The 288,358-nt window shown below is 40.6% G+C and overlaps 7 protein-coding genes across 12 annotated transcripts; 3 read left to right on the forward strand and 4 right to left on the reverse strand.

The window, feature by feature from the left end:
- The first annotated feature begins 6,019 nt into the window (after positions 1-6,019).
- FAS (Fas cell surface death receptor) lies at positions 6,020-19,684 on the forward strand. The gene is made up of 9 exons (XM_058810688.1): positions 6,020-6,172; positions 12,378-12,525; positions 13,083-13,217; positions 15,912-16,020; positions 16,523-16,587; positions 16,934-17,008; positions 17,145-17,212; positions 17,707-17,731; positions 18,534-19,684. The coding sequence occupies exons 1-9, from the start codon at positions 6,020-6,022 to the stop codon at positions 18,962-18,964; spliced, it is 1,209 nt and encodes a 402-aa protein (XP_058666671.1). The 3' UTR covers positions 18,965-19,684.
- Positions 19,685-79,368: 59,684 nt separating this feature from the next.
- CH25H (cholesterol 25-hydroxylase) lies at positions 79,369-80,716 on the reverse strand. The gene has a single exon (XM_058810805.1). The coding sequence runs from the start codon at positions 80,714-80,716 to the stop codon at positions 79,892-79,894; it is 825 nt and encodes a 274-aa protein (XP_058666788.1). The 3' UTR covers positions 79,369-79,891.
- Positions 80,717-86,585: 5,869 nt separating this feature from the next.
- LIPA (lipase A, lysosomal acid type) lies at positions 86,586-98,373 on the reverse strand. 2 transcript variants are annotated; one of them, XM_058810945.1, is made up of 9 exons: positions 98,140-98,373; positions 96,637-96,757; positions 93,473-93,671; positions 93,067-93,176; positions 92,306-92,442; positions 90,749-90,895; positions 90,353-90,424; positions 89,219-89,290; positions 86,586-88,468 (listed from the first exon to the last, which is right to left on the reverse strand). In XM_058810945.1, the coding sequence occupies exons 1-9, from the start codon at positions 98,242-98,244 to the stop codon at positions 88,229-88,231; spliced, it is 1,203 nt and encodes a 400-aa protein (XP_058666928.1). In that variant the 5' UTR covers positions 98,245-98,373; the 3' UTR covers positions 86,586-88,228. The 2 variants fall into 2 exon arrangements, with proteins under 2 accessions (XP_058666928.1, XP_058666929.1); XM_058810946.1 differs by having other exon boundaries at positions 97,977-98,193.
- A 3,815-nt stretch (positions 98,374-102,188) lies between these two features.
- On the forward strand, positions 102,189-106,799 carry LOC131561159 (interferon-induced protein with tetratricopeptide repeats 5-like). Its single transcript, XM_058810327.1, has 2 exons — positions 102,189-102,286; positions 104,388-106,799. The coding sequence occupies exons 1-2, from the start codon at positions 102,282-102,284 to the stop codon at positions 105,820-105,822; spliced, it is 1,440 nt and encodes a 479-aa protein (XP_058666310.1). The 5' UTR covers positions 102,189-102,281; the 3' UTR covers positions 105,823-106,799.
- Positions 106,800-111,299: 4,500 nt separating this feature from the next.
- Positions 111,300-123,035, reverse strand: SLC16A12 (solute carrier family 16 member 12). Its single transcript, XM_058810766.1, has 7 exons — positions 123,014-123,035; positions 121,064-121,175; positions 119,287-119,390; positions 117,905-118,048; positions 114,945-115,536; positions 113,639-113,898; positions 111,300-112,541 (listed from the first exon to the last, which is right to left on the reverse strand). The coding sequence occupies exons 2-7, from the start codon at positions 121,171-121,173 to the stop codon at positions 112,279-112,281; spliced, it is 1,473 nt and encodes a 490-aa protein (XP_058666749.1). The 5' UTR covers positions 121,174-121,175; positions 123,014-123,035; the 3' UTR covers positions 111,300-112,278.
- A 26,312-nt stretch (positions 123,036-149,347) lies between these two features.
- On the reverse strand, positions 149,348-184,616 carry PANK1 (pantothenate kinase 1). Of its 4 annotated transcripts, none has more exons than XM_058810306.1 (8): positions 184,394-184,616; positions 180,526-180,638; positions 167,714-168,066; positions 159,238-159,491; positions 157,543-157,719; positions 157,019-157,142; positions 151,805-151,930; positions 149,348-151,185 (listed from the first exon to the last, which is right to left on the reverse strand). In XM_058810306.1, exons 1-8 carry the CDS (start codon positions 184,486-184,488, stop codon positions 151,126-151,128), a joined length of 1,302 nt encoding a protein of 433 aa, XP_058666289.1. In that variant the 5' UTR covers positions 184,489-184,616; the 3' UTR covers positions 149,348-151,125. The 4 variants fall into 4 exon arrangements, with proteins under 4 accessions (XP_058666289.1, XP_058666288.1, XP_058666287.1 ...); XM_058810305.1 differs by lacking the exons at positions 180,526-180,638; positions 184,394-184,616 and adding an exon at positions 175,611-175,866 and having other exon boundaries at positions 149,348-149,896; positions 151,086-151,185; XM_058810304.1 differs by lacking the exons at positions 180,526-180,638; positions 184,394-184,616 and adding an exon at positions 175,611-175,866.
- An 8,277-nt stretch (positions 184,617-192,893) lies between these two features.
- On the forward strand, positions 192,894-223,511 carry KIF20B (kinesin family member 20B). 2 transcript variants are annotated; one of them, XM_058810309.1, is made up of 33 exons: positions 192,894-192,951; positions 194,508-194,664; positions 195,125-195,211; positions 195,336-195,452; positions 195,645-195,783; positions 196,144-196,328; positions 198,000-198,048; positions 198,698-198,892; positions 199,793-199,904; positions 200,342-200,413; positions 200,840-200,986; positions 201,429-201,591; positions 202,534-202,788; positions 203,343-203,482; positions 204,080-204,230; positions 205,172-205,397; positions 205,959-206,020; positions 206,204-206,323; positions 207,880-208,045; positions 211,062-212,259; positions 213,115-213,253; positions 213,532-213,654; positions 214,112-214,172; positions 214,801-214,926; positions 215,187-215,323; positions 216,288-216,443; positions 217,331-217,507; positions 218,061-218,225; positions 218,898-219,101; positions 219,471-219,548; positions 220,289-220,436; positions 221,803-221,945; positions 223,275-223,511. In XM_058810309.1, exons 2-33 carry the CDS (start codon positions 194,509-194,511, stop codon positions 223,350-223,352), a joined length of 5,475 nt encoding a protein of 1,824 aa, XP_058666292.1. In that variant the 5' UTR covers positions 192,894-192,951; position 194,508; the 3' UTR covers positions 223,353-223,511. The 2 variants fall into 2 exon arrangements, with proteins under 2 accessions (XP_058666292.1, XP_058666291.1); XM_058810308.1 differs by lacking the exon at positions 192,894-192,951 and adding an exon at positions 193,816-193,886.
- The last annotated feature ends 64,847 nt before the right edge of the window (positions 223,512-288,358 follow it).

Here is a 288,358-nt window from a genome sequence, read left to right on the forward strand (position 1 = left end):
CCTCTGCAGTCCCTCATCCCATTCCTGCCTCTGAGCTGGCTGACAGCAGGAGAGACAAGTACTGTGCAGTAGGGAAAGGATGCCTCTTTCAAAATACTGGCCTCCAAGAAGTATTTGAGAATTTATTCAGCTGAAAAATAACACTGATGTCTTATCTGGGAATTGAACAGACTGCTTCAGACAGCTACCACCACTGCATTCCTTCTGGTTATGACCACCCTTAGAGATGCACAGCTATTTAAGCACAGCATTTAATTCCTGATGAGAACCACCAGCAGAAAACAATCCACTGCATTCTGACAGAAATATAAATCAGTCTGTACTACATACTCAATCCATCTGCTACAGCTCACAAAACCTTACTATGCAGTGGGCTGTGCAGCTGAATAGAGAAAATATGACTCACTCCTGTAGCTTCAGCAACTAGCCAGGCCTCTCTCCTGTTTGTGCAAATGTGTGGTACAAGTGGGGGAGTTGGTGAAGGCAGGGATAACCCCCTGACCTCCAGCTTTGTTCCTAGCACAACAGCCCCTCTCTACCAGGATCTAGCTGTTGCAGAGCAGCTTCACCTGAAGCACAAGTGCTGCTGAGAAGCACACAGCCATGCCCAGGAGACAAACACCCAGAGTGAGGTCACTGCATGCTGCTCTGGCTCTGGTGTCACAGTGGATGCCAAGCTGCATCGATGTTAGTGGGAGGGATAAGGCTTTTCACATCACTCTTGCATCTTCCCCACCCCCCAAGGAATTTCAAAGGTTAAGTGATATCAAAAGAAACCAAAACAAGAACGTTTGGAGTCTCAGCCACAAGAGACTGCTTTTATCTAAGCCTGCCAGTCTCACTTGTCAGATGATACCCCAGAAAGAGAAGCATGACAGAGCAAAGCAAAACAGTGGAACTGAATTCCAAACTTGTAATATTTCTTACAATATCAGAAACCACAGCATGCTAAGACCCTTTAAAATGTTTCCTTTAGCTTCTCCTCCTCACAACCACATATAATAAAATTTCTTTTCTTTAAAATTGTAAGGAAAACTTCCTTGAAGGGTGGCTCAGCATCACTTACTCTACATGGGAAATGAAGCCATCAGGTGCACCTGTTTAGGCCATCTTCAGATTAAAGGTCAAAAGCAGAACTAAAATCTCCTTTTATTCACATTTACCTTTTAACTCCAGACATTTCTTTATAGATTTTTTCCTCTTTCATCCTTAGCACAAGGATTCAGCCTTGGGTTTATCTCACAAATGGAAGAAACCCACAAATTAAATCAGCGGTGCTCTGTCCAGGCAGCACCTGAAGGGAAAAGGTTTGAACACTTCCTCACTCACCTCTGAAGAACATTTAGCATCCCTAGCACATTATCTCCAAAACTTTTACAGTTGATCTGTTACACATTTGACAGCATTTGCTGTACAGCAAGCTTTGAAAGTATAAAGCTTAATCTTTGTAATAGCATCTTCAAAAAACAACTAAGACCAATTTGCTTGAAAATAAAGAGAAAATATCACCAGCCAGCTTCTGAAACAAAGCTGCCTGCTGCTTAATCTGGATGGATACAGAGCTCTGCAAAACAATTAAAAAGATGCATTTACAATCTATGAAGTCACAAAGTCAAATTTTATGTCAGTCCATGTAATGTGCAAAATATTTGGAAAATAATGCAGCATTTAGAATCTCAGCATTCCCTTGTACAGTGCACAAACAGAGGACTGGGACAGGATGGTCCCATGTCTGAAATAAAGTCAATAACCAACCCTAAGACAGAAACACATCTACATTTATGGTAAGGTTATGGTGATTGGCTGTAGGAGCCACCAGGCATCCAGCCAATTTGCTTTTCCAGTCTAAGGAAATGCTCAGTTTGTTTGAAAAATGCTTTTTTTTTTTTTCCCTGCTGTGAAGAATGCATTGACGTCATCAAACTGGGTCTGTTGAACAAAAGCATGGACCCAGGGTAGTGTCAGGAAGTTAAATTATGAGAAAAAGGACACATATCTGTTTTGATATTCTTAAAGAATGGCAGGGTTTATGGCCAGTTCTCCTGTATCTCCTTCTCCAGAGGAGAACTGCTAGAGGACACAAGTTACTTGCTGTGAGTTTCAGTTTCCACTCTGTTTTGTTCCAGGCTGGGCTTTTGTTTCCATTCTGTTTTCTTGCTAGTGTGGGTTTTTTCAGATAAACAGTAGCATCTCTGGCTCCACAGGCGAGTATATCAGGTCACTGTTACTTTTAAAAGGAGTACACTGCATGCCAGAACACCCTGATCTGTGATTTGATGCAACACCAGGCAGCACCCTTATGAAAAATCCCCACAGGGTCTTCATAAACCCCTCTGGTCACACCCTGCTCTCCCTCTTCTGTGCTGGCATGTCAGCTTCTCCACACACAGACCAGGGTGTCAGGGCAAACAAAGTGCTTCACTACCACATCACGTTACAAAGAGCCTTTCACTGCACCACAAAACCAGGGGATTGGAAGTAGTGGTTCACAGTGGTTTATGAACAAAGGGTGTCAGAATCTGGCCACACCGCACTGCAACAAATAGCCATATTTACAGTGGTTACAGATCTTCTCTGGTCTGTGAGACCATAAGGCAAAGGGTGCAGCAAGGTCACTGTTTCAATGTTTAACAGAAGATCTGGAAAACAATACAAGTGTCATAAAACTGTCCTGGCCAAGAGCTCATTATTTAAATACTGATGCCACTCTAATGATTTCCCAATAGTGTTAGCTGATGTTTGTGACATAAGTCACATCACTGAAGAGGTTTGAATCGAAGATGAAGGAGATATCATCGAACTGCATGAGTAATGGATCACTCACTCTCGTACTTGAACAAAAAGCCAAAAGTTGGCATGAACAGCCAACAAAGGTTGGCTGCTCTTGAACATACATGAGGGAGAGGAGAGGCAAAACAGGAAAGCAAAAGAAAACAAAAGACAGAAACTGAAACAAACAAACTAAGAAACAAACCAACAATGGTCTTCCAATGTGTATTTAGGTCAAAGGAGAATTTAAGTTTGATGGGACTACTTTGGTCAAGTTATACTACACAGTTAATCTATTGCCCAATCTTAGTACAAAAGAACTGCTAAAGATTACAAAAATGCCAAAATCTAAACAAAATATTAAAAAAATTAAAATTAAAATTAAAAATTTCTAATAATTTAACAGAGAAAAATGTAGTAGAAAGCAAGTCAGATCTTATGCTTCCTCCCCCATTATTTTCCCTCTGGAATATAAATATGGATTCAATATTCTGAGGTGAGACCAATATAATGCACAGAGCCCTTAATTATGTGTTATTGCACCTTGACAAGCTTTTCTTCACCTGGAGAGGCTAGCTAAGTGAACCTTCTCAGAAACTTAGCAATCCACAATATCATAATACATCAACAGAATCAGCTTGCTTCTTTAGGTGCAGCAGCTTTCTGGAGAGGGAAGAAAAGGTTTGATGCCAGTTAAAGTGTGAATAACAATTCCAAATCAGAAACACCAAATGCAAGAATACTGTCACCATGTGTGTCCAAAATTATTCCCTGGCTGGTTTTGCTCAGAGCAGAATTTCCTATGAGCAGTGTACATGTGACATAGGACAACAATTGCAAGGGGGAAAAAGAAACACAATGCACACATACACACAAATTAAACCATCACAGTAAAAAAAACAAACAAAAAAATCACTTCATTTCCAGAACCTTACATTTTTAAAGCTGGAATTGCAAAGGAGCTAAAAAGTGTGTGTTCCTCGAGTTGCATCCTGCCCCAGCCTGACCGCTGTTCCCACATTAGGCGAGGCACAAGGCCATCTGCTGGCAGAGAGAAACTGCAGAGCCTGTACTGCTCAGCAGGCCGCTGCTGACACAAGAATTAAGCTTTAGATGAAGGGTGGGTAAAGAAAAGAGTGGATGCTGCCACTTTTACCAGCTGAAAAGAAGCTGCTGCAACACAAGGAGCAGAGCAAAGGTGAAAACACTGACCTTATAGTCCTCACTGATACCAACTATTTGTTTGACTATTCTCACAGTTAGAATAGTCAAACTGTAGGATCATATTTACAGGACATATACTAAATGAACCAGCCTAACCTTCTGGAACTAAAGAACGTCATCTTTGTGGATAAAAAAGCTGATGTTGCAAGAATAAAGAAGAAGCAGAAAAGTTGCTGACAAACATAGGGGTGTCAACTCGAGTAAAATGACACAGCATCTACCAATTAGATTAAGGAAAAGATGCATGCTTGCCTCATGAACAAAGCAGAGCTACCAATCAAGAGATGCATGGACAAAACAGAGCTACCAATTAAACAATGCGTGACTGTGTAGGCCAAGATAAGAAGTAAATATAAAAAATGTTTAGAAGCACCATAAACAGCTTTTGCTTGATTCACATTAAATCATGCAGAGGCCTTTGTCTTCTCATCAAACAACAAAAAGTCCTCCAAACACATTTCTCTTTCTTCATTACATATATATAAAAACCCCCCACAACTACAGTTATTAACTACATAAGGAACGACTTCACGTCACGTGCAGGCACTGCTGTTTTGACATGAATCTGGTGGCTTCTCAAACATCTCTCAAAGCTCCCAACCTAAGAGAAAAACAGCTCACCGCAAAGAAGCTACATGCACACAGTCATCACACCCTGGGGGCAGGGAGGAGTGCAAACCACATGCACCCCACAGACTAGAGTGACATCAGAGGAAGGTACCGGGCAAATAGTGCGAGAGGCACACCGAGGTGCCGCTGAACCCTGAGCAATGCCTGCTGAGGGCCCAGCCACATTCGGTTTGGATTTTAGGGCAAAACACAATCCCCTGGAGAGATGGATCTGGAAACAATTCTACCAAGCTTTCTGCTGCACCAACGATCCGGATCTGGACAACACTGCTTGCAGTCCCTACTCCACCCCTACCCGCACGCAAATTTCCACTAAAATTAGCAGCCTCACAGACACGCTGCTTTGGGTTTGCCCAGTAGGAACCAGAGACGTGTAACCCAGGCACTGCACCCAAGAGAGATGCCTCTCCCTCCTTACATTGCATACTGCCACTGGGAAGGCAAAAAGTGGATGGTAAGGCTACTCCAAAGGCAGCATCTCTAAAAGTGTGTCAGCAGTACTTTTGGTTCATCCGGAAGTGGTTTAAAAGCTTGAATTATTTAAAACAGTAGCTATTTTTTTGTCGATGTTATGTATTGCAGCTAAGAGCCCCATACCAGCAGAAAAGTAGAAGAGTTTTTGAAAATCTGAGTCATAAACCACTGAAAAATGGTGTTTAAAATGAAAATGCCATCTCGATTGCAACCATGGTCCTCCCAAGGCAATCGAATCATGTCAAAACCTGAAAGATGAAAACACATATCGATAACTAACTCCATCATGTCATCTTTAACTCTGCAAAGGAGGCCAGACTACCAGCATTTCAAACCTCTGAAAGCTCGCAGGAAAAACACAAGTACTGACTGAAATAGGCAGAAAAGGCAGAAAATAGAAGTCACGGGCTTGCACAACCCTTTCAATAAGACAGCAAAGGGCAGTGCCTGCCTGCTGCAGTGAGTTTAGCCTGTCCTGAGTGCCTGCTCCATTCTACCCATACGGGACTGCCCGCCCTTGGCAGTACTTGAAAAACAGTTTCTGCCCCGGTAGGGAGGCAATAGCTCCAGCCAGCACCTGAAGCGCAGGAATCGAATGTGTCATTCCCAGCACTAAGGCTGCTGGCTCGGTGACCTCGGGGCCTTGCCTGGCCCCCCGAGCTGCCGAGTAGGTGTCCCCGGCCAAGCACCCGCGGTCCCCGCGTCCCCGGGACACCCGAGCGGGAGCCCCGAGCGCTCTCTCTCGGTCACCGCGGGGCTCGGGGCTGTCCCGCCGGTGTCCGCGGCTCGCCCGGCGGCCGGAGCCCTGCCCGGGGCCGGATCACCGCGCCCGGGCTGCCCTGCCCCACGGCCGGCCCAGCCCAGCCCCCGCTCCGTGCCGAGCCGTGCCGGGGGCGGGCCGTGCCGTGCCGTGTTTGCCAACATGGGAGGAGCGGCGGGGCATGGGAGGGCGCAGGCAGCTCGGGCTGTCCCGCAGGAACGGGCCACTTCCCGTCGGAGAGTGCCGGGCAGCGGCGGCATGGGGACACTGCGGGGCGGCGGCGGCGTGGCCCGAGGGTTCCTTGCCCTGCTCCTCGTAAGTGTCCGCCCCAGCGGGGCAGCGGGCGGGCGGCGGGACAGCCCCGGCCGGGGCGGCGGGGCCGGCGGGGCCGAGGAACGCGGCGCCGCGGGGCGAGGAGCGCTGCCCGGCTGCTGCTCGTTGCCGGCCGTGGCAAACTTGTTAGCGACATTTCAGTCAGCTCGTTGGGCGATGTTTTAAGTGGAAAAAATTCACTTTTAAGTTGAGGCATTTTTAAAAGGTCTTCAGTGAAGTGCGTGTTGTGTCAAGCGGACGGAGGAAAGGGGGGATGGATGCAGGTGGCTGTAGGTGGGGGCACCCAGGGACAGCTGGCGCTGGTCCGCAGGCACCCACAGCGGCCGGAGCCGCGGGCCAGGCAGGTGCAGAGCCCCCGCTCCGCCAGCACGGGGAGGTGCGGGACGTGCCCGGGCTAAAACCGGGCTGGGTGGGAGCCGACCTGCGCTGCACCTCAGCCGATCCCTACCAGCGAGCAGGGAAAGCAACGTAAAAGCAAATACCTATGGAGGAGAAGTTTGAACCTCTATGACAGTGGCCCAGGAGAAGCCAAAGGAATGGTCCAAGCCTGCCGTCAGCATTTACTGGAATCAGTAGGGCAGGGCCTTCCTTTTTGCATGAGCCATGCCTGTGCACACAGTGAGTCCCTTCTGAGAGCTTCCGTCTCCTGTCTCACTCTCATCAGTAAAGTTACCTTGACAAAGATCCATTCCGAGCGGCCGCCGTCAGCAGCAGGGAAAGCAGGGAAGTGTCAGTGTGTGTCAGTGGCCAGCACAGGGTCTGCGCTGCTCCGGGTGCGTTGCTGCAGCGGCAGGGAGCTCCAGGGCAGCACACCTGGGCAGGTGCAGGGTGTGCGGCTGCCCTGGCTCAGTGCCCAGGTAGGGCTGCCCTAAGCCCAGGGATGCCGGGCGATGAGGCAGGTGGCAGTGAGCCCTGCTGGACAGCACAGCCACCTGGAAGTGTGCCTGCAGAACACACTGCTAACCCAGCCCAATTCTCCCGTTCCAGAGACACCTTGCTGCAGCTGACCTCCCAAGTCTCTTTGCAACGTGGTTTTATTACAAATCACAACACAAACTGTGTTTGTTAGCCAGGATAAAATCTAGTCTTAATGTATAAACCACTCAAATTGTGGTCTGACCAACTGCATAACAGGTAGTAAAATACTTAAAGTATTTCAAAGAGCTCTATCCATGCCCCTGCACAAATCATTAAAGCATAATTAAATACAAAGGAGGATTCTCATCTGCTGACAGAAGTGTGTATTACCTTTTCCTGTACAGGAGCAGCCAACTAGTGACAGAAAAGTCAGTGTAGCTCAGTATGTTAGAACAATTCAAAATATATATCTTAATATTAAAAATAATTTCATTTATAACAATGGTCCAGAGAATATATATATATTTTCTCTTATTTTCCAGTAGTTTCCAAATTTCAGTATACCTTAGAAAGACTGTAGCATTCCTACATAATCTCTATTTTTAAAAAGGTTTTTGTTTTAATTAGCAAGTTGTTTCATTACTTATAAAATAAACATGGTCAGAGTTTGGCATGTTATTTGGTTAAACCAGAACATGAAAACAGTTTGTTGAATGAGACCTCAATTTCGCAAGGAATCCATACTGCACTCAAGTAAAAGAAGATTTAGGGATAGTCATGCAAAAATAGCCATGGTCTATGAAGTTAGAAAACATCTGAGTTCTCCATGTAGAAAAAGCTACAAAGCTACGTACCACTGAGAGACAAACTTGTATCAGTTCAGAGACAGATTTTAGGAGAAAATGCTCTGGAATGAATGTTTCCTCTAAAGAGAAGGGCTCCAATAATCCCTTTTTGCCAATGAGAGAAATGAATACTAGTGGGTGCAAGTGAAAATAATCCCTGTTTACTAACAAAACAAGATACCCACAAGACAGAAAAAATAAATTGAACCTTATATCCCCAACCCAGCCCCATGGCCAGGGGGCAAGGATGGTGGCTGCTCCCTTTGTCTCAGGAAAGGGAAGAAAAAAAAATCCATGCAGCAGCTCAGGCAAAAAGTAGATAGGAACCTGTTGAGCTTCTGGCTTTGGTCTGCTCCTCACAGCAGATGAAACTGGTGGGGTTTAGTGTCCTTTATTTGCTGGCCTGGGTCTTTCCCACCACCCCCATAGGCTCCCTGGACTGCAAGCCGAAACAGATCAAGTGGAGAAATAAAACCAAAAAGAAACCACTGAATGATTTCTGCTGAAGTCCAGGGGGAAAGGTGGGGAAAGACAAAGAAGAGCTGCTTTCCTGAGCAAGCAGGGATGCAGATGGAGCAAAGGCAGTGAGCTAACAGTCCGAGGCGCAGCCTGAAGCGCGCCAGAGAGAGAGAGAGAACCGAGCCTGCACCCGGCCTTCCCAGGCCCCAGCCCAGCCTCCTGCTTCATCTCCAACCTCTCCTGGCCTTTAGGGAATGAAGTACCACCATAAAATCACCTCAAGACAGTCCTCCACAGGAATAGGCCAGAGAGTGAACTGTCATGTAAATATTTTGTAATTATGATATGACCACAGAGCAGGCAGTTTTCCGGAAGTTCAGAAGATGTACCTTTGAAAACAAGGTTCCTGCATTACTGCATTGGCCTTTCTTCCTCATATCATGGAAAACTAATACACAGATTTACATGCATAAACAGCCATAAAATGGTGGGATGACCCAAGACTCAAGTGAGAAGTACAAAGGCCCCAATTCTGGAAACATGTCTGTGCATGTTTCCACTGTAACCACCCTCATCTCTGCAGTAACTCACTGAACAAAGAGAAAATCGTAAGAAAACCATTTTGTGTTAGAAAAGGAGAAGGGTGAGAGTTGCTAGATTTCTATCTGACAAGCTCTAATTCCTGCTTAGCTTCAACAAATTGAGGTGAGAGCTGTCAATATCTCTCCCAACTCTCCAAATAGTGTAGTATTTACTACACTTACTACTGTAGTATTTACTAGTAGGTGCTTAGTAGTACAGTACTTCTGAAGAGCAAAACCCAACAAAATAACCAATCATAGAACCCCCAGCCCCAGTATGTTGTTTCAGTTTGCATGTGAGTCAGCTGAGATATGAAAGGGTAGTGGATTGAATTTGAACAGTGAGTGTTTGAAGGTGCTGAACAGTCTGAGGCTATTTGCTCTCACAGGCACTAAACACACATTTCCCTTGGAATTTAAGAAGCTCAGGGTGCTTCTAGATGTGGGGAAATACCAACTCCCATTGCTGGGCTTTAAAAAATTGATTTTTGTTCTTTTCATAAAAGATTTTAGAATGTAAAATAATATTTTTAGAGGTTGTTTTGGTACTGAGATTCAGCCTTGGTGGGAGAAAAAAAAAGACTTGGAGGAAAAACGATACTAGAGGTTTTGGAAGAAGAAATTTCTTGTCGTAGTGAAACAATTGGAGTAGAGTATCCTCTTAAGATTACTCTTTGAGTGAAATTGCTCTTTGAAAAGGCCAGCCTGACAGAGTTAATACAAGGGAGATTAATTACAGAGAAAAGCATATTAAAATGAAGCTAGTTCTGGCAACTAACCTTCCACAAGACAAAAAAAAAAAAAACAAGAAAAATCCCGCCTCCTCCTTTTTTTAACACTTAGAAAGCCCCTGATGAGCTCATGCACCTAGGTCCATGTAACAAATATGGAGTGGAAAAAAAAATGCCACATACTGTAACCATCAGTCTTCTCATCCATCAGCATTTATAGATGAGAAATGGGAGAAGGGGCTTGCTAAAAATAAAATGTATTACAAAGATAACAGGAGAAAACAGAGACTTTTTTTTTCTCAGGGTTGACATTGTAAAGTTTTAAAAAGTCCTGTATGCAAATTACAAGCTCACACACTTCCAAAGCTGAGATTACATACCTATAAGCTGTGTCTTGCAGAAGCTTTTCTGTTGAAATAGATTGAGATGTCATGAAGAATACTTTGACAGAGGAAGAACTGGAGAATCCCAAAATGACACGAGTATTCAAAGAAATGAAAGTTCTTGTCACTGTGCCCTAGAAATGCAGATGAAAGCAGGTTTCATAAAAGTGTCCTTAGCAAATACCTGTTGGTGAAAGCATTTTGGAGGGCCCTGTTGTAATGAAGGAGAGGAATTAGGTAGAAAACTCTTTTCATTGTCTGAGTAATGCAAATGCAGCAAAACCAGAAAACCTGGGCTCATATTTTTATGGGTTCTGCTAAGAGTAGATGTCCCCAGCTGATTGATCTTATTCCCTTTGACTGCTTAGTGCAATCTAAGTCTTCAGTTTAGATACCAAAACTAATTTTTTTTTAGGTTGAGAAAGTTAAAAGAGAGTCTTTGTGACTCATTTTGGGCTGAAAACATACAACCACTGCTTGAGTGTACATGTCATAAAAAAGCACCTATCATCCCTGTCTAAAAGCCCCTAAACTGCTTCCTTTCTGATATTGGTGTTTACTGCTCAGTGACAACCGAAAAAGCAACTAAGGTGTGCACAGGAAGCTAAATGAGTATTGATTCTTTTCTGGTTTTTTTTCCTATGAGACATCCCCAAATTTTTAAATAGCAAATAGATTGCTTTTACAAGGGCGCAAATCCAGGAGGAAAAAATGTTTGAAAAAATTAGGGCGCTGCTTTGAAGAAAAGCCTTCACAGTATTATCATTATTCCTTCCACAGGAAGATGTTGTAAGACATCCCTGCAAGCAGAGCCATTGTAGGTGTTTGGTGCTGCTTGAGTGTCAAATTCTGAGAAGTCAGCCCCACTTCTTGTAAGTGTACCAGGAAGTTCATCTCTGTGAGCAGGAGCCGAGGGCATCCATCTGAAAATGTTCTGCTTCTGTAGCCCCTCATACCAGCACAGCCCATTTGTACAAAAGCATAAACAAGAGGCAGGGAGCTTTGTTGGTGTGAGGGAACACATCTCTGCACTCACTGTGTTTGCAGGCATTTGGTAAAATAAGCAAGGTTTTACTGGTATTAGTAATTTAGAAATTTATGTTTCCTTCTTTGATTATATTCTATTGTCTGCATGACTCTCTCAACATTTCCTTCATACTGCTTTAGGAAAAACCAAACCAGACTGGTCATACATCCCTGACTATATTTTAGTGATTATTTTTTAATTGGAGTTTCTAATCCAGTGTTTAGTGAGGTAGATCTCCTAGACAAAAGGAAAACAAATCACACTAATTTGGCACATCCACTTGAAAGCTTCTGTGGAGACTTTAATTTTTTAACACTAGGATTCAGAGGAGAGCACCCTGAAAGCTTTGGCAGCAAAGGAAGAGAGAGCACCAAACAGGGGAATTGATGGCCATCCCTACTCAGAGTTTCTCCAGTGTTAATTATGCTGTTTCAGCTGCTGGAGCTTCACCTCCAGGTGCAAAGAAAGGCCTTCTTAATTACGTCCAGTAACTAATAGTATATATATTTTAAACCAACAGCTGCTAAGGAAATAAAATTCTTTCCACCTTCTCACTTGTGAATAGACTAGAAGATGAAAAGAAATGGCTACCTGTAGAAGGCAATGGTCTTATTGGTTACATCATTAGTTAGCAACAGATAACACTTCCTTCACTTGAGAGCCCAGTTTGATATCCAAAATGTTTTTTTGGTAATTTAACATCAAGAGTTTTCTGCATCTAACTGAAATGGTGGTCAACATCCATAGCTCCATTATGTAGACATCTCATATTTAGTGTATGCACAGTAAATATAGAATTCCCCAGAAAATGTTGCTGAGAAGAAGACAAACTATACCAGATTTATCCTTATCATTCTTCCTCCTTCTTCCAAAATAATACAAAAACCATGGCTTGGCCTCTGGGCCACAGTGCTTTATTATTATCATGAGAAGAGGCAGGGCAGGGGTCACCAGTAAACCTCTACTGCCTAATGACCGAAATAAAAACAAACAAACAAAAAGCTTCCAGCATTATGCAATTTACAGTGCAAATTGACAGTGCAATTGACAGTTGCAATTGACAGTGCAAAAAGTTCAAAGAAATGGATCTGCTGTAAAGTAATTTGAAAGGAGAGTGTAGTGGTAGGGTTCATGGCTTTAATATGGCCCTCATTGTCTATTAAATCTAAAGCAATGAATAGTTTTAATAAGGGAGTGAATTTTATTATGTTTAGTTATAGATAATGCTATTAATGTGACTCTTCTACACAGTTTTAGTGCACAGTCCTAAACATTTTTTGTCTAATTTTCTGTTCTCTCCTAGGTGGCTCTCCTAGTTATTGAAACACAGTGCAAAAATGATACTGCAGCTCTAATAACATCCAATAGGAGAATCATTTCCAGGAGGGAAGTTAACTGCAGGGAGGATGAATACAGTTTAGATAGTCAGTGTTGCAAGAAATGTAGAAGTGGTGAGTATGATGTGTGTTGAGAAGTCATTAGCAGGGGACACCACACAAGCACATTGCTTTGTGCTGGGATACTGGGGAGGCATGAAGTGGTTTCCTGGATGCAGTACTTCATTCCAGCTGTATCTTTGTTTTGTTACAGGACATTAGCCACTTCAAAGGTATTTCTTAAGCTCAATGCACCAATAACTTCTCACTACAAAGAGTAGTTCTCTCATAATGTGATTGTTAGAAAAGAGCCAAAAATTAACATGCACATATTTGAAAAAGGTTGAAAAAGTGAAAACACATGCTTTTGCCTACAGGATTCCATAGATTTGTGGGTTTTACAATTTTTCATGTAGTTTTGTTTAGTGTGTTCTCCTTCAGTATTAAATTAGAGGAAGAGTGGGGATAATCAAAAGTTATGTATACTACATTCCTGGAGGGCATCTACACATGCACAAAGAATATACATTCCATATTTGGAATCAAAAGTATTTGGGATTAAAAATGAAATTCTGATGTTAGTCTTAGAGCTGGTGGCTGCTCTCTAAATTGTTGGTTTTCTGTCTCTACAGGTTTTGTTAAAAATGTCTCCTGCCCAACAGATGTTACCAAACACTGTGCTCCATGTCAGAAAGGAAAGGAATTCATGGATCACCCCAATGACTTAGAAGAGTGTTTTAGATGCAAATGGTGTGACAGCCACTTTGGTAAGTCTATAGAAATAGCAACTGTAGCAATGGCTCCTCTTTCACACAGGATTTCACTGAAAAGTCTCCAGAATTCCTAGTCGTGGTTAGCACGCAGAGTCAAAACTTTTAGTGGTAGGACATGAATGAATTTGTGAGAAAGTAGTAAGTTTATCCTCCAGCTCCCTTTCATCAAGCACAAAGTAGGAAGACAAATAGTTGGTCCATTATTTCTCCAAATATCTGCCTTTGCTTAGCCAAAGTCCTTGCTAAGCTGACACTGTACAAACTGGTTTGAGTCAAGGAAGGCAAGTTCTCCCTCTTCTTCATCCTCTGTTTAAAAGAGGGGTGTAAAAAGTAATGATTTTTTAATAGCATTTCAAAAATTGATAATGTTCTTTAAAACTGATTGTGTCTTTTGAGAGACACTCAGGATGCAGTTTGGGACAGTGTGTGAGGCTGAGGCCAGCCCTCCTGGGGCAGAGCAGGGGCCCACCCAGCCGGGGCTCTGCAGTCAGCAGTGCAGGCACGAGGGGCTGTTCAGGGATAACACAAACCAACCTGTCTGCTCTCCGTGCTCTGGGCCCTGCAGTCTGTCAGCATCCACAGCTGAGGGAAAGGACGCTGGAAGATCTGTCCCTACCTAGTCATTTCAGTGTCTGTTTATGAGCCCTCTGTTCATGAACCTGCTGGGTGACAGCAGAAATTCACTACCTGTTGCATAAATACCCATCACAGATTTTTTTTTTAAAAGTCCATTAAACTCATCTCCTACCAGTTCCACCAGGTGTCCTGTAGATGTCCTCTGCTTGGATTTAGGGAACGACAGGTCTTCATTCCTCATACCCAAAATCAAGTTTAGTGAATGGACAAACAGTTCTCAACTCCAGTATGGTTGTACTCAGATCACCTGTTGGAATATCAATTTTTAGTGCTCTCCCCTTCCTTTAGGACTTCAATACGGATAGAAAACTTTCCTCTCATTTTCTGTTATAATAAGCATTTTTGTGTGGGTGATGAAATTGGTAAGAGTGAAACAATTCAGTATTTTATATGTGTCACAATTATTAGAACTGAAGGGAGGAAAAGGGTAATGGCTAGCCCCAATATTGCACAGACAGTAATGTAGCTGAAGAGAAATCAGTAGACTGACAATAGGCAAGAGGAAAATTACCACTGAAGTTCCCTGTGAACCATTCTTATGATCATTCATATCCACTATTTTCATGAGTTACTTTAGCACTGATGTTACAGTAGAGCTTCATCAAATTTTGAAATATTAAGTAGTTTCAAATTACAGCAGGGCACTGAATGTAGTAACTCAAAAATTTGTTCTGTTTTTATATGCCTATGAAAATAGCTTTCATAGTAGGGAGATACAGTAATTTTTAATGCAGAAGTATATTTTTCATGGATGGAGATAGCATTATCATGTAAACTGAGGAGAGGAGAAAATTAATAATTTGTTTTGATTCTTAAGAGGAATACTTAACATTGATATGTTAGCCAAAAAAGAGACAGTGGAATTCCCCATCAGTGGAGGTCTTCAAGAAAAGGTAAAACTTTTTGTCTGTCAGGGAGTGCAAAGAACCCATCTCCATTATCAACTAGGGAGATTGGCTGTGTGATCTTCTGAGTTTCCTTCTGGAAACTCAGAAGTTTACAATACTAAATCGGAAAAAGAAGTTGGGATTTGGCTGTGCTAAATGAGTCCTCTCCTGGAGAGAACTGCATTGTGTGGTGAGTTCTAGAGCTGCACTGTGTGGTGAGTTCTAGAGCTGCACTGTGTGGTGAGTTCTAGAGCTGCACTGTGTGGTGAGTTCTAGAGCTGCACTGTGTGATGGGTTTCAGAGCTGTGCTGTGTGATGGGTTTCAGAGCCGCACTGTGTGATGGGTTTCAGAGCTGCACTGTGTGATGGGTTCTAGAGCTGCACTGTGTGATGGGTTTCAGAGCTGCACTGTGTGATGGATTTCAGAGCCGCGCTGTGTGATGGGTTTCAGAGCTGCACTGTGTGATGGGTTTCAGAGCTGCACTGTGTGATGGGTTCTAGAGCTGCACTGTGTGATGGGTTCTAGAGCTGCACTGTGTGATGGGTTCTAGAGCTGCACTGTGTGATGGGTTTCAGAGCTGCACTGTGTGATGGGTTCTAGAGCTGCACTGTGTGATGGGTTCTAGAGCTGCACTGTGTGATGGGTTCTAGAGCTGCACTGTGTGATGGGTTTCAGAGCTGCACTGTGTGATGGGTTTCAGAGCTGTGCTGTGTGATGGGTTTCAGAGCCGCACTGTGTGATGGGTTTCAGAGCCGCGCTGTGTGATGGGTTTCAGAGCTGCACTGTGTGATGGGTTTCAGAGCTGCACTGTGTGATGGGTTTCAGAGCTGCACTGTGTGATGGGTTTCAGAGCCGCGCTGTGTGATGGATTTCAGAGCTGCACTGTGTGATGGGTTTCAGAGCTGCACTGTGTGATGGGTTTCAGAGCCGCACTGTGTGATGGGTTTCAGAGCCGCACTGTGTGATGGATGAGCTTTCTGCGCTCCCGTCCAGCAGAGGTCTCTCTGGCAGCTCTGCCAGCCCAGCTCCTTAGAAAAGCTCCGTGTGCGTGTGATAAAGCTAAGCCTCGTCAGTTCCAGCAGAGGTGGAGCAAGTCTGAGGACAAGACTTTGTGGGCAGAAGCCTGCTTTTTCAGACTAGTACACTTAAGAGATCTGTTTTTAGGGCTGGAGGTTGTGAAGAACTGTACCCCAGAAGAGAACACGCAGTGTGCCTGTGCAAAGAACCATTTCTGCAGTTCTACAGAATGTGACACTTGCATTCCATGTACCATGTAAGTTCATGCCTTCATCACTACATACGAAATTGTTAATATGTAATCACATTTGTTTCCAGCTGGTTTCAAGGCAGAGGCTAAGGTGATCTATAAACTCAGGGAAAGCATACCAATTTTCCTTTGCACCTGAGCTGAGTTCAGTCAGTTCAATTTGCAGCCATGAAGGCTTTCTAAAGGCATATAGAAAAAAAATATATATCCACTGAGTCTCTATATGCTTTTCAAAATTGCTAATAAAGTATCTGAGCTTTCCTGTTGTCTTTGTGTGAGCTACTGTTACACTGAAAAATAATTTCATACATTTTCCCACAGCTACAGATTTTCATGTTATTAAATTCCAAACCCCAAGATCAGGAATTTAGAATATGAAACTAGCATATTTATCAGCAAAATGTGAAATATTTTGCTGATAAAGCATTTCAGAAGATTTGATTTGCTCTCTGAACAGCTTAAGAGAGAAAAAACATCCCCTAATAATTTGTGTTCATATTTTCTGCAGATGTGAAAGCGGTGTAATTGAAGAGCAATGTACTGCAGCTTCAGACACTGTGTGTGGAACCAAAGGTACCAATTAAAACGCAGCAAGGTGCAGCACGGGCTGTATTTTGAGAGGCAATTGCAATTGTCCTGTTCTACACACTGGCCATAGTAATTCCTGACAGCTCAGGGCCTCAGTCCCACTGTTCCCTCTACTGATCTGCAGAATATGATTTTCCCTTGATCCCTGTGCAGCTGTAGGGGCTGCTACCCCTTTTTAGGGGCAGCTCACCATAGGTTATGTCTTTAACATATTTGGCTTTTGTGTTAGGAGGGCTTTTAAAACCTGACACGGTCTTGTTGAAAATTTGGTGTGCTGCTGTATTGCATTTCTTGACTTATCTTTCATGCAAATTTTCCAATGTTCCAACAGATCCAGCAACGCTGGGGTTGATCATTGCTGGGGTACTACTATTACTATCAATAATAGCTGGAGCAATAGTCTGGTGTAAGTGATTCCCTACTTATTCCTGTTATACTCTGAATGAGGTATTCAGATGCTTATTCAAATATAATTTTATATTCTTGGAGTCCAAAGGAGAGATATCCTACCCTAAATTTTAAAAATGCTTTTTTTGTTTCAGACAAGAGAAGAAAACAGAAGGATCTTGAAATCAATACACCAGGTAATGGAGTTTACAAAGGAGAGCATGTAAGTATTGTTGCTTTGATCATAAAAAACTCAGCTTTATGCAAAGAACTGTTTTCCATTTAAATTGCACTGGGTGTCCCCAAATATTTGTATGCCTTTCTTCTATGACATGAATGAAGTAAATTTTACCACAAGAATTCTTTTGGGAGAAGTAAGAGAAACCCTGTATTACTTCTTCAGGATTGTCGGAATGCTTCCTAAATCACATAACCATGATCAAAACTTCACAAATCATCAGGCCTCCACCAACCCAGGATGCTTCTGTCCCCATGCATAATTCTAGGCATTAGGAGGTGATTCCCCAAACTTACCCAAGTCAAAAGAGGTCTGTCTGTCTGGTCTGACTCTCCCATTCATAAAACAGGAATCCTGGAGAAAACTAAAAGAAAATCATAGATTTATCATGAAATGTATTTATCCTCTTAGATAAGTGTGGGATTTTACAAAGGTTGTTTCTACTTATTTCTCTCCTGCCTTTTTTTTTTTTTTTTCAGGTGGATATACCTCTTATAGTTCAAGGTAAGAAACAATTTATCAAAATTCAGTAGAAAGAAAAAACAGATACAGATAAAAAATTCCTAAACTAAAAAAAAAAAAAAACAGAGTATTTTTGTGTAGACTTTGCCACTGTCTAGACCTGTCATGCCAGCACAAAAGTGAACACTTGCTAAAGAAGTGCCAGTTCATATAATGCTCATCAAGGCACTTAGTGGCATCATGGAAATCTTGCTTCAGGAGGAATTTCTGTTGCATAGGGAGCGATCACGCATTGTCTACAAGTGAATTTCAGTTCTGCATGTGGTACAGACAGCAAACTGTTTCTATAACCATGGATATTTATGACAGGGGAACAGTCCACAATGGGATTGAAGATTCACAAACCTACATTCTGTTAAAGGGCAAATCCAGAGGAGTGGTACACAACAGGAAAAAAGATAAGCTCCAAGACTGTATCACAACAGAAGACCTGTTCTGTTTCATGACCTCTCCCAATGCTATTTTGAGAAAAATGGGTACGTGAGAGGTGACCACACTTCCATGATAGAGAAGGACAGAATAGGTTACAGAGGGAACTGAGACTGTTTTAGGTGGTAGAAAGCCATATGGCTACAAGCCTGAATGTTTGAAATACCTAGCATCTGGCAGGAACTTCGTAAAAAGAGACCTGCCATATATTGTAAAAAATCACACGTAAACCATACTGAGTCACAAATACCTGAAACTTAATCTGCTTTGGATAGAAGTATCAAATCTGAGTGCAGGTGATAAAACCCAGTAAGATAAAAGAGCCAGGTGCATTAATTTCCTTTCCTGCTCCTAGACGTTGACCTGAGCAGATACATTCCTGGTATTGTGGCAGAGATGACACTCACAGAAGTCAAGACATTTGCTCGTCACCATGATGTATCAGAACCTACCATAGACCAAAGCATTCAGGATTTTCCTGGTGATACATCTGAACAGAAGATTAGGCTGTTTCGAGTCTGGTATCAAAGTCATGGGATGAAGGGAGCCTATGAAACCCTAATACGGAGCCTGAGAGAGTTAAAAATGTGTGCTGCAGCTGATAAAATTGAGAAAAAACTGAAGGCAGCTATTTCCAGCTCTCAGGAAGGGGGACAGTCTTGTAATCCTGACACTGAGCAAAGCAAAACTTGCGCTCAGGAGGGTAGAAACTCTTACAGTGAGAGTGCTGAGCTAAGCAAAGCCTCTACTGCTAGTTTGGAAGAGACCTTACACAGAGTAACTTGAAATTTATTTCTGAATGAGTATTTCTCTAATATAAATAGCAAAGTTCATTTTCATTGGCAGTTCTGATTGAACTCAAGTAAGTTATTACATGTAAAAGGAATAATTGCAAATTTTGTAGCAATATCTTTCCTTTAAAAAAAGTTCTAGCCTTTTTTGGTTGTTAAGGACTTCAAGAAGTTTATGACTTGTTTACTAAAAGGTGCAATATAAGACTCCAGCTATAGGAGTCATTACAAGAGGAAAAGTTATAATTTGAAGAAAAGGAATTGTTTAAATGCATGGTCCTGCATTATTTAATCAATGTAACATTCTACATACATTAAAAATGCAGGCTGTTCCTTTTTTTTTTTTTTTGAAGGGAAAGCTCATGTTATGAGTCTACATAGGAAGAGTACTTGAAAAAATAACGTTACCTGCCTTACACCTGATTAATCTGAAATATAGGTGTTGCTGTGTAGGTTCTACTCTGCTGCAAATACAATTTCTATTTTTCATGAAAGCACTTCTTTGTGTATATGGAGTTTTGTATATGTGTGCAAGTTTTCTATACTAAAAGCTCTCAGTTCTAGGTAAAAATAATTATCTCTGTTGTTCTCAGCAATGTTTGTAAGCCTCTTCTAATGTTTGAAACCTTCAGAGAAATAGGAGCATGGGGTTAATAGAGTCAGCAGCACAACATCATTTCTGGAAGGCAGCCTTCAGAGTGTATGATGCTTTTCTAATGCAGAAATTGATACAATAAAAGCATCTTCTTCATTAAAAAAAAATCTGCATAAAACATGACTTCTGTCTTTATTATCGTGCAGTATATAGCTGTCATGTTCAAGTTTGCTTTTACTCAGGTTAGCAAATCAGAATAAAGGAGATCATTGTAATGAAAAAACACCTTACCTTTCTTCCATCACCAAGTGCAGAGGACTCGGCTCCTAAATTCAAAGGACCAGTGAAGTGCTGGCAGCTTTGCTGTGAGGCCTTTCCCTTTCACGCACCAATTTGTGCAAATCTCACACAGTCCTTCAACAGAAGGGGAGACTTCACTGGAAAGGTTTGATTTTTCCAGATTACAGGGTAAGAAAGATGTCTTTCTTTGGTTCTGTCATCAGTTCCCTGGAGAACATCTCCAGCCACTACCAGGACTCAGCCAAAACAGGAAGAGAGCTACCTGGGCTGGCTCTCACCTGCCCACCAGGGTGTTGGGTCTGTGGGGTAGGGTCCCAGGGCTGACACCACAGGACCTGGAAAGGCAAGGTAAGGCTGGCCACAGGGTGCCAGAGGCTGGCAATCAACCCCTGCCAATGCTGGGTGCCCACAGCCATGTGGAGCTCCTCCAAAATGTCACATAGCTGGAAGTGAGGTACCTGGGAAGGCAGTACATAGCCTTTGGAAACAACTAAAATCTGTGCATGGCATCAAGCAGGAGCCTAAAGGAAAGGCAGGACATAGCTTTGAACTCATTACCTGTTTCATAGACTTGACCTGTTAAAGATCTCAATGACACAGAGCACATTTTGCCCAGAACCAGTGCATGTTGTACAGCTCTTAAGCACCTTCCATGCTAAGCAGTCAGAAAAACCTTCCACCCCACTTTGGAGCCTCTAATCTAGCTGTATTTTCCTAAGTATATAATCCACTGCTATATTGCCAAAATCCACACACTGTACTGCTTTTTGAAGGAAAACCTTCAGGCTGCTGCAGTCAGATGATTTAACAGCCCTGGGCCAAATTGTGCATCCATGGACTGATTACAGCTGGCACTGTGTGAATGGCCTGTATCTATGCTCTCTGTGCACAGCTCTGACACACCATGAAAATGTGTTGTTCCTGGTCCTGTTTTGGCCAGGGTCCACATATCTAAGAGAATAAAATACCATACACATACCTAAGAGAATAAAATATCTGCTTTTCAGAAAAGCAGCCCAGCAGTGGGGTCAGGTGTGCCATCTTCTGTAGGATGCAGTTGTGTAGAAGCCAAGACAGGACGGGAGGAAGGAGAGCTCCATACTCTCATATGCCCTGGTAGATAGGCAGCTCCCTATACCATGTCCCATTCAGGAAGGCATGAATGTAGCTTAAAGCTGTGTTGGCAGATGCTTGACTTCAACTTTTTCTTCCCTTGGCTTCTGGCTTTGTCTCTCCAAGTGAAGCATCTGGCCAGCAGAAATGAAGGTGGTCCACCTCCCAGGGTTCCAGAGGAGCAGGGAACTGACCAATCTGAACTACAGTCATCTTAAAACGGAGCCACCAAACCTCATAAATTTCTGACAGAGAAATAAAATGATAATTTGTCTTTCATCACACTGGAATTCCCCAACCTCAGTATAAAAAGGATGGTTTAAAAAAAGTCCCTGAGCAATGAGTCAGATTTTGTTCAGGAGAGGTCTGCAGGGCTCAGCTCACACTGCCATTGACTCTGGTGGTTAGCATACATCATAATTTTTTGTTTTTAACTGTAACACTCTGCATCAAATAGGAGGACTGATTATACTGTGCAGTTGCTTTTTCAAAGGAGTCTGTATGTGTCTGCATTGCAGTCAGCAGTGCAGGGAAGAGCTGGATCAAGCTTAGAGTAATTGGATCAGGGACTGAAGGTGGTTTAGTTCTGCTGGCCTGCAGCAGCACATGCAAATTTCCATTGCCTCCCACTTCTGACATAATTTTCAAACTAGGCTGTATAAGAAAAATGAAACCAAAGCCCAAACTCCCCTGTTTTACAGAAACACAGCATCAGAAAAGCAAGTGAAAACTGAAAGAGAAACTTGCCAGGGAATGACTTGTCACGTTCTGAAAAGCAGATTACTGGAAAAGGAAAAGTTCTCTCTTCAGGTAGCCAAAATTTTGCAAAACAATATCATGTGTCATGCAAATAGTACACCCAAAACAATTGTTATTTTAAAATAACTACAATAGAAGAACAGGAACATAGAAAAAAAGGCCAGGGGGATGATCTTACTCAAGTTCAAATTGAAAGTGCCCACACGTGAGATGTTTGTTCAGAAATTCCAAGGGTTGTTTTGCTGTGCACACCCACACCAGCTGTTCATCCATGCTGCAAGATGCAGTGCAGTTACAGCTGCTCTGCAAGCAAACCAAACACCTGAAGATGACAGAAACAAAAGCAATATTATGTTGTAATATTGTACCAGAAGAACACAGGAATTGTTAAAGACAGCTCTAGTATATAGGACTGCTGCAATATGAAATAAATAATTTTCAAGGTTATTCTGCAGGCTACCAGTTCTTGAAAAGACATGGCTGAGAAATTAACTTCTCAGTACAAGGAGGCTGAAATGTTTCTGCACAGATAGCATGACAAGCATATTGAAGTGTGAGAGCTCAGACTTATTTCTGGTATGAAGGAGAGAAAAGGAAAAAAAAATACCAACAAATTCATGAGAAGAATAAAAGAGTATTGGGAAAAGTCTTGGAGATTGGCAGTTTTCCTGTTTTGAGGGAAGATACAACCTCAAAACTCACATCCCTCTCTTAGTGTTGTCAATACTTTGATTCTGGACATCAAAGGGAAGCTCGCATTCCTGCTACCCCACTGCTAGCAGGAGCAAAAACACCCACCATGCATATCTAGCCTCTAGCACAGAGCTGTGGTTGAGAATTATGAGGGATTTGGGAACAATCACAAAACAACATACAGTCAGCGTTTTCTGAAGACCTTTTCAGTGGTTTTAGTTGAAATTCCCTTCCAAACTGAAAGCAAGGTTTTTAAAGCTTTCAGAGTGCTAGAGAGCCCTTTCCCATCACTTTACACAATGGTCTCTTGCTCCCTGGATATACTAGCAGTTGTAATAAAGTGCAACTTATTTTCAGCCTAGTGGAGAATCAGCAAAAAATGTCTGTGACCAAAGGGTTGCTGGAAAAATAGGTCCTGAGCAATTGTAGGAGAGAAGTAAGTGATAAAAAGTATTGACAGGAGGAATCCAAAGGCACAGACCTTGGGGAGCCAGCACTGAGCATCCCACACTCCTGGGGCATGCAGAGCAGAAAACACTGACCCTGTCTCCCATGCATCTTCCCACAGTGATGTCCACATGACTGGCTGCCTGTAGGACAGGATGGATCTGCCTGTATGGGTGTCTCTGGGACATGAACAAGAAGCTGATGAAACAGAAATACCCAGTTTCATTTCCTGCATGTTTATCCTAGAGTCAGTGACAGGATTGATACATTCTCCAGATTATCAGTATTGGAAGGTTTATGTTTCTTGGTCTTTTCCTAGTCCTTCCTTAAAACTACATGAAGATCCCTCTACAGACTTCTCTGGGACAGCTGAAGCTGCAGGGAATGTTTTATGATACTCCTCAAGCTGCTGTGAAGCTCAGGGAGGCCCCTGGCATGGCACTCTCTGTCCCTGTGGGGGCTGGCTGTGCCCTGGCACCCGGCTCCGCTGGGCTGGGTGGGGACCAGGGCTGTCACTGCAGCCCGTGGGAAGGATGGCCATGATCTGGGCTGCCCCAAAGGGTCTTGGGGTTCCAGGTGTGTCTCTAAGATACAAGGACAACACCTATTCCTGTACTTGGAGCAAATGGAGCAGCAGCTAACTTCATACCTGACAGTGTCCCCTCATTTATCCAAGGATGCATAGTGGTCACTAAATAACACGATATTTTTAAACTTCCCACTCACATCTCTTCAGACTTAAGCTCCTCTAAACTTGTTTGAGCACCACGCTGGGCAGCGGGGGCTGTCCTTGCCTGTACCCACGGACAGGTGGCAGCCTGTGTCCGTGTGTCTGTCCCATGCATGTCCCCATGGCAGGTGGCAGCCTGTGTCCGTGTGTCTGTCCCTGCGGCAGGTGGCAGCCTGTGTCCGTGTGTCTGTCCCACGCGTGTCCCCGTGGGCAGGGGGCAGCCTGTGTCCGTGTGTCTGTCCCACGCGTGTCCCCGTGGGCGGGGGCAGCCTGTGTCCGTGTGTCTGTCCCATGCATGTCCCCATGGCAGCTGGCAGCCTGTGCCCGTGTGTCTGTCCCACGCGTGTCCCCGTGGGCGGGGGCAGCCTGTGTCCGTGTGTCTGTCCCATGCATGTCCCCATGGCAGCTGGCAGCCTGTGCCCGTGTGTCTGTCCCACGCGTGTCCCCGTGGGCAGGGGGCAGCCTGTGTCCGTGTGTCTGTCCCACGCGTGTCCCCGTGGGCAGGGGGCAGCCTGTGTCCGTGTGTCTGTCCCACGCGTGTCCCCGTGGGCAGGGGGCAGCCTGTGTCCGTGTGTCTGTCCCATGCATGTCCCCATGGCAGCTGGCAGCCTGTGTCCGTGTGTCTGTCCCACGCGTGTCCCCGCGGCAGGGGGCAGCCTGTGTCCGCTCTCCTCTCTCTGGCAGAGCCGAGCCTGTCATTGTGCTGAGCCAGCTCTGGTTTTTGCATGGGATCCCCCAAATCGTGTTCCACAAGACTCAAAATGACACATGCAGTGTTGTGAAAACTCGGTGTGACAGCTTTGTGACAGTCCCCAGGTGTGAGGATGGGCACAGCCTGGCTCCCTCCAAGCATTCCTGGATCAGGCAGGGAGATCCCACGCTGCTCCCAGACCACAGCACATCGCTTGGCAGAGCTCCTTGTAAACCTAAGAGCACATGGAAAAACGGTGTCATAACAACACATGCAGGCTGCAAACTGAGCTCTCTGCAATCTGCAGCTGGCACTGCACTGAAGTACGTGCTGCACTACCTGTGCCAACACGAATGTGCATTGCCTTAGTAAATATTCACTAATAAATTAAATCAGTTGAGACTTAGACATTCACTTTGATTCTAGCGTGCACAACTGCCAAAATATAATCAAAGGTAGGTGTTGGCAATGCCTGTGAAAGCCTAGAGAAGACAGGATGGCTGTCCTAAAGTTTGGCCCTCTGAAGGGTAGTCATTGTATCACCACAATGAAGTGAAAAAACAACTGGTGAGGCTGAGGGAGGAGGAGGAGTGGGTGGTAACAGTTTAGAGGCTTTTTGGAGGAACTGGCTTATGAATAATACCCTTAATTACTGCAGCATGCTATTGTAAATGGTCCTGTCTACTTTCTTTTCCAGGGTCATGAGTTAGCCTATCATTTTAAATAACTATACATTACATGCAGTTTTTACTTCTGTTCTAGCTACAGAAATGTTGGGAATAACCACCTCATGAAGATTTGCCAAGATTTTTTTTTTAATCTTACAGAATCTATGGCTTTTCCTTCCATCAGAAAAACTGGAACAACTATGAGTGCTTGAAGATATATAATCCTGTACCAGGAGACATCAGACAGAGGTTGCGAAGTACTCCATGTCCTGTGCTTTTTTGTTAGGTCTATTTATGTATCTTTGGGAAACAACAACTCAGCAAGGAACTGTGCAAGGTACACAGCTCCATTACTGAGATGTCTTTCCCAAGAAAGCACCTTCTTGTAGGAGCTTTATTCAGATCCCCCTGCAGCACTCAAAAGCTTCTCTCTGCTACAAGGAGCCCATACAGCAGAGAGCAGCCCATAAAGATGCTATGAGGAAAGAAATGAGCAGCATTAATCAATGCCACCCAAATAATAATAACAGGTAACAGGCAGCCTTTAGGGAGCCCAGGACAAGCAGTCAGGTGAACAGTTACATTGGCAAATGCCTTCAAGGATTCCTGAGCTGTGGCCCCACTGCAAGGTCCCTGGGGTACTGACTGCAGCCCAGTTACATTTATCAGGTGGCCCAGGGAATTCACACTGCAGGGAACAGCAACATGCCTGGAAAACTCCTGGGGTTCTATGCCCTCTTATCATTGCTTGCCTTTACAACTGTAAGGCTATTAACCTGCTGTAAATGCAACTTTTTAAGGTCTCTTCTTATTTGTAAGTGAGAACAGATGAGCAAATGAATGAGCTTTAATATGGGGGCTGGAAACAAGATAAAAGATCTGTTCTGTGTAAGTCAACAGTCTTTCAGAAACCAGTTTCATTCTCCCTCGTCCAGAGACATTCCTACACAATCACAATAAAATGCACAGATCTTCCAAGAACTGCTGTTTTCAACATCCCCTAACTCATCCAGCTATAAACCAGCCACCAACAAAATATCCAAAAACATTTCTCAAAAAGAAATACTGTTTTCCTACTTTTTTATCTCAGCTGTGGATGTGTTTCAAAGAAAGATAGTCATGTATAGGTTGTTTCCCTGAAGTGCAGGAAATGGTTCTTCCAAATGTAACTAATTCAAATTAAATCAATACATTATGTTTGGACAGCAACCAGCTGCAGAAAATTTCAGCAAAGCAAGCGTTAGAGGCTGTAAGTAGTTCAAAATAGGACCTCAAGTGCAGTCCTGTTCTACTTGGTTTCAAGTTAGCTCTTAGGATTGAAGAGACTATTATCACTAGAAAGCAAGCAGAATTTTTCTTTTCTAGGCAGCATTCCACCTGAGGTTTTAATCAGCCATCAGCTTACACTCACTACTTAACAAATCTAGGCAGACTTGCAGAAAACCTCAGTATGGGAAAGTCCATAGGGCCATCCATGACAGAGTCAAAAAGCAGAGCGAATTTGTAAACCCTAAATCGACTAGAACAGGACTCTTGGAACTAAAGGCATAACTTAAAATGCAATGATGCCTACCTTTTTGGTGTCTTGACACATTATCAAGCAAAGAAATGCAAGTTCTTCCTACTTCTTCTGCTCTAACCTCACATTTATTGGCGCTGGAGATGTGAACACTGACACGAGCTGCAGCAGCACTTGGCTGGAAAACCTTCTGTGCTCTGGAGCAGAAAATTGCAGCCAAGTCTCCCACCTTCCAGAGATAAGTCTGGGCCGTTTGAGGACATCTCTTTCCTCATTACTCTTGTTGAGGCTGTTCCACTGTGTGTACTGAAATATTCATTGCTGAGTAAGTTTGAGATGGATTCTCTCTGTTCCAGGGTACCCTAAATGATCAGGTCAGCCACACTGGCTATCAGGTGGCCACTTGGCACAGGAAAGGCAGCCAAGGAATTGTCATTTATAAACCCAGCAAATGCTCAGGGGCTCAGCACTGAGACCTCATTTGTTGACACTGGCATCTACTGACACATTAAGTACCTGAGATTTTCTGTGGAACTATTTTGGGTTAGATTGCAGGAGTTAGCAAGAATAAAAGACATGCTATGAAGGCTGTGTTACACTGTAAAGTTTCTTACTTGGTCACACTACACTGTCCTTTGGGATTTTTCTTTTGTTTTGTTCTTTTTTCCTAATAAGGTGTCTGGGACTTTCTTCTTTGAGAACACAGTTCTGTTTAAAATATCAAACAGGAAATTAGGTCTTCCAGCTAAGGTGAAACCCAGGAATTTTTCCTGTTGAACAATGGACTCCAGAGAGAGTTCCTATTTAGATAAGAAAGGGCTGGAAATTCCAGCCATCTTAAAATAGATGAACAAAAGTCCTTCTACTCCAAAAGCTACAGGTACTTTCTGAGACTTAAGGCCATTTATGTCACTCCTTTACCCTGCTGGTCCTTTGCCCTGAAGAAGGATTAACTAGATGCTTTTGTCCTATCTCAGAGATGGAGATTCCAAAACTCCTCATATTGATATTTCTCAACTTCTACTCTTCAAAACTATGTCTTAATATCAAAATGAACTCCTAGTGTATTTCCAGCCCTGCCATACTCACCACAACATGCAGAAGAGATGGTTGCCACCCTTTCAACACCAGCCCTTTGCATATTTGAACATCATTGCCAAGCTTTTTGGCTTTCCTATTTGTTTTTTCTTGCACCTTTAGTTTACACAGCACTAGTTTTCCCAGCATTTCTTTGAGAGGTGTGTCTTGTATCACAATGACAAGCACACAAAAATGAAAGGAACATTGTTTTTCTCCTTTTTTTGCATGATGACATTAGCAGGATAAAGCAGGCTAATTCAGTTACCCTTGAATTTCCCTATGGTTGACTCTGAAACTTGCTGATTAGTCTCCAAAGCAAAAGTGTACTTTGAGATGTATACATTTCTGTGTACAATTGAACAAGCAGGGAACTCCTGACTTTCCCTCACATGGCAGTAGATATGCTTAGGGATATACAATGCCCAATTTAGGATTCTTTTCAAAAATCTTACACTCAGTTATTTCAGTCTAATTCTGCTACAGCTCCTGTATTCATTGCCACCCCAGCAAAAGAAGCAGAAATGATGCAGTTAGTGTTCTAATGCTCAAATACTTGGCAAAAATATAACATCTGAAATGAATTTCCTTGGCTCATAACTTGCAGGCATGCTTTTCAAGTGTGAATGTATTTTACACAGGACCGAGTTTGCTGTCACAAGCAGACCTTGGCTTAGCTTGGCTCTTTTTCACATCTCCTCTGGGAGAAGTCCCATGGAGTTGAGCTCTGTATGAAAACATTGGGTATTACTATGCTTTGGACTACATTTCCAGAGGAAGCACTGCTTTCATCAGGATGAAGTCTGTATTCACCTAATTTAGAGAAATAATCTCAAAGAACTCTGTATCTGCTTCCTTTATTCTGCTGTCATGCTAAGGGTCTGCTAAGGAATTCTCTTTTCTGCTGCATCCTGATTGTAAGAAGGCCACAAGTATACAGTTTGTTTCTTTAAATGGATGATTTTCTGTTACTTTGTCAGGATATGAATACATTTCTTAACTTTCTAAGGAACCATTAAATCTCTGGAAATATTAAGAGTTATCAGATCAGAATTACAAGAAAAATAACATTTTATGCTAACCAGAGATCATTAACCCCTGCCCTTTGCCATCATAGCTTTGCTGCTTTACCCATCTTTTCACTATTTAGTTACAAGATACAGCCAGACCAGTACCAGGAATTGTGACCAGTCAAAAATTAGCTTTCCTGGAATTCGTCTTTAAAATTTAATTTCAACATAACTCTTATGCCCTTTATTACTGCAGCTCTTTCTGAATCATTGCAATGGCCTTTCTGAATCATTATAATTAATCAGCTCCTTCCCTTCTGCTGGGACATTGCAGGCAGCCAAAGAAGGTGCTGACTTTTCAGATGTGACCCTTGGTGTGCTTGTTCAGAGAAGGTTTTAGGATGTGTATAGATAAGAACTTAATTAAGAACACTGCTCAGTGCCAGAGGAAACTCCTTTTAAAGTACCTTATCACTAAAATAAGTTCTGAAATTAAATTAGATAACTGGATATCAGTAATACTAAATGCATTAAACCAAGCAAGGCAAATAGGTACTTCTGTCCCAAATTCAAAGGCATTACTTTATACATAAATATATAATTGGTTGTGAGAGCACATGCAATAATTTAGATGAACAAAACACTGAAGAATACTGAGAAACAGGCATTGTGTACCCTAAATCTCACATATCCATGTGTCCTGCATGCTATTCATTACTGGTGGGCTTCCTTTCATGCCAGGGTTTGTCAGCATCTTTAGTGTCCATATCACACAGCTAATATCCTACAGATGTAATTATTTTTTTCACTGTATCCATCACTACCCTGGAGAAGACTCCTTGTCAGATGACAATGCTGAACCAGTTTATGACCAGTATAACTTTGGATTCCAGATAATCTTTGGAGCTCAAGCCCAGGCAGACATCCAATCCTCCCTTTGGATCTACATCCCTGGAGATGCTCCTTGACTTACCAGCTGGGGGGGAAGCTCTGTGACCCAAGCTGTGCACAGGCTCCTTTGGCACCTTTCCCTACACAAGCAGTCAGACTTGCTACATTCAGATGAAGTGAGAAGGAAAAGGAAAAGAAATACAGAAAATGTTTAACAGAAAGCCCATCTGAATGCAAATAAAGTAAACAGCACGTGCCACAGCAACAGACAAATGTTTGGAAGAACACAGTGCTAGAGGGCTGCCAGCGGTCACTCAGCTGAAACAGCTCCAGGGACTGGGACATCAGTCACAATGTTTACTAGAAGCCAAAACATAGCCCAGCTCAGCAAGCCAAACAAGCACTGAACACAGCCAGCACCCAAAAAATCATTTTGAGGCCTCTCAGGTTTGTTGCAGTTTGAGATATGGTGGCATCTGACAGAAGTTCATCTCAGCAGCCTCTCTGCCCTCCCACTAACCTGCCAAAGCTCTGTATTTGTAGCAGCATTTGAATATCCATGTTAAAATACATGGAGCACTACTTACAAATGCACTATAATTGAAGACATGTAGATATGTCATATTTTGTCCCTTACATGCAATCTTTTTGGTGGCTGCAGTGGTACAGATGTTCAGAATATTAGCAACATATGTCAAAATTCACTTTCTTCTTTTAAAAATCTGATTTTCTTCTTCTATCTGCACATCTGTTACATTTAGGTGTGTCAGATAACAAAAAGCTACAGGCACCTCCAGAATGGAAGCAGCAAAGAGAATGGTTCATCACAGAGGCCACCACCTCCCCTGGTACCACAACACCAACCTAATGCCTTCCTGCCTCCCCCAGAGATCAGCAGCACTGCTGGCAGCCAGCAGGTTTCTCTGTGGGTATTCTGAATTGCTTTATCACAGGGCAGATACAGGATAGTCTATAGGGAGACAGCCCAAATAAATAGGAAGAGCTGTAAATACATGGTAGGAACCCAACAGGCAATCAGAGCTGATTAAATATGGGATGCACACAGGAACCTAAGATGAAGCAGGAAAGGACATTGCAGGAAACCAGGCTGAGAAGAAGACAGACATGGTGATATGGAGACTGCATGGGAAGAAAAACATAGGTAAACAGGTAAATTATTTCTATTTTAAAAAAGGAACTGTAAGTAAAAGGAAGAAGATCAGGGATGCTACCAAAGCACAAACCAACATGTCTTATGGCTGCCTGTTTATTTGTTTGGCATTTTTCTGCCTTGGCCTGCCCAGTGTCAATATAAGGTGTGTCCCATGCCACTGCTGTAGGTAACACACCTAAACAACTAATTTTGGTTATGTAGCTACAGTCGAAGAAAGAGTTTCCTTGGCACTAATCAAGCCTAGGCCTATTAGAAGAATCCCTTGGAAATTAATAGATTGAATTTTCTTTGCCTTTAGATGGCTGACATAACTCATTCTTTTCTGTACAATTATTTTTTAACTTCTACTAGTCTAAGTTGTACTGGAATTGCAAGAGGATGATGTCTCCTTACCACAGGACTCAGACCACACTTTCCAGACAGCTGCTCTGGAAGGCTCTCTGTCACATTGTGCAATGGTTGCAGAAACTTTCAGTTCCATCCATGTGTGGAAAGAATCGAAATAGAGAACTGAAGAAGAGTTGAGTTTTGAGACGTGTAGGAAAAAGCCCAGACCAAGGGATATGATGTGCTGCATTATGATACATCACAGAAAAAAGAATTCCTATTACCTAATATGCAGGAAGAAAGGAAAAGGAACTATAACATGTACGAGCTCAATACTCAATGAGCTGTTACTCTAAAATAATTCTAGAACCTATATTTAAATAGAAGGGTGTACTTGGCTTCTGCTTTTATTAACTGGATAAATGTCAATATTCAGTTTTGCCATTTTCAAGTTTAAAAAAGCAAAACAACATAAATATTTTACTTACTTTCAGGAAGCTAGATTGTTTCAACAGCTGCAGCCATACCACATCAAGTGCAAGATAAAACTTTTGCATGACAAACAATGGGACAGTGGCTTCACAAATAGGCTCCATCTGCAAAAAAATGGTTTTCCTCCTTCACTGTTTAATAAAGGTGTCAAAAATAATAGCCAAACTGCATAAATGGCCAGCTACATTTCTTCCCATGTATCACCAACCTATTCTTAAACCTCTTAAAGTTATCTCTTTTCTTGGGTTGCACTTGAATTTCTGTCATGGCCTTGAGCCTCTCCAGTGTTGAGGACAAGAAATACACCAGAATCTCTCAATTTTTTGGTCAACCTATTTCCACAAGAAGAATGGATCTGCTGCTATTGCAAAAATAAAAAAAAAGTTTTTGCTGCACGCACACAAACTGGGTGTGCAATGCACAGACTGTCAGTGTGGTGCTCCTTGAAAGCAGTGGAGCTATGCTCAGGCATGGCACACCCCCTCAGTGCAGTGTGTGCATGTTTGGGGAGGACACCAGCAAGGGACAGGTTGCCACTACCAGAACACTTTGTGCAAGCTACTGCCAGCCACCTTCTTCCTCAGGAATAACCTGAGAGCACACTGGGACTGAGCCAAAAAATTGCTCTGGCAAGAGGAATAGCTTGTACCTGGACACCTTGAGCTCCTCAGCCCCTCCTATCTGATATTTGCCCATCCTTTTCCAGCTTGGAAACCACCACGTGCACTCCAAGATGACAGGCAAAGAAACAGCTCCCAGCTTTGTTCCCATAACCCACTAATTATTCCTGGAGCAAACAGGAAGAAAAACATTGGAGACTTTGCCTGGTCTTGAGGGCATCTGCTTCTCACCTGGCAGAGGTGCATTCTTGCCAAGGATCCTGTTCTGCACAGAAACCTTCCACAGGCAAGACTGACCTGGAAGAGGAGGAATTTTATCAATCTTTCCTCGAGGTTCTTCATTTTCTCTCCTGTGTCCCAGGGTATGTTCTAGGACAGTGACAGAAAACCTGTGGGCTTCATAGAAGTGTGTTTTCTTCCAAACCCACAGCTCTTCTGTCCTAAATAGCAGCAGGGATCAGAAATCCTGCCTTCCAGGACACATTTCTTACAGCACTTCATTCCTATCATGGCATCCACCCTTACCAAGGGGAATAGACCATATTTCAAGCAGAATTTCTAGATATTTGCTTTTCCACTGTGGCAAACCTAGGGTGTCTCTTTGTTGTCTTCCCTCAGGGAAAGGCAGTGACCATCTGTGCCTGGTAAATTCACCATGACATACACCACAATGCATCTCCCAATAAAACACTTCAAAAAAGAGCTTATTCCCAGTCCTGCTGTCCAGATTGAGTTTGCTGGGGAAGAAAAAATAGGTTATTTCCATAGTGTCAGAATGGTTTTGTTTCCTGCCTTCTTAATTCAGACCTCTTAAGACTGCTTAACTAAGTAGGAACAACAAGGCTAACACCAGTGAGAAGAAACAAAGAAATATCCAGGATATGCCTGAAGCAGCTGAAGTTTGAAGAGCAATAACTGAAACATGGACAGAGAAAGCATGTTGGGATCAGACATGGGGAGAAAATGAGTTGAGGGAACAGCAAAAGCTGCCTGATTGTGTCATGTTTCTGTGTCAGTAGCTAACAGAGGTGTTGTAGAAAGGGATGTGCACTGCAGGAAAGAGAAACAGCAATATTCCTTGACAGAAACAATTCCAGAGTTTGTGGGCCTCTTTGCCATTCTGATGAACAGTCCCAGGATGCTCTGTGTTCTCATTTTGCCCACAAGATGCAGAGTGTTCACCCATTAAGCAGCAGCACCAGACACGTTTATTCTGCTTTCATGATTATTTAATGACAGAGGAAGATAAGGATCTCAGCCCAAGCTCCTCCACTGCTCATCTGACCCAGCTCATCTTCCTCTTCCTTAAAAGATGCAAGAACAATCTTCTGCTTCTGTCCCTTAAAAAACCCAACATCTGGTCAGTCTAACCAGAGCTAGCTAAATCCTTCCATCTTCCTACACCACCACTTCTCACTTCCCTTCCTGGAGTAGGATTTTATAATTGTGTCTGCTCCATGGTGCTGGTGGTAAGGCTCATCTGCCCCCAGATATTGCACTTGATATGAGCAAAAGGGAACAAGAAGAACATGTCTCACATGGAAGCAGTGAATGAAAATCTCGTGATCTGCCTCTTCCTCTGAACTAGGCACAGCACAGAGCCTGCAGCTTCCAGAGTGTTTACATGGAAGTGGCTTGGTTTTGTCTGGCTGCTTACTTGCCATTCTCTATCTCTGCTTGTCTGTTTTCTCCACTCTATATTCTCATCCTAAGAAAAAGTCTTATTGTAGTGGTGAGAAAATCCTGTTCTGGCCACTATAAAAACCATGCATGTGCTGCAACCCCTTCCCCCCTAGTCTGGGCTCTCTTAAAGTCAGGTGCAAATATGAATATTAGCACTGGGTGTAAGTGCCATCTCAGTGGTACAGGAAGTTATTTTTTTGGTTTGCTTTTGTTTGGTTGGTTTGTCTTTTTTTAACTGACCTTGCATGAGGACATTTAAAACCAGGGAACATTTGCTTTACTTCCTCCCATCACATGCCAAGCAAGATTTCTCATTTCATTTCCCTGCAGGGTGTGCCAGCTCCCTGCCCCAGGACTCTGTGCACCTGGAGACGACACCAAGCCCCTGGAAGGGCTTGAGGGCACTGGCACCAGCCTGGCACTGCCACACCTAGACAGCTCTGGCCCAGTGACTCAGGAAGGAGATGCCAACAGAACTGATGCCATTTCTGAGTCCCTCTAGCTTTTCCTTGCCCTCCCACCAAAAACTGGGGTACCAACATCTCCCCAAGGTCACTGACAGAAGCTCGGTCCTCAAAGCAGTTTCTCACCTCACAGACCCAGAGGGCCTGTGGCTGCCAGTGGGGCAGGGGACCTACACCTGTACAGACAGAACAACAAAACTGTGTAGAAAAAATCCCCACCAAATTTGGAAACTACAGAAGCAAATACTTATATCCTACCTCAGAGACTCAAGAAGAACGTCTGCTTGCATATTACAGCCAATATGTTTCGTCGACTAATGTGGCAATTCGTCTTCTGTGCTACTTTTTTTCTCATAAGAGGAAAATCTCAAGAGAATTATAAACAGTCTCTGAGGGAGGGGGAAATCAGACCATGCAAACAAAAAGCCAGAACAAAATCCTTGTTACAAAGTTCCATCCAAAACTCTGTGTCTGGCTATTGCTAATAGGAAAACTATTTGAACATTTGGTCAATGTCGGGGGGTCAGTCAGTCAGCAGAGGTTACTGAGGAACTTTGCCACAGCAAATTAATAGCTTCAAATGGAAACATGACTGGAAATTACAATTTTATCTCAAATAAAATCACCTGACCAGGAAGTCTTATCAGAAATAAAAGTGTTCTGCACTCTGCAACAGCCAGCCAGGCGAGTCTCATCTTGCATACACTGAGCTCAGTGGGAGCAGTTCCAGTAGGATCCCTAAAAGCAGAAGTAGGTCAAGTCTACCTCAACTAATTACAATTAAAAATAAAACCTTTGTTATGATGAATCCATGACTAGGATGCATTAAATTATACTAATTTTCAAAAAAACCATTCAAAAGCCTGTAGAAAACAAATTTTTATCTCCCCTCATCAAAACAAAAAGAATTTCCAGATTGGCATCAGTGGGGGATTCCCTTGGTGCTGACTGCGTGGAGCATAGCTGTAGGGTAGAGAAGTCAATTTGCACAGGAGACAATATCACGAAATTCCCAGGTTTACTTCAGAACCATAAATCAGTCACTACTTGCATAAACACCCAATTTTACTGAGTTACTGACAAGTCTCTTCCAGCTCCCAGAAGAAATGCCTGGGGCTTACACAGCCCACAGCTCACTGAGCCTTAACTTCTGCACTGCACCCCTGAGAGGCACAGCCCAGAACTTCACCTTTAGACCTTCCTGAAGCTGGAAACACTCCTGCAGGTAACAGGGTGCCCATACTTGGCAAGGGCCTTAAACTTGCATACTTTTCTTTTCAAAATTCTGCCTCAGCAAGTTGCTCTGGACATAACATTCAAATCATAAAAAGAGCCACAAGCATTTATCTTCAAAGATCCCCTTAATACCATCTAACTTAGCTGGCAACAACATCAATGTTACATAAGGATGATAAAAGTGCCTATTTGCCAACAGGAAATTCATTAAGCATTAATTATTGTTCTGGCACCGAAAGAGGAAACTTCTCAATTTCCATTCAGCCACTCCAAAGAGAAACTGCCTGTGGTCTTGGCAGGTGCTGCACCTGGTCCATGGAGCTCTTCATGGATCTGGTGTGCATATAAATGAATATTTACAAGACAAGGAAGTATAGACTGTGTGGCAGAGAAGCAAACAGATACTGCTATGTCCCTCAAAAGATTTGTGGACTAAGAAACAATTTCTACATATCACATTGCCTTTTCAATTGCTGCCATCAAAAAACTTCTAATAAGTGCTTAATTTTTACTAGTCTCATGTAAGTTAAGCAACAAAAAGGATAGGAACCAGTTATTTAGACAAGACAATAGAGTTCTATGGATTCAGAGTTGTCCCAAGGGCTAGGCTAGAGTTATATAAAAGGATGTAGTTTGGCTTTTTCCACTTGACCCAAATTAAATCCAGCCAGATACTGGCAACATACTGTTTAATCTCAAAGGAAAACACCAAGAATTAAAGAAGAACAGACATTCAGAATGACTGTGCTTACAGTGCTCCTGAAGGAACTGATCTTATAGCTGCATTCCCAAGGCAAGGGCTTCTGGGGCTGAAGAATTTCCATGACCTTTAGATTCTTTATTTCTGGAGAGATATAGAGAGAAAAGTCAGCAGACTCTTCCAACACCATCTTTCCTCTTCTTTCTAGCAATAAGGGTTTAAGGGCTCCTGCTCTCCTGCAGATGAGGGCTCTGCAGTACTTTGAGGTCTCCCCAGAAGCAGAATGATAGAGTGCTCAGTGCTGTTTTTGTGGCTGGGGCACCTGCTCAGGAGGTTCATGGCGTGGACAACCGAGCCATTGCCACAGGCAGGCAGCTCCCAAAGGCCACTGCCTGCCTTGGATGAGGAAAGCTGTGCCTGGCAGGCTGGGCATGGACTGGAGAATCTCCCAGCACCCTTCCCTCTGCTCCACTCTGCCTCCCTTCCCTGCCATCCCAGGGCATGAGACAGCCACCTCCAACCCAGCTTCCCTGAGACCACTCTGACCCTGTGTGCAAGTCGGTCATTCATGCTCCGCCTCCTGTTCCCAATGGCTTTACCAGCTCTGCCCAATCTCAAGCAAATCTGAGAACAGGATACCAGCCACAGAAAACATGTTCTCCAGCTTGCAGATAAACAGATAAGGAGGATACAGATTTTATAGTGAAGAAAGAGTGGGGATGTCACCTAGAATAAACACTGAGGAATCCAGGCACAAGCCACAACTGCACAAGAGCAGCACAGCATTAACTCTGTGCAACACCCTGTCAGTCATGCCTGCAGGAACACTCAGCCCTTCAGGGATCAATCTGGGGAAAGTGGGGATGTCATCAGCACAGGAAGTCAAAATTAGTTCTTAACTGCACTGTGTTTTCACACCTGGAGAACCTTGCTGTCCTTGAGACTGTCATGCCACCATCAGGTTTGCTTGAAGGCAGCCAGAGGCTGGTTGGGACATGCATGGGAAATGGAAACAAGTGGGTAGCTGACAACTGTATTAGTCACTAGCTTAAATCTGTTTAGACAAAGATTACCAAAATATAAAAGAGTAATTGGCAAAAAATAAAGCTGCTTCTATAAGTGTTTACTTATGAAGCAGCTCCCATAAACACAGAACTTTCTCAAACCTGAACACAATGGAGATCATTTAATTCTCAGGGCAGCATAAGTGGTTATGCAAGCAAAGATTTTTCAAGAGTTCTCTATTTTAAGCATGACAGCATTAGAGAAAGACTTAGGGAAAAACTAATACAAGATTAGAGAAATCTTGGATTGCACTCTATAGAAAATTTCTGTTTGTAAGACTTCTGTTTTCCTCTCCATTTTCTGCTCTACCATTCAATAACTTATCAAACATAAAATCAGTTCTTTTGTGGCTGTAAAGCATTCTCTGCAAAGGAGAAATATGAATATAACGATGTAGTAGTAGAAACAGAAAAGCATTGTGCTTATCCAGCAGTGTGGTTATAGCACAGCCTTTCTGGCATCTCTAGGAAAAATCATATTTTGATTATGGTTTTGTTACACAAAAATTATGAAGCAATACTGCCTTAGTGCCTGCTAGCTATTTAATTCTGGCACACTGACCTTCCCCATCACGCCACACCATGGAATCAAGGAAGAGATCTGACTTTATAAAATAAACCAAAGATGACCATTTCTCTTCTTTTCCCTCAGCATTATTTTCTCAGGGCAGACCACTTCCTGAGGCAGCTCACAGGAAAGCTGGGCAAACCCTTGCACCAGTGCTCCTGAAAGAGCAGCAGCATCCCACAGGTGCCTGGGGCTAGAGCAAGAACAGCTTTGCTGATGTGGCATTTCGGACTTCCTGCTGTAAATCTTCATCTTCTGGCTGGGCCACATGCAAAACCCAGCTGTGCCTTCTGTTGCCAGGCTGGGCTTGCCACAGGCAGATGAAACAAGCTGATCCTTTCTAGAAACCTCCCAGCACATCCAACAGTTGTGCTTGTTTGCAGGGGTGCTGCAGGATTTAGGGTGACATGAGCTGCCTGTGGGACATGGGGTACCCTGCACACAATTCCATCCAGCCCTTCTCTCTCTCTCTCTCTCTCTGGTGCCTTCTGCTCTGCTTTAAACAGGGTTTTATGCCCAATGCTTCTAATTTCAAATTTTCAACCAGTTTCTACAGATCACAACCTGATCTTGCCCTCAGATTTCATCTTCAGCTGTGACTTTATGAGTTACTCTCCTCATCCCTTCTCCACCCCCTTGTTTTGTGTCTGGCACACTGTGTGACAGCTCCACATCCTATCCTGCTGCTGGATCTCATCCCACACCATGGGCTCTGCTTGAGGAGCTGACAGGCCTGGGAGCATTCCCAGGACACTTCATGATGGCTGGGGGCTCAGGAGATGCCATGTCACACAGGTGGCTTTGTGTGTGCCCCAGAGGGGCTGGCAGGGAGCACAGCCCAGGGTGGGCTTGGCTTTCAGGACAGCCAGAGGCAGCAGCACTGAGGGGAAGGAGTCTTGCCCATGCTCCTGGGAGTTTATCCATGTCTTGAGCAGGACTGTCCTGTTTCTGATAGCAGGACCCAAGAACTCAGCAAGTGGTGCTTTCCTGCACTCAGGAATAGCTTGTCTTCCTAGGAGAACCAGAAAGGACTTATGGGGGAGAACAGAGAAGAAAGAAGAAACCTCTCATAAAAACAGAACTCTTGGGAGTCAGAATAACCTCAGCTCCCCAGCAGTTCTAGGACATAATTGAAGGGCATTCTAAGGTTCTACCTGGCTAGTAAAGAGCTTGTCCTGCCCACCTATTTTAAGCTTCTCATTACTTTTTAGCTTTATAGCTGGGAACAACTCACACAAATTGCTGATGCTCCCACCTCCTACCCTGCTGGTAGGAGAAAATGACAGGTTTGATTTTCTCATTTCAGGAGTACTGACACCCTCAGATAAAGCTGGACAAGCACTAGTGGCTTATAGTGGCTTATCTATAGCCCCAGATCCCAGACACACAGAATTGACTGGAGGCACTTTCTTGGACCATGATGTGACTGCCATGAATCAGAACCACACAAGTGCCCCGGGGTCTGGCACAAAAGCATCCCATGGAAGCAGCACAGACAGACAGACCATGCTGGAGGCTGATGCAGTGATAAGCCCACCCCTGGAGCAGTCACATCTTCACCTCTCCAAGACCTGTACTTATCTCTGCTCCATGCACCCAACCCATCCAGCACACACTGCAGAGTAACAGGACCCATGATCTGGGGGGCCAAGAGCGGGCTGCAAACAGACCTTGTGTCTGACCATCAGCAAGACTCTGACAGGGATTTTATCCAGTGCTGTCCCTCTGCAATCTCTGTCCTGCACACTGCCTGACACTGAAGGAAGATCAAAGACAGCAATGTATTTTTCTCTGCACAGAGGCTGCAGAAGCTTAGCCAAGCCAAAGTCCAATTCTTGGTAGGAGGCTAAAGGAGAACACTACTTTCACAATGACAAGATCCAAGTAATGACTAGCTCTGACATTGCTTAGAAAAGCTACTTCCCCAGACAGTACATGATCCAAGAAACAGAAGGCTGAACCACTAAACTGCTCTAAAATCCCTGCAAGGGAACAGATTATCCATCAGAAAATCTGTGAGATATTGCTAGCTTGTGCCAGCACAAAAATCATCATTTTCCTATGATTTTACTTACCAGAGTCAGATCTAACTAGAGCCATAGCTTAAACTGTCTCAAAACTTTTCACCAGAAAGATCTGCCATGCCCACATTTTAAGTACTCCCAAGAGCACATCTCACTGGTTTCTGGCATGGTATGCAGATCCTATCACACCTTCTCCCAGCTACCCTTTCTCAATTTGGCAAGACAATCAACCATTCAGTGAGTGCTCTGTTTATCCCTCCAGGAACTGAGTTGCAGATCAGATCAGGGTATTTTATGCTGGTTAAACCTGCATTAACAGGCAGGAGCTCCAAAAGAGAATGTCTGGGTTTGCCAGGAATACCATCACAGGCATCAGAACAGCCACTGACCTACTGTGATTCCTCTGCCCCCAGAGCCTTGGAGCCTCAAACACAGACTGTTCCTGCTTGGTGCCCTCTCAGTCAAGCAGAAGGACTTGTTCTTCTACCTCAGCCAGCTTTGTAAAGAGATCTGTATTGACTCAGCTCTCAGATTCAGCACAACAAAGCAGCCAGCTGACCAAACTCAGGGTGTTTAATGGGTCAGTACACCTCCTTAGGCTGCCACCAGAGCATTGCCACAGCATTTTCATCCATCCTCTGCCAGAGGCTCATTTTGCCATGCAGAGTTAGTGGCTTGTGCTAGTTGCCCCCCACAATTAATCTTTTATATTTTCACATCCTTTTGGGGCAATGAGAGGATCTAGGTAGGAGGAAGAGTTAGTGGAAATATATTCCACTTTGGAATTCAAGTACCAATTTCACAGAGATGAGCAACCAATTACTATTTAAGTGCTAAACACTTAAGTGATTTCAGTGAGGATATAAGTGCTTAAATTCCTCTGTGTGACTCAGCTAGGCTTTTTAAGACAGACCAAAGTTATTATTTTACCAAAAATAGGAGAATAAGGGGACAAAATCATGTGACAGGGGAGAACAAGAAGGAAAGGCAATGAGAGAAGAGAGTGTAAAATTTATAACTGACTAGTCTTACCAAAGCCAGGAAAGATAACTTAGAATGTGACACATGGATCTAAATGAAATATGTCCTTGTTAAATGAAGAACTTCAAAGCTTAGATATTCTCAGTGTGGCCCATCTGCACGTGGGCTGCAGGAAGGGCTTTCCAAGCCTTGCTGTTCAAGCAGGACACCAGCACTGGGCTGCAGACTGAGGAGCTTCCAGGACATCCCAGCCCTTACCCACAAGGCTTACAAGAGTTCATCACTTAAGGCTGTTCATGCACATCACTTAAGAGTTCATGCACTTAAGACTGCCCTGGAGAAAGGGGCAGTGGAACAAGGCCATGGCCCAGCTCATCAGGGCACTAAGCAGAGGGAGGAGGAAAGCCTCCCTATTGGATAAAATCTTAAAGTCTGAGTCACTTTAAACTAAAATGAAGAGTAAAGATAAAATGCAGATTAAATACCTTTTGTTCATCACTGCCAAGATATCAGAAATCTGTAGCTTTTACAGAAATTTCTGAGCAAAGCAGGAAATTCTTGTCCTGATGTCCAGATTATTTGTTTTCCAAATGGGTTTAAGATACATTGGCCTTGACTGAGATCAGATAAAAGCAACCAGTTCAGGATGATGGTTAGTTTGGGATAACTGCTCCCCACAATCTTTAAAGCAAGCTATACCACACTTCCACAGCTGAGTTTCTTGACATAAACTCCACAGCATGCTTTCACATATTGGTGGAAAACACACAGGGTCTCTCAGGATGCACTGAGGTACCTTTCAGAGACAGAGAAGGTTAAAGAAGTGAAGAAGTTTTCTCTTCTTTCCACCAACTGCAGCCTTTACACCCTTCATAACACTCCTGCATCTCTTCCCTCCCCCTCCTGGGTCTGGCTCTTCACTCCTCACAACCAAGTCAAGTGTGGGGAGTCATCTCTCAGTCCCTTGCCCTCATGAGTCAGAAAGGACTGAGTGTGTTCTGCCATGAGAGACCTTCAGAAAAATATGATCTTCTGTTTTAAGAAGCTAGTGCTGATCTAATTGTCAGTAAGCCATATCTGGGTCATTTTTCCTTAGAAAAGCAACATGTTTGTTACAGATTCTAAGGTCACCACCCTCTTGATATCTCAGGTTGACATACAAGGGGCAAGAGAAAACCTGAAAGATAGTATCATCAGAATAGTTTTAGCATTGCAAACAAAATAAATCTCAATAAATCCCCAATGCAAACTTAGCCCTTTATATTTGTCTCTTTCAGGACTTAATCCACTGTCTTTAATCCTCAGTTTTATCCTCCTAATCTTGCAGAAGGATTGATATTTAAGTGTTTAAAGCAGATTTTGTGCAGTGACTTTCATGGGGAAGTAGCTCAGAATTTCCATGGATATATTGTTGCTAAAGTAGAATTGGTTTTGGTGTGGCCTGCAAAGACAAACTGTTGAAATTTGGCCCCAATGAAAATATAAAAGCTTCATGTCAGATAGCAACTATGATAGTAGATGGTCAACCACACAGTCCTTTTTGACATCAAATGTAAGAACCCTAATAATTTTCTTAAAAGAAATCTGAAGGCATATCCAGCTTTCAGCTGATACTGTTTACAGTATTTGAATAAAAGGAAGTTCAAACACACTACACTTGACATTACAGAGAACTGGAAAAATTTTTGAGGAAAACCAAGAAAGGTCACTTAAAATTAAGCAGCTGAAAAATTCCCAATTCTTTACTACATTGGTAATAACTGAGGTTTCAGAAACAGTCACAAAGAGCACAGGGAATTTCCCAAGGTTTCAGGATTTTTTGCCTATTGTTCATATTTAAAAGCAAACGCACATTTTGTAACAGAAGGGAGACAACTATAATATATATCATTAGCTAGCATCTCATTTCTAGCTGAATATGAGATTATAAATGCAGAGACACTGCACAAGAAACCTGCAAAATCCAGCCAGCAGAGAAAGTAACTTAAATTCACCAGAGACCATTGCCTCAGTCTTTCCAAGTTTTATCAAATCTGTTTGCTGAGATCACATCAGCACTCACGTAACTCAGCTGGGCCATCTTCCAACCCACTTGAGCTCTCCTTATCTGAAATACTCACTTTCCTGATTTACTAACAATTCTATTTATAGTTTCTACATGCTTTCCTTTTACACAGAGGCGCAGAAAGAGCAGCTCACCAGGAACTGACCTGAAAGCGCCCAGAGGAGGAGAGGCAAACACGTGAACACAGAGGGGGTTCAGCACAGGTTCACAGTGCAAGCTAGCAGTGAGCTGCTGACAGGGCAGAAAGATGCCCCACACAGCACTGACAGATCTGTGCCACTGGCCTCCACCAGCCTCGTGCTTCTGGGTTTTCCCAAGGGCTGTACAGAATTGAGCAACAGGAGAACTCTGTTAATATATATCTGCTCACTAGCACTCCCTGTTTTAAGGCAGAATCACCAATCCACATGGATCTTAATGGATGTCACTGAACTGCTCTTCCTGATGATGATGACTGAAAACTCACCAGAGAATCATCTGCTGGACTTTCATGATCCTTAGTGCTCATGTCTCCCTGACACATTATATTTCTTTAGCAACTAACCAAATCTTCCTTTACTGCAGCTGAAACTCACTGTTTCTATTCTACCCATGGTAGGGATAGAGAACAAAGAGCTACTGATTCCACCTTTGAAGCAGCTCTTAATGCATCTGAAGACCAGGATGTTTCCCTTTAGTCTTCCTTCTTGACTGAGGAACTCAAGTGCCAATTTTTTTCCATCTTTCCTCATAGATCATGTATTCTAAAAGGCTCCTTATTGCTACTGCTCTTCTCTGAACTGTCTCCAGTCTGTCTGTATCCTTCTAAAGCCACATTGCTACCACTAACCATGGAGCTGCCACTAACATTTTGCTAATGGCAAGTGGAAAACCTTGATGTTCCCTGCAACCTAAGCTTTGCTCGTATGAGCCAGGATTTGTCATTTACAGAACAGCAGCACTGTTTTTCAAGTTTTCATCAATTCAAGCTTTTTTCTGCCACTTAAACTCTAGTTCCCAGCAAAAATCAGTGACAGACTGCTTGATTTGTTTTAAAAACACATCCTATTTTTATCAGACTATTTCTTCAATTAGTCATGACCATTTTGAATTCTATGGTCCTTCATATCACTGAAATATTATCAGACACAAGACATGATCATGAAGCACCTGATTTTTTACACTTTATTAATCCTGTACTAGATTTATCTACATCACGTTTCCCTGATTTGCTTATCTGAACCTGATCAAAAGCCTTAGTAAAATCACAAACATCTCAAGCCTACTCCTTCCTCATTCTCATGAAGTCAGTTAAAGGGAGCCTAAGAAGGGAAATAGACTCATCTGTTTAGAAATCCTTTCCTATTATGATGATGTGAATTTAAACTAAGCTGATGAGTCTAAGCCTTCAGTTCTTCTTTCCTACTTCTCACTGATACAAAGTACAAAAAGAGCATCTGAGCAATAGACACAAGTGAACTTTCAGCTCAGCTGAATTTTGCAGATGAAGTTGCTGAAGTCACCAGTATGCAAGGAGATAACAGGAAAAAATTATTATGCAATTGAAAGGTCTACATTTATTATACATTTAAATTAAAAGGTATCATCATTTCACTGCAGTAACATGGGTTCTTCTGGAAGGTCAGACACTTCTGTAGCTTCCTACTGTTATGACAATGGAATACTTTCATATGTTAGATCCCCTTAAATCACTGAAGCTAGTCAGTTAAAATATCAGTTAACATATTGATAGAATCAGTAAAGTTGGAAAATACCTACTCCAACCCCCTGTTCAGGGCAGAGCCAGCTTTGAATTCAGATTGAGTTGCTCAAGGCCTTGTCCAGTCAAGTTCTGAAAATCTGTGGTTCATATTAATTTCCCATAAGTTATTCACTGTGAAAGCCTTTCTTGGGGAGTGCTGCTGCAATGTCCCACGCTGGCTGGCTTTAGCACACACACTGCCTGTGCTCCATCTTTGGTCCTCTCACATTAGATGTGGCCAAAGGCAATGATGTAAGCCACCACTCTGTACCACATATATTTTTTTTATAAAATAGGCATTCCTAAAGAAATGCTGCCAGCATGTACTACACGAACTCAAACAACCATTTGAATGAAAGTAGCAATCAGTTAAGATGAGGAACTTGTTTTTCCTCCCATAATGTCTTTGTGCTTAAAGAATCCCCTATTGAAACCTTCCAAAACATATCAGAACTCCAGCTTCCACCCATATTTATGGTATTACTTAATGTCAAAAGAAACCTTTTGGGGACTAAGAGAACAAGGAAGTGGAATTTGGCATCAGCAAGCTATTTGAGAGGATTCACAGGTTTAAACAATGAGAAAGGAGAATCTGTCTGTGAAATCAGCACTCTGCATGGAGCTATGCAAATTGCCCTTGGGGCAGGGTAAGGTCTGGAAGGCCTCAGTGGTGGAATGGAAAGTATGAATGCCTCTGAATGCTGGCACAGAGCATGGGGGAGTGCAAATCTGTCCTGTTGCACTGAGAGTCCACTGGTCTGCTCCAGTTTCAGCCACATGACATTATCTAGTAGAAACAAGGCAACTGCAGGTAGGTCTTCCAGTCATGGCACAACTGGAGGAAAGTGTGAGTAGATAATGATTCTCATTACCAAAATGCCCCTTCATCTATTCAACTCCAAGAAATGGGAATCCCTTATAAATAGAGAGGAATGTTCCCACATTTTTTCCTCTGTGTTAAGGCATGCAGGTTGGCATAAGGCTTAGAGCTTTTGGATTTAATTTATTTAAACTATTTCTTCTCCGGAAAACGTATAGCTTTTATGTACATGCTTAATCAGAAAAAAATTATGAATTGATACATACTTATCTAATCTCAACACTATTTTCAGCCAACTTCTTTTGTGCACTACAGATTCATAGCTGTTGTCATCATATTGCAAAGCTCTCATACTTTCTCAGTGATTTCTCATGATCAGCTCCTCATAGCACTGACTCCTTCTTCAGCACCTCCTCACAGAACAACCAACAAACTCCAGCTCTCTCCTCACCCAGCTAACTCACCCTTTTGTAGCACTCATCCTCTTACTGGACACAGCTGCGGCCCATTAAGGGCAGGGCTGTTCCTAATCTTTGGTGATTGGTACAGCTGCAACTCCTCAGGTGTGAGACCACCTTCTGCACTATCCTCTTACATTCTATCCCTCCACACATAGCAAAAAATAAACCCTTCAAATAAAATTAAACTAAAAAAGGAAGAAACATAAACTTTTCAAAGTAACAATTTTAATGTTGGCTGTTCTGAGGAACTATCCCATTCTTAATATATTTCTTACCTGCTTGATTCTGTTACCACTTACCATGTTGAAAAATAAAGACCCTGAAAATAAAACATGATCCATCACAAAGTCAATAACCTGGTGGAATTTTCTGGGAGGAAAAGAAGAGTTACAGCCTGCTTCAGCTTGTCTAATTCCCACTTGCAGACATGCTAATTTTACTTTTTACATAAAAAATACAAGTTTGTTCTCACCACTAAACCTTCCTGCCATTACTGAAACCAAAATCTATGAGATGCAATGATGCATCCAGCTAAGTTTAGCATGGCCCAACTTTCATGAATAAAATGAGTAAAAACTGGCTGATTGATCATTCATCCGTCCATGTCTGCTTCTTGCTCTGTAGGACAACTCACTTTTCCCCAAAAGATATCCTATTTTAGGTGATCTCGTTTGGCCTCCATTCACCTCATCTACCATTAAAATGATGTTCTAGGACTGACATAATAGAGTTCTGGATATTCCTACAAATTTCCTAGAAATGCATCAGCTTTCCTTGCCACACAAATACATGTTTTGCAACATGAAGAAAGAGCTTAGTGTGAACTACCTGTACCTAGAGAGGTCACATGGAAACAAGATTCAGTCTCAAGATCACCCAAAGTGTTTCCCTGCTCTGGACCTGGCCAGCTCAGGAAGAATACAGACATGGGCAGAAAGTCTTCAACCTTTTGAACCTTCTCATTGGAAGGAAGACACCCATAGGGACTACCTAAGGAACAGAGAAATCCAGTTTCTCTGGGAAACTGCTCTGAAGGAAAGGGTAGAAGAGGAATTAAAGCAGACTAAGGGTGAAAAAAACCCCAGTATGGATTATTTTCTTGGATAAAACCTGTAAGGATTGTATGCATTTTTAGCTGCAAAAGTTGAGAGAAGAGGAATAGAGGAAGACCTACAGGCTTAATGTTAGACAAAATCTGACGCCTGAGAAATGGTGTGAGCTCCTGAAAGCAGGTGTCAAAAGTACTGATAGTGAAAACTCCAACTAAGGAAATTCTAGATTGCTCATACCTAACATGAGGAAACATCTCATTAATAACCTTATGAGAATAAACATTTGTCTGGACTACAAAAGATAACTCTCATCTGTGTACTCAGATGTACACTTACTCAGCTCTCACTAAGAAAGGAAACCTTTAGTGTTTTAACAAAGGCATGAAAACTGAAAGGGACAACTTAATGACTCATTGCAAATGTTGAAATCCCAAAGAGAATAACATGTCCCTAGAGGAAACATCTGGAGAGATCAAGGGATTTTCACCTTGTTTGTTTCTGGGAAACATAATCTTTAAAGCCTAACTTCTTCCCATAAGTACACAAAACCCTTAGTGGAAGGCTAATTTTCACTAGAAGTAACAGATTAGTTATATTTAGTAAAGAAAATAAATATATAAGCATTATATTGAGTGACGTGAAGAATCTGTCAGAGATAAACATACTGTGGAGGAATTTTTCATTATCAGAATTAGTTAATCTTAAAATCAGAGGGTATTGGGTTTTGTACAGTGAAAAATGAAACCAAATTAATCTCATTTTCTAAATCTCAATACTTACCAAATTTAGTTTTGTCAGCTCAGGCTTGGTAACATTTGATAACAGATGGAAGAAGCAGCTGGGAGCAGGCTGAATCTTTCAAGTGAACAAATGAAGCAAATACATACAAATTTCTCTGACATCACAGAATTTGCTTCCTAAATTAAATTGAATTTGGCCTTGACTTACAGCTGCCCCAAATGTTTATGCAAGACTGATCACTCTGCAAGTACTTTCTGGGATTGGATCCCACTTGTTTTGCTGTTTCTCAAAAGGAACCCTAACATTTTCATTATCCTTGATGACACAGAGCACCATCAGATGCCCAATGCTGTCGGTGGAATTGGTTGGCACACCAGGACAGCACACAGCTCCACTTTTCTGCTCATATCAACGAATATCACTATAGGGAGAAAACCCTTATTCTTTCCCTCAACTTGCTCCTTGCTCAACAAAAGGCATCATGGCTTTTCAGTGCACTGCAATGAACAACTGACAATTTTCAGATGCCCCTGCAAGACGATACCAATGTAGAGAGCAAGTATTTTTTAAAATACTTCCCTGGGTCTCCTTTCTTACTTTTGGCTTTATCCTGTAGCTGGCTTGAGAGAGAGCATAACCACTTGAAAAACCACTTCAAGCTTGAAGGAGGTCATGTCTATGGTGTGCAGCGGAGCGGTGCACGTTCAAATGAGTAGGAGGAAGTTTGGAAATGAAGCAACTATTCTAACAAGTTGGAAAATATGTGTTATCCAATGGTATAATAAAAGAACAAAATTTCTGAAAAAGCTGCTCTGAAATACACAGTTGGAGCTCATACATGGACTTGGCTACAACTTCATCAAGTACTTGCTGCGCTTTGGGGAAGGTGTCATAGAAAAAGGAACTTCTACGGCATTTAATTATTCTAAATGTTTAGTCACAGCATAGGTAATTGTTGCATGCAGTACTTGATCAAAAATATTATGTTCATTTACCATCCATATAATTTATAATTTAAATAAAGATGTCCAATTTTTCAGTAAATATTTTCTTTATAGGAAAGTGCAGCAAAGTTTAGCTTTTCCTGTGTTTACATAATAGTGTTCACTGAGATGAATTGCTGTTACTGGCTTGCCTGAAACCATTAAAATAATATATCTTGTCTAACTTAAAAATCACATATTAGTCTTGAATACACACATTGCTCTAGTGCAATGACACTAGCACCAGGGAGCCAACATAAAGAGAATGAGCCCTGCAGGGACCACAGATAAATGAACACAAGATTCTGCACAAGTTTCTTATTTGGACAACAGGACAGACTGGCACAACACATTCTGAGGAAAAGTGGACTCTGCATCCCTACTTTGCCAAGAGGAAAACAAAAAGGAGAATGTTACTAAATTTATGTTTATATAAATACTAATGTTACCTGAGACCACAAGCCTAAATCCAAAACTACAGGTCTTGCATTTAGGCAAGTAGAGGCCACAGGCCTCTGACAAACATGCCTTTGTGATTACATCTAGAATATCACCAGGTCAAATAAAGACATCAGCTGTGTCGTCTGCTACTGAGAGGCCCTTAAATGGGATTCTTTTGGCGTTGCTAAGTAGGAAAAAAGTGAACGTGATAAAAATTTAAGAATAAACATTTGCCATCAGTACTTACACTTTTAGCTTTCCTCAAGACTTACTCTTGCCTAATCTGATACAGTCTGATACAGTCTGCAGAGTTCTTGTGTCCATGAGGTAACTTCGTTTAAGGGTGGGGGACATTCTATAAGAAGCAATACACATGAATAACATTTTAACTGATATTAAGCATATGAATACAATGTCTTCAGGAAGAAATTACTTTAAAAATAGAGATAGCAATAGTAGCGACACATTCATCACTAGTACAATTGTGAAACAAAGCAATAGTTTACTGTCCAAGGGGAGCTCCTAATAAGCTGTTGTCTGTTGTCTGTAGAGTTGGTTATTTTTACATAAATTGTTACTCCAGAACAAAGAGGAGAAAAAAGCTTGCTGCTTTCTCTACAACTTACCTTTCCTTGCAAAGAATATATTAACAAAACTTTCTTTACTGTGTATTTTTTAAGACACAGTTTGAATAACCTTCTGAATTGCTCTCAAAATAGAAAACTTCTGTGGCAGTAGGGTGCTGGGAATATCTTTTATACTTCTCTCAGAGCAAAGAATAAAAACACTGAAGATGCAGGAACCAATCTGTATGACAAGGTGCCAAATGTAGCCATAGTGAGTCACTGGTAATGTCCTGCCTTTTATCCCCCGCCTGACATTCTCAAAACCAAGCTCATCAGGGTTACTTCAACATGTTCACGAGAACAGTAAGGTTTACCATGACATTTAACTCATGCTTTTTTCCCCTCTGTTAGGAGAAGTAACTCTTATCTCCCAACTCACTGCACTCACTTCCACCGCACGTTTCTCAGAAGTCAAAGGCCAGCACGAGGTCCCAAAGCTTCCTTGTCCATTTTGCTAAGTCCAAATGAGGAGACAGTCAGCTGAAAGGGAACAGGCACCACGCTCACCAAGAAGACAAAGCAAAACTGGCACCGAACTGCAGAAATGCTTCTCCATATTTTTAGGGATGAGTGATACTGGGGAACTTAATCCATGCCTGGTTTGAACTAAAATGCTTTCTCCTGTGTGAAAACAGAGAAGAGCACATGAACAGTGAGATTCTGTCTAGTTGATAATTGACTGCTGACTAATTGAGGCTAATTTTTGTAGTTTTCATTGCCGATGTTGGATGAGTTTAAAACAGCCGAAACCAGTGTCTGTCCTCTCTCACATTCCTCCCAGCTGGCTCCTGGAATGAAAAGGCCAAAGGAAGGGTCAAGAGATGGACCAGAAACATTAACTGCTTGAATAATCCACAAAGCAGCCATGAAGCTCTGGCCTGACAGTTCTCCCCCAATGCTTAAAAAAACCCAAATCCAACCAAAAACAAGACCCAACACTTGACATACAAAACTATTTTCTCTGAAATAGTCACTGTCTAGAGGTGAAACTGAAAAACAAGCTCCCATTAAAGTCAATGAAAATTTCAACACCTGAGTCCTGCTGCAAAAGAACATTACCCAAAATTTTTTTTGGAAGTGCCTTCTCAACAGTATTTTAAGAGTTTTTTGTGTGGCCTGATGAACATCTCCTGATGAACTAAATTTCAGAAGTCTCAAGAAATTAATGAAACTGCTCAAGTTAGCCATGGTTCTTCTCTAAGAGCAAGCAACCTAATTCTCATCCTTCGCTGTCAGAAGGACGGACCTGGGAGGCTGAGTCCTTGTGTAAGTTCTGAAGAAAACCCTAAGTTCTGCTTGCAGCCAACAGAAACAAGATATACACATTCCTCACTTTTCATGGATTCCTTAGAAGTAGAGCTTTCCACAAAAATCTGTTTAGCTCTAGAAATACTCTTTTCTGTGGAGGAAGCATTCATCTATTACTTGTTGAAAATGTTTTGACACAGTAAATTAAATATTTTCCATCTCTTTCTGGAAAACAAGTCAGACAGATCCATAGTTAGATGGGCGCCTTCTACCAAGGACATGCTCAGGCAGAAATTGTACAGAACTCTGCTGAAGGAACAGGTCAGGCAGCACACTGCAAAGTTCTCATCCTTTTCTTCCAAAAGGCAAGTTTTCAGTCTCTCATGGATTAAAAGAAACTTGTTTCTCCTCAGTTTGTTACTAGCCTTCCAAACAGTCAGATAAACACTTAGATGTATGTAGACATTCAGATATTTAACAAGAATGAAAGGACACACTTAAAATATCAAGAAGCCCAGCTGAGTGTGCTGGAAAGTCTGAAATAAAGTTGGAGTTAACTATCCCATTTCTTCCAAAGCTAAAAACCTCTGCTTGTTTTTTTGTCCTTAGATAAACAAAAGGTCATAATGTTTAGACTTCTGAATCTCACAGAAATAAGATTATTCATATTCATATCATAATGTGCTTTTCTCTGTAAGGTAATGGATCCAGGACTTGAATCCAACATTCAATCATGTTGATCCCTGACCACTTGAGGTGCTTGTTCTCATTAGGTCCATTGAGATCATCAGACCAACTTGACCTCCTCTGTGTCACAATCCACATATTTCACTCAGGTTGGTGCTGACCAAGAGCATCACTCATCCAAGACAACCATGGAAAGAGGTGCAGAGCACAGGAGAGCTCAGGTGTGGTCACTGCTGCCTGAAGTGGTGGCACCAGGCAGCTGCAGAGCGGGACAGCCCTGGGGCTGACCCTAGCATCAAGGGGCTCCTGAGGCACAGCAGAGACAGCATGAAAGGAGACAAAAGGAAAGCAGAAAAACATAACAGAAAACACTGTCTTCATCCAAAAATGACCCTACCTTTATCTCATTCTCAGAACCCCCTTATTTCCTTTTATTTCATCCCAAACTCCACTTTGCTGCTCCCAGCCTTCCTTTTCTTTTTCCTATTTGGCTGAATCTCTTTTTTGCTACCACTAAAAAAATAAATTTGAAAACCTCCAACTTTCTCAGTATAGGAACATGCAAATTGATCTACCCCACTAAGAAGATTTTGGCTGTCTCTGTCAGCCAGGAGTTTCCCAGCATATAAAGATCTGATTAATGTGAGATTTGAAAGTAACATTCAAAACTACATTTTCAAAACTGATCTAAAATTACTAACAGAAGTTATTATTATGTTTCCACAGCAGAAAAAATCCCTAGTTTCCCATAATTATAGCTAAGCCTCACAAAGAGAGGGTATAATCAGAATAATAAAACTGTTTGTTGAAGCATTCTCTTGGTAGAACTAAAATTGCAGTTTCAAGCAAGATGCTTGTTCTTTCTGAAAACTGAAAGATTCATGGAACAAAAATAAATTTAACATAGTAATATTAAGTCAGTTTTCTATTGGAAATCAGCACTTTCTAGAATGCAGAAAGAAGAGGCATTTCTGCTGAGCCTATTCCCTGTTAATGTCAGCAGAGGCTGATGCAAGCTCTCCAAACAGAAAGAAATTCATCAATAGAAGGAGGCTCCTCCCTCACCTGTGCAGAAATGAATTTGTGCTTTATTTTATTAAATGGAAAAAACCACATTTTGCAAATATGTTTGCAACATTACTCATGTCTTCTCATCTATAATGAATCCCCTGGATTTATTTTTCAAAGGAACAAATTACAAATGGCAATAATAGATTTGAAATTAGACATAGATTCTGCATTGTATCTAGCCAGGCTGGTTCTCACCTTTATTCCAATTATTTCAAATTATTCCTGAAAATCCTCAAAATGAGACAAAAATGCTGGATCCCCACTCCAGCATCACAAATGCTATTCTTCCAATGTGGAAGGAAAACTGTCTGCTAGATGTTCCTCCAAGAGCCTTGGCTGGAGAGATTACAATGATAAATCTCATCACATCCGATGAGTTGCACAACTTGGGAAACTTCCTCGTTCAGTAGGAGTTACATCAGCTCCCACACACTGCCAGCCTCTTCCTTCCCTCCCACACAGGCACTCACTGGATTAGCCTGACACTTTCATTACACATGGAAATATTCCTACTTCTGCATCCCACAAATATGCAGAGGCTTTTTGTCTTGGTGAAACTGTGATGCCCAAGAAATGTCAGGGCTGACAGGAAGCAAGCATCATAGTAAGAAGAAGCTAAAGCTTAAAATGTTCTTTTGTTAAAAGAAAAAAACCCTGCACTTTGAAATCCCCAGGATAAGTGAGTTATGGACATCAAGAAAATTCTGTCCAGCTGCACAAGCTGAGGCAGCTCAATACTCCAGAGTTAACTAAGGCTGTTGATGCTCGTTAAGCAAATTGGTTTGATCTGCATTTAGACATCACTCATAGTTCTCTTACAGGTCATCTGCATCCTCCAGAAACTCTCAGACATCTAAGGGCTTGGAAAGCTCAAGTGGAAAAAGTCACATTAGGTGCACTCAGCTAAAGGGGAACAATCAGCCATCATCCCAACTAAATCCACCAGGGCAACAGATCCTCCCAAGCCCCACACTTATGCCTGGTGCAGCCATCTCCAAGTCTCTGAAATACAGCAGGCAACATGGGCTCCCATTTCTACCCCTGCAGCCACTACAGTTCCAAACATCTAATATTGTTTGGTGTGGTTTCCTTGCTGGAAGATTATTTGTAAGCCAAAGCCCACCCTAAGCCTTCCTCAGCCGACATTGAACTCAGCACAGTCTTTACTGGCCACAGAAGATCTCTTACTGCATTTCCATAAACATTCCATGATGAAAGAGCAAGGCCCTTTCTACACTTCACTCTGCAGTTGACTGAGGTACCACATGGTGCTAAAGCTCCCTTGAGTTTTTGGACTGGAAATAACATTTGAGAAAGCAATGAAAGACACTTGCATTCAGAGATCACAGTATTCCTTTTTCTCTTCATAGGCATTACAATAACAATTACTAACAAACTTTGCTGTCCCAGCCCTACTTCCTCAAGTGCTGTCCCTGAGCACAGTTTTATATATACATGGCAGATAGTTCAACTTCTCCAAGAAACAAGCATAAAGCATTTGTTCCCAGGTGCTTAGGATCCAACTCTACCTGACAAAGTCCAGCAGGAAAACATCCTCCCTAGATCATTTCCTCAACCACCTGTAACCAAAATGGTATTTTGCCCATCTCCATAACCAGAGATTAAGCACTTTAGTCGCTACCAGACCCAGAGAAAACATTTTCTGAAGCAGTCAGTCAGCTCTGTTTCTATAGCTCCTGTGAGTAAACCTTGGTGTCCATCTCCAGCCTCAAACGCTGACCCCAAACAACAGGCCAGTCTGGCTCCAACACAGGCGTCCCAGCTGGCCACTGAATTCAGGGTGAGCCATTTTTCCCAGTGTGGTACAAGCCCAAAACCTTGAGCAAGACAAGCTTGAGGGACCAAGCTGTACCTGCAGGAACCAGGCAGAGCCATTGAGGGTCACGTCAGGGACAGCAGCAGCTCCAGCTTTGGAGAGTGCATTTGAGGGATGAGGAACAGGACAGGAAAAGGGTGACCTCATGGCCTCGTAATGCTGTGTCAGTGATAACTTTAGTCAGATGATGTAAGAATGGTGTCTTGCTCACGGAAAAAAGGAGAAAGAAATGCCATTGAGAAGTTGTATGACAATAATTTCCCTTCCTCATTAAGGTTCACTTTGCTGATTTCATTTTCCCCATTGTTTCCTGAGCCAAGCTTTTGTGCTGCACTTGAAAGAAAATGATTGAATGAAGGAATATACATGTTAGGAGACTTCCTGTCAAGTCATTAATGGACAAAACCCAAGACACTAATTAATTTCTGAGTATATTTTTTCAACATAAATTTTTGCTACTTTTTTTTCCTTTACCTGCCATAAATGGGTCAGTACAACAATTTTTAAAATCTCTCCTTATGGTTTTCTGGAGTTAAACATGTGAAACATGCTCTTCATATTTTCTGCTCTCACCAAGTCTAGCAGCTAGTAAATAAACCTTCAGTAAGTGAACTATTTAATTAAAATTTTAAATATTACAATCATAATATTATATATTACATATTATATATAAATATTACAATTATAATATTAATATATCATGGATAAAATACAATAACTTTATAATAATGTAATTACCACAATTAATTGTATGCTATGTAAATTCATTAAATATTCTAAATTATACAGTAATAATCTTAAAGTTTATTTTAAAAATGCAATTAATTATGAAATCTATGCTATGTCTCATCTAGAAACGTTGCAAAGACGCCCTTCCGTATCAAGTTTCATAATTCTAATGCTTTGAGTTATTTATAATTCCAGACCTAAAAATTCCAGACCTAAAAACAAAGCCCCCAAATAATGTTTTTGCAACAACTGAAATCAATAACTAATTTCAAGCAAGAGCATTCTCAAGCAAAGAAGATCATCAGCAAGGATCCTTTTTGGAGGTCAAAAGAGTCTCAAAGCTATTAAAAACTAAGTGAAATTGTGGGTTCCAGTTTTACATTATTTTGATATTAAACTGTTACTTTGAAGCAATATTTATTTTTATGCTTGAGGGACAAGCCCTTTTTATTATCAGCCCTAATTTATTATCAGCCTTAAATTACATATTTTGGGTTTGAATGTGCCATAAGAAATAAAAAGACACAAACATCATTTCAAGTATTATATTCTATTAGGCAATCCAATATTGCTGAATAAAACCAGGCTATAGGTGTGTTATTCTGCAGCAACTTTGGCTGGTTTAGCAAAACATTATGCACTTCCTACAAATGCTGTTATTTATTTTTATAATGGTTAAATTGCTGTCTAGTCTGCTTGGCTTCCTTCCTTTCTTCCTTGCTAAAATTAGTGGTTCATGCAACAATCCATCACCTCCATCCTTCCTGAACCCTATAGTGAAAGCAGGTTTGGATTTTAATTCTCCTCTAAACCAATATTTGATACTTATCCTTTTTGGGTGTCAGCTGCTTTCCAAGATCATAAATATACAATCCTTTCCACTTCTCCATTTGTACCTTAGATCCAGTAAATCAAAATATTTACAAACTCAGGTCCCATGTCTCATCTGGCAGCTTACAGATCCACCTCTGAACACCAGATACTTTCTTCCCAACAAAATTGTCTTTCATATGTCAAGGATCTTCTTGGAAATGTTAAGATTACTCCTCAAACCCAGCAAAATCTTAAAAGAACTCACAATTCCCTTATGAATGTCTTTTATAATTTTGCAGGCACAACAAATAAGGTGCAGAGACATCACTAAAACATTAATTTCACTGTTTCTGACACTGGCTTGTCCCTGAGTCCTCAGATTGAGGCTATGCCTAAGTCTTGTCAATTCTTTTTTACACCATCACCAAGAGGTGTTATTCTCTCACATATCTAAGACTTGCTCTTCAGGAAGTCCTCTCATCACTACAATGTCTTTCTCCTTAAAAAAACCTTTGACCTTTTCACACAAAATCTACATGCTATTTCAAAATTAGTTTCTTTCTTGTATTAGAACATTTATAGTCTTATAGTCCTCTTTATGTTTTTCCTTTGCTGCAGCACATCAAGTAGAGACTGTTGATCTTCCCCTTCAAGGTTTTTCATAAAAAAAATCCATTTATGTTCAGCATTTCTCATACAAAATCAAAGTCAGATTACAGCTTCCACTGCCAGCCATGTCTGTTGCCCAGTCATTGCATTTTACATTTTAAACTTCTGTCCTTCTGTTTATATCCTCTCTGCACCTGAAATGTGGAGCATCTTTCCACTAATACCAGCAACATAAAAATCACTACTCTACTTCAAGTCCTGCTTAAAAACTTTCCCTGCTGTCATACTTATTGAATATTGAAAACAATTTGGATGACCCAATCCCTCTTTGTGATCACTGCTGTTCTTTTGTCTCTGCACATGGGTCCTCCAGACACTTGTGTTGTTTCACTCTTAAATTGCAGCTTTTGTGAAGCAGAAACCTTTACTCTGTGCTATGGACAGAACAGAAACTTTTTCTATAACACATTTTTCTGGCATTGTAATAATACCAGCAGTATTATAATAACAAATAAAATGCAAACCAGAAGATTTGTGAGCTGGAAAAGAACTAAGTCATTCACAAGATATTGCTCTATTCATTGAGCTTGAACTGAGTGGTAGCTAATCTTTGCATTGAGACAAACTGGGTGTTTTCTTCTGTTTAGATTCTCAGAATTCCATTGTCAAGAAGTTGGATATGATGCAAAAGGAAGACTCAGGATGCAATTACATTTCTCTAGGAGCTATTCTGGAACAGTATGGTAAAAGCTGTTTCACAATTCAAGTAAGTGATTATTGATAACAAAGCTGAAGGAAAAATAAATCTGTAGGGAACAGAAGTAATTTTGGTACTAGAATTGGTGATATTCACAAAAACAAGGAGCATTCAGGAGAATTAATTCAGTTGCCAAGTGCACTAGTCTCACTTTCATACACATCTGAAAGCTGATATAAGAGTGAGGAGCATTCTCTCTTAAATGAAAACAGCCTTTAGGGAACAGGGCTTGTTTGGTTTACATTTTTTAGCTGTGACTTTACTTGTAAGACACTGTGGTTTCGACAACTGCATTATTATTAATCTGTTCTGGAAATTTTTATATCTTTAGCCTGAAAGGGCTATTTCTGCATTATTTTTATTTTTTCCAAAATCCTAAGAAACTCTAAGATAAGGGTGATAATTAAGATCTTACATTACAAAACAAAAGAAATTTTTCTGGAACTACAATTTCAAGATAGAAAATGATCATGTATGACTGACACACTTGTAAAAATTTTAGTACTAAGGAGCACTATGGTATGCCTTCAATAGTAACATGGTACTTAAGGAAAATAAAACCATAAAGTGGAAAAGGCATAGCTGAAATAAAACTAGAAATGTTGCCGACCATGAATTACAGTTCTATAATAGCTAAACATTGCAGCAACTAGCAAATGAATGCTGCTTTTTATTCCATGTAGATTTTGGAAATGAATGTTTAATTTAGATATAAGAAAAAAGAAAAGGATTAACAAACTAGACTATTTGTATTCTTGAAAGAAAAATGTGCATTTTTTTTTCAAATACGTCTGTTTCCAAAAGCCAGAATCATCTGATATACATCAGGTCAAAATAGGAAAACCAATAGAAAGAGGAAAAAGCAGATATAGTTACATTTTTTCATGGTGTAGGTAACAAAGACTGAGAAACAAGGGAAGTCTCTGGAATTGGTAAGACCCCTTAGAGACTGGGAACTGGTACAATTCACCAGTCACATTTGCCTAGGCACAACACTTGGCCTGTGGTGTCCTCTTACAGGATAAAAGATTTTAAACCCCAGGATATAGACCAGGGTTACAGCAGTGAGATCCATAAGCAACCTCTCCAGCAGGAATTCTTCAAGAATTCCACCCCTCAAGCTCCACTTCCATTTCCCAAGGTGCTCATCTCAATGACACAGTGGTGATTAATTGGTGGATGCGAGGCTGGACGTGGGCTGGCAAGGTGCACCCACAGCCCAGAGGTCCAACCATGGCCTGGGCTGGAGCACCAAAAGCTGCACCAAGAGCAGCAGGAGCAGCAGGCTGAGGGTCCTCCCCTGCCCGCCTGCTCTGCCCTCACAAGCCCCACTTGGAGCACTGTGTCCAGCCCTGGCTCCCAACAAAAAAGGACATGGACCTTCTGGAACAAATCCAGAGGAGGGTCACAAAGGTTCTCAGAGGGTTGGGGCACCTCTGCTGTGAAGAAAGGCTGATAAAGGCTGTTCACCCTGGAGAGGAAAGGGTTCTGGGGGGACCTTAGAGCACCTTCCAGTACCTGAAAGGTCTTCCAGAGAGCTGGAGAGGGATTTTCACAGGGGCATGCACTGATAGGACCAGGGGTAATGGTTTTACACTAAAAGAGGGTAGTTTTAGGGTAGATATAATGACAACATTTTTCAGAGTGAGGGTGATGAAACCATGGCACAGGTTGCCCAGAGGCCTCAGAGCAGAAAGGCATTGAGATATTCCAATTACTGGTCACTATTCCAATTTATACCCCTGTCTCTCTTAGGTGGAGACTCATTTTTAGACAAGTACATAGCAATCTTAGACAATGCTAGGCAAAAAGAAAATTTAACAGCCTATGTATCAGAATTAAAGGATATGTAAATCAGGATCAAAGCTCAAGCCCTTTGCAGGTATGTTCAAGCTCGTGTTCTGAAGAACTGCACTGATTTTGAGATCTCAGGTTCCCTGAACTACCAGGAGCTCTCCAAGAGCTGTCTACATTAATTGTGTACACAGCCCTTTTTGGCTCCTTGCCTGAGATTAGAGCAATAAACCCCCACACACTGAAAGTGGCCACAGATCTCACACCCAACGCTGTCCTCATAGCAAAAGCAATTCCTCCCAGGAACTGGCTACTAACACTAGAGTAACCTATCAAACCATAAACCCAGAACCCATTAACACTAAAAGATAACACTAAAATAAAGAGAAAATTAAGCTTTATTGCAAGACTTTTGTATCCAAGGCAGCTCATTTCCCACACTGAGCTTTCCAAGGCACTCTGATGCCAAAGGGCAAACAGAAACCATGTAGAATTCTGCTTAACAAAGAAGAGCACTAGGTTGTGAAATTCTGCTCCTGAAGTAGCCATTTCTCACTGGTTTTTACTGCATGCTGTATCATCAAGTGCAGGCCAGAAGAATTTTTTGACGCAAATGAACTACCAGGAATTTTTTTTTCTCAGAAAAGAGCTCCTACAACTTGTGCACTGAAAACCCTAGCAGGAAATATAACTTAAAAGCAGCACAGTCAGTAAATACTCTAGTCAGGGTAAAACCAAGAAAGAAGAAACCATTTAGATGTAGTTTTATGAGCTATACCTGCCCAAGTTCCCACATCAGGTTTCAAGAGTTTATGCTTATATTTTCCTATAGAAGAGATTTTCTCCTTTCACAGTAAAGCGGCTGCACTGTTATCAGAGGAAACCAACCAGACAGAGTACTCTCTCCATAGTCAAGCTCACTCTGAAGTCAAACTGAAAAAATTACTCTGATAGTTCAGCTCAGTAATTTCTCCCATTCAGATAATAATAAAAACAGGCAATGCAAAATTCCATTGTTCCTTGTGGTTGCTGAGCTGATAAAGGTTAGAGTCTCTATTGGTATATTTACCCATCTCTGTAACAAATGGCTTTACCTACAAACTGGTTGGCATGAAGTGTTCAGGTATCAGTTAACATGTCTAAAGATATACTTTGGGTTTTTTATACTTTAATGGTAACCTTTACCACTGTGATGTGTTTCTTGTGTTTCTGTGCATCATTCTGCATGAGAAATGAACTCAAATATCTGATTGGCTCAAAATTCAACCATTGTTATGTGCTTTGCACTTAATAGGACTTCAATAAACAAAAAATATACACTCTGGGTCTCACTCTGATCAGTACAAAAATTTTCAGCTGTGAAATTAGGTTTAGACTGAGAAGATTTAAAAAGGAATCAGATCTCCCAGCCACTGGGAGGGGATCTGTCCTTCCCTCCCTCCCTCCCTCCTTACCACCACTTAGCAAGGGCAGGCAAGAGACTCACCCATGGGACTGGTGAGTGTGCTCACGTCATTGCTCTGATGAGCTCTGCTCTCCAGCACAGGAAAGGAGCAAATGTGCTGCCTTATCTGCCTGCTTTGTGTTATCATCCTTCCTTGAATTGTCACTGGGCTCACCCACACGTCACCCAGCCAGGAGCCATCTCCTCTGGCAGGAACAGGAGGGATCAGTTGCCTGCCTGGCATCTGTGTACCAGATGAGGGGAAATAAAAGTTTCAGCTCACCTGTGGCTGAGCAGATGTTTTTGGCTTCACACCACCACAACTCACACGTGCCGCTACCTCTCGAGTTGATATGTCTGTGACAACACCACAGACTTCAGTTGCCAGACTTTCTCTGGGCTTACACAGGATTCTCTTATGTGGGAAAATTCACAAACTGTAGTGTAAACATCCCAGCTGTACAGACCTCTGCTTAGATTTCCATCTGTCAGAACTCTAGAAGTCTCTAATGCATCTGGCAAACAAACAATCACACTTACAAATCCAATATGAAAGTGAAAAAACTTCCAGGGCTACAAGACCTACTTCTAAGCTTTGACCAAAACAAATCTTCTTAAAAATATAACACTCAGGTTCTTGAACTGAAAAACAATTTAAATGTTTTATAAAATCACAGTAATTGCCTCTAAATAAAAATCAAGGACAGATGTTTTCCCTTGTGCTGTATGTGGCAAAGATGATGCTGGGTATTCCAATACAGGAGATGCAGAGAGTCTGCTTAACTCAAGAGATTTCCCTCCAAGTTTCCTGCAGGACAGACAGTTTCCTGTAAGAATATGTTTGTCTGTGGGAAGCTGTTCTCCTCTCAGCAGTGTGTCTGATTGAGACAACCCCTGCTAAAGGGAAACTGAACAAGACAGCTAAGACTGTCAAACAGTCATTGCATCATTCAGCACTGATTCATCTCAGTCTTGACTGGTATCTGATAAACTATAAATAGCCTATGGTACAACTTAACATTCTAATCACTTTCACTCATTATATTTGTTCAGATCAAACACAGAGAAACAAAATGTGATAAAGCTAAACATGAAAATCCACCTGCTTTAGACTTGCAACTGGAAACTCTGCGGTCAAACACTACACATCCTTTTTCAGAATTTTGGGGGTTCACAGAAGTACATTTAACCTTGGTTTTGTTCATTACTGGAAAGCAGATGCTCCAGTACGGTCCAGAACTCAGTCTCTTCATCTTGTGATTTCCACTGTTTTTTCTAAACTCTCTTTTCATACTCTGTGATCTGTTTTGCTCTTCCCTGTACTTTTGACTTTATCCACAGTGGAAAACATTAAATGCTTGTCACAAAATTAGCCTGCTTAATCCACCTACATATCAAGTTATTGGCATTTTCTATATTCCTACGAATCAGTATTTTAACCATGGTCTATTTTCAAGATATCCAACTGTTGGTATCCATTCCTTTCATCCCTCATTCCTTTTCCTCTCTCTATAGGGCACACCCTGATAACCAGTTTCTATCCTCTACCTCTAAGTTGTTATCTGTTCTCATTATTTTACAACAACTTAGATAACAGAGGTTTTTTGGCCATTCGAAATCTAATGTACATAAAACTGAAAAGGGAGTAACATACAATCGAAGAGGGAAATTACTTAAAAGCCAGCTCCCAATAAAACCACCTAGAAATGTGCCATGCTGTGTGCCAATGAACTGTAGTGCAGACCATGGGCATGACTATTTAACAAAAAGTAATAAAAACACCTGTAAAATAATCCAATCCAACCACTTACTTTTATCCAGACATGCTTAACTTTTAATCTGAATCAAACCTGCATTTTTTCCCCTGTGCTTTCCAGAGCTAACAACCACTTCCCCAAATAACCCCATGCAAACACACCAGATCCCCAGTCATATATCATTAGATGTTACAGAAATTTTTTCCTTCCACATTAAAAACTATCAGCTTCATTAAAGCTAACTAAAAGTACAATGTTAGTTATTGGATGTCTGCTTTTGACAACGAAAAGAAGAAACCTTCAGTAAGTAGCTCACCAAATGGCTGATTTAGGTTCATAAACTGTGAAGGAGCTATCATGAAAAGAATAGTAAAGTTCAGGTGTCTGTTGCAAAGTGTTCCCAAACAAGCAAAAAGAACATTACCATATTTGCATCTTAAATACAGCTTTTAATTCCTTTTATCCTCCTGTGTCCTCACTTGAAGCTAAGCCTTTCAGCTACTCAAAAACAAGGGAAGAGACTTGGAGACTGGCTTTTCTTTGAGTCTTCAGGTTCAGCCCACAGATAAATCACAGCAGTTGCTTCTATGACATTTCCTGCCCCAAAGAGCCAGCCAAAATCCTACCCACATTCTCATCATGTCGAGTATTGCAACACCCTTTCAAGAGGGGCTATCAAGCACGGTCTTGTCTTGCTTCAGTTCACCTAGAAAGCAGCTGAAAAGATCAACTCTCTCATCTTTTCTCCATCACATCCTTTCCTTATTGGCCCCCACAAAACACTGAAGTTCTTAATCCCACCTTTCAAGACCTTCCTGATTTCTGCCTATCTGTCCATCTACACAGGAGGATTAGCCCCCAGCACCATTCAGTCTCTTTATCACCACTGCTGTTCTCAGAAAGGCACCTCTTGCATAAACTCGTGCTTGCAAGGAATACCCATTAAACTGGAGCAAAAAGCATTTTGTTGTCCTTTTCCAAGGACACACAACCCCTTTTCCATGGCACACAGTTAAGAAACTGCTTCCCTACCTTCTTCTACCTGCTTGGCCCTTCCTGTTGCCCTGTGTTTTTCCAGCCAATGCATAGATTGTATAGGTGGGGGTGTGAGAAGAATGATGTTTGTAGGCACCACAAGTTTACACAGCACCAGCCACAACAGAGATCCTCATCCATCAGGACAGTCCCTGGACACTGACAATAAACAAACACTAACAGCATGTCCAGCAGACAGGCTGTTTGATCCAGGCTGTGAATGCTGAATCCCTCCCCAGCACAGCACAAATTTCACAGCTGCTCTCCTTCCAGCTTGGTGCCAGTGAAGAGGATGCTGCTGGTGTTCCCAGCACTCAGCTCCACTCCCACCCATCTCACAGGAGCAGCCAAAGCTGTGACAAAGCTCCCTGGGCAGCTGGGGACTCGGCGCAGGCCCCTGCACTGAGGCACCCCAGCTGTAAGAGGGCTCCTTCCTGGCTGAGTGGGTGTCTGGATCCCCAGTGCTTGTGATGAAGAGGGGAAATGAAGGCCCAGGAAGTGATTCACAGCTTCTCAGGAAGCACTGTCCTGCCCCACTCTGCTGACTCCAAAGGGTCAGAGCCCTCAGAGCCAGTGCTGAGGGAGGGCAGCCACAGAGCCCACTTCAAGTGTGTCACCAAAGAGAAGGAAACACGATGCCACCACATCACACTGCAATGGGAACGGGGAGAATGGGGCAGGGCTCCTCTTGGGGAGCACCCCTGCCAGTTTTGTGACTCCATGAAGAACTAAGTCAAGGATAAAGAAAAGGTCATCACCCTGCTAGCAGAAAGTAACAAAAAAGCTCAGCACTTGGGAGAGGGCCCTGCTGGGGTTCATTGCTCCTCTTCCAATTGTGAAGGCCGAGCACAGATAAGGGTGAAAAATACTGGGAGATCTCCACAGAACTGGAGAAAATCCAGAAGCCATCTCCCTCCCTGGGAAGCAGAAGTGCCTGGCACAAGCATTATTACCTGGCTGCCTCAGGCCCCTATGGAAACAGAGGAAACCATGTAATTCTGGAGGCTGGCAGGAAATTGTAGAGATCACCTAGGCCAGCCCTCTGCTCACAGCAGGGCTAGTTTCAAAGAGCACTTAGAGACCTCAGGGAACTCTTGTCTCTGTGCCAGACTCAGAGAGCTGATGGGTTTCAGGGCCTGAGCTGAAGTCAAATGTTTGGAGTAACTGAAACAGGAGGTGTCATTAACCAGGCTGAACACGCCCCATGAACGCTCACAGTGCCACAATCAAAGGCACCTCCACCATATGCACACATTTGTTCCTCCACCCTTCTGCTTCCTCTGCCTCTTTGGCAAGATGCAGTTCACTCTCTGCTGGAAAGCCAAGCAGCCTCTTCATCTGTGTGCAAGAATAAAAAGACAAAGTGCCAAGAGTCATTTGTACAATGAGGATATTGTGTCACAGACTTCTTCATTATCTGTACTGCTCGTGAAGGAATGAGATCAAAACCCTCAGTATGGGAAGCATTTGAGTTGACATTCAAGTACAAATAGCTTTGCTCCATTAGACTTTCTGCCACCAGAAGTGATTACATCAGTCAGAATTTGAATACACTCTGACCTAGATTTTCAGAAGCCCATAAAGAAGAGAGTGATCTCAACCCACTTTCACACATACTGAGATGCTGTTCTGATTGTTAAAAAATAAAGTAAGTATTAAAAGTCAACATGTAAAGACAGTGGGTTGAGAGCTGGACTTTGGGTGAGGATGGAAAGAATCTGAGCAGGGAGTGGGAGCAGTAGAATTTTTTCTTTTTCAACAGAAACATCTTGGTATTTATATTTCATATCACTGTTTAAATATCAGCAGGAAGGCTGTAAGCCAGTTGACCCAACAAAGCCAGTTAATTTCCTGGTCCTGCTGCTAGGTTTGTTATTAGCCAGTGTCTACCAATGTTTGGGAAATGAGTAATCTCATACTCATTATCAGTAATATGTTGTTTTTTTCCTTGTAGTTACTTCTAATTTCATTTCAAAACAGAGTACAATGGAAACCTTACAGGAGTCTTCTATTGCTTCTTCTGGGAAGATTCTGGCACACCTGGGCCTCATGTCAGGTTCAATCAGAGATCTACTGTTGTCCTACAATGATTTATGGAACAACACATTAGCGTGGAGCCATAAAAAGCCGTATTTCTTACAAAACAAAGATTAAAAGTTATCAAAATCTTCTCCAGGAAGCAATAATTCAGAGTTTTATGGTGGCAAGGAACTTAGAGTTTTTAGCGGAGAGGACAAATAAGATGATGGTGCTGATCTATTTTATCTAATAACTTCAGTATCCTCCTTTAAGTTTTTAATACACAACAGGAATGTTTCTAACTAAGGTGAGTTGTTAGAGAATGCATCTCTAACCCCAAAGTGAGAAAATGCTTCTATAAGCACTCAAAAATTACTCCTTGTTGCAGTATACTTTAATTTTCCTCTTTGTGGGCATCCATGTCATAAAGACAAGTTTGTCTTAGGCAATTTAGCAGCAAGTGATTCTAATCAACTGCTACAAGCCTCCTCCCAGCCTCTCTGGGGATCCAGCAGCTCACCTTAAACCATCTTCCTCCCTCATAAATCACACCTGACAGCCCTGCTATTCCAGCCTCTTTTCCTCTGCACTGTGCTCAGTTCTACCCCCTGTTCATTATTTCCTTCAGCTCCACATTCCCCAAGGCTCAACTGGCTTTCCAACCAAAAAAGACAACCAGGATTTTGTCTCCTTCCTCTTTAAGGAAAACAGTAATATCTAAAGCTACTCAATCTGCCTTCACAGAAGTTTGCTTTTCTTTTTCTTTTTTTTCCCCCTTTTCTTTTGTTTTTGGGCAAGGATATTTTTGTTTGCAAAGAAATAAGACAATGATGCCAGAACACACTGTCTTCCTTCAGTCTCACATTCACAACACCTCTTAAACTTGCAGAGCACCAGTAGGAATCTCAGCTGTTTCTGACTGTGCTTTTTGCCAAAAGCAGTGTCCCAGACTGCTGAACTGTACAGGACTTTTAAGTCCTTTGAAACACAGGCCACCCATTTCCAGCAGGCTGAAGCCCTACATCTCCTCAGTGGAGACCTGCCCAGCATGTTACTGAGGGATTCTTTGCTCAGTCTCATTCTTGTTTGTGGGATGCACAATTAGGGATTACACTGGCCTTCAGCTAAGAACAGAGTCCAACAAAGGAGCTTTGTAGACCAAATTCATACAAGCTTTAGTGACCTCTTCAGTAAAGAACTAATAATTAGCCCAATTCTGAATTACACGTGATATTTTCTATAGGATCTAGCACTTATGGTTATGATTCCTGTCAAGTTAGAAGACATGTAATCAGAACAGGATTTAAGCCATTTAAGCAAGCAGGAATTAACTTGCTTTGTATGTGGCAAAATAATTCTGGGGTATGAAATAACCCACAGCAATTAGGGTGAAAAAACCACAGAATGGCTGTAAAATAAACACTCAGGGATGATTCAGCTGCAAGCTGCAGAACTACCAGCTGCTTTTAGGAGTAGTGAGATACAGCGCTTTGCTCACACTGCTAGAAAACAGAAGCTGCATTTAGAGGCTTTGCTTTCAGATGATCCACAAAACCAAAATGTGTCTCAAGTAGAATGAGCTCCCAGTAGCAGAAATGTCATTATTGTCAGCATGTAATGTAAAGTCAGTGTTGAGACTTTGCACAGCACCTTCAAAGTCCACTGCATTCTTCATTCCCTCCTGACATCACATCATCCATTCAAATAAATTAAAGGATTAAAACATCCAATAAACCATAACAGACAGTGTCGGTAGCGCAGCTAGGAAGAGCTTACAAGGCTTGGATGAAGTATACATAACAATATACAAAAATAGATGTTTTGTGCACATTCCAAGTTGTTATACAATACCAAAAGGTAAGTCAGAGTAAAGAAATGTAAAGAAAGAAAGGAACACACTTTTTTTTTTAGTTGAAATACAAGAACATATCCTCCAGAGATGATGTCGCACTTCAAATGATCACATAGAAGCTAGGCGATTTCCTTCAGAATAAAACTAAATTTTTGTTGAAAAGATGCATATCTGCATCTAAAAACTACTACTAACTATTTATATTTATAACTACTACTACTAAAAACTACTTGGATATATTTATAACTACTACTAAAATCTATTACTCCTGCTTGAGTGAAAGACCAAGTTTTTAAAGTAACAATTACATATGATTTGTTTCCATCGATTTTGTTTTCAAATTAAACTTAGAATTTTGAATTAATATAAGAATTTAAAATAGAAGAAATAGATTATGTAACACTGCTTCTTAAAAAATGGAAAATAAAAGATACAGCTTGGCTTGATTCCATGACTGTTTTTCCAAGCAAGGCCACTGACGTCGCAGAGAGCTCTGACTTCAGTGTTACGCTGTGTGCAGCTGTTTCTAGCCAGCTCTGCACATCTGGGAGCCTTTCCCACCGGGTCCCTGTGGGAGGGGGCCAAGATCTGTCCCTGCAGGGGCAGCTGGGGACACCAGGGAACCACGTCAGGCACAGCCCCTGCCTGCTCAGCAGCTCGAGGTACCAAGAGCACAGGCCAAGGGGAGAACAAGAGTGTGAGGGCAGAGCAGTGAGAGTCTGTAGGACTCATCACTGGGAGCAATCACGGCAAGGAAAACTGCACATGATGGAATAAGATTAAAAGTGTAGAGGTGGGGAAAAAGGAAAATGAAAACAAAACCCAAAAGGACATTTTAACAAGTACTATTGAAACAGAAGTGCCAGAGCTTTGCATCCCAATGAAATCACAATAAGTCTGTTTTCACTTTCTCTTTTCACTTCAGAATGAGCTTTAGATAAATGTAATTTAATCTGAATTCTTGTGTTAGACAAGCTTAGTTTACCTAATTCCTTGTGGATTATTTGCACGTCACTAAGCTGATACATCCCAGTACTAAGCAGTTTTAATTGCTTGGTCCTTAGCTCACCTGACCAGGAAAGGAGCAAGGAGACTGGTTCTCTATTTCTGCAACCATTAGAGAAAGAGGTCACAGTGGGTGCTAGTTTTGATGTCTAGTCACAAAGGTCCATCACTAGGTGAAACACTTGGGGGTTTCTTTCAATCTTTTGTCTGCACCTCCTAGTTTGCACAAGTCACACATTCTTCATTGCAATTCTGGACCATCACATCATTAGCATTGCTCAACCCCTTTCAAAGCTGAATCCTTTCTTTTCCACCTTGGCCAACTTGCATCCTATAAAGTCAAACGGATGAAGGCAATACCAGTTGAACATATTCTGCACAGATCTGTGGCTAAGATGAAGCATCTGTGTTGCTCATTGTTTCCAGGGGAACCAGTAATTAATTTTTCAATCAAATAAAGTCTAGCCACCTAGCAGGCACAGTAAATTTTGGAACTGGTTACAGTTGTGTCTATCTCCAAGAAAATATTTCAATTATCCTTATTTCCAGAAAAATGAAGTTCCAAAATGTCATATCCAAAAATTTTAAAAAGTATAATTTCATGAGGGAGTGTAATAACTCATCAAAAATTTTTTAAAAGTATAAATCATGAGTGAGCCTTTTTTAAAATAAAAGACTGACAGTGGCTAACAATATGATTCACAAAACCATGAGAGATTGGCAGACATGGTATTTTGTCCTCGGTGTGTGATTAGAAGAGTTGTGAACTAGCATCACTTCTGACTCCTCTCAATTTTCATTTCCTCTAAAGGAGTCCTGAGAGTAAAGCTGACCAAGAACCAGAAAGCTTTTGGAGGTAAAAACCTTAGGAGTGCAGAGTGGCATAGCATGAGGAAAAAAAAAGGCTGGGAAGCAAAAACATACAAGAGAAAGGGAACTATAACTGCAAAAATACCAGTATACAACAGAGAGCAGCTCTCCTTGCTGCCAAGGTTAACCTCAGTTAGTTTCTGCAGTAGTTATTTCCACAGATTTTGTTCTACTACCTTTTTAGTGCTGCTTGAGGTCTAACCCAGGATTTCACGTGAATGGGAAACTCCCACTTTGCCACAAGAAAAATTCTGCTCCCTCTGTTCTTAAAGATTGTTATTCCCCTTTTGCATTAAAAAGTTGAGAAAACCCCAGAAAACATTTCAGATCCTTCTAACTTTGAGTAAGCTTTTTTCCCCCGCACCCTTCCAGATTCAGTTGTTAATTTTGGCTCATGGGAAACACTGCTGAAGTCTTCATCAGCACTTCCTTTTTCTTAAAATGGAGGTATAAATTTCATCTTGACATGCTGCAAGCCAAAACCAAGCTTCTACCTGGAGGAAAGGATTAGGGCCCACTCAAAATGAGGGGGGGAAAAACCCAAAATTTTCTACTCCAGATGCAAAATCACTTATATCAGCCAGGATGACATGAGTCAGATCAATGCAATACCTGCAGGCAGCATGGAATGCTTTCAGAGTATTGCTCAAACAAAGTCAGTGCATCTTGCTCCAGCCAATCTCCAAAAGAGATTTCTGGAATCAGTAACACAATGCTTTAGCCAGCTGTCACTTGGTCAAGATGATAACAAAATGCTAAAGAGAAACTATATTTAAAAAAAAAAAGAAGAAGAAACAAAAACAGATGGAGTTTTCGTTTCCAGATATGCTACAGAATTTGTTCCCCCTCTGAGAAAGTACTAAGAGATGTAGAAGCAGGAGAAGGGGGAAGGGAGTATGTAGAAAGCACTGGAACCACCCTATGCAAAGAAGATTTCTGCAGGTGGGGATGCAGGTTGAGGGCTGGTAATTTTCAAAGAAAAATAAAAGTAATTTGCAATTTCTAAGGAAATTCTTCACATTGATTTCATATGCAGTTAATGTGAAGTACCTTCCTTCTTGCAAAAGATTACCTAATTAGATAATTATTGTCTCTACTCCCAAAATTTATATTGGCTTATGTTATAATCATGCAATTGTGTGTCTTAAACCCATCTAAACTGGTAAAATTAAAAAAAAATTATTGCGCTAGGAGGAATATATAAAATAATGATATCAGAAAGAGCTTTTTGGTAAGAGATCATTAAAAACACAGAAAGTTACACATCCATGCAATTAAATCACATGATTTCTATGCCTTCATTCCAACTGCTGACATTCTGTGGGAAAGCTTCATTGTCTACCATTACCAGTAGTAAAGTAATGTGGACTCTGAAGCCAGCCACCTCTAGGATTCCTCCCTTGCTTCCTACCACGGTTCTCCCTGTGATCAGTGTGCCACCACTGCCTCTCCTCAGCACTGACCAAGAGCTGCTCTCTCTTTTCACAGGCAGGAGTCACACACAGCCCCGGAGCTCACCTTCCTGTGGAGAAGGGTGACACTGATGAGCTCATCGTGAGGCATCTTCTGCAGAACTGCTCACTGGGGTCATGAGGTGGCTCTGGATTTTCTCACTATTTTCAGTGAAAAATAGGGGTCATGGTTCAAATCAAAGGAACTGCTTGTGAGCTATAAATCCTTGTTTCCTGTACATTATTGACTTAGTGAGTTGAACACTACAACCACAAAAACCACAGAACTTCTGCCAGGTCCTCCTTGATGCAGCAGTACCTCCAGCTGCATCCAAGGCTTACTGTACTGTCCCACAAGATCCTCATTCCTCTCCATGTCCCCAGAGCTCACCCCACACACAGACCCCCAGAACGTCTCTCCTGTATCTTGCCTGGCCTCAGGCTGAGGAGCCGGCAGTGCAGGCTGCAGGGCTGGCACACTGACTGAACCAGGGTCACTTCCTCCCCTTAATGGGGGGTTAAAATGGTGCAAATACCTCTTGCCTCTGCCCAGCTACTGATTTACACAAAACCTGAGAGCACTTAATGTCTTGGGACCTCTCCTGCTCCGTCCAATTGTGCTGAGTTGTGGAACAAGCACACAAACTACTTGAGGACTCTGACATAAGCTGCAGTTGCGTAACTCATTTCCTTCTGAAACTGAGTGAAAAAGGATACTATCACCACCACACGAGTTTCAGCTGTCTTGTTCTCTGGCAAGGAGAGACTCGAGCTGGGGGAGAGCCCTTAGGTTTCTCCTGAGAGTGAGATGCATGCCCACATCTCCCCATCACTGCTCCCTCGTGGTCCTTTCTGCAGATGTTTGTCTCTAGCTACCAACCATGACTCTAGTTTGATGTCATCTCCAGCTTTCTTACACTATCACACCACACTTTGTATGCCACAGTTTTAATATATGTGTAAATACCAAAAGAAAAAAGCAAAGGGGAATTCACATGTATATATAAAAATAATCTTTATATGTGTATGTTTGCATAGATAAATAAAATGGAGATATATGTGCACTATCATGAGCTGGACAATCAGCAAAGAGAAGTGCCACACATCCATTTCAAATAATCTCATCCTGGAATTCCCACTCAGCAGAATGAAAATGCAGTTGTACCCTGAGTGTCACTGTCAAAGGTAGTTGAACAGATACCAGCTACCTTTGTGTGACTTGAGTCCAAACTTGAATCCTGCTGTTTTTCTTATGCCTCTGTCTGGAATTTTTGCCTTAAAAGGCAGAAGTACCTTAAGCACACAGCTGTAACAGCATAATTATTAGAAATCTCTTACAACAGTGTATTTCATGTACATTGCAAGAAGCAAAACAAACTGCTAAGTCCCACTCCTTGCCACAGCCAGTTAGAAGCTTAGTAGATGCTACAGGCACATTATATAATCAAGATTTGTAATAACAGCACTAGGAAATAAAAAAAATTAGTAAAAGCCCCATTGTTTTGTCCAAGTATTAGTGCTTTGTAGATAACAGACACACATCAGCTTTTCAGGTATCTGAAAGGACCAGTTACTGCCAAGTCAAACTTAAATGTCTGTAATGAGAAAGTTTTAATTAAATTCTTCTAACAAAGAAGTAAATACAGTTTCCACAAAATACACATTGCAGATTTCTTCAGTCTTGGTTTAGAACTTCACTCTAGCTACCAGGACTAAGTAACTCCTGAATGCAAAGGCCCACACTATGACTTGTGCCTCTTGAGAGAGGTTTTTTTCCTCTATTTATATAGCTCCTGGCACCTAGATTTTTGTCAGGGTTTCAAAATAATATTATAAATAAATAAAAGCAATTGAATTAGCACTAACTGCAAATTAGGATCTCTCAGGATGGCTAACTTCTAGAAACTGGACTGATGCTAGTGCAGAAGCACTAATTTCTCCCACTACCCTATGATTAAGAGGTCTTAAACAGAAACAGTGAAGCAGTAAGCTGAAGTTCAATAGACAAAGGAAATAAAACAGAGAATCAGCTTGTTGTGCTGCTATGGCTGAGTGCATGTGCCTTCCCACATTTTACATGCTCTGCTCTTTTGTTATCTGTCCATAGCTTTCAGAGTTTAACAGTGCTCTCCTACAAGCTGTGCCAAGTGCAGAGGGAAACGAAATTCCTTCTTCTGAAAAATTTTTCAATTACTCAAGATACAAATCTGAGTCACAAAAAGAGGGAGGGGAAAAAAAAAAGAAGAAAAGCATACAGCATGTTGGCTAAACTATGCAATTAATCTCCAGAAAGAAAAGGATGCAGAGCAGCAGGCATGGAGCCCAGGTTTAACAGGGTGGGAAGGGGGGGTTAGTTAGGAGCATCAGGGTTTGCAAGAAAGTAGATAAAATAGTAACCTCTCAGTCATGGTACTTCCAAAAGGGTGCTGATACATAGATTTGCTACCCACCAGCCAGTTCCAAGGTCCAAGGTAGTGATTTTGCTTCAGCTTGCTGGTCTAACAAAGAGGCCTGCCACATGATATGGAGATTTCATGAGCTAGAACAGCAATTCTCCACAGGTGAGTCACAAGAAACATCAGGCAAGCTGAACCAATGACAAGCCATGGCTATGGGAACAGAGAAAGGCCACTGGAAACAATCATACCCACAGAACAAGTAATTACATAATCTTTGCTTTCCTCACCACAGTGGTACCAAAGCCAATGAGCCATTATGGAGCCCCTTCCCTGGGGCTCCAAGTTAGAGTTATGCCTGATCGCACCGGAATTGCTACTGACAAGAAAACCTGACACCCTCAAAGGCTTCATCCTGCAGCTCCAGGTCAGCATAGCCCTGCTGCCCCAACCCTCCCAGCCCCTCCAGAACCCCCTTCCCTCCCTGTGTCTGCCCAGCTTCCTCACAAAGCACCGGGCCCTCCATCACACCCAGCCATGAGAGCACGGGAGGGTTGGAGCTTCCCCACCACCACAGCCCAGCATGAGCTCAGGTCACTGCAGTGAGCACAGGGAACCAACCAAGACCTCCCTGGACTAGAGGACAGAAAAAATCTTCTCTCCGATGAGCTGAGATGAGCTGGGCTCAAATAGATTCTAGAGGTGAGGAGGTAACAGAGACTCTTCTGCCCCCAGGGGGAAAGGCTTTGACCTGAAATGGAAGCCAGCCTACCTGGAGCTGAATAAAAGAGGAAAAGGGTCAGATCAAGACCTTGGCCTCTCAGACACAGTTTTCAGGACAGGTGGTGAGGGATAAGCTTGCATTTGCAGCAGGACTTGTGCATGCAATGTATTAGGGATTCTCAAGGGATGCAGGCACCTGGGAGTGATGACCTGGCTGCCCAAGGGATAAAACATGGCAAACATGGCCAAGCAGCTGGCAGCACTCAGCCAGTTTCCTCAGAGGACAAGGGGAGGTTGTCAGCAGCTGCTCAGGAGAAGTATTTTGGCATTACCAGGAAGAGCAAACACCTGTGGAGACTGCTAGGCTAAAAACAGAGGGGAAGGCAGCTGGTGGGCATTTGCTTTTTGTGTAAGCTCAGCTGAGAAGGACACTTCTGATCTAAAGTTTTGTAAGTTGCAACTGTCAGAGGAGCTGCTTGTGCAGTTTTAGATCATTCCATTTCCCAAGCTTGTTTGTCTGGAGAGCTTGACAAATTCCACTGTCTCAGCTATTTAGACTGGTTCTGGAAGTTTTGTAAATAAATCCCTTAAAGGGGCTGTGAAATTACCCATGTGTGTTGTTTGTTAGAGGTGTAATTTTTCACAGCTGCTGCGAATGCTGGAAAAGTGTGTAAACAGACACCAACAAAATTGCTAGTAGAGCTTTTTCATATTGTTTTGATAAAGAGGGTGCATCTTGCTCACCTTAAAAACAGGTTTTTCTGTAGATTTTGGACTACTTAATCCCCTGAATTGTTTGCTGCATAGATCTGAGGGTAAATAAAAATACGTTCCATCCAAATTCTCCCTGGAAGTACAGGTAGCCCATCCTTTCCCATCCCATTAAATCATACATTTGTAGTACTGAAGTCTCTCTCATTAGACTGATACCATGTTTCTCCTTGCCTGGCCTACTAACCATCCCCTTTGGACTGTTGGTTTTTTTATTTTCCACAAGTAAAACCTGCTATCTCAAATTGAGCATGGAAGAGGCACTCCAGTCCATGTGCCTGTAGATCTTTTTAACTTAGTCTTATGCTTGGTGACACAAAAAGATATTTGCATTTATGCTGACCAAAGGTGGAGCTCCCTCTTGCAGGTCACTGTGTTTTGCTGCTGTGGGAATTTCCAGAAAGAAAGAGATAACAATAAGGAAAGGCTGTGTGTGGATGTGGAGTCTGAACCATTCCACAGTAAGAACCTGAGGGCTGAAACCATCTGTGCTCTGGTGGGAAGGATATATCAGTGCAACACTCCATCCATACCTGACAGCACTGCACGCTGCACCAAGGGACAGAAATAAAAACACTTTCCCAGCCTCCTTTCTCTTCTCTCTCTGTGCACACCTATAGCCTTGATCACAGCAACCATTCCAGACTGGGAGACAAGGTGATTAGGAATCTCTTTGAGAAGAAAACAATTTGAAAAGAATTATTAAAAACTCAGCATAGTTTCCCACAGCTGAAGGGCCCTCTGCATTGGTTCTGTTCCCTTTAAAGCCTGGAATGCTTATGCTGGTTAGTTTAGGGAGAGAGTATGGGACTTTTTTCAGTAAACAACTTCAAATTTCCCTAAATTGGAAACACATTTAAGTTTTGGAAAACAGTTGTTTGGCAGTTGCTTTTACAAGAAAGCCATGCTGCAAACACAGCTCCAGACTGCTGCAAAGACCTTTCAGGTTGGGCTGCACTGAGCAATGCAGGACCAGCATCAATATTTGAGCATGCAAATCCAGGGCTTTGACGTGGTTTACATGTAAATGTGATGCTTGGTTCACACTCCAGTCAGTCTCTCCCCCAGGGAAATCTGTGAATAATTCCAGTGGAGTTTTGTACTTTTAGAGAGTCCAAGACAGATGATGTTTTCAGATACAGATCCATTGCTAGTTCAAAAAGGGTTGCATGGATTTGGGCAGGTAAGAGAGGAAGCTTAATACTTGTGCATGGAAGCAAGTGTAAGTGAAACTGAAGGGACTGCTGAGGCCACTAAGATAAAGCCACATCAGAGTTATTAATTCCTTCTAATGATATTGAGAGGCAACAGATGACAATTAAGTGTTCTGTCATCACAAATTGCTTCAAAATTGATTTAGAGATAGCATTACCCAAAGAGATGCTAGTTTTTCATTTAATCCAGATAACACATTAGATCAACCAAGTCACTAAATCCATTATTGATACAGATTATTTTTCATAATAATAAATCACAAAAAAACATAAGAAATCAGTTTTAGACCAGAGCTGTGTAGATTTTCCCCTGTGAAATGTTTGCACTTGATCAACATGAGGGCAGAGGGAGCCTTTTCCAGCACTGAACACTGACTCAGCATGGCTCTAAGCATCATAAGCTCACTGCAAAGCACATGAGGAGCCCACCAGGTACAAACCTCTCCCTTTGCAGTGTCATACTCTTACCTCAAAATTGCCAAACTGGCTATCATTTGAAAAACTCAGACTAAATTTCAAAGAAGAATAGCACTAAATTGCCAGTGAGAATTTGGGAATTCCTGCAATTCACAAGAACAGACAAAGAGTTCAATGTTTAATTTGTGCCTAAGAGTTAAGATAGAGAAATGCATAAAATCTTCTTTCTTTGAGCTTTATTAAATTTTGAAGATATAAAGTGGACAATAGCTGCACCAAAAACATTAAATGTATAGCTTCAAAGGTCTCTGCAAATGACCACAGCTGAGCTTTCAGCAGATCAGATAGGAAGTTTGTGTGGAACACCACGTCACATTATAAAGAGGAAGGAAGCTAGGAGAATTATGGAACAGAAGAGAGAAAGTTTGGTTTGGTTTTCTTACATAAACCCTTACGAGTGTCATGTCCTTCCTTTTGTCTGGTAAAGATTTGTGGTAAAGACCACGGGGAAATGCAAATATAGGAAGTAGCATCTATAAAATCCTGTGTTCAAATCTCACCACTATCAATACACAGAATTTACTGTTCTTTCATGCTCAGTGGCACAGTATATGCTGAGCTTTCAATGAAAACAGGAAAAAAACCAACGCTTATTTGCTTTATCTCCAGTATATGTTTTCATTGAATTGCAAAGACCTGAAGTTATGTGTTTGTTTGGGTCGTCTGCTCATGAATTTTTCTTACATGCCCAACTAAAGTTAGACTAAAGTAAACTGCTACAGAAAGCACTTCCAAGTACACACAACACGCAAATGGATGCAATCCCTCAGAGTTTATAGGGATTGCAAAAAGCAATCAAAAGCATTGCAGAAATAGGGAACATGTATGCTAGGATTATGTCATGAGGATGAAATACAGAAATTTCTAGTATGGGATTCAAAAAAGCCATTCCAGACATGTATTTGTCAAATACTCATTTAACAATCTTTTTTTTTTTTTTTTTTGGAGTATTCCAAGTTCTTGCAATAAGGAGCCTTTAAACTGAGGTTCCAGGTCTGATTGGCTATAGATTAGGTACTAATATAACCTGGGGGAAATTCCATCGCTGAGGAAACACATTCTTGGTGTGTGTCTGAAGTGATGCAAATGTTGAGGATGTAAAGAATAGGCAGGATCACTGTGCAGCACATTGCCTCCTTCCTTTGCCAGTTTGATCATCCTCAGTAGCTGTCAGGCTACACTGCCAGTGCCAAATCAGACAATCATCTCACTTGACTTAACAGCAAGCACAGTTTTGCCTGCAGCTGACTAGAATTCTCTAGTTCTTGTACTATATAAAGTACTACATCAACTCTTAAGCTTCATATGAAAAGCAGAATAATCCCCATGAGTTTAGTTACAACCTTTCTTGTGGGTTTTGCTCACAGGTCTCCTACAGCAACATAAGCAAGTGCCAGTTAGCCTTACCCTTGCTTACTGAGAGAGCCAATAGTACATGACTGTTATAGTGTACAGTTACAAAGTATAGTGTAAGGTATAACTCATTGAAACCACAGATTATCCTTGCCAGATGCTCAGAATTTGCCAAACTGAATTAAGTGGGATTTCTAGAACAGAAAGGATAACTTTGGGACATCTCAAAACGGCTAAACAGCTCAAAGAAATCAGAAAATATTTTTTTTTCTCCTGCATTCAGCAGAAAAGAAAGAATACTACCCTCTCTTTCTAGAACACACCAAAACACCTAAGATTACAAGCATCAGAAGGACTGGGGATTCTTCCTCACAGCTCAATAGATGAATGACAGATTCCAGTACTATTTTATGCCTCAAGTTTTGCTCTCAGTATGCATCATGCTCTGAACAAGGAAGAGAAGGGTTGCTCTTCTGTGATATCCAGAGAGCAGAGAGAGCATTTGAGTACTAAGATTGCAGCATTTCATATTGTTTATGAAGAGGTTTATGAACGTTATTTCCTGTTATCAAAAAGACCCAGTGTCTTTATAAATTCACATTGCTGGAAGTACTAAGGGTTCTCTTTTCTACAGGACAAACAGCCTCTGTAAGGTCACACAACCCTCTAGACATAACATAAGGACCAAGACGTTTTTGGATGATGATAATTTAAGTGTTCTTTCCACACTTTCTACATTATTCGTGCTTTCTCTGTTTCCATCATCATCCTGGGAAGTTTATTAGTAATACAGGATGGGATGATAACAAGCATTAAAATGTTTTGTAGGAGACATTAGACACCCGTGTGGATCTCTGCTGAATGAGGCATCAAAGACTTGCTTATCTCTTCATGCCTAATTTTTTCAGTGTTACTTCTGAGAGATACATTTTGATCTTGTGTATGTAACTGTTTTAGCAATGCACAGCCATTTTTGTTCTTAGGATCCTCAAAGGTTTGTTTCTGTTCCCCTGAAATTTGCTTGAAAGAACTATCTACTTTGTAGAAACCCTGTTTATATTCCGTGACAGGATTTTGCATGCAAGTAACAATTGAAATGATTTTGAAGGACTAATGCTCCCATTTAAAGGGCTGCTTAGTAAAAATTATTCAAGCATCACAGAAATATAATAATAACATTTCACTGACTTTTTAAACTGCATTCTTTAATATTATGTTTCTGCAAAATTGAAAACTATTTTAAAATAACATATGACTCTGGAGTAAAAGTAAACTACTCACTTTTGAAATAATATTACAAAACTCTGCAACTCTGAAATTAAAATGGATCTCAATCTCTTTTCCCATTTAACAAGGGAAAAACAAGAGGAAATGGCCTCAAGTTATGGCAGGGCAGGTTTAGATTGGATATTAAGAGAAGGTTCTTCACTGGGGGTTGTCAAGCTCAGGATCAGGCTGCCCAGGGAAGTGGCTGACTCACCATCCCAGGAGGTATTTAAAAGATGTGTAAATGTGGCACTCAGGGACAGGGTCTGGTGGTGGACTTGGCAGTGTTAGGGTAATGGTTGGACTCTCTCTTAGAGGTCTTTTCCAAGCTAAACAATTCTATGATTTTATAATTCAAATAAATTACACCTATGCAAAAGGAACCATACCTGTTCCTAATATGAACAGAGGAATTAATAAAATGAAACATAACATGATTTTAAAAGAATGAGCATATTTATTCTCTATTAAAAAGAGACAGTACATCAAGGTAAAAAATATAAATATCAAAATCATTTAACAGTTAACCAACCACCCTGACTTGGCAGCAATATTTTGCAAAATCATTGCATAACAATTTTTCCTGGCAGATTAAACTCCACAAAATCCATGATGTGTACTTTTTCTGTTTACATCATAAATCATCCTACAACAGTAAGATAATGTTCTGGCGTATGTATAAAACTTCATACAGTAACATGATACATGCTTTATGAAAGCTGGAAAGAAGGAAAGGAGAGAGAATGTCACTTAATGCTTCCCTTAAACCTTAGACTCAAATTTAAGCAACAGATAGTCACTTTTCCATTTGCAGTCATTTAACACGGGCAGTTCCAAGTACACACACAAATATATTAAAAGAATTTGTTATAAATAGCTATTGCTTTTGTAGGCAGCTTCAAATATACAATCTTCTGTATCTCTTTAAAAAAATAAATGTTCCATTTCAGTCTATAAAAAATAAGAGTTCATCCACAGGTAAATATTCTTAATTAGAATGTGACTCTGTGAATGTCCCAAAGAGTTTGTCCCAGTGTGTGAAGTAAGGAGCATAGTTTGATTTGAATTTCAGATGGTGGAGATCATGATGTGGGGCTCCTCCATACAATCCAAAAGGCACAAGTCGGTGAGTTGACCATGGGAGGTCATATCCAGAATGGTCCTCCACTGACAAACCAATGTTTACAAGGAAGAACAGCATCTCTGTCAAAGGATGGCATCCCAGGAGCAGTGGGTTTACAGCAGCAAAAAATCCCAGTGAGAGCAGCTCCCACACGCTGGAATACTGAGTGGTAAGGGCGAACGTCGACACGTGCTTGTGATGCACCTTGTGGAAGGTCTTGTAGAGCCAAGGCACCTTGTGATGAAGCAAATGCCACAGGAAGTACTCGAAATCAAATAGCAGCAGACAAACTGCTACTTGCAGCAGGACTTCAGGCAGCTCTGGAGCTATCACTGGTAGATCCATGGGTCTCCAGTACCAGTGCAGAAATGTCACCGGGAAGATCAAAACAACATGGTGATACACACTTTGAATAATGCAAGGCACCATCATTCCTAGACTTGGATAGGTCTGTGGCTGGATTTTGTATTTTCTCAAGTCTGGCAGTCTGATGCTGAAAAAGTCCAGTGCAACATAGGGAAGACAGAAAGCCATGTATGCTGTAAAAGAAAACAGCACTGGGAAAAACGGTGACTTGATCAACGGCTCCCTTGCGGTGACGAAGTCCCAGAGTGGCTGCAGGCACAACCTGCCCTGCTGTCCCTCCATCGGAGAGCTGAGCAGCACTCGGTGTGGCAGGCTGCAGTTCATGCTGCTTGCAGGCTGAGGCAGCGGGAAATCCTGCAGCTTTTATGCAGCTCCAGCTGTGACTCCACCCCAGCAACTCTTACACGCCAATGAGAATTAAAGGGGCAGCTCTTTTTCCTGTCATACAGAGCGCAATATAATGCATTACAATCTCAGAACAGAATTACCTGGCCAAGGCTGTCAGCAGAGCTCTATCAGAGACCTGCACAGTAGAAAAACAAGCAGAAGTGCAGACCTCTAATGCTGGAATTCAGAGAAAGAGTTGGAACATCTTCTATTCCACTTGCTGCAGACACTTCAAAAGTTGCTGTTTCTTATTAATTTTGAATTGTGCCATCCTTTGTTATCCTTTTGTCTTTATAGATAAGGCAATAAAAATTACCACTGATTTATTTATTTTATGTGACTGCTACCTAAACTCCCGGTCTGACCTGTGGGTATTTGGTGGGTAATGGCTGTGTGCAAACACATATTTCCTTAATGATCTCTTGGTTATAAAATAGCCTTAGTTAAAACCTTAAGAAGACCTACAATATACTTCTAGTCTGGATGTGGTGGCTGTGTCTCATCTCCATCTAACTTGACATTTGAAGTTATGTCCTCTTTTACACACCTGTATCTACTTGACATGGAAAAATTCACCTGACATGACTAGATGCAAAATTGAGCCAACCAATTTTGAAGAACATAAGATCCCCCAGTTGCAGAGAAGAATACAGGGTAAAATCTCATTATGCTTCCCCACAGATGCTTAGCTACCAGTATTATCACATTAATACAATATTCACTCCATATCTCAACAGCTCTATTAGCAAGTTGATATAAAAAAACCCTTTACCCATGTATCAAACTAACATATGCACTTAAAAGATCCACCATTAGTCCTATGCCCTTTAAAGGATCTTCCTCTGATCACAGGCAAGCACACCACAGGCAGAAGCCAGCAGGCTTGACGCCAACATTACTAGTTTGCTAAAAGCTTTTAGAGGTAAATGATGGAAGTTTTGATTTAACCAGTAAGACATCACTTCTTTTGTGCTTTTAGAAAAAGAAAAACAAAGCTTTGAACATTTAGGGAAACAAAGCTTGCCCTAAGCTTCCTATGAACTCACCTCTTTTGTCAGTAAAGCATTTATTCTAATATTGGAAGTGAGGTCAACTTCCTGGATGACTTTATTACCTTGTTCAGATGATTTTATTTCTTTGCTGATCAGAAAATAAATCTGATGGGGCAAATGTGAGACTGTATTTCCTTGCTCGTCAATAATTAAGAATGATTCATTAGCAGTGGCCTTTTCTGAATGTGCATGAATTTGTAATACTTAAGTTTGCTTTCAGCTTCAACTGTTTTCTTTTCAATAGATTCTGTTCCCTCTTTAGGCTTCAAGAATTTTGCTTAAGCAGTAACATTATCTGTGCTATTATTCAGGCAGTCAGTAGGTCCCTATTGGAGACAGGCTTCTACCTGTTCCACATATATATTTTGGAATTCAGATTCCTTGCTGTTATGAGACTGTTTTGGAGAATTAATTTATTTAAACCATTAACTGTTGTGAATTGAAACCTGGTGCAAGACACTGCTCTAACTGCTCACCTAACAGGTGAGGATCTGTATCCAAGAGCTTTGTTTCAATCTTCTGACTGTATTTTATCCTAACCTCTATTTCACAATAAGGCATTTATAACACCAGCTGGGTCCAAGGATATTATTGTGATTTCTGTTGATTTATACAGTCAGAATCAGAAATTAAGTCTCCCAGATGGGATAAGTGATCCTCTCTATTATTAGAATTATGCAGGGAATCAATTTATTTTATAACGTATTCCAAATATCATATTCTAAATTTTATAGTATTCCAAATCTCACTAAAGGGAGATTGACATAAATTGCTCAGCTGCCTTAAAGACACTCTTCTGACTAATCCCTACAGATACATGAAGTCTCAATAAGTATCAGAGCCATTGCTGCCCACAAGCTATATTTTAAAGAATAGGCATTCTGCCTGCAGATTAGGTCATAGAAAAATAATTCATAAATCCCTTAAGGAAAAATAGCGGAATTCTGCAGCGCTAATTCTAGGACATCCTGCAGCACAAAGCCCAGGCGAGGCGCAGGCGGGCAGCGCTTACCTGGGAGGCTGGCGCCGCCCGGAGCCCCGCGGGACAGCCGGTCCTGGCACATCCGACAGGACAGACCCGCACCCTCCAGAACCCGAGCCCGAGCCGTCTGCCTTAGCCGCCAAACAGCATTTATCACCTATCTATCTCCGCTCTGCCGACTTCAGTTTCCTTGTCAGCACAAGGTATGACACCAAAAAAAAAAAGACAAAGTACGCACAAACCCCTTCTGCACCTTACTCAGCGACACAACCCCAGCTTTCTCCGCTCAGCTTACAATGCTGCCAAAATTTCCCAAGTGTTGCAAGAATCTCTCGAAAACTCACTCCTGCTACAGAGTTTAGGTTGAAGGGCACATAGTTTGGAATGAGGCCCCACAAAGGGTCTTAAATAGATTCCACATGAGCACAAGATGCAAGCACCTACCCAGGCTGCACTGTTAGGTACGAGCTATAACGCAAACAGCACAGTACTACAGTGGGTAGCAGGAAAATGAGGGAAAGTTAGCGGGAGAGAAAACTAGAATCAACATCCTGAAACAAATACAGCATTAGAAGGAAAAATTCTTTTTCCATCCTCCTCTTCTCCCCCTCTGTATGGCAGTATTATTGTTGTACCAGAGATAAGGCAACATCCCAGAGCACGCTGAGCCCTCTACCGGGAAAAGCGTGCTGGGAAGGAGGGCTGGAGACTCGCTCCGAACCAGCACCGGGGAAGCAGGGCAGGCACCACGAGCAGCGGCAGTACCTGCCCTCGTTTCCAAGGAAGCTGTTCCGTGCTGGCTTCCTCCACAACGCGGCGCTCAGCCCGGGACTCACCTGCCCGCCGAGCCGGTGCGGGGCGGCCCCGCCCGCGGCCCCGCCCGCGGCCCCGCCCGCGGCCCCGCCCGCGGCCCCGCCCGCGGCCCCGTCCCGTCCCGCCGGTCCCGCCGAGCGGCCGCGGCCCCGCGCGGTCTCCCCGAGCGAGCGGCAGCGCCGCCCCGCGCCCATCCGTGGCCCCATCGCCCATCCGCGGCTGGAGGATAACGGCGCCGGGAAACGCTCCTCGGCTCAAAGCCCCTGGGATAACCAATTACATAAACACTGCTTGGCAGCTGCACGGAAAGTTGGTAGGCACGGGTCTGTCACAGGCTTTATAGGTGTAATGGGTTTGGAGGGAAGGAGGGCGCTTGGACTCCATCTTAGAGGTTTTTTCCGACCCTAAATGATTCTATAAATCTAACCTACAGTCCCATTCTGTTTAGTTAATCTGCATATTGAAATGCAGGATCTGGATAATAATAATATCTGGATAATAATAAAAATAAGCGAGATAAAACTCTCCTCCTCACATCCCTGGTAAGCAGCTTGAACCCTGCGCCCACAGGGATGCTGAGAATTTCAGGATGAAGAGCACACATTCCTCTTCAGTTTTGATTAAAAACTTTAACCTAAACACAAAATACTTTTCATAACAGAGCCAACACGTTTTCTTTAACAAATTTTTAATCTCCACCTCTCCAGTCAAGCTTCACTGAAAACCTCTCCAGCCAGTATCAAGCATAATCAAAGGTCACTTTAATTCGTTTCCAAAAATGGCTGATGATGGAAAACTGCCCGTGAAGTAAATTTCTAATTCTCAAGCTTTGCCTTAACAGGATTAATTTTCAAAATAATAACCATCAGGAAAATATCCTAAAGTCCTTTCATTCAGAATTCATAACTCAGGAATGAGGAATTGATTTGTATTCTCAGCAGCTTACAGACATAATTTCCGAAAGAGTGGGAACGCAATGCAGACACTTCCACTCAGAAAATAAGAATTAGGCAATCCTGTTGCAGATGTGGCCAATGTCCATCCAGCCTTTGTAGTTTTTTATTTCATTGATAATTTCAATTATTTTGGTCATATCAAGTTCATGAAAATAGGCTGACAGGAAGAAAGGAAAGCTCCTGATGGGCAGTGCTGCAGCACGAGTTTGTATTTTATAACACAATACAGGGAGAAGACATTATAAATGCTTTCATTACAAGAAAATCTTCCACCAGGAGCCATTTTATTAGATATCCAAAAACCTATCCAGCTATCAAGGTTTCTCTCTCACATCTTACAGAGTAAAGCCATTTGTAACTTTCAATGATATAAAGGCACTTCTGTTTCATTTGGAGGGGCTCTGTTTAGAGGGGCTTTGGGGGTTTTGGGGTGTTTGTTTGTTGGTATAGCACATTAACTATAAATAATTTCTAGAAAAATTTGTTTCCAAGCTGACAAAACTGTTTCTCTTGCAGGGCCCAGGTAGAGTAGGAGGTCTGTTTTACCACCTCTTCCTATGCTGAGGCACTTCTATACTGCTTGAGTTGATGTATAAACTTTCATCAGCACTATCACTAGCCATGGAATCACTAACCAGTGTAAAAATGCTCTGTGTGGAGCTAGTGCATCATTCAGTACACTCCACTAACACACACTCCACCATCCTCAGGCCTTCTGATGAAATTAACACTGTAAATATACTTGCAGATGACTGCAACAAAATCCTTGTCAACTTCCAAGCACAACATGAGGACAAAACCTCATTTTTCTGTCTGTGTTATCCCTGCTATGCCTGATTGTTGTACAGCTCTCAGTCAGAGCCCTGGACCATGCATTCTCTTCAGCTGCACACAAGTCTGAGAGTCTGAGATTCATCAGCTGAACAGGGATTACTTTATTCTGCCTTTCCAGCAGTCACTAAATGCTGAGACCAAGCCAGCAGAAAGTGTCCCATGCCCTGTTAAGCCAGTGCACTTTTATACTGCCCAAAGTTGATGTTCAGCCCACCTTCAACAACACATACATGCATACATACATGCCTGTAACACAGAGGTCCATAGAGCAGGCACTCAGTATTTAAGATCTGCTTAGAAAAATGTACTGTTCATCACTGAACTCTTAATTCCTCACAGGTGATTCTAAATAGACCAAGCTTCTCACTCATCTCCTCTATGTTCAGGGTGTCTTATTTTGCACAATTCTTCCCACTGACACCTCATCAAGTTTCTGTCACACTGCAACTTCAGTGAGTCAGGGAGAACTAAAGCAGCTCACAATTTCCATAACTAGCCTTACTCCAGTGAAGCAGAGAAGCTCCATTATGGCTTTTGTGTAAAACTTCCAGTATTCTGGCTTTATTTCCAGGCACCCAGGGTGTTCATCAGCTGACAAAGGTGGCCACACATAGAATTTAATACACTCTACTGTCTCAACTGCACAACTATGGTATTCAGAGCGTACAGAAAGGTATAGCCTGAGCACATTTATTATTGAAGGTGACAAAGGTCAAAAGCTGGTTCATGTGTACTGTGGCAAAGATTAGCTCCCTGCCTTGCTATGTGATTAAATGCCATTTATGAGATTACCAGACAGTCTGTTAAGCAATCCAATTACCCAAGGTTTAAGAATATGATACAAGAAGCTTTCCACCACGTCAGTGGTTTAAAAGAAGCCTCACCTGAAGGCTTAGAAAATGACTCTGTCCTGTGAGTAATTATTTACAATTATTACTTTACTTAAAAGTGTCAGAGAAGTCCACCTAAATAAGAATGGCCTTTTAAGCTTGGGAAAAAGCTTCTTTCAGGGAAAAAGAAAAAAGGAATTTACTTAGCTATTTTACTTTTTTTCTGTACTCGTTCTATGGATTAATAGTTGTGAAAAATAGATTTGGCTTTCTGAATTCTGTCCCAAAGATTCCCATGCATTCTTCAAACAGGAAGTGAAACACCACACCACTCCAAACTCCAAGCAGGTCATGTTTATTGAAATAGCTCAAGCTTAATAAACATGATGCACATGGTTCTTGCCATACCACATACCCTCACAACTGGTAAATTAGCCACCCTGGATTCCAACAGAAGTTTCCCTTCAGCAAAGCAAAGTAAAGCACATCTGGCTGTGCTTTACAAAAGACCAAAATCTCATGAAGCAATGAACCACTGCATCCCTAAACAACACCTGAGAATTCCCTGAGTCTGAATTAGGAATAAAAAAAAGAAATGAAAGAAACAAGTCCTAATTTACAACCTGTGTCTATTTCTGCAAATTTTTTTTTATTTTTTCAAATTTTTTTTATAAAATAAGTTTGCCTCAATTTAAAATGCATTATTTCCTATGACATGTAGAAAGGCTCTTTATCCTGTTGAGATTACTGAAGAAATCTTAGTTGAATCCAACTATGGCACAGAAATTATCATCTGGACTGAGGCAACTGACTCTGGAGATTGTTCATTTGGCACAGAACTTTGATGTATCTCAGAGAAACCAAAGTCCTCTGCACAGCCAATGGAAAGAGCTCCAAAGTCAGCCCCGAGGCAGATGTGAATCCTCTTCCCCATTAAATGGGTCTTAGCCCCAGTTTGAAGTAGACAAATTAAGCTGCTGTAATACTGTCAGGCTTCTCCAGGCTGTTATTTAGGTGCTGAACACAATGGTGGGGAGCACCCTGTAAGGGGTTAAGAAGTAAATAGATCTTCAATGCAGCAGATGATTAAGGGGAAAAGGCCACAGAAATTAAGTCACTCAAGCTGTAGAATTAATGCTTTGGCTCTTCTCTCACCAGCAGCAGACTGGGGGAGCTTGTTTTCTAGTTAGTGGTCAGTGCAAAACACAAGCATGTTACATCACTCTCCTTGAAAGCCACAACTTATTGACAAAGTTAACTGAAAGTGGTTTTGTTTGAACATTACTCTTGTTCCAGGAATCTGCCAGGGCGAATTGTGACCTCTATCCACAGCTGGTATGTGAAACACTGAAGGGCTTCAGGGAGCCGAAGCAAGAATCAAAGCAATGAATCAGTCCCAAAATTGGAGATTTTAACTGACAGTGGTTTCTCTGGCTTCACTGCAGTTCTTCTGGGCAATATTGAAAAGGGAAGTAATCTGATTTTATGTGATTGGCTAAAATAATACCACAGCAAAAAGTCACTAAGTGCTTTATAAAGTGCCAGCACCAAATAGGTCACTGCTGTACAAGTAGTACAAGAAGTACTTCTCAAAGGTACTTAGAAATGGCCAAATACTGAGAAATGGCTGTGTTTTATGCTCAGTGAAACACTTGTTCTAAGTGTCAAGCACCTGAGGTGCTGAATGGACTAACTTGTCTAATTTGTCTTTCAGACAGGTGACTACATTTATGTGCACATAACATACTCTTTTTGTGCTAAATCCCACTGCTGTGTTTTGAGTACCATGCCACTGTGTGCAAAATAAGCAAAATACTGTGAAGAGAGAGAAATAAAACTGAGAAAAAACAACCAAATATTAATCCAATATTAGTAGTCATTGCTGGCATTTTAAAAATGCATCATCCTAAGCAATGTAGTATTATTGTGAGAAAAGTGTATTTTCCAAAAACTGACAAATTCCTGGTGAACCAATACCCATGTCAGTCTAGAGATAACTTCCTAATCATGTTAATTATTTCATTATACATGCGGTAAGGTGCATCAAGGCCCCAGATGAAATCCAAATGTTCCCACTCTGGAATGTTTTTGTGGTAAACCAAATTGGAGATCTGAGTGAGCAGCATAGCAACATCCTTTGGGTCTGCCAGCCAGTCCTGTCCACCAGTCCACACTGCAGTTGGTACGGTCATCTCTTGTATTTTGTAGAAAGGGGGAGTAGACTGAGGAGAGGGAAAGTGAAAACAAAGCGTTAGAAAAAAAATCTTCAGTGTCATCCTACACTGCCAGTGTAACATACTAGCAACTGCAAGAATGTGTCAGATACTCATTTTCCCTCTTGGACAGCTAGAGATGGAGTCCTGGCTCAATCAAAAATGTAACTGCAAGAGTCCTGCAATATTATAGCATGTGCAGCAGTAAAGATGTGTTTTGAGGAGTTTACAGCAGGGTATCAGGACTTCAGAGAAAGTAAAGATGTATCCCAGTCAAGGTATTTCAACTCTAAGGTCAGAAGTGACTGCTACTCTGAAAGTATGATACTGCAGTATTTTGCAGTCACTAAGAGAAAAGGGTCAAAATATTTTTGGCATTGTACGCAGCAATTTAGAAACAAAAATGCATGGATACTAAACAGACTAAAGAGAAACAATACAAATGAACTGACAGCCTGTGCCTTATGATGAGAAGTGCAGGGAGATCTCATGATCTAGACTGGCAGGACTTCCCCTCAAGGAAGTGATTGCCACCACAGCTTCATATCCAAATGTGATCCCACACTGACTTAGGACTACCTCTGAGCTCCACACTCCCAGCTGGTTTCTATTTTTGTTCTTTTGGAAAAAGCAGATCTCCAGTCTGGGTACTAGATAACACCAACAGCTCTTTAGCATGCAGCATAAATAGCACCCAGAGAAGTGCCCAAGGACTATTTTCTGTGACACTCTAGAATTATAGATGTAAAAGATGTCTACCTGGTTATAGTGAGCCATATTTGCAGCTTTGCTTCCCCAGTCATAAGCTTTGAGTTCCCCAGTCCTCACAGCCTAGAAACAAAAAATACACATGCAAAGAACTGCAACACTACTGCCAGAAGAGCTAAAAAGTGTAAAAGTGTAGTCATCTGGAGAGCAGGCAACCTACACAAGAAACAGTGGAATGCCAAAGATTAACAAGGACAAGTGTCACTGCTTTGCCCAGTGTCACAGGAATGGAAAATACTAACATTCAACATTAACATTCATACCATTAGACTTTGTCCCTTAAAATTTCACACTCTCTAATAGCAATGGTAGAAAAGATTAAGAAAAACAGCTTAATGTATCCAAAGCCAGGATGTGGCAGCTCCATGTTTACTTCTGAAATATTTACCTTGATATCTAAATGTGTATGAATAAAGCAGGGAGCTGTCTTAGCAAGCCTATTCTGCATAATTTACTATCTACTATTTTTCAGAAACAAGTTTATATAACAGGAATCTGGGAAAAAAAAATCTTCACACATTTCTTTCTGAGCCAACCCTTGAACAGCTGTGTACAGTAGAACACATTGCCTCTGATGAGGTGACCAAATCCAGCTATGAGAGCACAAGTAGCACTGACCACTGATTCCATGGGAATGTCTCACTTGTCAGCCTGCTGACCAAGCTTCAGGCACAACAGCATCACAGGCATGAAACTGTGCATTGAGACAAACATCAAAATATACTAATAAAATATCAAATGAAGCCAAACAGAATAGAACAGAAAACCTGCTGCTTTTCACTGGCTAAAAATACAACCTGTAATCACAACAGGGTTTGTTAAAAGGGAAACAAATACTCATTACAGCATCTCTCTGAGGTAAGTTATTCTGCAGTGCTTTTTGTTGGTTGAGGTACTTCCAGTTACAATATTTTCAAAGAAATAGGGAAGAGGGGTGAACCACCATAAATCCTTATCATGAAAGCAGCTGCAGTGAACAGCTGCCTTTCTTAATTTTGGCAGTTCCAAATTTCACTTGGGCTAGGCTGCACATATATTTTGGCATTTTATTTCACAGATATCAGACACATCAATATTCTACAAACAAACCAGAGTCATGGGCACTTTAGATTCTGGAAAGCCTACCTGGCTCCAGTGGATCATGTTTTGTACAGATGTTCCTGCAGGGCAGTGTGTTGAATACACATCCACTCGGCTCTGCAACAAGATCATTAACAAGGTTTACTCCTCCTCACAGGCCATCAGTTCTACCCATTGTTGCTTCCTGAACAACTAACAAACTATTCCATTCCATTTCAAATGTTATAAACAAAAGTTAACTCGAGCCATACATACAGATGAGGTAAGAAGTTGAAATATTTGGGGGATTAATTGCTTTGAACAACAGAACTCTCAAGTTTAAAACTAATAATGAATTTTAAAACTAATAATGATATCCCTTAAGAATTTTTTATATAGTCAGTCAATACTGTGTTAGAGTTCACAATAACTTAGCTATTAAAGAAAGTCACTAGAACACACCATGTTCAAGTTTCTCTCATTAAAACCACAGAGAAGAAAGAATAGGTTGCCACAAAGGTCATCGAGTATTCTGTGGGTGCAAACATGGGTAGCAAGCCACTTCAGCAAGAAATTCTGAGGGAGGAATTGCTTCTTTCCAAACATGTCCTACAAAAAACCAAACACATAAGACAAACATGTAATTGCACAGAACGACCTTTTTTCAGTTTTTATACTACAACACTCTGAAGGTAATTATTTGCATTTCCACTGGTGACAGGTGTGTCACATGAAAATCACTGATCTCCTTATCAGCGTTGTCATGGTTAGTGCTTCTGCTACAAATGGTGCAGTACATTAACCCCACCAAGAGTACATGGGAACTGGGAAAATCTTGCAAGAATTTCAAATCTAACCTCAAATTCAAATAAATTTTAAATTCAATAATTTACAGTTGTACAGTACAGCTTTTTGTCATCAGATTGTTTAAGGCTAAAGTATGTTAAGCTCTGCCTGCTAATTTTAAATGGCTTTGTACTTGCAACTTCCTCTCTTCAAACCATGAGAGAAAAACAAGCTGCATGAGATGTGGTGTATTTTTAAATTGTTCAAGGATTTTAAATTGTCCCACTGCAAACTTCCTTAAAAGTGACACAGTTCTTTAAAGATATGACTGACCCACGAGTTTGTCACTGTCAGGTTCTCCCTGCACTCCAGTTTTCTGCAAGTCACTGTGAGAATCAAGTTCCTCAGCACAACATGAACATCTGCACAAGGCAGTGATCAGCTGCTAGTCTCATTAGACAAAGTCCATTATGCAAGGAACAGGAGATCACAATGATTAGTGTTGCTTTTATGTTAACTGCCTTTAGAGCAAGGAACCAGTACTACAGACAGCCTTTAAATCAGTGCAAGCTGGATCAGAAGGGGGGTTATGTCACAGAACAAACAGCCCTGTGTGGGAATCTCCATGGGTGGAGGAAAGAAAAGTGATGGTTAAAAATGACACACAGCAGGGTGTTCACAATGTCTGACTTCAGGCACTTACTGCAGCCTGCCTCATTCTCCTTGATGTTAATGGGGAAGAGGTAAACTCCTCCAGAGGATGATTCACAGCATCTAAATAAAGCTGTTGCTCTTAATCACCCTCTGAAGGATCCTCTTCCAATACTAAATGGTTGACTGTGAAACAAATCTGTTAAAGTTCATGGACAATTCATGACCTGTATTCTGTATAAAGATATTATACAACTCTTCTAAAACACAGTGACTAGATAATCATATGATTTTCCTAGGCTAAATTCTAGAAACATGTAAATGGAGAAACAATTTTGTTCCACCTATTAAGCTGTAATTGTAAAATACTACTTTAAACTGACGCAAATTGTCTCACTAGACAGTAATAAAGCTACAGAAGACACTGCTGACCTCAAGAGCATCATTATGGTAAAACTGACCCAGAATCCTTATCATTTGTTACTCTCTAATCCACAGCTATTAACATTCTTTCCTATGCTATATTCAGATAGAAAGGGGCATGCCTCATTTGGCTTGAAACATTTACACTCAAATACAAACCTTGAGCAGCACATCAGGAAACAATCCAAATTTAACCAGAGGGCTGGTGGCAAACTTGACAGTAGCTACTGGTGCCAAGGCAAAGAACATTTTGATTTTCTTAGCCAGCTGTGGCAAAGTTGAAAAAGCAACAAAAGCTGTAAATAATATAAGAACAATTAACAAACCTCAGTGACACAAGTTAGATAAAAATTTTACCTGGTAGAAATTCTACAAAAATCTATGTGAAAGTGTGCAAAAGTATTTTTACATTAACAGCTTAACTATATTGCAGTACCTAGGATTAGGTTAAATAATGTAAATTAACCTAGTTACTACAAAGCCTAAATTAAATGCAGTAATTCAGAAGACTTGCTTTCTTCCAGAGAGCGATTTAATGCTTACTAACCCTTCTTCTACAAGAAGGTCTAAAGCACATGAGCCAGGCCTTACATGCAGCCAAATATGCTGGAAATGGGAATCTTTATTCTCTGAGCCTGATAAGTCTAATTTTATTACGTATAATTCATTGATTTTTTTTTTAATAGAAGCTGTACTGCCAGCTACCTGTGACTTCAATTTATCAGTCCAACAGCTTTCCACTTTTAAATAAACACTGCAAGATCATGTATTTTCATTTGTATGCTAATATTCCAGAAAGCCACTAAAAACCAGAAGCCGCAGTTTTCAAGTGCCCTAGTTTTTAATCACTAAAACACATATGTGGAAATTGGTACCATTTCAAACACAATATATTCTAATAAATGCATCTCTCCACATACCCATTGTGGTGCCCTGTGAATGGCCAATGTAAAATACTTGTTCCTGGCCAGTTTTCTTCAAAATAAAGTCCACTGAGGCTGGAATGTCGTATTTAGCCATTTCATCAAAGCTACAAAGCAAAGACAGAAAGTTAGTTGTGTAAGAAATCAGTGAGGAACAGCTGCACAGAGCTTTCCTGCACAGATCCTTTGTGTGGACACAAAGAAAAACTTCTTTTGGATGAAACAGAACTCTGATGATTGAGTTTTCAGTTTTCTACTGACCAGCCAGGAGTTTCAGCACACCAAACTGATCTCAAAACTCCCCTTTACTGCCCCTCATCTGGGTACATGTGTGACACCACATGTAACCCGAAAACAATATCCTGCCAGTTCACAATGGGACTGGATAGCAACACAAGGATACCTGAAAACCCAGAATTCTTCCTGCTTCACTGTGAAGTGTGTGTGCTTCCTGGACCAGGTGTTCCCTCTGCTGTTTCCCAGCCACACATCATAGCCAGCATCTGCCAGCATAAAGCCAAGGCTGTTGTAATCCAAGTTTGTGATCCAGTTGCTGGCATCTGCAAGCAAGCCATGCTGCAGAAACACAGCAGGCCTTGGACCTGAAAAAGAAAGTGGTTTTGGTAGATTCCTGTTCATTAGGCATTGCATATGCAAGAATAATTCAAGTGAGCTGTTGAAAGTCTGTTTTAGGCTTGCACTTGAGTATCTAATCTACTTGACTTAAGCTACTAAGAACAGCAATTTGTATAATGGTCAGAGTGCCATGAAATCACATGCTTTTTCACCAAAAGCTACTTTTTATCATTAAGAGTTTTAAACTAGCAACTTCTTCGTTTTGTAACTTCAAGTTCAAAACAGACAAGTGTGCAATAAATAAACATGAGAAAAGCAGGAGCTACAAGAAAAATATAGGTACAGCCCTTACAACTGTTTCAAGCTCACAGACTCAGAGAAGTGGCCCAAACACAGTGGCAGCTTTAATACTTATAAACTTTTCCCTGCCCCCACAGATGGGGAAGGCATTCCCACGTATGTGCTACCGAGGTCTTTGTTTTCCAGTGCCAAACCACCGTGCTGAGCTGTGGAAATCTCTGCAGCTGGTGCTGATATTATCTCTGTGCAACACCCTTCCATCACCAAAGCTCTGGCAGAACATGAAGAGCAGTTCAATAGCCAACACAGGAATCTATGTTTCAGAGGACTTTCTCCCCTTCATTTAACTAGTCATAAGAACCACAGTTAAGACTCTCTTAACTTCCTCATCCTGAAAAGGGAAATGGCATCTCTATGTGGAATACAGATTTAAAAATTGAAAGTTCTTGCTTCTACACAAAGAAAATCAATTAACATCTAATCCCTTTGGAGAAAAAAAGGCCTTCAAAAACTACAATGACCGGTCTCTGGTTCTCCAGTAGCACAGGTGTTTTGGCTTTTACTTCTGCTCTGAAACTGAAAACAGGTAACATGACAACCAGCTCAATGCCAGAGATTACTCAGGAATTTACCTCCTCCAGTGACACATCACTCTGCCAAGATACAGACTCACACAGTACTTCCTCCATTGATAATTTTAGACTTGGATCTTTCAGCAGAAACAGATAAATCATAACTCCCAGTCACCTATATTGTCTATCACAGGTCATGTCCATAAATGTTTGCTGCAAGTTTCATATTCCAAATTAACAATACTCCCCTTTTCTGGAAATCTTTCTACTTGTGGCAAGGAACTTTTGAGTGCCTGCTTTTCCCACTTTGTTAAAAAGCCCACATGCATACTGTCCAGGCAAGCAGAACAAGTGCCCAGCAGTGCCCAACTGGCACTGGAGACAGTACAGTTCTGCACAACTGTTTACTCTGCTGCACCAACACTTTATTGTCTTATAAACAGGACTGTCAAGCCTCATACTGAATTTGTTTTCAGTAATGTTCCACCTTCCATTGACACCTTCTTCCCTTTTATTAAACTCAGATCAACCAACTTGTGAATTTTTGAAGAACAGGCTCTCCTCCAGATGCTATTGCTTGTTTTGTAACATTGGAAGGGGAAAACTGTTTAACTGCCTTAATGCTTTAATTCTGCTCTCATATTAACCTCCAATATCTGCCAGTTCCTTTTTTCACTTTACCAAGCAGTCACCAGATCTCCACGTGATCTGCACAATCATATGACAAACTGACTTGGATAATAATAATGACTTTCTATCACCTATGATTCTAAAAACCCCAGAGGGGAAATAAAAAGGTGGGTCCTTAAACTATGCTCTCTGCATAGAACAGTTTGTCCTCTTCATTACAGACCCAACAAGCTGAAGACAGATTTACTTCCACACCCTTCTTCCCCATGTTATGCAGTTGTTTTAGGGTTTTTCACAAGTAAAACAAAAAATTCTTGATGTTTTGCTTTTAGGTACTCTGTACATTTTCCTTCTTTTTTCCCTGAAGAATGGTGGGCTTTGTTCCAAAACATCATGTGATACATAATTACAAGGAATTCTATTCACATTTTGCAGGTATTGCAAAAGAAAAATACGGCATACATATGCTTAGTCAGCAGTAGCACATCATTGGTATCTTCCTGAGGAAAGATACCAAGTCTATAAAAACTTCTTAAGATCAACATGAACTTTGAAATCCTCATTCTCCCAGAAGCTCACACTTCCACAAATGTGGTCAGTAATCCTTGTTTTCTCAAATTAAAGCACTCTGCAAAACATGAACTTGGGGTCGAGGGCGTGGCAAGGGGTATGTAGAGAATTCACAGAAGTCAAGAAGCTTCTGTTTACTTATGTCATCAATGAAGGATTCAACAAAACCAGCAGGTACAGAGGCAGCCTTTTTCCTGTGGCCATCTCTGAAATTAAATACAAAGACACCTGCCAGTTTTGACAGGGCTGGTCCAAGCACTGATCTTTACACATTCCTTGTGAAAGACAACAGACAGAGCAAACACCCTAACTCCTACACAACCAACAGATAAGCTCAGGAAGGCTGTTGCTTGGCCTCTGACAGGGGAGAGGGTTTTTCCACAGGTCTCGTTCACACCCAAGGCTATAGGACAATCATAAATTTCTTTTGGGAGCTTTATGTTTTTACCTGTAATTCTGGGATTTTTTTCAGTCTGAAGTATTCTGAGGCAATCCTTAGAACATGTAACTTCTATGCAAATAGGCTGCTGTTACATGAATGGCTGTAGGAGGCATAGTGGCAAGACTGATAACAAATTCAGCCACTGCACAGACATTGTTAATTCCATACACAGTGTAGGAGGATAGCAAGTCAAAAGGTATGTGTCTCTCTTCTTCACATCTGTCTCATTTTTAAAGCCTTCTATCATTCAGTCCTCACAAAAGCCTTTGCCCATATTGCTTCCTTGTAATTTTGAGTTTACACTACCACCATTCTCTCTGTCCCCCACCTCCTCACCTGTACAACCCCTGCATCTCCTCCATGGTCTTAAACCACAGTAGTCCTTAATCTTCTTCTGGATTGTTACAGGAACAAAAGTTTTATAATGCAAAGACAGCATTTTCATTTTTTCTTTTTCCAAAGAAACATAAATCTTACCTTTGCTTCCTTCACAGCCTTTTCTCCCATAAGGTATTCTGTTAATGGAAAGAATATATCCATCTTCTGTCGTCACTTCATATTCCTCACTAGGGTATCCTCTGTAGGTAATAATTTCACTCTGAGGAGAGAAAAGAAAGCATCTTGGAACCAGACTGCCAGGCTCCTCAGTCCACTAACACATGCAAAGTACCCTGGGCTTCTTCTAAAGACTGGAATGTGTAATTAAAGAGTCGGGTAGTAATATGCCATCTGCCTACCACACAGATTTTCTTAATAAGACATCCCAGAACAGACTCAGGAACTAGCCAGACTGAATCCTAGAAATCTGTAAGGATTCCCTAGACTGTCCCAGCCCCATGGTGCTTACAGTGAGAAAGAAGATGTAGTCTTGAAAAGGAGATTATGGTAACAGGGCAAAAAACCAAGAGCCAGATTTGTCAGACAAGAATTGAAACTGTCTGCTCTCAAGAAAACAAGTAACATACAAGTGAAGACAGAAGAGAGTCACTGGCACCACTGCAGCACACAGGAGAGAAGGATGTGCCATTTCTTACTTTCTCCTCAAAATTTATGCCCAGTACAGAGTTTTTAAGTGACTGTGGTGTCAGAGAAAACAGGAAAATAATAATAAAAATCCTCACACCTGTTACCTGCTTTGGTTTCATTATTAGGTTTAATTTCTCATCATTTATGTCTTGGGCTTTATGTTATTTTGCTTTGATGCAGCTCCACTAGGGCAATGAACTTGCTGTCATTGGTTTTATGACACTAACCATGCCTTGGGAAAATCTAAAAAATGCAAGATATGATCCGAGTTCTGCTCTAAGACTATTGGGCAAGGAAGAGGAGAAAAATTTAATTAAGCGTGCTATTTCTTTTAAATATGTCTTTAATTATTCACAGTGACATTAACATTCCAAAGTGATTTTAAGGCTGCTATTCCAATGCTATTAGTCTTAGACTAAATTATTATCTTCAGACCTTTAAACTGTATATACATTATCTAAGGTGATTCTAATACACCTTAAGCATTTCTATCTTGAAGCATCTTCTCACACACGTGAAAAATTGGCACCGTTTAGACAGGGCAAAGAGAAACGAATATCGGCTACCAACTGGAAATATTTAAGGAGTTAGCTACTGCAGCAGAAAGAGAACAAAGTTAAGAGAGTAAATCCCAAATGGGGAGAAAAGCAGTCGTGGGTAAGAACCCAGGCGCATGGTGCTCGGAACTTCACCGTGCTCCACGAACAGCGGCTTTTATAGCGGTTCCCAAAGACAGGTGCAAAGACGCGAAAAAAATGTGAGAGAAAGAACAAATACAGGCAACAGCGGACCGGGAAGGAGGAGTAGACAAGGAGGACGTGCAACCCTCGTGTGTGAGCGGCTGCAGCAGCAGCGGGCTGCCCGCTGGCAGGTGGCCGAAGCCGCCGGGGCTCTCCCCGCGCTGCCCCGCCGCAGTCAGGGATGGGCACTCCCGGCCGCGGCCGCGCCACTCACGATGTTCATGTTCGTTTCGGGGTCCACATTCCTCCTCCCCGCGGCGAACGCGCCCGAGCCGCCGATGCTCTGCAGCAGGAAAGCAGCGAGCACCAGGCCCCGCATCCTCGTCCTACGAGAAGGAGCCGGGACGCGGCGGCCGAGCAGAACGCGGCGCTACACCGGCCGCGAGCGGGCCCGGCGAGGCTTTTGTGCCACCCCTCGGTGACAGGGGCGGGAGCAGCGGCGCCGGGCGTGCCCCGCGGGTCGCAGCGCGGAGGGAGCGGCGGGGGCGGCGCTGCCGGGCCGGGCCGGGCCGGGCTCAGCCCACACGGCGCGGCCCTATCGGCGGTGCCGCCGCGGCGCGGCCTTGGCCGCCCGGCCCGCCGTGATTCAGCGTTTCCGCGGCAATGCTGTGTGAATCCTCCCGCCCCCCGGGCTCCATTTTCAGGAGCCGTGCAGCCTCCAGAACGGCGCCCGTGAATTTGCTTCTCTGCCCGCCTCGTCATCTTCATTTGCTCCGCCTTCGGAGCCCGCACGGTGCCGCCCTGCCAGGGTCTGCGTTGTGCTCCGTGCACAGAGCGGCAGCAGCAGCAGTGAGGAGAGCGGCAGGGCCGCCCTGCCAGGGTCCGCGTTGTGCTCCGTACACAGAGCGGCAGCAGCAGCAGCGGCGATGAGGGCGGTGGGGCCGCCCTGCCAGGGTCCGCGTTGTGCTCCGTACACAGAGCGGCAGCAGCAGTGAGGAGGGCGGTGGGGCCGCCCTGCCAGGGTCCGCGTTGTGCTCCGCAGCGGGCTCCGTGTACAAAGCGGCAGCGGCAGCAGCGAGGAGGGCGGAGGTGCCGCATTGTCGGGGTCTGCGTTGTGCTCCATGCACAAAGCGGCAGCAGCGAGGAGGGCGGAGGGGCCGCCCCGGCCGCCCGGTGCTCCCCGTGCCGGAGCAGCATCCCCGGGGCAGGACACCCGCGCCTCGGCACCGCCCGTGCTTCCAGGGGCCCTACAGCGACCACTGCTGCTCCTGCACACACCCATCCGTCATCTTCGAGCACTGTCTAAACAAATCCAGCCTTATACAAATGGGCTTCCATGCGTGCAGGGTTGCCATCACGGGTTCCCGCAAACCTGTGTCATGTTCGTGCTCTGCGGCAGCTGATTTGCAGGCACTGCATTGCACAGCTGTAACTTCCCGGAGAAGCGTGTCTGTGGTGAGGGGATGTGTGACCGGGCTTGGGAAAACTTGACCAAATTCAATCTTTTAAAATAAATATTCTGTTACTCTGCCCATTACTGTCGAATAAAATCCATAGAATAATACAGAAAGCTGATACTAAATACGGAGTGATAGAGCAAGAGGGTGTCCAGAGCAGAAACCTTTCTGTTTATTTAGAAAGCATTAAGATTTTAATTGAAAAATCATGGAAGTTTTCATAGCATCCCCATGTTTTGATATGTGAATATGTCACTAAATACAGAGATACTATACGATCCTTTGCATGCCTGGCTGTCATTTCTTAAAACGGTCTGATTTTAAAAAACGTGGGTGGGAGAATTATTGCTCAGTAATTCACTTGAGTTTTTTGTCAAATTAATTACAGATTACTCTTCCCTGCTAAGGGAAAAACCGAATTATAAAATGCCACAATTACTGCTGTCAAACATAGTAATTATATGCTAACCTAGGCTAAATGGGAACCAGTATAAAATAGGATATGCAAAGGGACCCTGTAATTTACTATGGTATACTTAATTTACATTATTTAAAAAAGGAAAACTGCATTTCAGGCAATTGTTTGGCTGACCTAATGCTTCCAGGGGGAATTCTTTGTCAGGATGTATCCATTTCAGCTCCAAGGAAATATCCAGATTTGAATTTTGTCTCATAAAATGTGTAGATATCTTTGAAGACATTTCTTATTCTTCTGTATGTACAGATCACTCCAGTAACCAAAGACTTTTTATTAAATACGAATGCATTTGTTGTTCCCAGCCCATTTCCGGACATGTTTTCCAAGGAGCTTCTGCATTTGTTTCTATGCAGTGCAGCTCTTCCTGAGAGCAGTCAGCCCAGCTACAGCTTGCTCTGAAGTGAAAGCAGAAGAGCTGTAGTAAGATTTCTCAATATGCAGTGCCCAGCAAGTTACAGAGATGGCTGCAGAAAGGCTTTGCATAACTGTTCTCTTACTTACTCTGATTTAAGCACTTTCCTGCATGTATTTTATTTAATAGGCATTTCTGTCAAACCATAGCATATGGATGCAAATAAATTAGTAAAACATAAGGAAACTAGGGCAAACTTCTGCGTTTCAGAAGGAAGATGCCTGCATTTTCCCACAAGCAGAGTATAAAGGAAAACAAATGCCTGGGACAGAAGCAGAGACAAGAAACCCACAGATACTTAGTAGCATAGTAAAACATTAGTCTCCACATTCGGGTTTGGCATTGCAGTAACCTTTCAAACACTTTTTTCCCCCTGTAACTACCTACAACCTTTATTTTACATAAAATACATGGATTTGTGTAGATACCCTTATCTGTTTCCTTCTCAATCCACTGCATCTTTTCATCACCTATCAAATTGCTAGAATCTCGAATGCTGCTCAGAGCATTCTGACTATTCTGCTTCGGCACACCCGGGGAAAAGCTAAGCTTCACTTTCTTTTTCCCAGTAATTTCATCACAGATCAAATGAGTGCTGGACCAAATAAATGGAAGGCACAACAGCAGTGGGCAGTACTCCTTTAGGAGCTGCACTAACCTTTATCTTGAGCTCTGAAACATCATCTCCAACAGCCCCTCCACAGACACCACAAACACACAGACAGACACAAGGCAGGGGGGGTGGGTGTTTTTGTGTTACACAGGCTCTCCAAATTTTTGTGAAAAACAGAAGTTCTAATATGTAGGACTGGTTTGTTGGGTTTTTTTAATGAGGGAAAGAGTGGAAGGGGGAAAGGAGAGAAAAGAAGGGAAGAAGAAAATTAGGGAAAATAACAGTTGTCAGGTACTAACATCTCTGCCGCCATGCTGAGGGTTGTGGTTTCTTCTTCCTCTCACCAGATCTAGTTTGAGTCATTTTTATAAGTTGGGTAACACACTTCTAGACCTTTCTTTTTCTTCCCTAGTCTGCAGCTTCGGGTTACATCTGAATTTACCATATATAGTGCCATTTATTTATGTTATGACCTATTTCTTTGTTCTCTTTGTTACTCCCAAAGTCAAGTTACGGAGCCGGGTCTGCATTTTTAATTTTTTTAAACTAGGCATCAATGAGTTGTTTGTTCATAGATGCTCCAGAGCCCGGGCCATTCCCATCTCTGTTGCCAGGTGTGTAGCCTGTAGCAGGCACTGCTCTTGCCAGCATCAGGCTGTAAGCTTTGCAATGGCTTTGCATGGCCTGGGGACCAAGGCTTGCTCAGTCTGACCTTGTCCTGACCTGTCTTCAGCTTTGTTTTGCTTGGCACACCTGTGACAGCAGTTTCTCAAACTGACTGCCTCTGTCTAATGTGATTTGTGAAAGGATAGTCCTGGGTTTATGTAGAGAGCAGCAGCAAACATTTCCTGTGGATGGGATACTTAGTACTCCTAGACAATGGCGTAGTACAGAAGAACAGAGACCTGGAACAGCAGCAGAGACCTCATGGTGTGGAGGCACAGGATGAAGGAGTGCAGAGAGGGGAGATAAGGGTTTGTTTGTGTGTGTGTTACGTGGGTGACACAACACCAATAAAACAGGAGCCTACAGCATGGCACTGAATTGTGCAAAGATGCATCAGCAGAGGCACCAGGGGCAAATGACCCTTGCCTAGCCTATGCAGGATAACCAGGTGAGCCCCCACTAGCTCTCTTTATCGTGGATGTCTCTGCCTTTGAACACAGCAAACGCTGGGAGCATTAGGAGCTGTTGCCACATTCTCCACAACACAAAGTAATGCATGGCACAGAGCCAGGCTGCAACGGCTTAGAGACTCAGTTTCATTTCCTCAGCTGCAGACTGACTATTCTGCTTCGGCACGCCAGGGGAAAAGCTCAGTTTCACTTTCTTTTTCCCAGACATTTCATCACAGACCATGAGTGCTGGACCAAATAAAAGGAAGGCACAACAGCAGTGGGCAGCACTCCTTTAGCTTTGGGGCTATCTGAAGACAAGTGAGCAGAGAAGGAAAACCATGAGGTAAGAAAGCAATCCAGTCTCTGAAAGATGCTTTTTTTTTTCCTCTATGCCACGGGAAAATAATGCTTATTATTTACATAAATGTAAGCAGTGAGGGACTTTGAGCATCTAGAACCAGAAAATATTTTACAGAATATTTAGAGAAGAACCAAAATAAAATAAGGATGCTCTTGAATGTTGCCATGTTACTGCTTCTCTAGTGAGGTTAAGTCTCTGTGAGTAGAACAAAAGTCTGAAATTTTTTTGCATGCAGTGTGAGGATGAAATCCAGGCTGTAGCAGGGGCAGCTGGTGCCCAGCCAAAGAGGTATAATCTGTCTCTCAAACCTGTGTTTGTGATTCCTCCTTGATTTGCCTCCTCATAATTTTGCAGTCTTTCCACTCAGTCCTTTTTTACTCAAAAGATTTGATTGTGCAGTTGAGCAGCAGCACATGCTGTGCCCCACAGGCTCTCAGACCTGCTAGGAGTTGCAGGACAGACAGCAAGGAAGTGTTTCTAAGAAAGGAAGATTTGACTGAGGAGCCTCAGTAATAGAATTGTGTGTCAATCCTTCTTTAATTAAGGGAAAGCAACAGTGTAGACTAAAATGTCATCTCTGTGTTGCAAAAATGTCCCCTTGATTGTGTGACAAAGGCCAGTCTGTGCATCCACAGAGGGACACAGGACACAGCTAGGCAATGGCAGCAGGGGAAACCCAAATAACACCCTGCCCCGGTGGCTCCACATTTGGGAAGAAAAAGCTGTTGAATGACGGAGAGAGATTGTCCTGATTTCATCTGGTATAGAGTTAATTTCTTCTCAGCAGCTGGTACAGTGTTTTGTTTCATTATGCCAATTATGTGTATAGCACACTCACAATTTGTTGGTAATTGTGTTTATCCTAGTCAAGGACTTTTTTGTGTCTCAAGCTTTGCCAGTGAGGAGGTGCACAAAAAAGCTGGAGAGAGCACACCTGGGGCAGGGGATCTGAACTGGCCAAAGGGATATTCCACATCAGAGAACATCATGCCCAGTATATAGACTCAGGGAGTCACCTGGAAGGGGGCTGGTTGGGGTGCAGGGACAGAGTCTGGCATCAGACAGCAGGTAGTGAGCAATTGTACTGTGCACCACTTGTTTTTCTTTGAGTTTTATTTTTCCTTTTGTCATAAATATTAATATTTACTATTACTATCTTTTATTTTGTTTAAGTTATTAGAAATTATTAAATTCTGATCTTAACCTACAATTTTTACTTTCGATTCTCCTCCCTGTTCCACTAGTGGGGGACAGGGGGAGATGAGTGAGCAGCAGCATCTTGCTTAGCTGCCAGCTCAAACCACACCAGGGTTACAGGAGTGTTAATGACCAGTAGTATGTCTGGTTAATAAGGGTGTGTGAGTGTGTGTGTCTAGGGATGAGGCACCTGGGAGAGAGAGAAGCTCCCTGACCAGCCAGAGGCAGCATCTGGGGAGTCACAGGGTTAGTGAGTGAGCGTGTGCTTTGCACCAGCAAGTGGAAGGGGGTTACATACTCATGGGCTGTACATCCAAGTGCCAGCAACTGGAGAGGCTGGTGAGATCTGGGACCCAATTCCTGGATACATTAACCATATAAGCAGTATAATCATTACATAAGAATGGTGCTATGATCTAACATACACGGATTTAAAAATGCAGGAAATCCAAAATGAAATTTATAATAGAAACCATAACATGTACAAAGGTTTAGGAAATTGAGTAAATCACATTGTTTATAGTTAAAGGGAATTTTAAGTGATGACATCTTTTGGGTAGGCTTCAGCAATTGTTCCCAGCACAGGAAGTATGTTTCTGAGGCCCAAGGGTATGCCAGCTTTACTACAGAGACCAGCCCTCCATCTTAACATCCACAGCAACATCTGTTTCTGTGTAAGAGGTGCCATCATACACTGGCAAGAAAAATTACTAAAATCGCTATTCAGCACTTTGAACCTAGGTCCCCCTACAGCTTTGGCTTGTTTGAAGTATTGTGGACCAAGTGAGGTATTGCCTGCCCTTAAAGTACATCATGCCAGGCTTAAAAATAAGAATAGCAAAAAGTAAATGGGGTGTAAACAACTTTTTTCTTTGATTTCTTCTAGTACCATTTCCAAGGATTCCTTGAAGACTTCCCTGTTACAGTTAGAATGTCATTTTACATGGGCTTTGCTGAAGGAGCATGTAAGTCTTGAGGCCCTAGAGGAAACAATACTTGATCATATCAAGTTTTTGGCAAAATATGAGATTAGAGATTATAATTTACTCTCCTATGTAAAATACCTAAAGAATTCAAATGAGGAAGCCCTGAGAAGTCTCAAAAAAGCTGAAGAAGCTATTAAAAAACATCATCCAGATGAAATTGACAGGAGAAGTATTGTTACCTGGGGGAACTATGCCTGGATCTATTACCACATGCAGAGATATGAAGAAGCTCAAACTTATGTAAGCAAAGTGGAAAACAGCTGCAAAAAGCTTTCAAGTTCTGCTCATGGGAAGATTGAGCTTCCAGAGATCTACGCTGAGCAAGGATGGGCATTATTACGGTTTGGGAGGGCTTACTTTGAGAGGGCAGTGAATTGCTTTGAAAATGGTCTGAGGAGTGAGCCCAATAACTCAGATCTTAGTGCTGGCTATGCAACAGCAATGTATCGCTTGAAAGGCGACGTTCAGTGGTATGGTGGGGAGAGGAGGCCATGCCTCGAGGCCCTGAAGCGGGCAGTGGCACTGAACCCAATGGACACTTCTGTTATGGCATTGCTTGCATTAGAGCTTCAGCGATTAGATCGAGCTAATGAAGGGGAGAGGTACATTGAAGAAGGACTGCAGAAAACCCCTGACTTTCCTGTTTTCCTGCGACATGCTGCTAATTTTTACAGAAAGGCAAAACAAGTGAACAAGGCAGTGGAGATTTTGAAGAAGGCCCTAGCACTGACGCCAAAGTCTGTCGTTCTGCATCACCAACTAGGACTCTGCTACAGATCCAAGGTACTTCAGCTGAAAAAGACAAGATACCCACGTAGAGAGGAAATTGAGAATCTCATGGAGCTTGCCATTTTTCATTTTAAAACGGCGATTGACAAAAAGCCAGTATTCTTTTCTGCCTATAGTGACCTAGCAAAGACATATGCAATAGACAAGAGGTATGAAGAAGCTGAAGAGACGTTTCAGAAAGTGCTTCAGAGAAATGATCTAGCCTGTGATGAAAAACAAGACATCTACTTCAATTATGGCAATTTTCAGCAATTTGACATGAAATCAGAATCAAAAGCCATTAAATATTACATAGAATGTCTGAAACTGGAAATGGATTCCTATCCAAGAAAAAGGTCCAGTGAAGCTGTGAAGACATTATTGAAACAGAAAATTGAGAGTGGTTTAGGAGATGCCACCGATTTTGGTACACTTGGACTCGTTCATAAACTAAATGGTAATAAACAAGAAGCAATTGAATGGTATGAGGAAGCCATTGCTTTGGATCCTAACAATGAAGAATATCTGAATGCATTAACTGAGCTACGACTTTCCATTACAAGCTAAAGCTCACAAAAATCCTGTGTACCAAAAAATCCCCCAAACCAAGGAGGTTTCAAGAGACTTTCAAAACCTTTTTTGTTATTTGTTTTTCTTTTGAAGGTAGACATTATGACCAAATGGAACACAGGTGGCATCACTTTCCGCTCATAATGTAGAAACTGCAGACAACAATTGTTGATTTGTTCATTCACTAGCAGAGAGCATGCTTGGCTAACTACATAATATATAAAATATATATTTATAGCTAATCTAACTTAGTCTTCAATGCTAACATGGGTATAAATGTTGGATTTAAGTGATAGTCTGCAGAACACAGAACTTCTGTGCTGAATGCTGAAACCAGATATTATCTTCTCCTGAGAAAAAGATAAGGGAATAATACAGTAGTATTTTGTCTGTATACTTGAAGGCATGCTTATACACAAATAGAATTTCTGTAGCTTTTTTAAGTATTTCAGAAATATCTTTTGTAGAAGAAACTTTTGTTGAAGGCTTGTTCAGTTTATTACCTTGTATGCTGTTTAATTATGAAAAACAAATACTGTTTAGCTAGTCCACTGGAAGCTTACAAAATGTGTACTATTGTTGTGAACTACTAAAATCTGTTTAATCTGTTGACTATTGCTTCTGAGTATCTTTCTGATAACCGGCCTTCATCTTATTAGATTAAGTAAAGTGAAACAGCCATTCCAAAAAGTAAGAAGGATAAAGTTTTGGTAGGATATGAAAGGCTGAGGAGCCTTTCATATTTATTTTGCCTGACCTCTCAGCAAAACTGGCTCCAGGGGCATTGCACAAAAGAATTAAACTGTGGACAAAACAACATCTGTCTAGTTTACCCAAAACACCCTATCAGGAACCACAACTTCTGGAGAGGAAGGAAGGACACTCTTTGAGATGCCAAATAGATGGCTATGGCCATGCTTGTCAAAAAAGCAAACACACACAAGAAATGACCTGAACTGGAAATGGAGGGGAGAGCACAGCCAGAGCAGAGCTGGGTGAGTGCCCCAGTGCAGGGCAGGGGAGCACAAGTGGCATGTGGAAAAAGGGGTGGGTGCCTAAAGCAGCCCACTTCAACAAGTCCCAGAGAGCAACCCGCGCTTTCAGGGCCTGGAGTAGACTTGCAGAAAAGCTAACGAAGAAAGGCAAAGGACAGGTCTTTGTTTGGAGATCCAAAGGCTGTTTACTGCTTCCAAGAAGGTCCACAGACAGAGACAGAAGAGGGTGGAGGGTACAGGGTTAAATATGGGGGGGAAAAGGGGTGGCTCTGAGGACCAGTGGGAACAGGGAAAAGTGGTGCAGGGGGGAGTCAGCAAACTAGGGGGATGAATAGGATAACAGGCGTGGAACAACTGGGAGAGCAAATGAAACTGGAAATATTAACATGTGCCTGCAGAAGCCCCCCGGAGGGCTTCTCACCCTCACTTAACAAGGATGTTTCCCCTCACTTGTTTCTGCTCCTCATAGATTAAGGTGCTGTCACTTCAGTGGCAGGACTTTGAGCCTCCACAGGTGCCCATAGGGTCTACATAGCTGGAGAAAGCACTGAAATGACAAAAGTCTTCAGCTGTCCAACTAAATTTTGCTCTTGTTTGTAATATCCTGTTCTAATTTCTCAGTAGTGTCTCTGTGTTTGATAGAGCATAGTACTCAGGGAAAACTAATGCTCTACTTCCAAAATGTTTCTGAGCCCTAGCCACTAGTGTAGAATGAAGCAAACTGGTGACAGAGCCCATCAAGAAGGATGTGCACTTTAGTTTCTAGCCATCCTGGAGCATTCCTGCACCCACAACAGCACCCCCATACAGACAGGATGACAAGCCATGAAGGAGTGCAAAACACTGATACCAGATCACAAAATAACAATAAACCTCTTCCTTCTCAGCTCTCTTTCAGAGAATCTTTCATACCACGAGCAAAAGCAATCAAGTGTACATATTGCAAACACTCTCTTCCTAAGAACCAGCTGGACCAAAATCCACCCTTGTTTCGCAGCCACCTGCCAGATCCTCTGTTACATACAAAGGCAACCCTGCCTAGGGAAGGAGTGGTGAGGAGGGAGAAGAGGGGGACTGGGAACAGTTCTGGCAGATCACTCCTGAAAGCTGTTTGCAGCAGCAGTGGGGGCAAACTCAGGAACTGGTGACATGACATTGGTGTGCCCAGCTATGGGGACAAAAGGGTCTGTCAGACAACCTCACTGCCTCTGAGAACCTTGAGAGCTTCTAAACTCAGCACCAGCGCTATCTAAACTCCACTGAGAGCATGGAGGGTGGAGGGCAGCAGGGAAGAATTTGGGGAAGAGGTGGTGCAAGCCGTGGTGACACATCCATTCTCCCCTCTACACTGCCACCAGGATATCTCCTGAAAAAAGAACCTTGAAGAAATAAAGATAAGGTATAAATTATTTTGGAAAAAAAATGTGAGCCTGAATTTTTATGAAGAGTCATAGCAGCTCGATCTGCACAGTGAAGAAACTGTGAGGCATAGTAATGCAAAAGGTGTATTTGTTGTGCCTCACCTCCTTTGTACTCTGCAGGACAGCTCTGGACCACAGATGCCTGGGGATGCTCCCAGGTATCCAGCCTTCTGAATTTGCCTGTCTGGTAAATGAGGAAAAGCGTTATTTCCCACAGGGTGGTGCTGCTGCCTTGCCTGGAATGGCGACACGGGAGCAGGTTGAGTTGGAGCTTCGGGAGTTAGAGAAAACGAAATACAACACACATTTTTGAGAAATATGTGGGGGGTTGTGGGGGCAAAACTAGAACTGCACAGAGGCTGAACACACCTGTCAATTAATTCACACCCAAATATGAATACAACCCTGAAGCTGATGCTAGCTGTGTAGGGGGAAAATGACTGAAAATAACACTTCAGGAAGTATCAATTTATGACTCAAAAGCACCTTCTAAAGTATATAGAAAATTTTACTGAAATACACCAGAATAAACACTAAGAAGAAGGTATTATTTATTGAGGCAAACCCTACTAAGGACTTTGCCATGCTGACCATGAAGTAGTGTTACAGTTTAAGTTAAACAAGCTCTTCCTTCTCACATAAATTTGTAACACTTTACAAAGAAACAATGTTTGGCAATATAAAATACATTCACCATATAGTAACACAGCCTTTGTCTTTCCAGAGATAAATTATTATCCAAGCTAATAGGAATGTTTCAGGAATATTTTTTCTGAAAAAGAGTAATTTTTCAACAGAAGGTACTTGACTTTTTCAATGTTGCTTTCACACAACTTTCCAAGGTACAATTTATTAAATGTTCCAGATTATCACTAGAATATAAATAATTTCAAAATAATTATTATTTCCCCATTTCAAACCCCGTGGAATGGAGACACATGAGATAACTCCAGCAGCTGTGAGCAGTTTCACTTACTTACACTGAACTTCCATCCACTGCACAGAGCAGAGCATAATCCCAGGTAGGATCCATCTGAGGTAGGATCTGTTGGACAGATGTCACCCCAAGCCAAGTCCCACCACGCTGTCCTGGGGAGCCAGACAGGCTCAGCAGTGCAGTGCTCCAGCCGAGCTCATGCCCATCAACGCTTGTGTCCATCAGGGCTGGTGGGAACACAGAATTGCAGGATAGTTAGGGTGGAAAAGACCCCTAAATCCTCAAACATGCAGTGTTCATCTGGCAAATTGTTCACAGCTAGCTCGGGTATCTTGATTTATTCCCATACTAAGCCATGCCAGGAAATGTCTTCCACGGAGGACTGCCTGAATATTATCATCTCTGAAAAAAAAAAATATTGCCGATACCATAAATCATTCTTTAAAACTATTGTGAGCCAGGGATTTCTGTAATGCATTGCCTGAAATATTTCACATGGCAGGATGAAGGTGATCTGTTCAGCCTGGGTTCTGTGGAGCAGGAGCAGGAAGTTTGGCCTGAGGCTTCACCAGCCTGGATTGCATTCCCATTTCTTCCACTTGCAGGTCATTTCTGCTCCACTTCTTTCTTTTTGTTTCTTAGTGGGAGCATTCATGACAGGGCTGATATTTCACAGTGTCCTTTATGCACAGAAGTCTTTATTGCAGTATATAAGCTTTTCTCCATTGACTTAAGTCAGAGCAGAGACAGTATTGCAAAGCCCTGAAAGAATTTTACCATTTTCTACAAAAGGTCTGTGGATAAAACCAGTTGAATGTTTGCTGCTAAATGAGATATTTAAAACAGTAAGTAGTGCTTAAAAAAAATAAAGGGAAAAGCATATGAAAAAAATCTTGAAATAATAAGAAAATGCTAATAACATATTACACAGTATAATTTACTATGATAAAAATACATATAGCATTATTCCAACAGGCTTTTACAATATGCAGTTCCATGATGTGTTGTGATGTGATAAACAAAGTAATTAATTTTTTGTAAATTTATTTATGGTGGTAATTTATAACTTGTTCCAAAAAATTGTATTTTTGATTGACCACACTATTCCCTACTTTTTAAAATATTAAAATATTAAGATCTAAAACATTATCTTCATCAGTACTAATTAATAAAACCAATTAATTTTTTTCCACATGTGCATATTTTTCCTAACTCATTAAGAAACACCCATGGATAATTTTTGGGTTTTTTAATGAATATATGTTAAAGACTAAATTGGGGCCCAAGAGTCAATTTTCATGCTGAGCTGAAGAAAACTTATGTCATTGGCTTTAAGAAGACTTTGCACTGATCTTGCTTATTCTGTGGTCTGTGCACATAGATCATGCTACTGGCTCTGACTACATTCCTAAAGCAGGACAGAAAGAAAGGCTTAATTTAAACACAAATCTATTTTCATATGTTGTATTTAAAATACACTTGGATAACAAAACTACTTGATACACATGCTATTCATATATATGTGTGTGTGTGTATATAAAATACATTATACTCCTATGGCTGTAGTCTTGGTCTAAATCAAATTGATAAATATCAGTCTATGTTGCTTTCACTTCCAAGGCACAGAGTGGAAAATGACACCACGAGCAGCCATTGAACACACTGCAGAATAACAAAACTACTAGTTCAGTGTAAGTGAAAATTATTTAGACTCTGATCAATTTGTTAATGAACAGAATACAACTGGATACAGCATTAAAACACTGAAACTATTTGTATTGTGGAATGTGAAGTTTTCCATTGCTGACAATGTGTTCACTCTGGAAATGTAGAAAATCACAGTATTTATAAGACCATCACATCAGTAAGTTACTCCATGAGCTACATGCACTCCCTAGCTCCTGTGAAGCAGCCAGCTGGAGTATATTCCTCACACAAGCAGCAGGAGACTGTCAGCAAGTCACAGCTCTTGTGTTCTGGCCATCAAGGAGAAGTGACCTGACAGCTCTTCAGATGGTGCAAATGAGCAATTGGCACCACCTGAAGATGCAGTTTCTGGGTCTGAAAAGACACAGACTTGCCCCTGCAATACACAGAAACAATTCTGCCAACATCCTCTCCATTATCAGCCCAGGGTGGGCAATCTCTCAGCCACCTGGTTGCATGGACTCTAAAGTTCTCCAATAGGTGCTGATTTTACAAGAGGAAGAGGCTCTGGGTTTGAAAACATTGGAGCCTCTCTGGTCTCTTGGGCTGCCTTTGGGCTTCTTCCACTAATGCACTTAAAGCACATTTGTCTATCAGCATGCCCGGTCCCATGGTACAAATTTACTCCTCTTCAGATAAGCAGAGCCACCACTACACATTTTCCACCCTCCAAGACAAGGATTAGCTGAAAGATCATACCCTGCATGTCAATGTTTAGAAGTTCAAATTTTAAAGGTATCCAGAAGAAAAAAGGAAAAAAGTAAAATTTACAATAGAACATGTGGGAAAGCAGGTCTAAAACCATATTTGAAATTAAATTGAAATGTATGTACAAAGTTCAGGCACATTGTAAAAATTAAAGCTGCTCCAGAGATACTTTCAGCATAAATCAGTTTCCTGCCAGATTTTCTTAAAAAAAACCCCAACCAAAAACAAAACAAAAGCAAAACAAACAGATGACTTTGGCATTTGAAACACTCATTTGCAAAGAGTTTCATGCAGACTGATAAATCCAGAGATTTTTTCATGGTGTGTATAATTAGTCCATTGAAACATACTAGACCACAAAATGAAAAAGCTTGGGTCATTAATAGTATTTTTAAATGTAAATGTTATTGTTCAGTTTTGGTGACTGATCCCTGTGGAGTCAACATTGCATTTCAAATAAATCTGTGAACACATGTATCTACAAACTCTATTTTCAGTCTAGCTTTCTTCTATTACTGCATTAACTTGGTATTACTGTTGCTGTATGTAGATTTAAGCCAACTAAAACATGACAGAACAATCTAATTGAGAGGTCTTGTTTCACAGGAGAAGTATATTCAACAGTGTAACACCACTGAGCCACATCTGTCTCAGGTTGTGCCCTACTGAATCACAACAGCACTTGTCACCTCTTGCTGAAGCTGTTTGTATCCACAGCCAAAAATTCAACATCCCTTTGGTCTAATTCTGCTGTGACAGAATAAGCTATTGCTCCATTTGTCCAGATGTGCTGTTTCAAGGCTGTGTTACCAGTGAGGGATGGCAAATGTGTTCTTTTGATTTTCTTTGCTAGTCTTGCAAAGCACAATAGTGCTGAACTAAATATCATAGAAAATCCACACAGGAGAAATGATGCAGTATAGCTGCCAGTTGTGTCCACAAGCCAGCCTGTAGGGAAAAAAAAATAATTTAGAAGTCTCCGGTATTCTCATGGATAATTTACAAATCCTGTTACCCAGTTATAAACTTTTGGAGTTATCACATATAAAAACGATCAAATAATACATATTTACATCACCATCACTATACTTTTACATCCTGGTGCAGAGAGGGATTTATTCTCAGCAGGCAAATAATGTCTTTATAGCCTTTTATTTGGAGGTCAAATCCACAAGAAAAGGCAGAGCAGTCATCACCACATTACTAAATAAACATCTTCCAACTGCCTGGATTTAACTGGCAGTCTTTAGAAGGCTTAGAGAGCTCTAAGATCTTCATGCAGAAATATTTATTAAGCTGTGGCCAGGCTCATGCTTCACTCAAAACAATTCTATTTTGCAATAATTTTTGCTATGCACAATTAAATTAAAAGCTTAATGAGCAGTGATTAATTGGGAATTGATGTAAACATAAATTTACAAAATATGCAACATATATAGAGTTGGTTGTTTGAAAAAGATCTCAGAGCTTCCACAGTATTAAAAACTGTGTCAAGTGCTTTCTAAAGAATAATAAGGGTACAGCTCATCCTTACTTCACTGTAATGGTACAAATGGCAAAAATGATGGTTAGATATTACAGGGATGAGTGTATGACCAAACAGGAGTGAAGCTGACTCACCCACCTGTTCAAAGCAATGTAGAGACTAAATACAAAAAGAAAACATAAAAGAAATACAAACTTGGAATAAAACTCTCTTTAGAGAGATTTAGATTTTACAAAATCATGTAATTTTGCAGTGGAATCTTTTACTCCTTCTACTTGCACAGTTTCTAAACTATGAGAAGTGCTGATGTAGCCGTGCTTAGAAGCCTATTTCATACTGGTTTGTTTTTTAAATTTCATCTCACCCTGTATTTGGAAATCATCCCACCAAGGCCAGGATGGGAAATCTAAAGAGTTAAGAATGTCCAGGTGTGTTATTCCTTTACCCAGAGGCTGCCTTCATATTCGCTGTACATTTGCTAACTTTCCTTCCCCTTTACATCAATAGGTAAATCTGAAGTACTGATAAGGTTGTGGGGAAGTCATTTGGCAAAACTGACCTGCCACAGGTGGGCTCACTAGATATGGTATGGCATGGAGAAAATACACAACGCCCAGTGCTGATGATAACAAAGGAGTTCCCACTGCATCTGCTGTCACAACAGGGATCAGCGTTACATAGGCTCCATCAAAGTAGCCAAAGGTAAATGAGAAAGGCACAAGCAAGGGGAAGCTTCGGAGAACTGGCAGGAAAAGACAAGACAGGCCATCCATTCCCACTGCAAAGAGGTAGCAAAAGTACCGATGTTTCTTCAGGCACCTGCAAATTTCAAAACAGAAAATAAAAATATTATCACTGAAACCAGCATTTCAGCTTCTATGCCCTGGCATGCAGTGCTTCAGTCTCTCACTCTTTTCTATGGCTCAGATCAAGTCAATTGCCTTACACAAGCCTTCACTCAGCAGACGAGCCCACCTACAGCTGCAGAAACACCTGGCCAGCAGCAGCCTGGTGCCTGCAGTGTTCTTCAGGATGTTCCTAGTGACAGAACCCTGCTTTGCAGGGTTTTGCAGGCCCATAAAGCTTCAATGTTCAAAGCAGTATTTCATTGGGCTTTACATCCCAGCTCAGCAAGGTGCTCCCAGTATTATGCATAAAATATTGCAGTATACCTCTCTTAGCTGCCACCATTCCAGTCAGCCCTTACATGCGAGTTAGTGTGAATTGAGATGGCAATTCCCTCCCTTCCTGCTTCAGAAAAACAATGATTTCTCCCACAAACTAAAGAAGTGTAAAGAATGCATCCTTTAGAATCGAAATCCTTGTTAATTTGGCCAGTATCTACTGATGTTACAGATACTGTACACTGATGTTTGGAGTGAGCTGAGTTCACAAAGCATGGTGAGTTCTTAGACTGGAAAATGTATAACAATTTTCAGTCAGTCCTTCCGAGCATGTGCCTAACAATATTGGGCCAGACCCTGGACCCTCTTCTATAACTTCTGCGCCTCCCAAGCAACACAAAAGAGATGGAAAAGCAGAGGAAACAGGGTGAAACCCCCTTGGAAATAGATATGGAGGATCACACTCAACATACCTCAGGGAAGGGGTTACATTTCCACTATCAAATATACAAACACATCATTTTTTTCAGGAAAAAAGGATATTAAACCAACTGAACCATTTCAGAAGAGACAAAAAGATTAAACAGCAAGCATTCCTAAAAGTTAGACTCTGTTGGGGGTTTTTAAGTTACACATGCTAGAGAAAGGGTACATAATGTTAGCTTTTATATGTATTATACCTTGCTTGCATCCAGCCTCCCACCAGCTAAAGCTTCCCCTTGATCAGCCAGAAGCCCTTACCTTCTGTCTGTGAGCCATCCAAAGGTGATATTACCAATGATGTCTACAACACCAAGTATGGACATGAGGAAGGCAGCCTGGTGATGACTCACTCCAACACTCAAAGCATAAGGCACTAGGTAGACAAAAAGAGGGCTGCAGCCATATGCCATAAATAAAATTGACACTGCCAGCACCATGAAGCCTGGCATCAGCAAAAAGTCATATTCCTTCCATGAACAGTAGCATAAACATTCATGAGGCCATAATTTGATTAAAGGTGAAGAGATGGACATTCGCTTAAAGTCTTGTTTCTCTGTTTCAGAGACATAATTCTGTTCAAGCAACTCAGGAGCAGCTTTACAATCCTCCTTAAGAGAAATAGGCCGCATCAAGGCACCACAGACACAGAGGTTTAGTACAAAACCTCCCAGGATGAGCAAAGCTCCTCGCCAGGAAAACTGCTCAATTAAGAGCTGGACCACAGGGGCCAGGATGAAGGTACCAATTCCACTTCCTGACATGGCTATTCCATACGCCAGCGCTTTCCTTTTGTTGAAGTATTTGCCCACCATCGCAATGGCTGGAGAATAACAAAGTGCAAACCCAAGTCCTAGAAAAGAAAGCAAAGTGCAGATGGCTTAATACTAAGCATGACATATGGAACATATTAAAGCAAACCACATAATGCATTTTCATTAGTACCAAAGAATAGAAAGCTTTTTCTGATTCTGCATCACGCAGGCCAGTCTGAGTGTGATGAGAAACTAGGATGATGTCTTTCTTCCACTGGCAGGGTCCCTGACTTGACAAACCTAACTGATGACCATTAATCCACAATAATAAGACTCAGACAGAAGTAATGGTCATAACAAGAAAAAGGAGGATCACTAAACATGAGAGAACGGGTGTGCCAGCCTTTCATGCATACAAGATGAGGTCTTGCCCCAGGGTCTGCACCAATGCTGACACTGGACACGCTGTCCTGATGAGGCACCACTTTGTGTTTTGGTCTGTTGCAACCCTGAATATTAATTTTCAGGTCTCTGAAACACAGTACAAAGAGCCTGTCTCTGTTACTAATATTCTACAAAAAACCTCTCTTGGTCTGCTAAACAAACCCCTTGCAACAGATGCTTGGAGTCCTGACCATTTTAAATCCCTGCCTACGAGTAAAGAGGGGAGGAAAGCCTCAGAAAGCCAGATCCAGTTGAGTAAACAAAGAAGATTCATCTCTTGGATGGAGAAAAAGATTGTGGTCTCTGCTGCAGAATCAGAGAGCAGGTTTTAATCATCAAGTGGTTGCCCTAACACTAAAATATGTATTTCTGAATCAGTAATAGAAATTAGTTCCTGACTAGGGTTTTGGAGCATGTCCTACATTGAGGGTGAAACAGTCCCCAGTGCTGTAACTGGCTTGCCACATCCTCCTCAAAGGCCACACTGTGTGAGGCAGGCACTAAACCTGCCAGGATGGAATAAGAGGATTAGAGGGACTCTGGGCGGCGGGTGCCCAGTCTGGCACCCCTCAGGAGGCGAGGGGACAAGCAGGGCACAGAGCTGGGCTTGGAGCTGTACAGGCAGCAGAGCCAGCAGAGCAGCCCTGAGCTAGACATCAACACTCAAGAGCTATGAAAATCATACTTTATTAGGCATATACACCATTTATTTTTCAGTGAGTTGGCAGGGGGAAAATGTCTCAAAAAAGCCAACAAATGTCCTGTGAAAAGCAGAAAGTTTAGGGCTGAAAACACTTTCGTACCTCTTAGAAGGAACTCCGCTACTTATTGACACTCCCCAATCTCACCTCTGCTTCACTCCTTGGTTTCAAGTCCTGTTGCTTTTATGGATTTAGACATTCACTTGTTGTGTTCCCATCTGCTCTCTGGGTTGGGGGCACCACATCTAGCCTTTACCAACAGTTCACCTCTCTGTTCATCAGCCCCCACAGGCTAAAAGTTCACTGCTTGTAATGAACTTGGCTCTTCACTACTCCATGTACGTTGGAACTGCCTTTCCACCTCGGTATTCACAGCAGCCCCCACTAAAGAAGCCTCAGAGGTATTAGCATGGTTTGTAGCACATTCCCTCGAATTACAAGAAGCCTTTTTATTTGTTATGAACACATTTTGTCAAAGATTAACATTGTAATACAGTAGCATTGTAATACAGGCGCTAAAATAAGGATTTTTTTTTTTTTTTTGAAACAAATAAGCTGTTGGCAGCATGTGAACTGCAGTAATTCCACCAACTCGTTACTAAACTCCAGGGGACCAAGTACAAGGTCTTATATCACCGTGGCTACCAGGTCAGTATTAATGAGGAAGGAATGTCAGTGTGACCACAGGCCCCTCTCAAGTTCCTCTGTGCACAACAAACACGGGCAGATAGGACAGAGCAAAGATTTGTTTTCACCATACCTGAGCAAAAATGGAGGAGCTGCTACAGCAAGACTACCAACCAGAAATTTTTTTTTTGCTGTTCAATTGGAATGCAATGCAGACAAAAGTAAGGCATACAGCTGAGGTGCCTGGTATTCACCAAGAGCTCCTTTATTCTTACTTACATTTATGTTTTAGTTTAAACTTTTTTCCCAAATATGCAAATATATTAGGGCAATCTAGAACTTCTGCTATAACAAACTCCTCCCAAATCCCAGTCAAAATAGGGAAACCTTTTCATGTACACCAACTGCAACAGCAGTTCCTCCTCACCTCCCATAACTTCAGAACTTTTTTGACAGTCCTCTCTCCAACAGAAGGTAAAGTTGCTTTTGCAGGGTGCTGCATTTGTGTGATATGAGATCAGTCAGTGCTGAAGCTTTTGCTGGCACAGCCTCTGGTCTACAATCATGGGAACAGGTCCGAGTATCTCTATTTGACCAGTGCAGTGTCAGTATGACATGGAGAAGAGATCACCCATTGTTTTTAGCATTCCTGTCTTGTGTTCTGGCAGCAACAAAGGGGCTGAATGCATCCTACCTGTGAGGACTCCTAATGATAAGTAGAGATGTTCCAGACTGGTGGCGAATGAGCTCAGAATTAGTCCAGTAGATGCAAGCAGCCCTCCTAGCATGATACCAACTTGGCAGGATACATGATTACTGATTAAACTCCCAAGCGGGGCTTCAAAGAAACAAATAAAGCTGGTAGTTAATGGCAGGTCCTCACACACAGTTCACTGCAACAGTTGTAGAAGAAAAGGAAGCAGGAGGAAGCAGGAGAAAATGGTGCTTGCAGCTACAGAGTGGTCTTCCAACATAATCCTGTCACAATGGTATGAGCACCAAAGATAAAGAAAAAACCCTCTAAAAGTCAGGTTAAACCTGAAACTTGCAGTACCTTTCTCAGCAGTCATTTCTGTAGATCAAAGTCATTATGGAACACAGCTAATCTGCAGTGTCAGGGGGTCAAGACAGGTCACAGGAACAGCCCACACTGTTATGCTTACAACACTCAGACTTTTCCCCACCTGGAATTTGCACTTCAGCCCTCAGTAACTTTAGGTGTCCTTCCTCACAACTCCCTGGCCTTATGGGCTCCGAGTTAGACACAAACAGGAGAGGTCTCACATCTTTTGGACAATCTCCAGGGCTGCTACCCTTCTCCTGCACTTCTCCAAATCCAATGTCTCCCATATCACCCTGCCTCTACCATGGGATGCCATCACCAACCCTCTCCCCTTCTACTACCTGCAATGCCAGGGCAAGGATACCTCTATTTCTCTCTTTTCCCCAAGATATAACCCGGCTGTCACAGGTGAGTTGTTGCATCTCATTCTTGCTGTGCCCCTCTGCCTTTCTAGCAATTCTTATGGATTAATCTCTTCTACAGGACCAGGGCATGGATTTTCACCAAGCTGTACAGCTTTAAAGCAAACCCATGAGAAATTCAGTACAACTGCTGTGTTGATGCACATGATTTTTAATAATAGCAAATTTTCCTTTAAGAGAGAAGACTATTTGTAAATATACACTTTTGATAAAAGGAGGATGGTTGTGACTTGATCTGGAGGCAAGATGTACATCCTGTGCTACATCTCAAATATGACTCCAATCAAAAGGCAAAAGAAACAATTGCTCAGTTAATAGCTCTCAAACATGAGGTGTCCCAATAGACCTGAACAAAATGACATTTCTGAAAAATTAGATCATTTCACAAAACAAAGTTCTGCTTCTTTTTCTTCTTTCATGAAGGCACTCCCTTGCAGAACTGTGTTGGGGGAAGCAGCTTGGATATACCATACCCCAGAGATCCCACAGTATCACTCTTTCCCAGCTGACTCCACCAACTTGTGAGCATGCTAAAAACAGATGGAGCCAATGCAAAAGTAGCTACATTACTCTTGAAAGGGTAATACACACCACAAAGCATCGTAGCACAGTCCACAATGGAGTGGATCCAAGCAGTTCTGGCATAATCCTGCCCAAAGTATGCCTGAAACTCCACAAAAAAAATGGAGATGCACCTAGGACAAAAAACATGAACATCAGTCAGTTAAACATGGAATATCTGCCTCATGGAAAACACTGTTCTCACTCTTCAGGTATAAAAAGTACCCACTTGAAGGTCCTCTCCAGCTCCTGGGAAAATCAAAATTGTGGTTGTGAACCACAATTATTATAATATTATAATTATAATTATGTGATTATAATATCATATGTTTCTTGCTGCTAGAGTTTTTATGACTCAGTATTTTGAACTAAAAGGAAATTGAAATGCTAATTCTCCCCAGCAACTTATAGCCCATATGATGATGTTGCTTCCCTGGCACACAAAGCCCTGGCTTCACAGTTCTTCCCTGGCCTTGTTGCTCACTGTCCCACAGCCGCACAAACTGTGAGGGTAGGGTCAATGTAACACCTGCAGAGCAAACCCCACCTGCAGCTGTGTGCTCATGGATGGACAAGTGCAAAGTAACTCCTCTCAAACAAAGAATCAAAACACAGCAGGAGCCTGTGGACCTTCCAGCAGTTTAATAAAACGTTTGCAGGAGAGGTCCTTTCTCAACTTGACAAGTGTTACTGTTCAATATGTCCCTGCAGAGGAACAGATTAAAAGGTTGCATAATTTCATTCTCTTTTCTGGATCAACAAGAGATGCCTTTTCCCAAATCACTGAATGACCACTTTCTTCAGCTTTTTTTCTTGCACATATTTCACTCTTCTATGTAGTCTAATGTGTGCCAGCCATTAGATTATTTCCTGTATGTAACACATTGCACACACAAACATGGAATTAAATCCTCTAGGAATTCTCTGCTATTATTATGGAATTGGTACATTTGTATGCATTAACTAACACTGGGTAAGCGTTTCTATCCCCTTCTGTGCTGCTGACTCCAAGACCCTAGATCCCTAAAGATTTAAGATCCCTAAATCTGGGAGCTTTATTTTAAAAGAAATAAGAACTTTAGGTAGGAAACACTGTATTTCCACTATACTGGCTGCCCAACAAGTTTTCCTCACTTACCAGGGTGCTTAACTCTCTGCTTAATATAGCTAAATTGTCCATGTTCACACACACCAGGCTCCTCTATCTGCAGTTGACATCAAAGTCACTGTGAAAGCAATCTCATCCCAGATTGCGTTATTTTTATACGAGGCAGCAGTCTAGTTCATGTTCTCTCCTGTTCTTTCTATTTTGAGAAAATATTTTCTGCATATTTTGGATACCAGAAGGGTGCAGAGAGGAGTCTCTTCTCTAGGGCTCGGACCTTCTCAGGTAGGACAGTGTCTGAAATGCTCGCAGTGGGAGAAGAGGGTGTTGACAAGATTTTCACATTGACTCAGGAATCACTTAATTCACTGGGACTGGCAAAAATGAGCACGGCTGTGGGGTCAGAGGGACACAGCGAACCCAAAGAGACCCTACATGATTCCTCACTCCCCAGCAAACCACCACAGCCTGAAATAGCTCTACCTGCCCCTGGCCTTGATTCTGTAAGAAATCAGGGAGCGGGTGCTGAAAGCTAGAGCAGCTGTCAGAGGAGGCAAGACTAAAACCAGAGGGCTCATAATCCCTTGGTCGTCCCAGCAGCCTTAGGGGTTTCAGGAGATAACAAACCCTCTTCCTATGGCGGAAAAGAAAAGAAAACTAATGCCACAAAGAGGCCAGCAAGACAAGCAGCAGTGCCTTTACCTTGTCACGGCCCTGGTGCAGATGGTGACGAGGAAGCAGCCAGCGACAATCATCCATCCCCAGCCTCCGTCGGGAGGGCCGGCGTGCCGGGCCCGGCCGGATGAGGCCATGGCGGTGCCTGCGCTCCTCACCTCAGGGACGGCGCCTGGCTGAGGCCCTCACGGCCAGCGCGGGCCCGGGCTGCTCGGCACATGGGGCTGCGGCCATCTGCAGAGAGAAACAGCCAGGGTCAGCCACACTGCACACGGTGTAACCTGAAAGGCTGGGCAGAAACCCTGCCTCAGCCATCCCTACTGCAGGAAAGGGCTGCTCGGCACATGGGGCTGCGGCCATCTTGGAGAGAGAAACAGCCAGGGTCAGGACAGACTGCACATGGTGTAACATGAATGGCTGAGCAGACACTGCCTAGGCCATCCCTACTGCAGAAAAGCGAGCGCTTCTTTCACATGCAGTTTATGAAAATTTGTTGGAACCAAGAGGGCCATCAAGATTTGAGTCAGTGTCTGGTATCATGCTTTTCATGATAATTTGGGTGATTTTTCCAGCACTTGCATCCTAGCACACAATACCCTCTTCCCCCCTGCGTGTCACTGCATACATGTGCAAGTCACTTCACTGCTGCCAGTCCTCATCCACATCCAGCAGGCTCCCCACTCATCCATCCCTGGCCTGAACTGTATTTCCAATTGCAATCTCTACTCTAACTAGCTACTCTTCCTTGTACACAGTTTAGTGTGAAAGTTTTGTTTGAGAGAACACAGCTTTCACCTTTGTATGGGAAGGGAATATTTACTCCACAATCAGAGAAGATCTGATGATAAAATGTCCTCTGTATTCTCACAAGCTAAACCCCAGATGAAAGCTCTAATCAGCAGGACACAGCAACTTAATTTTGTGAGCATGGACAGTTCACAGAAGGTTAGAGCTAGCCTGTTCCCCTCTCCTAACCACTTAAATCAAAACTGTGTCTGTACCCAGGCCATCAAATTGTCTCTAAATACACAATGGGTGCTGCAGGACACTGCAGGAGACCCACTGACACCCACTGGATGCACCCCTGGTGAGTAACTGAGTCATGTGCTTTGCTGAGGGGACCAACAAAAAGCCCTCAGTCCTTTTGCATTAGTGACTGAATGGCAGGGCTCAGCCAAGGGACCTGAAGTGCCCCAATTTTCTCAGTGCAGGAACACACAGTGCTGGCTGTCAGTGCCGCATTTCAGCCCATGTTTCTGCCATCACCAGCAAGCCCTTAGCCTCTGGACGGATCAAAGACTTTTAAGACATAAGCAGAATATCTAGGATGCCTTTCAGTTTTGCTTGAAGAGAAAGCTCAAATACCTTCCATCTCACCTCGATACAACAGATGCTGAGAATGCAAGATTCCCACTGACAAGAACCACAGGCTTCCCAGGAAGTGTTACCTGTTAAGGCAGGTCAGAGGGCTACGGAGCCACTTAAAATGGCAATTCAAGAAAGCAGCTACATGGTTAACAGTGTGCATCCTCAGTCCTTGAAGCTGCTCAGACAGGTGATGCTCAAGGCTTCTCTGCAAAGCCCAGAGCTTCCTGACCCAAAACAGCAAGACACTAGAACTAGCCCTAAACACCACCACATCTGAACCTTTGAGAAGTGTCCCTCAGTGACCTCCTTGAGATATCCAGCTCAAAACCAAAACCAGAATTATTTTAAGAAAACATACACACACTGCCAAACTCAAAGGTGAGCAAAATAGGAGAAAACAGGTATGACAAATAAAAACCACAACATGCTGAAAGCTTAGTAATATAGTTAGGTGGAGTTGGCATAAGCACATGATCCATCACAGGAGGATCCTGGGCACTTCTGCCTTTGCAGGGAGAAGCTCCTTATTTTGGGTCTGAGCAGTGTCTTTCATTGCTCCTTCTACAAGAATGAAGGGTTTTTTTTTGTTTTTTTCTCTTTGGTTTTTTGTTTTTTTTTTTTTTTTTTTTTTTGGTTGGTTGGTTGGTTTGGTTTTCTTTTTCAAGTTTTGATTATTTAGGGTGAAGGAGGAACTTCCAGGAATGCCAGAATGGATAACAATAACCCTTCAATAAGAAGAAATATATACAAAAATGTTCAGATCTCCACATACAGAGCCCTAACTAATTTTAATGCACAAACAGCAGTAGCTGGGTGGCATGGCCTCAGCCCAGATCTCTGGCCCCACTTCCCAGGCAAGCCTCAGCTCAGGGTTGAGTTCACATTTTTAGCTGTACATTAACGTACTTGGGAAGAATTTGATGGCATATCAGGCTAAGTAAACATAGATTAGGTGTTTGGTTACATGGTTACTTGCTGTTATTTTCCCAGAACCCTGCCAGCAAACATTTAATGAGATTACAAGCAACAGAAAACAACCATATTATAAAAAATGCCTGGCCAACATGAAAAGGCCACCCAGCCTCCCTATAGCAGATTAGTGCAGACCTCATCTCCTTGACTCCCCACTTGCTTCAAGGAGTGCTGTGCCTTTCACAGCCACTGAACTAATAGGCAAGTTAAATTATTACCTTTCTTGTTGCTGCATATGTCTAAAAGCACATATTATGTCAACCTGACAATTTCATTTGGAGGGTAGGAAACTTAATTTGCTTACACCCCAGTGCTGTTTTCTAATTATCTGCATGGTGGATAGTACAGGCTGTGGACTCTGTAAATGAAGTTGAACAGCAAGAAAGCACACTTTATCTGAGCAATCAAATCCTCCCCCTTCCCAAAAGCCAGTTTGCTCTCATGTTGTACCTTTTTCTCAACTTTTCTGGTATAGGATAAGACTATTTTTGAATATTTGCTCCACTGTAAGGCCTGGCAGCATTGGCTGCTATTATATCTCAGAGGTACATGAAAGTTCCTGCTGTTTGAGACAGCTGAAGGAAAGCGGGGTTAAAATATAATCTCATGAAACAGGTCTATACTTTGCTAAGTAATGTTCACCCAAGCACTAACTAAATGTGCTTTGCTGTGAGTTCAAAGAAGATGCAAGTGGGGTGAAGATGGTATAAATTCTGCTGACCCCTTAGAAAGCCTTGGTTACCCAATGTGCCCTGGCAGCTCACTAAACAGTGACTCTGTTCCCCCAAGAAAAAACATTAGGTTTGATTTGGCAGGATATATCAGTTACTTCAGCAGCCAGAAAGAAGCCTAGAAAGAAAGCAAATGCTCCTGAGAGCACCTCCCTTACCCAGTCACTCAGCAAGCAGAAAAGAGGGGGTGAGTTTACTAAAAAGGCACTGCCATAACCTTGCACCTCATCACAAGGTCCCTTTTGCCAGGAAAAGGAGCACAAAAATCCACGGCAGCTTAGCAACCAGCCAGCACAGCAACAGGAGCCCCTGACCTTTCAAACAGCTCACAGGCAGCAAAGCGCTTGCTGCTCCCTGTGCCCACCTCTCCTGCCACCCTAAAGGTTTCATTCTTTGTAATTCGTTCAATAATGATATCACAACAACCTGAAGATGCAAAGTATTTGTATGACAAAGGACAGAGGAACAGCAGACACAGTCACTGTGGCCTGCCTGGGGACCAGGGCTGGGTTTTTCCTACCTTGTTCACCTGCTCCATTTACAGTGCTGGCAACTCCCTCGTCTCAAGAAATGCCACCTCCAGTGCTTTTTGAAAATGCTCCATTTGCAGAGGGATTCAGCTTCAGCCAGAGGAATAGACATAGGGTGAGATTTGTATCACAGCTGCCCCACAGCAGGAACACAGATCCCACACCATAGTGGGGGTCCCACTCCACTACTTTCTTATTCTGCACCCTCTCCTGATTATACAAAATCAAAATGGTTCTGTGTGTTTAGATGCCTTGCAATTTCCTTAAGAACTGCATGGAAGGATTCTGTGCAGTTTATCCCAAGGGAGCTGCCCCAAATATGTATTACCAGCCTAAGTAAGCACAGAATCCAACACTTACTTTTACCTGTTCCATAATGCAGAGATCTACATGTCAGAAAAATGAGAAAAAGACTTATCTAGAATTTTCTTTCTGGACCAGTGTGAGATACACCCAAATAGTTAAACTGTATGTGCCATTTGCTGCCTTTACCATGAAGATGGGGTGGGAGAGGCCTGAGAAGCCTGTGACAGTCTCTGTGCCCAGAATGCCAGGACACGCTTCCAGAACAGGTTCATGCACACCAATGAATTTAAACTGCACTTCTCTGGTGAGCAACAACACACACAGCTTTCAAAGTTACTCTAAGAACATCCGTGCAGATGAATTTTATGAACAAGTATAAAGCAGTTTAAGCATAGCTGGAGAAGATTCATTAATGTGTGAAAGGTAACAGAATTGCACATATTTACTACATGTAACCTACACACTTAACTCTAGGGCAGTTTACTATCTTCTTGTATTTACTATTCACATAGCTCTGGGCCAGATCTTCTGTCTTTCTTGTTCTTCAGATTGCACCAAATATTATTTCTAGCCACTTGCTACATTCATGCTGACCTCTTGTTTTAACACTCTCCTGCTTTCTTTTCCCTTTAACTGCTGCATCCTCAATGAAATGAAAAATAAAAAAAACTAAAGAACTATGAATAAAAGAAAAAACAAAAAGGGTGTGGTATGAGTATCAAAGATGGAAGAGAGAAGAAGGAAAAAGCTAGCTAACAATAATATGTATGTTCTGTGGGACAGTGGAGCAGAAGATTAAATATTTTACAGCTTTTGAATGAGTTCATTTCATTTGCATGTCTTGAAGGATCAAGGATGACTGCATCTGACCACCGACCAGAGTCCTTCCCAGAAGTTTGCTACCTTAACTTACACAGTAGAGTACATTTAAAAGGGACATGGTATTGGATATGAGCACAGAAGATGCAGACAGCTGCAAATCCTCTATTGACAGGTCTAGTTAGGAGAAAAGGAGGTACTCTTTTTTGGGTTTTTTCCTGTTTGGAAAAAACAAGACACTTTTCCAGCCTTTTATGCTTCCCCATATTTCCACACTAGCCATTGCATATCATGGTAGGCACTACAGCCAGAATTCTGGCAGGCTGCTAAATCCTAAATTGTTCTTAACTACATGGAAAATAAAGACTTCAATGCTATACAGCTCTTGGGATGGAAACACTATTTCTAATCTAATCTATTTTCTCAAGTCAACAGCTGTCCCATTCTGTACCCTAAGTTAGCTATTTAACTCAAAAAGAACCGCTTGTTTTGATTTCAGCAGAGTCTATTTATCAAGAATTACATGATTATGACTTTGACTCGTTTAAAAACAACCCAAGAGGTTCTCTGCAACCTTACGTTCCTAAATAAAAATAACTCCATTGAGCATCTTAAGGCTGTCATTTTATATTGTCAGCTTTTCTCTATTTGATTATGTGTCTGTCCAGACTCTAGACAAAAACCAAGTTTATGTTTTTCTGAAAAGAATGGCTGATGAATCCATGGAAATATTCCTTGTGTGAGCACGTAGTCTTGCAGATTGTGCATGTCTTTACAAGCAGGGTACACGTTCTGCTTCTCAGACCTCCATAAAATCAATATCTCTCTAGCACTGTTACAAATGGTTAATAAAAGAACTGCTTACCTGAAAGTCCATTTAGGGAATTGTACCAGAATCAAAGTAAACAAACAAATATCTAAAAAAATCCCCAAACCAAACCAAAATCCAACCTGATTTTTAAGTGTTGCCATAACACTAAGACAAGAAGCACATTAAGACAGATTGTAATAAGTGCTTCATACTTTTTCCAGTTTTTTATCCATATTATTCCTGAATAAATCTGGATGTTTTATTTTGAAAATGTGTAACCACTTTTATTCATTTAAGGAGGGATTTCACTATGATACCAAATAAAAGCAACATTAATAATCTATTTTTTTGCAGTAGTACTTTGGGGCTTCTAATCATAGAGCAGTCACAGGGCTGGGCATCATGCAAACATCTGATAAAATTTGCCCTCCATCAAAAATGTATCCAGATAGAGAAGATGAAATGTGTAAGAGCCCAGCTTATTAACTCCCATCACTACGCCGAACAGCAAATGTTCTTTGTTTGCTTCAGTGAATGCATTTGAGGGAGGTGGTTGCTGGAGACAGATGGAACAGGAAAAGCAGTCTGGAAAGCAAAGGGATGCTAAGCACCTGGTAGAGAATGGAGGTGCCAGAGAGGGGCACAGGTGAGTGGGGTGACACAAAGGAAGGGCGAGAGTTTAGAAGACTCTCATTTACCCAAAAAGTAAAAATATTACGAGCTGAAACATGAAGAAGATGGCAAAAGGAAAGGTTGTAGAGCAGCACAATGTTCTTTAGCTGCTCCTGTACCAAGCAGTCACTGGGAAAGGAAGGGCCATGCTTGTCTCCCACAGCAATCACTTTGCCACACTGGCTGCTTAATTTGTCAAAGTTGCCAGAAATTGCTAAATCAAATAGTGCAGCTGGAGCCACAGCAGGAGGAGTTACTGTCAGTAATGAGAAATGCAAGGTGAACATCCCTTGTCTCTTAAACCCCTTGTGTGGGGCTTACAGAAAACCAACAGCCTGAGAGAAGGGGTCTACAGAAAAAGGTTAAGCAAATGATAATGGAACCCTCTTGACTCTCTTACACAGTTTCTGGCTAGGTCAGTCCTTAAATAATGCAGTTTAACTACAGAGGGTAAAAAATGTGAAGGAATATTTTTGTAGGAAAACACCTTTGCAGAGAAAGCTTGACTTGAACTTAACTCCACCTGAAAATGTGCATTTTTGATTGACATTCTTAAGGGTTTTAAACAGGCATTTCATTTCTCACTGTGATGAAAAGAATAGAGAGCCAAACACTTTTCCTTGAGTACATGTCTGTTACTGAAATCTGAGCTGAGACTGTCAGTGAGCACACCCTTAGCAAGGCTGTGATCACACATGTTCCATCTTATGATGTCAACATATGTATGTGTCAGAAATATCTCTGATGTTTGCTATTTTTCTAATATCTCTCAATTTTTCAATATTCCTACATTTTCCTATTGTAGAAACAGATGTTTTTTGGAATGATTTTTTATTTACTTATAATTACACTACATTTATCTGTTAATTTTGAGTTTTATAATATATCAATATTGATGATTAAACATTTCTTCAAACACTTCTCATTTACTGTTAAGTTTAAACATGAGATAGTACAATAATTTTTCTCAGTCATTCTTCTTTGTTCAAGGATCTGTGCACTTCTCTGGATCAGGAACTTATTAGTGTTCTCTTACATCTTGAAGAGATCAGAGCCCAAGTGGCATGGTTGGGTTTTTAACAATTCACACCAAAAAAATACTTTTCACAGTCAATTTTCAAGATGTGAATCCTACTCAAGTGCTTTCTAAAAGGAAAGGAGATGATTATTTTAGAAAACAAATTCTGTAGCTACAGAACAAGTTATCCAGAAGGTTGTCTCTATTTATCTGATGGTTTAGGGCTGCTGATAGCGTCAATTCATCATCATCTTCAATGTGCAATATTTGCCAAAGCTAATCAGGCATGGAAAGGCAAGGCAGGTTATTTCCTTTTGTTCACACAAGCTTATGTTCTGAAACAAAGCTATTAGGATCCTTGATGCCATGCCTGCTCTTCTAATGGATAATATGCACCACATGATAGCAAACTGTTACTGTGACTATCATTTGTCTTAAGGGGTTTTTAGCTGTAATCTTAAACTCTGTAAAAAACTCAGATAGCCCTATCATGTTGGAGCCACAAATTATTTTTCCTTTAATAATGTTAATATATAATCATTGTATATTGCAAATGTGCATTAAGATAATCCCCAGCAGGAATGGTAGAAATATCTCTAAGTACTGGACAGACAACTGTTCAAGACAAAAAAACAGGATGTCTGTCATTTCCTGAAACAGACTTTCAAAAGCAACTACTGATGAATGTGGCTTTAGAGGGTTAGGGATTTCTGAGAAGTCATTGCAGAAATCACATTTACCTTATTTAAAAAGCATCATATATTATAATACATCCATATGATGTACATTCCAATGAACACATCTCTGCACAAATAGGCTCACATGTGTGGGCCTTCAGAAAGCACAAACCCTTCAGAAAGTAACAAAAAGGGAAGCTACTAAGTTGGGAAGGAAACATTAAATACTGAAATGAAAGACAAGGAAACAGAAGTCAAGAGGAAGAACTTTTAGCATGCTATACAAAATATACCTCTGACCAGGAAGAATGCATTTGACAGCATGCACACAGTGAAATATGCATCTACTCACAAGCAGCTGTTTTGGTGAAATCACATGCAGGAAGTTAACAAACAACCAAAGTGTCTTGGGCAGATCAGCACATTCTTCGTGCCCAGTCTTCCATTCAGCCTCACTGAGCCATCCATGTTTCAACTAGATCCTTGCTTAATGCTGTATTTTAGTTTTTAGGAAAACTTTAAAGCCTTGAGAGGAGTGCCCAGGTTCCCTTTGCCAAGTGAGTACTGGTGCAGCTGCTCGATTACATCATTTTCAGAAATGATCAGCAGGAACTTGCCATGATACTTAAGGCTGTGCTCCTGCTGGTCAGCATTGCAGCCCAGAAATACAATTTCTCAATTTTATGTTAAAGAACATTTCTCTTCACAGAATGTTTTCACTTTGGTAAGTGAAACACAGAAAAAAAAAAAAAAACACCCTGTTATAACTTAAGTATGTTTTACCATTACTCTCTATTTCTATTTTAATTTCTATTTTAATTTCTATTTTAATTTCTATTTTAATTTCTTTAAAAGTTAGTCTCCATTTCCATTTTTTCAGATGTTCCCATACATATCTTTAGCTTGTATCCTCTCACTCCACAGACACACAGAACTGACAGCAAGCAGAATGTTACAATAAGTGTTCAAAAAAGCCTGTGATGGAGATGTGATTGAAAAGAATGTTTGGAAAAATATCTGACCAAAAGAAGCACGGGATTATCTTAACTCATAAAAAGCATGAGAGCAAGGGCTTTGCACCAAGGGACCCAAGGGTGCCTGTGGCAGGAAAACAGACCTGTAAGTAGTGAGGGCAGACATTGTATAGAAGAGAAGTTTGAGTTACTCTAGCAGTTAATGAGACAGTATGTAGAAAAACAGGAAACCACTTTCCCCAGATTGTATCACATTTGTCTTTTCTCTTCACAATCTACACTGTAAAGCCAGATAGCTATAAAAGAAGGAGGAAAATAGCCCATCTGGAGGAGCAAGACATCAGGGAGTCATCTTGTTAAATGTTAGAAAGTAATGATAAGAGAGCCTATAAAAGGTGAAATTTTAAAGTACTTGAAAAGGGAAAGAAAGAGGCTGATGCTATCTAAGACAAATAACCTAGAAATTTATGTAAGAACTGGTTATAAAAACATTGGTTAAAATTCTCTGTTTCTTCTTCCTATTAAACCTAGTCCTAATTACAGCAATATTTACAACCCCAGAACAAGCACAGCCTGCCAAATCTCCCATAAAACACCCAAAGGCTCTTATGAGCAATCTCTCAAATGGAAACACTTCAGAATCAAACCCTGCAGCCTCTGCTTTTTCATCTGATCCTACAGACCAACTTGCTGGCCATTTATCATAGCTCTTGAACCACTGAATTGGACAGTTTATAAAAACAAAAACCTGGCTAAAAAATTCAATAATAGACTGTAGAACTAAGTATAGGTTTTCAACCTGGTACCGTGTTGCAGGATGTACTCCATACAAGTTATAAGAATGTTTAAAAAAACCCAAACAAAGTAGTCCTGGCTTTTCACTCTCAGCTTTGTTATTCACATTACTGGTCAAGGAGCCATGGTGAAGGAATGCATTTCCTGCCTGTTTAGACTGGACAGCCACAAGAGTTTCATTTGGTCAAAGTCTCACCACATGTCAGCTTGGGAACAAAAGAACAAAATTTAACAGGACAACCCAACAGTTATCTTCTTATCCTGTTATTCCAGCCAACCTTGTAATTGTCTCTTACCTAGATCTCGTTATCAATAATCCTTTTAGTGGGATCAGTTTCATTTTAAACAGCTTATTACATGGATGAAAAAGGAGCAAAAATAACTCAAGAATTATCAGAAAGCAAAAATCATTTCTAAAACCAATTTTCATATATTGATACACAGAGGATGATATTCCTTAAAATCTTCTCACTGTGAAGTTAATTTTTTTCTGTAAAAATGAACAGGTTGTAGTGATTTTTTCAAGAACTTCTTCTATTTACAATGGAAATTCACCCCCTATAGGGAATAAACTGTAACTATCAAGATAGTGTTGTTTAAATTGCATCATCTGAATTACCTGAAAGAGTAACTTGAAGCATCCCAAAGAAGAGTTGTTACAAGGAATTGTTGTTTTACCCATAAATTCATTGGCACCATAATAATGAAAAGATAATCTTGATCTCACACTAAAACTGACAAACGAAAACTAAGGTCCAATTAAATTATTATCTTTTGTTTTAGTGATGAGATCTCTCATTGAGTTATGTTTCCATTTCCAGTTAAGTACCACTGGTGTATCTTGGTGCCCTGAAAAATATTGGGAAGATGTTGGCAGCAACACCTGCCTATGAACCTACCTAAAAAAAGCTCTGTTGCATGCTCCAAATCATTCATTATTAGATAGTTTTTCTTCTTGAGTGGGCATTTTATGTTAGGGCGGATTGCATTTAATAAATTTTACATTGCTACAAAGTTCTAAATTCACCTGAAGCAAAAATAGAATCCCAACAAACTTTTAATGAGTCCACAAGCAACAGCAGATTTCCTTTCCCACCTCCACTGCCACCCTAAAACACACTCCACTGGTTTCACACACTGTCCTGTCTGTCACCCCCTTCACATCCTCTGGTTTTTTCCCCAGACAGATTTTAGTTGGTGCACTGGTGCCTTTCCTGTCAGGAGGCATTGATACACTGACAACAGCATTTACATGCTTGCTATATTCTCTAGAAACAATAAAACTATGGGATTCTTTTATTTTCTAGGAGTTACTTTGTGTACCAAGTTTTCACAACTGTCACCCAAGATTTACTTTCTCATTTAAGGTGAAAGTAAAATTTGCCTTCTAAAGGAGTACTCTGCAAAGTGCCTCTGCTGATACACCCAAGGTGCCCATGCAAGACCTCTCATATGTAATACTTTGTTAACCCATGCTTTCTGGCAAACAGACAAAGCTTGCAAACTGACAAGTGTCATTTTACCATTGGTCACATGTGGGCTGATTTATGTAGCTTGCACCACAAAACAAATGCAGAATTACATCATATGGGCTGCAGCCCCTCAGAGATTACTCTCCACTCCATTAACTTTATAAAATAGACCAGATGTGTGGGATAATTCTATTTATTCTTTCCAACTTGCTACTCCATCAGGCTAAATTAAATGGGCACTGATAGAAAGAACTCTGACCACAAAGAAGAGATGAAACACCAGCTTCATGAAGAGCAGAGGATGGTGGAACAGGCAGGGAATGAGTCACAGCTCATTCTAGATTTCCTAGATTGCCCTGCCTACTCTACATCTGGATCCCTAAGCTAACCAGAAGGGGAACTGTTCAAAGCTTTGGATCTGTGCTGTGCCCCACAGAGCTAAACAGGGTACAGAAATAGCAGTGTTCGCTTCTGCAGGAAGCTGGCTCTGGCTGGGATTCACAGGGATGTTTCTGCTAACAAAGCGTTTTTGCCTTGCCAATTTTCATCACAGCCACGTGCCAACCTGCAAAAAGGAAAATTAAATTTGACCAATTTAATTGTTCTCCAATGGCATCCTGTTTTGACTGCTTAGATTTTCACGTACTTAGGGTGGAAGCCAGGTCCTTCAATAAATAATGACAGAAACTGCATATTTTTGCTGAGAGTTCCAGGGTCCTTGGTGATCAGCTGTGATGCTGCAATCAACACAGTGTTCATCCAATACTAATTTTTCTGCTGTCATCAATTTGCATTTTATGGCAGTTGCATTTCCCAAATTAAATATTTGGGCCACTTACAATGCAAAATACCAGATGCACAGAGAAATAGTCTGAACTGATTTAGATGAGGAAACAAAAAAATTGTTAATTCTATACTTAACAATGAAAACAGCTTTCATACAAAAAACTCTAGCTGCTGTTGGAGCACAGTATTGATACTGATCAAGTGGAGAAACTACCTGGTCTTTGCAGCTACTCAGTCCTTCCAAGAGGGAAAGTGCTGCTCCTCTCAGTTGCCTTTCCTTGCTCAGCTGATTTCCATTCCAATATTCTCTCTTCCCATAGGAGAGAATTTTTTCCCGTCCCTTTAAAAATGCACTTTGCCTTTCTGCTGGTGTTATCACACTATAGCTGCCCAAAGAAAGTGTAATTTAAGGAGATATTTGCATGAAAGCAGGATTGCTCAGAGACAGTCAACAGGGAGAGAACTCTCCAGGAACTGTGTGGCAGCAAGGATGTGATGATGGTCAACATTGATAGGTGGTGGTTTGTTATCCAAACTGACAGGATTGCATCTGGAAAGCTGCAATGCTTAAAAACAAACAAACAAAAAACTAACTACCAGAAATTTTTGTTTCTTTAAAAAACTGAAAAATAGCTGCCTATGAGAAATGTAACAACACAAACATATTCAAATGGCAATAGCACATCAATTCTTCAAGGGCCAATTCAGACCAGTGAGCCCATATGATGAAAAGGGAAGCCTTTATTCCCATCAAGTTCAGTGCAGTAACTAATTTCAAAACCAGCTGGGGATATTTATTGAACACTGACACTGAGGCATACTGGTATAGGCAAGGCTGAGTGTGATGCCTGGGCCCAGGAAATTTCAAACTCAATAGCTGAGAGAGTGGATTCAGCATTTCAGTGACAGAAAGATGAAGCTGACACTTGTATGTGAAACCATTTGGGGTTTGACCCTCCTTATTTCAGGCCTTCCTTTTCCTGTTCTGTTAATGACTTCTATGGGAAATAAAGGTGATGAGCTTGAAGGGCTGATAACAGGGGCCTCTGGAGGAAGGGAATAAACACAAAGTCAAGAAATTATCAATCCAAATACTCAGGTACTTTTGGGGATGCATAGGAGTAAGATAAACGTGGAATCCATGCTCCATTGCAGTGTCAGCCAAAGACAGAGCAGAGAGGAGGGGGGACAGTGACCCCAGAGCAGCAGCACAGCCCTGCACTGCCCCTTCTCAGCTGCAGGTTGCCTGAACAAGCTCCAGGCACTCCCCTGCCAAAGGAGCCTGATATTGTCAAACACAACAGCTTGATAAGGCCTAAAACAGACAAGAGGAAGCATTTGACTATGTCTACAGAATAAATTGAGGACTTTTGAGAGGTCTTCAAGAAGCTCTCAAAGCCAACCTAGTTTAAGATGTGTTTATAATGAACACTCTATTACTTATTAAGTACTGAAACAGCCCCAGCAGGAAAACCATTTGAATTAGGAGACATGTTAACTAGGAAACCCAACAGCACCACAGACTACAAGAAGCCCCTAGAGGGCCAAGGGAAAGATCCTACTTCCTACATTTGCATTTCACATCTGGGAAATGTGAATCATTACATCAACATTTAGAAAAATCCAGAAATAGCAGAAAGGAAGGAAACTTTGCATTAAAAAAAGGTGAAAGACAGGAGACTGTTTCCATCTTGAACAAATGGAGAGAAAAATGTCAGCACTGTCCTGCTGAGGACTGAGGATGAGGATCTGAATTCCCAACTCCAAAAATACTTCCAGGTCCTGTTCAGAAAGGGGGATGCAGGAATTTTGTGGTTGCTTGCTAAAATATCTTCTCTGTTTTGATACTCAAAACCTGCCTCTAAGACCTTCTGCAATAGCTGGGCAACAGCTTTCATTTCTTAAATATCTAAAGAAAACGTTTTCTTCTATTTGTTTTCTAGCAGGCACTTTGCTGCTGACATTGCAACTGAGAACTGAAATTTCTTTTAACATATGTTCATCTGCACTCTCACCTATTGCTTCAAATGGATTTGAGAAAAGATTCAATCATCATTAGGTACACAGTTACCCCAGAAGAAATGGAGTATAAATGGTATATGTAGGCAAGTACACTGGCAGTCTGTGAACAAAAGCTGAGGAATCCCTGAAGTTTGGTCAAATCTCTTGCCAAGATATGGCAATAATTTTGATGGTATCCCAGTCACTCACAGATTGCACAAGAAACTTGGAGGGCTAGAAAGAAAAAGGTGGCAAATGGGTTCTCTATAATTTACCCACCAGTAGGTTAAAAGAACAAATATGTACATTATAAATAAATATATCCACAGATGGTCTAGGGCTTCCCATGTTTATTATTTCTGGACAATTATGACAACCCTCTGGTAGCAACTAATGTATTTACCATTCTAAAAGCATTCAAGGACAGTATTCCCCAGAATCTGAATAGATGCTACTGACAATGAGAACAGTTAAAGAAAATAATGTTTAATGGTAAAAGGAGCCCAGATTATTTCCCATGTCTTGTTTTTACTTTAGTTTTTAATCCTATCCACTTAAATAGCATTACCCAGCTAGCAATTTGATAGAGAATGTAAGCCTGATTCCTGGTGCATATAAGCATGGATGTATATCCCTTACACAGACTAGATATACAACACACATTAAAAATACAGTTGCTTCATTTTTCTCTTATTTGCACAATGCTCTGAGACAGCATTCACACCAAAGTCCATGAAATCACGTTACTATAAAATATCAAAAAAAGGAAAAAGACCAACACTTTTTCAGTGCAAACTGGTAATGTCATCTAAAAGCAAACATGAAAGATTCCTCATTTAGTGCTTTCTCACTTCATTATCTCATCAAACAAAACAACAAAAACTGATAAATATGACACATAAACCAAATCAGAATAAAAAATGCTGTTCCTTTTTTTTAAGTCAAGTAAAACCAAGAATATCTTGGTTTGTGGATAACTTGTAGATATCCAACACTGAACTGAAGCTGAGAAACAACTATTCAGTAGCATTTGCATTGCATGCAAAGTAACCAGTAGAGCTTTACTAACTAAATTCATCCCGACTCACAAAATATATTGTTGCCTGCCCTCAAGCCAGTTCCACAATTCCCAGCTGCTGCACGCTCTGGGGAAGAAATCTGCCACAAATTGCTGGCTAATCTTACAAATGAATAGCTCATCTCGCTGCTGAATAGATTACCTGCTGCCCCAGGGGCCTGCACAGTTTGAACTGCTGCAGAGACCCAAGAGATGGATTTTGATCTTACAGCGTAAGGAAAGACAAGTGCCTCCTGGCTATACCTGAGTTCTCTGGGCTCCTCTCTACTGCCACAGTGTGCCAGACAAGTGTCATCTGAGCAGCACCCACCCTCCTGTGCTGAAAAATGCTTCTTCAAAAACAGGAGGATGGAGGACCTGAACACCAAAGATTTCATAGTTAAAAGATCACAGCTTTCCCTGCATGCAGCTATATCCAGCATCCTCCAAGCTGCAGAGGGACAAGGAACCAATCCAGGAAAAGTCTCCACCAGGGTGTCTTCCCCCAGAGCAGCTGGCTCACTGCCCCACCGGGAACAGCTCTCCCACTTCCCAGCAAGTGCAGAATGCTTCAGAGAGGAAAACAAAACTATCAGTTCAATGAGCTCCACAGGAAGCACCTTCATTTCCAGTGAAGAAAAACAGAGTGATTAGCTTGGACTGCTTCAGTTTTGGTTTTTAAAAACTGCACCTTTCCAAAAGTCTCCATCCCACAGGCTGGAAGCCACCTCCTGCAGGCAAGTTCAGCTTGCAGTTCTACTGCTCACAGTCACATCAAGGTGTGCCAATTACCACAGGCAACAATACGGCTCATAAATAGGTCTTTTGCTCTCATAAGGCTGCTGTAAAGAAAACCCTCTTAGGAAAAATTGATAAAATTGAGATTTTTATTTCTTTTAATCTGCTTTTTTAAAACCTACAGGAGACTCTACAAAGATAATCCAGACTGGAGCTGTAGTGACTCACCACAGGACAGAAAAGGTAAGATACTTTTCTTCAATGGCATAAAGTTTCTTGTTTCAGGTTGGAAGGAAAAGGTTATTTTTCTCTGTTGAATAAGGACACTAACAGCATTTAATTTCTCCTTCAAATTCTGTGAGCAGGAACATGTACCATCATCCTCTAAATATGCACTCCTGCTAAATGGGCAATGTGCTGTGTTTTCTTACTGGTTACAATAGGATCATGACAGAGGAAAAAAAGTGTTTAAAGCAGGAACAAAAAGAAGTCCTAAAACATTGCACAAAACTATCAGTGCTTTCCAGACTAAAATAAATGGTAGCAGATTAAGGAAATCTTACATTAAACTGACTTCTTAGTCTCACCATATCAATTTAAGCAGTGCTATTTATCTAATTTCTTCCAACATTTATAATTTAACAGCAGGTCTACACTACATTCAAAAGTATATTGAACAATTTAGGTAAATGTAAAACAGAGTATAGTGCATGCATGTAACAATTATGCTCTCTAGGATTGGAAGCACCCTCTTAGGGGCGATTTAATCTTCCCTTTTAGAGTTTTGGGCATTCACCTATTCCAGCTAAATATAATCTGTTTAATAAAACTCCTACTCTTATGATGTCTAGGTCTATTTTCCAGAAAAGAGAGAATATACTCCAAGAGAGAATAGTATAGGGAATGTATCCTTGAGTTGTACACATGGCTATACATCATGAAAGTGAAATCATCAGGTAAAAGCTCAGTTACAACAGAAACAGAGAACCATATCTTCGTGTACACAGCTAACTGCACGTGCACAACTGCATTAAGATATCTGAGCTACATTTTCCAGGCAACTGCCATAACCACATGTCATCATCCCCCTCTGACCACAGTTTGATAAGCAATTATTTCTTTCAGCAGCCGTGATGCCGGCAGAAACAGCCCTTACCTCCTGCCCCCTGCCATGTGTTCCTTCCTTTCAGGCCACCTTCTCAGCCCTCGACACAGCAGCCACGCAGTCACACAGATCAGGGTAAAAAGTTATGAGTAAAAAAGAAGCAAAGGTGCTTTTGAAGCCAGAGGCAGTTCCCCAGGAGCCCCTCACATGGTGGTGCTCGTCCAGCTCAGAGGGTGGCAGGGGGCTGCTGACGCAGGCACGGCTCTCTCAGCACACACATGCCAAATCTCTCCCTCAGGAAGCAATTGTGTTTGCACCAAAGCATTTGAAAAATCTTCCCCCCCCTGTGCCCAGCCTGTTGGACCTTGGCCTGGGAACATGGATCCGGAAGGGATCCCTGGGGGTGTCCTCGTCCCCTTCCTCACAGCTGCGGACAAGAACCAGCTCAGCAAATCCCATCAGCAAGGCAGCTGCAGGTGAACGCTGCACAGCTTGAAGCTGAAGCGAATGTGCAAGCTGGGGCAAAAAGAAAGTTCCTGAGTTTCCCCCTGTTTACATATCAGCTCAATCAATTCTGATAAAGCTTTGCAAAATCAAATTACACGCTGTACTATATTGTTTTTCATCATCACTTTCCACCTTCAGGTGAAGGCGAAAGTTAATGATTGAATTTTAAAGGCATTAATGTGGAAACCCCTTAGGGAAGCCCAGAGAAAGCTTCTATTAAAATACAGCTTCTGTTACACTGCTGCAAAAAATGGAAAAGTAAACATTAAACACAATGCAACTGAAAAAAATATAAAACAAGAACAAATTATGAGCTACGGAGCACTGAAAACAGAAACACAAAAAGACAGTAACAGCTAATGATTTGAGGTAAGCAATAACATGGCCCTAAATGAGGCATAATAGAATCACTCTGAGGAAAATGCAATCCTGTTGGACTTCATTAAGTTTCATGATATCCTCCAATTTCCCAGCACTAACAGAAACATTTCCTCATTGCCATTGCAGGAGTGGACTGAAAACAACCAACAGACTCAGCTGTCCCAACCAGCTTGTTAACTTAATGAAATCAATTCAGTCAAAATGCTACCACAAAAACCCAAATTCATCCCAAATACCTAATTAACAACTTACCTGTAGAGATATTAAATAGAACAGGTGGATACATGAGCAGCAAATTATCAGAAAGTTCAAAATAAGGATAATACTCACTGTACCTTTTGGCTTCTTTTTTTCATTGAATAGATTCCCTGAATTTAGTCAGCCTGTGAACACACAATTTCCTACATGAGCACTTCGCCTGAGTCTATTACTGCACACCTGGTTGTCCTACAAGAGACAAAGAATTCTCCTGGCAATACACTGTGTTAATGCCCCAGAAGTAATATCCAGGCTGTTCAGGATACGGATCGCAGTGATCAGCTACTTCCACAGCTCACTGGCCCTGCGGAAGGCCAGAGGGCAGCCCTGCAGCCTGTGCCTGGGCTTTCGGAGCCCTTTGGGGAGCCGCTCACACACACACACCCACAAGCACAGACACACAGACACAGACACACAGACACACAGACACACAGACACACAGACACACAGACACACAGACACACAGACACAGAGCCGTGCGCGGGCATCCCGGTGACAGCCGCGCGTCCGCACGCACGGGGCCGGCGGCAGGCGCAGCCCTGCCTCTCACACCTGCCTCCAACAGGTACATTTGCTCTGCTTATGCAACAGGAATAAAAGATACCTGAGCTTCCTCATGCCATCTCGCAACTTGAAACGCTGTTTATCCTTAAACAGGCTGTTTACCTGACCAGCATCTTACCTAACCAACAGCATATACATACACATACACATATACATATACATATACATATACATATACATATACATATACATATACATATACATATACATATATCTAATCTATGTATGTGCATTCCGTCATTAAATACTGGCGTTTACACTCATTTTTATTGATGTTTCAACGTTTCCGCAGTTCTAAGGCTGCACGACACAGGCAGGGCACGAAAGCGCCTCGGCTGCAGCCGTGCCGCCGGGGAGCCGCGCTGCCCGCCCCGCTGCCACCGCTGTGTCCCCGCAGTGTCCCCGCTGTGTCCCCCGGCGGGCCCGCAGCCCCAGCCCCTACCTGCAGGCTGCAGCCCCCGCCGCAGGCTGGCCCCGGCGGAGCCCCGAGGAGCCGCGGCCGCCGTGCGCTGCCCCCGGGGGCGCTGGCTCGGGGCCCGGGGGCGGTGAGCCCGTCCCGCAGCGCGGCCGTGCCCGCGGGCCCGCACAGGAGGCACCAGGGCGCCTCGGGAAGGGTCGGGTCGGGCTCAGCCCCTCCCCGCGGGGTTTGCCCCTCGCCCACCTGGCCGCTGGCTGCCCCTCCCCGCAGCGGGGCCCTCGCCCGGCTCCGCCGAGCTGTCACCGGAGTCCCTCCTTCGCGGTACCTCCACCAGCACGAAAAGTGCGTCTCAGCACTGCCACGGGAGCTTCCAGCGCATTAAGAGGGATATTTTTTTTTTTTTTTTCTTCCCATCGAGACAAAGTCAGTACTGGGATTTGTGGATCAGCGCTCTCAGGCTTTTCGTAAGTTATTTTAAACGGTTCCAAAGTCAGGCAACATTCAAGAGAGGAAATAACACCAGAACTTGTGCATATGTATAGTCCTCTCTCACACACGCCAGTCCTTCCTGCCCATTAGGAATCATGCTGCTGTTTGGTAGTTTTTAAATTTTCAAATGCAGTTCAAAACCCCAGAGCAGGGGAAGGACTCACGCAGATTTGGACCCTAGACTCTTGGAACAAGTTTCAAATTCCAGCAGCCTTCTGTTTATCCAAGAAAGATAAACTAAGTGGCCTGCTGAATACTGCATGTGTTTTTGGGCAAGATCTGGAAAGCAGCAGGCCTTTGCTCAGAAAGGACATTAACATCCTGTGACACTTTCCATGAGTACAAAGATAAAATGGGATCTTTTCTTACCCTTGTTGCCAGACAAGAGCTGCTTGGTCCTTGTATTTCCCCAGGACCTTTCAGTGCTGCTCTGAAGAGCAAGTGCAAAGCTGCCAGGAGTGTGCAAGCAGAGCCCTGGGAGGGTGGCAGGGAGCTGTTTGCTCTGCTGGTCTTCAGGATAACTTCAGGCATACATGATGTGGGTAAGCATGGCAGCTTCAGGGCAGATTATTAATTGGAAAAGACTTCCCTTTCTAGGTGACTCTAGAGCTACTTTGTGCACAAGAGAGCCAGGAGAGACTGATCTTTCCCCTCCTTGTGCTCACTGTGGCATGAAGCTGTACACCACGTATGCACATCTTCCCTAGCACAAGTAGACATGCCCCTGTGGCATGTGGCTCACAGAAGTCCAAAAGAAAAGGGGTTAGGTTTACCCCACCATGCATGTGGATGACAAAAACTTGTCCTTTGACAAAAAAAGTGCAGCTCCTCCTTTCTTGTTGAGTTTTTGATTTCCCCCCGCCCCCAGACCATCGTTTTTATGGTTCTTTAATATTTTGAAAAGATTTTTTTAATCTTACTTGTATTAAACTGTGCTTCATGTTGGAAGATTTCCTTTACCAAATACCCTGGTAACATAATTGCAGCAGACTTTATTTGAACTGCTTAACACTGGAAGATAAAATTCTGAACATGATGCTCTGGGCATTAAGCTGCTGCTCAAGAGGTTGGGGATCTCAGCATTGCAGTGAACTTGCTGCAGGTCAGGTTGGCAGCACCTCTGTGACAGCTCCCATCAGCAGGGGGAACAACAGTGGTTGTCTGTATTGGCTGCTGACATTTTGACATCTGGCTCAACAACAGGTAATGCTTCTCTGTGCTGTGGAAAGGATACTGTCAGAGCACTACACCACACTGTGCATTGGACAGTGGGAACTCATGCCAGGGGAACTCAGGCAGAAAAACCACTCACACTCTGCTTACCTGCCCTTGGCGCTACAATAACAGCAACATTAAAACACTTCTGTGCTAATTAATTTTTATATAAATTCATTTTAAGCACTGAAGTGTCAGAAGCTAGATGTCACCAAACCAAAATGCGTGACTTCATTTGGTTCTTGGATCAAAACTCTGACACTAATAGAAATACCAGGGTTTGGGTTGCACGCATGTTTACACATTCATGACAGGATTCCTTTTGTCACTAATTTTTCTCATGCAAGTTTCAACTGCTGACAGTACACAAATGACCAAGCAACACGAAGCCATGAATAATAGCCTTAATCCTTCCAAAACTGCAATGTTGCTTTCTTTAGAACTGCAATCAAGATAGGAAAGGAGCACATGCCCTCACCTGGAGTGCCTGACCAGGCAAAGAAAACACGACTGGGCAAGGGCTTGTTTTGGTTTGGTTCCTGTGCAAACAAGAATAAATCCCTTACACTCTTTCCCACTTTGCCAAGCACAAAAATACAGTATAATACTATAGAATTCAACAGGTAAAATAAAAGTTTTTTTCAGTTTGGAGAATGGTTAGGTGCCATGGAATAGGGGATGAATGGCCTTCCTACACAATGAATGTTCTTAATTTGAACCTTTTATACAAATACCTGTTGGAAACTGAAAACCTTACTACCCTCCTTCCACTGCCCTCCTCTCCCATCTCCTTGGGAGCCAATCAGCCCTGCCCTTGCAGCCAGCCAGCTGTACAGGGACATGCAGCAGCTCGTGTACTCAGAGGAACATCTCCAGATCTGGTCACTAACATCTGGATCTACAACTTTTGGCATTCTATAGTCAAAGGAACCCAGCTTCCCTGGCCTCTCTAAAAAATTAAGCCAAGGACTGGGGAAACTGTATGTTTCTATGGTTCCTTCAGCCTCCTCTCTGTGTCTATAGTCCAAATTTTGCCAACTCCAAGGCAAGAAGGTAAAGTACCCACACTTGAAAGCTGTGGCTCCTTCCTGGAGGTGAAAGCAAGCTCTGTTTCTTACTGACAAGATTTTAGCAAAGGATCAAATGACACTGATGCATTCCTAAAAATATGTGGCTGTGTAAGTCATATATGTAGCCTGGGATAGAAAAGGAAGGGTATGTAATGTTTTCCTCACTTTCCATGGACACTGCTAATTCCTGGAACATAAGACCAAAAGATGCATTTGAAACCAGGCAGTTTCTAATGACACTCTAAATTAGATGAGAGTATGTCATGCTACCTACAGAGTGCATCATCTTCAGAATATTATTGGGAAATTTTGGCAGAAGCATCCTCTCTGTCGATATGAAATAAGTATAGGCAGATCAATACTGAATATTAGTTGAACAAGAGGATGATTTATCTCCTTTTACTGATTGCAAACTTCCATATTTCTGCCTTGTTACTCTTTATCCACATGTCATGAAGTCCTTGCTCCAAGCACACACTGTAAGATTTCTGAACACATTTATACGCACGTATTTTACAAAGATCTGCATTCCAGCTAGCAAGTACAGTAATTTTTCACTGGAAAACAGATTCATCACTAAAAATGTCCTAGGGAAACATTATTTAACAAAATTTGGCTGTAGAAATGCAGGAGCTTTAAAAAACCCTTCTATTTCAAATGACTTGTTTTTGGCAGCCTGCTAGGTTTCCTTGCTAGCAGGCTTAATTTTGGTGGAGAAAGTGAAATGAAATGTAGACATTTGGAAATTTCCCATCAGAAGAAAAACTTAATTAGACATTGGAATTTTTCACAGCATGGGAATAATAAATTTGAATTAGTCTTGGAAGCAGCCTTTGCACAGCTATTCCAGCTTTTCTTACATATTCACCTAACTGTGGACCAGAAGCTTGGGCTACTTCAATCCATACAGGAATCTGACACCAAATATAGGCTGTGATGTCTCCAGTCTGAGGAGACCTAATAATTTCCATCATTCTACAACTTTTCATAGCATTATGGCTTTGTTCTTTTGGGTGGCAAGTATGGCTTGCTGTGCTCTCAGAAGAAATGGTGTTGGCAGCTTGTCCTGCTCATCATCAACAGCCTTGCCTGTAGCAGCCCTCAGGGAAATGCACGAGCTAAAGAAGGGTGAATTGGGGATCAAGGCCTGAAGGTCTTTATCCTGTTCACCAAATCATCACACAAAACCAAGTAAAAGAAGAGTAAACCACCACCAATTCTTCACATCTCCACAGCACAGAAAACGAATCCTTTGGCAAGAATTTTCTGCACCTCAGAGAAAACTCTGGCTGGTGTTTACTGCTGCTGGGGCTTTCAGAGAGAGTTCCCACCCAGCCTGGGGTATACTGCACCTCTGGACAGGTTTTGGCTCCAGCTCACCTGTAAAATACACAGCTTAGCACCTAGCACTATTTTCAATTCAGTTTTTACTACCTATTTGTTGTATTTGTTGTGTTCACAGGCTGAGGGAGAAGCTTCTGTGGTTTCAACTTTAATACATTACTTCAAATAAAATATTCCCATTGATATCATCTACAGCAAACATTTACAGAGTTAACAAACACAGAAACTATTGTCATTCCACAGAAAGTTACAAGCATCAAAGATTTCTGTTTTATTTGGAGATGTACCAGATTAGTCCCAGGGGCACTTATGCAACACAGAATCCTGCAGATAATTTTTTTCACCTGTGCTTGGTACAACAATTTTTCCCCCCATTCATTTGCTTTTTTCTCTGTGAGTTATGCATGTACAGACAGAGGCCTAAGCCAGAGCTAACTAAAATAAGCTATCTGCTCTGAGTAGCCCAATATTTTGGTAAATATTACACCATTGATTATCCATGGCCCTGCATTTCAGTATGAGGCAGCCCAGCCCTGGCAGCACAGGGCAGCAGCATTCCACACCACCTCGCTGCTCTCCTGCCACTGCTGCTGACTTGGGAACTGGTGACACAAACTTCAGCCACAGATTTCTGATTCAAGCCTGAATCATATTTTAGTACAGTGTTTTCTTGTTTGTGTTTTAAAACAGTTCTCTGCTGTTCTGCCTATTTTTGTGTGTGTGTGTCCCAAATTCCCCTCTACTGAGTTCCAGTCATAGACCACTGCTTTCTAGCACAGCAGGGGAAATGGAATGGTCAGGGACTGAAAGGGAACTGACTCTAAATTACCCTCTCTCCTCCACTGGGTCTGTAAGGCAATAGACTTGAAAAGCAAGAGCCGGTTCTTACACTTTTGTGATTAATTGCCTAACAATCTCCACACACAGGACAAACTTCTACATTGTCTCACACCCACAGCCAATAGTCTCCAGAGCAGTATCAGGAACAGCTCTTCTGCTCCCAGCCTGATCAGGGGCCTTATAATGCCAGAGTTGGTGTCTTAGAACTTTATATTAACATACATAAAACAAAACTTTAAGCAAATTCCCATAATGCTGGGAACCAGGTGTTTACAAAAATCTCACAAAGGCGCTTTTATAATTGCCTTTCAGGTAGGAAAGCTGGAACAGAGATATGATGCATGGCACTTTCAAAAAATCAAGCTCCAAACTGAGGAGGAAAAGATTAGAAATTGAAAAAAGAAGTCTTCTTGACTAGCTGACCTCTACGATTCGTCCAGTGAATAAAAAGTCAATTAGTCTGCAGGGTTTGGTGCCTTTTCTGCTTAATTTTTTTGAAATACAATTTCTTACGTGATGAGAGCAAGTAGTGGAGAGAAATTTAGTTCCTGAATGTTTTCTGCCCTAGGTGTAAACGAGCAGGTGTGAAGTGTGTTACAGGTCAGCCTGCAGCCACCATCAGGAAGCAGCTTTAGCTTTCCTTGCACTGCTTTTCTCCCTTCTAAGAGGCAAACCAATGATGCTTGAGGGCTGCTACACTGCACAGGCAAATCTGCTGGAGAGAAGTCTACAAACCTATAATTGAAGAGAACAGAAAATTTATTTTCTAAGCTAAAACAGAAGTGACAAACACTGGGAATTTGGGACTGTTTTTGGTTTATCTTGTAAATACTTCTGGATTTTTTGTGCACAGCCTTTTGTAGCCAAGTGCAATATGCTGAAAGCTAGCTGGGTAACAGCATGCTCCATGCTTAGGACATAGGAACAGCATGTTTTTGTTTACTTATTCAAATAGCAGTAGGGGTGAGGTTGCTCAAAAAACAAAACGATTCCACTAAAAGGAACTAAATTTTTTTGAAGTACACTCAGCATTTTGTGATTCATTTAGCCAGCCAACTGTGAAAATGCTGAATTAATTTGTTTAGGGGTTTTTCAATTAATATGCATTATTTCACAGGTACTTTTTAAAATATAAAAAGAGTAAGAGCAATTTTCAAAATAAGAGAGTGTTCTCACTGTTCAAATCAATAGCAATAGTAAGGTTTTATCTCCAGGTGAAGCCTATCCAATCTTTTCAGAGAAGCCTCTCACAGCTTCAGTTGCCTTGCCCACATTGCACTAGTGCATTTCACAAAACTGGTGTTCACAGACCACCTTGGCTGTGCTGCCTCCACTGCCTCCTGTGACAGCCAGCCTGTCCGTGGGGCAATGCCAGGGGGAGGACAGAGGGGCAGGTACAGCAAACACTATCCCAGCTCAGTACTACATCTACAGCTTGGTCATGGTTTACTACCTTACATGAAAATATTTCCATCGCAGTCTCTAACTGATGCAGCTGTTCTAAAACCTTGTAGGAAAGCATTTTGGTCAGCATCCTTCCTATGGGCTTGAGATACTAATTTTTTCATCCTTACTGAAACACAGGTATTTCCACTTCCACCTAATCTAGCATATGCATTAGAAACTCCTACAAACCGAGACCAGCTGTTTTATTTTTGTGCAATTTGTTAACACATTAATGCAAAACAAATCCCCTGACCAAGTCACAGCACACCAGTGGCCACACCATCTTGTTGCTTGAAGCACTGATTTGTCTGTTGTGACAAATGCATTATCAAACCAGTGTCTGCCCATGATGAGACTCTTGCTCCAAGCATTGCGCCCTGATGCTTTTAAGGATGCAACAGAAAATGTGCATTCCCTTGCAAGGAAAAGTTCATCTCACAAAAGATTTTAAACCCAAAGAAGCATGCCATTTTGGAAAAAAAAATCCTAACATATTATATGAGAAAGTGGTAACATGGTTGGCTGAGACCAGATCTTCATGGACGGGCATACATGGAAATCTTGATAACTTGGGTTAACTCTTCTCTGTACATGCACTGCCAAGGCTGCTTTGGTCCGTCAGCATTTGCTAAAGGGCAACTTCTGCTTTGTATTAAATGCCCAGATTCACACAAACTTTTAAGTTTGAAAAGAAATGAATGAGTCACCCACTCAAAAACCTGGAAAATGACAAAGTTGTCAATTTGGACAGATGCTTCTGAAGGTGGAAGTGAACAGATCATCACAATAAAATAAGCAAAACCACTTAAAACAATGTATCATTCCCTGTTTTTAAGTAAAACATGATGCCACTTCTGCTGTTTACCCACCTTCATTCCAGGTACCAAGACACAAAAGAGACCGTGGTGTTTTTCATAGCCTGTGTTACATTTAATTCCAAATTCAAAGACACCTTGTGCTTTAAAAACAGAACCCAGTAGAACTCCTCATCCAACTGGAAACAATCATGGATGTTTATTTTGTCATCAATTCAACCCCATATGGTTCTCCCATCTCTAAAGTTCTGCTGTGTCCTGCCAAAAATCACTTGTAAGTATCTTGTGACAGTCTAATGGGAACAGAAGTGCTGATAACAGTGAAACACCAGGACAGCTTTGCTGAGGTTGGAATGAACTGCAAGCACCCCACTTGTCCTAGAAGTCAGATTCTTGTACTGCCCCCATGTACCCCATGCTAGCCTTCTCTATCCAATCTGATAAAGTAAATACTCTCAGCTGTTTCTTTCTCTTCATCCAGCACTAGGGATTTTCCCCCAATACTTTAGTCGAAAATTTTTACTTTAGAACACAGACCCTTCTTCCTAGGGGATGCAATTAGACTTTTTGTCAAAACCATTTAAAATTGGGCTGTCTTGGTGGTGGTGGGGAGAAAATGAAGAGAGTAGCATGTGGTTCAAGAACAAGCATTCAAGTGCTAAAGAAGAAGAGGCCATGACAATTGTGAGTAATGAGTCTGACTCATTCTGCTCCAACTTACCTGAATAATTACCTTACCATTTTCAGAAACAGAAGCTAGATTTACAAAGCTTGGTCTCTTTCAATTTATAGCAAAACAAGTATTTTCAACACATACTAAATCTGCAGACTCGCTGATCTCCCTTAGGGAAGTCTGCTTCTTCAACTTCACCGTTTGCAAAACAAAAAAGATCCAATAATCTGGATATTTCTAGGTTCTCAGTAATACTCTTGGATAGTGCTGGAGTTGAACTTTGCTTGCACAAACTTCCAGTTCATACCAGTTGTAGTAGAGGTTTATCTGTATAGTTGAGCAAGAATGTTTTCAGACTCCTTAGATACCTCTGGATGACTGGTGAAGTGGGGCACCTTGGGGAACCCCTTCCAACAAGTGACTGTAGACACCAACTGCACACCAAACACAGGCAGAAAAATTCAAAACAACACCAATGCTCTCAGAAAATGCCCCAAAGTACTCCCCTAAGGCAAAAATATTGTAACAGTGCCAGAAATCAACCACAGTCATTTATCCAATACTTTAACTACAGAAGGGAGACATGGAGGAGGAAACAAAGAGCTGGGATAAATGGAGGCAGGCCAAGTCTGAAGGTAAAGAAGCAAGTTACAGCAGATTCACATGATGGTACTGAGGGGAAAAAAGTAGTCAACTGTGGATTTCAAGGCAACAAAGAAATTGGGCTTTTCTCCCTCAGGAAGGGAAGATTGAACATACAGTGTCACTTTCCTCTAGTTTTTCCTACTTTGTGATTTTCCACAACTGTCTATTCTAGTTAAGGTCTGCTAATATTTTTCCCAACCAGGAGTACTCATTTATGTAATATACAATTCAGAGTACTTTTTCTCATTCTTTTAAATACAGAAATTCACCTATTAAACACTTTACATTTCAAATCAGCATTTTTAAGGTAAAGTTTTATTTTGTGTTTCTCTTAGAACTATGATCAACTTACCCGACAGTCCCTAGAATCTCAGGGCTAACTTCAGGGCTACCACGATTGTGCTTTTCTTCTTTAACCACACAGCCTCAATTTGTTACATATTTCTCTGAATGGCTTGCTAGGATTTTTTTTCCATGTGTGTGGGGTTTTTGGTATTTGGGGGTTTTTTTGGATTTTTTTTTTTTTTTTTGAGACGGAGAGGATTTCAATCTCAAAAGAACAGCAGGTTTTTCATATTTGTTTACTTAACATTATAGTCTTCCTTCACAATTCCAAATATGAAGAATGCAAGAACACCTCAGTGACATTCCCATGTCAAATTCCCTTCAAAAACAGACAAAGGAGGGAAGGACAGGATCTTTCTCTGAAACCAGCAGCTACATGGCTGATGTCGTGCTTCCCTCTACTGGTTACTATAAGAAGAACAGTTACGTCTCAACATTCTGAAGTTTTCCTTAAAAAAACAAAACCGTGTACAAGTGAATCTTTATTTGAAGGCAGAACTTAGCCAATAACCTTAATCAAAGTTTTTTTTTCTTTATTAAAAAAATAGAGGCACTGAGAAGAACCATCTACACTTATCTCAAGCTCAATATTACAGAAAATATCAACTTCAGTATGTTAATATTATCTCATATTTTTGTTTACAGCCCTTTAAAGTCAATTTCAAGCTGGCAAAAGGCATCGAAGACTAAAGCCTTGTTATGAAGAGTAAAAACATGTCCAGAACCAAAAGATTATAATGTAAATAAGTGGCCATATATGTCACAAAAAATTGTTATGTATATCACATCATTGCTTTCAAGAAATGAATTCCACAGATACATTAAAACTGTCAAAACAGTAGTGGTCTTTATTTCCATCACACAAGTTAACACTTCAGTTAATATTACCATCTTTCAACATTTGGGAGATATGTAAGTCAATGACTTAAAAAAGTGAAATACACCCCCTTCCAAAAATATACTGAATTCTATACTGTCCCTCTGATGAGTCATTTACTTTGTGACATCACATACAGTCCTGCAAGACAAAATAATTTATGAATTGTTTTTCAGCCTCTCATTTGTGAGCCCTCAAGGTGTCTAAGGAAACCAAGTTTATACATGCTCTGCAGCAACCTAAGTACATGGATTTCAAAGGGATTTCAATTCAATTTGGGAAAAAAAGATCTAGAGAGGTCCATGAATCCAAAAAGGTAGAAAATACTGTATTGGAATAAACACCCAAATTTTGATGTCCTAGAGAGGAATTTAACACTAGTTTAAAAGCAGAAAATACTCTAGTCAGTATTTTTCTAATTTTAGTAACTGGGCTTTAAATAATGCTGTTATCAGTTGCTTTCAATTAAGAACAAGTTAAAACTTGTAGACTACAGAAAAATAACTGAAGACAATCTCCCTTTACCATCTAATACCAAGTGTGAATAACATCTTTACTACAGAACTCTTCATGTTGATCAGAGGTTTTCATCAGAAACGGATTTTCATTTTAGTGTCAATTCAATAATTAAGATTTTAGTTCACATCATCTTTAAAATTTTTTATTATAAAGATGAATCAGCCCTGCAAAACCAGTTGGCAGTCTCTTCCTGTTGCAATTCATGACCACTGAAAAATTACAATCTTTAACCCCCTGCTATTACAAAGCTTCCTCACAGTCCTTTGAAGAAATGCATTTAGCCACAGAATGATTTGCAAAATTTTTTTGGGGGTGGGGTTGATAGACAGTGGTTAAAGTATCTCATCTAATGAGGAAAGTGAAGGCAAAAAAATCAATGACTAGTTTTCACAGTAAAATGCATCAGCTTTGTAGTTTCATTTGAAACCAAGAACAAATCATGAAACGTCATGAAAATAAGATAAAAAAAATCTCCTAGAGTGATTACTAAATGAAGTTAAAATTACCACACTAATCAGTAAACCCCAGAAGAAAAGCAGATGCCTCATATCATAGGTCTTACATTAAACAGTATCCATTTTTTAAAATAAATCCATAAAATCTGTATGTTTGGCCACTTTGCACATTTTTCCCCTATAAAATACAGTGTACAGAAAAAAAATCTTGTAATTCCCTGTATGAATTCTGAAGTATAAGGTCAAAACCCAGAAATTAAAGATCAGCTAAAAGGATTTTAAATTATTTACAAATCCAGCAGGTAGAACTACCATAATGGCTTCATTTCCATCCTTGTAGTGGCTTTCACTCTTACCCAGCAGCATCTGCAGTAGGAATCTCTTCAGACAGCTTCATCACTGATCATCTGTCATTTTAAGCATTTCTAGAAGAGCCCCAACAGCTCCAAAATAACCCTTTGAACAAAGGCAAAAGAAAATCAAAACAAATCAAATTCCAAAATAAGACATAACATGAACACAAAGTTTTCAGTTCTGTTAAGGCAACTAAAAGAATGTCAGCCCTGCCAAGTATTTGCTCTATCTAAAATATGATTTAATAAGATCATCCTTAGGTAGAAGAAAGGGCCTGATACTGGGAAGAGTCCTACATAGTTCTCCAAAATTATTAAAAAAAATATTACAACACCATAATACTGATGCTGTACTGAGGAAGGGCAATTTCCATTATGGACCTGTCCATCTGGTACTCACCTCAAAATTATGCTTACAAAAATGAATTATACTTAAGGTTCTCTTATACCAGCCCACACAAATGAACATTGTTGCTATCAGGGTCAGAAAGCAAATAAGAGAAATGGGCAATGTTTAACAATACATATCACAAGATTAGTGATCAAACCAAGGAGATAACAAGTAGTATTTTCAAATGAATTTGTAAACTAAATAACATTTATGCAGAACTTGGCTTGTGCATTCAATTCAAAGCAATGGCATTTTTCCCCTTTCAAGTTCACCAAAAAAAGAACTACAAGAATTTTGTACTTACAAATGGAAGTTCAACACATTTCCTTACCTCATGTTCCAAAAAGAGAGCTTTTAGCTGTCCCTTGGACCAATAATCCATAGCATATGCTAGCACCTTCATAGAAATCATATTAATTCTGAGAAAGTTGCCAACAAACACCACCTTGTCGATATTCTGTAAAATTGAATTTGAAAAACATATCAGAAAAATTATATTCAGCTACATTATTTGCCTCATTTAACATGTACCTCTGCCTCTAATACCAAGTTAAATGGGAATTTTAGGTTACATTTAAATACTTAAAACTGAAAAGTCAAAAAATATTGCAGTTTCTGACCACTAAGTAAGAGACATTGCAGGAGCAGGGAGGTGCAGAGTTTTATTCAAAAGAAAGTGAGAAGCTATTATCATAGATGACCAATATTTGTTTAAAATATCGAATAAATGTCACAACCTTCCCAAGATGACTCAGATTATGAGCTTTTTGGTGGTGGTGTTTGGTTTTTCTAATTGCATATGGCTGCACTGAAGACATCTTTCTCCCCTTGCATGTTAAATGAAGCAACTTTCCAGAGATCACTATGATTATTAAATCCAGATGGAGAACCTCTGAAGGGTATCTGAGAATGATTACACAGAGACGAGAAGGAGCATCTTTCATAATCTATTATCAGGAGTGTGACTCCATTTTCAAAAAGCAAGTGAAACGGGGACAACATAATAATACTTGATATGTATGGCATTCCTTTGTTTCAAATTTCATTTGAACTCAGTTTTCACAGGAAATGAAGATTTTTTGAACCATCAGCACTAGGCTGCCAATGAGAAAGCCACAGACCATCTTCACTTGTATGTACACCACTATAGAGAGCAGTGGTTCTGTGTGGTGTTTAAACAATGCCCCTATCTTACCAAGCACAAATTTTCACTTGCATTTTGCATTGGAGTAAAAGATGATGTCCACCAGACACTAGAATTGATCTAGAAGATTCAGAGGGAGGCCACATCCTGGAGATAAAAGCTTTTACAGGAGTCCTGAAGAGCCCTAGAAATGCATCTTCAAGAGCCTTCTGTAGAAGTTTGCCAGAAAGGCTGCCAGGGACAGGGACTAGAATTAGCAAGGGTTACCCCCCTGCATTGATCCAGCTTTATAAAGCCCAGCCTTGGCTCTGCAGCAATTCCTGTGCTGCAGCCACAGCCGTGCCATGCCCAGGACTGTGCCTGTGTCACAGCCCAGGGACATCCTCACTGCAGTGCCTGTGTCACAGCCCAGGGACATCCTCACTGCAGTGCCTGTGTCACAGCCCAGGGACATCCCCACTGCAGTGCCTGTGTCACAGCCCAGGGACATCCCCACTGCAGTGCCTGTGTCACAGCCCAGGGCACAGCCTCAGTGCAGTGCCTGTGTCACAGCCCAGGGACATCCTCACTGCAGTGCCTGTGTCACAGCCCAGGGACATCCCCACTGCAGTGCCTGTGTCACAGCCCAGGGCACAGCCTCAGTGCAGTGCCTGTGTCACAGCCCAGGGCACAGCCTCAGTGCAGTGCCTGTGTCACAGCCCAGGGCACATCCCCACTGCAGTGCCTGTGTCACAGCCCAGGGCACAGCCTCAGTGCAGTGCCTGTGTCACAGCCCAGGGCACAGCCTCAGTGCAGTGCCTGTGTCACAGCCCAGGGGACATCCTCACTGCAGTGGCCAGGGCTGCAGAGCCCATCCCCAGAGAGCAGAGCTGCTTCACTGGTGTGCAGACTGAGCAAGGGCCAGCCCTGACTGCCCTCAAACCAAACACAGCCACACAAACTTTACTGAAACCATTCCCCTGCAGTCATCTTTCTCCTCAGACCCTGCAGCCACATCAGCATGCATTGATACTCAGGAATTTATGAATGAAAAAAAGAACTTCTTAAATTTCAAACTGCTGCTATGGAACATGGCCAAGAGCACCCTGCACCCTTGGCTGAAGCAGTTTTGTCTCTGAAGCAACTTCAGACAAAGGATGGACAAATACACAACGAATTAATTTCCTGTAATGCCATAGCATAAAACTCATTAGAATCTACATTTCAATTTCACATGCATATGATTTTTTCTGAATATAAAAACAAAGCTACTGTTAGCAGAAGCAATACCTAGCACAGAGTATAAAAATTACTGCAAATTTTGAATCTACAAGTACTAGTTGTATCTACTAGAGTAACAGTGTAGACCAACATGCAAATTTCAATTTTGTTTCAAACATTCCTTGAGTTGACAAGGTGAAAAGCTGTATTAATAATATAAACTTTCCTAAATTTCTGATCTGAACTAAAAACAAGTTTAGTGTTTTTCAGAAGCTGAAATGCTACTCTTAAGGGAGTCTTGTCAATTTAATTTTAAATTGTCCACTGCTGAAACTTTCAAAGCTGAAAGACAGAAATCTTAAACTGCTGAAGAGATGGTAGTGACATGTTTATTTAAGCTAATCAAATTACAGCAACCTGGAAAAGACATGCACTCTTTCACTCTGTGGGGTCTTGTTAAATTGTTCTACTACCCTGCAGCAGAAAGCTGTAGTATAGCATAGCTATAATATAGCTTTAATATAGCATATTCACATTATTTACCAGTATAATTGAATAGCAAAATCTGTATCAATAACACAATTAAAACCTGCACATATTTTTTGCAAGGCAGCTTGTTCAGATGCAAACTTACATGTTCTGCAAGTAAGGAAAGTATAAACCAGGAGATCAGTTTCCTTTATGCAGTTCTGCTGTGCCTAGGACAGGCCATTTCAAAGGGTCTGTGGCCAAATGGTTCCAGACTATGGAATTTTTCTACCCCATTGCCAACTTTGTGCAAGCAAATTTGCTTTGAAGTTTTGCAGACAGAACATTTCATTTATTCCCCAGCCTCATTTTTTCCTGCACATATGCAAGTCATTTTCAACACAATATTAAAGCTGCAATCATTGGGAAAAACTTATCAGAAGTCATGCTTCAGGGCATAAATTGATTCTGTCAACCTAAAAGTGAGCTTTACCATAACCCTAATCTAATACATACAAGCTCCACAAAAGAATATCATATTCAACTATTTATTTAGTTCTTATTTGAGGATTTGATTCATCAGGCTTGCTGAAAGTAAGAGCCATGTCTCCCAAAGGCAATTTAGGTGCCTAGATTATTTAGCAGAGTGACAGCATTAGGTTTTTTCCCCCAAGAGCAAGCTATGTGAAGATTACTTGAAATGATACTGCATGTTTTCATTTTTAATAGTACGTAAAGCAACTAAATGAAGTTTTCATTCTCTAAAACTACAAAATCATTTACTTCAGGCGTTGGAGAAATTTTGCTTTGACACTGTGAAATGAAGAATATTTAACACATCAATTCACATTCCTCCACCAAATTCTATGGATCACACCAGTTTTTAAGAGGCCTGCCCCAGAACAAAGATGGTAGGAACTTTTCACAGTGACTCAGAAGCATTAGTTTCATTAGCAGCCTGTCTCCTCCTGTGTGGTTCCCTGCTGCAACTCTCCATGCTTTGATAGCCCTGTACAATGCTGCTTGAACTCCATGCCACAAGGCAACACTGTAAAGAAGCTGAAAGCAAAGAGAACACTCAAAGGGAATCATCCTGACTGAAAGAGTCAAATTGTCAAGAAAGAAAAAGTAAGCCTGCAGCCACTTTTCAGAATGAAGGAAGGTTACCAGTGGCATTTGATAGGGGCATACACTGCAACTTGTGCTGATCAGGTCCTCCAGAGAGGAATATGAGCAAAAAACATAACAATGGCATACAAAATCAAAAGAAAATTAAAAATGAATAGCATAGCAGTGCTGAATAGACTTATATCCCACGACTGAGGGAAAAATGGCAGATGAAGTTTAAATTTAAAGAGTGAAATGACACAACTGAAAGGGGGAAAGATGCTTGATTATGCAGACACAATAATAGGGGCTCCTAATTAGCCACTTTTAAGATGACACCATGGAGAGATTGTTGATTTTTTAGAAATGAGTTCCATGCTCACAAAAATGAAGTATTATGAACTGCTAGCAAAAGAACTCTGAACACAAAATTTATCCATATGCCATCACATAAATTATTGAGCAATGACACTCTGAATATCATATAAAGATCTGATAATTCAACCTTAAAATTACAACCATAAAAAGATTTAAAAGACAAAATGAAGCAATGCATAAAAGAGTGTCTTCTCTTTTATTAGGTAAGGAGACTAAGCATTAGGACCTTTTGTCTTGGAAAGACCAAGAGGGAGAGGCAACAAAGGTTGATTAAAAATCAAATCAAAACCCACACCCACAAAAAGCACTCGTGATTAATTATTTACTATTTCTGATAAAGCCATAAGCTAGATGGGACCCAATAAAGTGATTAGATTGCAGTTTGTTGAGTTCCTTGGGTTTGTTTTGATCAATTTTTCTGGCTCTGTGTGTTGTTGATTAAAAATATAAAAGTGGCAGCAATTTTTTTCTACCAACAGAATGCTGTGCAGCTAAAACATCTACATATTTAAAAAAATTCTTTAAATTCATTATCTACTCAGAGCAGATGAAAGGTATTAGTTACCACATAATGGTAAAGGATGAAATCTGCAAATAAAAGCAAGGGCCTGAATGTTTGGGTTTGTGGTGGGGTTTGTATTTGGTTTTTTTTAGCTGCTGGAAGCTGTAGTGCATGGATGGAACAATCCATCCCTATTTATCATGCCTAATGAAAAGAATGTAATAAGCATCTGATAGGAAGGAAAATGAACTGAATTTTTCCTTTTTCTTACACAATGCAATGGAACTTGCATCTATCCAAACATTTAACACAATACACAATTTCAACCCACCCTGCTATGGAAACAATCCAAGCAAAATAGTATTCAAAATAAATTCTATCTTGCTATAGTAAAACCTGTAAATTGCTACAAAGTAACAGAGTAATAATTAGCATTAAAAACATGGTAATATCTATGTATTACAGCTTGAGAACAAGTGAACACTCCAGGCTGAAACTCAATGCCTTGAAGAGGCATTTACAGACAATTTTTCTCCCCTCTTCTGTAGCTTTGAAGCTTGAACAGCCTTACACTTTACATCAAAGCATGCACATAACAAGCCGCAAGAGTTATAACATGACATTAAATACATGCATATTTACCAAGGCCAGTGACACACCTACTATGTCAGCAATTTGCATTTTTGCATGCTGCTAATCTCACTATGTTGTCTCCAAAGATTTTAAGCTCATGGTAAATAACTCACCTCGTTCAGTGCACACATGCGAGCGATAGAACCGATGTTGTTGGTGATGGTGACCAAAGTAGCTCTGGCCAAGTCCTCTTTACTGATGGAATCTCTCTTTTCTTTACTCATCATATGACCAAAGCTGTGTGAGGAAGATCATGCCTTTTAACATGAGATATTCAGGAGTGATAAAAGCCCTTAAAATTTTATCATTTAGCAAGCTTTGCTTGGATTTGATAACCATTCATTTGTGACAGATTTGAAATGTGAAAAGGGATCTCATTAGAAAGGCAGAACAATGAGTAAGGACACTTCTAAAATAACTGGTCTTTTAAATGGAAGCAAACTATATGAGGCATTACTTACAGCTGTTTAAAAAAACAAGAGCAAAAAGTAGGTGAGAGATCAAAGGACAAACCCCATGACCCGTGGAGTGACATTTCCACATGGACACGGTGCATAGTCCAGGGATGATGCACTCAGTGTAGCATGCATAGGAAGTTTCCAAGGGCCTGCTTACAAACAGCCCAGTTAACACACACCTGGAGGCTACGGCAGAGCCCTGAAGGCCAAAGCGCTCGTAGTCCCCTCCGTAGATGTCCTTCACCAGCTTGTCCACGTTGGTGCTGTCTCCCTTCGCGGCCATTTCCAGCGCTTCTTCAAACGTCTCGCAGCCAGTGAGCAAACAGCACAGCCCCAGGAACGTTCCTCCTCCAAGGCTGCAAAAGCACAGTCCCTTCAGCCCAGCTCTCACCACAACCCTTCAGAGTGCCACTGACAACATGCTGCACACAGGTGCCAGCTGCATCTCAGAACCCCTCCCTCGAGGAGGGAACGCAGACACTCTGCAATGAGTTCCTATTTAACACAAGTGTGGTCTTAACTGAACTAGCCTTGAGTCTTTAATCCTTGAATAGGAGAATTGTACTAAAGGGTTAGCTAAGAATAAGGTCCAATCCAGTACCTCAGATACCACTTTGCTATTTGTAGCACTCTAACAAGTTTTCTGCACAAGAATAATTAACCAGCAGAGCACTCAAATGACTGAGGAAAGAATGAACAGTGAACAAAGGTAAATCTATGAGGGCTGGCAGCCAAGGCAGACCTTGTTCCCCTAGCCAATGGCAGAAAGCATTCTGGTTGGCTCCTTTTCAAAGCAAGCCCAGCATCAACCCTGAATGTTCTTTGCCTGAAAGAACTCTGAGCAAGGAGCACTCACTTGAATATTTTGTAAAGGCTCAGTACAATATTTACTGACTACATTAAATTAGCAGGGATTTTTAACTGCATAACATGTTGCTAACCCATTAAAGCTCTACTTTGAACTTTTCAGTCTTACAGACATGAACTTCAACTTAGTAATCTCTACATCCTTCCTCATTCTTTCTTGGCCACTGACAAAGCTTATTTGCAGCGCCTGCAGTCACAGAGACTGGAGCCACTGAAAACAAGGGGATCAGTGAGACACCACTCTTGCACTTCATGAAAAAAGCACAGGAGGTCACAGAGGTCACTGTTTATTCTGTGCTCTTGGATTATTGGGTTTTTCAGAACACAACTCACAGAGCTGTAGTATACTCATTATTTGAACAGTAGAAAGCTCTGCACACCAGCCACAAGACAGCACTGATTTCATCACCTATAACAAGTCAACAACACCCTGCAGTCATGTTTTTCCTTCCACAGTGGAAAGGATTAGAAGCATGTCTACCAAAGATACAAAATCTCTGTGCTTGAAAAAGACCCAGAACTACAAGAAATCCAATGCCTCCCACTGAACTTGTATACGTCCATACTGCAGATAGAGAAATGGCTCATGGCTACCATTGTGGCAAGGATATGCCCTAGGTAAGGCAATAGAAGATATGTAATTACATCATGTGCATTTTACAGGAGAAACTTTGTATCATGCACCAAAAAACAGAATGCAGGGGAGAGAACACTCATTTGCTGGGACAGTTCTATTTTGGCAATTCACAGCAAGAGATAGGAAATAGGTAAGAGCACCAACAAGAGGCTAAGGCAGGTGTAAAGTTGAACAGATCAATGATTTCCCTGACACAGATTCTCTCTCTGAAGGTATCCTAGGATATTTGCAGCCTTGCTACTGGTAGACTTTTAAAAGAAATGGGAATACATGCACAATTTGGAGCTGTAGCTACCGATCACATTCTCTAATTCTATCTGTTCAGTTGTGAAGGAAAAAAAAAAATTAAAAAAACCAAAAGTAAATTTACCTGGATCCTGTAACTCTTTTATAATTGTCCTTAGAATACACAGCTAGGATGCTGACCCCTGAGCCTATGTTAACCAGCAGCATAGGATATGGATTATCAAGGCAGTAAGGCTTTTTCTGGCACTGTTCAGGATCTGTAGGATTTTCAAAATAATAGCACTCTGGTTGGCCATTGAAACCAACAGAATCAACATAAAGGAGGCCCTGGATCAAACAGTCCAATTCATCCAGTTTATAGAGCTGTAGATCAGCCATCTGTAAAAGAATAACAAGAAATTAAGAAACACACATTTCCTAGCATAACACAACACTGAGAAGGACAAAAGGTTCCACTGGAGCACTTTGATCACTTTAATAGTAACACATTATGCTATTTAAGCAGTACAAAGATATAAGCATGAAGTCTGAAATAAAAATTCACTATCTGGCTGATGACAGGTACCTCCCAAAACCAAGATGTGCTACACAGTAATGCCATCCAGTTCGTTTGCCTTTGAGACATTCTGGGCTCTGCAAGCAGGAGTATTTCTCCTCCTTCATATTCTGATGCAATAAGTCTTCCCCCTCATTCCCAACCCAAGAGGAGCTGTGCTCTGCAGCTTTTGAGCAGTATCTGACATATGCCTACACAGCAGCATTCCTCAGGATGCAAAGTGCTTTACCTGATCATCCAACCACATTTCCCAGCAGTTTAATGAAATTTTCAATATAATTAAGACGTTCATATTATGTAAATATGCATTAAATATACAGTGGGGTTTTTTTTTGTACATATCACTAGTTATTCTGATTAATTTTTAAATTACAATGAGCACTTTAAAATGCCACATGAAAAAGAGAGGCATAACCCCTATGTTTGGTGAAAAAACATATAAAAATCCAAACAAAAAGACTGTCAGGCCCATGCCCCCAGCAGACTATAACTTACAGAGAAGGCAGATAACCAGTAACAAAAGCTGACAAAAGACATTCCCTCTGAGATCTTGCAGGTCACCATGACTGTACTTCAACAGACATGTCTACTTGCCACAGCATTCTATTCACTAGAATTATAAATAACATCCCTTTATCAAAATAGGATACATTGACCAACTGTGGAAACACTCCTTTTCATTGTTAGGCACAGGAGAGGGCAAAAAAAAACCTGCAAAGATGCCCATCCAAATCCTGAGGTCATTTTCATCCTCATGCATGCAAAGCAGGTCATAACTAACTGTACTTTCTAGCAAAAAAAAAAAAAAAAAAAAAAAAGCAGCAGAGTATAATGGAGTTATACAGTACACAGCTGGTTCTTCAGTATTTGCACACTGCAGGATGTTTTCCTAACAGCTAATGGAGAAGATTTACATGGGTAGCTATGTGCTATTTTTAATTCTGGAAGCTATATTAAGTCACTATAAAGAGGGAAGATATTTCTGTGGAACAGGCATGGTCAATAGGTTACATTCTTTCAAGCTATTTAAATCTCCCCTGTCAAGACTTTGCTTTACTTGTACCCAGCTCCAGCTTGCCCTAAGTGAAAGCCATCCCACTCTTTGGGTCTGTCCTCTTGTTTTACTTGCCACTCCTCAGATCCTGTAACCACGGAAAAGAAATAAGACCAAAAAGACCCCAAACCAGCAGTCTCAAAGACTCAATATAGATCCAGTTATTCATAAGACAAGTGAGAGAGGTGGAAATAATTTCCTCTTGTTTCTGTCTTTCCTCCTGCAACTCCTGCAATCCCCCTTTTTTTTTTTGGTTACCACATTGCTACATGAATTAAAATTATAGACATGCAGCATAAAAGACTTGAACCATTTAGCTAGCAAATAGAATAAGCATCATTCATGAGAAAAAGTTTTTCAAGAAATGTTACAAAATTCTTAAGGGTACTTTGCAGATATTTTGGATTTAATGAATTTCTATTAGACCACAAGCTGCTTTTGTCTGATCCAGGCTACACTTTTACACTCAGGTAAGCACTAGCCAGAGACCTTGCAAGACACAAACAAGTAATACAAATCAGAGCAGAACACTTCTGACACCAGTACAAAACCACAGGCAAACCCCTCGATTCTACAAACTCTCCAGTCACCTCACCAACTCTGTAAGAACAGAACAAGAGAAACTAATCAGCTTCTTTCTCAAGCACTACACATAAAGCTTTTATTAGGTCCAGCCCTCCATGTATAAAAGATACACTAAAATGTGTTCTGCTTTTTATAGCTCTGTCCTATATTTAACAGTTGATATACTGTAAGCAGAGAAGTCCTATTACTGCTTTCTTTTATGTATGATATTCATAGCAGACTGAAAAACTATTTTCCTGTGTCATTGAAAAGTCTGGTTTTGATTTTTGGAATAATCAACACAGGCATCAGTATTCTATGTCAATCCACCTTTCTTCAGAGAATCAAAAGCTCTGCAGCCACCAGACACCCAAGGCTCCAAACAGCTTACTGAGCCAACACTGTTCTTATTTCTAAACAGAAATTAGGGCAAAGTTTCAAGAAATGTAGTAACCCAGTTTTGTACAAGAAGCCACAACTGAGCCATGGTCACAATTCTGTCCCTTTCCCTGCATTCACAACTGTGTATTTGCTCCCAATGTCTCAAAGCACCAAAAGTGCACTCAGAATAGAGGCACCTGTAACCATTGTAACTAATTTACAAGTAGGCAAATATTTCTTCCTGCTGCCATAACCTGACCTACCACACTCTACTCATCCTCAACTTTCAGCTGTTCAAACCTCTTCTTAGAGGAACCAAAGTTTATGTGCAAATATGCATAACTAAAATGGAAGATGTGTCTAGAAGCACATTTTAATTGGATGCTTTTCCTACAATGTTTACAAAATGCATTTGCAGGTATTTTCCAGCCCTTTACAATTCCTACCATGAAGGCAGACAGCAAAATGGTCAACTTACCCTACTCTGCACTCCTGTAACTATATTTAGCACAGTGCCTCTCTAGAGGTTATGTCAGAAAGTTGGGCTATGAGAAGAACAACTGCAGAACAAAGTAGTGTACAGAACCCTGGAGGGAAAATTTATGATGATTACAGAGGAACCACACGGACATTTTTTAAAAGAATAATTTTTCTGCATTATAGCCAGACTGTAGATATCTCTCTTCTTTTTAAGACTGCTTTTTAAATACTGGGCTAGGGAACAAAACACTTTAGACCTCAAGAAACTCTTCAGGACCATCAAAAGGAGTAACTTAGGACTTCAACCATGCCTGCAAGCAGGTGCCACACACCAAAAGAAAATAGCCAACATTTCCCCCATGACCTTAGCATCACACTCCTGAAACACAGTTGATTTAGGATACAAAAGGTCTGCTGCTACTGTGTACAGATGCTATTCCAAGAAAAATCAAAGACCATCTCTTGTACTCTTGCAAGAAGTGTTGGGAAATTGTATTACTTGACAAAATTTAGACTTGGATTTCTTTGTTGTTTGCCTTGTTTTTTAAATAGTGTAATAGCATAACATTAAAAAAATCATCTGTATTCAAGTATCAAGCAGTATAAAAAGAAAAAACATGGTACCAGCTTGTCTGTGCTTTCAAATATGGAAGCACATGTGTCAAAGACTTGGGTCCCATTTGTTTCTTATTATGGGTGAGGAAATACATCCACTTCAGCAAGGTGAACATGAAACAGCCCAGTCCTCTAGAAGTGAGCTGAAGGCAGCCATGACATACTTGCTCTGGGGTTGAAGTCTAATGTATCACCATTGGTGTGCAGACATATTTTCAATGAAGGTCCAGCTCATGAAACATTTCACCCACTTTTACTGTATTCTGGTGAACACAGCAAAATCTGAACCCCGATGCAGTTGCAAGTTCATTTTTTGCTTAGACTTTCAATGAGAAACATGATTTTTTTTTTCTGTAAAAAACCTGTTAGGAACACAGCATCTGGCAAGTTTTTAATTATCAATTACAACAGCCTCGTTTACTATGTCACTGTGGCTTTTATGTCTGCTGGGCATTGCTCCAGTTTTTATTTCTTAGAATAGCTTACAATCTAGCTTTTCCTTCCATCTCTTCTACTTTCATAAAGACTTTGCTTTCTTTATATTTTATCTTCACTTCAAACCCCAACCATGCTACTTTATGGAGCTGAAAATACTCACATTCAAACAAGACAAAGCCTAATGCAAACAAACTGCAATTCCAACATTCACTGAGGCAGAAGATGCACTCTATATCAGCTTTGGGCAAAAAAGGCACTCATCAGGAATCCTGTGCAGAGCTCTGCCCCCTGGCACAGGAGCCCTAAGGATCTCTCCTCTCTCTTGGCAGAAAGAGATGCACATTGTTTCTCCCATTCCCTCTGAAGAAGTTACTTTACCCATTCTCTGGATGCCTCTTCAACTCCAGCCCAGCCCCTACAGCCTGAGCAGCTGCCTCCAGCCTCCGCAGCAAGAAGATTTTTGAGTCTCATACTAACTGTGAAAGAGTTACACAGCTTACTCATCCTACAACACAGGACAGTGAGTTTATTTATTTGTTTTAAGATTAACACAGTCTATAAGTCATCTTCAGACATTCAGCTCATAGCACAAAGTCAAGCCTTTGAATTAGCTAATAACTGGCACAAGAAAATCACTATCCAACAGCCAAACTCACTTTTAAATAATTTTCCTTTATGGGAAGGTCAAGGCCTGAGTTTGAGTCTGTGTTGGTAAAGAGATTTCCTTCCCCTGTCCCAAATGTTCTTGATTAAGTGATTGGGTGTTTTTAGCACAGATGCTGCTCCCACTGAAGACAGCAATAAAATTTCTATTAAGACAAGTCAGATTCTGCAGGTGTCTGTTCAGGAAAGGAATACAAAGACCCCACCTTTGAGCCACTGCAATCAACAGAAATTTTATAACAGAGCAGGTTTTAATCAAAAGTCTGAATAGTCCTTCCCCTCATCCTGCCCATCCTTTACATTGAGTTGCTTTACAAAACTGAGTGGCAGCCTAGAAATTTATTCCTCATTACATTAACAGCAAACTCCTGTGCAAGTCATGTGTCTGTGCTATCATGGAGGAGCCACAGAGCACAGAGAGATTCACCTCACAAGAGTAAGTCTAAGTACTCCTTACTTTCACAGAAGCAGTTATTGAGCATTTACAGAATATGTGAAGTGACACAGCTGGGGAAAGGAGGAAGGATTATCAGAATTAGGCTGCAGATTCATCCATGCCTTAACATCACTGTTACCTGAAAATAAAGACTGCCAGCTATAAAGACCATTCAGAGTCTTTCAGAGAGAAGGTAAAAAAAGAACAAAAATGCAAGAAAAAACCCTCTAGGCTGGAAACAGTCCTTTTGGTGAATTACTTACTGATGCTCTCTTCAATGAACATTAAGTGTAACCATATGGTTGGTAAAATTATTTCTGTGGTCTAGTTTAATGAATAGAGTCAGTTTTCCTACTTCTAGGGTAAGCACTCAGATGTTCAGAATGAGTCTCATGATTTGCCAAGCTACTGGCTGACAAGAGATCCCACATACTTCCAGCAATCAGCAAGCAGACCATAGAGACTTCCTCAGGTATCCACCTCTCCAACACTGCAGATCACATAAGGGAGGTGAGACAGCTAAACCTAGGTAGCTTTGTAGATTTAGTTGCCTTTTTATAGAAAAATAAACAGTCTTAAGGTGACCAGACTATGTCTCACCATTGTATGTTATTTTTTAATACACAAAAGCAACAGAGATGTCTAGATCAAACCTATTTAACTCATTTAGGGATTCAAAACCAGACAAAGGAACAGAGACAAGTAATAACAGGGTATTTGCCTCTCTATTTTTAAGGAGAAAAAGCTTCTATGATCTTAGAAGGCTTCCTTCCTTGGGATTTGAACATTGTTTTGCAATGTATTGGATCTTTTGTCCTAAATCTATGCAATCTTACAGTCACATTGAGAAATACTTCGAAAAGACAAGTAACTTAAAAGCCTATACAAAGGAAAATAAAGGGCCAGAACAAAACCACGTTAGCTAGATAAATGAATTTACTAACATTTAGCCAGATTTTTAAATTAAAATAACAACATTCACAAACATACCTTAGTTTTTCCACACTGCTTCTAAGTAGCAAATAGCATATAAGGCATTTTACAATACTGAAATCTGCAGTAGCACGATTTAGACTTGGCACATATTCTCTACTTCTAGAGGTGAATTAGTGGTCAAATACTTGAAACAGGTATTTCAGAACTTTGACAGAGCAGTCCTGAAGCTGTTGTCCAGTGTCAATTTATACACAGCAGAACACACTGATAGCCAGCTGCTGTTACCATGGCTAATGAAGTGTGACAATTTAAGTGCCAGTACCCAGAACATGCTGACCTTTGAGAGCGATTAAGCAAGCAAACCTCCATGTAATGGATAATATTCTGCTTCTGTAATTCTCCAAGGATATTACTGCTTGAGCCAAGAAACACTTGCTATAAAGGAAGCTCGAACAGGAACTGGATAGCTGGAAGAGGTGTCCAAAGCACTTACTTTAGTCCAACTGCACTTCACTGATAGCTTTATGCCAGAAAACTCCCCAGCCAGCCTTTATAGGGTTTGTCTTAAACTACCTACAGGTGTTGTAGCACACAGGATGTTAACAACACTGCAGAGGTGTGGAATTTCATGCCTAAGTCAACCAGTTATTTGCTACGTGGCCTTGTATTTGTGTTCAATAGTTGGCAAAACAGCCCCAACTCCTCCAGCCATTGCTTCCCCTGCTCTACTGACTATACTGCAGCTGAGATGAGACTGATCCCTTGCTGTGGATTGCACATTTACAGCCTGTAAGGCCAAAGCTACAGAGAGAAATGTTCAGCTCTGCAAGCTATCAGGTAACTTCCAGTTGAGTTCCACAGCTGTGGGAGCAAGGAGCATGAACTTCCTTACTAAGCACCTGTATCTGTTATTACATGATGCAGGAAGAATGAATTTGGAGAGACTGACCATTCCAAGGAGATAGTCAGCCTCTTCAGAAAGTCCTCAAGTGACCTCCCATTGTCACTAAAGAATGTGGCCTGAACCATTCCCAGGAAATAAGATACTCAAACACACCTCAACTGAGGCCACACTGACTAGAACTAAAACTCACCTCCTACTGTGGTGCCAACATCCCTAAACAACACAAGGCAAACACGTTTTTGAGGACTTAATCATCAGTGGACTCTAACTTGTAAGGGATTTGCAGTCAGCCTAAACAAGAAATCTTGCACTAGTAGTGGACTACTACACCAATTCAGAAACTTGATAATCCTTCTTTGGACATGGAAACAGTCTAACATTCACTGAAAGTGACTGCAAAACAGCCTAACAGTTGGAATTCATGTTGAGCTCTTAGAGCATTCTTTATCCCAGTTAGAATCCCGGTCATATGGTATGCGAGGATATTGATGATGAGAGGGTATTTACAGAGAAAAAACCCTCTTGTACAGCAGGGATGAAGCCTGGGAGGTAAATATGAAGCTCACAGAGCCAAGGACTGCAGTAAAGAGCAGCTGGTGATTCAGTATGAGAGCTCCCTGGATGGAAGCAGAGACAGAAAAGCAGCTGTCACCTGCCATACCCAGTGGCCATCCCTCTCCCTCAAAATCAGGTCAAAAGTTAGGGACACAAGTGCCAGACCCACCAGTCAAGTAAATCATTCACATTAGTCTTAGTGACACCGTTCTGGAAAAATCAGATTAGTCTCTTTTTCACAGAAAATAAATGGAGATATGTCCCAATACAGACAGATGCACAACAGACAACTGCCTGAATGCCTTTTCTCTTCAACATGGTTTGTACTATAGCTCTTTGATGCTTCTGCACTACAACCAATTTTTGAAGAGTACTCTTGTGCAAAACTTCACATTTACATCAGCTTCTGGAGTTCCCTGCAAAGGCTATTTTAAAATCTTTGGGGATCTGAGACCTACTCATCTCATGAATTGCCTTTCTTTAAATGGCATGCTCACAGAATTGAAATCAAAAGCTCACTGGTATTATTATGTTCCCACACACTGTCTCTCCCCCGTGCTCCAAGAGTCTTCTGGACTCTTGACTTCAGTCTGTTTGAAGGTTAATACAAAGGGAAGGGAACTGGAATCAAATCTCCAGCCTGTTTGGTTTCATATCTGGTTTCCAATAACCAGTTTGCAAGTACCTGTAGTGTCAGGCTTCTAGGCTGTCATAACATACCCTCAGTTGATTATGAAGCATCTAATCATCACAGCCATAGTCTAAAACAACTCCTCCTTTACTAAAAACATCCTGCACAGCAACACTTCAGTAGAACAGCCAGCAAGTAGAGTACCCTTCCCTCCCCACTCCATCTTCTCAGCAATGTCACCAATTAACAAATGTGAATTGATTCTGTTGCTCCTAATCAGTTAGGATGGACTAAAAAAAGTTATTTTCCCAGCAAGTTTTAATAGATGGGCTCTCACAATGTCTTTCCAAAGTACCTCCCACTGAACCATGTGAACTGCTCACGTACCGTTCTAAAGTCTTCCTCAAACTTGTAAGCGCCACCTCCTGTGGCACAGAGCGTAGTGTGCAAACTGGAGAAGTTCTTTTCACTGCCCATCTGTATGAACCTGTGCATGGCACAGCTGGGGAAGCGGATGAAGTGCAGGTTTCCTTTGCGTCCACACATAGTCAAATTTTTCAGTTCCAGGTGCACATCGCGAATGCCAGTTTTACCATAGGCTGTGTTGGAGGTCAAGTATTTCCTAATGCTTTTCAGGTTTTCCACCTCCTCCTGCTCCTCCTCTGCAGTAATGTCCTTAGGTTCAAAGTAGACCAGTTTAACCAACGTTCCACCGATATCCATTCCAAACCATGGGAACGCTAAGAAAAAGGGGTTAGGGAGGAAAAAAGAGAATGTCACTAAAAATAGACAGAGTAGACAAATCACTTAAATCATTTGCTGAATGACAATTCAGTGCAGTCACAGTAGCAGTATCTATTCCTGAGAACTGGGAGTCATGCCCAACTCATATGCTTTAAACACATCTCTAGGTTAAGCCTTCATAAAGCCGCAGTTAGGAAAAAGAATAAGGAAAACCTCAAAATATTCTTGTCTGAAGAAGCAGGCTTTAAAAAAATGAAAACATTTTTTCCCAGGAAATCATTTTACTCTTCAGTCACCACCTCTTGACAGAGCACATTTACTGCATTTCACCCAATGGCTAAGAAATGAAATGAAATTGTATTTCACCCAATAGGCTCAAATTCTGCTAAGAATTAAGGAGACGAGGAGGAAAAAGAAACAACAAAACAAACAGGAGAAGGAGATTTCTCAAGTCATATTCCCACTGTGTAACATCTACAACTGCCTTTCCAAGCTCAGTCAGAATTTCCACCATCACAAGGCTGTGTCTGGAGAGGAGCAATACAGAGCTCCCATTATGCTGGGGGCCTCCAGACCCCAACCCACCAGAACCAGCAGCTCTGTTGGACTGCAACACTTGTATATAGCAGCCAAAAGTGAGCTGGCTTATGTATGTTCAGTGTTTACCACTGACAGACCTGTCCTTTGAGTGCAGACTCCCTTTGCTGGTATATGTGTTAGTCTATCCCATAATTATATAAGAAACGCCACTATTTGCTTCTCAGCTTGCCACAGCTGGCCTTGGTCCTCCAAAATCTTCATTTTGGTAATAGCAGAAGAAAATTACTATAGAGAACAGCCAGCAGAAGACAGTAACTGAATCAAGCTGGTCTACCTGTTCCACTTATATATGCATACATTTTAAATAGTAAGCCAGGTAACTTTATGAAACAATAAGAACTGAGAATACAAAATCTATATACAGGCACTGCAGATGGAGGGAGCTAGCAATGTTTCTTAGAAAAATTAAATTAAAAGTACTGAGTATATGATTAACATCTAAGACACACTTCTAAAATAGCAGTCCCACAGTCACCTTCCTGCTTCTCAGGGAGAACCAGACAGACTTGCTAGAAAAATGATTCTACCAACTAAGGTATCCCAACTTAGTGTTGTTACAAACTTGAAACCATAAATACCATATGCATAGCTAATTTTTCTGCCAATGAACCTAAAAATAAACAACTTGGGGCAAACACTTTAATAAGCATAGGAAGTACTTCTCACACTGTCCTTCCTCATGTGATCACAGATCACAATTAAGTTACTCATCGTCAGGCTGAAAGAGGCTTAGTCTTTTTTTCTTACCCTAAGTGTCTCAGCATAAGCTGGCTGAATAATTTGAAAGTCTAAATTCTCCAATTTTTAATATGCTCTCCCTGTCCAAACCAATCCTTAAATGTCAGACATTTAAAACAGTTATTTCACTTCATTGCTGTATGCCAAGAAATTGAATCATCAGTTTCTCCTCCCAGTTCCCCATGGACAAGGCAGGCATAATGCATAAACTCCAATGAAGTAGCTGTTATCTGTTGTAAGGTCTGATTTTTTTCCATGCTATGCAAGCTGCACAAAGACAGTGAAATTAAGTCTAATTTGAGGTTTATCATGCTATGCAGATACATGAGAGTTCCCTGAAATGGGAAGAATTCAAAACAAGTGTGTTTAAAACAGGCTTTATTTAAAGAAGAAAAATATGTTATGGACTAACCTGCAACTCAAACACTTGGGAAAGTACAAGGTAAACATTTATGTGAAAGCTGTCTAATCCACACTGCACAACACTGCAATGCAGTGGAGCTCAGCCTGCCAATCCCATTAGTGATTTACACAAATCTTTAATAAAGCTACTGAGAACTTTAATTACCTGTCCCACTGGAACAGTAAGTCTCCTCCTCAGATGTACCTTAACTATGCAAGCAGGAAGTTTCATTTTAAAAGCAGCATGGTTGGACTACGCAATACAGAACCAGCCTGTAGCTAAGTATAAGCCATTTTCCATTATTTTGCACTAAGGGCATAAAACCTGCTCCACTCTACCTGCACCAACATTTGTTTGAAAGCCATAGTGTAGACTTCATCTTTAAAAGAGGCAAGAAGTGTTCCATCCTCCTATCAAACACAAGCCCAGCAATAAAAGTGTTAAAGTAAGCACTAACAGCTGAGAGTTATTCATAAATGACTGCCAAGAATTTCACTTTTCATCTTAACATTTTAAAGAGTTATAACCAAGTAATTCACAAAGTATAAGTACTGTAGAAAACAGCTATGAAGTTTCTTCAACTCTGCATAATTCTTGGGATAGCTACACATAATGCTTGCATTTATAAAGTGAACAGAAATACCAGGACACTTTTTTTTTAGTTGATTCTCTCTGTGAATCTAAGTTCCTTTCATTTTGTTGTGAGCCAAATGGACTGCTGCAGAAAGAAAGGAACTTCTGCTTTTAGAACACCAGCAGTTTTCTTCAGCACAAATAAAGAGCCCAAGATCAGACAACAAAACCAGATGTTTCAGTTATGCAGAAAAACAGCTTGGTATTCTTCTCAACTTCTAATACCAGCTCTCTGTTGGAATTACTTGCAAAAATTCAACAACCATCTTGACTGGTTGACCAATCAGAAATTAAAGTCTCAAAGTTTCTAACAAGTCACACTGAAATTCATGTAACTTTTGCACAACTGGAGTGAGAGTAGAAACACCTCAGTATTCCAGTGATTATTTTAAAATGTATCCATTGTATCTCTTGTTACTATCAGTATGTTCCAAATCAAAATGCACCACTGACCCACCATCAGTTCTTTTCCATATCTATATGAAATTCATATCTCAACAGGTACCTATACACTTCAACCTTCCTGGTTCCACTGAGTGTGGTGCCAATGGAAGTGTGCACACAGACTGAAGGTGCTCCTGGGGTTTGCTGCCTCTGTGAATACAGAGCAACAGGATTCAGAGGCCACCAAAATTAACAGAGCCTGCCCAGAACTACAACCAGGGGCTATTAAAGAAAAGTGTTTCTGTAGGTAAGTTTTCCATAGACTTGAGGGAAAATGGGGAGAAAATTGTGGAGGTGGGGGGTTTTTTTGTTTGCTTTGTTTGGTTTTGGTGTTGTTTTTTTTTTTTGTTTTTTTTTTTTTTTTGCTTGGTATGTTTGGGTGGTTTTTTGTTTGTTTGTGGGGTTTTTTGGTGTTTTTGTTGGGGTTTTTTTGGGGGGAAGGGTGGAGGGAACAGTGTTTGAGGTTTTCTGTTGATTTGTTTTAAACTGGAAGTCCAGCATTTCATTGATGACCTGAATAAGTGTCCCTGAATTACAAAAAGACAGGAAAGCAAGGAGGGGAAAGTAAAATCCATCCCACCCACACCTCAGGCAGATAGTCAAAAACTGTGTAATTTACTAGGAGGAGTAAAGACACCAGATATGTTGTAGAAATGCTCTCACAATGCAAAAAAATGCACTTCTAAATTAAAATTGTCTGATAAAGCCAGCGAGCTGATTTCTCTCTTTTCAGTAGGTATGCAACATACCCATTGCATCAGTTGAATCTATAACTGTGGCAAAACTAGAACTATTCTACTGCATTGCTACACAGCAGTAAGTCAAAAATAACACTGTAAAATCTAGTTTTAGGTCCCACAGAACCAATACAGAAAGCATCAAGATGCATCATATGTTCTTAAATGTCTAGCATAAATCAAAGCCTCTACTTATATATTTTAAAAAATTAATTCTCTTTATGTTAATAAACTGTGCCAACTACTTAGTGGTTTGTTGTCGTGAGATTAAAATCTGTACTAGTCCAAAATTTAGCTGCAGAAGCATGTGACAATGCAAACAGAAGGTATCTACAGCATTGCATAAGTAGGTAATCTGATGCACACCAACAGCTGTGTATCTGGGGCAAAGGTTCACTCATGAGAAATTCCATGACACATTTTACCTAGTTTCTGCATTAGCTCTGCACTATCAGGCCATTCCTACAAGGCATTATTATATTCAGATTTCAACACCTTGTATTTTTAAAAGTCTTATGCTTAACACACAATATAATGAGGGCATGTGGAAAGTAAATATCAAAACACAACATTCTCCTCACAGACAAGAGCCAGGAGAAGCAAGAATGAGGGGGAACTCCTGGGTCATCAAGTAACATTTACCCCTACTACAGAAGATAATGAAGAGTAATCCTTTTCATACATTTAACCAACCACCACATAAGGTCAGCTGAATCTTTCTGCTCCTCAACATTCAGAGAGAGATTGTGCTTGAATCCTGCTGGTTAGAACCTTCTTTTACCTGAGCCCCGGATTTATTCATGACCAGTTTGCAGCAGTTCCTTCTTTTGCCAAAACTGTTTCAACTTATACATCTCCCTTACAATACCTGTATTTCCTCAAAGACAGACACAGTATTTCAATTTTTTAATCAATAATTTAAATGGTGGTATCAATACTCTGAGATCTTAATCATAAGTATCTCAGATGAAATATCTTAGTTTCAGCTGCTTTTCTTTCTGAACACACATATGTTGAAATCCTATTACTTCATTTACATTTCATTTGCTTTGTTTGACACTTTGATGATCTAGGAAGTTCCAGTGCTAATTTGGTCCAGAAGAGGTGAGAGCCAAAAACAGTAACAGGTGAAAAAAATCAAAACAAAACACATGACATGACATAGTATTCTTACAACTTCTGAAAGCTGATTTTTATTAAAAAAATTAAGTTATAATAGCTTACACAAATTTTTCAATTACTTCTTCCTGTTTTACACAGCTATAAAAAATAAAATGGAAGCATCTTTTCTTCTTTGAATGAAACTAGAATATGTAGCTCAAAAATGTATTATATCTGCTTACTAATTAAAGTTTCCTCAAACCTTAAAAAGCTAGAGGTAAATCATGCACACATATCAGGTGAAGCCTTCCAGTTCATCTTCAGTAGCAGGAGCATATTGAATGCCTTCCTCCTCACCAGAAGAGCAAACAGACAAAACCCAAAAGTTGCAACAACCCCACAAAGAGCTCAAACCCAAAAGCAGAGAGCTTTTTGTTAAAAAGGTGTGACCATCCACACAAATGGTTTATACTACCATAAACTGGTTTGAAAAAGAAAAGTGACACAAGCCTAATATCCCTGACAACCCATCTAGCTAAATGAAGGAATAAAGAAAGGCAAGGCAGGATTCCCAGCAGAGGCTGCACCAGGAGTCCTCTCTCACTGCAGGCTTATCAGCAAAGCACACTGGATCATGGGGAATCTTCCCTTCTGAGAGGAGAAAAAGACCTGTGAACATAGAATTCTACCTCACTTTGTCAGAAAGTAAAAACAATTAAAGAAATAAGGGTTTAAAGGAATAACTACTGCAGAAAGATAGGTTTCATTTGTTGAAATATTGGGAAATGCCAATTATCTCATTAACTTCACCACCACACAAAGCAAACCCTGCAATCAATACTGTTCTCACATGCCATGTGGCAACAGCACTTCATTTTGCAATCTGTCCTTAAGAAAAGAACAAACATCTGTAAAGGTCAGGATTAAAAGCATCAAACAAACCAGTAAAAATGGTACTGTGTAGTATTCACTAGAGGAGGATGCAGTGGAAAGGCATGCAGGACCAGGACAATTTGAATAATAATGTAATGAATTTTTTAAGATGGTGACAATGTGCTATCATTATTGCCTGTATGACTAATACTAAATTTCAAACCTTTTCTTGTACAAAATAAACCATACATATTAAAAAGCTTATCAGCAAGCATTAATGTATTTTAATCAGCAAATAAATTGCCCTCAAAATAGTTCTACAAAGCACTTCCATCAGCTGCTGTTCTCATTAAAGCCTCATTTCACTAAAACTCCACACCTAAAGATTCAGTTGTCATACATCTTGGGCAATATAGTCAGTCACCTATGCTTTTTACTTTGATGGGATCTTTTTCCCCCTCAAGATAGGATGGAAATTCCAAAGCCCTCATTCTTTCTTAATCAAGTGATTACATGAATCCCTAAAAGCTTGACTCTTTGCTTCAAAATAGTTTTTACTATTATGGAGTGTTTGATATGCAAGTGCTGACTCTCCTTACTTACACCAATCAAAATGTAAGCCAGTCCAAGTTCTGCAGGTTTTGTTCATGAAGAGAACGTGAAGCAGGACAAAGACTACAAAAACAGTTTGTGACAGAGAATGACTTGATCATTGATAGGTTAAATTTGATAAGAGGACTAAATTAACTATCAACAGGTATTGCAACAAGCTGTCTTTTGTACTATCAACAAGCACTACACAATTAATCAATCAGAGAACACTCCAAGGGAAAGTGGCACGAGTAGCTCACCAAAAGCATTGTAAAAGTCAGAAAAGGCACTGGCTAATACGCAGTCCTGTGAAAGGTGCAGCTCTTTAAGGCTGTTTCTGAATATTTTGTTCTGCTTAAACAGAAAAGTTTTTCTTTTAATACTCACTTCAAAACAAAGGAAAAATCCAAAGCCCAGAGTAGCTGAATGGACACTACTTCCTCCTGAGTAGAAACATCTTTAAATTTTGGCAGCAGGCAGCTGTGATCCTGACTATCCCTATTATCCTTTTGGAACATGCTGAACTTGCAACAAAAAAACCAAACATTTGTGGGTTTATGTGAAGGGCTAGCAAAGTGAGAGTGAAAAGAAACTTCTTCCCTTAGATTGTCTTACTTGCAGGGTTTACCATGGAATTATTCAATACCTCCAAGTAAGCGAGACTACTAATCAATAAACCATAGAGTGTTAAGGAAATATAGAATCAATAAATAGGACGTTTGACTCTCAGCCTTGAAACCTAACCTGAAATAGACACGCAGTTCACGAACACTTCCTAAATGAGAAGCACATTACAAATTTCAGCTGTTTACAAACATTTTTCCTCGCCAGTCAGAATAACTTGCGCCGGGTTCCCAGATTCACTTTTTCCTTCATTCTAACAGCGTTCCGGAAAGGAGCACACACCAAGCCCGCAGAGCCTTCCCCCGCTCCCGAGCGCCCCGGCGTTACTCACAGTGTTTCTTGGGCACTATGAGCTTCATGTGTGCGGCGGGAGGCGGCGAGCGGGGCAGGACCCTGGCACCGCCCGACGCGCTGCTCGGCACGGAGCGGCTGCTCGGTGAGGAGCGGCCGCCGCCGCCCGCCCGCGTTTGTGCCGGGCCGCCGCTCCCCGCCCGCCGCCGCCCCATTGGCGCAGGGCGGGCCCGGCCCACGCGAGAGCGGGGCCGTGCCCGGGCGGCGCCGCCGCATTGGCCGGCACGGGGCCCTCGCTCCGCCCGCCCGGCAGCCGGCGCTGGGGGGCGGAACGCCCGCGGCGCGGAGCCGGGCGGCCGTCAGCCCCGGCCGGGCGGCGCTCCGCAGCGAGGGAGGCGGCGCGGGACCGGCGGCCGCCTGACACCGGGCCGGGCTGCGGCAGCGCCGCGCGGCGGGGGCCGGGCCGGCGCCGCTCCCCGGAGCCGCCGCGGTCATCATCACTTACGTGGCCTGTGCCGCCGGCCCGAGTCCACCCTCCGGCGCAGCCTGCATTTCTTGGCCGGGGAGCCGTGGCTGAGCGGCGGCAGCTCCGGGCGCAGCAGCAGCGGGTGCGGCGGCTCCCCGCAGCCGCCGTTGCTGAGCGGCGGGCCCGAGGGGTGGAAGCCGTTCTGCAGCAGCCCGCCGAGCAGCGAGCAGGAGGCGGCGGCGGGCGGCGGCGGCCCCGCCGAGGCGGCGGGCTGGGCGCGGAGCTGCTCGCCCATGGCGGCAGCTTCTCCCCTTTGTCTCCCGGCTCAGGTCGGGCTGGGCGCGGCGAAGCCTCGGCTCATGCCGGCGCCCGCAGCTCCGAGCGCTGGGATGCGGCGCCCGCCCCCCCCCCGCACGGCGCAGGCGTCCTGCCCGCAGCGCGCTGCAGAGGGGCGGCCGCCGCCCTCGCCGGGGACGCGGCGAACCCCCCGCCCGGGCAACGTGCGCGCTCCCGGCGCCGCGCCCCGCACCTGCGGGCTCCGCCGGCGGCCCCGGGAGCGCGCCCGAGCGGGCGGCGGGGCACGGGCACCGCCAGCTGCCCCCGGTGCCGCTGCGGCGTGGCCCCGCTCCCGCGACCCCGCTCACTGGTGCACGCTGAGCAGGCTGCCCCCGGCTGCCGGGTCAGTTTGGCCTCGGCGTACCATGGCGCACACTCAGTGACTCAGGTATCTGTCTCGGAGGCCTCGGTGCGTGCGCTCCCAGGTACGCCTTGCACCTCACACAAAGTTACTTAGGCATCGGTAGGAACGTTCAGGTTTTTGTCTACGAACGCTCAACTTTTTGTCCACATTGTCACGTGTCACTCAACAGCTTATAGGGACTAGTGTGACCTTGAATGTGTTTGACCTCCTGCTTTTTTAGTATCTTGGCTTTCCCTGCACAGCACTGATAATCTTGTGGCTGTGATTTACTCTCTGACCGCTGAGATATCCAAGTGCAAAATGCATTTTCCAAATGGAATATATCAACTATCTGGTTGGAATGGAAACTGGGTGAGCTGTGCTCTAGTGTCATGTGTAGGCTTGAAAAGAAACACTAATTGAATTTTGCTCTGCACGTGAAGGTCATTTCTTTATACAAACTGCCAGTCACGATATGCATAGTTGTCCTTAAAGCAAAAACACGTTTCATAGTGACTCCTTCTTACACCTAGAATTAGTACAGGACATGGGGCCTCCATGGTAAAACACGTACCAAGAATTCAGAACTATTATAACTGCCTCCAGGAGCACTGCATTAAGAAACTGCTTCATGAGAGGTAATCTGTCATTCTCTCCACTTCTTGGCTGGGACCAGAACATTTTATTTAGGAAACTGGAAGCAAGCAACAGAAAAACACCAAGTTGGGAAAATGAAGAAAGAGTGTTTGAGAACAAAGTAAAATTTTCTTCCTAAAAACCTGCAAGTAATATTCTGAAGATTATTTAAATACTTTGGGTTTTCTTAATATTCTTATGCATAAGCGCTGGTAATTACCAGCCCAAAAGTGATTGCCCTGAAGAGGGTAAGCAGGAAGACAGGCTACAAACATTTACTGCTACATGGGGACTTAGTGCTTCCAAAACTGTGGAATTCCTTGACAAGTCCCTAACTTACCTGATTATGTTTGAACTACAAAGCAGAAGGCTGCTGCCTGGACTGGCAGAGACCTTCATGCCATTTGACAGCAGATCTAGGCAGCTGGCTGGGTACACTTTATGAAATTGTCAAGTCTAACCTCTTAGGGCATGAGGAATCCTTGCTGCTACTGTCCCCAGCTGGTAACAGTTGTCCCTTCTCACAGAAACTGACTGCACATACAGCCAGCCCCATATGGAACAGGAGATCGAACCTGTTGATTGTCTCTGCATTTGCTGGGAGCAGACACACCAGCAGTTACTGTATCTCAGCTGAAAGGTGGCAACTTTTTACCTTACTCCAACAAAAGCAAGAGCACCTTCAATTGCACACGTAAATTTCCTTCTGCTAGCAGAACAGTCTTTCCATTGACTCACTGGAATACTGTACTCAGGTACTGTGTCCAGTTTTAGGCTTCTAAAAAACTTCTGGAATAACAAACAGAATGAAATGAAAACATCAAGTTTTACTCTGTGAAATGAAAGATTTGAAGGGGTATGCATTCTGGAACAGGTAGCAGCAAAGGAAATCATCACAGTTGTTGAGAAATAAGAAAAGTCGTAAGTCCAACTGCAGAAAGGGAAATTTACTTTCCACTGGAGGCAGACATTTCCTAGCATGAACTTAGACAAGGATTAGACTGAACCGGAGGATTTGACTGTTCATTGATGGTTTTAGGAGAAACTAAATATTTGTGGACAAATGGTTTATGTAGAACTGATCCAGACTTGAAGCAAGGAGAAGGCACCTTTCTGAAGTTCCTTCCAATCCTTTATTTCCAACTAAGTATTTCCCTAACATTTGCTGTTAATTTTGCACAATTATGCCACAGACAGAAGTAGACTGGAACGTATAAAATCTGTCAATGAAGTCATGGCATGCATTACAAATGAAATTTCTAAAACCTTGGTGCAACTAAAGTAAATTTTCCCCCTTCCTTTTACCCTAGCTTTCTAAACAAACCCTGTTTGCCAGTTCAGTTTTCAGTTAAACTTGTAAGACAATCTAAATAGAATCTAGGTGCAATATTGACAAACAAAGTCAAGGATGACTTCAGTTCTTGCACAATTAACATTTACTCCAGATTTCAGTCTTTCTTCTTCAACTGAAGCAGGTGGAAGGTCCTAGTTTATATTTTAAAATATTTTCTATATATCTAACTGTAAGTCAGCAATCTGGTAGGAAAAGGACTACAAATACATTGTATGCTTAACAATCCAAGATACAAATGACCTTAGATCACTGAACAAGTCTGCTGTACTGACTCACTGCATCTTATACATTTGCACAGCGAACACTTCATGGATTATTCCATACCTGCCTGTGCTTTGGACACTCAGCTTTCTCTCACCTCTTTTTATTTGTTTATAAACACAGAGGGCAAGTTTGTAATTCTCTAACTCTGTCAGTTTCAGCAACTACTGACTCCCTTGCAGTTAGGATACTGTGTGCTGTGCTCCAGGTGTGACAGTTTCAAAACCAATGGAACTGGAAAAAACAAACAAACAAACAAACACAACACACCACACCACCCTTTCAGGCTTATTATCATCAGGCAACCTGGCTTCAAATATTTTAGGAACCTCTGAGGGTTATATCTCCCTCCTTCATTCCATGCGACTCCTATATCTGGGGCCTAAGGCTAAGCTAAAATAAGTATCAAACAGGTGCAGTCCACATGTAAATCTGTTATCCAAAAACAACAACAAAAAAAATCTTACAGAGCACCAGTGGTGTTATTCTAATTCAAAGCTAACCAGCTATAAAGGTTTGGCTATATTTTGGAGAGAAGTGGTAATGAGACACATGAACATAGCTTCTCAAACTACACAGACTGTTTTATGCAATGCAAAGAATGTAAGGAAAGAGACTTCTGCTATAGCTGCCTGAGGATTTATATTCAAGCACTCTGCCATTCCTGTTTATATTTCTATTCAAATTATTTCCATGTTTATCCTGTTTCTATACTGCAGGCCAGTTATACTAGTTCTTACTCAATTTTTCCTCTTTGAAATAAGCAGATGCAGTAAAGCAGAATAAATTAACTATTTAGAATATTCCTCACAAAAAAAAAAAAAGATACTGTTGATTTGTTTTAGGTATATTCACATGTTGTCCATATCAAATAGAAAGTGCCAAGTCTAAGAGTCTGGTATTTCTTCTCAATTTCTCTTCATAACTGGAAAACACCCATACTGTTTTGGTGTATGCAGGACCTTTGGTAGACACGTGTTTTTTTCAATTTCTTTTTCTCATAAATTGCAGGGCTAGAAGACCAATGATCAAACATAACTACGTAATGAAAAGTGATAGATGTGTAAATCAAATGGGACAGAACTCTAAAACTGTGTAAAATTCTTATCTGGAAAGTGCAATGTCAGAGTATTTAAAATGAACATAAGGACCTCTGGAATTATTGGTGTGAGTCAGGAAAGCTAAGGAAGTCTTCTTATTAACAACAGCTAGCTCACATGAGAATTCTGCTTCCCCAAACAAGAGGGGAAACTGCAGATGACAGAGGAAATGAATAGCATAAATTTAGTCATATGCCTAAATCTTTGTCAGATTGAGGCCAAGAAAGATGCTATTGAGACCATCAGTTCCTTCCCTTTTCACCCACCTATTAGTACAGGCTTTTTTCAATTATGCCTTCTGTGGCACTTAAACAAAACCTGTTGGTGTCATGAAGAAAAGCCCTGCACAAAGGGGAAGCTCATCTCCCCCTCACTTTCATCAGGGGAGAGAAACATAGAAAAAGGCTCCCTGCCTAAGCTGGAATGTTGCTTTGGCAGCCTGAACAGCCCTGAGGAGTAATGTTCTTTCTCTTTCTTGATGACAAATAGGGCATAGATAGATCTCCTAGCCCAAGTGCCAAGCTCAGTGGCCAGGCAAGGCAGCATGGATGCTACCTAGAATGCTGTCTGGACTAGGACATAAAATTGTTTGGGGTGGAAGGGACCTTAAGTACCATTTAGTTCCAAACCCCTGCCATGTAGAGGGATTCCACCCACCAGATCAGGTTGCTCAGGGCCCCATCCAATCTGGCTTGAACACTCCCACGAATAGGGCACCCACAACTTGTCTGGACAACCTTTTCCAGTGCCCCACTATTCTCTGAGTAAAGAATTTCTTCCTAACAACATCTAATGTAACTCTCTCCTCTGTCCCCCCTTTTCCAATCACTGTGTGCCTGTGTAATAGATGACTTACACATCTATTAAACAAGCCAAACTAGGGAATAAGGGTCAGAAGGGGACATAGGTGTAGGCTGGTCTTACCATCTTGCCCATCCCTGCAGCCAGACTTTGCAGCAGTCCAAGTGGTTTCTACAGTTCTCCTCTGGCAGTTCTGAGATGAGGTTAGGGATTGTGGTTGCTGTCTTTCATCCCAGCTGAAAAAAAGCATGCTGCAGTCACAAAGCAGTGATAACCTTCTCTCTAAAGCCCTCCCTGCCAATACCTCTGTTTCTATGTCCAACTGGACAATTATAACTTAGTTCACACTTACCCTCTCCAACTTTAACTGATCCCTGGCAGTTAAAGAGCTGTTGGTGCTGTTCTTTTACAGGAAACAGAAAATGTAAGTGCCTTAGTTCAGACATTTCAAATAAAATCCCCCACATAAGTAGCATATAGGGTCCTTGGTTGCTTCTTACTAGCACCAGACAGTGAAGATAAAGCAGCTGTTGGAGGTGAATAATCTTTTTTTTTTCCATGCCACAGTTTCTATTCTGCAGAGAACTTTTTCAAAAAGAAAACAAACAGGTAATAGATCCAAACTCTTAGGTATGTAAAATGCTAAAAAACTCACTTCCAGTGCACTCTCCTTTGCCCCATAAAGTCTACCTTGTACACAAGAATTTGGCTCAGTGTACTGCTGCTTATCTTAAACTATCAAACTTAAATATACAAAATGTGATTGGAAAACATGAAAGTACACAACCCACTGATTGAGAAATAATGTTCATCATCATAAAAAAATAAATTATTGCAACAAGTGGCAGAGCACTTAGTAGAGAAACCAGTGGCCTTTCTCCTGATTGCTCCCCCACAGATAATTACCCTCATGTATGTATACATACTGGTTTTGTTCAGCTCAATGACTTCACTTTCTTTTCAACTCAGCATTTTCACGTGGTCCTTCACAATGCAACCAGGAGGTAAGTGACAGTTTCAAAACAAGCACTTTGAAAGAATGAATGGCTGTCAAGTACAAAAGACTACCTCATCCTTATTCAGCACTGCCACATCTAAAGAGGAAGAGAAACTGGTTCTCCTATCAACAGTCAGCTGCACAAGGGACTTTACTTGCATTGGTCTCTACTCCCGAAGCTTAAATGCTGAAAATCCATGAAATTTCCATGGATATTCATATCCATGGATATGAATGAAAATGAATCAGGTAATAACAGGGAATCTGACTTCCTATGCTTGTGTTTTGGAAGAGATAAAAAAGGCATCTCTTTAAACTATTCTAGCTGCACACACATACCTCCAATGCAGACAAAACTGGCTTACTCCTCTAACTCAGGAGGGAACACACAGTGTCCATCAGAGCCTAGAAAGGACACAGAGGTTTAATTTTCCTTCTTTTAAACTAACCCAGGGATGGGAATTAGTGTAAAATGGAAACACACCACACCATCAGTATTTTTCCAGTAGCAAGGAAGCATTATGTCTGAAAGAACATTTAAGCACAGGGTTTAAGTCCAAATACCACAACACACCTGGAGCTAAAAATTTAGTAGAATATGTGCTTTCAGACAGATAAACCAAAGATCTGTTTAGGCTAAAAAAACATTTAGTATGTCCTTGTGAGTATAAACTGCAATCACAGACAATAATACACAAAATGCTATTATTTTTTAAAATAGCTTTGTAATCTGTGTTTACAAAGAATGAGTCTTGTGTAGGAAGGAGCTATGCTACAAATGACAAATTTGTCCTTAAATGCACCAAATACCTGGTAACAAAAAAGGGAAAGAACCTTATGCTAGCATTGAATAGGTCTGCTATAGTTACATCTTCTGAATACTTCTGGAACTACTGACTTGACCTTAAAGTAAGTATGTTCTGTGCTGTGCATTTTATTATGTTTAAGAAGCCAGTTTAGAGCTTTCAGGCTTTCACAAGGTCAATACAAACTACGTATACACTAAAAAAAATTACACTGTAATTATAGAACTTATCTTTTATCCATTAGATATATTCAAAGCAACTTCAGGGTCTCTCCTGCATAGGAGGCAATTTGTATTTCACTGCAGGGATCTTAGTGTCGCCAAAATATTTGTTTTCTTGTAATAAAACATATCTAATACAAACACATGCTTGGTCTAATGGGAATTTAAGACTCAAAAGTACCATATGGGTGATCAAAACAAGTTCTTTGGATCAATTATTAACATGGAAATGTCTAAGAAACATATGCCAAGTACCATGGAGAACAAAAGATTTTATATCTTGTAACATACAGCATAATACCCAGGGACGTTACTTTCACACTCACTCACATTTAAAGCTCTGATTATACACATTTATTGTTCTTTTCAACCCAAAAGAGTAAATCAGACTCCTTGATCTCATGAACACTGCTAACCAAATTTATTGCATTTATCCTTCATTTTGACATGGATGCCAGATAAAGAAGCTCATTTGGTGCCAGTGATCTCACATGTGGAATGAGAAAACAAAAGCCTTGTGTATCTCCTGTAAGACAGGAGACCAAGATACTTTTTCTTTAGTTTACTAAACCTTTGTATATCCACTGAAAAGAGAACTGATACAGCAAAGACATCTATCTCTCATCCTTGTTTCCTGACTGCTCTGAAAGTAGTAAGCTTTAAGCAACTGATTTGCTTTCTCTTCATTTATAAAATTTAATTAATATATCAGAGGGGACATGTATCATATCTTCATTCCATTTCCTCTTAGAAGGAAAGGGGAAACCAAATCAAAACCCAAAACCAATCAAACAAAAATCAACCAAACAAAAACCCAAAACACACACACACACAAAAAAAAAAAAAAAAAACCAGATTGAGAACAAGCAGACCAAGCAGATCAGGAAGGAAGGTATACATACCACAGCAGATAAAGGTATAAGAAAAATACTGATGCAGTGGTTATGAGGCATCAGTGGTCATGGACTGCACATAACATAATGCCCACAAATATGACATTAGTCTTTATTCACAGGCACAACTGCAACCTGATACAAGCTGAAATTAATCCTAAACAAAAAATAAAGTTGTCTGATTTATGACCTCCTAATCATCATCAATTTTCAGACCTTAGATACTTCCAGAACATTTACTGACATACATAGACAAAGTCATTTTTAGAACAGATTCATTCCCATATTTCCATATTTTAAAGCAAATGCAAAAAGCACCAGTGATAAACTCATCATGACTATTTTTCATAGGAACAGCAAAGACAAACAATTAATGAAAACACTAAGAAAAAAACACTTATCTTTCCCTTATCTGCAGAGAGAAATCAGGCTGGAACCCTAATTTCAGTGAACTAGAAAGTCTGTGATTAAAACAAAAATCCCCAAAGTCACCACCCTTAATCACCAACCAAGTTTAGATTTGATTATAAGCAGATTGACTTCAGTCACAGCATAGACTGACACAAGAAAAAAAGGAAGAAGACAAAACATAGTTCTGAATTTAAATAATTTTCACCTACATAGTGCTCTGTGCACACAGATCTTCAAACCCTTTACAAACTGTGAATAACTGCTCTTCTCACCTTCCATCTAAAGAAAAAAAAAAAAGCCATAGTGCTAAAATAAAAAGTAGCAAGAGAGCTGAGAAAGAACTTGCAGAAAGGTCTCACTTCCAAAATGAAAGCTATATTTGGATTAGTTTGACCCAAACCAGAAATTTCAATGTCCATGCCCCTCAACTGAAAAAATTAGTAGCAGAATTCCAGAGTCATTCTCAGATTTTTAACTCATTTGCCTTGGCAGGGTCAGTGCTGAAATGGAAATCTGAAAGACTTCTATTTGAAAAACATCAGAATATCTTAATTTTCTTTAAAAACAAAAAACCAGCTTCAGTTCCCCAGAAGCTGAATTCTCAGGAAAATGGGCTATTAATCTAGCAGTGCATTAGGCAGGCTGATTAGCAGTCAAACTTACATTTCATCAGGCAGAGAACACGCTGTCTTCCATTTGGCATGGCAGTGCCCTGGAAATACACCCCCTTCATGCTGCTCATTGGAAACAGGATCCATTTAAGTTTAAATACCAAACAAACAAATCCCCTTGCTTGCAGTTTCAGCAAATTAATTCATCAGTATTAGCTTCCTTTGTTGAAGTTCCTTGAGCATATCAGAAACACACGTTTTCATTTCACTGACATTTCTTGTTCTGCTTGAAAATTCAATGAAAAGCTGCCTATTTATCTTTGCATGTACATCCACCCAAGTTATGTCATCTGGCCATTCACCAGCGTGATCAAAGTTCCAGGCACACAGGTAATTGACCCCAAAGCACAGTGTTTGAAGTCCATTTGACATGATTTGTGTTATTCTCTGCGTCAATAATTATTTCATCTGTTGTCCGCTACACTTACAACCAAAGAAGAGAAAGAGAACACAAACTACTATTCAGTGCAGCTTGCTTAAGATATTCTCCTGTCTCACTACAGGAATAATTTCAGGTATTCTAAAAAATAGCCTACTTTCTTGAGAATAAGGCTGTATAGTTATCTGCAATAATTATGATTAATTTCTAATGTTACTATAAACTTAAATTCTCAATTCAAAAATCATAGTTGAGAACCATGAACTTTTCACTAGAATATATATACCTGACTGTCCTTTTCATTGCTTCAGCTGAAAATCATTCAGAACTAGTAAAACAAATTTGTTTTCTTTTTGTTTTCTTTCTTTTTGTTGCAGGATGAACTCCCACCATGGAGGTAACATGTGACTTCTTTAGATTGTATGTACACCCAAATGAAACTGGGTTCCCAGGAAACAGTAACACTGAACTTCAATGGGAGTTAATAATACAGAGGAAGAACAGAAACAAAGGGAACGACGAGCAACAGACTTGACTATTCAGAGGCCAGAAATACTAAATTTATAGTCTGGGTTCCCTTCCCATCAGAGGCAGGCCAGTGGCATTAGTTGTGGTTTCATCAGATCAGACCTGCACTGTGCTAGTAATTTACAGACTGCGGCCAAGGAGGAGCAGGGAGGGCATGGAAAGAAAAAGAAACAAAACAGAGAGAGGATTAGAGCTAACAGCCTGGTACTATATTCATCCTAAGCAAATATGAATCTTCCCATCATTTCCAGATCAATAATTTTCATCAAATGATTTATTAAGAATCTGAAGTGAACAGTTTAATCAGAGAAATGCCCCTGTGATGAGGCTTTACCCATTCCTGGATGGAAAGAAATACATACCAGATTAGATTTTCCTTGTCCAAATATACTCCTGAGATTCCTGGTCTCCATGGCTGCTTCAGACACCCAGAAGCTAGCTACACATCCTACCTCAAAAGGAAAAAAACACGTCAGGTTGAAGAAATCTGCATGCATAATACGCCCTCAACCAGCACTGTGGCATAACTTGCAGGATATAGCTACATCTTATATACCCAAAATCACGCCTCATGTTTAGTTGTAACAGCAATAACCATAAAACTATAGCATCTATTCCTGAGTCACTTGTCTTGGATAATTAGTTTGCCAAGAGCATGAGTCACCAAGTTAGAAATTAGTTAGAGTATGACTCATTTTTAATTTCATACTAATATTATCCTTAAAAATAAAAAGGACTCCTCTCTTCCCCCCAAATCTTTAAATGTTTTGGTTCTTTTTATAATGCCAAAATGTGCTTTACATAGAATATCTGGATCAAATGTTGAAATAATTATCTCATTTTTATAATGCCTTTCACCCAGAAGGATCTCACAGTAATTTTTAAATGCATGTGTGTTCTTCAGTGGTCCACACAGACAATGTACTGGGGCAGTGAGACAGTACTTGGCAACACTGTACAAAGCACTTGACTGAAACTGAAGTCAGATCCTATAACTTTTTTAAACAAGACAGGAAAATTCAGATGCACAAAACTGAATTAGCAACAATGGGATTTCACCGTTTACCTCTCCATTTTTGCAAGACGGTTTATTCTGACTACTGATGGTCAGATCAGCCAGTACTTAGTAGCCCTCAACCTTTCAGTTTCTTCAGATTTCAGTTTCACCTTATTGAATAAAGTTTCAGTAAGGAAGCCTGATACATTTCAAAACTCTGCTTATCCTTGGCTGCAGCATGTTGTGACAACATCAAGCAGGGCAGCATCAAATTGAGAACAAGATGTTAAACTACCTTTGGGAAAACTCTAACTCTGCAAGTCCGGATATGCTCAAAGGCTGCAGTCCACGCAGGCACCTGCATATTCGAGTCCTTGCTGAAGAATTGCCAAACATGCAACTTTACAAACATTTTAGCCTTGCCAAGACTGCCTAACACAAGAGAAGCAGCCCTGCCCTCCTGTCCCACCAGCATTTCTGCCTGCTCTTCTGCTGCCCCACCATCTGTTTGGCCACACAGATGTACTGGCTGATTTGGCTAAAAATAATGGCATAAGAATGTGCCAAAAAACAAGTTAAGTGCTCATTAATCCACCCTTTGAGAAGAACTGAGACTTCTTGAGTTTTCATAGCCTTTCATCTGCTAGTCCAAGGAGCACTGCAGTCCAGTTGCATGGTACAAATGCAGGCTGTTCTATTCAGGATTGTGGTTTTGTTCTGTGCAGGGCAGATGTCTAGCATGTATTATTCTCTGCCTTCTGTTTGTTTTTCCTCCAGGATGGCCAATGGCCAGCTGGTAATTCAGTCAAATGTAAGTACTGGCCATTTGCTATTGTCAAAGAATCATTATTTTCCAGGTATGTCACTGGTTAAGAAATTGGTTTTTCTCAATGTTCATTCCTTGCCCTTTTATCATGCTGTAGGATAACCATGTTCCCCAAAATGAGACATTAATTTTGATATCTAAGCTAAGAGGCTAGTGAAGAAAGCAAGGCTCCTCCAAAAGGTAATTTGGGTTACAATTACATAGCTTAGCTGTACCATGTAGGTCAAGAATTTAACCTAGGCCTGAGTCCATTCTGAGTGTCTCTCAGCACAGGCTGTACAGGAAGCCCAAGTTAAAAAAGGTCAGTGGTGTGACTTTCCCACTCCAGTCACATCTTCACGTGAGTAAGAGCAGAAGTCCTGAGTGCCCAGAGCCAGGGTGACATTCCAAGGAAAGGTACAAAATGTCAGGGAATGGCACTAATTCCTGAGATCAAGACAGATGGTTGACATTTGGCAAGAAGAAAAGAAACTGTCTTGGGTGTCAGAGCCAGCAAGATGAGTAATACTACACTATAACATAGCCTGCTCCTTGGATTTAGCCCATGTTATTTGAGCAGAAAACTTCTTGCTCTTGATCCACTTCTTTTACAGGAACCTTTTATTTCTGAGACACAGAATTGTCCAGTCCTCTGGCTTCTAGAGAGAACTTACAGATGTTTGTATGCATTCCTTTACTGGAATTCTTTCAGCTTCTTCACCCAAAAGTTATATATCTGATATATATTTAGTGGTATCTTGGCCAGTTTTCCTATTTCAGAATTGCATTACTCTAGATAAGTATTGAATTCATGTTCCAATTTATTTATCTTGTTAAGCTTTTAGTAAGATGATAGAGTAACAATTGAGAATGTACCTTTTAGCAGAATGTCTTTGGTAAAGTTTTCTGGGGCTGTTCTGAAGGTTCTGGGACCATTAGACAGCTATTTAGAGCCTGCATCTTACATAGCACTACAAAACAATCCCCTAGCAATATTCTTCAAAAAGTAATACTAGGGATTAAAGCTTGAAGAATGCCATGAAGAATTTCCATAAGCAGCTTGGAATTGAAGTAAAATTTCTGAAACCTCAGTTGAAATAAAACTCAAACATATGTTTCATTTTAGGGAAAGCCAACCCTGAGATTTTACCTTAAATTATAGTTACTCTTGTTGGTATTTATACAGCTCAGCAGATGATTGAAAAAGAATCAATAACACATGGGGAGAAATAAAGTTTTATTAATAAGATTTGGAATGCATCTCCAGCCCTTAACCTGGAGCTAGCACACTGTCTGCAAATAAAATAGTTAACATCATGTATACAAAAAAGTGGCAACATACCTGGGCTCAGACTTGGACCTGGAACGTAAAAATATATTATGCAAATCATTGCAGAACTGAGGCATAGCTTTAGAAGAAATAATAATAATAATAATAATAATAATAGTAGTAGTAATAGTAGCAGGAGGAGGCATTTAGGCATTTCAAGAAACCAAAGACAAGCTGCATGCACATTTCAAATACCCTTCATGAAATATAAGCAACATACATAAAAATAAATTTCCTGAAGTAGTCAGTGTTTCTGGACTGTATCTTCTGTATCAACAATACAACTCAATTTTTATGACAAAAGGTTTTAAGAAATTGAAATCCACAGGAAAACTAAGATGCAAGATCCAGACTAACAGTACCAAAGCTCATCCTGATTTACTCTACGTACAATATTCAATTTATTATTCCACCTGTAGAGCCATTTCTAAGACTATGTCCTGAGGTAACAGTATAATGCTGACTAGGAGGAAAGAATATTAACCAACTATTCAATACCAGCCATCAGTCTTCCTGCTTGTGGATTCTCTGGCAAGATTTCCAATGATGTGATTACCAGTAACTCAAAAATGCCTCATTTACAGGATTCCCAGCTAGCTGGGCTGGTGCTCATTTATTGGGGCACAAATGCCCCACAGGCTACATTTAGCTATGGAAAAGCCATCTATGCACACTTGCTCCTAAAAATCACACAGCACACAATTTAAGAGTAGTCATATTTTCTCATTAAAATACACAAAATTTCACAGAATAAAATTTTGACAGTATATTTTATTAATTATATTCTTATTTATCATTCTATTACATATTATTATATTAAAAATAGTTTTATTATTGAATGCAGATATCTTAAACCCCTAAAAACTAACTACACCATTTCACCATATGACTATTAGTCAGAAAAAACAGCTGATACATTTACAGGACAAATACCTGTGTCACAATGTGAAAACACTTCTTACCATTTATGACAGGTAGAAGGTTCTGATTTCAAAATACAAGATCTGACCTTCAAAAGAATGATTACTTGAATTAAAGCATTACATAGAATTACTGAAAGTTTTTGGCTTAATTACAATTTAAAGGTTGGTTACAGCTGAAATGATCTCTTTGGTTCATCAGAAAATGATGCAATAATTCAAAGAGGGATGGAAGGAATTCCAGAGGGTGGGGGGAGAAACAGGAAGACACAGAAACAGCTTTTTTTATTTCAACTGCACTCTTTCCAAAGACAAAGTCTTGAATTATGCAAAGTGAAAGAAATACATTTCAGAAAACATATTTCAAATCTCCTCCTATCTAAGTCAACCCAGCTCTTGCTGAAGGAGCAATACTCTGTTTACCATGCACAGATTTTTATGTGAAGCTTTGAAGATTTAAAAATGGTATGTTGAGCACATGTGGCACATTTTCATTACATAAAACACCAGCATGGGACCAGGTGGCCTCTCTGCATCTCTGAGAAGCACAAGCATGGCAGTGTCCAGAGGACAAGCTTTAAGGCATAAGCAGCAGGTTACAGGTGCCTCCAGCTGCCCATCAGCGACCTTTCCTTCTTTCCTTTCCAGGCCCTTGACTGGCTCTCTCATGTTTGAATACACCCCTGAAGGCCCATTTTTGCAGTGAGCCTATGATTCATTTTCCAGATAGTATTTTATATTCCTAGAGCACCTCCAAGGAATAGCCTCATGTCCATCTGTGAGCTCTTTCCAGAAGGTTTCCTCCTACCCCCCCTGAAACCCCACAAGTACTCAGCTGTAACCCTGGCTATAAAACAGCAGCAGCATTTGCAGACTGAGGACACAAAGCTCCTGCCTCCCCCAGAGAAGGGGGCCTGATGTCTCAGCCAGCTGCTCCTCTTAGTCCAGCCTGGGGCAAAGCCTTCCATGAGACTGAAGAAGTAGCTCATTGCTTAAAACAGATAATAAAGGGAAACACACCTACATAGCTAAAGAAAAAAAATGTGAATCAACAGCCTGCAATGTTATGGGTCCATAGAATCAGCTGTGTGTGCATTAGAAGCCTGAAGGCAACTGATGAGAGTGGGGCAAGGAGGGTGCAGGATCAAATGAAAGTGTGCAATGCATGCACCAGACTGTGCCAGGAACAGGATAAATGACATGCACTGCTCTGAAAGACAGGAATTCAAAAGGGCTGGCAGGCTCCCAGGAGGACTGCACGGTGCACCACTCTCCTCCAAGGTATCTCAGTGACAAGGAACAGGAGTGCTCTTGCAGTCAGCTCCAAATGGCCCCTGCAGAAGGACCTGGCCTGCACCCAGGATGGGACACAGCACTGTCAGGGCAGGGGAAGCACAGCAGAATCAAGGGTGATGAGAGAAAACTCATGCACTTGGCAATTCCCTGGGGAAGGTGAGTTGAGCACAAAGAAACTGAAGCCACCTCTGGTTTGGCTGCCACTCAGATGTGCTGAAGGATGCTGGGGAGTGTTGCTGTGTCTCTAATTACTTCTGACAGCAATGCAAAAGCAAGCTGAGATGTGCTGTCTCATAGGGCATCATCTCACTGTCATGAGTAGACTATCCACAACTTCTGAATCCTGTCTCAAATACAATGAACATAAGTTTCTAACAAGTCCTTTACAAAAATCTTTTCCTCTTGTGAGTGCCAAACGTGCTACACAACTTGTAAAGAATTTGAAAAGAAACATAATCAAATTTCAGGGGTGAATGAGTTACTGAATGCTGTTTTAGCAGCAGATATTTTTGTTGCAACTGGTGTTCTTGCACAAACCAATTAAGAATATTTTGGTAGAAAGCCATAAAGCTTATTTACATAGATGGAGTTTCACCATCTCCCACTCCAAAGCAGGCTGGATTGGTTATGCTGACCTAATGTTTTCTTCACCATGGCTTGCGTGAGGCTGGGAACACATGTCAGGTTTGGTCTGCCCTTTCAGTATCCTGATGGGAGTCCTTTGAGATTCCAGTTTAACTTAGGCAGTGCATGTAGTATCATAAAAACAGTTTCAGAAATCCAAAATTCAAACAAAATCAAAATATTGCCTGTACAAGGAGCCTTGTGATGCCCCAACTTAGCAAAAATAATGTTCTGCAGGTCATAGACCCAATGTTTTTAGGAAATATTCCCAGATCTTTGGTTTTCCTTTCCAACAACCAGAATACAGCAACTTTCATATTTTTTCCCAGAAGCTATTTTTTTACCTTATTTTCAGAGGCATTCTTAGTCCTCCCCTGGTATGAAAAAGGTGTTTTGGCATTAGGTAAGTTCAGTAGTTTGTATTCTATTTAAGACAGAAACCAACATTATTTTTAAAACCTTACCTGGACTTTTACAGTATGATTTCAAGAGCTTTTCAGTTTTGCTAGCAAACAATTTCAAATTCAGTATTGCATCATTTTCTGCTGTTAAAACAAACCAACTGTTACAATGTGGCCTACAACCTAACTGAAATCCTTCAGTATACCTCTTTTACTGATACGATACAGACTCTATTTAAGGAAAGATAGGATTTAATGTTAAAGACAACCTCATGAAAGCAGCTGATACATAATCTGTGTAGAATTATCCTTTTATAGAATTGCTTGCTTTTGCTGGCTGTCTTTTCTTCAAATGAAAAACAAACATTTAATTTTGGCAGATACTGACTACTTTCAAGTTACTTGTCCTTTTATTTCAATTCAAAACTGGCAGACATTTCTTATTAAAGTTCAAAGAATTTCTGTCTGATTCTAAAGAGAAACTCATGTTGATTTTTGTCACCAAATTCTGTACATTTCCATACCCTGACATTGCAGAAACCGATGATCTCACTTGCATTACAACATTGTTTCAAACATAAAGCCAAAGAATTCCTCTCATTGCTGATTAAGAAATGAAATGCCCATCATGCAAACCTGGCACCCAACAACAATTTCTGCCTGGGGAAGCTTTTTAAACAAAGGTACCACACTAAGTGTCTTCCACAGCTTTCATTTGCCAGGACTGGAACCCAGGGCACGGCTCCAGCACATCCTGACCTTACACCGGGAGTTTCCCAATTCGGCTGATCCCTGCTCTGGTACAAGGCATCGAGCAGGTCACCGGCCTCTTCCCTCTCACCACCTGCAAACAATGATTATCCTGTTTACAAACAAACAGCAGAAGGGCTGGAATCACCCGGAGCCCCGGCAAGCTCCGACTTACACTCGTCCTTCTGCCGCGCCTGACACAGGCCCGCGGGGCCAGGGCGCCTTCCCGCGGCAGCCGAGGTCCCAGTGGCGCTGGGGGCCGGGCGCTGGCGGCCCCGTGTGGCCGCAGCCTCGGCACAGCCGCCCCGGGCGCTCCGACCCAGCGGGGCGCAGCCGCCGCCCGAGGGCAAACCGGGATAGGCAGCCCCCCCTCCGGGACTACACTTCCCGTCGAGCCCTGCGCCGCGGCAGCGCCGTACGCCCAGGAGGCCGCGCGGCGCCGTGCGCTGCCATTGGTCGGATTCGAAAAGAAGCCGCGGCCGGAGCGGAGCGCGAGTCCAGCGGCGGCTGGGCCGGGCAGGTGAGCGGCGCCGGGGCCAGGGCCGGGCCGTGGGGCCCTCGCTGGCAGAGGGGTCGCGGTGCTTGTGATTCGGGGGTCGTGGGGACCGTGAAGCGGTGTGGGTGGTCTCTGTGGCGGGGGACCCGCTGCCATCCCGGTTACGCGGGAGGGGCTGTGGCGTGTGAGCAGTTTTCAGTAGGGCCTGGGAACTCCCGCTGTGCTGCTGCCAAAGCCGCCCGGGTTGTGTCCCGTAAGAACAGGCAAATAGCGCAGAGCCTGCAAGTGAAAGGTTGATACCTAAAGAGAAGAAAGTTGGGGTTTTTTGTTGGTTTTTTTGGGGTTTTTTTTAGGTGTTAGGGCTGTTGCTTTAGCTTTTATGCAAGCTGCCAGCCTCACTGTGTGGTTTGGAGCTCTTTCTGCCTTTTGTCTTGCTGCCTGGCAGCACCACGGGCTGTATGTGAGCTGTGGCTTTGCTGTGTGGGCCCTGGGGGTCCCCTTCTTTGAGGGGGTCTTTTACAGCTCTAAATTCTATTGTCACGCTTAGCAGGCTTGGAATAACACATGCCGGGACACGAGTACCTTTTGGTGCCTGCAGCTGGGCAGTACAGTTGTTCGCATGTAAATGCCTGCAGTGTTTACAGGGTGACTCAACGTGGAATTCTGCACCTTGGGCTGAGCACTCTGTAAGGGCTTGAACCTCGCTGTTCTGACCGCTGGGCTCTGTGAACACTTACAGTTCTGGCCTTGTGTACACAGCTTAATGTTTGTCTTGGACTTCTTAAGGAAAAAGATTCAGAATGAGAGCATAATCTTGACAAATCGCACTTTAAGCTTAGATTTAAAGCAATTAAAATGCCAGTCATCTAATAAATATGTTTCCTGTAAAGGACTGATAAGGGTTTTGCATGTGCCTTTGTGTAGCTGATGAATGAGACTTCCAGATCGTGACAGCACAGGTATGTTTCTTTCCAACTGTAGCTTATTCTCAGGTCAGTCTTTGTTCGAGCCATGATGATATTTCAGGCCAAGTTTTTGCTGGTTTTGATACAGATGCTAGGCCAAAAATAAATTAGGTTAGAAGAAACATTAGATTAGAAAGTAAACATTGGTGCTTAGTTTATGTATAGTTTTATCTTGTTTGCAGCCTGGTGGCATTTGTCTAACTGCTTAAAGTTGTGTCTGGCTTTTACATAGGAAAACTGAGCCCTTAAGTGTTTTGACACTGAAATGCAGATACATCTCAGGTTTTATGCTGCTGGAAATGGGACTTCATTATAGGCAGGAAACCAACACTTTTCCTGAGAAAAAGGGTTTTGAACCAATCCTGCTCTGCCCATTCCTTTAATGAACTGTATGTTCTCTATTAGTATTTAGTAAAAAAATTGATATGCTTTGCTGTAGCCTGGGCATGGCAATGTGTATTATATTTTATATATATATATATATTTTATATATATACATATACACACTATATTATTTATATTTATATATATATATATGCTATATATATATATATATATGCTATATTATATGTTATATTATCAGGGAGCACAACGTAGTTTTATTTTATCTTGCAGAATGGACCCAGTTTTGGATAGTGGGAAGTTCTACAGACCATCCTATATTGCCAGCATTGAGCCATCTCCCAGAGCAGGACGAGTACGTATGGAAGATATTAAAACAGATCTCTCCTCAGAATTTTCTTTGGTTTCTTCGGACTCAGACACAAGCCAGGTAAGAAAACTTTACTGTTTGGATATTTATTTTTTAAAACATAAGTTTAATCATTTCATAGGTAGGAATAGTCAGAATTTTACTGGGAAGATTAAAAGCTTCTTTGTTATTTTTTAGTTTGAAAGATGCTTAGGGTTTAGACTAAGTTGTGTGGCAGTGCACTGATGCCCTATTGGGCACATCAGTTTTCTGTGAATGAGGCTGATTGCCAATTTATACCATGTTTTTGTTGGTCTGAATGCAGTGTTTACATAAATGTGCTGCAAGATTAACTTAGAACAGCAAGCTTCTGCAGGGGCTGAAGCACTTGTCCAAGCTAATCTAGTGAAGTAGTTTTGATTCCCATGTTATCAAATAAGTCTGTTAAAAACATCTGGATTCAATAAAACTTGTTTCATGTGCTAATTATCAAGAAAATAACCAAATTTCTAACTGTTGTTTTCTGGTGTTTTCTTTTAAGAGGAGCAGTTTGGATTCTAAGGGACACATACAGGTTTGCCTGCGTGTCAGGCCATTTACATCATTGGAAAGAGAAAATGGATCGCAGGTGGGACATTTATTTAGTTTAAAAGTACTTAAAATTTGTTTTGTGGGGTTTTTTGTTTGTTTTTCCTGTAAGCTGAGTGCTTTATGGTCTCTTCATGCCTGTATTGCTTGTTTCCTTTAAATAGGACTGTGTTTCACTTGAAGACACAACAAATATTGTACTGAAGCCCCCCCAACATTATTTGAGTCGACTAAGTGAAAAATCTTCAGGACCAACATTACAGAAGTTCACTTTTTCACAAGTAAATAAGTTGCCTTTAAATGTTTGTGAATTCTTTCTAGTACAGATTATTTTAACTTACAGTATTGAATACCAAGCAAACTGTATTTTTTGACTTTATAGTCTTCAAGATTATAAACTAACAGAATTTAAAAGATGCTTTAAAAGTCTATGATAATTGCTCAAAATATAACTATTTCTTGGTAATACTCAGGTGTTTGGACCTGAAACAACCCAAGAAGAATTCTTTGAAGGTACCATGAAGCAACCAGTGCAAGATTTCCTAGATGGATGTAATCGTCTAGTTTTTACATATGGTGTAACAAATGCTGGGAAAACTTACACTTTCCAAGGTAAAAGTAGATAATGCAAAATAAATCAAGTCTTTATCAAATGTCTGTTGGTCATGCGTGGTTTTTTTTTTGTTTTGTTTTCCCTTAAGGCTAAGCTTGTGTAAAATACTCCAGTAGTTTTTCTTTTTTGTTGTACCCATTACTGATATAGAGCATGAACTGTTCTTGAAAGCCAAATAGTTTTCAAAGCTCTCTAATGATATTTCTGTTACCTTGAGAAGAAAAAGTAAACTCCACTGCTTCATGCTGTAAGTTGTCTTCAAACTTTTTGTGTATGCCTCGAGATTTATATTATCTTTCTGTCCTCATTTTTCTCTATACCTCGTAATAACTGGATTTTTCTTTTGTATGTTCTTTCAGGGACAGAGGATGATGGTGGTATTCTGCCAAGGACTATGGATATGTTGTTTAAAAGCATTCAAGGAAAGCTGTACACAGCAATGGATCTCAAACCCTATCGGTGTAGAGATTATATAAAGCTGACTGAAAACCAAGTGAGAGAAGAAACTGCCATTAAAAATTCATTACTTCGTCTAATAAAAGAGGTAGAGGAGCCCTTCTTTCTATATTGATCAGTACATGCATCTTTAGACAGCTCCATGTTCTTCATTTGCAGTGGGAAGAGAATGCTGGCTGTATTTAACCATGGATGTGTCCATTTGCTGTCAACCATTCACACTAGCAGTGAAGTGAGCAGTAGAGCTGATGGCCCCTGTTCCTGGGGAGTTTTGTCTTGTGGCTCAGTACTCCTGTACTGTTTTTCCTGTACCTTGAGCACTTGATAATGTATCCTCTGGGATTACTGATCCTTAATAAATAAGGGACTATTTTCATTCAGTTATATCTGTGGGAATGCTAGTAGGTCTGATCCTTTAAAGAACATAGGGTCTTTCAGAATACTTGAAAGAAATGAATAATTTTGTGGTTGTTGCCCTTTCAGTTGGACAAATATCCTTAAAGGAAGCATAAATCTGTTTGAAGCAGCAGAGCTATATAAACTGTGGACTTAACAGTTTGAATTAAAGATGGGTTTCTGCTGGGTTTTTTTCTTACAGTTCACTGTTGAGCAGTCCAGAAACACTCCAGTTTTAGAAGCTGACTGCGATTCTAAAGCTGTTAAGACCAGTTAGAGTTATGGGGAATTTTTACTTTGTATAACCATACCTTTTTCTTGATGTCCTCTAATCCTGAAGTGAGTGGAATAATGTAAAATAAAACTCAGCATATATGGGGGTTTGGAACTAGAAAAGTGTGGTTTGTTTTTTTTTTATAAAAAGAATTAAGCATTTCTCTTGTGGTATGCTAAGTTATAATAGCTAGTGTTGAAAGGAAAAAAGAATGTGTGTATCTGTTGCCTTGGTTTTTATCCATTGGGCTCCAGTGTGGCAGGTAGGTGGCAGCAAAATTCTGTGACTTCAGAAGCACAGGAGTAAGTTACATCTAGCTCTGTCAGCCTTCAGAAGGGACTTGAGAAAAACCTGTTGAGTGTGTTTGAATGCACCTTCTAGTTTATGAAACTGTTCATAAGAGCAGCACTTAAACCTACAAATTTGCTGGCAAAGTTTACATCTGCTGCAACAGAGGTTTGTGTGGGTGTTTTGTATGTGTAAAACCTAATACCTAAAATTTTTATTTGAAAAAATTTATTATGAAATATACTCTTGACAGAACACTAAAGAAACCTGAACCAAACCATACCTGTTTTTTATTTCATGTCAATTCTCTTAAGCATACTTATTTCAGTAGATAAAGTGCCTAAAGAAATGAAATCCAATTTGCAGTTCTGTGTCTAAAAAAAAACCTAGCTAACCAAAACCAAGACTGGGAAAGGAGTGTATGTATGAAACTCCAAAGCTCTAGCTATAATTATTTGGTTTACTTTTTTAATAGCAAAAGAAAATTGTCTTTCTCTTAGTAAAACCTGGGCTTTATTTCAACTCTGTCATTTATTTTGAACATGTATCTTGAAGCAGTGAGTTGCTCATTTCAGATTTTAAGTGAATGAGTGTTCCACATTTACCTCTTACTTCCAGGGGTTAGCCAGGTAAGCTGGAAACATATGAAACCAATTATTGCACTAGACCTGGTGTGTAACCAGGGCCTTGCCGTTGGCATACTGCACCCAAGCTGTATTCCCATCTAGTAATACTATAGAGCTGTTAGAAATAACTTTACTGGCAAAATTAGTGTATTTCAAAGTTTGTTTTCTTTTGCAGGTAGACCACCAGATTAACACTAGGGACAAAGCACCTGTGGATTCTAAGGGTATGTTTTATATAAAGTTTTGCAGTTAAATCTGGCAAATAAGCCATCTTAAGGTCAATAACTGACTTGTGGCATATGCTAATAAAATGACTTCTTGTCAATTTTATATGCCTGTGAATTGGATAGTGAGCAAATAACCTGGGCAGAAAACAAGGATGAAATGGTTAGAAGTGTATCTAAACAGGCATTAAATGAGCTGAAGTTCTAGCAAAGAAAAGTACCACTTATGCTGTGGGTCCTAGTGATATCCTGACTGGCTTTTAGAGTACCTCTATGTAATTATATAAACTTAATTCTAGCAATGAAAAAACTACCTAAATACTAGGTTTACTCTAAAAAGTCAAAATGAAGTCTTGTCAGTTTATTTTAAAGATGTTGAAGAGATTTGACTAATTCTAACCAAGCTTTATGTGGTTGATAGAAGTTGAAAGTGGAAAAGGAAGCAGTAGAGTAGGTGTCTCTTGAAAATATATAAGTTAAGCATGTGAGTTCCAGATATTTAAGAAATGGGGTGGGAACTTAAATGGATTTTTAAAATGAATTTTAGATTTTGAGTGGTTTTTAGAAGGTTTGTTATATCAGTTTTTACTTATTAATTTTTTTAATGAAGCTCACTGGGTTTATATTTGCAATATTTTGTACTTGGCAGATTTGGAAGATATCTCACAGGACTTGGAACAATCTATCACAACTGCAAGAAGCTACATCAAATTTTCTGTCTGGGTTTCATTTTTTGAGATTTACAACGAATGTTTTTATGATCTACTGATTCCTATGTCAAATGACAAGAAAAGAAAAACACTCCGCCTTGCTCAAGACATCAAGGGATGTTCTTTTGTGAAAGGTGAATAGAATACCTTGCAAATTGCCAAATGTAATTTGAAAAGTTGGTCTAAGGGTCATGATGTTTAGATTAGAAAACTCAATCACAAAATTATTACAATCTACATACTTAGAAGTATCCCTGTTTGCAATACTGTTTTATCTTTTCTCTTGACTAAAACTGTTAAAAGCCTCTGCACTTCACTGCCCTGATATTTCTTTGAAATATTGGAAGAAATTTCTTTGAAATATTGGGAGAAATATTGGAAACAAGTGACAAGTTTTTAGGGGTTTGATTTTTTTCCATTTCCTTAAAAAGAGGTCATTAGTTCTTAACGGTATTCGTAATTGGCTCAAACATTTTTTAGATTTTTGTTTCTGGGATTTTTTTCGGTATTTTCTAGTAGAGAAGCAGACTTTAGACATATGGTCATCATATTGCAGGCGAAATGCTTCTGATTTTTTTCAGTTTAGTTGATGGTCCTGAAAGATATCCATATGATTTCCCCTTCCTCCCTTTCCCCCCCCTCAACTGTGGTATAAATTGAAGAAGCTGTTCTTTATTTTAGAATTTAGAAGGTAGAATTCTGCCTTGCTGAATAAGACTACAGGGCTTTCTACTCATATTAAACCCTACTTTTTTGTCTGGACTCAGGCTAAGGTTGCTCACTTAATTTGAATGGAACATATTTAACATGCTAATAGAATGATGAAATTAGGTGATGTACTTGCCCTTCCTTTCCTATGAGAGAGGAGGCATTTTGATCTGATTTGTCATCACGTAACTTCTGTCTGAAGCAGGTGCAGTAAAATGTTTCTATGCCTCAAGTAAATGTAGTGTCCTTGCTGTGCATGCATTATCCCTGTAATACTTATTTTGGTAATGTTATCTAAAAAATTATCATATTTCTTCTTCCTAAAGATCTGCAGTGGGTTCAGATCTCTGACTCCAAAGAAGCGTTTAGACTTCTAAAACTGGGGTTGAAACACCAGAGTATTGCAAGCACGAAACTAAATAATTCCTCCAGCAGAAGGTAAGAGACATTTTGAGAAGCACTGGGCATAGGGCGATGGGTGGGAGGAAGGAGAAACTAGAACATGGCTTATGGTTTCTAGGAAAGGAAGAGGCTTTAACCAGGTCTAGATTTCTAGATTCAGGTTTGGTGTCCTTCAGTAGTGTGTGGCACAATGGCTTAAGCCAAAGGGATTCAGTTCTTCAGTAGGGTGAACCTGTACGAAAGCTCACACTATTTTATCAAATACTATACAAAAGCACTTATCTACATATCTGAAGAAAAATCAAAATACATGCTGCATAAACATCTCTTTAAAAGTTTGTATCTGATTGTGTATGCTTAGATGTGTTCACAGACCAAACAACATTTTGAACAGGTGTTGTGGAGGCTAAAAATACTTTGAAAGTATTGATCTACTTTGTTACTTCTCTGCTGATTTCCATTTCTCCTTTTAGTCACAGCATATTCACAGTTAAACTACTGAAAATTGAAGATTCAGGAATACCGAGGGTGACCCGAGTCAATGAGTAAGTTCAGTCTGTTTCTCACGATGCAGTTGTCAGCTACTCCAGGTTGGTGTGTTGGTGCTGCACCCAGTGCTCACTGGCAGAGCCTCCTGCATGTGTGGTGGCTCCCCACTTCCACCCTCATGCAGTACTTGGCCCTCTCCTCAAGCCAGCAGGTGTCAGTGCTGTTGTCACCTCTACTCAGCACAAGGTTCTGCCAGACTTCTTTACTCCTGAACTCATACCAGTCCCCAGAAGGAAGGGGATGAAGAGGTGGTGGGTAGGGTGAAGTAGGAAGCGTGTTGGGCAAATATTTAGCAGAAAACAGTGGGAAACTTTTTAGGGAAGCAAACTTGAGAAGGATGAGGAAAAGTGATCATTTTTAAAAGTGAATAATTAGTGCATCTTTAAGGTAAATACAGTGAGTTTTTCTTTGTCTGCTTTCAGATTGTCGTTGTGTGATCTTGCTGGTTCTGAAAGATATACCAAGACCCGCAATGAGGGTGGCAGATTGAAGGAGAGTGGAAATATAAATACCTCTCTCCTGACTCTGGGCAAGTGTATTAATGCTCTCAAGAACTGTCAACAGTCAAAGTAAGTCCTTTCATGAATTGCCAACTGGTTGTGGTTTTTAGGTGTTGCCTGCATTGTTTAAAAGCTATTGTTTAAAATATACAGTAGTAACACTTAAATTTTTGGTAGAAAAAATGTATAGATTTCTGACATCTATACTGGAGTCTTGTTGATATACAAAAGTTATCTTTAAACTTGCCTTGTTTTGCTTTTTAATTAAATAACTTAAATTGTAACATCCTTTAGACATGCTATCATAGAGGTTAGTGATTTTACTTACTTGTTCTGAGCTTGGCTTATCAAACAAACTTTGGAATAAATATAAATTTAAAACTTATATTTAAAACACCTTTGTTACTAGTGCCATAGTAAGAGTGAAACTTTGAAGTCTTCAGGCTGGATAGTTCTTACACTGACTGGAATTTACACAGTTTCTGATCACCTGTTCTTTTGTCTTTGAAAGGTTGCAGCAGCACATACCCTTTCGGGAAAGTAAGTTAACTCATTTCCTTCAAGGATTTTTCAGTGGAAAGGGGAAGGTGTACATGATAGTAAACATCAGCAAATGTGCATCAGCCTATGAGGAAACACTCAATGTGCTGAAGTTCTCTGCCATTGCACAAAAAGTAAGTGTGTTGTAGTCGATCTTGATGATCAGTAACTTTGATTTGCTTTAAAGAGCAGGTTTTCTCACTTTAGGAATATGAATTTAGTTACTAGTGTTGTCTTGTACTGCAGTCATACACTGGGTTGAGCTTTATCTCCTGTAGATTTTAAAAAGACTTTATTGGGATTTTTTATTCCTTTGGAGCATGGGGGTGGAAGCATCTATTGAAAATTTGTAACTCCCATGAAACATGGGAGCCTAATAAGAAACTTCTTGTATTTGGAAGAATTTTCCTGAGATCTGGGTAAATTTCTCCTGCAGATACAACATGCTCTCACTTCTAGGTGTCCTATATACTATTGCTATCTTAACTTGGAATATTGCTCATCTGAAGGACTGATAAAATAGATTGAGCAGCAAAGAATGTGAAAGGTCATCTTTATGTTCATAGAGGCTTCAGTGGGAAAGTGGAATCAGAGTCAGTAAGGAGTAAGTGCAGTGATGTAACTTTGGCAAAGTTGGAGGATGTAAGTGTGGAGGATCAGTGCTGTAGCTTTAATGAAAGCCATGCAAAGGTTTTGTTAACAGTTAAGTCCATGTCTTTGGAATTTGGGCAGGTTAAGTACAATACCAGAAGGAGCAGACTGTAGTGGTTATAGAGCTGTGAAAGAAATAGATTTTTGTGGGATGGTGTTCATGTAATGCAACTGGAAACTCAAAGTACAGGAAATGGACAGTCTGTTGCTGCCTCTTGTAGGTTATCCAGTGAGTGAGACTTGGTGTTCCTGGAACCCAGAGAAGGGTTAGACTATAATGTGACAACTTTGTGCTCTAACTGGAAACTGGTCTAAGAGTGACTCTGAACAGAGGATAGATAAACTGGGAGAGTACAGCAGGTCTTCACAGTACCAATGAAGCTTTAAAAAATACCAATAACTTTGTTCTTGATTTTTCTGGGTAGGTTTTAGTTATGGACACATCTATTCTTCCCCAAGATCAGTCATTTGGCCAGAAATTGGCAGGAGAATCATCAATGCTTAACGTCACTAGAATGCCAATCCCAAGGAAAAGAGCTACAATCCTATGGGACAGAACCTTGGAAGATGTGTATGAAGATGATGATGATGAGATGGAGGAACAGCCCAGTGTGTCAAGAGAAGAAGCAGTGCAGGAAAATGAAGGAAATCAGATTGTTATTGCCAAAGAAAAATACACAGTATGTGTTGGGGCTGCTTTAAGAATAATTATAGCATGGAGCCTTTAAGCAATGTATCCTTCTGGTTTCCTCCATCTCACCCTTTTTTTTTCTTTTTTTTTTTTCCCTACCCTCCTCATTACCTAATTCTACCTAAATCCAGTGTTTGGAACTGCAGATGGGATTACTTGGTGCTTATTGTGGGGAAAATATGAAATTTGTCGAAGTGCAAACTGAGCAGTGAAAGTTGCAGATTTGACTTTCTCTTCTTTTGGTATCCTGTGGGCAATACACAGAAGATATTACCTATTTTTGAGCAACACAAGATTGTTCTTTTGTTACTTTATACACAAGAAAACATACCCCCTCTGTGCTAACCTAAATTGCTGTGTTAGTACCAAACAGGTAGTGCAATCTACTCATAAATCCTTCTGTTTATGAATAAGCTAATAAAAGAACCAGAAAAACTATTCCCAGCTGCAGAGTAAAGTGTTGTAGTGTTTGAGGAATGGGGGAAATCTCACTTGTGGTAAAGGATTGCTTTATGAAAAGCATAATGCTACTTGTAATTCTAGATGCTGGTGAATCTGGTAGAAGAGCTGAAGAACAGACTTATTACTGAAACGAAAGATAAGGTACTGCTGGAAATAAAAATTCGTGATGAAGTGGCACAAGAATTTACGAATTATTATGCTCAACGGGAATTAAATTTCAAGTAAGCTGGCTTTAATGGGTTTTAAAGCTACTTGTTAACAAAGTGAAAGTAAACTTGCTTATTTCATAAATCTCTTTGTTGTAAGAGACCACAATCTTCTCCTAGATCTGATCTTCTACTGCATCAATGTGTTGGTTTCTGTTTGGATTGTGAGCTCAGGAAAAATGCTCTTTAGAAAAGGCTTTGATTTTTCTGTGGGATGGGTAGGAATGTGTTTGTGTATAATTTTTAAATAGTGGTTTTTTCCTGTAGAACTCTTTCTAAGGAAAGAGCTGCTTTGGCAAGTTTTAGTAAGAGGGGCATTTACAAATTCTTTGGTTCCTTTTTATCTTAGTGATACTCCAAACATTGCTGTCTCAAGCAGCTTAGAAAAATGCTTTTTCTTAAGTGCTGTCCCTAATCTGTGTATTTGTATCCCTCTTAGTCTTCTGGTGTATGTGAAAAATACTTCTGGTTTAGGGTAGCAGCATTGTTTTGTGTATTGTTTTTTAGTGCCAAAATCAAGAAAGCATCTTTGTTAGTAGGCAACTGTGCTAATAACTTTTTAGCCTCTCTCATTGCCAGCTTTTATCTGACTTGTTTTTTTGTCTACTCTAGTAAGTGCCTTGCTAATGAACGAGAGCAGCTTGAAGAAAATGCTGAAAAACGCCTGGAAATCTTCAAGGAACTTGTAAATAGTTGTAGTAAAAATGCAGATGAAAAATGTGAATTACAAGATCGGCCTTGCAGTGAGCAAGCTGGACTTCTGGTATTTTTATCTGTCTGCCCCAAATGTCCCTTCTACTAACTACCTGTTATGGTCATGGTATTTCTCAAGAAATACCAGGGATGGTTTCAAGGAATTGCACACAATATGATTGTGTCCTCAGCAAAATATATTTATCTTACTTAATAGATGAGACTGCTGAGCCTTGGAATTCAGGAGTTTTAGGGGTTTTCTGCATTTCTCCAGCAAAAAAGTGACAATTATTCTGTACAAAGAAATTGGGAGAAAAGCTGCAAAATTTTTATGCTATAAAATCCATTGCATTTAGTGCCTATTTAAAATCTGAGTCTGACTTTGTGTCCCACATATGGACTGTGTTGGAGTAGCCACAGAGGCTTCTCTGTTAGGGCAGTAGTAGCTACAGCTGGAGCAATGAGACTTGTTCATCCACTTAAGCCATATCTAGACTCTTAGCTTGAGTCTGTCTCTTGAGAGTTTGAAACCCTTTGAAAAAAACAGAGAGGCAAGATGCAAAGTCAGTCTTTTGGGTATCATTTACTGTGATAAGTTACTGTGATAAGTTACTGTTACTTGACCTCACAAACTTTTCCTGTCATGTGAAAATTTCAGATGTGTTCTTTCTAAAAGAGTTTGCCTGCTCTGTTCATTCAATATTCTCATTGGTTTAAAATACACTAACTTTTGTAGTAAATTTGGAGGGGATGTTTATGTGGAAATACAAGGGGAAATGTAATGGTAGGTCATGTTATGAAAATAAAGTAGCTCTAGCTTGGTACTGGAAACTGCTGTGTGAAGGTGGACAAACTGGCAGTCAGTGCATATGAACCCACAAGATGGTTTTGAAGTCAGAATTATAACTGTACTTATATATTAGAATTCCTAACAACGTTCCATATTTTCTGTAGAAAAAATGGCTTTTGTATAATTATTTGCCATTTCTAAATGAATTTAAATTCTTTCAGAATGAAGAAACCCGCACAGACACAGCTGCCTGCATTGATTTTGGGGGTGTTATTGATTCTCTGCAAAATGATATCACAGATATCAAAAATCAGGCAGAAGCAGCACACCGGTACATTGTGTCCTTAGAGGACCCACAGGAAACAATAGGTTATCTTGAACAACAGCTGGCAAAAATAACTGCTGAACTGGTGGAGACCAAGGAGGAGCTGGAAAAGAAAACCAAAGGTAGGCTTGGGTCTAAGTGTGATATGAAAGACACAAAAAAAGAAATTAAGTACAGTAAAATAGAAATATTAATCTCATTGTATGGCATTGTGTAAACAAATCATAGGTATAATGGTGCTAATCCATTGTTTTGTGTAAGTTCAGGTTAAACAATTCTATAGGCCTTGCTTATTACATTTTTAAGATGAAACTTAAAATTGTTCCAGACTTAAGAATTGTGGGGTAAAACATTAAGGGTATTCATTTCCTTGTTGTATTGTAATCCCTGTACTTCATGTTTTGCTGATGCAGTGTATTTGGGCATCATGTGGAACTTTGGAGGAAAAACCAGCAGCACCTCATAATGATCTCTGCAGAGATCTTGGGACGTGATCTGTATTTTGAATGGGTTGCAAGTCTCAGTTGTCCAGTTCAGAAAATGTAAAGAATTTTTGAAATGTCCTAGCAGAAGTCAACTTGAAAATAAATGTATTCAAAAACTTGTGAAGTACCACAAGGACATGGATTACTGAGTAAACTGTGATGGCTGATTATGTTAAGCAGGCTTTTTTCCTGTTACAGGTTTTGAAGCACAGAGGGTTAAATTGGATGAGTCTGCTGAACAACTTAAAGAAGCAACTGAGGTAACTTTCTCAAAAAAAACTTGTGCAGAATTGTTTGCTTTAATATAAAATTCAAATGACTTAAAATGCTATTACACTATGCTTCTAGCCCTTTTTTAAATATCAAGCATAGTTTAAGTGATCTTGCTTCTAAAAACCATGGTAGAGTTCAATTTAACGCTGGACTTGTTTTTCTTTTTCAAGAAAATGAATATACAAAATGAAAGGATTCAAGAACTGATTGACATTGTGAAGCAAAAAGATGAAATGATTATGAAACTACAAGGTCAGATAGCTCGTTCAGAAGAAACCATCAAAGACTATGTAAGTCTTAGACATCTTAATTGATACAAAAAAATCTTAACATGTGTTTACAATTGACTTAACTTTGGAAAATTGGCATTTCTTTAAATAATTGCTATTTACTTCAAATTATAGCAGGTCAGTTGGCATTGAAACTAAAGCCACAGTGAAATGTTAGCAGGAGTGTGTGTAAATAATGAGACTTTCAGAAGTACTGATCTGGATTTATTATTGGAGGACTCTAGATGAGACTCTGCAGAGCCTTTAAAAAAACATAAGACCTGAAACTGTGAGGACTTTAAACAGTGGGAGTAGAGGAAGTGCATCACTGTCTGAATAAAAGAGGAAGAAAATGAAATTTTGGTACAACAAAAGGTCAATTTTAGTTTAAGTTAGAGTTTAATAATGTAACAAAAGACAATAATTAGTAAATTAGGGTGGGGAGGAAATCAGTGCATTCCACCCACCCCCAAGGTGCTTGCACACTTTCAGGGGAAGGGTGTTAATGTGAATATTTTAAGCAGAGTTTGAATTAAGAAGGTATGACATGGATATCTCTGTTTTTGATGTGATTCATAAAACTTGAAATTGTATGGTCTAATGATATCTGCTGAATGCTGGAAGCTACCTTGGCTAAATGTATACAGGTAAAAAAAAAAAAAAAACAGTAAGAGGTTTTTTGGGTTTTTTTAATTTGAGCCTGATGTCCAGCAACCTCAAGTAGTTTTGAGAACACTTTTAAGTGAAACTTAGTCAGCACTCTGATCCATTTCTCTTACACTGTAAACTCAAAGCTTTGGCTATAGTTTATCTTGTGTTGTCTCTGCCTCACAGCTGCTTAACTTGTCAATAGCATGGAATGCTGCAGGAGTGAGTGGAGTGTGATGGCTTACCATTACTGCTCCTTCCAAGAGCAAGGCTTTAACTATCCAGTGGTTCCAGGAGATTGTGTGGCATGAGATTTTAACATGACCACAAACCTCAACTCTATAGTCTATTGTCTACTTATAGATGACTAATTGGACCTTGACAACCACATGGCTTGTCACTTGTCATCTTGAAAGTAACCAACTTTTTTCTTAGTCAAATAAATATCTGAAGTATGTATAGCAGAACTGCCTAAGCTTTAAAGTTGCATCAAACACGTCATGACAAAAATGATTTTTGTTTTGCTGAAGGCTATTAAAGCTCTCAACTCTACCAACTGATCAGAATGTGATAAATTTATTTGAATTGACTGTGTACCCTTTTAACAAATTGGAAGTTTCATCAACTCTTTTGACACTGGAAATAGTTTTTGGATGGTAAATTAAGTCATTTTAATGCAAGTTGTGCATTTTGTAGTTGTCTAGTCTCTTGCTCTGATTCCTATACAATGCAAAGTATTGTTTCTTAGTATCTGAAGCTGCAGGAGCTCTTGGTCTAACTAACTGATCTGTCAGTGACTTTTCCTCTGATAACCCCTATGCACCTTACCCATAAAGGTTCTATAAAAATATTTGTATAAAAAAAGCTACTAAGCCTTTTAAGTGTTCAATTTGTACAACTTTTAAGCAATTGATCATATTTTAACACAGGAGAACACTTTGACTACCAGTAAGAGAAAATTAGCAGAAAAGAACTCTAACCAAGTGATTGAAAGCAGCCACTTCAAGGATTGTGAGGAAACTGTGTTGGAAGTGGGAAGAAAACGTTGCTTGGAAAATAAGCCTACTGCAGAAGAAGAACCACCTACAAAGAAAGGTACAATTTCTTCCATCACTCAACAGGGGGTCTTCAAAAAAAGCTTGGTTACTATTCCAGAACAGAAGAAAAAAGCTGGGAAGTGTAAACATTATGCTTTGAGGAGATCTGCTCTGTTACGCTGTAAAAGGAAGTAACTGTTCTCTAAATGTAATCCCTTTTGCAGAGGACTGGCCCTATATCATTTACTCCTAAATGATTGAAATAAACTTTTAGCTTTTAGACTTTCCTTTCTGTTGCTTTTTCTTATCTGTGTATGTACCTCCATACCCAGCTGTAGTTCTTGGGCAATTGCTTAACAGTTGTAGTACTAAATTTTCTGTTGCTGGACTTCTGAGAAAGTAACATCTCCTGCTCAAGTGTTTGAAAATTTCCTAAGCAACCATCAAAGGTGTCAATGACTTACTGATTGTTCAGTCATACAGTATGTGCTGTGAGCCTTGACATTTTGTTCTGTGTGTGTGCTGTGAACACACCAGCTCTGCTCAAAGGTGATGGTGCTGGCAAAGGAGAAAAATTAGTTTTGCTCCCATTCAAGTGGAAAGCTGAAGTCCACAAATGGTGTATTGTGTACAGCTCTCGTGCTTGCACTTTCAGTCTTTTTGCTATTCTTGCTTTATCTGTGAGATTATCAGGTAAATAAAATATTAATAAGTGAGAGTGAGCTATATGGGACTTGTGCAAAATGGTATTTGCAAGAGCTCTCTGCCTCTAACTTGACTTCAGGACCCAGCTTAGCTTTAATTTCTTGTAGAACTATGGAAAGCATATGCAAAAGGAAGGTGAGAGGCCTTTCATTTCTGTTAAAACAGAATTATCAAATTCACATGATCACAGAAAAATGAGGATACAGTGAATAAACTGAATATTAAACTATCATTCATTACATTGTGCAGTTAAAGAACAAGGCAGCATTCACTGGGGTAGATCAGTTTTAAGTTTATGGTACAAAGAGTTCTTGTAAAGGGGGTAACATTAGGCTGGCATTCAGGCCCTGCTGTGGGGCTCCCCAGAGCTCCATAATGGGCCCAGTTCTCTTCAACATCTTCATAAATAACTTTGATGCAGGACACAAAACTCTTTAAGTTTGCCAGTGATAGCTGTTGAAAGGGTGGGAATCCCTGCAGAGAGATCTAGACAAATTACAGAGCTGGGCAATCACCAACCCCATGAAGTTAACAAAGACATTTCTGACTCTGCACCTGGGGCAGCAAGCCCTGACTGTAAGTACAGATTAGGGAGTGAGAGGCTGGAGAGCAACCCTGCTCTTGATGATCCTTGAGGGTCCCTTTGAACTAAGATCTACTATGATTCCATTAACAAAGCACTTCATGAAGAGAATATTGGATTTGTGATGTTTGCTGCCCCAGAAGATGGGAGAGGCATAGGTATTCAAATTCTCAGATTGCAGGCCTAGATAAGCTAACAGCCAACAGGTGCACGTATGGATACTGAAAGACTTCAGCAGGATTGTATTGTCTCAATTCTTCAGTGTCAAGAAAGGCCTGTAGAAAGTGGCTGGGCCTGCCAGTAGTAGCAAAAGGAGGTGAAATTATTCGGCTAGGTCAGCTGAGGCTGTGACATCCAGTAGGGCATTTCTGGTTTTGTAAAACTTCAAGTGTCAATTGAAACCAAGACCAGGGACTTTAACAAACCCTGTGTTAAGATACCTCAGTACCTCTTGCTTTTAGTGAGCTTGCAAAACTGTCCAGGGAGAGGAATGTGTTGTATTTTTCTTAGGACTACACAACTGGGCTTTCAGCAAAAACCATTTCCAAATGCAAAATTTTTAATCTTGTAGGATTTAAAGGTATGACCTTATATGCTACAGTAAGGCTGCTGTTGTGGTTGAGCTAGCAGAAGCACTTAATGTATCTTATAATAGAAAAACTGGACAAGCAGGAGAAAAGCATCCTGTTGACTTTCAAAAACCACAACACTGTTGCCAATGCTTCAGAATGGCCATTTGTTAGTGACTCAAATTGACTGTACAGCTTGTTGGCTCTGTTCAGAGGATGTTCCCATGCAGTACCCCTGTGCTTAGTGGTCCAGTGTGAGACTGCCTAACTCTACCTTACTGTAGTTACAGTACTCATTAGAATCCATAGTATCTCTCTGCAGTACATAGTTGAGATAATCTAATCCTTGGAGATAGTCAGGCTTAATTTAATAGTGAAATATAGCATGCATGTTACTACAGAAATACAATTGGATTGTAAAACAATTGTGTGAAATGCAGCTGGAGTTGGTTTTGAAGGTGATGAAATATGTGTTATTTTAGTTAAAATGGCTCATTAATTCAGGGAAAGAGTCTTAAGTTAATAAAACATGGAAGTTTTGGGTTGGAATGACATGTTGTAAATCTTTCTTGGAGAACTTTACATGTAACATATTAGGTGTGGGCATTAATATATCCTTTTATCTAGTTTAGAAATGTGTTGAACACAGAAGAGAGGAAGGTTCCAGACACAAAGCAAAAAAAAAAAAAAAAACCACTAAACCAAAAACTTGTACTGGTCTTTTAGTTTTTTTTAAAAGTAAGGTGATATAGAGCATGCATGAAACTTCTCAGAAAGGTCCCCTAAATGGAGGATGGCTAATTGCTGGCTGTATTTAAGGGATTGCTGAATCAGTGGAGATAGAAACTGGTCATCTCTGTGAATGTTACCTAGCTTATAGGTGTTGCAAATACCAGTGAAATTAGCTAGATTTTTCTGCTAGTGGGGCAGAATAGAAGGCTGGAATAGAATTCTAGCAAACTTTTTTTTAAGTCTTCTGAACACCTCTTTCTGCAAATTATGCCTAGAAGGCCAAGAGGGATTTAGTGCATATAAAATGTCTCAGAAAGTTCTAACAACTTGAAGACTCTAAAATGCTATGAAAGTGAGGCTTTCGGGTGGTGCTAATTTTCCACACAGCAATTACAGTTTGGTATTGCTAGTGACTTGTGTGTTTTAATTACCTGAGCTGTATAGGGATTTATTTGTTCTTAATGTTGTTTTGGTTTTGTTTTTAGGAGATAAGAGAGAGAGTTGGGAAAACTACTATCTTGATCAAAAGAGAACTGATAATTCTGAGACCTACGTGGAGATGCTAGCACTAAAGCAAAGAATTGAAACCTTGGAAGGTCAGATAGCTGTGCTTGAAGAACAGTGCCAAAGAGAAAAAACTGAAAAAGAAGAGTTAAATCAGCAGATAGCAAACTTGCACCTGAAACTCTCTGCTTCTGAAGAAAAGGCTTCTGGCTTAAGTGGAGAACTTCAACAATGTCAAGCTGAATATCAGGAGACTGTTTCTGAGTTGGACAAACAGAAAACTATAAATAAGGAACAAGAAGAAAAGATTATTCAGCTAAATAATGAAGTAGCAGATGCTAAACAAAATATAATTGACAAAGTGTCACAAATTAAAACAATGCAGTCCCAGGTGGATGAATTGTATAAATGTCACTCAGAATCTTATGCTGTGGATATTGATTTAGTTGATGTGAAGGATTCCTTAGACCCAAAAAAAGATGAACCAGAGACAGTTCAAATGAGTCCTCCATCCATGCAGATCCAAACTGCTTCTACAGCAGATCTGAGACAGGAAAGCTCCTTTCACTGCAGCATTGAAAGCATTTGGGAGCAATGCAAAATTATGATTAAGGCTTCCTCACAAAAAAGTCATCAGATCCAACAACTACGTCAGCAAGTTGCAGACTTAGAGAAGAGACTTCATGATAGTGACAATTACAATAATCAACTAAAAATAAAATTAAATGAAATTACAAATCAAGAGCATCAATCTGTAAAGGAAGAAGATCTTCTGAATCAGTTACAAGAGCAAATCCAGAAGAAAACCCAGGATTTTGAAAAACAGGCTGCAGAAAATCAGAGACTAATTTCACAGTTTCAGGAGCAAGTTGCCAGCTATGAGGGAGAAATAAGAGATCTTAAATCCCTATTGGAGGCTTCTAGGACTAAAGATGACAGGATGAAAGAGTTAGAAGAAGAACTGAAAGAAAAAGAATCTACTATTTTAAATCTAGAAAGTAATACAGTAGCTCTGCAAGAGAAATGTGCCCGTGTAGACAAAAAACTGAAAGAACTCAGTGATCGAGAAGCAAATTTGAAGGATGAAGTTGTGCAGTTGAAGAGCAGTCTGGAGACCATGAAACATGTTCTTCAGGAAAAGGAGAAAAATGAGTGTGAGCAAATGCAGTCTATAGAACTGTAAGTAAATAATGAGATTATTCCTAACCCTGTAAGAATTAAATTAAGTTAAAACTTCCTTATGTGAACATCACTTTGACATACCACATTTGCATGGTTATAAACTTGTTAACCAAAATGCTTCTTTGTGAAATTTCTATACACTGCTTGAATTTTGCATTTGCATAGTCGGCAGTCTAAGTTTTCCTCACGTGTTTGTATATTCTTTCAAAAATACATATCTAAATTATGTGGAACTATTGCACAGGAAAATAGGAGCATACAATAAAATTAATTATTTGGGGATTTAGAATAAATTTGTTGCAGACACTTTCTGAAAGAAATTACACAGTGCAATATTATCCTGTAATTGTATAAAAACCTTCCTTTAGTTAGTTTAAAAGTCTGAAATGTGCTACTGGAAACTCCTTGAAAAAATTTGATCACTTTAAATTAAGCCATTAAACTTATTTACTTTGCAGGACTTGTGATGGCAGGATTTATGGCAGTGTTATTGGGTTTCTTTCCACTTTTTATTCATTTTTATACTTACAAGCACTGGAATGTAATTATCAACTTTAAACTTACTTGCTTTTAACCTGGGGCTTTTCTAATTTATAAGGTCACCTAATGATAAAAGTGACGCCTCTACTGTGCTTAAAAAGATAATATTTTTAAAAATTGAGTATTCAGAAGTGAATCTGAGCAGTTTGTTACTTCAGGCTCATACAGTAAGACATTGAAATCAAATGTAAAATTCTAAAGCTTGTTATTGATCTGATAGAGCTGAGATTCTATTTGCTAATAAAACCAGCAAAGAGCCTGAGCTAACGTGTAAGACTAATGTTATTTATGTCTCTTGATTTCTAACCCAAGGCTGCGTGAAGATCTTTCTGAAAGCTCTGCCCTTGTACAAAGTTTGAAAAAAGATTTGCAGAGGAAAGAGGAAGAATACACAGATTTGAAAGAGAAGTTTTCTGATGCCAAGAAACAAATTCAGCAAGTACAAAAAGAGGTTAGTAACCATAGGCAAAATGTTTCTTCTGCAAGTTTGGGCTTGTGTTATTAAAACCTGTTTTCACAAACCTCAATCTATGGATGTTAAAAGCGATTCATAAAAAGGCTATTTTAAATGATACATTTCAAGTATCTTCCCTTGTGCACTACCAGCCCCTGAAATTTAATGAAGATGCTTGCAAAAATTCAATTTAAGTAGTTAATTATCTAGATAACTTACAGAGTTTGTAAAGGGCTTATAAAGAAATGTAATTCTTGCTTTCTCTCTTGTTGCAGGTGTGTGCAATGCAAACTCAGGAGAAATCCTTGAGGAAACAAGTTGATGAACTTGAGAAAATTAAAAGGCAGTTTAGTGACGAATTAGAGTTCAAACAGCGCACAATCTTGCAACTTAAAAAGGTATTTTTAGAATAAAATTTTACTTGCTCTTAATTTTTTTAAACTCCTCTACTAATGAGACAAGTTTTCAAAGCAGCTGGAGAAAGCTTGCAAAAGGTGGGGTAAAAATAGGAGTAGCCAGCTGAAATAAGTTCTAACAGGTGAATGAAAAATGTTTAAAGAAATTCTTATGCAGGACTTATTTAAAACAATTTGACAATTGGTCTAGTAAATAAATAGTTAATACCTGCAGAGTGTCTGATTAGTGACACTTAGGTATGTTAGTACTAATGTCTTTATTTTTAAACAGTTGGAGTCCTAATTTATATGAAGGACTTATTCATTGCCACTATTTGTCTTAAATGCCTTATTTATTACGTATTAAATTCAAAATGAAAAGCTATTAATTTCTAGCATATGTATTTGTTTCTTTCAGCGTGTTCTAATTTCTATAATTTGCTTTCAATGTGATATTCAGGAGCAGTTGGACAAAGAAAAGCTGGAAGAAATCTCCAGACAGTATGAGAAAACACATAAAGGTCAGAAACACACAAAAAATTGGAACAATTTTAGTTCTATGTGCAATGACAACATAATGAGTGATCATGTCAATAACAAATTTGAAAAGTCTTATGTATTTGTATTTTAGAGCAGAGGCACTCCAACTTGGATGTTAAAATCTCAGAGTCAGAAAATAATATTCTTTGAATTGTTACTAGATATATTTGTCAGGAAATAAACAGTCTCAGATTAAGAAACGTAAGCAGAGAAAATCTTAGTGTTCATTTAGTCAATGCTGGGATTTATTTGGTTTTATTCTAGTTGTCCATTTTAGCAAAAGCATGAACTGGCACACTAATGTGTATGGTAGCACAAAGTTTCTGCAGATTTGATAAATATTTAGGGGTTGAACAGTAGTTAGTTTCTCATAGCCATACAAGCCATGTTTTAGTGTTTTAACACCAAAACACACACCTAAGTTAAACTGGTGAGAATAGAATCACTTAAGAATTTGGGATCTGGAAAGTTCTGTATAGATGTTCTATTTCCTTGTAATAGAGCTTTTGATCTCAGGGAGTTGGAGAAATGACTTGTAACTGAGCCAGTTTGGGAGAATGGTGGGAACTAGGAGGAGGCTCATCTGTAAATTAATTTTCATATTTTCAGATCTGTGTGCAAAGGAAAAAATAATTGAAGATATGCGGATGACATTGGAAGAACAAGAACAGACTCAGACTGAACAAGATAAAGTGCTTGAAGCCAAATTAGAAGAGACCAACAGATTGGTTTTGGGTAATTTCTCCATGGAAGGGAACGGGGAAGGAAAATGGCTTTGAATGTGTACTGTGATAGCTGCTTTACATTTCTGGTTTTACTTAGCAATTGCTATTTAGGTGTTACTTTTTCCATAACAAACAGTAATTTCCTAAAAGGCTTCTGTTGTCTGTAGTCATAGCTGATAAATCCAAGCAACTTTAGTAAAAGGATGGAAACATGTTCAAATACATGTTTAAAATAATACATTATGTAAACTCATTTTGCGTTCTTCCTAGAACTGGAAGCCTGGAAGCAGAAATATAGAGAGCTGAATAACCAGTGCAATAGTGACTGGCAGCAAAAGATGAGCAAAAATGAGGAGAAAACCATAAATGAAGATGAGGAATTCACAAAGCTCCAAAAAGAACTGGAGGTAAAACATAATGATATAATTCATACTTAAACCTAAGGCCATAACACCCATTTAAGGAGTCTAAGTTTCTTTGGTGTCACTGTCTTCAAGAGGCCAGGGCATGATATGGCAAGTGATTACACTGGTAAAGGAAACCTCCTTGGAAGCATCTTTGCCATACAGCATCACTGATGCCCCACGGAGTGCACCCTGCCCTGTGTTGTGCTGCTGCTGTGCACAGGGCTTCTGTAGCTGCTTTCCCCTTACAGCTGTCTTAATCCAACTCCTGATATCAGTTCCAGGGATCTCTCCTGTCAGTTGCTAAATCAAACTCTCTCAAGATTTTGTGCTGGCTGCATGGCCTGTAAGCCCTTCCTGTAAGGCTGAGGCCTTTCCTCTAACTCTCCTTGGATTAGAAAGGAGACTTATTTTCTAAGCAACTTTTCGGGTGCTTCCTGTCTTATGTGGTAAAATGTCTGACAAGAGGTTTGATTGTGATAGAAAAGGAGACGAAGTTGCTGTGGATTGAGGTGACATTCGTAGGTAGATGCTGTCTCTGCCTACCATTCAAACTGTCCTGCATTGTTTCCCTTTCAGTCTTGAAGCAGAGATTAGTTTTCTAGCATGTCCTTTCAGGCAGCATAAAAGCTTGGGGATTTGTAGGGTAGAAGTGTCTGTTTACCATTACTTTTGACATATGTGTCTGTGATTGACCCAAAATGCTTTGAGGAAAAACATTCTATTCCATGAAGGTGTGTTAGTCTGAATAAGAAATGCTGAAAATTGATAATTTTTTGCAATACAGAAGAGCAAGTATTATACACTGAGTATACTACGTGTACCTGGGAGTATGCTAGAGTAAATCTGTGCTGCTGTATCTGTTATGTTTTTGAAATTAATCCATTGAATGGAATTCTGAATTTTAAGTCTTTTTTTTTTTTTTTTCTATCTACTTATGGTTTTATTTCTGGTTTCATTAAATTAGGAAAATGAAGCAAAGTATCAAACTGATCGGAAGAAGTGGCTTGAAGAAAAAATGGGACTCATAAATCAAGTAAAAGAAGCTGAGAACCATCGCAATAGGGAAATGAGAAAGTTTGTGGAGGATAGAGAGCATCATGTGAAGCAACAAGCAGAAATTGTAAGTGACTTTGTCTCAGCAGTGTCCTGTAGTGTCTTTTGTGCAGAGTAAATGACTTGGCAAGTGTTGAACAGTGGGGGCACTTGAGAGTAGCTGGCCTTTGTCTGTTCCCTTACTTTCTCACATGACAAAACCTGGATGAGATGTTCTAAATATGAAAAAGGAAGACTAGGAGGCGCATAAAATGAAAAATCTTAACACATAATGGAAATTAACATGCCTGTTCCTTCCCATTCCATCACGTTATGAAGTCTTCAAAATTCATACTATGTGTAAAACACCAATAAATAACCCACACTTAAATGAATGGCTCCTTAAAAGCTTAGAAAGCTTACTTTGGAAAACACTTAGTCAGTGTGCTGTGGTAGTATGTGCTAGCACTGGTGAGACCGATAGTTACTGACTAAGGCACCTTGTTCACTGGACTGCAGCAAGGTTGCAAATTTTTAATGAGTTGAAATTATTATATGAACTTCTGCAATCAAAAACTACATTTGCATCTAGAAGTAGTTAGCAATGCCTTTGTGGACCTGCAATCAGTACAGGAGGATGTTAGGAGTTTACAAGTAATTTTACTTTATCTGTCACTTTTCTTGTCTGATAATTGTAATTTATAAAATCTTCAAGTGAGCAAACAGGAGCTGTGGTTTTCAAAAAGAAAATCCTCTCACAAGGAGTAAAAATACAGATTTTCTAGTTAAAACACGGCTTACTTTTCCATATTTGTACTGAAACTAGTTCTGTGTGAGCTTTAGAAGATCCGCATAGTCTCTTAAATTTACTAAAGCTATAAAATAGTAGTAACTGTGCAAAACAAAACCAGCAGAAGAGTTCAGATACTGTGTAGAAGTGGTGTTCTATTCTAAGCTACCTTTTTTAATGTTTAGGAAAGACTTGCTGCACAGCTTGTAGAGAAGGACAGCAATCTTCAAAAGTGGCGTGAGGAAAGAGATGAGCTAGTAGAAGCTTTGGAAGTACAGCTCAAGACTTTGGCTTCTAGCACCATAGAAAAAGATAAAGAAATAGAAAGGCTGAAACAGGCTGCATTAATGGCTTCAGAAAAGGTCAGTTTTCTCTTTTTGCTGTGTGGATTTTTGAGAGTTTTTTGTTACCCATTGATTCTGCAAAATATTATAGTTGCTCTTTGCATTTTGGCTCTATTTTTTGTTCTTAAACACTATCATATTGAAACCATTTGCAGCTAATTTAAAAAGAAAAGCTTTACGTTTGTTTGCAACTGAATTTGTAATGGTAATTGGAGTTTGAAAGTATTTAGTAGTTCAAGTAAACACTCTTGTGAATTTGGACTGGATATCTGTAATTCTCCCATTTGTTGTCTTTTTCACGGCACCAAGAGCTTCATGAGCAAATGGGCGGTAAACTTAGAATTCTAAAAAAGCATAGTAAAATTGCAAGTTTTGTTATGTTTCCTTAGACTCTTACAAGGCTTTTTTTCACTTTACATATAGGCATTAAATTATTGGCTGTGTGTTGGATACCTGACTGGTTTAGCCTGCAGTTATAAAACTGTCATGACCAAGTAATCATTAGATGCTCGTGATATTACTTTCTCTTGACAGTCCTGAAATTTGTGGCAATTTTTGCTATGTTTATTAGGATAAGGAAACTGACATAGAAGATCTAAAAAAACAGCTGGCAGAGAAAGATGACTTTATAAAGGAAATGAAACAGCAGATTAACCATGAAAATCCTCAGTCTTTGGCAGAAATACCTTTACTTGAAGAAGGACAAGATAAAATTGATCAGTCTGTAAACAAAGAGGTCTGTTTATTATTAATGATATGTTAATAATTCTGTTGTTTTTTTCAGTATATATTTCTGTATATAGTTCTGAAAATTCCTGGGAATGCAGTGCTGCTGGGATTCTGGGTGGGATTCTCTCTCAGAATCCCAGCAGAGCCTGTTGGAGAACTACCTTCTGGCTTTCCATGAGCTTTGATCATTTTCTTTAAGGGGAAGGTTTCACCTTCAGGATGAACCAATGTAAGAAGGAACAGCTGGAATTCTCTAGAAGGGAAAGAAAGCTCCTTAAAGATCAGCTACAGAAATATTATCCTATTCTCACAAAAGCTGCTGTTTTATTACTGCCTAGTTCCTAAGGAGCAGCAGAGTTGAGATGGAGACAATCACTAAGGGCTTCTGTCCTTAAGGAAAAAATACTTTGAAACAAAGTATCAGGCTAAGGAAAATTCTGTGATCATAGATACAAAAAAAGTTAAAATTTAATAAAAAAGGCTTTAGATAATAAGGCTTCAACTCTGCTGTAGTTGATTTCTTCACTTCTGTTGTAATTGTTCTGAAAGCTAACAACTGGGAAATAGAACACCTACTTTGCAATCCACTGGGAGGTGTGGGGGGGTGCTATGTATTATATAGTATTTAACTCATAATTAGTTAAAATCTTGTTTTCATCCATTTTCCACATACCTGCAGGACCATTCTGAAATTGTCCTTGATTCTACTGAAGTGTCCACAGAGGATGGAAAATCGAGTCGGTTCCCAGAACCAGAGATGGAAATCCAGTTCACACCTCTGCAACCCCATAAGATGGAGGTGAAGCACCAGGGCAGCCCCTCACCAGTTACAGTGAAAATGCTCAAGCCAAGAAGGAAAAGGAAGAGTGTAGAGATGAATGAGGTGTGAACTCAATCAACTGACTAAATCTGTTGTGCAGCTTACTGTGATCATTTATTAAAACTCTAACTTCTCATTTTCTGCTGAGATCCCAGGGATATACATAGGGTATTATTTAAACCCCATGTCTCCCAAGTGCTGGATCTCTGGCCTGTGTTGAATAAGGTCACAGACTTCAGCTGATCCAGACTCTGTCTCCTTGTGCCTGATTTGCACTTTCTCTTTACCTTTTTGCATTTCTCTCTCCTGGATAGTGCCATTTCTTGCTGTCTCCAGCTCTGATCTGTGGGATTGCAGATCAGTTCTGTAAATAGTTTATTTTGGTTTAGGTGGTCATTGGTATCAATTATAATTTCTTCTAATTTTCTTTAGGATTTTGTGAAGAGTGAGAACAAGAGAAATGCAAAACCTGCTATGGCTGACTCACCTTCTACAAGCAACAAAAAAATGGTATGATTTTGTTCCATTTTTGAAGTCAGTTTAGCCTTTTTTGTAAAGATAGGCTTGTGAAGGGCAAATATTTTGCCAAAGTATCTTATTCTTATCCATGTATTTCAGCAGGATTCTTCAATGTTTATGGTGTCTTTCTACTAAACCCTATAAGCAAAGGGTCTGTATTTGCCAAGAGTGTGTAGTGTCCCAGCTGCAGTGTGCAGTGATTCAAAGGGGAAGGATGTTGTATATTGAATAGTTAAAAAGACTAGTTTGAGCTTGTTTGAGTGTGATGTTATAGGCAATGCCTTTGAAGTAAAACTAAAGTTTTTCCACATATATGGCAACTATAAAAAGATTCTTTTAGGCCATAGTAGTAATCTGGGCAGGTTCAGAAGGTGAGACTTTTATTTGCCCCATCAGATTCTTTTATTTCTAATTAATACAATAGAATTATAATTAGCTGTCAAGTAAAATACAAGTTTTAATCTGCCTTTGAAAAAAGAAAACTCCTCTGTTTACTGTATGATTCATGCTCTTAAATGTATTCTGTGAAACTTGGGTGATTTTCTTTCTTCTGGGTGTAAAATGAGGTTGTCTACATTACTTGCTGTAGTGATATCATTACTAAATTGAACAAAGGTGTCAGTAGCAAAGCTCAATGTGTCAGCTTGAAAATGACATTGAAGTAAAATGAAATGAAACTTGAGGATTAAGGCAATTTTCAGTTTAAACAATGATCCTGTCTTTCTGTACAGATGTCTACTGCACAATCTCTTAGAAAAGAATACTCCTTAAGAAGGCAAGAATCCACTCTAAAAAAAAAGTCATCTAGGAAGAAAGATGGGACGCTACAGAAAATTGGTGATTTTTTCCAAAGCTCTCCTACTATTATTCACTCTAAAGGTTTGTACAGTATAAATAAGGCTTATTTCCTATTCTCTGGCTGCTGTAGAATGGCAGAGAAGAAAAGATTGTCTTGGTTGTGAGGACCACATAATTCTAAAACTTAGGTTAAGTGTGAAATATAAACCAGGTGGGATGAAAGATGCAGTGTGAAATATGTGCATATTTATCATGAAATCAATGATAACTTTTGGGCCCAAAATGTTGGAGTTGCTCTTCACTTATTTACATGTAAAGGCAGTTTTAGAAACTTGCCCAGCTGCTGTGAAAAAATCAAGGACTGAATCCAAACTCCAAATCTTACCTCTAGAAGCAGTCTCTTGTTGCTGTGAAAACTTTATTAATGTTTTTTGATGTATGTTAATTTAATGAAATCTGAAAGCCATTGACTCATGAAAATATTTGGAAGGTTTCATTAAACTGAATATAGAGCAATTAATGGATTTTGTTAAGTTTAGGTATAGCCTTGGGAAGATAAATGGCTTGGACTTTCTGTTGAAGGGCATGTTTTTATTCTTTCCTACAGTAAGAATAATCTCTGAGTAAAAGAGTGCTTGTAAAAGAAATTAAAAGTAACAGGGGCCACAAGGAATCACCAGTGTTTAATTTTAAAATACACTATTATTTATTTGAAACAAAGTTGGTAATTTTTTTTAATGTGGACAGTTAAAATAAACTCCTGTACCAATGTGAAAGCTTGTCCTGCTACAGAGTACATCTTAAATCATCTGACATAATACAGTCTGGATAATAACTGTGTGAAATTTTTTAAAATTTCTGTTTGTCATATTGGTTCCAGGAACACAGTATGTATTATTATAAATGGAAACCAAACTCAGACTACTAAAAATTTCATTTTTAATTTGAATACTCAATTTGAGTAAATGAGTTCTGTTTTGTAAACTTTATTATTGTGTTCTGTATGGTTTCCCTCTTTTTATAACAGTATTGCATATTTCTTATTTTTCTCTTTTTTTCTAGTACATATACTCCTCTCTTTATAGAGCTAGTACTTGTTTGATTAAACTGTAAAAAGGTATAGAAGAAATTGACTGTACACTGTGCTTGTGTCAGCACAAAAGTTAAGCCTGTTGTTCAACTTAGTAGTCTTTAAGTGAGGTATGAATCCTAATTGATTTTTAATGTGCTATTTATATGTGTCCTTTAAGCTTTTGCACCTGAAACTACAGAAAATGGCTTCCAGCTACAGAAAACTGGTAGTCAAATACCAGTTCTGAATTTTTATACTTGAACTTTGGTGTACACTGGTTTAATTTTTAAACTGTTTTAATAAAGCCTACATTATTCATTAATTTTGAGGCTCACAAAACCATGACATGTATTTATGATAAAATTTGTCTTCTAGCAAAGAAGCTTATTGAGACAATAAGCTCTCCCAAGTCTGCAGAACAAGAAAATGTCAAAGAAAATGAGCTCAAGCCAAAACGAGCTAAGAGAAAGCTGTATACAACTGACATTTCTTGCCCTCTGGATATCCCTAGTTCTTCAGTAAGTGATTAAGATTCCTATTTTCCTCACTGTAGTGTTTTTCTGTAATCTTAAATTAAAACTAACTATTAGGAGAAAAAGACAAATCTGAAGGGCTAATCAAGTTGCAGAAGATGTTTGAAAATACCAACCTAGATATTTTTTGTACCTAACCATTCCTTTTGGTCTTTTCTGTCTGCTGTTTTACTAATTTTTTTTCTGTTTTCTCACCTGTCTTTGACTGCTGACTGACTGTGTAGGTGATACAGCAATGATAGAGATACCTTCACATCTGAATTCACAGATACCTTGTAGTATGTGCAGGATTACTTTTTCTCTGCTACAGCAGTGAAGTCTTAAATTGTTTTTCCAGTAGTTGCAGTTCATCTAAGTGTGTAATAAAATATATATATATATATATTTGTATATATTTTTTTTTTAATATATAAATAAGTAGCATAGAGGGAGAACAGAAATAGGGACTAGGAAGGCATCCACAGATTTGGAATGACATGATTGAAACACAATAAAGGTCTGCATGTACAAATAACTTCACAGGTGAGCACCAAAGATATTTTTCAATTCCATTTATGCCCAGGTGATATTTGGGCATAGCATGTGGATACATCCATGCTTTTCAAAGCACAGTCTAAATAGCCTTCTGGATGTGTTTTAATTTTGTGGCTCTAAACCAGTCTGAGTCTTGAAGGCCAGAGTTTGATGTGTTGTTTCAGAAATCCAACTTTATGGTTTATACAGTAACTGTAGTGCTGAGCATTCTTCTCTCTGCTGGAAGTACATCTCTTCATTCTGTTCCTTCCTTTCTTCCCTATGCTATGGTAAGCAATTGCCCGTTGATTTTTCTGTAAATTGTATTAATGGATGCAGCAGAACCCACAATGCTGTCCATAGGAGGAAGAAGTGCTGAGCAAAATGAGCTAAGAAGCTTGGAATTGAAATAAAAGGTGCAAGACTGAATCCTGGGGAAGTCAGAGAAAGCTAGAGACATTTAAGTTTAAAGTTTTAGCTTTCTGGACACTTCCTGTATCAGAAAATGAATATTAACCCAGCACCACTGGGTTAACTCCACAAAACCATATTCTCAAGGGCTACATCTACACAATTTTTGAACACTTCCAGGAATGGTGTTTACACCACTTCCCTGGCCAGCCTGTTCTGCTGACTGAACACCCTCTCACTGAATGGGTAAATTTCAACAGAGTGACTCAGGCAAAACTCTGGAAACAAATTCTGGGAAAAACTATTCTGTTGGGCTCACAAGTCTAGAAGGTGAATGTCATTTGTCTCTGAAGAATGCTGAATAACAATCCTTTAATCCATCTTTTTCAGATCCTTGTAGAACAGAAAGAGAAGGAAAGTGATCATCTAATCATCAAGCGACGGCTGCGATCAAGAATAGCAAAATAACCTTGCAAAAGTGTGTTTATATTTCTTAGCTAGGGCCTGTTCCCATTGTATTATTCCAGCTTGTCCTGTGTAGGAAGCAATAGATATTTAGTCATGCTTCAAAATCTGTATATAGTTGTATAGAATTGTTCTGACTCCATTAAAATGATGAAGTACAAAAAACCTTGTGTGTAAAATTTTTGTTTGCTTGAAACAGCATCTTTGGAAGTGTTCATAACTTACTCATAATGCAGTCAGAGCTGTGCCTGTGTGGAATGGTGTAAATTGCTTTTTTTTAAGGCAGCCTATCTACCTTGACTTTGAGGGGAAAGAAATGAGTACACATTGATATTTGTATAGCCTTAAATTCTTCTAAAATATTGAAAAACTTGCTTGCCTCAACTTCAGCTCCTTTTTGGTGAAATTTTTTTTTTATTCATCCTTATGCTACTCTAGTTACAAAGTGAAAGCTTCTGGAAGGAAAATGTGAAGACACTACTTCATAGAGGTCAAGCTAAAGAAAACAAGGAGGAACAGTGGCACCATTTGATCAGAGAGGAGGTGACTTTCTTGAGTTAAAGTGTGAAAGAGGGAGCAGAATATTTTTGGGATGATCGTTCAGTGATGGGACAGCTTTCCATAGATAATGCGAGTATTTGAGCAGGGTTGTCGCCTGGCTGGTGCTGCGGGAGGGGAAGCACTGAAGCGCTGTGGGCAGCGGGGCCGCGGGCTCGGTGCCCGGGAGGTGGCGCCGGGACACCGCGCACGGGCAGCGGGGCCGGCTCTGACCCCGGGCAGCCGCTGGCGTGAGGGAGTTACTTGAGAGTGCCTGACGGGAGCCCTAAAAGCAGCAGCAAATAGAATACAGTTTTATTTTATGAAGAAAAGAAAATTACAGTTGCTATACAAATTAGTTTTTCTTTGCTTGTAGACTTGTGATATCGAGGTTTGTGTTCCAAGGGAAAAAAATTGGTGAAGGAAAAGAGAAGTTATAAATTTGTATTTAAATACCTCATGAAGTTTAACTGCTTGGTGTTAATCAGATACTTCTGCATGCAGATGCCAATGTGGAAGCTAGTACTGATCTCAAGAGGGATCACAGAATCAATCATTCCTAGGAGAGACAGGCAGCTACTACACAAGTACCAAACCAAGGAATTTATAGAAGTAGATGCATTTGAAATTACCTATTCTGGAGGGTTTTTTTTAACCTGTTCCACGTATAAGAGTTACAATATAACACTGTTTGATCTTTGTGAGAAACAGATTTCAGAAGTCTGAATACTGTAAGAGGGTGCATCAATGTCTTATTCCACTGTGAAAAGTGTGTGCTGCATCTATCCTATATTGCTTATTTTGATTTGGGTTTTAGGACAGTGCTGAAAAGGGGGGGGAAAGTACTAACATGGGAGGCAAAAGTACCTAGAAAAAAAGAATCTGATGAGATAAAAGCTGCTATCTCCTTCCAGAGTTAATGAGACCTGGACGAATGCTTCTAGGAGACAGCAGTGTGATTCAGGACCAGATTGCAAAATCAAACACTGCAACTTGAAGTGATCACAAGGCCATTGAAACTGACTCTGATTAACTGCACTCTGTGAATTACTTAAGCTGATTTTTCCATTCCAGAAATCTGAAAGTTACTGACTATGTGACATTGGAGGCAGGGGCATAGTAGTGAACAATCTAGAACACGACATGCTAGTCAGGTTTCACCTATATCTAATATTTATTTGTGATTATATCACAGAAGAGCTTTTTTTTTTTTTTTGTAACCCCATTTTCATAATGAGAACAGCCTAATTACTCTTTTCCACTCTAACACCTCTCCTTCCCCCCAGTAGTGTATTTATTTATGCTCTGCTGCTACAAAATTGACCTTTTAAAAAGGTCAGTGTTTGGTGATTATCAGACTTATTTGTGTGCATTTTCATAATGCACAATTGGCAGGGAAGATAAGTTCCTTCACTTAAAAGAGTAATTGAACATTTAACATAGCAGTTTTATCAGTCTGACACCTTCTGACACTTAACTGATGTGACAATGGGGTATCATCCAAAGTTATTGGCAATTTTGTGAAACAAAATTGTGTTCAGTGAGTTCCATCGAGGCTGACTCTTTGTGAGGTGATGAGAGCAAGAGACATTATCACTACACCAATTCATTTCAGCACTGCTCTTTTGGTAGCAGGAGTCCCTAGCAAACAACAGTAGTGGCTCCTCTCTCTCTCCATTCCTGTGGGCTGCTGCAGCGCTCTCAGCCAGAGCCAGGCTGTGGGCACTGCAGAGCACTTGGCCAAGGATCAGATAAACTGGCTGCCTTGTCATTTCCACAGAGTCTCTGAGCTCTCTATTGCCCTGTGATAAGTGGAATAAAATTACCCACATTTATTCCCAGATACATCAGCCTTTCAACATTTAACATGATCTTACTTTTCAGGTTTTGATGAATTATTTAGACCATGATTTCATTGGAACTGAGATTTTGCATCTAAATGCAAGAAGTGTTTGGAGGTCTCAGGCTTTGCTCAACACATATGAGGTCCCAACTTCCTCTCTAAAAGAAATATCACAATCACAGTCCAAGTCTTTCCTTATTGGAAGAAACTTTTTATGATCATCTGTGGGAAATGAGGTTTCAGTGACTGTTGAGATGCTGCTGCACATGTTGACATTCTCCCTTCCTCCCCCAAGAAGCTCTGGCTTTATCACCATGATGATTTGGACATGTTTTATCTCTATCTTTGTATCTGGAATTTAAGATCTTCATGAGGAAGAGATAAAAAGGACCATGCCTTTACTTTCTACAGAAGGAGCATTCTGCTTCTGTAATAGGAAAGTCTTTGAAAAGTGGCTTTGAAGAAATCTTATGCTTTGAGCATTTCTGGGTTTTGAAATAGAGGCAGTGACCGAATTCCTGAGGAAAGTGGTTTTACAGAGACACCTCTGTGCTCGCAGGTATTTGGAAAAGTCACCTGTTCCTCTTTTGGCAGGAAAGAATGTCACTGGGCCTGATCTGATAGCATTCAATGTGATGCTCATGTGGGTACTTGAGCAAGATGTGTTCCTCTCTGGAAAAGCACAGAGCTGTGCCTGTTAGATGTCCCAGGAAATGCTTCACTTGTTAAAGTGTTTCTGTCTTTCCCTGTGCTGAGAGGTCAAGACTCTCTCCTTTAGTCACCCATTTAAGATTTCCTGTTCTGAAGTGTGAATCACCCAGGACTCAGACTGCAGAGCACTGAGCACCAAGAAACAGTCTGGGGCTGCTTGCTTTGGGTGGTTCAAAGAAGAATTTTGAAATTAGGGAAGTGAAGGCTTTGTGGAAACTCAGTGAGCGAGATGTTCTGGATGTCTTTCTTTACAAGTGGTCTATCTAGCTAAAAGCCCTTATCTAAATAATAAATTTGAATGATCCTTGCTTTCCAAACAACAATTTCAACTGTTTAGAAAAAAAATGGAGATTATGATTTGAACATAATTTATTTCATCTTTTTAAGTATCTAATGTCCATGTGTGAAATAGCACATGCTATTTATTTCCACTAGCATCTCTTGGTAATGTCAAGATGATCAGTAGATGTTCTCATCACTAATATTGACTGTTAAACTTCTTGCTTATGAAAAAACACCCAGTGAAATGCTGACTCCTGCAGACATTGCTTATACAAAGCTGGAACACTGATTTCCCAGCAGGAAATCATTGGGACAATCTCACACAAAGTTTTCTCTTCCTTGTAGATTAAATTTCATAGTCAGACTCTAGTGATGCAAATAAGTAATAAAAAATTAAATAGCAAGTACAGTCAGTCTCTTTGATTCTCATGACAGCTTTTGAAAGAAAAATCCTGGAGTTGAATTTCCCTTAAGGAGTAACTCTTGTTTACTAATGCAGTAAACATAACTCATGAAAGAAATATCTGTTATACAGATATTGCCAAAATACAAAGTTCTTCGTAACTTAAACATTTCAGTCTTGTGGGAGGTAGAAATCTCTGTTCCAGTAAAAGATAGGCAAGCCATACTTCATGGAAGCTGTATTTGCTTATAATTTGCAATTTACAGACATTAAATGTCCTGCTTGATTCAAACACATTCACAATATTTAATCCTCAAAGATTGTCACCCTGATTTTTTAAGTTTTTCTAAGCCTTCTCATGTTTACATTCTTGTAATGAACTTTCTCACACACTTTATGTAAACAACTCATCGTTTTGCATTCTTTTATGGAGGAGGAGAAATTTGATGGACTGTTGGTTTGTCCAGTGTCATTGGAGAGGTGGCACTGTCATCCTCCAATCCACTGTCACTGTTGGAAATCTATGAATGTTGGAGTCAGAAAAATAAAGGTCCCTTTTTTACCTTGGAGATTCCAGTGTCCACGTCATTTTATTTCGTGTCCTAGACTGACAAAAGATGCTGGAATTTCATTTTTAGTTACAAAGAAATTTTCAAAAACCTGATTAAAATGACCTTTCTCACCTCTTCATTGCTTAGCATCATAGCTATAGGGAAAGTGCAAATTAAATCTGCTACAGCATGGTCAGCAGCTGAAGTTCTGCCAGGTGAACCTTTGGTTTGTGAGATCACAGAGCTGATTTTGGAGCATCAGAGGGGCAGTCCCATTCAGCCAGGCTATGGCTGCACTGCTGAGCTGAGCCTCTGAGCAGTTCTGCTGTGGGTGGCAGCAGCTCCTGGAGCCCTGAGCCTGGCTGATCTCAGTAACGCCATGGCTGGGCTGGGCTGGGCTGGGCTGAGCTGGGCTGGGCTGAGCTGGGCTGGGCTGGGCTGAGCTGGGCTGGGCTGGGCTGGGCTGGGCTGGGCTGGGCTGGGCTGAGCTGGGCTGGGCTGGGCTGGGCTGGGCTGGGCTGGGCTGAGCTGGGCTGGGCTGGGCTGGGCTGGGCTGGGCTGGGCTGGGCTGGGCTGGGCTGGGCTGGGCTGGGCTGGGCTGGGCTGAGCTGGGCTGGGCTGGGCTGGGCTGGGCTGGGCTGAGCTGGGCTGGGCTGGGCTGGGCTGAGCTGGGCTGGGCTGGGCTGGGCTGGGCTGGGCTGGGCTGGGCTGGGCTGGGCTGGGCTGAGCTGGGCTGGGCTGGGCTGGGCTGGGATGAGCTGGGCTGGGCTGGGCTGGGCTGAGCTGGGCTGGGCTGGGCTGGGCTGGGCTGAGCTGGGCTGGGCTGGGCTGGGCTGAGCCTCTGTCCCAGGCTCAGGTCACCAACACAGACCCCAGCCCGGGCTGGTGTTTCCTGACTGGCACCTAAACTGCTGCAGAGGCTGGCTCGCTCCGTGCTGAGGCTCTCCTGCTCTTGCAGGTGCCTGTGGAGTGCTGAAGTGGTGCCATCCTCAGAGCACACAAGGCTCAGTGCACATCTTCTCTACCCTTCCTCCTCCTCCTCTCTTGCTCGTTTTCTGTCACAGCGTTTGAAATAGAGGCAATGTTATCCTGCTGTTTATCTGTTCTCTTAGAAAGATTTGTGTTCTTTATCAGTATTTTGGTTTTACAGTTCAATAAAGTATCATCTACAGTAAAACAGCACTTGAGGGTCCATTTTACTATGGTTGGAATGGGCTGAATATTCTCAGTTCCCTTTTGATCAAACATTATTTCACTTCACTCCTTTTCTCCCAGCCTACGTGTAGAATCAAAATATCAATCTTGGTTTTGTTTTTTAACTTTACTGAGAGAGATGTTATTGCTAAAGCATAATAACACCTCTCACTTTTTTTTAACATCTAATGTTTAAGATTTTGAAGATTCTGTTAGCTAACGAAATGATCTTATTGTTTAATTCAAAAACTGGGTTCCAGATCCAATGAACCCTTAAACAGTATCTTTTAATGTCAACACACAAATGACTGAAAACTGATTAATTTATTACCACATGCACAGCACTGAATTGAATTAAAAGAGTACGCAGTGAACTTCAAAACTACCTTTTTCTTTCTTTAGACATATTTTTCTCTTGGTTGCTGTCAGGTGGTTTTTTGCATTAACTAAAGGCACAGGAAATACTAAAACTAAGCACAAATGGTTGAGTACAGGTCATGATAGATGCAGTGTTGGACAACCCACTAAAACTACATTCAGGACTGAGATTCTGGAGACCACCAGTTATGACAGAATCACAGAATGGATCAGGATGGAAAGGACCACACAGGGCCACCCCTGTGTCCAAGCAGGGTCATTCCAGAGCACACAGCACAGGATTTTGTCAGATGGTTCTTGAATATCTCCAGGAAGGGAGACTCCACACCCTTTCTGGGCAACCTGTCACCTGCACAGTAAAAAAGTTCTTTTTCCTATTCAGGTGGAACAGCCTGAGCATCAGTTTCTGCCTTTGCCTCTTGTTCTGTGTACTTGGATATCCCAGATACTTGGATGTCAGCCAAGCACCCTGGGTTGGCAGAGAATATTGATATGAGAATGTAGCAGTTGTAAAACCTTAGATAAAGGAGTCATTATTTCATACTCACAACTTTGCTTTCCACTGCTGCCAGTCACGTATGCACACACTGAGGACTAAAGCAGAGAGAGGAGACCACATGTGTTGGGAACATATATCCATCCCTTCTTGTTAGAAAATCCTATCCCAGCCTGGAAATTAATTTAATTTGTAAATCAAATTGGAGCAATTTGCCTGTGTGGTAAATAAAATGTCTGTGTTAGCTGCTGTATTATTCCAGCTGTCCTGACTGACTTCTCACAGTGCCAAAATCTGTCCTCCAGTGCAAGTTTATGTGGTCGGGTTGGCTTCCATGGATATTTGCCTGCAAGCAGAATTTATTCCTGTGGTTTCATGAGGGATTGTAGTAAAAAGAAAATACTTTAGGAGACACAGACTATGAGTTCTGAATGAAAAGTAAAAAACGTATGGCTTGGCGTATGCCAAAGTAACAAAAAGTTACAGTTTCATTCCTGTAACTTCAAAAAGTTACAGGATCAAAAAATGGTCCTGAAGTACTGAATTCCTTGCTGGTGTTATCAGAGATTCATTGACAGGCAAGTGCTGACAAAGTGATTTTACTCAAACAGGGAGCTGGAGAAGCTGTTGGCAGCTGCTATGAAGAGCAGAGCCTCAAACCAGCAGAAGCACAAAGCTTAGACTATCCCAGATATTTAAAATAGTTTTTCATTGATGATGCTTAGTCTCTGCAGTGCTTCCTTGTAGAACTCCAAACAATGAAGGGATAAAAACCAAACAAAAAAAGCAAAACTGCCACATTTCCATCCTTCTGCCCTTAGTGAACACCACAAACCTTTGACAAAAAGCAGTTCTGCAAGTCTGTCTCCATAATTTAGCATCAACCTTCTCTTGCATACAGTTATGGTGTCAGTGAAACCTCACAGAGCTCCGTCAGTAGCCAGTGAGAACAAAAACCATCATGGCAGAAATCTGAATTTCCACTTCTCCCCAGTTTAATCTGTATTCTGTCAAAAACATTCCCTGAAAGCTGGGAATTTACCCATGAAGATAGGAAAGATAAAAATGTGAGGCTATACATCTGAGATGGTATTTATCTAAGTTGCCCATCAGCAAAAAGACTTTCTAGAGTCAGTGATGTAATTTTCCTGCAATAGAGATTAGCAGTGTCTGCAGGCTGTCAGGTGCTGTCTCTGGTAGAGGGGTACAACAAAAGCACAAAATAATAACATATCTTTGGAAAGGAGAGAGATAATTCTTAATTTCAACAGTATCTGCAGTCAAGTTTTGTGGGAAACAATCCTCAGAAAATGCCCTACATTGCATATCCCTGTGAGATTTATTTTTCCCTTTTAAATGATATAAACTTCAGAAAATATTCAGGCATAAACATTTCACATTTGTTTTGATCTTGCTGACTTCAAATGCCTTTTATGTAGTTTTTTTTTATTTTGATTGTTTCAGTAAGATTTGCAACCAAAAATTAAGGGGAGAATAGGATGGATTACCTCCACAAAAAGTTAGGGAAAGGATTAGTGAAAGGAATCAAAAGGTCTTGAATAAAGGAGACAAAAAATAAAAAAGCTATAGGAATAAGAGACTGGAATAGGGTTGGATCAGATGGGCTTATCATGAATCAGGTTTCTCTGCATAACAGACAGTAGTCCAGTTTGATATCAAAGCATTTCAAAACTGGAGTCCAGACCCTTCTGGAAATCTAGCCAAAGAACTCTTTACCCTCAGTTTTCCCTGTCCTCTGGATCTCTGCTGCAATATCAGTTCATTATTCCTTGTTCTGTCCTCCCAGGATACAAACCCTTTGTAACTACTTCAGTGCATTTAACGATTATCTTCTGTGCTCTGGGATGTTCAGGCTTTCTTGAAAGGCCACATATCCTAGATGTCTGCTCATTCCCTGCTCTCTCCTTTTGTTGTCCCCGTTGTGGGGATTCTCCTGGTCACCCTCCTGCCCCACCAGCTGCTGCCTGGCTCTGGCTGGAGGTGGTTTGGAGGTGGCTGCCAGCAGGTTTCTCCCCAGAAACCCTGTGTAACCCTGACATGCTGGGCTAGAAGGGGCCGGGAGGGTCCGGCTCTATGGCCCTGGGGCTGTCACTGTGACACAAGGGACACTGTCGAAACCTGGAGGGCATCAGAAGGATTGGCCACTTCACAGGGGACTGGGGTGGATGTCATTTAGCTTAGATGTCATTTTGGCTCTGTGTAGCTTCTTGCATTAGTGGAGCTTTTATAATCTCAGGGGTAGTTTAAATCTGTTTTCTCTAGAGACAAATATTTGCTATATGTAATGAGATTTATGTGCTTGTAAGGAAAAAGCTAACAAAGTAATTTTCATCTGCTTTTAACTATGAGGCTTCAGGCTCTCCGGGGATAAATAACAGTAAATAAAATACATAAATGAACATTAAAATTCTCTCTATCAAGAGATGGATTTTTACTTTGTGCAGACTGGACCATAATTTTGCCCTGTAGAGAGAATAAAAAAGAATTGTTGCAAGATGTGCTCCACCTGTAGTTTTCCCATGTTGACACATAAAACTTAAGGCAAATTTTTTTCATCATAAAAAAAGATCAATTGTCAGGAAATGCGGTCATCAGACTCCTCTAGGACAGAGCAAGGTTATTCTATTAATTATAGTTCCAGTCACTTGTCTTACTAATGTCAGTCTTTATCCTCAATATTCCACCTCAATGAACAGCTGAAGACAAGTGGTGGAGCAGCATTACAAGATTCTTGTTTCTGCTTTCAAGCACAGAGTGAGCACTGTGGATGTGTCCCAGCAGCTGCAGGGTGTCCTCCAGAGGCAATCCTGGTTTGTCCTGAGGTTCAGGAGGTTTCATTCAGGGTACTGTGGGCACTGCTGCAGGATGGGGGTCCTGCTGAGTTAGGGAGGAGGCTCAGGTGGTGCAGGGCCCAAGGGGGATTTGAGAACACAGGGACACAACAGGGGGTGCAGGGATGGATGGATGGATGGATGGATGGATGGATGGATGGATGGATGGATGGATGGATGGATGGAGGATGGATGGATGGATGGATGGATGGATGGATGGATGGATGGATGGATGGATGGATGGAGGATGGATGGATGGATGGATGGATGGATGGATGGATGGATGGATGGATGGATGGATGGAGGATGGATGGATGGATGGATGGATGGTCTTCTAGTGTCTGGTAGTAATGTGCTCTGCTTTTTGAACAAGGCTGGGGTTTTACAGAGACCACTGTAGTCAGAGGCACATCCAGCCAAACCCATCCAGTGTGTTGGGGGAGCACGTGGTGTGAAATGCAAAGGGGATGAAAAAGCCAGAAGTGAGGAGGAATGTGGGGGTCACCCTGTACCAGTCATGTTTTCAGTAAAAACTAACTTGCCTCTCTAGTGTCACCAGACTTTTCTTAGCATGGTGTATCAAACATAGTGGGAAGAATATTGCCCTGAAAAGCTATTACAAGGCTGTCCCATTATGCCTGCTCTTTCACCTTTTGCTTAGCTTGATTTAAATTCCTGTATTTATTTTTCTATGTCTCTATCTCGATATCTAATTGACTCACACTAGAATTTCAGTACCAGTTTCACATAAAAAGGGCGATAAAAGTTTTTGCTCTTAATTTCCAGGTGGTAGATGGCTAATTGTGCCCTTGGCGCCTCAGATGTTATGGGAGGAGCTGGAACTGTGGAAAATAATCCTAACAGGAAACATTTAATAGTTTAATATTTCTGAAGAGCTAATATGCTTGTGGTGTACTTGGAACTGTGATACTCTTTTGGAAGTGGAGGTGCACAACAGCATGTGTGCTCACAGTCTTCAGGTAAACACTTGATATATTCATAGGTTATAGAAACACTAGAAAGATAGGAATGTAATTATGAAACAATGAGAATTAGATTTGTGGTAAAGAATACCTCTGAATAGCTTCAGACAGTTTATTATGTGAGTACAGAGTTTGCACTGCCCTTTATAACTCTGTTTTTGGGAGAAGTCTCACCGAATTTCTGAACCTGTGGTTTTCTCAGTTCCTGCAGAATGCTGGAATCTCAGAATTCATGCAGCTTGAGCTTCTGTCCCTCTCAGCCTCCCTATGGAGATAATCTGAGCAGTTCTGTGAAAACACAGCAAGCAGCCAGCAGCTGACAGTCTCTGAGCATTTATCAGTGCTGAAGGCACATTCTTGTCTCTGGGGTGAGTGAGAACTGCTGATCTCCCAGTGTTTGGCAAACTCTTCTGGGGCTCCCAGACAAATCAGTTTCTGTGCAGCCCATCATTGGTCCCTTCATGGATTTACACTGGCCATAAATCAAGAGTTTCTCTTGTGCTTCCTTCACCACAGCTATGCAAAAAGAGGGAGAAATTGCACTAAATTCTGCAATGAAAAGCCTTTCCTTCAAATGCAGTTTTTGCTTTAGATGAAGTATCTACAAAGCAAGGAAACCCTTGCTGATGCTGCCTGATATCTCTGGGTTGAGGAGTTGCTTTCTTACAGTGTTTGGGGATGGGATTGACACCCCTTTTTCCTCCTGGTTCCAGATTTTGCTTCTCCTTGGTTGCACCAGCTGCTGGCTGGGGCTGTGGAAAGGACAACTGAAGAGCCTGTGTGGCCCTGCTCAGAGGTCCCCTCTCCCCAGCCATTGATGGCTGCTGGTTTGCTGGGGCTGAGGACTGGAAAGGCAAATATCCTAGTGCCTGTGGAGCAGTGCTGACCACAGAAAATCACATAAATATGAAAAATTCCTTTCATGTCACAATTTTCTAGGAGGAAATATGAGAGCTAGGGTCTACTACTACTTGTTGATTCTCAGCAGAATTACTTACTGAGGTAAATTGATTCAAGGTGTGAGAGCTCAGCAGAATTATTTACTGAGGTAAATTGATTCAAGGTGTGAGGGCTCACAGGGATCTCTGCAGGGGTAATTTGCTGCCTGCGGAGTTGATCAGGCATTGGTGATCATGAGATGTATTAAGGACAGCTGGAGGGAAGGGATATGTGCTGAGGGCATACATGGGACTGGAGGGTAGAAAAGGAGGACTTGGAGGAGCAGGTGCTGGTTTGCTCCACTGAGCACAAGTTTGGAGCTTTGCCTGCTGAAGATGAGGAGCAAAATCCTGTAGCTTCAGTTCTCTGATAGGTAAGAGCTGGATGTTTGTGTTCTTTCCATCTTTTATCAAATCTAAAGAGGTTAATGCTTTTCCTCATCTGCAAAGTGTTTCTGCTGTTTGAGAGGTTATTGAGGAAGACTTCTGATGTTGGCTTTATCTTCTGTGGTGCAGAAAGAGATAAAATACTGAAGGTATTTCAGATTCTCTGATCTTGATTTAGCCTGTGTTTTGTAATACTATATTTCACTTCTAAGAGTGCTGTTGTGCTTACATAAGAACTGAAGTAAATGTTTTAAAGAATAGTTATTTCTGAGCAGTTCAAAAGATTGTGCTTTTTCTGGTGTGTTGGGCTGTGTGCTGAGTGCTGGGGAAGTCAATACTTGATTTAGAATTGCATTAAGTTTGTGATAATCTTTGAGCTTTCAAAAGTGCATTATGTTGGTTTTTTCTGTATTTCAGCTAGCAGATTTTTAAATAATGTGTAGGTAAATGTTATGGTGCTGTTAAGGCATAAAGCATTTGACTAACTAAATATTAAGCAGAAATGTTTGTTTTGCTTTTTGTCACTTAATTGTGAGTGGAAACCCTGAGTTTTGCTTACCAACATTGTGGTGAGTTTGAGCAGACAAATCACTTCATGTCTTTACTTGCATGAACACTGCCTCAGAAATACAAATTGTAGTAACAGACTTGAAGCAAATGTTCCCCTAAAGAAGTGGGCTGGAAACAACTGCATAATGTTTGACTGATTTGAGGGTTTGAGGTTTCATAGCTGACTTTGAATGTGGTTTTCTGTTAAGAGTTCTGTCAAACCTGCTTGATTTTGTAATTCCTTCGACTCTCATTGTAAGTAGCCCAGGCTGGGAGTAACAATAGTCTTTCTTGGAATGTGACAATACCAAGTTGTTAGCCAGAACATGGAGAGTTTTCATGAAGAGTATGATTCCTCTTAAAATTCTTCATTAATTGTCATAAGAACTCAATTGCAAATGAATAAACAGTGAAGAACTGCAACTGAAGCCTTTTGGGTGGGTGGGGAGGGAAGGACAACTCCACTGAAGTCAGCTGTGTTCAATAAGCCATGATTGCTTTCTGCAGGTCTGGTTTATGTCAGTTTGGGCCCTGCCAATACAAAATCAGGTGTTTCTATTTGGATTCTGGTCTGGTTCAGCTGTGTTTCATTTGTGACACCTGTGGATGGTACTTTCAGCAGGTAGCTGAAGCAAAACCTCTCTGAGATGTTAAGTGGTACCAAGAGGAGGAAGTACAGCCAGGAGCAGGGGCATTTTCCTGAAATCCCTGCCTCCCTGTGCAGAGACAGAGCTGACTCTGGCAGAAGGGTGTTATTTCTATCTACAGCTTGGTACAAAAGGTTCTGTTGTTTGCTTAGATCCATTTTAATTCTGTCATTAAATGCAGTAATGGTTTGGTAAAAGCTTAAATTTATTCACAATACTGGTTTCAGCAAGAACCAAACATCTGAAAATGCAAACATAGGCAGGGATTTGCACAACTTTACCTACACTCTGAAGGTGGTGGTAGCCAAAGAGGATGGCTGTAAGTCATTCTGGGTGCATTGGCTGTAACTGTGCTGTCAGGTTAGCTGGGGCTGTATCAAGTGCTGTGAGACTTGCAGAAAATGAGGTACTTTAGGGGGGGTCTCAGCTTACTGGGTTTGTGCTACTGTGCTTTGCCCCTGAGAAGACCCAGCTGGCTTTGCTGGAGCAGCAGCTGCAGCTCCTCCTGCAGAGGTGTGGAGGTGAGCCTCCTGTAGCACTTCCTCAGGTGGGAAGTGGGGATCAGTGGGACTCCAGAGGTAATGACAGGTAATTACTGCGAAGTGAGCTGATGGCACTGTGGGAACCAACAGAACTTTGGAGCTTTTTGTACAGAGGCTTCTTTCTGTGGGTGGGGGACGTGGGCACTAGAAATGTCAGATGTTGCTTGGAGAGACCAGAGTTCAGAGAGGGAAATGTGGTTTTTCTACTCACATACTGCTTAACTTGCCATCCTGGAGCAGTTCTAAAAATCATTTGGCGCTCTTAATTTTTAGTTAGTAAAGCTGTTTAGATACCTTTTAAAGTACTTTTATTTTTTTCCCCCGAAAAGTGTAAGATCTTAAGCTTTGCTAAGAAAGTACATCCAGTAGATCATTGCTCTGTGTGAGTTTAAAATGCAAAGGTTATAATGTGGGTATTGTGTGATTCATAAATATCCCACCTTGCTCATGCACATTTTCCTCTCTAACTGCAGAGACTGACACCATCTCCCCTCTGTGGGGACAATTGCACATTCTCATTTAATGGCTACACTGCCCTGCAATGTGAACTGTGCCTGCTGGTCCTGGGGGCTGCCTGCTTTGCTCTCAAGAGCCAAAGAATTTTCTGTGTAAGCACAAAGCATTTTAGATGCAGCTGCAATTTGAGAGCTGCTGTTTGGTCTGTATAGACATAATTTGTGTCTCTGAAATGTTAACAGTTTTCCCAAGTTGGAGCACGGAGTTTTCTGTGGAAATCACCATGGAGGCTGGCAGGACAGAACTTTGAAGGCTAGGGAGCAAAGCAGAGTAGCAAGGAGGGTTAGGAAAGGCACCAAGTGTCTGTCTTCAGCCACAGCTGTGTTTGGGAGGGGTGGTTGTGCTGTCAGCTCTGACCCCTTCCCCACCTGGCTCAGCTTTCCTTGGACACAGGATTTTCGTCACTTGGGACAATTGTCCCTCTCTACCTCCACTCTCCAGCCCACTTTAAAGCCACCAGTTTCTGCTGATGCAGAACTCACTGCTGTGGCTAGGAGTGGCAGCATCACCAGAGGGAAATTCTTAACAAAAGGTCTCCATTTGAAAAACAGACCTGGTGAGAAAAGGCTACCCAAGCGCTCCCAAAAAAGGCAACAAGAAAAATCATTCAGTGTTCAGCAAGCTGGAACAGGACTCCTGGAAAATGATTATAAGCCATTTTTAAAGCTAGAATGTACATTTGGGTAGTAACAAACTAGGTAGCTCCTGAAAGAGTAAAAAAGGATAGGTGTGTCCTCCATTTGTAATGGGAAAATAAAACCCATTCATAGTGATAGGGGGAAGATGTTAATAGGCTTTAATTTGAATGTTCTAAATAACTAAGGTTTAGGCAGAGAGCCAGAAAATGAAATGGATTATCTGGAATTTAGCTTAAGTGCAATGATCATTCAAATAAATTGATATGACCAGGCTGATACCAGGGCATGACAAATAGGTATGAGACAAGTTTTTCTTTATTTTTAATATCAGTGGAATTACCTGCTTCCATTTTTCACATAATTAGGGAGACTTTTCTAGAAGTTTAAGTATTCAAACCTTTCTCTCACCTGGCTCCAAAATCCTATACACTGTCCCATTCATATTCTCTTCAGTGTCACAACATGTTGCTTAAGAGCAGGTTACAAGTAAAAAAGGCAGAATTAACAGGTGACAAAAACCTTCTGATTTTTATTTTCATTGCTTGTCCATGGCAAGTCAGCTGTCCTTACTGAACCTCACTGACTAACTCACCAAACTTAGTGAAGAATTATGTCCTCAGTGTGTCACATGATCCAATTAGCTCAGTCACTCATTTCTTGAGAAAATGATAGTCTAATTCCATTGTTTTTCTTGAGATTTTTACAACTAATTTAACATCTTGTAAAGATTAATGTCTCAGAAATGTCATTTTGTTCTTTTCTCCAATCTGATAACTTCTACTTTCATTTTGCAGCGAGAGCAAATTAGCAAATTTCAGTTAATGCAGCAATTTATCTTCCTGGATACAGATTTGCCTTTGAGGATTTTCTTTTTAGGCTGAAGGATTTTAACAGTAGTAAATATTAGTGTTGAAGGAATCCAAATTCAATCATATTATTTCTCTGCCTGGAGTACTCCATTACACAAGTTGCAAGAGGTGATTGATTTAACTCTTCCATTAACTCTGAAATATTTCAGTGCACACACTCCATTGGGTTTTTAAGCTGAATAGTTCCCATCAATTTGACAAGCTCCTCAGTGCTCTTAACAGGTTTTCATGATGTGGGATTTTTATTTCTTGTTTTGAGTTTTGTTTTCAGAGAAATCTAAAATGCTGACATGAATAAAACTCATTCACTAACTGGCTTTAGGCATACAAGACATAAATCATTCAAATGTTATTCACTGTATTGAAATAACTACGATGCCTATTTTGGCCCAGGCATTAATTTCAGATGCCTTAAATATTTTATCATTCTTAATACATGAAATATTGTTTGAGGTTTTTAAAATCATATTTTCATGTATAAAATCTGACATTTTCCCCTTAAGGCAGCACCTTACTCATAGACATGTAGTCACACTTATATTATGGCTTTAATTAAAGGGACCTGAATAATTTCTAAAAACTGTCATTTGTTTTTCCTGTCCCTGTACATGGATGAAATCCTAAATAGAAGAAGCAGCAGATGTTGCCTAGGTAACTGCAGCACTCAAAGTTCTGATTCTAAAGGATACTTGACCTTACTGTTGCTACTTAACTTTAGGAGTCAATGAGAACTGTAAATGATAATGTTTCTCATTTGGCTTGGGATGGATTTTTTTTTTTTAACATGGCAGTTGGCCTGAGCTCTCTGTGTGTCCTTTCCTCTTCACCTGGATACCCATAAGCATCTAAATGTGTGTGACAGGAGTGCTAAAGTGACTGATGGGCTAAAGAAAGGTGTCTGCAAGTGTGCTGGTGGGCTTGAAGGCACAGAACTTTAACTTTCTGGTTGTCACAATGTGTGTATTTAATGTTGGTATGGTTTTGCTGGGGATTGGTAGTGAGAATTAAGCAGGTGCACTTTAAAAATATTACTACTAAACACAAAATTAATCTAATTAAGTTTAGGAAATGGAATTACATTGATTGCATTTCCTCTTGGGATGGAGTTGCTCACATCCATATCAGTAACCCCTTTCTTGCCTCTTTCTGTCTGCAAATTAGCCCTGTGTGAGAGCACTCATTTTTCATCACTAGCACTATTTGCAATAAAGCTGGAGAAAAAGCCACAAAGTTTATCATCTGTGTGAGGTACAGGGAGCTGGAATGCCAGGCAGCAGGTAGTGGCCAGGTAGTAAAAATCTAAAATGGAGCAAGTCTGAAACTTGCCAAATGAGGAGCAGCAAGGCAGAGGGGAAGAGGGGGTTGCTTTGTTTCTCCTGCTCATGCCTTGCCATAATCTCCTGAAAGATGACAGCATATGTGCATTAGTCTGTGGAAGAACTTGTAGGTGTCCCACCACTGGGATTCTGCCCCTGCTCCTCCTGCACCTTTCTGCTGAGAGCCTTGGTCTGCCAGGTTTGAGGTGTACAGCTCTGTTCTGCCCTGGAAAATTCTTCATTGGGCATTTGTTCTTCCCCTGAAATGTGACTCTCAAAACTCAGTTTCATCAGCTTGATATATTTCTGTCTAGAGGTCAGGCAAAAACTCCAGTTGTTTCTTGTGTTCTCTAAGTACTCTTATGTTCCCTAATGGATCTGGTGCAAGCAGCACTGCTTACATTACATTAATAAAATGTAATATAAAATAAAACTATGTGTAATAATTTAACTGATGTTATGAAAAAAGTAATAATTTGGGGTGTGCCAGGAAAACTGTTGAAGTAAAAAATAAAAGCTCCCAATGAAATTTGGAGCCTAGCTGGCAGTTTTGCACAAGAGTAGTTTATGCAATGAATACTCCAGCATTAAACTCAATCACCACAGATTTTCAGCTGGGTTTTACTCGAATAGTTTCTTATTAATTTTTATTAAACAGAGTGTAATTTTGGTCTTACTAAAGCGAATGATGAAATAAGACACTTCCTTTTTGTTTCATGCCAGGAATAACTTTACCCCATATCCTTAGGGACTTCTGCTTTAGATCCTGTGCAAATCAGGAGAAAGTGATGGGGTGGTGGAAAGGGAAGCAGCTGAAGGGCTGAGGCTGTAGTCAGGTAAAATGATGACCCCATGTCCCCTGTCAGTGCTCAGAGCTCACTCCCTTGGATGTTTGTCTCACCAACATTCTGCTCTGCTATTTCCAGGCATTCTTAAATTTAGGACCCCTGCAAGTGAGAGGAAGTGCTGCTTTGACAGCCAGTACCAAGTGCTTTCTTATAATCCTTGGGCTGCAGACATGTGCTACCAGGGGATTCTGCAGTTATATTCATCTCCCCTTCCTCTGAAGGGTGCTCTGTATAATTGTGTAAGATATTAGCTCATGTCAAGCTTTCAATTAAGTAATTTCCTATCATAGCTCTGGATTTTAGCCCTGTTGAGTAAGAGCAGCTCTGTCAGCCAAGTAATACCAATTTATAACATGGTGCTTCAATTTTCTTTTGGCCTGGAATTTTTACTCTGTCTTCCCCAATTTATACCCAGTCTTTGCTGTATTGAACATTACTCACAATCCTGTGTTTATCAGTCTGAAACTCACCTTTAAATCCATTGCTCCAATGCCATGGCAAGGGTGGGAATGTTAGCCCCAGCCAGGAGAGTGTAAATGATGAGTTACTCCTACTCTATGTAAATTTTATGCTATTCAGATAGCAAATGCAACAATTTGCATTTGTAAGACGAAGCACTGGAGTCCTGTTTGGGTGTTTTTTCCTTAGCCCTGTAATGACTCGTGCCTTTGTCCTGCCAATAGAATTATTGCTGTTTACTTTACTCTGCAAGACCCACAAGCTGGAAAAGTAACGCTGCAAACACAGCTCTGACTCAGCCTGGGCTCTGTGGCCATTTCCAGCAGCCTGGTAGGTTTGTACATTTCTTGCTGAGCTTTGTTTCCAACTTCTCTGAGAAAGAAAGGAACGGGGGGGGGGGGGGGGGGAAATAGCCTAAAAACATCCTTTTCAAAGCTCTTTTACCTCAGAGTAATTTGATCCACCACATTGCCCCGCTGGAATGGGGCATGCTGCTCCTGTGCTGCCAATGCCCTGTCAAGAGACTGTGGGGATGTGACGTTGTCGGCACCAAGATGTGACACTCAGCATGCAGAAATTTCAACATTTTGCCACTTTGTCAATGTTTTCCATTCTTAACCTTAACAGAAATTTCCATCACCTCTGCTTCATCTTTGTGTAGGAGATAATAGCACAAAGAGCCAACTTGCATAATTACCATTAAATGTGAATACTCATTTATTTTGTTCTTTCAGCTTGTTCTGAAGAAGTTATTAGAGGGGCTCTGTGACTCAATAAATAAGTCATAAAATCATAACCCAAAAACTTCCATTTTTGTATGCACCTAAAAAAAGTAAAAATGAAAAGAACTTGTTGTGTTACCTATTTTAAATAATTTTAAAGTATCAATTGCACTAAGATGTTCTAAAGCATTTGTCATATTGCTGTTCCAGACTCCCTTTTTTTCAGGTCCCTCCTACACATCTCATTATTTTAAGTCTGAAATCCTGGCAGTGAGTGCTAACTCTTTGGTACAGCTCTATCACTTCAAGGACAAACAGACCACATCCATGAAAATGGGAAAACGAGTGCAAAATAATTAGGTAGAAGCATACTATCAAAGATGAGTAAAGTAATAGGGCCAAAACTTGTGTGAGTAATCACTCTGAGATAATAGGAAGATACTACAGAATTTTTTCTGCTATAGACAAGTCCAGAGCCAGCTGGCTGTGTCTGGTAGAATTGTAATGTAAATAGGTATGAACCAGAATACTAATAGTAAAGGGGAAAAAGCTTTCTGATGTAGTGGTCAAACCTCTAAACTCTGATTTCCCTGAGAAATTACAGGGAATGGTACCTCTCTGTGCTGCTTGAGCCCAGGGCAGTAGTGTCTCTGTTGTGGGGAAAATGGACCCTTTTTCCCAAGCATATGGCACAGATATTAGGGCTGAGCTTTTATTAAGTTTTCTAGTTACAGAGACTAATTTTTTAAAAAACTACATGGTGAATAGAAAAGTTAAACATGAGACAGAAAGCAATCAATGGACCTCCATATACAACAGGCAGTATTGGATGTCTCAGTATTCTGTTTTAAAATAGAGGGTCTGCTGATGTTCTCCTGCCTGCCTTCAGCAAATTTGTGGAGCTCCAGTATGGTGGAAATGGGCATACAATTGCCTTTTGGGATCAGTCTTATTGCTTCACCTCTGTGCCAGCCCTATTTTCACATTATGGTATTGTCTTGGCCTTCTCAGTTGTTGGGTTCTGTCATCTGTTCTTCCACCTCTCTCCTCCTGTTCTCCTCCCTTTGTCTCTTAGTGAGGCTTGTCTCCCACCCAGAATATTCTGTGATTCTATGAAACAAGCTGCTGTTATTTTTTGCCATTGCTAACTCTCCCTTGTTGCATTTTGGTAGTTCTGAGTGAGACACTATTTACCTGGACAGTTAGTTTTATGTTTCCTTGGAAACAATAGCTGAAAGCACAGAAGAATGTGACAAATGTACTAGTTTCACTTTTTCAGTATTTATATTTGAAGTAGGCCTGGAAATACACCTTTTCAGGAGGCAGTGAAATTAAAATTATTTCTGCTCTAATCTCCTGATTTTGGTTGGCTGTATTAAGAACACAATAACAGAACCTTTCCAAGAGAACCTACTCAGAATGAGTGTTAAAACCTGAAAGTTTAAGCCTTGCCTTAAATCTTTCTGCCTTCATCCTCTGAACAGTATAATAAGAGATCTCTGAAGTTATTGTGCATGAAAAAATATAGAGAAGGTTGTGACTGCTGTTATAGGTTGCCTACAATGAACTTCTCTTTTAAGAACAATGAATAAAGTATATCTTTCTACCTGAGTTGTGGCGGTGTGAGGTTTTTGTGGTGAATTTTGGTTTAGCATTTTTATCGTTGGCTTTCTCTTCCATCAGTCATTCAGGAACAGAGTGTGATGCCATCTGTATTCCATGGGGTGTAGCAAACTGGGCCTGCTGTCAGTGGGCTGGTGTCTGTAGTTTATGGTCTAAGGTGAGATGTCAGTCGTTCTGAGGTCTCTGGGCAGTGAATAAATGTGTGCACTGCTATGGATGGCAGCAGTAAAGTCACCTCTGAGTCTCTTCTTACCTCCTTCACAGTGGAACCTGTGGCTGTTGGAGAGCAGGCTCTCAATGCTGTAAGGGAAAACATATGAATATAGAAAATTGTAATCCATTGCCCACTGAAATAATTTTCAAAGCTACTCTGATGTTATCCTGCTTTTTATAGCTGTCTTGATATAGGTATCACTTTTGTCTTTGACTCTGCATTTTCTAAACAATTTGTGCAGAAATATTATGTCACATTTACTTCAGGTAGCCTAGTGTCAGATTACTACAGTCACCTGGAAAGTGTCAGGATGTACCCTCTGGTTAGTTAAACTTGATGGCTCAGAATGTTTTAGCAAATGAAGTTTTTCCTCTGGAAGTAAACGGGAAATACACTCAAGATTTTAATTATCTGTGATATCTGATGAAAGCTTAATGCTCAAGTGTTGGGAGGTGGAAAAAGGTCGTGCTGTGCTTGTCATCATCTTGACAAATATTCTTTGCCAAACACTTCCCTTAGCCTCTTATCTGGAGGTATGAAGACAAACACATAATATTTCTGTTGCTGAAAATGAAATGAAATACAATAGATTTGCACACAGCTGAGCTGAACAAATGGTTTCACAATTATATCCCTTCCAACAATGCAGGAGAAAGTGCTTTGGAAACACATTGGGAAAATGAGTCAAATCTGTATAAAGAATTTGAAGAAAAGAAAAATAAGGGGGATTATAACCTATAGAGCATTTTTTTCTGGGACCTGATTCATTGATGAACAGAAATCTTAGTTCCCTGTCAGGGTGTATTTTATACCTTTGAAATACTAATTATGTATTTATCCTAGGTAGACTTTTACAGTCAGCTTTAGAATTATTTTGTTGGCTTTTCTGGTGAGTGTGTGTGTGTTTTCATGTGGTGGTCTTATTTTGCTTCACTTTGTCTTTATTTAACAAAAAAGCAGTCTACAATCGTGCTTCCCAACGTAAATGCAAAGACTTTGTGGGGCTGGATGTGGCCTTTGCTTTTCCCCTGCTTGAGGACAAAAGCTGCCCATGTATACAAGGCTTTGTAATTTGCAAAATGAATATATAAAAAGTAGATGTTCATCAAGAAGAAATTATTTTAAGGAAAGCTTTGGGTTTGAACACTAGACCATCTAAAAAATAGATATAATCAGTAGTAATACTGTTTAAAAAACAAACAACAATTAATTTGAATTTATTATATCATAATTATTATATACTATAATTTGAGAATATTATCAACTTTTAAACACTAAGTAATTGTTCTGTGGCAAGGCAAGAATATAACAAACTGTAAAATGGCTGACTTTAAACTTCCATAAAATCCTCAAAAAAACCTCAAAAAACCTCAAAAAATATTACAAAACTAAAAATAGAATGAGAAGTTTTAACTTTGTAATCAACATTTTCAGTCATACAGTCCTGGAAAAATCTGACATGAAGTATTTCACCTTGATTTATAATAAGCCTTTCATTTGTTCAAGTGAAAAATCATAAATGATGATGGATTATCAATTCATGGACCAGAAGAAGGAAGGCTCTTGGGGATTAATTAGTAGTTAAAGTTAACCTGTGTTGCCTAAATAAGATTCACTTAGAATAAGTTATTTTCTGCTCTATTGGGATTGTCTCTGAGGAGATGGGATTGTAATAGCAAATATCACTTGCTATCATGCCTGGCTGTCTGGTCAGGATATGCACTACTCTACACAACTCACTGGAAAATTTGAACCTTTTCTGGTTCAAGTTTTCTACTGAGACTCAGGGTGAAATAAATTGATAATCTCAAACTCTATTACGTAGGGCTGTTACTGAGTGAGTTTTTTGATTAAGACAGATTCAGCTGAGGCATTGGAACACCATTTGTTCACACTTTTGATTGTGAAGAAATTGACTTTTTGTACTGGTACACTTAGAGGATTTCAACATGGATATATATCTTTGGTATTTTAATGACACATAATTAATGCATATGTAAAAACAACAGCAATAAAACCGAAACAACCCAATTGCAAAGCAAACAGCAGAACAGTAACTCTGAAGGCTTCAGCTGAGTTTGTGCACCTTAGCAAGGTAAACCTGGGCAAGTCTAGTTTGTTAAAAGCAAGAGAAACAAGCTTCAGAGTTAGCTGCTGCAAGTCTGGTCTTTCAAATTATTCCTTTGGTTCAAAAAGTAGCTTGTTGCTTTGCTTTCTCTTTTGCTTCCTTGATTTATATTCCAGCTTTAGTGTGTTCTGCATGAGAATGATCTGGCCTTTTCCTCTTACTCATTTTTGTGCACGTGTGTGAAGAGCAGTTAACTCTGATAAGTTACAAAATTTCCCTCCCTTAAAGGTGGACAGTAACTTCATGTAGATGGCATTCCTCTGAAATAGGAAGCACCAAACAGAATAAATTATGCACCAGGTAGGCAGAGCAAAACTTATGTCCTTGGATGACTTTTTCCTACCTTGTCTGATAAGTGTTATTTCTGAGGAAAGGCTAATGCAGGCAAGCAGGTCTTGCTCACAGATGTGAAACTGGTTGGATTATTCCAGCCCCTCCATCGGGAGCTGTAGAATAGCAGGTTGATTGCAGGAAGAATTTTTTACCATTCTCATTCAAGCTTTAAAATTGGCATAGAAAATACTTTAATCACCATTTCTATTCTCTAGCTCTTGTGCGTGTGTAGGGTTTTAAATTTTCATTCTCCATTTTATTTTGTGTCTTTCTCAGCAAAGACAGCAGAACAATGTTTGGGGTTTCAGAATTTAGGCACAAATGATTCTTTGTCTGTATTTAGTACTATAGGCCATAACCTGTTTACAGTTCCACAGCTGTAACACTGAGAGGCCAGCAGTTCACTTCAGATAACAAAACAGTCTTCACAAAGGAAAAATCTCTGGAAGCTCTAGCAAAAATAATTGCTAGATTGCTGTTTAAATTGGTTCTCAAAGATTCCTAGTCTGAACAAATTTACCAAACAGTCACAGATGCTGTGAATAAACCCATCAGTGGACTCTCAGTGGCAGCTCAGCAGAGGTGGGCTCACACAGATGTGGAGTGAGGTGAGATTAATGTGAACTCTGGATCAGCTGACATTTAGCTTCTGTATGCAATCAAGTTTTATAGCCACTATTTGCAGTTTTACAGCCTGTGTATTTATGAGCTGAGGAACTGCCAGGAGTTGAACATCTCACCTTGGCTTCTCTTTGTGCTTCCCTGGCTCCCCATTTCCACCCAGCTGGGTTCATTTCCCATGACTATTATACCTCTCAGCCACATCTAGCCCCTAGCAAACTCCAGTCTTGCATGTGTCATTTTTCATTGTATTTGTTGCTCTGAGTTCCTTTCTTTCAATCCTATTCCTCCCAAATGCTTGTACTGAGAGCACTTAAATATTTACCTGCTGCTCTGTCTGTGATGCCTTGCACAATGGAGCTCTGTTTGTGGTTGATGCCTTGCCCCTCTTGGAGTTGAAATGAAAAGTAGCAGTAAGAGGCAGGAAGAATGTAGTTGGACTTGAATAATAGAAGTTTACCTTTAAAGAGATTTACAGAGACAATGTAGTTAAGTGGATGGTGGAGGGGAAAAATGAGAAAATGTCTATCTTTACTGTGCTGACCCCAATCATGCCCTTACCCTCTAAACAAGATACACTAGACTCTTCCAAAATACTTTCCCTTGTCTCAGTTCTAAGTTTTTAAACTACTTTTCATAGCTATACTTTATCAGATAAATGTTCTTCTATGAGCTTTTTAGTTTTCTAAAGTTTTTGTTACTTTTCTGAGAATGCATTTTCTATGGTACTGTTCAAATACTTCTGTTGAGTCTGCAAAAATAAAGATTCTCTTGCTGCTTTTCCATTTTGAACTTTGGCCTGACATAACTGCAGATTATTTCTACTTGTGTTGCTGGGAGATCTGTTTGTTTTCCTACCCCAGCTGCACAGGGCTTCACACCTCTGCAAGGCTGCAGCTCTACAATGTGCAGGTTCAAGCTGGAGAAAATTTTATAAGAGCAAGAGCAGCCTCAGATGTGAACAAAACAAATGGGCACACAAAATCAGAGATGCTCAAGCATTTATCTACACTTTGCCTGTGTTTGTGTTTTAAGCAGCAGTGGCCCCAGTTACTCAGGGCACTGTTTGCTGAGTGAGTGTTGGTCTGTTCCAGCCACACTGATCTCAATTTTTTTGTAGTTCACTGCTTTGGAGGGAAGCAAAGGCAAGATACTTGATTAGACTGAGTGTGCCTCTGTTTGTTTTTTATTTATCCCCGTCTGTGAAGGGGAGCTGCAAAGGGAAGCACAGCAATAGGCAAGGGAGATTGCCAGCTGGCTTTCACCAGTGCCCCAGACAGATCCAGCCTGGCCTTGAAGCCTGAAATAACCTGTCTGCCTATGCCACTAGACTGGAACGTGAATATTTGTACTCAAAGTAGGTCAAGACCTCAGTGAGGACACGAGAGCAGCTCTGCTGGCTCTGTAAATCTAATAAGTAGGCTTATATTTCTGCCTAAATAATTTTGAAATTCTAAATTATTCATGGATATTCTGGATATTTGTTGATGAAATTTTGCCTTCCTCCTCCCGCTGTTTCTGACATCAGTTATGGAATCCCAGATGAGTGTCTGGACCCTTTTCTGGGAGCAGACACAGGAGCTGCAGACAAGTTGTGACAGAGCAAATGGCTCCTCACACAGGTGACTTTCCCCAAGGGCCATTTCAATATGCTCTGTTTGACTCTGATAAAAAGTCAGGGTTTCCAGCCTAGACAGATGAACCCCAAATTTCTTCTACTCTTTTCTCTTCACCTGCATTTTCAGGGCTCAGACTGATTTACTGTGGAACCTTTGTTTGCTTGGTCCATCCATCCCCTGGTTTTGTCTGGGGATTCTGCCATAAATTGTTGTGGTGCAGAAGGTGGGCTGTTCTTGGCTGCAATGCTTTGGCCCTGCGCCCAGCAGAGTCCCCACCACTGACCATGGTGCATTTTAAGACAGAATTAGGCTGTGATAGAATGGGAATCACGCACTGGGAGATGTGAAAACACATCCATTGAATTAAAAAGAAAATAAATTTTAAAAGTGTATCTCCTTTATCATGCTTAACTAGATCCAATGCTGAATAAACCTTCTTGGTAATTATTCTGGAGCAGCCATTTTGGTTTCAATCAGAGCTGTTCTTCTGGGGTAACTATTCTGATAAGGTTCCAAGGGTAGACAAGTGTTAATAAATACAAGTCTGTCATTTTGTTCACACAAGTTACACTTCCATAATCAGTGTTCTGTTTGCCTTCTTGTCTGCTTTGTTCCATGTCATTATTGGTGTTATCAAAAAAGGCTTTTTGTACTTAATTTGCTGTGGTCTTTTGCAGATCTGTTGTGTAAATGTTATGAGAACTCTCCTCAATTTTTGGAAGGGAAAAGATTTAAATGTTAATAGTGAAACTAAAAGCAGAGGAAACAAACAAAAACCCCAAACACAAATGAGTTCAGAGACATCTTCATTCCTGTTAGAATCCAGATATTCTGTCAAAATTAAAATACCATCTAGAATTTAACTTCCATGTAGCAAAACTATTCTACAAGTGTTTTCTACAGCTTAAGTAATCACATCATGACAACAGATGGTTGAGATGGTTTTTAAAAGCTCTTCTGAAGCAAAAAAATGTCATTTTAATTCTGTGACAAATTTTTTCAGTATATTGTAATATACTGAAATATTTGAAATATATGTGTAATATTTCAAATTGTTGAGAATGGATATTTTTTTCTGTTTTCCCCAGTTTTTCCTTAATTGGTCTTTCCTTACATGTGTGTATTTTCCCCTTTTGATTTGTCTCCTAGAATATAAATTCCTAACTTTTGTCTTTCCACATCAAGTGTGGTGTGGCTGTGATGCAGAAAATGAAGTATTTATAATGTGACTTTAAACAGGTGACACAGGGAGAATTGATCTGAGTATATACATATTTTTGGTAATGATCCATATTTTTTTATGTGTTTGCCTGTGTTTGTCAGTATTTCCCACAAAAAAGGGAGCAGGGGGGAACCCTGAAATTTCTGCCTTGTTAGCTTTGCCTGCTTTTCAAGAAGGAGAGAAAGGAATTGGAAAACTAGCAGTTCTTGTAGATTAACACTTTCTTCCTTCTGAGAAGAGCTGAGCCAAAGAGCCTCAGCTGAGCTTCAGAACCAGGCTGTGAGCAGAAGCAAGCAGGGAGTGAAAATTTACTCTTCTTAAATAAAATCTTTCAGATGCTTTCCAAACTGTGAATGTGTTGCAGGAGTTGTCAGTCTCAATATGACCATGTTTCTTTTTAAACACAATCACATAAAAGTTTTACTGATCTTGGACAACATTTGGGTTTTTTTTTTAAACTGAGTTTAAAGGAGGGAAAATCACAGCAATCAGGACAAAAGAAAAAGCTCCAGTATCTTTGTTAATGAAGATAAATGTATGGATTTGCTAAAATAGGGGAGGTTGGCAAAGCTGAATTCCAATCAAGACAGTAATCATGGCATATAGAGGGCTCTTTTTCAGGAAGCTGATTAGTCAATCAAAATGCAAGTAATTTGCAATCTGCATAATATTTTGAAGTATTCGGTTTATGGATACTTCCAGCAAAGTTCCCCTAAAACATTCACTGTTTGCGTTTGAAAGCTGTGGTTTGTAAAAGCATTAGTGAACCAGAGCGGTGTGACGTGGTTAGTCTGGTAGAGGGCGAGTGTTTCTGTGAGCCTTTGTGCAGCCTCTCTGCAGACAGAACTTTTTAGCTCACAGGCGTGTGCCTGTTCTTTCACATGGAATTGTGTTCACTGTGCTTGGAGTCCTTGGCTCACAGCACTCCTGTGAGACCTCAGCAGACCCAGCTGGGAAATCTCTGCAGGTCCTGTGAGCGTGTCCATGGGAATAAATTCATTTATTTTCCAATCTTATCACCACCCCTAGGTCTGTTATGGGGTGAAGAAGAAGGAATCAAAGGCAGTCACTCAAAACAGATTTTAATCAATCTATGCATGTGTCCAGAGCAGGTGTGAAAAACACATTTTATAACATGTGGGACAATTTATGTTGTTGCATTTGCAAGAAAAGACAACTAAAATCTGTGCTTGTTATGCTGGAGGATTGGGCTGCTCTGTTTTATAATAATCTGATAGCGAAGGTGACTACCTGACAAGTGGGAGATTTGAAATCGTGTTCTTCCACTGCCTGGGAGGATGCCCTACCTTCCTGTTAGACCTGTCCTATCTTGTACAAAAATCTAAATATGCAGTCAGATGGAAGAAGAAAAGAACAGTTTTCCAGCCTGGCGGCAAGGATGTGCTCTGCAGCTAGGACACAGAGCTTTTATTCTCTGCTCCAGTAATTTTATTACTTATTTCATTCTTTCTCTGCAGACCTTGGCTTGTGTACAGGAGAAATATTTCTCATTAAACTATATTGTGTATGTTTGGAGAAGGTAAGGAAGCATAAAGGCAAAGCATTGATACTGAAAGGATACTTTGCTGGGACACCTCACTGCATTCCTGCACTCCGGGCTTGCTGGGATAAGCAAGGTGTGGGACAAAATCCAGCCAAATGCAGGAAGGAGCTGAGCTTGTACCTCCATCAATAATGCATGACTGCCTCACTCAATGGACCTCCATGTACCTGGGGACAGCACTGTTCCTGGGAAAAGCAGCCCCATGTGTTTGGGGCTTGCCCCTGGCTGTCATCAGTGCAGGGTTATGGTGAGCAAGGGCTGCCTGCTCAAAATTGACCACTGCCTCTTTGTCTGCGGAGCAAATGAATTTATCATGCAATTATAACAGTGCCAGTATAACCCCTTGTGTGTTTGTCCCTGCTTGCTTTATCTCACTGAGTTAGGTGTCCTTTGTCCCTCTGTTCTCCTGCAAGGGTAGTGACTGTGTGCAATGGGCACATCTCTGCTGCTGCAGGGGTTTCTCCCTGTGCCCGATTCAGGGCTGCCAGCAAAGCCCACTTGTTTGTCTCTTACTCTGGGAACCTGCTTTGTGCACCTCTGCAGAGCCTTGTGGCAGGAGATGAAGTTAAGCAAGCAACACGGACTGGATCAAGGCCGTTATTTACCTGTACAGGCTTTGTGCTGATTTTTTATTTTTTTAATATTTAAACTGGAGTTTAACTTTTTTAGCATGTCAGTAGTTGTAATACACGAGACAAGTTCTCATGTGCATTTTGTGGTTTGAAGCACGTAAGCTGGGAGCTAATAAAGGGTATAAGTTGCCAGTTTAACAGGATGGACACCAAACAAGCCAGCCAGCCTCTGAGGAGCACCAGCTACTCTTGAATGCTCTCCCAAATCCTGTGTGTAGGCACCAAATGCTGTCCTTTTTTATCAGCTGTGTTACTCACTAGGCAATAACTGAAATGATGCATAAGTGTATATGTATATAAAACAGAAGCAAAGCATGAAAAATAATAGAAGATCCTTCTTCAAAAATGCCTCTAACATGAGCTAACTTCAGTCTTTTCAGAAGTGCCAGCTTTTCTTTATTCCATCCCATTGTACAGATCACTGCTTGGAGGCTTTTGAGAAGTGACTCTGGTGGTCCATTCATTACGTTGTCTTCTCTCTCACTAACAATCAGTTTCCATAATGCTGGGGATCACTGCCAGTAAAGTACCTGAACCCCTTGCCTACTTCTGCTGGAAAGAGAACATGATCAGACACCCCTGTGTTGTGGGCAATATCAATAATTTCCTTGCTCTGCATATTATAATTATTTATTTGTGTTAGTGTGGTGGAGAGAGGCACTAAAAGAAGCCAGAGTTTGAGGAAACTTATATAATCCCACTAATGAATGCTGGCATCATGAGTCAAACCCCACATTTTCCTGAGTCACCTGGGAATTTTGCCATTGAGTTCTGTCAGGCTGGGATTTCTGTCAATACTTGAAATTAGAGAAAATTTGTTTGAGGCTTTGTTTTAGCAAAGAATCTCTTTTACAAAAAGCAAACCCTATTTTAAATTCTTCTTGTGAAGATTGGCAATTGTTATTCTAAATATAACTAATTGCTTAAACAGAAAACTCAGTCTAATGAGCAGATAAATGAGCATGAACAGAACAGTTTATTTGGACAGTGCCATCTAGTTGTTGTAAAATGTAGCATGTTTTTCTTTAAAATTTAATTACTATTGCAAATCACAGCTCTATAAAAAAACCTTCAGTGTAATTTAAGGCTGTTCTTATCCATTATCCAAGTGCTTATTTCTCTGAAAAAAGACTGCTAATGCAAAGTAATGACTGTCTTAATTAATGGAATTTGTGGACCTGGCTATAATGTGATTTTCCAGTGGTACTCTGTATTGGAAAGACTTTATTTACAATGTAAAAGGTAATCCATGCAAAGATCTAATGGCTTCCTGTGTTTTTCAGAGCATCTCCCCACTTCTTTCTGAATTTCCCCAGTAATCTCTCGTCAGCACTGTTGTCAGTGATAAAAATTGACCAAACCTAACTTATGGGGATATTCTTAATCTATCTGTGTGCAGACCAGTCAAGGTTAATGACAAATTTAGATTTTTTCAGTTACACAGTAAGAGGCCAGATATCAAGGACTTCTAAGGATTTTTTTTAAAACTTCATTGGTGTTTCATGCTTCTTTGACACTTGTCTTGTTATATCTTATTCTTGATTTGAATACCGAGCAAATGTTTAATATAGTGATTATTGCTGCCAAAGACTGCAGTCCTCTCTGTTTATAACAACTGACCACTCTAGCTTGTCTGAATATGGTGCCAGGGAAAGATTAGGAACACAACAGCTATTTATTGGGCAAGTGAGCCCTGTGCTGGTGGAACAAATACTATGGAAAATGTGAATATATTGGAAGTCTGAGGTCTCTAACTTTTACTCACTGTTTATTTCCCATCACACTGTAACTGGGTGCTTTCTGAACATTGCCTTATGGCTGAGACTCTTACACAGAGTAAGTCTGCAATCAAGAGGTTGGTATTTGGTAACATCATTAGATCATCTTTACGTTCCCTACTTTGTGAAGTATCTATGTCACACTTCTATAAACCTTTTTAAATAAATAAAAAAAGGAGCAAAGAATAATCACCATCTCTTCATCCGTTATAGTGGTCCTTTTCCCCCCTACATTATAGACTGAACAATTTTTCTTGGAGTGAAAACTTCAGGTAAAAAAGTTTCAGCTAGCACCTCCAGTATGCAAGGGAGTAATTGAGCAGAAAGAGTTTTGGGATAATAACTGCTTAAATGAAAACTTCTTGCTGTTAAAATGAGCTCTTGATGTACCTCTGTGGGCTTGGAGCAGAGGAGCTTGCAGTTCCCCAAGGCTGTCCCAGGAGCAGCGAGCCATGGATGTGCCAGGCAGAGTGTGCTGCAGCCATCAGCTCACTCCCAGCGGGTTGTAAAAGCTATTATTTGAATATATGATAGAGGGCAGACTGAAAAATGGGGCTGGTGGTGAGGTTAATCCAATCCTGAGTTGGAAGGAGCAGCAGAGATCACAGAAGTCCAGCTCCTGGCCCTGCACAGGACAGCCCCCAGAATCACACCATACACCTGAGCGCACGCTTGGCGCTGCTCTTCCCTGCGCACCCTGTTCCAGTGTCCAGCCACCCTCTGGGAAAATAAATTTCTTATAGCATCTAATCTAAACCTCCCTTGACACAGCTCATTGCTTTTATGTAATGTGGGTTTGTTTGTTTGGATTTTTTGGGGGTGGTGCTTTTTTGTTGGGTTTTTAAAAGGAACCTGAATCACAGTATTGTGCTGGGAAAGGAAATCCATATGCTAAGAAATTAAGTCATTTTGCAGAAACTTTATTCACACAGCTTTGTAAAGGCTGAAATATTCTTCCTTGAAAACAGTGCAAGCTCTCTTTTTCAGGGCTGTTGTGTATAAGAGATACAGACTTCATCTCTTGCTTGGCCTTGGGGTCTTAGAGCTCAGGGCTGAAAAAGTTGTTCTTAGGACATCTCACTGAGACTCAGAGGGCAGAGCAAGAGGTCAGCATGAAACTGCTGCTGTGAGTTCTTCAGCAACAGCTACCCCTTCAGCCAAGAGAGCTCTCTGCACATGTGAATGACACTGGGAGAGCAGTGGTGCTCTAATCTTGAATTTCTGCTCCCTAGGGGAAACACCACATCATGAGCAATATTGTGGTGCTCACAGAACTCCTAATGAAGCTGCAAGTATGCAGACAAAACTGTTTTTACATAGCTTGGCTTCTTCTTGGTGGTTTATTTGTACTAAGCAAGCCTCTGCCACTTCCTTTATATTCACCTCAGTTTAATATTGCACTATTCCTGTCCCAGTATAGAATTCTCTCTGTAATGCAATTCCAACCTTCCTGGTTCTGAAATATTGCTTTTACAAGCACTTAATTTGTAGTGATAGTTCCTGGTGTTTGTTTAAGCTACACAGTCAGAATTGAGAAGTTTTGCAGGCTTTTAGAAAAGTCCAGAACTTACTGGGATGAATAAAATAATTAGTCTGCAGTAAAGCTTGAAAAGTAAGAGTAGTTTTACTAATGTTAATCAGTTGAAAGAACTCTGAGACAAAGAATCATTGTGCACAACTATTTTATAAGTACAGACAGCACTTCTTCAGTACAGATAGAAATTGTAAAGGTATAGGAGCAGTTATGGTTTGAACTAAGTCACTTTGATGGCTCCAAGATGAATTTATTACAGTATTCAGCCTTCAGTGTTTAAGAAGGCGATTGTTCCTATGCTGTAATGACTTTTAGATAAAGCATAAATCTCCAGTGGCATTGCCCAAGAGTGTCATAGCAGATTTCTCAGCTTGCTCTGATGAGATGCAGTCATAGCATCATTTTTAAAAAATCTGAAGTATAAATTTTGTTGTGAACTAGGGGCAACCTAAGGTTGAACAATGTTTTCTTCACACATCAGAGAATTTGCCAGCTGAAAGCTATTCACAGTGTAATTTTTTTTTTAGTCTTATGCAGAACTTGTATAGGAGGACATAAAAAAGAAGCTATGTTGTCAGCTGAAGCATATGCAGAGAAATCTAGTTGCTTTACCAGAACATGCATAATAACAGCTGATGCTGCAGAGTGTGTAGGTTCCACAGAGGCATCAGTTGATAAATTCTGAATCTGATTTTGTATTTTTAGTTACTAATTGATTTATCCTACTGGGAAGTAGCTATGATGACAATTTTTCTTGCAGTTATTAAAAAATACAGAAATGTCAAACTATCTTACAGCAGGATCCAAAATTTCTCAGTACGTTAATTTTTGGTTATTGACATGAAAATTGCCAAGTTGGGGAGGGATTCAAGGTAGGGCATAACTTTTTTTGATGCATTATTCTTTCCCAGAACTGTTTTTGACAAGGAACATAAAAACCCAGAGTATTTAATTGTTCCAGGCTCTGTGTGCCTATTTCAATTTCAAATGTGGTTTCTGTTCCTAAATCATGCTGGTGATTTCAAAAATCTTATTTTCCATGAGGAATACCAAAAGAATAATTCCATACAAGGCCGTGTTTCACTTGGGAGTTGAGGCTGCTTCGAACCATTCGAGATGAGAAGAGACTGGAAAAAGTGTCTGGAAAAAGGAACGTTCGAAGCATGAATAATTCATTTCTTCCTTTAAATGAATGAGCATTCATCGTTCTATTTTAATTGACACAATTAGTTTTCAATGCAAGGCTCTAAGAAAGGCTTGGCAGCATCTGCTGTTGGTTTCTCGGTGCGGCGCGCGAGCCACGTGGTTGGGGCTCGGTCCCACCGGTCCCAGGTGTGGCCCTGCCAGTCCCAGGGGACCCTGCTGTCAGCTGGCCCTGCTCTGTCCCAGGTGTGACCCTGCTCTGTCCCAGGTGTGGCCCTGCCCGGTCCCAGGGGACCCTGCTGTCAGCTGGCCCTGCGGATGGCACGGGGCTCCAGACGATGACAGGCTGCCTTGTGAAGTGGAAAGCGCAATTGCTGTGTTAACAATGCATCATGTTGGATTTACTGATGGTACTAAAGCAAGGGAAGTGGAATTGTACTTGGCTAAAATCTCTCTCAAGGAAAGGCAAGTTTTTAATGCAGGGAGAATGGCTTTGCTGCCATCCTTAAAAACTTTAGAGGGTTTCCAAAAGTGTATTTTTGTCTTACTTCCTATCCATCAGCACAAGCAATTATGCCCAATGAACAGAAGCAGATTCTCATCCATTCTCCAACATTTTTATTACCGGTTTTAAGTGTCAGTTTTGCACACAGCCATCTGAATGGCTGCTGAAGGAATAGAGGTGACAGGGGAATGTGAAGCATGGTTCCAACAGAGACACATCCAAAACCACTTTAAACCATTCTGAGGTACTGACAAAATGACCCAAGACTGCAAAGGTGATCTATGACTGCTACTAGCTTAGGTTGCCCAGGGAATTTCTAAATTCTTTTCTAATCTCCTCAGCAATTTTTGAAGTCTTTGCATGTTATGAAGCAATGCATTGCAAAGATAGTGCAGTATTTTATAACTATTTAATTTATATATAATATATAACCTATATAACTTATTTATTACTGCAATTTCTATCTTATATGTGTGTATGATGAACACACATATATAAATACATATAAATTTCAAAATCTCATGGAGCTGTTTCATAAAATACCTAAATGTTCCTCTGAGACAATTTTCAAATCATTGTGTTATTAAAAGTATCCTCACTGGAAAAGTTTACTAAGGTTTCTGAAACTATGAATTACCTTTAGAATGCTTTGATTTTGAAGTCTTAAAAATTTTAATGAAGTGCCTATTGTGCATATGGAAAAACAAATGTATTTGGGGAAGCCTCTTGGTTTATGAAATCATGTCTACATATTTTGATATTTAGGGCTTAAATAGAATAAATTTTGGAAATAATAATAATCTGTCTAAGGCAGCAGTGACTATAGCTTAGTGAAGACAGTATTGAACAGACCCTCAGATGGCAACATCTCCGCAGGGCTAATGGCAATGTGTAGGACAATCTATTCTTGGTTATAAATTTGCTACCACTTGTTGCCTATTAGAACAGCTGAATGCATTTTTATATTCCTCATCTCCAGAAAAAGGCAGGCAGGTGCCTTTGAATTTACTGAAGTAGAAGGAAGATGGGCAGTAATTTAAATTTCATCTAGGTACTGAAGCCTCTTAACTAATGCAAATGTATGCTAAGTTAATGTGGCATGTTTACTACATTGATAATGACTGTGATGATGAACATGGTTATGGAGATGGGTTTCAATAGTCAGGACTCAGCCCAGCTCATGTCTTCATATTTGCATTTGCTTGTTTTTCTGCACACAGCAATGAGAAGTGGCTGCACAGCTAGGAACAGGGCCAGTTGTGTGCCTACAGGTGTGTGCAGGACTGATGCCTGAGAGCCAGCCCCAAAATGTGCTATCACTGAAGTTACATTTCCAAATATATGGTGATATTGCAAACTTTGTGGGCTTGTTCTTCCAAGTCATGGTCCTTCTTGAACTACCTGTCCTAGAGCCCAGAAGACACAGATTTTGAAAATGACTGAACCATATGAATTACCAGGGTCAAAGGGATGCTTCTCTTGTTTTGCCTTCAGGCAGCTGAAATTGGCTGCACTGTTTTGTTCCTAAAGTACTACTTGGTGTAAATTATAAGTAAAGAATCCTTGCCATGGGTGTATTTTCAAGTACATAAATTCCTTACACTGACTTATGGGAACTATTCCTCTCACGGTTATGAACCTGTCTTCAACTAGACCCTGTTGGTCAGACACGTTTATCTTTTAGTGTGTGGTGTGTGCTGGTGGTGAAATGCAGAGCAGAAAGCAGCTCATTTTCAGAATTATCCTTAAGATTCTGTTCTTACAGTTCTTCAGTTTTATTGATTTGTGTTTGCTGTCTGCATTTTTTTTCTAACTGCAGCACCTTCCAAAACTGTCACTATTCAGTGTGCAGGGTAAACTGAGTGGACAGAAGTAAAATTCTGAGCAGGAGGTGATGAACACAATTGACCTTCAGCTTATCAGACATTTTTACAGCACTTTACTTTTTTATGCGGGTTTTGGAAATGCTTTCAGGGACAATTTTCAAGTAGAAATGGCGGAATAAGAAAAACCATAAAACAATTCTGAATATTTTATGTCTGGTAGAGTTTTGTGGCCGATTTTGAACAGTAGCTGCTCAGTGCCAGGAGCTCTATGCCTCAGCATATTGTCTATTATCTGAACTTGCCACTGCCTGTAGATGCATAAAAAATAGTGAGCTGTAAAGCAACCCAGTGGATATTCATGAATCATTAACAATGTGTGTATGAAGAGGATGCTTCTTTAAAATTCTTACTTTGAATTGCAATGAGTGTGAACTTGGCACATCCAGGGTAAGCTAATATGGGCAGCCTGATGTATCCCTGTTGGGGAAACTCTGATTAGTTTCAACTTTGAACATGCTTGGTATGTGAAAACATTTCCTCCTTTTGTCATTACTCTCTTCTTCCTCTTAGTGGCCTTTCAAACAGACTATAATCTTAAATACATCCACAAAAAAAAAAAAAACTAAAAGTAGTGATTTTGTATAGAAGTTTCTAAGTAACTACCTAGAAGTATCTAAGCTTTGATATGAAAGGGCTAGCTTATGTTGTAGAAAAAAAAACATCAATAATCATGGAAATATTTAATAATCGGTATGGTTAAAGACACTTTATAATCCTTTTTAGTTGATCAAACAGATAAATTTGAATTGATATACATAAAAATATTTCCCTTTTTCTTCTCTCAGAAGAAAAAATATCAGGGGCTGCACTTAGGAGGCTTGAAGTAAGAAGACATACTTGTGCTTTAAGTAGGAAATGAATTGTAATTTCCAGCCAGGCTATAAATCTTGAAACCTCAATATAAAAGCATTTATGGTGTATCCATGGGGCAGAACAGATGTTGAGTTCTGCAGCATGTATTGAATATCTCTGGCAGTGGCAGCATCACTCAGGCAGATGCTGCACAGCCTCAGGAGTCAATAACTGCTATCAGTGCAAAGCTGAAACCCTGTACAAAGGGGGGTTTAACTTTTACCTAATTTTCAGCGGTTTCTAGCACAATATGAGAATGTAGAGGATAAATTGCCAAAGCCTGGCTCACTAATATGTATCTCAAGGTAATTCAGTGTTTGACTAAACAAAAGGCTACAGGCATTAGTGATTTTCCTCTTGCTCTTCTCTCCTCTGGGTGACATCTGACAGGCTTGGGCATCATTTGCTTTTAACATAGCTTCTGCAGTTGACTGAAAAAGAAAATTGAAAAGAATGCCTGTGCTAGTTAGTGCAATACATTTAAACCATGCTGTGTTTCCTTAGCTCTACTACACTTGACCACATTCATTTAGGATGCTTGTTTGTCAAGATCTATCCTGACTGTGTGCCTATAAAATAGGAATAAATAAAGATCGTTGTTTTCTTTGGCTAGAAAAATAATCTCTTAATGTTTCTCCCTTATGTCCTTGAGCTGCATGTATTAAGACCTGCAAAAATAATTGTTGCATTTTGCTTAATTATACTGAGGTACTTCTGTAGACTCACCTCAATACATTTAATTCAGTATTTTCAGTATTTCTAATTTCCACAAAACTCCTATTCAGATCAACTCAATAGAAACTCCTGCTGATCAGTTCAATACAAATCAGCATTTCCTTACTCATGAGAGAACCACCTATTTTTTATTTGGAATTGAATATCTGTGTGTTTATGTATATGCATTTTTCCCCAGCTGCTGCTTTGCTACTAAATCCTCTGATTTATGACAGTCTCATAATGGCTCTGTTTCCCTACATAAAATAGAAAATGCTGTTTACTTTCATCCTTGATGACTCTTATTGGAATAAACATATATAGACATTGCCAGAGACAAGGGAAATGATGTTCTGCAAACAGCAGTGACCCCAATGGTTGCCCTGGTAGCTGACAGGCAGCCACAGCCATGGCAGGCACAGTGTGCAGGGAGCAGAAAGTGCCCTTGAATGCAATAATAACTTATGTTGCTAGCATATTCTGAGGTCTAGTTCAAAGAGCCAGTCAATCTCCAACTTTCCACTGGCTCCCATGCTGACTAAAACAGTGCTGTCAAAACAGCACAAATGTAATAATATTCCACGTCCTTTTTGTAGAATAGGTCCTGTCCCACCTTGCATATTTGGAGAGTTCAATCATGACAGACTGTGAGCTTAGTAAGGAACAGGACTTCCATCAGGTGCTGCTGCAAGCTGTGGGGTTTCAGAGAAAGCTGAATGTGCACTCCATTTCAAAGGCTGAGAAGGGCATCAACTGTGCAAGTGCAGACTTAAAGCTCCAGAAAACTCTTTGCCCTTTGCAGGCCTTGGAAAAAGAAAAACTTTCCATCTTGAAGTAAAGATGCTTTTTTTTTTCACTCAACCAGTGAATTTTCCATTAAGCGGGGTTTTCATGTGAGAATACTAAGAAATTATTGATTTCAATAACACGAAGCACAGATATGTTCTTAGAAACTGTTTTTCGTCAGACTTAATGGAAACTATGATTCAGTGTGCTGTCAGATAAGAAGTAAAAAATGTTTTTTTCCGGGCTGTATCTTCTAGAAATGTTGGTTGGCCAAACTTATCTAGAGTTACGTTTTTCCAGATGCTTAATGTCTGTTAAAACTGTGTGTGCATGCTCTTTTCCAAGATCTTCATTATTTAGCATTTTATAAGGAAGCAGAGTTCTCTGGATTTCAGATCTGGTTAAATTCTAAACTGATCTGTAAAGTTCTCCATGCATTTTTGATGAGTTGCTTCATCCCACTCTTTTGACTGTGGATAAGGAAGTGATACATGTTTCATTTAGAAAGTCTAGATGCCATCACAGACATTGACAGAGAAGCTGCAATTGTATTTTTATTCCACAGGTCAAATCATCTTGTAGTCAGGGACTCTGAAGATTTCAGTCTCTCTAATTAATATCAACAAGGGCATTACCCTTTAGTCTGTTTCTGAAATCATACTTACAACATGCATTTTCCAAAACAAAATTGTTTATTACTACATGTTCTGTTCTAAGGCAAAATATCTCAATGCTTTCTGTTTTTCACTTCAATATCATTGACTTTCTTGGTGTGTGTACAAAGTGTACTGTATATTGCTGAGAACACCCACCTGTCTTTGCAGTCTGTAGATGTGTCCTTTGACTACCCCATACTGTTGATACCTTAAAATGAAGCTGTGTCTCCTGGAGAGTGCTGAGTACAAACTGGCTAAGCAGAGCTGTGCTAAGAGCAGGTTCAGGAGAGGTCACCAAATATTCTGTAAAAATCCATACATGTGCAGCTGTTTTGACAGGAAAGTGATTTCATAAATGGTTCTGCTCAACCACTTTAGTTTCACTTCCCTCAGCTGAAGCAGGGGCTATCTGGTTGATGGGACTTGTGCAGAGGGACAGAGATTTACAGTGGATGAAGGGCTGAAGAGGAACCTACAATGTTGTGCTGTTGAGAAAGGAAAAGGCTACAGAGAACTTCTAGAAAATGTCTTATGAAGAAAGGTTGCAGCAATTGATGCTGAATTTGTCCAGAGATGAAAAGACAATTTTGGTCTATGGCACTGCAGTTTTCAGACAAGTGAAAGGTAAGAAGGGATTAAACCTCTCTCTCTCTGTACAAATAATGAGAAGGTGCTCGAATTAAATCAGGAGTAATTTTATTAGGCCCTGAGAAAAGCTGTAAGGAACCAAAGCAAAGTGCTTCATTTACCAGCCCAGGGAGGCTGTTAAATCCTGATGTCTGTCACGTTCCTGAATATCATCATCGTGCATCCATCTGGAATGGCATGGTGCTACTGGTTTCTGCTTTATGACAGAGAGACACTTATCTTCTCTCTCCTGTGGAGGTGGAAAAAACCAGGCAGGTTAAAATTTCAAAGTGCAAATAGATGCAGCATGGTGAAAGTGGAAGAAAGCAGTTATAAAGAAATGGACAAATCTGCAAATGTGATGTGCTAAATCAGTAAGCACTTGTAGCATCTGTTCTTCGTAAACCATGCACCAGATCTGATACTGAGGCGACAGAGCAGTGAAAGAGTATTCCTGTGGACGTGCACAATGAAACCAGGTCCAAGTCCCCCAGATGTTGCAGTTATGGCAAGGGTAGCACACACCCTGGATTTGTATTACAGAAAAAGCCCTGCAGAGTTCCATCAGATGGCTGAAAACTGGGAAGCTGAAAAGGTAGCAGCTTGATAATCTGGTGCAGAAAGGCACTAATTAATGTCTTAGCACCAGAGCTTTGGGGGGAAAAGGCTCAGACAGCTGGACCCTGGTGCAGCAGTGAGAGCAGCGCCGGCTGAGGATGGACCCCGAGCATTGGTGTGACAGTGACTGCAGCAGGCTGGGCAGGAAAGTGCCACTGTGCTGAGAATCCACACTGCCCAGGGAGCTGGGCCAGTCACTGTGTGCTGCATTTACTGCCACAGTGATGGACATCAACAAGGATATCCTCTGCACTCAGGCTCTTCCCTAAATACAAAAGGAAACCAGCCCCACTTTCAGGATATCATTTCACTATTATTCAAAAGGCAAATGAATTCTCAACTTTCAATGGCTAAATTCTTCTAAGAAAGATCAACTGCTTTGGCAAAAATGGGCCTTAAAATTGGCTCAGATTTTAGTGCTCTCCCCATTGATTAAATCCTGCACATGCTGTTGAAAAGGGACTTCCTAGCAAAACTCTGTAGCTGCATCTTGAGTTAAATACAGAATCTGTTCATCTATATAAGAGTACAGGATGAATATCAAAAAAGAATCTTTCTCCAAATTCTCTGCTCAAAAATGCTCAACAGGTTTAAACATTCTAACAAGGATTTCATGCTGTCAGTAACAAAATCCACAGATGTAGATTTTGGAGAAGGACAGCCTTTCATAAGGGACCCTACTTGGTGCTGGAGCTGTATCTGGAATTGGTGGGGAAGAACTGAGCAGCAGAGTCTGCAGAATTTCAGATATTAAAAGGCAAAAATACAGATTAGGCTGGGAAAGCTGCTAATGATTTTACTTTGCGCCAGGTGAGATTTTCACCGTTGTTTCTCTGGAATTATTGTACTTCTGTGCAAGTATTATGCAAGCTAAACATACAATGTTCACAAGACAGAATTAAGAATGTCCCAACGAATCTTTAAGTCCTTACTTAAAACAGACAGTGTACAATGGTACATCTCTACAGTTGCCATCATCAGTAGTTAATTTTTTTCACACTTTCACTACTCATTTCCTATGATAAATCAGGAGGAAATGCACTCAAGTAACCCCCTGATGTTAATAATTGCAATGCCAGTGACAAGTTTTTATATTTGGAAAAAATTGCTGCAAGAAGAAAATGGTAATTACTGCAGAAAATCCAGAAATGCTTATACTTGATGGGCACTCTGATTTGTGAGATAACTAATATGCTAACCACACACAATACAGCTACAGCAACTTTCTTAAATTGTTTTGTCATTGTAATTATACCTCGTGCCAGCAGTTCTAAGCAAAACTTGCTATTAGCTTAATTGAGAAAAGAAATGAAGTGAAAAAATATCTGATTTAGTGGTCCAAAAGCTGCTACAGGTGCACAGCAAACCCAGGAAATGGGTCCCTGGAGAACACAGGTGTCAAGTCTTGATCCTGGAGCACTAAAGATAAATACTGCCAATTACTGCAAAGGTGCTTCAGGAATAGATGTACTCAATGGGTTTGCCTACTTTTGCAACAGTGGAGTGAATTGAGCTATACATTGTGTTTCTGAATCTTTTGCCAAGTGAGTGTCCTCGTGCTGGCTTAGCTGGGAGCTGTGAAGTGCCTTTACTTGCTTGTCTAGCAGAAGAGCAGCCTGAGGGGCTGGATGAGGAGCCCATGAAGCACAGGAGGACAGGGCTGTGGGCTCCCATCCTGTGTGGAGCACCCTCTGCCAGCTTCCCTCCGAGCCCTGCCAGTCAGCGCTGGGGTTTGCTGGCAGAGAGCAGCAGTGCTGATGATAACCTGCTCCTTCCCATCCTGAATCCCTCCTGCAGGAAAGGCCAGGACCTGAATTTGGTGACATTATTCCTGGCAGGGTAGCTGCTGTCACGCAGAATGTGACAGGATCATACTGGCTTTATAGAGCACAAGAAATGGAAAAAGATTTTTTTTTTTTTTTTGAATGTAAGATCTGGCCAGTGAGCAGAACCCCACATGATTTTACAGCAGTGCCTTCTGCATGAAATACTTCTGTCAGACTCTACTGCAGAATCTTCTAAAGCGGCATAGTTACAGTGCTGAAGGTCCTCTTGCCTTCTCAGCAAGGCTTGTCTGGCTTGCTTTTGGCAAAAATAATTCCTGCCCTTTATTGAGTAATATTTATAAGCTGGGGTGGGGGCAAAAGAAACTCTGCTTTATTTTAACAGCATAACCTCTGGGGGTTTTATTTAATTACTTTGCTGCTTATTCTTCAGTGTCTGGGGTAAAGCTGATTCTCTTGGCTTCCAATCTGCCTGCTTATCTACTCTCACTTTAAGAAAATTAATGGGAGGCATCTTTGAAGCTGTGTGAAGTGATCTGAGAGTCAGCAACTCGAATCCAAAATATTTGCTTTGTCTTGAAAGTCATTAATTTCTCCTAGGATGCTGTCAGGATTTTTAAGCTAGTGAAAGGTATTCTACTGTCCTGGTAAATACTGTTTTGTGTATTGAGGGGAGCAAGTGGTGATTTTTTTCCCAATTTGATTGGTTTTTGTTATTAATTTACACTGTTAATCAGTTTTATTAGCAAACTACAGAATAAAAGGTGAATGTCCACACAGGATGAGACCTTCATATCACTGGGAAATGCTCAGATGCATCTGCAGTCCTTGTTCCAGGAATTTATCAGTAGTTATCAAAATATGAAGAATGTAAAGCCTTATATATGCCTGAGGGAAAGTAATTTAATCATAAACATGTGGATTTAAGCTGATATCTGTGACCAGGTTAAAATTAATGATGTAATCTGGTCTCAGGTAATCTACATTTTAAATAGCTTGCTGAAAAAAAATTTCCAAGGTCAAAGATGTAATGCCAGTTTCACTCACATGATATGTCATTACAGTGCTACTCGGGTGAGGCTTAAAATGCTTATTAACAGTCATCACTCAGTGTGTTTCACAAGTTAGCCATGAGTGTGTTCACCATTTGTAGCTGTAGTATAAATGTCCCAATATTTGTATTTACAGACAGTTTTGGCTATCATTCCCAGTGGCTCTCAGAAAGCAATGTCTCTTATTTTAGTAGTGGTAATAGCAAGGACCATTTCTAACAAAATGCTTTTCCTTCCCAAAGTTTTAGCCATTGTGACTTTAAGGGACTTAAATCCTTAAAAGAACTAATTTTCAACTGGGGAAACACCCCCTCTTCTTACCTTTTAGTTTGAAAGCTGATGTCAAAATTATGCCATAAGTAGGACTTTGGGTCAAACCATGGCTCACTCCTCGCGTGAAATTGAAGGGTTTTTATCAAGAGCAGCCCTTGCAAAGTCAAAGGGAATAGTTAATTCAGAAGAGTGGTTCTACCTGATTGTTAAGGATTATAGGATATGGTTCTTTCTGGGCCAAAAAGATAGCCTTGCCCCTTACTGATATGTGTCTTTGTCCAGGCAAAAGCAGATGTGTAAATAACTGAATATACTGAAATACTCATAGTCTTATTCCATTAGTCATTAAGGGTATAAAACAGAAATTTTGTATTTTTTCTTAAAGAAAGCCTTAGTAATTAAATATGCTATTTTAATAAATCTGAAATACTGTCATTCATATAGAAATCTTCAACTACAGCTTAGCAATGAGGGATTCTGTGTACTCAGATTTAGGCTGACCAATGCTGAAGGCATTAAAACACTGGATTTTACTTTTTTAAATATCATTACTAAAGTAGACTACTATCTACTGCTTTATCTATCTGAAATATCTATTTCAGATAATTTATTGGTCTGATTTCAGCATTGACATGCTAGGATGAGGATTTTTTTCATGCTGTGTGACTCAGCAAAATAATTTTGTTTCTTCTGGAGATCAAAACTTAAAATAAGCTCTGCACCACTGTAAATCTAAGTTATTCCATCTTGAAATTTTCAGGATTTATAGTGTCAATGTTTGGTTGGATTTTGGTGGCTTTTTGTTTTGTTTTGGTTTTTTTTTATTAATTGCTGAAAGGAGTACATGCTTAGTTTGAAACCTTTTAAAATTTTTTTTAAGATTAAGTTGAATTAAGTAGCATCTCTAAAACAGGGTATCTCTTAGCTTTTTAAAGCAGCTGTAGCTATAAAAGTCTCTGTAGTTCCTGAAGGTCCTGGGAATCTGTTTTGAAGCAAAGCTGTTCTCTGCACAGCCATGAAAGCTCTGAAATTTGAAAAATATTTATAAAAGTCTCACACAACCTCTGAATGATAAATCTATTTCTAATTGTACTTCTGCTATAAAGACACTAAATTCTTCTTTGCTTTATTATACATATTTATAAGCCTTGTTTAAAAAAAATCATAAATCAGGTATAAAGCTTTCTTTAGAACAACAGGACAAATGGATTAAATCTTCCACAGATGTTCAGCATATTAATAACTCTTCAATGTGAGTTTCTCTATAAAATAAATATATGGCCACTAGTGAGGTTCTTTTCAATTTCATTGTGTACCTGGGTCCTACATCTTCCCCAGACACAGTTTGTTCCCATGCTGTGAATATGCAGAGCAGTGGCATGAAAGCCAAAGATCGAGAAGTAAGATCTACCTACACCAGTAAACTTGAAATGGTGTCAAATCCCATGGAAGTGGTGAATAAATGAGTATTGGTCTAGGGTACAGCATCCCAACTAACAGTGAATTTTGTTTTTTGTATGCTCATTTTAGAAAGCAGTAATTTTCTGAAAGCCGTTTAATGTTCTGTTTAAGAAGAATGACACAATTTCATCTTGAAAATGAGGTGGTTAAATAGATGGCAACAAATTGATTAAATTCAATTAACAGATGAAACATGGAAAGTTAAATGAGCAGTATTTGGACTCACAGATATGCAAGTCTAAATTATCTGATGAGGAATGCAAGGCATTAATTTCCTTTTTTCTTTTTTTTTGGATGACCAATAAAAGATATACACATACACATTAATAATTGCACACAGTACATAAAAGTATCATTGATTTAGCTTTGAGTTTTGCTTTGGTGAGAGCCACAAAACTAAGAGGGAAATCTCAAGCAGATATTTATTTGTTAACCAGAATATCTCTTTTACTCTCTGCAGAGGTTTTTTCTAGCAATGCTAAAGAGGAAATTTTCTCTGCCGTGCCAATGACATTTCTACTGAAAGCCTTGACTTAATGCAAAGTTAATATCTACTTAATATCTCTTTTTAGACTTTGTAAATAAAGGTGCAAATTGAATATTCTGTATAAGCAGTTTAATTTAGTTAAACAATTGAAGTTGAGGTATAGCAGAATTATGGAAACACTTACTGAAACTGACCCCACTGCTATAATTGTTTTTCAGCAGTTGTGTTTTCTACTGTTTGATTTTCCTAATGTTTTCCCAGTAGCCTTCCATCTGGGTATAATACATTATGCAAAGCCTAGTATTCTGTGTGAATGCTTCTGTAATAATAGTTTTCAGGATATTGGTCTAGATCTTTCTGGTTTTATGCCAGTGGTGAGGGTTCTATTAACTTAGATAAAATATGCCCATTTAGAAAACAACTATGTACTGGCTTTCAAAAGGTTTGATGTAAAACTTTGTTTAAAAATAAAAAGTTAAAAATTACTTACATCACCAATAATAGATCACCACAATTCTCATATTTTTGTGGCATTAAGAATTGAATGGCGAGAACAGCTGGGCCAATTCTTTTTATTTTAGCAAATCTCCCTCTTTCCCTTTTATCTTGGGGCATGAGTTGGCAGTGGTGGTGTGGGTGTTTGGATACTGTTTATGAAATCATTATCAGTTATGTTTATGTTGGTCGCAGGTTATATATTTCCATCTGGGCATTTTAAAGAGTCTTTTATAAGTATTTTGAAATGGTGATCAGAGTTGCTAGCAGCATTGCTTTTCCATGTTTACAAACTGCAGAGGAGCTGTGTATTGGGCAGTTTAAATGTTTGCCAGCCCAGGATGTCCAGGTGTGCACCTGGCAGCTCAGGAGAGGTGGAGCACCTCGTGCTTTTGCCCTCCATGGCAGAGATGGATGGGGAAGGAGCTGAGCCTTTGAAACCCCACGCTGTTACTAATCCTGAGCAGCATCACCTCTCAGCTACTGCTCAAAACAGAGCTTCCAAACCCTGGCCATTGTGGTGGTGGGCATTGTCCTAGGGTGGCTTTGTGATGCTTGTATCCTCATCCATGTGTTCTGTTGATGCTGGATATTATGTTCTGTGCCTTCAAGACTGGCTCTGAAGAGTGAAAGTTTTGTTTGGGTTTCTTATCAGCTGCTCCCCCACGGCTGGTGGGACACAGAGATGGGGCAGTACGTGGTGCTGCTTTTGCTCTTTTGCTTTTGCTTTGCTCTTGCTCTTGCTCCTGCTTTGCTTTGCTCCTTAGCTAGTTTAGCTAAACAGTCCAAATTTCTTCCTGGACTGTTTCTTCTTTCCTTTTTTTGGACCTACTCAAACCTGCTCCAGGCTGGGACCTGGGAGAGTTTATCAGTTTGTCCCCTCTAGCGCTGGAGGGACTGAGAACAGAGTGCCCACCCCAAGAGAGGCTTTCTGAATTTGTCATCTTTTTCAGAGTGGTGTCATCAGGTATTGTTCATTCTGTGTGCTGGGGGTGCTGTGCCTGTTAAATAAACAGGTTCTTTCCATTTCTCTCCGAGGAATCCTTCCCAAACTGGTTGAGGGAAGGGGCCCGCCTTTGAAGATTCTCTCCCAAATTTGCCCTAAACCAGGACAGTCATCCCCTGCAGCCTGGAGATCTGCCAAGAAAATGTCTGTTTTGCTTTGAGCCTGTTGATAACTTCTAGTGAAAATATAAAACATTTACCTTTTCATTTAAAAATTTAATTGGTGTTTGAGAAAATGCAGCTTTGTATCTGCTAGTGGTACTTGCTGATTTTTCCAGCTTTCATGAACAGTCTTCTAGAATTAGAACAGATTTGATAAAACCTTTAAATGGAATATAAATTCGATTCCATTGGAATCTAATTGCTCAGAGTAGGAAACAAAATGGTGAAATCCTTTGCTTCTGATTTGGCTGAATGTCTGTGTAAAAATAGACATAATACTCTGTTGGAGATGCACAATACATGCAAGAACATATACACTATTTATATAAATCTGTCCATGCATACATAGTCTGTATGTGTTTGTCTATTTAGGTGTGCACACACACTCAATTTTCTGCCAGTATCTTTACACCTTCAATGTACCATTATAATTTTTTTTATATTGATGAACACAGATATGATGACAAGCTTATTTTCAAATTAGCCTAGGCTTTTATAAGTTTAATTTATTCAAATACTGTGTAAAAAATATTTCCAGTGCATGATAAGCAATCATTACTCTTATCTCCCCATAACACAGGCATTGCTGGATTTTTGATTGATGAGAAAACTTAATCCTTACTAAAATCCCTATCAGAAGCCATACTGAGTGTATAGTATAATTGTGTGTGGTTTTAATGTGTAGTTGTGTAATATATGTTATTACATAGCTAAAATTCAAGTTTCTCTGTGTGAACCCACTAGTTGTGAGTTTGAGTCAATGTATGTCTCTGTTATGCATGGCAAATATTTGAAGAATGCTGGCAGGGGAGTAAACAATTATCAAATTACACCATTTCATCTTTATGTTACTCCATAAAATCAGATTTTATGTTATGCAGTGGATGTTGTAAATGTCTCCCAGTGGCTTCCTCCTCTTCCCCTCATTTACTGATCCCCTTCAGCCTCTGGGTGTTGTGAAACTGCCCAAGTGAGGCCTCAGAATTTCCTGGAGAGGGTAACCTTGGTCTCTGCAGGTGCAGCTGGAGAAGCTGCAGAGCCTGGCAGGTTCCTGCTGCTGTGGCAGGGACAGGACCTGGACCACCCTGAGCTGACCTGAGAAACTGCCCCAGCTCCATCTGCACTGTCCACTGCTAAATAACAACAGAAATGACAGTTTTCTCTATGCTCTGCAATAGAAGGGCTTAGCAGAAATACTCTAAACTTATGGTTTTAGAAGTAATTTGCCTCTAACACAGTCTAATAATGACTTTTTCATTCTTCAGCAGAAAACAATATTTTTCAGTGGAAAAATAACTGAGAACTTCAGCACAGATAACTTGTTCAACCTATGGTAGAAGACAGCCAATTTTCACCTTAGGTTGAAAATTTACCAATCTTGCTGAAGAACTGAGCTTTCTTTTCTCTTCATAAAGCTATTTCTGTGTGTTTTGAGCTAAATTAAAACAGCTGCATATCTCAAATTATGCATTCAGGGAGAATTTTGACGTGATACTCTTCAAAACACAATTAATTTTAATCTTTCTCGTGCAATTTTCTGTCAAAAAAAGATTGATGGAGCTTTGTTTTTCCTCTTTTCACTATAATTTTGACAGTGAAATATCAGAGTATATTAAGGAGTCCATTAGACATCTGATTTGAAAGCATGTAATTCTTATTCAGACTACGACCAGGAGGATGTAGCCTATCAATTTCACATTCAGTGTTTCACGAAGCAAATCCAAAATGTGACAATGTGACAGACACAGCTAAAAGAGAGAAAAGGAGCCCCAATATGCTGCCATGATACATTTCTTTAAACAGAAAGTCCTTAAGTATCTGTACGCTATTACAATACAGTTTGTAAGGCACCAACAGCTTAATTTAGACCTTTAAGTGATATTTCTACAGGCTTTCTTACTTGGATCTCTGCAGATAAACTCTGGAGCAGAGGTAGCGCTCACCAGCAGTGCTGAGTGCCTGAGGTGTGTGCAGCAAAGTGTGTGGCCAAGAGCCATCATTGCAGCAAATCCTCAGCATTTATTAATATCAACAGAGATACTGATAAATCAAATGGAGAAATACTTGAACAGCAGTTGTTGTGAATGCATTCCTTTCCCTTCTCATTTTTCCTAATGCAGTGTTTGAAACCCACCAAGACCATTTGTTCAAGCTCCTCTGCAGATGTTGTGTGTTCTTCCCACTTTGCTCTTTACCTGAATACGAGTGTATCAGCAGCAAAATTTTCTGTTTACTGTTGCAGCTAGCAACCTTAGAGATTTGCAAAGGCTTGTTTTCCTGGTGCCTGCTCAGGCACTACAGCAAAAACCCCAAGGATGTTTTTTGCTGTGGGGATGACAGCATAATCCCTGACATGGCAAAAGATGTAGGATGCCTATGCTATTGAACAGCCCTGACCCATCTATGAATGTTGGTATCTTAATTATTACCAAGTAATTAACACAGGGTTTTGTCATGATCTGTGAAAATTGTCATTCTTGCTCAAACCTGCCAAAAAAACACATGTTGGGGGGAGTTTTCTCAAAATTGAAATTTCCTGTTAATAAGAGGAGGGGTTCCATCCTGCTAGTATTTCCTTTAGTAGAAGGAAGTTCTTGCTTGCGCTGCTTCCCAGGTTAAGGGCTAAGATCCATCAATTCAGAGGGGAAAATGCAGCTCATTTTCACAGTGGGGACAGAGTGCCCTGAGCCCCTTTATCAGCTTTGTGTTGGCCCTGGAGGCCCAGGGGAGCTCCCAGCTGGGACTGGGGGCTGCAGCCTGGAGCTGCTGCTCGGGAGGGGAACTGGGAGAGGGCTTGCAAACAGCTGGAGCACAGTAATCAGTGAGATAGGAGAGGCTTCTCACTCTTGGAAAGGTGCACAAAGAACATCTCCAGCTCTTGAAATCTGGAAGTGGTTCTTAGGCAGAAGGGTTGCACAGTAGTAGAGGAAGTCACTCTTAATTCAGTGCGCATCTTTCAAGCCAGATGTATGTTGCTAAACCATAATTTTACTTCCAGTTATTAAGCACAATAAAAGTCTGATTTGATTTCTAATGATAATGAATTTTAACTCTGCTAAAATCCTACATGAATTTGCAAAATTAAACTTGTGGTTCCTTTTCCTTTGATTGTGAGATTCAGACATTCTTCCCATACATCTTGTAAATTCTGTAAAGTTACTTTTAATCATTGAGTTTTGCAGCTCTTTTCTACTTGATTTACCCTCTTGATTTTTTTTCAATATGATAAGGGAGTGGCTTGCATTAAAAAAAAACTTAAACACTTTAATGGTACCAAGTAAAAAAAATAAATAAAATTGTTATAGCCTAACAGTATTTCTGCTACTTTTCAAACTGTTGAGCATTTCTGAGCTAGATATTCTTCCTAATTTAAAAATTATGTAGACTTATAAAATGTGTCTTCTCTGCATATTATTGGAATAATGTGAAATGTGCTCATGGAAAAATTAAATGGAAAAAAAATTCATTTTCTTCAAAAATTACCCATCCAGTGGCATTACAGGAATTTCAAACATGAGGTGCCTGATGAGGTACAGAGAAACAATGTCAGACAGTATACATCTTGAACAAAATTTATGAAAGACTGAGAGGAATATGAAACTTAATAAATGATTCTTCCCTCTGGGCCCAGTATCATCTGTGCTGGCATCCTATTATTATTCAGAATTGCTTGCAGTAATACCTCTGGCAAATAGATTTCCTGATGCAGCTGCAGCCTGTGTTATGTGGATAAATGGCATTTTGTTTTTTTTGCAAACCCCCAGGTCATTTAACACAGTTCCTGAAACTTTAACAGGCAGTTGAGCAGTGATAATAGAATAATATTTACAAATTCAGTAAATAAACATTGTCTCTCATTCCATTTGATCTGTTCCTCTGTCCCAGCTCAATATTCAGTGACATTGTGACTGGAAAGCAAAGAGCCTGCCACAGAGAATGCTGCATGGCCCCTGAGCCTTGCTTCAAAATCATTGTTTGGTTTGCACCTAAAGCATCTGTTGGACAGGAATGATTGTTGCGTTTGTTCTACCTCATGTAACCAACACAATGCTTTCTTATTCCTTTTAGAAACCTTTGTTTTGTCTAGGAAGTGTTCTTGCAAATTTCCAAAACTTGCCAAAAATGGCTCAAGTGCTTCCCTTATATGAACTGTGTTCAATGTGGAAGAGACAAATTTCAAGAGACTGTAACTTGACACTTATCAAAATTGTAGTTATACCAGATAACATGATATTAGCAGTTCTGGGACTCGCAGGAAGTTTGATCTGACTACAAAAAGCAAAGTTCTTTGAAACATCCTCTGCCCATTTCATCACTAATTCTGTCTTATTTTTCTTACGGTTCTGCCTATATTGTCAGGAACTGAGTATTTTTGGTTTTGCCTGGTACATGTTTGGTTTTTCTTTCAGTTTTTACCTTCACCCAAATTTCCAGTGTGTGCATTTCATTTAATGCTTAGCAAACTGAGAAACTGCACGAGCTGTATTTGTAGAAAGAGAAACCAGTTGAACCCAAGTTAAAGGATTCCTCTCTCAATGTTTTAAAAGCAAGAATATTTTTTTTTAACATATGCTTTAATTTCAATGGAGTTTTCTGTTTACTCCTATAGGATTTAGCATATTTGCAATTTATCTTATTCTTCTGATTGCATCCTGATTTTGCCTCAAACATTGGCTGGCACTGGAAGTCTCTCTGCAGCCTCTGGCACCAAAGCTGAGGTTTGTGTTTGGTCTGTCTGAGAGAGCAGCACCCTGTGGGTCCCCTCTGTGTTTCTACCAAATCCTGAATGATGCCATTTTACACTGTAAAGGTTGATAGCAAGAGATAATCACAGATTTCTGAGGTTTCTTATTTTCTGGTATTTTCACCTAGAAATAGGGTGTTGCATGGAAGACTATGGGGTTTTGAGAAAATTTCTGATGGATAAATTTTCTATTAGAGCTATATTGTGCTGCTACTCTGCTAATGTTGCTCTGTTAATAAAATGCAGGGAAAAAATGCTATAAGCTATTCAATGAAAGATTTTTTTTTCCTTCACTTTGTGCTGTTAGCATTTTTAAAGTAATATGTCCACAAGAAAATGGCTTTGTGCAGTCTTATGACTGATTTATCACAAAATGCATATTACATAGACTGGCATTCATATCAGTGCCTTCATGTAGCACAGGAGTGCAGGGAGAAATTGTTGAAGGAAAGGTAATCAAAAACCAGGCCACTGTTTTTGTTACTGACTCATGATAATACAATATAATAAACAGAGAGTAACATTAAATATTCATAGTATTTAAAAATTACTATCAAAAGCAAACTAGTTTTGATAGAAACATTTTCCATCTACTTGGGCTGCAATGACATTCTGTGACACTGTAGAGTGATATGGAAATACCTAAAGCAAGCTGAACTCCCAGGAGGAGTCTAATTGCAGCAGGGTGGCAGTTCAGCAATTCACAGTTTCTCCACCAAAGGAGTTCTTTCAACATGAATCCAAGCTGTGAGCTATGAAGATTGCCTGTAGAGTAGATCAAATTTCTGTCACACATCTTAGAACATTTCTGCTCTTTTCTATTTTTACTCTAGAAATGGGAATATTTTACATGATGGGTCTCCCTGCAGAGCTAAAAGGAGAGGGAGGAATTTTCTGAATATCCTATTTGCTCCCTAGGATGTGTAACCTTGCTGCACCGTGACTGAAGGCTCTGTTGCCTTTGTTGGAGTTGCTGAGCTGGCCCAGAGGTTGTGTGCCAAGTTTAATGTGTAAGAGCAGTAGAGAATTCCCCCTCCTGTTCCCATGTGCAGTTTCTCTGTCCTACTGCCATCAAACCTACTCAGTAGATTTCCAAAGGCAGCCAGAGACAGATTTCAGTACAAGTTATTAGATCGCTTTCAGATAGAAGGCCAGGAAAAGAAGCTGCTGAAGCTGCAGCAGAGGAATTATAGTTTGCTTAGGAAAAACCAAGTTTCAGGGGGAAAAAATTAACATAATTAAACTCTACAAGAGAAGCCTGGCATAAATGCCTGGATTGGCAGTGTAGAAACAATGGAAGAACCAACTCCTAACAGGAGTCAGTGCAGAAGGAAGGTTTTGTGCATGTTTGGTCCCAAGACCAACCTTTTCTCATCTGAAATCAGCAGGAACAACTCTGAAAAGGATGGGTGAGTCCTACCCCCAGGCTTCCCAGAGCACTCTGCTGTGAGATGCTGAAATCAGAGGGAAGGTTCTCTGAGGCACTGCCTCATAGCCTGGCATCTTTTTTAGCTATCAGGTGCTATAATTGCATCAGAGTTGAATTTCTGTGCACAAAATAATAAAAAAATCCAAAGCATCTAAAGCTGACAGTTTCTATATTTTTGGTGGTTTCCGTGGCTATAAATATTGTTTTGGAAAATATTGTTGGGAACATGAGTGACTAATCCTGAAATGAGTTATTCTACCAATGTGGCATTTGTTCTGGTCTTTTCTGGATAAATCTGTGTATAAAACTGAAAGAGAAAAAGGCTGTAGAAACGGAAAAGGAGACAAAAATTAATTTGAAATGTAGATGAAGATGACCCTGTGGAATAAAAAAGCAAGCAGTAAGTAAAATGTTTGGGCAAGATTTTCAGAGCTCATTACTTGCATACAGACACTCAAGCACCTGAAAATCCCCCTAGTTAGCTGTCTGCATTTTCAGGCAGATAATGACCCTTCAAAGGCAAAGCTTTCCCACCCATACTTCTGAAAGAAACACCAGAGCAGTCAGCATGTGCAAAGTGTGTGTGGAAAATAAGAAGTGAGATGGTTGAATTTTTCTCAGAGTAAGTTGTGATTGACAGCGATCCCTAGCAAGCAAACCTAGCATGACATATTCTACTCAAGATCTCATTTAAGACCATGTTTTAGTGATAGATATTTGGTTCAGTGTGGTTACTGAGGAGCACCAATTCATTGCACTGTGCATAACTTTAGAAGCAAATGCTTGTTAAAACCACATTTAGGAAGTAGTTAAATAATCTTTGTCTCTTGTGAAACTTTTTGAACAGTAGTGAGGTGATAAACTCCTGTTTGCTGCTCATAAGTTCCTGCTGTCATAACATCATGGTAGCTGCTTTGTAGCATTCTTTCTTGTGTTTCAGCATCTCTAACGCTCAAATTTATTCATAATTAAATAATTTTTCCCCACGGAGCTTGCATTCTGCAGTAAGAGTAGCTATAGATCTAGGCTTTGCCAGAATGATCTGCTTCTAATTCATCCCTCTGTCATTTTCACTAGTTTAATTCATATTTTAAAAATTTGAACAGGCTTTGAATTCTGATTTAAATAGAAAGGCTTTTCTACTTTAATAGAGGAAAAAAATAAACCAAACATTACAATACCCACAGAAATACTATTGCTATATAAACCAGGAATATTCCTCTACAATATACCATGACTTTTTCCAGAAAGAAAATATACTGCGCTAGCTATAGGTGCTGTTACTCCCAGTTTCCACTTTTCTGGTTTTCAGGCAGTTATGGAACAGCAAAAACATGGAGAATTCGGGCACAATGGACATTTCTGCTGCCTCTGTTTCAGCACATGCAAAACATTACTGAACTGAATGTGCCACTACAGAATAACTGACATCAGAAATGCAGCAACAAGCCTTGGTTTCTCTGTAGAGTTTGTGTTTACAAGAAAATGCAGTAAATGCCCAGAGGCTTCTGTCAAATGTTATTAAGCACCTTTTATTTACCTCATTTTTCCATGCTTGGTCTTTTCTGGAGCAGTTGGCAAATGATTGATGTCTGTGCATTGCTCATTTAGTTCAGGAGATCCAGATTCACCAAAGCTCCTTCAAGTCTCATTCAAAGTTTTAGAGAGCAAAACTCTCCAGTATGAGCTTTTTAAGTAGCTGCTTTTTTCCCCCACATCATTAGTTTTAAAAGTTGTTTATGTGCCATTTTCTCTCTTTATTTCAAATTCTCATGTTGGGACCAGTCCTCAGCTTAGCAAATACCAGTCAGCCATGGCACCTGACATCTCTCAGAACATCTTCTGTTAAAAGGTAATTCTGAATGTCCTCATTCACCAAAGCTGCCCTTTCTGCTGTCCAAAGGATTCTCCTGCTCAGCCTCAGTCAGTGATGGAACCCTCAGTGCAGCTTTTCTGCATGGCCACAGCTTAACCCAGGGTTTCTACAGGTATAAGCCTGAGCTGTGGCTGGAAGTTTTAAACAGGCAGCACTCCCCATTTCTTGGGAAGCTGCAGGCAGAAATGGAGCACAGAAATAGCTGAAATGAGCCAAAGAAATGACTGTTAAGGTTTGATGGGCAGGACGTTTAGCCAATGTTACAGCCTTTCTGATTTGTGTTTACTGGTGTTTCTTGCATGTAAATTTAGAGTATTCAGAAAAGCCATGTGTCTGAGACCTCTAAGTTTTACATACAATAAATCTTACCAAGCAAGATATTAATGTTTCTCAGTATATCATACAAAACCAACTTTTTAAACTGTATTTAATATCAGATAGGTAACAACACTTTCTAGGGGCAGTGGATTACTTGCTGTTGTGGAACTGTGTTAGTGATATAAATATTTAACACAATTTCTTAGAAGGTATTCACTAAAAAAAAAAAATTCGGAATAATTATTTTTATACTTTAGCTGCTAAATAAAAAAGCTCAGATATAATTTATAACTTGAGGGGGGAAATAAAGCTAAATTTATGGAAGACATCCTTTCCTTTTTTTTTTTTTTTAAGAAATCATAGTTTGGAATAAATCAGGACCACGGACCATCCCATGACTTACAGTAGGTAATACCTGTAGTCTAAATGTTAGATTTTTGCCCAGAGTACAGTTAGAATTCAACAGTCAAAGTTCCTGTTTGTTTAGAGATATTAACCTGCTCTTACCAGTTTCCCAGTAAAGAAATGTCTGTGCCTCAAAATGACTTGTGGTCAATTCATGTCAGGAGATTGTCATGAGTATATGAAGGGACTGAAAATCTGTAGTACATTTTTAAATTTTATGCTATTCTAAGACTGTTTCTACAGACAATGTGATAAGATCAGAAATTTGGTCTCACCTGTAAAACCAGTACTTCTGGAGAGCATATCCTGGATACTGAACTGAGGGAGAGGCAATACTTGCTTGTTTGAAAACTTGTGTTGTTTTACAAGTAAATGAATACTGACACTGTTCAATATCTGCTTCATCTAGGGCAATGATGCAGTAAAGCTTTCTAATTGGTAGGGAGAGAAATTTTAACTTCATTTTGGAATCTAGGCATCTTTTCTTTTTTGATCAACACTTAGACAATTTTTCAACTGATCAATATTTTGGCCAAGTATTTCCAGTAGGAATTGGGAACATGACACAAAGAGGTAGATTAGAAAGGAAGGGTGCATTAGCAGATCCAATTCTATCTGCCACAGTGGACTGATATAATCTCCAATTCAATTCCTTTAAAAGATTTGCTGTTTTAATATCACTGCTGAAGGAATAATCTGAGTGTGATGTTGAGGTGTTCTAAATCAATGTGTACTTCTGAGCTTGAGTGAATTCTTTTACCTTGGAGTTCTGTTTAATTATGCATTTCCTTGATTTATGCTCTTGACTTCTGTAAATACCTGCTAGATAGCTACTCTGCTATTTAGCAACTTGCACATCTTATAAACCCCAGCTTGTTTGCAGTCAGTTTGTTTTTGCAAATTATGATGTGTAATGGTAAAAATTGCCACTTTGGTAATAGGAGGGGTTTTGTTTCTTAGGAGAGAAACAAACTGATTACCTGAATTTTTGAGATCAGATTCTTTGTAGTAACTTTCACCTTTTTAAATAGCTGATGAAGGGAAGCAGACAGAAATGACAATGTAAATATAACCTGTTGTTTCTATAGCTCTGGGTGCAATTAGGCATAGGGATACCTTGCCTAAGAAAGAGAAACCTCATAATTTGGGGCTTTAAAAAACAAGATGAACAAAAATCTGTCAGGAGCAAGGCAAATAGAATTAATGCAACAGTTTCTTACTGTTGCCTGCAATTCTGTAATTCTGTGATTAAATGACTAATAGATCAATGGGAGTAACTGAAAACCTAGCTCTTCAATAAAAGTTTTTACTTTGCATAAAGACAAGGATACATTCTTTCCTATAAATTATAGTGAAATAAACTATACTTTACTTGCAATATTAGTAATTACATTTTTTTCTTCATATGCAAAGAGTACCGTAGTTCTTCATTTCTTCAAATGCTGAGCCCTAGGTTTTATGCTCTAACCAGAACTAATAGGGGCATTTGCAATTTCCTGTGAAGAGAAATCTCTTCTGTAATAGTCTGTTCTGCTGACATTTTGGTGGAAAATGTTCTGGCTTCATCAGATTTGTAATGCATGAAAGACATGAATTGATGTACTTCATAACAGAGAGCACAGAAAGCTGCAGCAGAGAGCAGTGCCTGATACAGTTAATGAGAGCCTTTTTGGGAGGGTGCCCTCCAGGGATTGTTTTTTCCCCTCCCTTTTGGCACCATGCAGAACTGTCCTGTTCTGGTTTGTTTTAAACCAGTTCACTCGGGAGGATCTGTGGATTATTGGCTGCTCCACTGTGCCCCACTGCCTGGAACTGCTGTGAAAAGCAGGAAAGTGTCATGAGAGGACGAGAAGGTGTGAGTAATGTGCTTTTTTAGCAGTTGAATTCTGCCCCAGTGTCCCTGAGCTGTGCAGTGCTAAATGCTGTGACTCCTGCTATGCAAAACCTAGGAGAAATGGTCAGTCAGAAATGGCCTCTTTCAGTGGGTTTCTTAGGTGAGGAAATTACAATTTCTACTTGTTAGGGCACTGAACCACTCATTCAGAACAGCATTTACTGAAAATCTATTTGAGTCATACCTTAATACCCTTTAATTAATGTATGTAACCAAAGGTATTGTTAGCAGCCATATAAAAATGCACAGCTCAGTTATGCAGGAATTGAGAAGAACTGAACCAATATAGGAACCTTATAATATATAACTTTATTGTAATCCAGAGGTGACAGGGAGATACATATCTCTCTATTATATGTAATATGAACTCCATGGAGGAAGGAAGGAAATGGCTGCTACTGTCTTTTAAAATACAATAGGCAGTAAACCTGGATGCTGGGAATGATTCAGTGCATGTGTTACAGAGTGTGTGTGGGAAGTCTGAAATTATGAGCAGATTGACAGTTGTATGCATAGTAATTCCCTTCTGACAGATAGCCAGAATGCTAATAGTGGCAGGCATGCACGAAGAAATACATCAAGAATGGGCCAAGAAAATGTTCTTTTCCTGGATCTGATCCCTGTAACCAGGCAAGCTTTGTGAGTTGCTTCCTATAATTAAAGCATTCACTAATTCAAGTTTTTCTCCAATGGCTCTGGAATATTTTCATTTCTTTTAAAATTAGTCTTTTTCAACATCAATTTATGATTAATTTTTAATATATACCCTATAAAATATATCTGGGTATGAACTTTCAAGGCTCGTGAATTGCCGGGCCAGAATTGGCAATACTGAAATAATGTTCTTTCATTTGGCCACAAAATCTTTATATCCTAGTTGTCACCAGTTTAAAGAGATGATTTAAAAGCAGTCAATTGGCCTTTAAATGCCTTCAGAGATCCCACATAATTATAGAGATGCCAAGCTCTACCCACAGGCAATCTGCAAAATTTCCTAGCACTCATAAATTGCCTTCATCTAGACTAAAAAAGAAACTATTATCCTTGTTAATAGATCTGATTTCATAATGACCTGTATCTCATGATAAATAAGTATTAACTTCCCTTCTTTGCTAATATTTAAAGTGAGAAATTTTTTGGAATATTTAAGATCTTAATAGAATTTATCTGTTAAGGTAATTTATTTGAAATGGATTCCAACTTTACATTATAAATGGCTCTTTATCATTTGAGAAGGAATTCTTGGGCAATGAGGAGGGCAGTAAAGACACATTATGCCAAGTGATTTCATTAGCTTTGTATGGAGCAGATGGGTTTTTCTATTACAGGAATATCTGAGGAGAATGTTTTGAAACCTCCTGCAAGAACACTTGCTTTAAATTTCCTATTTCTTCTTGCTTGCTTTTTTGGATCAATGGGTGAGATGTAGCCAGATTTACTGTTATTTTAGAAATCTCTTATCTGAGGGCTGAATGAATGATGGTTATCACCAACAGTTTAAAGGATGCAAGTCTTTTGCTGATTAGTGAAGAGTAAAGCTCAGTCCTCATCCCCAAAGTGAGCAGGACTGAAAGATGGAGCAGAGAAGATATTTGGCACAGTGCCTAAGATGTGCAGAGAAGTCTTCTGCACTAGTTTGTTAATATAAAGGCACTTAAGCATATGTGAATTTGCAAAACCTAAATATTTTAAATAATGGCTATGGAAGGAAAGACTTCATCTAAGACCCCTATAGGTACCTTTTCCACATGTTAGTGTGTCTGGCTTGCTTGGACATTGTGTTGTATAGAATGAGCACAAATCATACCACACCTCTCTGATTTGTCATTGCTAAACAAAAGTATTAGAGGACTGCATATGGCCAACTGTGCCTCAGGGTTTGAGTTTTTGTTCCCAAATGATGTGGGGACTCTGGGTGGTTGGTTGGGTATTTTTACTAAAAAAACCCTAAGAGAACAGAAAGGGAGAACAGTCACAATGTGTTTGTTTAGCTGAAAGTTTCAAGTTATTGAAAGGAATGATACAGCTAGTATATTCTTTCATAAAGGTAAACCAGGATAAGATTTTTTTTCAGCCCCTCAGTATTTTAAAATATCCTTTCCTAATAATTTTTAAACACTCTCTTGTAATACTTCCACATTGTGGGAATTATTTAGTCAGCTATTTATATATAAAGGTTTAAAGACCTATGAATTATATACCCAAGATAACACTCAGTAATCCCTGGATTATGACTCTTTTTGTAAATTTTTTTCCCAAGAGCTGGATTCCCTTTGGATGTAGAGCTGTCCAACAGGGACTTAAGATTCATCAGCATATTGTGGTTGGTTCTCAAGAGCTGCGTTAGGGCTCTGCTGATTCACAGGTCTCTGAAGAGTTCAGAACTTGGAAAAAGCCAGAGCAGCTCCTTGGACTTCAGGGGTTTGATTTGCTTGGCTGCTGTTTTGGTTTTTATGACTCTGTGCTTGTTCCTTCCCAATAAGCAGAAAGCAATATCCAATTCAACCACGTGGCACATTCCAGAGCAAGACTTTATTCTCCTTGGTCACCTCAAGTTTACCAAACTGATATTGGCATTAAGCTAAAGGAGTTTTCTCTGGTTTTATCTTTCACATAAGACCAAGATTTGAGATTCATGATTAACCATGATTTCAGCTATGAATCTCAATGTCCTGTGTTACCAGGCCAAAAAAGAAACATTTTCTTTTCTTTTTCTTATTGGCTATCTGCATAAGCCTTTGTTTGGGACTGGCATAACTTGTGGTTTTGGAAGAAATAGGAATAACTTAATTGCAGCATTTCTATAGTTTGTAGGAAGTAAAGCTTAGGTGTGTAACCTACTTTCCACATCCCTACACACACATCCCCAGCCCCAGAATAAATAGAGACAATAAAACATATTGTGTTTTCTGAAACTCAAGGCTACTAATCTCCATTCCTCCAGAATCAGAGACATACAGGACACACAAATCAACTCCACCACTTTTTCTGCGTTCCTGAGGTCTCTGAGTTCCTGTTATAGAACAGTGCACATGGAATTCAAGCAGGTTAAGTTGTCTCCTCCTGGAGCAGCTCTGCTCCTTCCCCTGGGTTGCTGTGGCACGGGGGCACCCCTGTTTGCTGATCCTCTGGGTGCTGAAATGTCACCCACTGACTGGTGCTACCTGCAGGCTCCCTGCAGCACAGAGAGCTGATACAGCTTCTGAGAGTTTTGGGCGAGTTAACAGAGAAAACAGAGGGAATTGTGTGGTTTAGGATTGTTTTGAAGGACTTGCATGGGGATGATGTGTGATACAGTTACAGTTCAGCTTTTCTGCAGTTGTCTCCCATGTGGATTGATTGCCTGAGCTTAGTCTTGTAAATAGCTCTTTAAGTTCAGCTTAAAATAACACTTTTGTAATTTCTTACATAAATTTATAGTTTTCTCTTTGGTTGCTCCCCCAAGAACATGATTCCCAGTGTTCCCTGCAATCTCTGTGGGAATAAAATCACAGCCAGCATTGTACTCTGACTGAGTTCATTCTCTTGATTACCGTCTTTGACTTCTGATTGCAAATGAGCTTTTAACAATAAAACCATACAAAAGAAATTAGAAAAATGTCAGGGCCAGATCTACTAGTCTCTCCTGAGGGGAATGCAGGATTGACAGAAATACTCAGTACAGCTGATGAAGTGAAAAAAATAATAGCTCATCTTTGAGCTCTGAGCTGCAAACCTTCAGCAGAGCTCACATTTACTAGAGTTGTTTGTTAAAGCATCTCTTATCTCTGATCTGTCCCTCAAATGCAGTTAAATCTCATTTATCTACTTAATATTTTAGGAAGAGAAGTTCTGAACCTTAGGGAAAAGTGATACACTGACTTTTATTTGACAGCTCAGTATATTGCAAAGGACACTGTACTTCATGGAAAACCAACCCAGGGACATCAACAAGTGCCTCTGAGTGCTAATTTAATGCTTCAGAGCTTCTCTGCAAGTGAAACTTTTCTAGCACAGTGTTTTGATTCATTAACAGCAATTCCAGGCATGTCTCATTGAGCTCCCCCTTCCCAAATCAAATTGCCTTGCAAGTCATTAACATTTTTACTTGATTTTTTGAAAGTGTTTTAAATGTATAGTGTTGTTTTCAGGTCTTTCAAATCTCTCTACACATCTTTCTCAGAAAATACTTTAAAGTCTGCTGACAGAGTTGTGCTTCTCTCAAAACAGTCTGGAATAGCATTCCCCTCCCTATAACGAAGTCCATTAATGTGGCATTACAGAACCTTCATGTGGGAAAGAGAAGTTCAATTTTTAAATAAATCTGAAGTGATTAAAATGCCCTCCTTCAATCTCTGGGAGCACCAGATCACATAGCAAGGGGGGAGCACCTCCCTTGTCCACTTTCAGTTGTCTTGAGCAGAAAATCATTTGGTGGCCTGGAAGTGCAGCCAGGTCAGATCCAGCATTACAGAGCATTAACCCTGGAGACAAGAGGCACTGGTTCTGGTTCCCTCTCTGAGTACTTCTTTGGAAATTCAGTTAAACATTCCTAGAACAGAAACTAGCACTCTGCTTCTAGAGGAGTGCCCAATCAGTGAGCTTCAGAGCCGTGCCCATGCCTGCCACCTCTTTCTGGTTCCACACAGACACATAAAACAGCAGATCTGTTTCCCTACCTGGAAAAGGAGTAAATGCTGTTGGATGGATGGGTTAAATCTCTATTTACATAATGCACGTGGGTTGGCATTAAGGCACTCTGAATTCTTTTCAAGAATTGTTACCATGTTTGTCTTCTATGGAGACAGGTTTGAAGCTGGAAATACCACTATGATATCAGAACACTTTCTTTTTTTATAACTACTTCTTGCAGGCAAAGAAGTTGTTTTATTGCAGACTGTTGAATCTTTCTGAAAGAAGTTATTTTGAAAGTAATTTGTTTTTAATGTCAATTTCTCAGATTCAACAGACCAAGATTTAAATAATAATCTTTCTTAATTGTCTTGCATGAGATCTGTGTGTTTTGAGGGCTGGTACTCATTCACAGACACAGCCCTTAAAGGCATTTGGAGATGCTGCAATTTTCAGTTAAAGTTCTGGACTTGACAGACCAAATCTGACAACCAGAAAAATGTAGCTTTTTTTCTGTCAATCTAAAGAAATTATCATATATTTAGAGCAGGATACCTGCTTTTACAAAAATTATAATAATTATTATTTGCTTAGATGAAGATGCTTTTATCCAAGAAGTTGCTTGATAAATGTTTTTTTGCAATAATTTAGAACCAGGACCATTTTGTAGAATGTATTCCCCAGTCTGTTTGGAGGCAAAAAGATGATGAACAGATCTGCAAAAGTAGGATGAAAATCCCTTAAATAAGCTTTTATATTTGGTCCAGACATTCCTGAAGTTTCTAACTCTCATTTTGACCATTAATGTTTTACCTTGATAATGTCTGTTATTTTGGTTTGCCCTGAGATTAAAGTTGAATTACTATTGCCTGGGCAAATCCCTCTGGGAATGATTTAAAAATCTTTACAAAATCAAACTAATTGCAGAATGATAAATTAAGCTCCTCAACATTTATTCACTTGGAATAATTCCCAGATAATAAAATATAGTACAACAAATAAGTTTCCTAGAACAATTTTCTTTTGCTGAATGTAAAAATATGAATGTATCTCTAACATAATGGTGTAGATCACTGTAAATGAGTTTGTTTTGAAGGTTCAGTGATTCAGAACAAGCAATATTTGAGGTCAGACTTTCTGTGGAGAGCAGAGGTCTCTCAGATAAGCAGTCTGTTGCCTGTGAAAAAATATGTTCAAACTACTTATGGCTCACTGTGGGTGTGTATGGCATCCATAGGCCATGCAGTGATTCATGATTAATACACAAGTACTAGTCATAATAACAAAGCACAAAAGCAAAACAAATTATTCAATTGCAGCCTTTTCATATTAACTTTGATTGCTACTGTTAACAAATTATTCAGTCTAGCAATATGTATGCAAATAGAGGTGGGATTTAGGAACACACATATTGAGAAAGTCAATGCTTGCTTAAGGAGTTAGAGTTCAGCTGAATTTCCCAAGCATGAGGGAGGTGAAGTAGAGTCCAAATGATTCAGCTCCTCTCAAGCTCAGGACTTCTTGGTCACACACACCATGGCACAGAGTGGATGGCAGCCTCCCTGAAAGACACCGGGATCTGACTCTGCACCTTCCAAGCAAGAGATAAACCAGCTGCACCTCCCTTGCTGCAGATTCCTGTGTGGGAGGCAGGGGACAGAGTAAGCGGGCAGCCCTTTCTGCGCAGGGCTGCACAAACTATATTTTTCTGGCCAATTTTTTTCCCCCAGCAAATTCTGCTTCTTGTGTATGCAAAAGGCTCCGCTGGTTCTGCAAGTGGAGTGTGCTGAGGTAACACTTTGTAGGAGTTTTGTTTTACTTTCCTCACATCTCAGGGGTTTTTGTGGCCCACATAGCTGACAAACGCTCAGAGAGGCATTCCCAGATGTGTCTCGCTTCCTCTGCCATGTGCATGGAAACGTAATGTGCAAAAAGGCTTGGCACACTCAGGGGAAGATCAGGAGGCAGCCAGCTGTATTCCTGAGGAGGTGCCACAGCAACACTGCTGAATTCAATTTTTGAGCAAGGAGTGATATTAAGGAACGATGGAGAAGAGCAAAAGGCAGCTCTTGCTCCTTCCCGCCAGGCTGAGCACATCAGAGTTCTCCTTGCACTCAGGGCATGGAAAGGGATGGAGGGGATGTGTGGGGCAGAGCCTGCCCATGCTGCTGTGCTTGCTGGGTGCTGGCGACTCTGCTGGTCGGCACCAGTCCGGGCCGGATCCCCCAGAAAGGAGGGATGCTTGCTCTGACCACTGCTGGCCTGAGAGGGGCATTGGAGCATTTGGCCTGGTTTTCAGAATGAGCTTCTGGGGAAAGGGTGTAAAAGTGAAATCTTTGCACTTGTAGACCATTGTGACTTTGTGACATTCTTAAATTTACCTATGTTCTCTAATTTTTCCTCATGGAATAAGCACTATGTGCAAAGCTAGTTACTTTTACCTCTGTAACTTTCTGCAATGGGCCTTTCTGTCAATTTTTACCTTTTGTTTCCAGGAATACAATTATTTTGCAACTGGTTGGGGTTTTTTCTAGTTGTGTTTCTTTGTATGATCAATCCTAGCCTTGCAGTGAAGGTCTAATATATTAAACAAATGTGTGCTCCAAACATTGTGTGAATTTGGTGTGAATGCCTGACAAATAACCAATGTTTTCTATGTCTTGCATGGATTTAAGACAGGGAAAATCCTGTAATTCTCTGTCACTGGCTCTGCCAACCACTCACATTTTTTACTTTCCAAAGCAGCAGTTAGTAAGGTTGGCTGAACAGAGCAGGACAGAAATAGTGCTTGGTATGTCTCAAATTTCCCAACATTTTAATATATACCAGAAAAAAATTAAGTTAAAAAGCAGAAATATTCCTCTACTTTCTAAATCTAAGCTGTAAAATGTTGCATACTTGCTGTTTTAGTACTGCACCTTCTTCAGTTGAAAGCCAGCAATGTGTTCTGCACTGAGAAACGATGGTTTATCCACCTTAATCACATTGCAGCAGGTTCAGATTGTGCCTGAAAATGTTTTCCAATCAAAAGAGCCAGGATCATTCTCAAAAATTGCTGATATTCTGAAAGCTGTCAGCATCAGAATAGCAACAGTTGGGCCCTTTCCATCTGCACTTTTTGTTGCTGGATTAATTTTAGATGTGCTGCATATGGATTATGCATGAAATGTTGCCTCCCTGCTTTTGTTAACTCCACAGTGAGTATTTCTTCTGGGGGTTTCATGGTCCAGCACGTGAGCCCCTCTGACAGGGCTGCTGGCTCTGGGAGCAGACTCCTACTGAAACCTAACAAGTAGT

This window comes from Ammospiza caudacuta, chromosome 9 (assembly GCF_027887145.1).
Source record: "Ammospiza caudacuta isolate bAmmCau1 chromosome 9, bAmmCau1.pri, whole genome shotgun sequence".
Classification (NCBI taxonomy): Eukaryota; Metazoa; Chordata; class Aves; order Passeriformes; family Passerellidae; genus Ammospiza; species Ammospiza caudacuta.

Bases quoted from the DNA above. Each gene is read 5' to 3' on its own strand.
- SLC16A12 (XM_058810766.1), bottom strand. From the start codon at position 121,173: ATGGCCTCATCCGGCCGGGCCCGGCACGCCGGCCCTCCCGACGGAGGC. The intron at 113,899-114,944 runs GTAAGGGCTTCT...TGAAATTTGCAG, and splicing joins GGATGGCTCACAGACAGAAG to GTGCCTGAAGAAACATCGGT. The intron at 112,542-113,638 runs GTCAGTTTTGCC...TTTTCCCTACAG, and splicing joins AGTGAGCCCACCTGTGGCAG to GCTGGCTTGTGGACACAACT.
- LIPA (XM_058810945.1), bottom strand. From the start codon at position 98,244: ATGCGGGGCCTGGTGCTCGCTGCTTTCCTGCTGCAGAGCATCGGCGGC. The intron at 90,896-92,305 runs GTTTGTATTTGA...GGTTTTTTGTAG, and splicing joins TTCCTGATGTGCTGCTCAAG to GACATGTTTGGAAAGAAGCA. The intron at 90,425-90,748 runs GTGTGTTCTAGT...ATCTTGTTGCAG, and splicing joins ATGAGAGAAACTTGAACATG to AGCCGAGTGGATGTGTATTC.
- KIF20B (XM_058810309.1), top strand. From the start codon at position 194,509: ATGGACCCAGTTTTGGATAGTGGGAAGTTCTACAGACCATCCTATATT. The intron at 205,398-205,958 runs GTAGGCTTGGGT...TTCCTGTTACAG, and splicing joins GCTGGAAAAGAAAACCAAAG to GTTTTGAAGCACAGAGGGTT. The intron at 220,437-221,802 runs GTTTGTACAGTA...TTTGTCTTCTAG, and splicing joins TACTATTATTCACTCTAAAG to CAAAGAAGCTTATTGAGACA.
- PANK1 (XM_058810305.1), bottom strand. From the start codon at position 175,866: ATGGGCGAGCAGCTCCGCGCCCAGCCCGCCGCCTCGGCGGGGCCGCCG. The intron at 159,492-167,713 runs GTACGTGAGCAG...ATTCTTTTACAG, and splicing joins TTGAGGAAGACTTTAGAACG to ATGGCTGATCTACAGCTCTA. The intron at 151,186-151,804 runs GTAAGGAAATGT...CTTTGTTCAAAG, and splicing joins CTCTCTTTTTGGAACATGAG to GGTTATTTTGGAGCTGTTGG.
- FAS (XM_058810688.1), top strand. From the start codon at position 6,020: ATGGGAGGAGCGGCGGGGCATGGGAGGGCGCAGGCAGCTCGGGCTGTC. The intron at 16,588-16,933 runs GTACCAATTAAA...ATGTTCCAACAG, and splicing joins CACTGTGTGTGGAACCAAAG to ATCCAGCAACGCTGGGGTTG. The intron at 17,009-17,144 runs GTAAGTGATTCC...TTTTTGTTTCAG, and splicing joins AGCTGGAGCAATAGTCTGGT to ACAAGAGAAGAAAACAGAAG.
- CH25H (XM_058810805.1), bottom strand. From the start codon at position 80,716: ATGAACTGCAGCCTGCCACACCGAGTGCTGCTCAGCTCTCCGATGGAG.